This window comes from Rhyacophila brunnea, unplaced genomic scaffold (genome assembly GCF_057557595.1).
Source record: "Rhyacophila brunnea isolate RB1 unplaced genomic scaffold, BYU_Rbru_1.0 scaffold_9, whole genome shotgun sequence".
In the NCBI taxonomy this organism is placed as follows: Eukaryota; Metazoa; Arthropoda; class Insecta; order Trichoptera; family Rhyacophilidae; genus Rhyacophila; species Rhyacophila brunnea.
In genome coordinates this window covers 35858862-36113583 of record NW_028233361.1, presented here as the reverse complement: position 1 = coordinate 36113583, position 254722 = coordinate 35858862, and the positions used below count along the sequence as shown (strand labels likewise).

General features: G+C 32.9%; 2 protein-coding genes across 4 annotated transcripts; one reads left to right on the top strand and one right to left on the bottom strand.

The window, feature by feature from the left end:
- Window positions 1–14884: 14884 nt before the first annotated feature.
- Window positions 14885–20471, bottom strand: CIAPIN1 (cytokine induced apoptosis inhibitor 1). Its single transcript, XM_085959589.1, has 5 exons — window positions 20240–20471; window positions 19919–20148; window positions 17848–18004; window positions 16119–16225; window positions 14885–15111 (listed from the first exon to the last, which is right to left on the bottom strand). The coding sequence occupies exons 1-5, from the start codon at window positions 20382–20384 to the stop codon at window positions 15004–15006; spliced, it is 747 nt and encodes a 248-aa protein (XP_085815715.1). The 5' UTR covers window positions 20385–20471; the 3' UTR covers window positions 14885–15003.
- Window positions 20472–43986: 23515 nt separating this feature from the next.
- On the top strand, window positions 43987–232006 carry LOC147063556 (dual specificity protein phosphatase 22-B). 3 transcript variants are annotated; one of them, XM_085959586.1, is made up of 8 exons: window positions 43987–44733; window positions 75384–75500; window positions 181865–181989; window positions 216706–216877; window positions 220176–220329; window positions 221905–222147; window positions 226310–226481; window positions 230452–232006. In XM_085959586.1, the coding sequence occupies exons 1-8, from the start codon at window positions 44713–44715 to the stop codon at window positions 230474–230476; spliced, it is 1029 nt and encodes a 342-aa protein (XP_085815712.1). In that variant the 5' UTR covers window positions 43987–44712; the 3' UTR covers window positions 230477–232006. The 3 variants fall into 3 exon arrangements, 2 of the variants coding, with proteins under 2 accessions (XP_085815712.1, XP_085815711.1); XR_015072089.1 differs by having other exon boundaries at window positions 44536–44733; window positions 226310–226562; window positions 230452–232004; XM_085959585.1 differs by lacking the exon at window positions 230452–232006 and having other exon boundaries at window positions 44536–44733; window positions 226310–228088.
- The last annotated feature ends 22716 nt before the right edge of the window (window positions 232007–254722 follow it).

Genomic DNA, 254722 nt, shown 5'->3' with positions numbered 1-254722 from the left:
GTTGCAATTGCAGAAAATTGGTGTGATTTTACTTATGCGATGACCGTGGCAGTGTTTTCGCATATGCAGTCAAAGCACTGCATTTGAGGGCTCTGGAAACAAATGATTTTTTCTATTTTTGTAAAATCTTGGCAAGTCAATAAAAAAATGTATAATTTCGGTCTTATAGGTAAATCTTCTAAATAAAGTACGATAGAACCTCGATAAAATATATTAAATGCAGGTGAGGAGGTGTCCATTAAAGCTGAAAGTCCATTATATAAAAACACAAACAAAATCCTGTTTATTTGTCTTCGGATGATATATCCAGACACACCAGCTGTGGAGTAACGTTAATGTTTGATGTCGACACGCTTGATTTCGGTAATCCTGTTTTAAAAAAAGAATCAAGTTTTAATTGCACTGCTGTTTTTTTATAATCCACTTTCTAAAATTACGAAAATTCGTGTTATGTAGTTGAATTTTGTAATCGGACAAATAGTCAATAAAAGTTATTTGATTATCATTCGCAGAACATTGTTTACAAGCGGTGACATTTGGATTTAAACATGTCGCGAGCCTAATACTACAAGGTTCTAAGTGTTCGTCCTTGAAAAAACAAACCCAACAATGAAGTAGTATTCTAAGCTGCCTCATTGTTACTTTTGTTTCTCCAAGGACAAACACTTAGAACCTTGTAGTTCTCCACTCGCGGTGTATAACAATAACAGGATGTTTTTAACAATTTTTACATTTGACCGGATATTTCATATAAGTCTGTTATATCAAGGTTCTACTGTATTCTAAAATTTTGTATGCATACTAAGTAAAAGAAAGTAGAAAAAGAAAAAGAAAGAAGTATAAATATTTTTCCGAAGTTATACCTATAAGAAAGAAATGCAAAATCGCATGCGATCATGCACAAGTAAATTCACTGCCATTTGAATATATCGCGAGTGGAGAACTACAAGGTTCTAAGTGTTTGTCCTTGGAGAAACAAAAGTAACAATGAGGCAGATTAAAATACTACTTCATTGTTGGGTTTGTTTTTTCAAGGACGAACACTTAGAACCTTGTAGTATTAGGTTCGCGATATGTTTGCATTCAATTCGATTGGATAAGTAAAATGACCATCTTAGACAGTGAAAATATTTTATTATGTACCCGTAACCAGCATGATAACTATTGCCAATGTGCCATTAGTATTCATTAATCAAATATCACTTTATCTAAACAGATTGTTAAGAATCCAAATTTTCAGCCGTGTTTATTTAATGACGAATATTGGTATGTGTCTTGTTTTAAAATCGCATATGAGACAGTTAAGTTTTTTTTAAAATTACTAAATGACAAATTGGGGGTATTCAAATAACCCAATATCCTTCTTCAAAAAGGGTATAGGGATTGTACAGAGACTGTTTGTATAATAAATATTATGAAAAACCTTTTTTTGTCGCGTAGAACTATTATTTTCGTGCATGAATAAACTATGTCCACTGATCTTTTCAAGATTAAGTTAAATCACATTACTTTTAAACGTAAATTATCTTTGATTACTTTACAGACTACCTTTTGACATTTCTAATTAAATTTGAATATTTATGCTGTTTTTCTGTGCGTGGGATTTATTTTATAATTTATTCATCATCGAGATTATCATTATATATTTATTTTTTCAACTAGTTAATCCAATATGGTGGTGGATGGTCATAATCAATTTGTTCTCATGTTATGAAAGAGTAACTTAATTATTGTATGCAGAATTTCAGCATGCGCTTTGAATATTTAATTGTTTGAATGTTGTCATACTATTCATAGTTTTATAATATTATTTAAATTATTGGTCAGTGATGATGTTGAATAAAATAATATAGTCAAGTTTCATCGTAACGTTTTAGTATGCCAGTATATTTGCAGAACATTAAGTATTTTGCTGTGGGAGCCATTGATATACAAAAACATATTGCAAATTCAACGAAACATCAGGCTAGAACACTAACCTATTTCCAAAATTCACCATGTCAATTTGTTTTGTTTGAGATATTTACAAAAAATGAGAATGGAACCTCTACATAGAAAAGTAACCATTTTTTTTTATTGGGCCATTAGGCGGGTGTTTTTAATATTTAAACTACAGAGCTTTTCCATTCAAACACTTGAAAGTTTTGCTGAATATGATATACTTTGCCATATTGAGCGAAAGTTTCCAAATACTCACTTTATTTCAATGGACAATATCCATTTTGAAATTGGATGATATTTTTCAACCGTTACACTGACTGCAAAAGACTAGTTTTGGAAATGTTTATCGAACATGACGTGTGTGCTACTTTGAATGAGGAATAAAATTGCATATTGAGTTCATTTTTGGTTAAAACTGGACATGATTTTTGGAAATGGGCGACTCATTTAATAAACATGGCAGCGTATTTTCAGATTCGACTAGCAAATTGGTCATCCATAGAAATCAAAGTATATGGTATGGTAAAAGGGAATCAAAGATTATCCCGATTTTGGCATAATAAACGGACTGACTCAAACACCACAAAAAAATGTTCATAATATGAAACACCTCACAAACATATCTATTAGAATAAAATATGACACTAGTTAGGACTCAAACCTGTATCAATTGGTTCTGGCAAATCTTGCGAATTATTCATTGAATAAATATATATATTAAAACGAATGTTTGTGTTGTGGTTCTGTTTTTTTTGTTATTGACAAACTGCTGCCATGTGAATGTGATTGTACTAAGAACATTATTATGCCAACACTGTTCACAATAAAATTCTACTGATTTAATTTTTTTAAGTTTATAGTAGTATTTCAGTTAAATTTAGATTCTGCACAGTAAATGGTATCTCTTTTTTTCAAGATATTCTGCATTTAGGCCTTTCCCACATGGCGCGTTTTGATTGGCGCGCATTCCAGGTACATGTGACCTCATTGAGTTGTCCACATGCACTTGCGGTGAATCGCCGCGAGACACGTGCCATGTGTACAAGTCCTTACTGAGTTGTAATTCAAGTTATAGAATGTGTAGTACTTGGTATTCAAGTAAGCTTGACAGCTTACTATAACGAACGAAACACGTAAACTTCTAGATATATTTTGAGAAATGTTATCAGTGTTTGTATGTCATGTTTTGTTTATTTTGAATATTCGTTGTAATGAAATTTGACTGTATTTAGTGGCGGTGATAAATTAATGACCTGTCGAAGATTCGACCATTCATTTGTCCATTGGCAGCGGTTCCGATCGTCTGCGCGAATGTTTACCATTTTATCCATTTTATATTATACAAGATCTCATATATGTTGGTATTGTAGCAACGGAGTGCTATAGTTTATCATGACTTGCCTACCTCACCGATTAAGATAACTGCTTCGAAGATCTCAAAACGAAACTCCCGCAGGCGTGGCCGGTTGCAATGTCTCATCGTTATGATGTCATTGGGCGCGACGGGGAGGATTGTTGGTACTAGGAAATAGTTGGGAATAATGACTGGGCACTGTTGATCATTGATTATGTTCTCTATAGTTGTGAGTGCCATTTCGCTTGTTTGGAACCAGAGAAGTTAAGTATGTAGTTAGCGGATTGTTTCTTAAATCAAAAAAATAATGTTTCCACTTCAAATTATCTACTTACTTAATTCTGGGTTTTGTGAGAGCATTGAAATTGTAGACAGAATGTGTTTTATTATATCAAATGGATGTTTGTAATGTTTTAAGTCTTAATTTCGAATGCATGCATTCTTATCATGCGTAAAACGCATCCTTTATTCAATACATACCTTTGATAGCCACGTTGAGTGGCATTTGCTTATTCGAATGACATCCATCCGAACCACCATATAAAATATGCATAAGTGAATTTAGAACTTTGCAGCACTGTTAGTAGATGTTAGAGCATCTTGAATGTCACTTAAAATGCCATTGTAAATAGTTAATGAAAAGAAACTTATACCAATGTAGTACCTATTGTCGACTGAGGGCACTTGGTGGAATTTGAATTTAAATTCCAATTGATTTTAAGTTTTGTACTAAGTATTCCATTTGAATGATTTTTTGTGACCCAGGTTTCGCCTTTCGGCATCTTCAGGCACTGTGCGCATTCATCAATGGCAAATGCACAGTAACAAATTACAGTTAATTCTCGTTCATTCGTAAATTCAATAAAATAATATGAAGACAACGAACATCTTACGCGTCGGATTGTGATGTCGTGAGTCCCAAGTTCGAATCTTGGACCTAATAGGTCGAACAAGTGGCTAACATCCATTTCTCGTAAAAGCAAAAATCTGTTAATACAAACCTCCACTCTGGAGGCCCATATGATCTTAGGATCGGACATGGTCAAAAAAAAAAACAAGTATAAAATTAGTTGAAATTTGAAGTGTTAGTGGAAATACTGTAGTAGTAATACATAGATACTTACCCACTATTAATAAATACAGCAAATGCATTAAAATGTCATTACTCATAAAAATTAAGTTAAGTGTTGTAAATTAGGTAATGAGAAATGTCATATGAGTAGGTACTTACATTAATTAAATAAAATTCAGGTGGAAAAAAGTAGTCAAATGGAATAGTACTCAACTTTTATCAATTGAGATTTATATCAAACTGTTAAGAATGAGATCAGTTATAGATGATAGATTTATTAAAACTTGATATAACACCCATTGATACCTGTTCATGATCCCAGAATTGTAAGATGGTTGTTTGGAAGTGAATTATAATGTTTGTGTTGAAATATCTAGTCAATATGTCACCTAAGTGCACAAATGATGCCATTTTTATTATTTATTTGATGATTTCACAAACAAGTTATACAATATATATTTCAATCATAGTTAAATTTTAAATGATTAATTTACACATATAGTTAGCAAATCCAGAATCCCTTTCTAGAATTCAATAAAAATTAACAACAACAAAGTCAATGTACCTAACTCATTTCTCTGGTTCTATAATGGTCGATTGCATAATATAAGTAATGTATTTCGTAATGAACACAAAAATCACTGAAATCTATTTTCAATAAGAAAAGATTTAATTTTTGCGAGGATGTCGCTATTTTGTCATTGTGCGAAATACAGATATTCAGAAACATGTTTCGTCTTATGACGATCATCAAGAAGGTAGTGTGGTTGCTAATTCGAGGAAGTTAAATTATGTTTTGCACCTCACGGTGTGGTCTGACCATAATGCTGCGATTACATTATGATCACGTTACGTGCTGTCACATATGCTGGTGCCGCGACAAATTTGGTCGATAGTTTTGTCATTCCGCAGAATATTTTGAATTACTATCTCTATAAATTCAGTTATGAAAAGTGCCGACTCTAATTTATTAGTATTTTGAATTATTATTCATTCTTCATGGTAATTTCAATTAATTTTAACAGTTTCTACCTGTGTGTACGTTAAAATTACTTACTTTATTGCATCCATAGATAATATTTTGAACAGAACCCAACCAGCAGACCATAGATAATAGAAGTGAACACTATACATAGATAATAATTTAATAGAAAAAAAATAAAAATAAAGAGCGCGCATTTTAACGTGTGTCGAAAATGTGTAGGCATGCAGAACATAATAAAAAACGTTCATTGAGTCATACGGTTGCCAATGCATGTGGTGACCTCATTGTTCTGGCGATTTCGACAGATTTTGCTAACTGACAATGTTCATTTAAACATTCAAAATGTGCTACGGGATGGGAGCATTGGTCTGATAACATTTTAACCTTATCACTGCCAGCCAATTTTTACTAGGTGGACTCTTGTAAGCCAGCTATTTTCGGAATAAAATAAATCCTTAAAACCAAAAATATGAAATAGGAACGGAATGATAAATATTTGTGAAAACTTAGCAACACAACATGTTTATCAAGTTTATCGTGAATATTTTCACACTACAATGATAAATATTGTTTAGAAAATATACACAGAATGTTTATTCAGAAGTTATGACGTTTACAAGAATCTGCGAATATATTCGTCCATGGCCTGACGCGGCATACATGCTTTGGCGAGTTAATTCGTCCGTGGCACGGATCAGGTTAAATACCAAGAAAAACGACATTGCACATTTTTTCCCCGTAGCGGCAGCTTACTGTGACAGCACATAACGTGATGATAGTGTATTTGAAGCATAAGACTCATCGGTACACTCAAAGAATTGATTTCTGTCACAATGTTTATAATATATCCCAAATATAAGTCGTTAATTGAATAAGATTTCAGTGTCATCGTATTAACCCTCTTTTTTAAATTATATTAATTTTAAGCGCATTAAGTTATGACTTTCTGACAAAAAGTAGCTATGCATAATAATAAAAATTAATTAGAAAAACTTTTTTTTATCACTAGTGTCCGTTTATAATAGGTGCGAGGGTGTCACACCACCTTAATTAATTTCGTGTGATAAAAGATATATACAAAAGATTTATATATATTATAATATTATGTATAAAAATGTAGTAAGGAGATTTCTCTGAACTGAACTATTTACTTCAAATTGTCATTCATATTATAATATCATTCATAAAGTGTATTTATTTTTATTCAGTCTAGAATTACAGCATGTTAAAATTATACATACAACACATTATTGAATGGCATACCTATTTTCTTAAGTGAGTTTATCCAATATGATTTGTGTGAATAATTAAAAGTTTTTTTCTTCATATGTACATAATATTAAGAAATCTGAGCATTTAATAAGCTTAACATAGATTTATATTTATAATATGTAAAAAAGTATATATATTTCTAATTATGTTCTTCCAATGTGACCCTTATCTTGACAATGTATTTTATGAGATTATTTGAATGGAATTTTATTGAGGATTTTAATTTGCGACACTGTGAAGTTGGCACTCCTATTAGATAAGAGAAGTAGTGATCGACACTACCCGACATGTTTGTTATCCCTAATATTATTATCATTATCGTCAAGTGTCAGACAGTGCCGAAGGGTGGCGGTAGGCTGTTAAGATCTGCCATAAATGGTGCAGACTAAACTTTATCAGTCATATGTTTTCATTGAAATAAGACTACAATTTACAGATTTCAATTAAACTCTGCGAAAACCAATCCATGATAGATAATAGTCAAAAAATACTTGTCTATCTATAAAAAAATCTAAAATTATGCAATTAAATCATAATAATTTTGAATATTTTATAGACGAATAATATTTGTTTGGTTTAGGCAGGATTTAATGAATTTAAAAAAAATAACCAAGAATATATGTAATATGAATTGTTAATCCAACGAAAACAAATAAGTATGAATGAAAAAGTGTGCACAATTTTGTCGTATCGCCCAAAATATACCAAAACTATTATGGTTTGGTTTTCGGCATGGTTTAATTATTAATTTTTATAAACTAACCAATACCATCTGTAAATTGTAGTCTTAGTTCAATAAAAACAAATACGTATGACTAAAAAAGTGTAATGTGCACTATTTATGGCGGACCTAACAGCCTACCTCCACTCTTCCCTACTGGTGTCAAAGGTCTGTAAATGTAGTTTAATCTGTGCTCAGTTTATCAAAGTCTTTTCTCTATGATTGTAAAATATTATACAGGATTTTTTAGCTTTTTCTTGTTTTCGGTTCGACGACTGCCCTTCTATGTCTCGATATTATCATCCTTCGCTTCAATCATGTCAGATGCAGTCGGTTCATCTCTTTCTACGCTTTGCTTTCGCAACTGTTTAGATAAAAAATATTATTTAACGGGACGGGACTCTCCATATGAGTCTACTTAAAATGAAAGGTACTTTATGGTATGTTGTGATTATAAAAGTAGACACATGTTTTTAAATGAAGGTTGACTAGCTTTGCATTGCATGTTAAATTTGCCGCTTCTCATGATGTGGCCAAAGAATTTGCAAAGAATAAATTTCCTGGACTTTTAAAACTATTCTTCATTACGTATATTTTTGTTTCCATGATATTCTAAGGATTCTCCGGTAAACCCACATCTCGAAAGCCTTAATTATTTCAAGAGATTCAGCGGTTACTGGGTGGTAAATCCCTGATAATTTTTATTACTCATCGTTTATTTGCATTAAATGTTACACACTTCCAATAATGAATAAATACAAATGTTCAATCAATAAAAATAGAGGTATGTACATACATAGTAAAGGGTATATATAGTATTAGTGTAAATACAGAATATTGAGACAGCAATGTGTATGTAATATAGGTACAGTGCAACATTTTAAAGCATACCGTTGAATCAGTACTGTGTACAGGGGATGGAGAATTTTAAATTCTTGACAAAAAGAGGTGATTTTTTTTGTAATATCTATCAAAATTCTATTCTATTATGTTTTAATTATCTGGCGGTTGGTAATTGATTTGGCTGTGATAACTATATTATGATATCAGAACGATTCTAGATTCTCTTGATATTTATATAAACTACATTATTAATTATTGTGAATATGTGTTGGCTTTCAAATAATATTCAGAAAGGTATTTTTGTATGCTGAAAATGAATTATTATATCTAAACGTTTTGCATCCGTCAAATCATCCTTATGAATTTATGTGAGATCGTCGATTCGTTAATTGAATTATTGTATTTTTGTGATCCGATCGACTAAATTAATCACTAAATCGGTTCTTCGTAAAGAGTAATGGCTATTTTTGCACGCGACAGTATGATCAAATGAATGTATTACTATAATACGATGTGATTGAGTTTCAATTTATAGAATGTGATTGAATATCTTGTAAAACAACATTATTTGAAACATGATCGGACTAGATATGCATATTATTATGAATGTAGTATTAAAATGTAGATCAAATTTCACTGCAGATATTTTCATAAGTTTTATAAGGCAAACATTATTGGATCGGATATTAGAAAATTAGGATACACGGTACTTGAAAATTATTATAGAATTAAAATTAACGCCTGAAAAGTACCACGTACTCGGCTAAGGTTGTTTGCTGATAGCTCAATGTGTTTTGTTTATATTATTAATCGTATATTATCTATCTCTATGAACAACATTATCGATTCGTCTTCAAAATATATTTGAATATAAAAAAAAAACAAAAATAATATGTATTATTAGATTTTCATTTATATAAACACTATATAGTACAAAAAATGGACAAAGTTTTTGATTTGAATTTGATAAATTATCTTTATACATATATATATTGACTCGAATGAAAAAAATGATACCTATGAATTATGAATTGTTGTATTGTATTGATCCTGTTCTGGTGCAACTATCATTTTGTGTGATTAAAAATGAAAACTAGATTCAAAATTAATTAAACCAAATTTGTTGAATTACTAAATTAATCATAATGCATAAAGGAGAAGTAAGTAAGTCAATCATATAGTTTTCACTAAAAATTTATATACAAAATTGTCTAAAACTCAATCTTCTTTTGGCTCTCCTAAAAAGTAGTGATAGATTTATATCCCATTTCGCATTCAGAGTTGTTTTCATTTCAAATGGATTAAATGCATTTTAACCCAGCCAGCTAGTGTTATAAAGCTGTTGATTTGTATTATTTGTTTAAATAATATTTCTGTCTCTTATGTAATCTATGGAAAAAGTCAAAATGAAGAATTGTTATTCTTCATGCCCTCCATTTTTACATCAAATAGGAATGTCTTGTCTCTGGAAAGGAACCAGGCTATTGGCTATTAATTTATACAGTCTTCACTAGCGCCTTTGCATCAAGTACCTGCTATAATAAATCCAAGAAGAACGTGGAATAAAAATTAAAAAAAGCTCTATTTAATATACTATTTTTTTAAATTCTAGTTTGCATCAGAACAGCGAAAAACATGTTGCGTTTACTGAATACATAATATCGTCACTGTTCTGGCAGAAGACACTAATTCGAAAAAATTACATATTGACTTAGTACCAAAATGTTCCTTATTTCAAACTTTACCGTCTGGAAACCTTCTTAATAAATAAACAGTCTTTATTTTAAAGTCATCCTTTTTACGATTACTTAATAAACTCACATGATAGACCATTATTTCAAACTTTTTTAACAACTTCAAAGTCAAATTACTCAAAACTAGTATTCTCCAGTTGGTGTGTTCTGCCAGAACAGAGACGATATTATAATATAAGAAATCTCCTGTCATAATGGTTAAGAGTATCTTGGCATATTTTCGGAAATATATTCATTGTCTATATTATTTGTATGTGAAGACATATCTAGAAGTTATTTCTTGTGTTTGATGCCGTAGCAAAAAAATGACAAAATTTGGCATCTAATTAAGGGTTTTGGTCCAATAGAAAATACCGTGATAAATGCTTTAAAAAAAGAATTGACTATCCTGTCCTTGGTAGATTAGAATCAATGCTTTTAATATATAAATACTCTCGTTACATTACTGTTTAAAGCGCTTTGGATTATGACATAATTGTTAAGTGTTTTGTGTCAGTGATTTTTATTTGATTTACATAGGCAACTTTAATTGATGAAACATCGTCGATCTATGTGCCCGTAATCCATACATGCAAATTAAAACAGTATGCCAATTTAATTTTCATAAATTCTTCATCTGAAAAATTTGATATCGCAAAGTTTTTTTGTGCTTAATTTTAGTTAACGATAATATCTAATTCAAAATGATTTTGCTTTGCTTTTTTATTGTGTGTAAAATGATTTAATTAACATAAAACACAATATATGTCTACATCAGTGGCGAAGGGGTGGAGGTAGTCTGTTAATTAAGATTCGATATAAATAGGGCGCACTAAACTTTTTTAGTATTATTTGTTTTCATTGAACTATAATACAATTTGCAGATGGTGCTGGTTAGTTTTTAAAATTCAATTAAACCTTACCTAAACCAAACGATAATACTTTAGATATGCTATGAGCGATCCGACAAATAGTGCACACTTTTTCAGTCATACATATTTGTTTTCATTGAATTAAGAATACATATTACACATAATGCTGCCTAAACCAAATCATAATCGTTAAAAAATATTCTTCCATCTATAAAATATCTAAAATTATGAATGGTTTAATGGCATAGTTTGAAATATTTTATGGATAAATGAATATTTTTTGACTATTATCAACTATGGCTTAGATTGGGCAAGGTTTAATTGAATTTTAAACACTAACAAACAATACACATTGTAGTCTTAGGTCAATGAAAAAAAATAAGTTTGACTGATAAAGTTTACTGTCCACTATTTATGTCGGATCTTAACAGACCTCCACCCTTCGCCACTGGTCGACATAGTACTTAATCGACGTAAAATGTTCAGATGTTATGTTCGCTTAGGAGTACACTGTTAACTTATGTGTTATTAAAAAACTATTTCTTTTATTCGTCAAATAATTCACAACATTTGAGAATGTAATATTCTATATATTTTATATTCATTCTATATGAACATACATAATTTTAAAATTACTAATCTTGATTTAAAATACAAAAAGCGATAGCTAATATTGTAACGCAAATTCGATAAGCATTTCAGATAAGAACTACTAGTTAAAATCGTCATAATTAAGCCCGTAGCTTAATTGGAAAGGCACAGGCAGCGGTTACAGGTTAAAGTCCCGTCGGGTGTCGTATTTTTTTCTAGTGGGGATATGCATGAGATGTTTTTAAATTATGTATATGTTATTAGATTATGTGGTTTGAGAACTATATCGTTAGTGTGAATGCAATACTCAGTATTTCACTTACACTAATGATATATTGTGTTTTATTTTGATTAATATGGTGTCTTTCTACTAAGAATTGACAGTTAACACCATTAAAGTGATAAAATGAATGGCACCGTCCGGTCCTTTGAGTAATACAGTTTTGTGCACATATCAAGTATTGGAGAAGCAACTCGTGATATGCCCTATTGACACCGGTTACACAATGCCTTCTACATTCAAAGATAGATTCATTCTATACTCCAGATAAAAAATATTTAAGCTTCAATTCCCCTCCACCTTTACCCTGCTCTGTAAATACGATGAAAACCGATGTTTGAATTTAAATATGCATGCAATGTGAAGTTGTTGAAAATGAAAACTTAAAACGATGTAATTTTTAAGTCTGCAAATGTGATGACGATGCTTGTGCATTTTGTATGTTTTAGATACGTTTCAAAAATTGTATTTTGTTTATAAAAAATCCTTTATGAGTGATTGGTGTATATGTTCTGAAATTTCAACATTTGTAAATGTATCACTTATCCATTTCAACAGTGAAGAAATCCTTTGGAATACGGTGCATCGCATTCATAACTGAAGTTTTTTTTCGGGACTTTCCCAACACAACTTTCAACAGTGCTTCTCTTTTGTTACAAGGTAACACGGAAAAGCATGGGTTTTATAATAGTTAATGAAACCGAATAGTTTTTATTTATTTTTCGAACTGTTTTGTCTAAATAGGCATTTTTAATTGATGCATATTATAATATATCGTCACTGTTCTTGCAGAAGACACTAATTCGAAAAAATGACATATTGAGTTAGTTATACCAAAATGTTCCTTATTTCAAACTTTACCGTCTGGAAACCTTCTTAATAAATAAACAGTCTTTATTTTAAAGTCATCCTTTTTACGATTACTTAATTAACTCACATGATAGACCATTTCAAACATTTTAACAACTTCAAAGTAAAATTACTCAAAACTAGTATTCTTCAGTTAGTGTGTTCTGCCAGAACAGAGACGATATTATGTTTATTATGGAAAAATTCTTGTTATTGTGAGATTAAATTACGTTATCTGTATTAGTACGTGGTATTTTTAGTGTGATCTGTTGAAATGGGTGAGTGAACCATTGAGATAAAGTTAGAAGCGGGTTAAAATAGGACGCCAGCCAAGTAAGCCTATACCGATACAGGGCAAACTTAAAGTGCCTTGGATCAGTGACAAATTATGAATTATATAAAATATATTAATGTCCTGACAAAACAGTATAGAGAAGAGTATAGAAATATTGTATAAGAATGCCAGAAACAGATTAAAACTATGTTATATTTGTTATAATAATATATAATAGTAAATGTATATAAGAGATTGCGAGTGCCATTGAGAAAGTTGACAAAATGTATATCTATTATATAAAAAATCTAATGTGTTGTATAATGAAAGAGCCAATAATAAAAACGGATGTAAATATTATAATTACATGTATTTTATTTGAGAATTTATGTACCCTTCATTTTTTAATACAAATCCTTATAACGACATTGGAAATACACTCCCATTATTGAGATAATAGCTTGTCATACTAGAGTAGAATCTCAATTAGTTATTATTATTCGACCATGTCCGATCCTAATAGGATCATATGGGCCTCCACAGAGTAGAGGTTTGTATAAACAGATTTTGTTTTTACGAGAAATGGATGTCAACCACTTGCTCAACCTATCAGGTCCCATACTCATTCACAAATTGAGAAACCATATTTGTACTTGCCAGACCTAGGATTCGAACATGGGACCCACGACATGCCGCGCAGATCTCAATTATCCAGATAGAATCGAAAAAATAAAAAATCTTCAAATATAGAAGACCCTCTAAGCCAGGGGGGGGGGCAAACTGCGGCCCGCCATCATTAATTGTACTTCTGATTACGAATAACTTGTTTCGTAGATGTATTATCTCAGTACGTCTTCATTGCGTCTCGTCTCACACTATGTAACCATTATTTTCTACGCTGAAAATCGATTTCAATAGATATTGATAGTGTGCCAACAGAGCTACAACTTGAGATTATTGATTTGCAGTGTGACACTGATTTAAGAGAATTGCATCGTCGTGAATAAATCTCCAAATTTTACAATGCCCTTAATTCAGACAAATTCGACCAACTTAAAGATCATGCATGAAAAATGTTCGTTATTTTTGGATCAATCTATATATGTGAACAAACATTTTCGATCATGAACCTCAATAAAAATTCTTTACGATTAAATATCTCCGATGCCCATTTACAAGTAGTTTTGAAAATATCAACTACAAAATTAACACCTGAATTTAAAAAAATGTACAACAGTTTCATTGTTCTCATTATTTTTTTTGTAATGCTTATTTTTCGTGATAATAAGTAGTGTATATCTAAACATGGTATTTTACTTGCGGCCCGCCGCTCATTTTGAATTCTTGAATTTGGCCCTCCATCCAAAAAGTTTTCCCCCCCCCTGCTCTAAGCGCTATGTCGAGACCTATTTTCGCTTCTGTTTTACACATATTTCATCTCTATAAAAATGTCAACATCTTCTATTGGGGTCTGCCAAAGAATAAGATAAAATCCATGTTGAAAATCTGCATAATCAAAGTTCTACTGTATAGATATGAATGCGGAGCAGAGGTGAAAAGGTTTTAGTGGGAATTGTTTATTGCCCGAGGACCTTTCTTTTCACTTATTGTAATATAATGATAGTTGTCTTATGTGCTGTAAGCATTAAAGAAGTTATAACAGTGGACATGTTAACAGAATAGGTGTAGAGACATGAAACCCAACTTGCAATAATCACCCACATTGCTATCGGTGACAGATGGTCTAACATCATGGAAGTGCAAGCCGAAAGGATCTTTCTTTTTAAAAAGGTTTCGGTGCACTCCCAATAGGTGTGAGTTAATTTTTCAACAAGGTATGTAATTTTATGTGTTTATGGCACCTACGTCTTAGTAGAATATGACAAATGTCGAAATTGCCATAATGATTTATGTTGCACTGTCAGTAGTGTTCATTTTTTAACCACATTCAACTGCATTGCCCCTTTGATTCTTCACATGTTGCATCCACTATAAAATATATTCAGAATATGTACCCTGAATTTTGTTGTGATGTGTTACAACACAGCGCATGTGTAATATACATAAGTGGTGATTGTAAAAAATAAAACAATAATATCTTATCAAACAATAAAAATGTTTATTTAAAAATCAGTTAGAAAACTTTGAATAATAATATGTAGCCGTACTTAGTAATATGAATAGTGAGTGAGGGAATGTTGCTAATAACTACATGATTATATATCAGGCTTCAAGTCTGCCAAGAGAACCTTTTCGCCGGGTTTGAATGCCGGCATGCCCAGGTAAGGACAGCTGGCACAGCGGAATGCGTCCCCTAAGTAACACTGAAAAAAAAAGAAAAACAATAAAATATCAATTTCCGTTTCCCAATAGATTCACTTATCACAGTAAAAATTGTAAAATCATTAAATTAAGATGTTCAAAAGTTAGCCGGGGTCACAGGGAATGGTTACACCAGATAATTAAGATTATAGGTAACGTCATGTTGCCACTAATCACAGAGTAACCGTAGAACACTGCATAATATACATTACAATGATGAATCATACAATATTGTCACCATTCTTTTGCCAGATGGAGCTTTCTGTGGTTCCCAATTGCTGAAACAATTCCACACTGGTGAAATTGCCATTTTTGTATAAATACTATGGTGGTATCATGTAACGTGAATGGGTTTGTATGAAAATTAGGGGACCCAGAGGTCTTTTGCATCATTTCCATATCATCGGTGTTTTGTAATAAGGGCGAATTAACCAAAATGCTATTTTAAAGGAGGAGGGTTTTTAACTTTTGACATTTATTTGTTTATTACCTGTAGATGATTATAAATATCTAACAAGTTTATAATAAAGCTTAGAAAGAATACTGTCATTATAATAGGTATTATTATATAATATTTTAAAAGGCCTAATATGTCACATTTGCTTTTTATTTCGTAATTTTAATTAATTTAATTTTAGTCAATCATCGTTTTTAAGTACTTTCCTGTGGAGATACAAATTCGCCGTTTTTACACAACAAAGCTAGTGGGGTACATATTGTATTTTCATTAAAATCTCGATTTCGCCAAAATGGTTGATTCGCTCTTTTTACAAAACACCGACGATATGTAGGCTCCATCTTTATAGAAGAAGGTGTCCTTCCCGGGTGTGTTAATTACATTTTTTTGTTGCACAACTGTTTGTTGGTTTATTGATATAATTTTATTTTTACAATTGGTGTAAAATAAGTGACATTCTTCTTACTAGCACACAAATAATATAATACCTAGTATTGATTTACCAGATAGGATAAGCATTGCGAGGAATATAAATAAGATAAAAATTCTTACACTTCCACATGATGATTTGGCTTCTTGTTTAACTTCGCCTTTTAATTCTTCAGCGAGGCCACAGCTGCAGTCGGCGCAAGCCTTACGCTGTCCAGTTGTTCCGCAAACTAAAATCAAACATATTGAGCTCTGTGAAAAAAAACTTTGAAGAGGTGGTTTCCATGCTAAATTGCTACTTGTCTGTATTTTAATTGCACTAAAGTGGACTACTTTGGGTGTTCCCACATGCAAGTACTTAACAGTCGTGTGGATATTTTTGTAATGTCAGTACTGTGCGCCTACAATATATTCACATCTACGTCATGGCACTGTATGCGATTACAGTATTACGCTATGCACTTTTTGCATGCTAACGGTATTGCAACGGTTTTAGTCCCAGAAACTACTGCCATGACGTGTATGTCTCGATATACAAGCCACAGTCTAGGTATATGATTTGGTTTAGATGGGAGAAATGGGAAAAAAAACCTTTCATCGCAGAACGGCATATTGTGACAAGACAGTGTGCACAAAATAGTTTCATTTCTATATGTTTTTATTCAATGTATATAGTGATTCTAATTTTGTAAGATTTTTTACAGCTGTCTTGATTGTTGTTGAATTGAATCTTTAAAATAAATAACACATTTATCAATTTTTAAATTTATAATACTTTCTACACTTTATGATTAAGTATGCCATGACCGGTTTGTTTTCATAACATTTCAATCGGTGACAGAAAGGTTAAAACTAGGGAATCCAATCCCGGGATCCCGAAACCCGGGATCCCGAGCTATTTTCGATACCTATGAATCCCGGGATTGATAAACATAATCCCGGGATTTCGGGATTGATTTTTTTATCAATTTTTATGGAAAATATAACAGAAAAAATACTTTTAATACAAAATAACTACATTAGAAATAAACTGAGTTTGAATGAAGTTTGATGTGTAGGTTGCCGATTCATTTTATTTTTTCACATTGATTATTAAAAATGAGAAAGATTGGTAAAAAAACAATGCTTCGCACTTTTAACAAAGTAATTCCACCATGATATCATACGTTTTACTGCAGTTTCATATTTGGCTGACTAATTAGATTTATGAAGCGGAAAGGCCATAAGTACGCCATGATTATTTGCTTTACTATTTTAAATCTCGCTGATCTATTCATTATGTCTTTACTATCAGAAATAGCAATCTCATATTAAATTCACATTATTATTTATATTACAATATTATTTACTCCATTAAACTTGTGTATTTCCAAGATTTAACGTATACAATATTAACAATAAATGTCTTAAATAGTATTAATTATACTAGATTTATTTTTGACCGATTTTATCAATGTTATTTGTAAATATAAAAATTTTATATTAACAATGGAAAAAAATCCGGGATTGTCAAATTGTAATCCCGAAATCCCGGGATCAGAATTTTGGCTCGGGATTGGATTCCCTAGTTAAAACCATCTTGCTTTATCAAAAAATTAGGAAACGTTAGATAAAAATTATATTGTTTCTTTTAATTTATTATGGCTTTCCACAAAGAAATAGCGACAAAACATGTTAGCGATTAACATGGTAACGTAATTAGTAAACCATCTGATGTGTTTGAATCCCCACTTAGTCCAACAATGTGTCAAAAGATTTTTCTTATAGGTATGTTAGTTTCTTTACGTCTGAGGCTTTTTCAATGTTCGTCTTAAATAAAAAAGTTAAAAAATATATATTTTGACTCCATTACCTCTAAGAGAAGCTGGATCCGGTTTCTTCAAATCGTCTTCATCCAGGAGTTGATCAGAGTCGATGACATCACTGTCATCCCCGTTTACTTTCCATGCTGTTTCCACATCACTGTCCAATTTCCATACTTTCTTGCCTAGCTTCATCGACGATCCAACCTGGATAGACCAAGAAATACATCATACAGAAGTTTTTTCTTTGTAAAGTTTGCAACCAATTAGAGTTCAGGTTAGAATCCAGTGGCTAGAAAAATTTACATGTATTTTTTGAATATTAATCAAATTGCTTTAATTCTCTTAACCTGTTCTCCTACAGATATCCACGTCGGTGGTGTACCACATTAGTTTCTGTTTAAATATTGTTTTGTGTCAAGTTACACAATTTCACTGAAAGAATGCAACAAAATTTAAAAAAAATATATTATTATGGTTTTTTATTATTATTATTATGTATGGCAATCGCTACCTACACGGGAGAATAAAGAGTAAAAAATACATAGTCGATATCACTAAATTCCAGTACCTACCTACCAACGTAGCATTTCGTATTAAAATCAACTGGTATGTGAATTTTATTATTAATGAACCATTAAGTGAGTTGCTCGTTCCTTGATAAAATACCGACACTCCTTGAAACAAGTGGCGACAAGAACATGTAACTGAAATACGATCCCGAAAACGATAAAAGTAATTAAAACTCTCGGACTCGAGTGATTATTTTTATGATGGCTGTCCTCATTTTAACGTGTCGCCATTTGTTTATCTCAATGTGGACGGTTTTGGCAACTCCAACATTTGTCAACTTGTGCAACAAACGATTAATGTAATTTATGGTCCAATAAAATATGATAATTATCGTCAAATTTTATGAGGTTGAGAACAAAAGTTGCAGATGTAGTTCCAACTTACACTTTGTGGACATTTTGTCCCCTAGTGCAGTGCTCCGCAACCTTTTCACCACACACAAAAGGTCTTCCCAAAATTCCGCGGCACGCGACCACGTACGTACGCACGGCGACACGTAAAACAATTTATACACCAAAACATGGATCAAAGGCCAGAATCTTCGGCGCCCCCCCTACCTATCGCTAAGGTTAAAGATAGTGTGATACTTTAAAATAGCTAATATTTTCAAATGATGTTCGAAGTAAAATAAATCGTATTGATTCTATGTTTAGTGATTTTTTGTATTTAATAATTCATCCACTTGAACTACGGTTAGTTGTCGGGTGAACAATAATTATTTGTCGAGTATTGACACAATAATAATAAATTGTATTCCACAATCGTATGTGTTAAAAGACTTTTTTTTACAATTAGAGCAAATTTGTAATTTGTGTTTATCTCACTTATCTGCTTTACCTGCCACGCCACCCCCCCTGAGCTTGGGCCCCCAGGGCAGCAAAATTACATTACATACCTACTTATTTGATAAATAATTAAATAAACATAACACACGACGAAAAACCAAATGTACATTATTATTCCCATGTATTGGTATTATCAATAAATAGCTTGTTTCAATGATCGTACAAGTTTTTAGCCTTACTTAGTTAGTTTGGTAGCCTTGTCAGAAATATGAGGATATTCTTTATTAACCGAAATCCAGAAAATACCATTAGAGGTTCTATAGAATTTTTGGCATTGGTTGCAAAAGGGTTTCGAATCCAGTCGTATTGATTGTATGAAAGTAATGATGAAATTTCTTTTGAAGCAAAGTTAAATGTTTTTGAGACGGATCCAAAATTAATTGCTTGTTATCATTGGTGGTCTGGTAGGTCCTTTGGTACATTTGTAGAGATCCTTGTCTTAAATCTTTCTAATTTATCAGATCATGTCAATATATTTTCATTCTGACCTTGCATTGTTTTATTAAGTTCATGCAGGTGCTCAAATATATTTATAACCAGCCATGTACGCAAATTTGGCTATTAAGTAAGTATTGTATAATATACAAAATTATTTGTGTTTTTTTTTGGAAGCAATGCTCCGCGGCACACCTAGCATCGTCTCGCTGCACATCGGTTGCGGAGCACGGCTAGTGAATACTTGACTTAATGCATATTTACTAACCTCATAATTTGGTTTTTTGCAAACAATATTGTCACCATCCTGCTCGACGTCAATAAAGCCATTCAATTTGAGAGACGCGATCGCATTCGGCGATTTATCGAATATAACAATTCGACCTCCAGGTTTTGCGACTTTCAAAATGTTTTTCAAATAACTTTCACTGTGAACAATCGACTGCGGAGGAATCAAATTTGATAAAACCACGTCGAATGTGGAGCTTGAAGGAGTACCTATAACGCCAAACAAAAATAAGTTACAATATTTTTATTCATAAACATTCGATATTCAATTTGTAAACAACATGCCGAAATGATCACGTACTAATCGAAAATCTTTCAGAATTTTCTAGAGAAATCTTATCATCGCCGACGATCAACTTAATTTTGTTGACAAAATTTTCAATATCATCTCCTTTCGATTCGCTCCAAATAGCCAGGACTTTGTTTCCTTTCTCGAGTTTATTCATTTTCAGTCTTCTAGTTCAATGTCTGAAAATACAGAAAATAAAGTTTCACAAAAGTCAACAGTCTGACAGATCACTTTTTTTATTACTGACTGACTTCAGATGAATGACGAATGACTCGATAACCATAGACTAATATACCTACATGACCCAATGTGCTATACACTTCATATCATACAATATTTTTAATTACATTTTTAGAAATACATAATTATATTGAAAAACATCGGATATTATGTTCTAGTTAATTGTTTAAAATTTCTCCAATTTCTTTAAAAAATTCGTAAAAAGCGAATTATTAAATTTGTAATAGGTAGTTATTTGCAAAGAAATTCGATTATTTTTTGATCGACATAATAATTAATTTATCTAATATGCAAACATTAAAAAAATGATATTATGCAACGATCAAACTGTATTCTTTATTTTTTATGTTATTAATATTGTGGATTACCACAAAAAACTATAAAGCTTATCAGGATCGTAGCTGATAATGCGAGTTTATGAATATACAAAACATCTATGGAATATACCTACTCTCTATGGAATATACGAAATCTGGATCACCATGGATGTGATGTACTTATTTCAAATCGAATAGGCTTAATTAAAATTTGCCTATCACTTAAAATGATTCAAGAAAACTATTTTGCTTTCATAAGCGGTATATGTGCAGCCGGAGGGAGTTTTTTTGGTAAATTATTTGGAAATACCAGTTTGTCGGTAAGTTCAATTTTTGACATTATTTGACAGCTGGTTAACCATAGATACTCAAAAGTGCAGCTTGCTTGTTGTATTTGTATGCAGTATTACCTATATGTAATTTATTAGGTATTCCAAATATTAATTTTGTAAAATATAATAAAAGTATTAATTGCTGTGCAATGTAAAATTTATTTAGTACTTATGCAATACAACGACACAATAATAATATGTTATTTCCGCGGTCTGGTCATTATTTGACAGATAAAATCAATTCGAAACTTAATGCTCCTGATCCATGGCGATCGACTTCTAATTCTTATAAGAATTTTTGGTTTTTTTATTTCTTCAATAAAAATATTCATAGGTAGGTAGGCTAAATATCTGCAAAAACAAAATAATTTTTATAGTACCTAATGCTCAAATTACACTGGCAGATTGCGTCTGGCCCGATTGTCCGCCACGATTGCCAAAATCTATGATCTATGGTTTTTCGGATCGTGAGCAAATTGAAACAAATTCTATTTCCGTTTGTCACGATCCATTCATTAGCAAGCGAAGCTTGTGTTTGATATTTCGATTATATAATTTTCATATGAGAAAATGAGGATCCACATAAATAAAAGTATTTCCAAAACATGATAAAATTCTAAGAGTATTTTTATGGATATAGTACTTTCCATATACCTATCAGAAGATTTCAATCGTGTCAATGTAACGTCATTTTGCAATTCATCAATTGTAATTCGAAATTCCCCACATCCATCGGAAAAATCATTGCGATGAAAACTGCAAATTTTATGAACGTAATTAAAATCAGTAAATTTCTTGTTAAATAATCCAATATTTCTTCTAATTATTATAGTGATATAACCTTTGTAATCATAGTGTTCCTTGTACAGAACAAGACTGGAAAACAGAATAAAACGTATTTTTAAAATCAGTTGTTAAAATATTGGAACACGTGTTGTGGATTAACAAATTTAAAATACGGAAATCATCAATATTTTCAAAATTCACACTCGTAATTATTGTGATCGACCAAATTTTGCTTCGAGATCGATCAGTTGGGAACCCTTGATTAGGGCAATACCAATGTTAATAAAAATCTTCATAGCAAAACACAATGGCAACTAGACTAGTCCATCATGTAGTTTCCGTTTTGAGGAAAAGGTTGTCGATCTCTACTCTACACTCTATGTAATGATTGTAGAGTTTAAGTCAAAATTATTATAGTCGAGTTTAAATTTAAATATTTTCTGCAAAAATAAACAAAAATAATCACCATGTCGTTTTCTATTTGAATATTTATTGTACATATGTTAAACATTGTCAAATGTAATAATTTATTAATAGCATGTGTATTTATATTTTAGGAGAACCCTTTGATAGGATGTTCTTTTTTTGTCGCAATGTTAATAATGAATGGAATGATGTGGACATTTTTCGCTAAATCACTAAGCACGTCAAAAACTTCAGTGGGCCCTACAGTGGCATCTGCAGCAACTAATTATTTACTATCGGTGAGTAATGAAAAAAAATTATGATTCATCATAAAAATTTAATTTCTTTATTGGTTAATTTCAAAGAGGTTTTAACTATTGCACTGCAAAAATCGTGCAGAACTCACTTACAGTTTTGACTTACCTGTACTATAGCCATATAAAACCTTATTAGCAGCACGCCGCTTCATACCAATGGGTCGAGACTTCATGCAGGCCGATCATTGAACTGTCACGATTGCTTTACGAATTGAGCTAAAATGATATCCTACATTGTGATCAATGGTTCAGTTACCTTTTAATTATCTTTGAACACATTAATGATAATATTGTATTTGCAGGGATTCCTAGGAGTTTTCATCTTTGGAGAAACTACTTCCTTGCTCTCATGGTCTGGCACTTTTTTGGTATTATTGGGACTTATTTTGATATCAAGAGGAAACCAGAAACAGCATGAAAAATGATTTAGTGTAATATATAAGATTAGATAGGTAACCATTACATACATTAGTTATATTGGTGGTGTGTCACCGGCCAAGAAATTTTCTAGTCAATCGGCCTAAAATTAAGTTATACAATATAGAACATACATAATTTGAAAACATTTCATGCATATATCCACTAGAAAAAATCTTTTTTAGAACAAAGTACAACACCAGACGGTTGTCAGTGTGTTTTTCCAATTAAGCTACGGGCATCCTACTTAATTAGGAAAATTTTAATTAGTAGTTTTTACATGAAATGCTTATTAAATTTTGTTACAAGATGAGATGTTTCTAATATGTATGTTCATTATAATATAGAATGTTACATTCTCAAATCTTGTGTCTTATTCGTTGAATAGGACAATATACATAAACTCAATGGAAATTGGTATTTTTTTCAAAACAAAGTATTGAAACTGAATGAATTAAGTATATTATTAATACTTTGGACGCTGAAGACGCACATGCGCGTAATGAACAGGCGGCCGATCGATGTAATTAATGTGCATTTTAAAGGTGCTAATTAAAAAATCATTATATAGTCAGCAGCGAATGAGTTAAATACTGAGAGACTCAGAGGATGTTAAAATGTAATAAACTCAGCAAGACTATGAATTATTGCATAATATATCAGTCGACAGTTGGAAAAAAGGCAGACAAATCAAATTTTTTCCGATATACCAATATTTTTCCCGGTTCCCATATGCATATGGCATATAACTACAGTGAAAACAAAACAATGATTCGGTTGGTTGATGGTGTGCGTGCGGATGTTTACCCCTACTAGTGTTACTAATTACCTGGCAGCCGATGTACTCGTAGCGCTGACAACGGTATACATATTCGTACACATACAATCCACAAACCGAATCATTGTTTTGTTTTTACTGTACCTACCTATGTTATATTGAATAATTATGTTACGTAACAACATATGTTCTTAAACAGATAAGTTCATTCTTAATATTAAACTATTGTTATCAGAACTTGAAATGGAAAAGTTAACGAACCGGAGCGGTCGACAATTTTCTGAAGATATTACATATTAACATACTCGTGGTTATCAAATTTTATAAAAATAAGTATGTTATATGACCTATCTAGATCAGACGGTTAAATTATTTTATCTACGAGATCGAGCGATAATTTTACCGATTTCACGAACCAGAACGGCGCTCCGGTGGACTTTGGTTGATTTCGAACCCCGATTATTATGAAAGTATCAACAACAAAGACTGAAGTTAATTTAATACAATATGCATGTAGCTATTTTATAGCACATCTGACCCAATGTTTGATCCAAACTGATGCTACATTATTTTCCATAATAATTACATTATGAAAAAATAACAATAGATCATGGACTGTTATATTAACCTATGAATCTTGGAACATTTTTAACGTTAACAATTTTTGAGATAATAAAAATATCAAACGATACATACAAACATAATTTAAAAAATCTTTTTGGAAGACCTTTTTCTTCTTCTTCTTCTTTTCTTCTTTGGCCATATCCGCCCCTTAGCTGGAGCATATGGACACCACGCGGCGCCTCCAAGAATCCCTGTCGCTCGCCAGTCTTCTTGCTTCGTTCCAGGTCAAACCAGCATCCCGTAGCTCCGCCGTATACACTCTGTAGATTGTATTTAGCGGCCTTCCAGGACGCCGGAATCCAGTCGGCTTGAAGAACAGGCAAGCCAGGTTAAAGTTCTCTTCTGGCATCCGCAGCATGTGGTCGAGCCAGGTGCAACGTCGCCTCTTCACTTTCAGCGTGATGAGAGGCTGCTTGGTGCGTTCTCTTATCTCCTCGTTGCTCCTAAAGTCATACCACCGCAAACCCAGTATTCGTCGCAAACATCTGTTTTCGAAGCTCAGTATACGGTTGTTCTGAGCCTTCGTAAGGTGCCATGATTCGCTACCGTAAAGCAGCACTGTCAGAATGCAAACGTTGAATAGGCGGCATTTGGTTTTGACCGAGTACAATCGTGAGTCCCAGACATTTCGCATCGAGTTGAATGTTGCTCCAGCCATTCCCATTCGGATAGCGAGCTCTTTCTGCAAAATGCCATCTCCCGTGATGTGTACCCCCAGGTACTTGAAGCTGTCAACGCTCTCGATGTTTTGTCCATCGCTAATCAGAGGGAAATCTGGATCAAATTTATCAATCATCTTTAACAAAACACCTACACAGCAGACCCTTTTTAGGAGTGGTAAAAAAAGTTGTCGACTTCGATTTTTTTGATCAGTTTTTTTGTTGTCTTGGGTTCTGAAACAAAAACTATTAAGAAACCCTGATTATATGATAACCCTTTTTATTGATTTAGTTGATTGTCTAGCTAAATAAAATTATTGTTAATTTTGTGAAAATATATTTTTTTTACTATCATTATTGTTTTATTTTTGTCCATTAATTTGTTCACACTGTTTTTTGTCGATGTTCAAAATTAAAATTGGATATACTGTTATAAAATAGACTCAGAGAAGATTGAAATTCATCTGTGGTAGGCAATATTCATGGATGTTACAGGAACTAGTCTCAGTAACAAATGTACTATAATAATAATTAGAAATTTGTTCACACTGTTTTTTGTCGATGTTCAAAATTAAAATTGGATATACTGTTATAAAATAGGCTCAGAGAAGATTTAAATTCATCTGTGGTAGGCAATATTCACGGATGTTACAGGAACTAGTCTCAGTAACAAATGTACTATAATAATAATTAGAAATTTGTTCATACTGTTTTTTGTCGATGTTCAAAATTAAAATTGGATATACTGTTATAAAATAGGCTCAGAGAAGATTGAAATTCATCTGTGGTAGGCAATATTCACGGATGTTACAGGAACTAGTCTCAGTAACAAATGTACTATAATAATAATTAGAAGTGGAACGAAACTTAAAAGGAAGCTCTCGACTTTTGTGGGGATTTTTGTAAAAATATTGGAGAGTTATATATAGTTATATATAGATAGGAAAAATGCTATCCTATACTATACATACATATTAGGTATAATAATTGAGCGTAGTTATGCACAAAGCAGCCAAGCCACAATTTTGAAAAAAATGAGTTATTGTGATTTCCATAATCTCACACGTTTGTTTTACGTTCTGCACAAATCAGCCAAGCTGCTGTCATACAAACATCTCATATAAATGCGTTTTAAAGATTTTGCAAATCGCAGAATATGACATTTTCGATTTGCATAAAGCAACCAAGCTGCTGTCATACAAAAATGTCATATAAATGCGTTCTAAAAATATGCAATATTCGTTCTGCAAAAAGCAGCCAAATGATAATAATTTGTACTTGCGTACATTTTTAAAATCGTGACTGTAAGGTATGTTTTTCTACATTCAATTAATAAACATTATTTTCTCAATTACATTATATGTTTTTCATTTTATTATATATAATATAATATACAGATTTTTCATATAAAAAATAGTGCCAGGCAGCTAAATATTGATGTATAATTTACAAGTTTTTCGACTTATTTTCAGAATTTTGAAATTCCCATAATAATTAAGTAACTTAGAAGGCTATTTTTAAAGAAAATAATCAAAAATAAAGACTTTTCTTACAAAAATAAGAGATGGCTGCATTCTGCAGAATGCACATTCTAAAAAAAACCATTTTACTCAAAACACCTGGACTGCTAAAACACCAAAATTTCATAGATTATATGCTTTTATCTCTTCAAAAGTTATACAAAATCATATATATATATATAATATCTATCATTCAAAAAGTATACACAGTATACAGAGGCTTTGCTGATTTAAAGAAACACAATTTACATAAAAGTGCTTCTATCTCTGTTTGAGGTTTGTGTGGCTCGGCTGCTTTGTGCATAACTACGCTCAATTGCAAATTACCAATCATTAACATCACGCAATTAACTTATTAATGTGTTTACATTCAGATTGGTGACTGTACTAGTGTACAAAAAATGGGACTATACCTAAATCGCAGTTCTCGGTTTCCAATGAATACGTCAAAATATTTATCAGAATCACTACCGCCTTGCTCTACAAAGATATTTCCAGGGTTTTTGCAAGGCGGTTGCATAGGCCCATGCCGAATTATAATTAGCAATACCCAATACGGGTAGACGAGTTGTTTTTAATAAGTCATTTTTCTCAGCCGGCACAAATTCCTCTTGACTTGGCACCAAATAGAGTAGTTTGCGTGCCAAAGTCCTTACAAACTTCGATGAAGGCATCTAGAAAACAAAATTAGCTCATCAAGCAGTGGCATAGCTAGAGTAAGAGTAAATATGCAAAACGTTGTGGCCAACAATTTCAGACCGATATTTGTTTATTTTATAATATTACTAGCTGACCCGGCGAATTTCATACCGCCTCAGAATCAAGAAATCTTGTGTTAACTTATTAGTTGAATGAAATTCAGTTTTTTATTAAGTTAAAATGAATACTCAAAATGAATCAAGTTCAATAAATGTGCAAAAATCAAATCAAAATGAAAAGTATTTTAATTTCATTGAAATGAATGTAATTCACGTGGCAGCAAGGCATTTGCTTTATTGAAGCGAATCGAAATGATTCGCGTAGCATTGTTGCACTACTTTCTGTTAAACTATTTGCTGGATGGGTCGCACTCGGGTCGATTCCCTTCATTGAAGCACCTTGTGATATTTGACATTTTTCGTTTTGTTGTCAGAAGTTTTGAGTGAGAACGAACAAAGCAGATGGGCTGCCGACACGTGAACATGCTACGTACAATTGACCGTGAGAGAAACAATCATTTTCTAGATTCAGGCCACAAACACTCAAGGATTGTGATTTGTTGATCGTCATGGCGAATGCACGACAAATCGGAAATTGAATTCGTTTAAACTCGAATGGCATATCGATTGGGATCATCGGAATTCTCGGAATGAGAACTTCCTCACCTTTGAACATTTCTTTGATTATCGTCGCGTGAATCACATTGCCCATGAGTTTTCTCACCACCAAACGCGTTCCGTTACATAGTTTTGGTTGGTTCAGATTTCAAAGCATGATGACTACCGAGCCAACCTTCAGTTGTTAATTGTGCGGTGGCAAGCCAGGCAGATCCAAAAATTCAGTTGGATAGTTGGTTGCTTCGTCTCCGTTTGTTACACAGTCGATAGATTTTAAGGAATGCAGTGGACCAACGATTTCATTTTGAATTGTGAAGTTTAAGTGATCCACATCTTTGTTCTTTGCCGCAAGACTGCTCGTTTACTCAACCAATTGTAATTTTTGTGGTTAGCAATGATGTTCGGGAACACTTTGTTGATGAGTTCGTCCTTAGTTGAGACGAAATTGCAAAAATTCAGCGGAAACCAAATCAATCCGTTCGATTCATCGACAGGAACACGGCCGTTACCGATAGTCAGCAATTGCTTGGACAAATCTTCGGCAGATGGATCGTTTAGCAATGCAACTCGCATGTTTGTCGTCAGCTGAAGTTTCATCACATAGCGCCACAGAGTCGATGATTTGAGGCAAGCATTTATTTCATCGGCAGCGGTCGATCTTGGGGGTTTGGGTCGAAATCCCGAAGGCCGGAATCCCGAAGGCCGAAATCCCGAATGCTGAAATCCCGAATGGCCGAAATCCCGAAAGCATAAATCCCTAAAGCCGAAATCCCGAAGGCCAAAATCCCGAATTCCGAAATCCCGAACGCTGAAATCCCGAATGGCCGGAATCCCGAAGGCCGAAATCCCGAAAAATACAAACAGCAATAATTGCGCAATCTTAACACTTATCTTGAATTGCGCAATTTTTACAAGAGAGACAAAAAACATTTTTTGTAGAACAAATGGGTTGATTAGCGATTAACATACTGACATGACCCGGCTCACGGCTAGCTCAATAATGCTACCGGGCCGTCACTGAGGAGACTAGTGATGAACTAGGAGAGGTGGATCTCCTTTGTAGTATCACAACTTTTGAATTCCCGAATAAAACTCTCAGCTGGTGTGGTGCCGAATTTATCCAGGTTCTAGAGTTCACGGTCCACAATAAAGTTAACTGTCATTGTTCCCGTAATTAAATCTCATTAAAGTATCAGCAAACTATTTATTTGTTCACTATAGGATCTCTGTGAAATCTTTCACGAGTTCCCAAAAAGTCACACCTAATTCAGAGAATGTATACGCCGATATTCTTTGGATATTTTTGATTCATGAAATATTTTCCCATAAGAAAGAAAATATGAATTATTCTTTGGTCACACAGTATTAGGTTTATAAAAGAATAGAATTATTTTATTGTTGTTTATAAAGTTTATTTATGTTCACAGTGTATTTACAAATATTTATTTGTGTTTACAGACTTGTTTACAAAAGGTTTGCTTAATGTTTACAAATTTATTTACTAAAATTTGTTTTTATGTTTATGAATTTGTTTACTAAAATCTATTTTATGATTATGTTTACTTAATAAAGTTTCAAAAATTTATTTTATAATCCCGAAAAGATTTGTAAAATTTATTATTACAGACTGAGTTTATTAATTTGTTTTTATAAAACAAATCCGATCGCGTAATTTATCCCGATTACGTCACCTCGTAGGATGAGTAATGAAAAATAAAATTACTCCGCGTGTACGTCACTACCGGCAGATACGTGCTATTCGCGCTGCGTTTTAGCGGCCGACGTCACTACCGACAGATACGTGTTATTCGCGCTACGTTTTGCCCGTCGAAGGGGACTTACTGGTACGTATGAATCGCGAATGTACTGAGAACCATGTCTCACAAGCTTGCAGTGAGGACTGCTGCTTGTTGAAGATCGCTGGTGAAGAGTGTAGAAACTAATGATTTTACGGGAAAAGTGGTCGCCTTTTATACCCTTCGGATAGAGGTTTAACAGGAAACAGTCCGTAAGGGATAGCAGATGTATATCTTTCTCTCACGGGATGAATTTACGTATATCTCCCGTTCCTGGCAACTTTCTAATAGAGATATCTTCTAATTTAGTCGGGTTAAATTTACTCTACTTTATTTTCGCAAAATTAAGACTTAATAGGGGTGTTTTAAGCACCCTCTAGAACATGTCCCTTAAATGCGCAGTTGGGATGACGTAAGCAAAATAGTTGATTTTATATGATTTTTCGTGTTTAAACGAAGGGGAAAGTTTCTAGCTTTCCAACGAGGTATCGGAATAGGTATTCGGGTACTAAATAAGGGAATGGCCGTCTTTAAATTTAAAATGTCAAAATGAAAGGTTGACACCCACGTACTAGTCCTTTCCACCACTCTTGGCCTTTTTAGGCCAATAGAATTTTACTAAGCTTTAATAAAACTGTTTGAAGCCGCAGAAATTTTCTCATTCGATATCTACCTTTTGGGGCGAATATTATTACGAGAAAATACTATAATATTATACTTAACATTTCAACTTAAATATATAAATGCTTAATCCTAACAAGATGTTATACACGAGTAGTTACTAACTTATTTAATCTTGCATAGTGACTTTTATATAGTAATATGGATGTAACCTTGAATCTATTTTTACCTCGCGAGCCAGCACAGCCGGGCCGTAAATTCTAGTCGGACAGAATTCAGTTAAAGTTCAAGGTCACACGCCAATTTGTATTTTTAGTTACAGTATTTGATTCTTTTATTACTTAGGATGCGATTAAGATTTATTATTGTTTATGGGTAGAAACCCATCTATACCAGAATCTTAAGCTTTTCCAATTGTTATTTTTACAATATTCATTATAGTCAGCAAGTTATAGCATTAACAAAATCTATAATTATAATTACGCGTCTATAAGTATAGGTACGCGTTTACAGTATTTTTATAACAGTAGTTAGCTTCTATCTTGTATTGATAAAATTAGTATTAAAATTCTTTATTCACAATTATACAGTATATAAATTTATAAATATTCAATTTTCTTTTCCAATTTTCATACACTTCCATTATTGCTATAAAAGTTATTGAAGCATGTACTTGCTAAATTTTACGTAAACAATCTCTCCCATAACTTATTTTCTAAGTTTAATGGAGATTTCCCGGAAATTTATATTAAAAAATACATCGCGCTGTTTCACGACGTGACATTTCGAGGTCTGTGGTCACAGCGTTCCAATTACACTGGAGCACTCTTGATTTTCGGAGGCGAAAATTTTTTACGTAAAATTTTATTACATTTACAAAGAAAAGGTTAACAACATACATTTTACTTCCTAATACTAAACGATTACGCTAGTGGTTACCTGTTCATGGTCTTTTTGACCATTTCATTCTTGATTCTTCCATAGTTTAGAACCATGGGACTTATATATCCTGTCTGAACCGTGTCGTGAGGTTGTCGCAAGGCTATTGAGAAGTAGAATTGACTACAAGGCTAGATTTGTATAGTTATGTCGTTAAACCATACTCTGCCACAAACGCTAACTGAAGGTCGGCGTTTCTGCTCGTGTCAATACATTACGCAATTTTTTTCGGATAGACAAAAACCCATTTGTTCTACAAAAAATGGTTTTTGTCTCTTGCAAAATTGCGCAATTATTGCTGTTTGTATTTTTTTTATTTTTCGGGATTTCGGCCTTCGGAATTTTGGCTTTCGGGATTTCGGTACTTCGGGATTTCGGCCTTCGGGATTTCGGCCTTCGGATTTCGTCCGGCACCTGATCTTGGAATGGCTGGTAGTGTTTGGCGGAAATCGCCAGATAGTAGAATCATTGCGCCTCCAAAACTTCTTGAGTCATTGTGCAGATCTTTCATAGTTCGATTGAGCGCTTTTAATGTGCGTTTGTGCGCCATTGTGCATTCATCCCAGGTGATGATTTTACTTGCTACCAAAACTTTGGCCATTGCTGAGTCTTTTTCAATGTTGCATGTCGGTTTTTCAGTCGTTTGAAGGTTTAACGGCAATTTTAACGCTGCATGAGCCGTTCGGAATCCTTATAGCAACGTGGCCGATATCCCAGAAGAAGCAACTGCTACAGCAATTTCGAATCTCACACGAACAGTGGCCAAAATCAATGACATGAGGAATGTCTTCCCATTTCCACCGGGCGCGTCGAGGAAAAATAAGCCACCATTTCCACCATCAATTGCCTTCATTAACGTATCGCACACTTCTTTCTGTTGGGGGTTCAACAGCGGTACATTCGTTCGAACTGACTGGTTCAATGCATCTCGATCATATTCATGTTCACGTTCCAATTCTCGATTAAAAGCGTCGTTCATTCCACGATGTGGCGTTGGCATTCCTAACTTGACTAACAAATCGATCAAAAGCAAAGCCTGGTTATGTATCTCCTCATTCACCCCGAGATCGGGATTCCCTGAACTGACACGAATTCGGAGTAAAATGTCTTCTGACATGTCATCCTTGTACTTGTTCTACAGTTCAGGTGAATTCGATGGGAAGCATGTCGAAATAATGATAGCAAATAATGTGCGTGTCTGACTTGGAGATGCAGAAACAATAATAATTGCTTCAGCGATTGTCATATCCCAACGAGTATCGTTTTCAAGCAAATTGAGCGAGCACAAAATGTTGGGCACACTACACCATTGACAGTTAGACATTTCGACTAGGCATCATTCTTTCTTTTGTTTGTTTGTTTCTTGTTTATTGTTTCTGTCATGTATCAGTGATGGCGTTGTATACGGATTTTTTTTTTTGTGATTTTCTTACTTTTCGAATGCGCGAGGCTCATCGTTAAAGTTCATCGATATCAGTCAAAAGCAGTTCCATACAAAATGTATGAGGAAATGAATTTTCTTCATAATTTATTTTTTCCGTGATTTATCCGATGTTTTAATAGTTATTCTGCTATTCGGCGCGGAGACAAATCCAACAAATCAAAGATCATAAAAATCGGTCCAACCGTTCTTGAGTTATAAATGGTGTAACTAACCCGACTTTGTTATATATATATATATAGATATCGTTCACAAAAATGTGGATTAAAAATAAATCACACAGAAATCTAAGAGAAATGGAACGAAACTTAAAAAGAACCTCTCGACTTTTGTCGGGATTTTTGTAAAAATATTGAAGAGTTCGATTGTATATTTTTTGCAGATGGGGCTCTATATTTAAAGACACGCCACCCATTGACATCAGGAATTGTTTCATACAATAAAATACGCAATCATAATGGTAACAGGACAAAAACCTCCTAACATTAACGGCAATAACTCTGTTTTCCGAACGGCTTTTGAACGGCTTCCAAAAAAATTAATAAAAGTACCGCAGGGCGGAAATGATAAGCTATAGCAATTATTTTTAAACATTGTTTCTATCGATTGGGTGATTCTGATTATACAATATCACTGTCATTGCAACCATGGCGATAAATTAACAATTCGATGCTAATTTCATATTAGATTACCATGCTATCACTGGCGGAACCCGAAAATGGATGCGGGGGGCATTAAACTGGAAAACGTAATAATTGACAATAATTGAATAATACAGTAGCAGATAACAATATCTTTATACACTTATGTAACAACGGTACGATATAAAAATGGTAAATAAATAGTAATACCTATATTATAATATATATTTAATACAACATTGGCCAATGGGGAAATATTAATACGTACTATTATTAACTGGGTTCGATCCATTGCTGGATGAAGTCGTCATCTAGTTTTTTTTGTATTCCTTTGTGAAGCCTCGTATTATCTAGGGCAAAGGGCCAGCAACCGGGAGCATATATATATGCACACTTTTATTCAAAGCTGATAACTATTAAAAATCCCAATAGAACTTAAAATCTTGGTTTAATCCCGAAAATCACAGAACTGTGCTTTATTATTAATATAGAGTTCTATAAATAATTAAACACCATATTAACTCATTTAGTGCTAACACCGCGACTGGCGCGTTTAGACAAGTTTGCCATTAGATATAATTAACGTGTTATTTAAATGTGGTAATTGAAAGCTAATTAAGAAAAGGTTAGCAGTGATTGTGTTAATCAATTAATTAATATTAATGAGAACATAAAACTAATATTTCAAGCTTAAAAATAAAAAATATAAATACTAAAAAGGTTAAACAAAAAACCAAGTTTCAAATTTTCAACATAATTATAAATTTAAATTGTTGATATGTATTTTAAAATGGGTGTTCTTATATTGAAATTTAGGTAGGTAGGTACATACATATATTTATATACGAATAGATGCTATGCAAAAAAAACAATTCGACACTTGGCACTGTAAATTTTCAGCTAACTTATTGTAGTCAGGTACATAGTTAGAATTACCTGTCCTTATCAAAGTGAGGGTCTGCGAGTCTTGATCGATATTTTGATTTTAAGTATTTCATGTTAGAAAACAGAGACTCGCAAGAATATGTCGTAGCACAGTATCAAAATATTTTAATGCACATTGTCCTAAATTATAATGACTGTCCTCTTCGACAAAATTCCAAATCATTTTATCATTATAATGTTCTTTTAATGCAGTATCATTTTGTATATTTATTATTTCCAATTCTAGGTCTTCAGTATTACTAATTTCAAAATACTCGTATGTTGAAATCATACTGGTTATATCATTTTCAGTAATATAAAATGGATTTATAAAAAATCTCACTACTGCTTCTAATAACACAAATTCCTCAAATCTAGAAAAAAAACTCTTCTATGAGTATCCATAATCTTTATAATGTACAAATAGGGCTTTCTTCTCCCAAATTCTCAATACATAATATCGTCTCTGTTCTGGCAGAACACACTAACTAGAGAAAACTAGTTTTGAGTAATTTGACTTTGAAGTTGTTAAAATGTTTGAAATGGTCTATCATGTGAGTTTATTAAGTAATCGTTAGAAGGATGACTTTAAAATAAAGACTGTTTATTTATTAAGAAGGTTTCCAGACGGTAAAGTTTGAAATAAGGAACATTTTGATATAACTAACTCAATATGTCATTTTTTCGAATAAGTTTCTTCTGCCAGAACAGTTTAAGATTTAAGAAATGTGATATTGATTTTTTTATTAGATCATCTTGAGGGCGCATCAATTATTCTCCGAGGGTGCACTGGCGCCCGCGGTCGCCGCGTTGCCGACCCCTGCACTAGGGGACAAAATGTCCCGCAACATGACGCGCAACATAGAGTCTGCGTGATAGTGCAGCATTTCTACGTGACGCGGGACATGTTGAATATTGTCACTTCACAGGCAAGCGCATAGGCCGCGTGTCTGTCCCGCGTCAAAGTTGGCGAGTGCATATGGGTGTGCAACATGTCGCTCAACATGAGTCACTCGAATATCCACTCTATTTTCTCTTTGCAGTAAGAGTTCTGCACTCACCACCCTTTCCTTCTCTTACGTTTTGATAATAATAATATGTGCGCAGCACTGACCAACAAAACCTCCTCGGGCGACATTTCTCTGACAACTGATGTGAGTTCTGGTGTGTAAAAGCAAAATGTTCCGCGACATTGTCCCCAAGACATCGGCGTAGGCTGTAGATGTTATGCGCTATGTTCTGCGACATGTTGCTCCATTTGTTCCCTAGTGTAGGGGTCGGCAAACTCTTGGACCAAAGGAGCCAAATATGAGTGGCACAACGGTTAAAAAAAAATTCGAGAGCCATACGTATATTTTTATAAATATGGTTTATTTAAATGAATTAATTACATTTTATAATTGTTTATTTATTAATTGATGCAAATTTACTGAATATAACTAACATAAATATATGGTTTTATTGTTGAAATTATAAATATTATTTTTACAGAATACGAATTACATACAATTTTCACGCATTCCTTAAAACTAATGTGAACAATGACCTTTCTTGCATTTCTTTGGAGATTTTCTGTATGTTTGGTATGTAACTTGTAGTTTTTAATTTTAGGCGCGACTCCAAATTCTTGAAATTGAAGTTCTTCAAAATTGTCTTCTCAAAATGCTATTTACATTGTTCATGTCTGAAAATTATTGTTCACATACATATTATGTAGACTCGAATATGAGTTCGGAAAGCTATTCCATGTATTAAAAATCGTAGTATCTACCTTATGTAGATCTTTTAAAGCGCTCCACTTGTGTTGTGAAATCAAATTGCATTTTTCTGTCTCCAAATCCTCAATTTTGGTGGCAAGACCTACAAATTTTGAGCTCTATAACTTACTCTTTCCTTGTTAAATCCACCAATAAAATTGTATTTTAAAAGTGCTCGTATCATTATGAAATGGAGACAATTTTAATTAGTCGACTTTTGCAATGGGCGGATTTAAAACAACAACAAATATATATTTTTGCATCAACCATCACGGAGGAAAAATTAGGCTCGCGATAATGTCATTATATAATATAATAAGTGTACAAATCAACGACAAAAATTAAAATATTGTGAATTTTGCAAAAGTTTTTGTAAAAATTGGGAATTTGGCAAAGAGCCGCACGCCAATGACCAAAGAGCCACATGCGGCTAGCGAGCCGCAGTTTGCCGACCTCTGCAGCCTAGTGGATACATGACTTAAGTGTTTTACTGCCCGTATTTCCGACGAACCTTATTTTTAGGCCAATAATTATTATAAAACAATGATTCTTTGTGGAATGTTTATCACATTTGAATGATCAAAGACATAGCTTATAATAATTATATATAATAATTACCACATTTGAGGATAATTCTAGAGATACTAATTATTAGTATCTTTAGAATTATCTTCAAATGTGGTAATCTTGCCCATTTTTTGAATATTAGCCTAATTCTTGTCAAATTTGGGATCACAGAGATTATAAATATAATTTTTTATCGTAAATATTTCACTACAATAATGTCAACATAAATTTTACTAATGGTTTTATAAATGCGTTTTAAAATTTATAAATCTGAAAAATCTTAACACCACTGCACATGGATGTACTGAAATATGACTATATTCAAAAACATTAGATCGAGAGGCTTAAAAGAATACTATTTTATGTAATACAAATACTTTATGCAGTCATCAAATGTTTAAAATAAATATAAAGGATAATAAGGCTTCAAAATTATATAAATAGATTATACTAATGCTTTGAAAATACCATAAAATCTCCATTTTGACGTACGTTGGGCATGTGGGCCGTTAAGTATTAAAGAAAAATAAAAACAGCTTGAAATTTGTTATTACTTAATACCGCTCGCGGCCGACTGGAGTCTCTAGCGGCCGCACAACTATTGTGACATTATTTTTCGTTACGTCTGTGCAATTTTTCGTAACGAATCCGCCCGGGCGGTCAAGACAACAAGCATGTATCCATGCTAAAAAGAGACAAGAACCAAACCATTCTACGATAAACAATCAGTCAAAAGCGACTAAATAGACGCGACGTTCCGAAATATTCACTATATTTCCCGTTGCAAAATCGCTTAAAGATTAAGTTAAATAATTTTTCCTTCTAAATAAATATCAGAAACAAAAACAAGCATTTGTACAAGTCGGTTTACAGAAAGCCAGGCGGGAACCGCGCCAATTTTCATTGCCGATTTTGGCAAAATTCATGAATTAAAGAATGAAAATCTAACATCACCTAACCTAACAAATAATCCAGTATATCGGCTATTTTTAAAGTTTGTTTGCAGCTGGCTTCCTAAAAACCGACAAGAATTCAAGCATTTTATATTTTCTTCTTCATAGTTTTAATAATTACAAGATAAAAAGAACGTTTTATAGGTGTAGCTGTAGTATAGTAGCGACCAAATATCTATTTTTTGACGTATCAAATTATTCTGCAATAATATATTTCCAGTGAATCAATTTCCAGTAAACAAATCTTAGCTAGATCAGCAAGTTGATTGACGATATTAGATACGGTATATTATTACAGCTACATATCACAGCGCAGTATATCATTACGGTGTATTAGCCGAATAATCATTTTTCATGGTATCATATTTTCTTACGACTGTAATAATAAATAATATTTCACAAGCTACTCGATTTAAAACGCTGACTCTATAATTAGTCCAATATGATTATGTACCAGAATTAAATGTTAATGTATTATTTTTTATTGTATAAATAACGAAGAATAATTTATCTAAATGTCACTCGAATCCAAGTACCTAGCTCGTAACTATCTCAGTTGATTATAATTATTATGTACTATCATTGTATAATATACTATTGTACCGATACGCTGCTAATAAATCTCACCCTGCTACATCGTAGACTTCATTATCATCATCCTCAACCCACACATCGAACACCACAGTAGTGACCCAACATAGGTATACCACGTTTTTTAATTTTCTGTTGAATCATAATATAAAGTTGATAATTATATTTGTATTAATAAATACTTTTTTTTGTACTTGATAGAAATACTGAATAAATATAGAATACTGAAATGTCATTTTGACATTTCATATTGATTTCCATAGTAACGCACGTATATATTTAATTTAGTTGCTAGGACCCCCTTAGCAACCAACAATAATAACTTTCCATACAAAACAGAATTAACTGAAAATGAATTCAATTCTGCTTAAAGATGGCCAAAAGTATTAAAAGAATGCATTGTCGTCGTGTTCTGATATATTCTAAAAGTTTCAAATGTCTAGCTAGTCGCGAAGTTAGTTAAAAACAAGAATACGAGCTAATAAAAACGTGGTAAAAATAGCGGTTACCCCGGGCCTCGCGTTTTTTATGAAAGGTCCCGATTCAAATTAACTGAAATAATTGAAAATTGAAAAAATATAGCATGAACAATAATAATTTGTTTTATACAGTAGCAAAAATAATAATTCAACGGTATGTTTATATGTATTTACAAACGTATAACATTTTTCCCAAGCATTAGTAAAGTTGTTGTCATTATTTTGTCATAAGCGTGACTAGAATATTGATGCGGAGTGTTCTTAAAGAAAAGCTTTAAAACTTTCTTCTCGGAAGAAAAGTTTTTCATTGGCAATGAAGCAGATCAGATATAGCTAAAATAATATATTATTTGAAAACTTACTAATGTAGTTTAGATATTGAAAAGTATGATTTTGGTTAGTCTAATGTTGTACGAAACACCGACTATGATTTAGGTGAGTTTGGTTTGGTTTAGCGAAAGAGTTTCACCCCCACTACACCCGTATCGACCCCTCGAATTGCCGTGGGCTAACACAGCAAAGGTAAAGTACTGCGCATTATTTTAACGTTAAAACGTGTGTACAAAAATCACATTATTTTATCATTCTTCAGTATTAATGGATTCATATTCGACATACATAATTTTGAAAACACTTCTGAGAAAATATATTATAACCGATAGAAAAAATCTTTTTGAAAAAAGTAAGACCCCCGCAGGAATCGAATCTGCATCTCTTGGGTATCGCGCCCACTCACATATACCACTATGCTAAGGGAGTCATACTTAATTGCGACAAATTTTAGCTTATATCTTTTAATACTCTCTGACGCGTTTTTTCCCAAATTGAGCTACTTTAAATCAAAGTAGGTATTACTTTAATTACTAACCGACGTCACGGATTACTCCAAGATTTTTTGTTGTAACTTACTTGAACTTGCTAATAATTTTTAATTACTTAACTATTTTTTATTTGTTGAATAAAAAAATAGTTAATAATTAAGGATTCTTATTCGTTACGGAGTGTATTGGAAATTAGAGTTTCATGAATTTGTGGGTGAATTTTATACTTATTTCGTAGTATCATCATAATCACCAGCCAGGGTCAATCCACTGCCAGATAAAAGCCTCCTAGCTCCTTCCACTCTTCTCGGTCCCTAGTTTTACGCTGCCACGTACATCTATCGAATATTGCGAGTTCGTCTATCTAGCGGATTTTAGGGCATCCCTGCCGTCGTTAAATTCCCATTGTTTACCACTGTATGATAGAATTTGTCCAGTCTATTGTTATTTCATCTGCTTGGCGATCTATTGTTTGCCTCCGTATCCTTTGGTTTGTTTTGTGGTCTTACCGCGTTATGTCCAACATGCACATCTCCATGCCTTCGCATGCATACATGGGCACTGGTAGGATACATTAATTGAACACTTAAGCCACAGAGGGGGATCATCTTTATTGATACTATCCAGGCGCCCGAATGCGTTACATGCCAGTTTGGTTCTGGAATCAATTGACATTATTGTTGTAATACTTTTTTCCGAGATATTTATCTTTAAACCTACTTTGCGGTTTTCATTTGCAAGCTTGTACACCTGGGGTCGTTCGTAAAGATAACAATGTCATCTGCAAAGCGGTGAATGAGGTAGATACATACTCGTCGCTAATGGCGATTCTACTTTTCTTCCAGTCAAGTCACCTAAATAGATCTTCCAGAGTAGTGGTGAATAGTTTAGGTGAGATCGTATCGCTTTGCCGGACACCCTTACTAAAATAATACCTGCAAGATGGCTTATGAAGTTTTAATCTAACTGTTACATGTATATGTTATTCATCCTGTATAATTATTATGATCAATAATTATGCTGTGGCCTCCTCTTACCACTATGATAGGACACATTGGAATATTATAGCGCCTGTACACATGCATGAATTTACTGACAGCAATAGTGTGTTTAAACTATCGTGACAATAACTGTTTACACGTACATGTGCTGATTGTCTCTTCAATCTCATTCATCAAGACTAAGCGAGACGCGATGTTGTCATTTTATGGTACTATTTGACAGGTCATAAAAATCGGTTAACCTCAAAATAAGTCTCTCCGCGGTTCGTTTTTTTGCCGGCAGATTCGCCACTATCGTTTTACAGGTCGAAAAAATACCAACTGTCGCATGAAAATTCGGAAGCTTTCGAATTTTTTTGATTCATGTATAAAATCTTGCAACTTTCATGAAAATACGTGTTTACACGTGCATTTTCTTGTTATGGCCGCAATAATACGTACTATCAGCAGTAGGTACCTAAATCCATGCACGTGTAAACGGCAGTGACGTCCCAAGACAAAATGCCGCCCCTAGGCAGCGCCAAAATGCCGCCCCAATTTTTATACCGTATTTTTTATCATCCTTTCATGACACCAATATCTAATAAATGTGTTGTATGGATACATTACGAAAAGAGATATAGGTATACCACTAAATCTAATTTAAATGCCATCTCTGCTTCAATAGACAAAAGTGCGGTTTCAGATACATTTAAAAATAGGGTAAGGGGATGTATTATCGTGATATAGGTAATATCGTGATACATTTTCAATTCGATATTTAGATATTACCTAGCCTGGTGACGAATATGAAACAACGCATACGATGAGTCAAAGGAGTGAAAAGGACAATGGTATTTTCACATTGATCGCTATGACGCTGTCGAGCGAGTACAAAAACTTTTAATTCGCGAACCTGTCCAGACGTGTTCAACTGATTTTTGCAACATATACGCTCAGTTTTTCGTAAAATTATCTAACTGGTAACCGGTAAGCTATTTTTTTTCTGGACAACATCGATAGTTAATAGATCAACCTTACTATATTTGTTGGTATTTGTTCAAAATTTAATAAAATATTGAACAAAATTCCTTAAGTTAGCCGATGAATTTGTTAGGTTGTTTTCAAAAAATTACATGTTATTTTGACGACCTATTTTTGAATGAACTGTTTTAATGTTTTAACACATTTTTACTGCTATATTAATATATGTACGTACAGCTTATACGGTCGGCATTATTACTTGATAGTTATTTATCCGGTTTTCGTTGGTTTTTTTTATCACGATATTGCCTATATTAGTATAATTTCTTTGATTCAGATATGGCTGCGACAGCGAAAGAATCCAAAAAAAGGAGATAATACGCATCTTCAGATATAGATCGTGCTTTACGATTAGTGCAAGAAGGTGGAATGAAAATTTATGCAGCTTCAAAATCATCATTCACGCTATCCCGGGGGACCGTCCTGTAGTTCTGCTTCTTGATTCCCACTCATCTCACATAATCCAGACGTGATTAATCTGGCGAAGGATAATTCAGTTTATTTGTTCACTTTTCCGGCATACAACACTCACATCCTACAGCCATTGGACGTTGGTGTCTATTAGTCCCTTAAGCACCATTGCAATGATAGCGTGAAGGATATTATGAAAAATCGTCCGATAGAAAAACCAGACAGAACCAATTTTCACTCCATGTTAAATCCGGCTTATTTCAAATCATTCACATCCAGTAATATACAAAATGCTTTAAAAAAATGTGGGATTTTCCCTTTTTGTAAGGATGCTGTAAACTCAGACGCTATGGCACCTTCTCGTTTAACAGAAAAAAATTACAAGTGCTGATGAAAATGTAATGGCTGATCAAAACATTGAAGATGTGTTGCTTATTCCGAAGCCTATTGAAAAAACGAAAACCACAACACAAAGAAAGTCCGACTCATCAGCAAAATGTTTGAATGATATAGAGATCATCAGTCATGCATCTACTTCAACAGAGGCTATTAAAAAAGAAAAGAACAGCCAAAACAAAGGAAAATCAAACAGAAACGCCAGAAAACTAAAAAATACTGATGAAGATTGGATCTGTAGTGCATGTGGATTAACATATTCCCATGATGCAAAAGAGAAGAATGGGGAAAAATTGGTACAGTGTTCTTATTGCATTCGTCCATATCATAACGATTGCTTGAACATTGCACCAGACGATGATGAACTTTACATCATGTGTGACGAGTGTTCAAATATAATTTATTAATTTAACCATTCAATTAATTTAATAATTCAATTAATTAATGAATCTGTAGATAAAAATACCAATGTCAGTATCTCTTTCATCTATAAATAAATATTTTCGCTGATTTCCTTTTTATTCTAGTTGTCACGATATTACCTTACCAGTATCACGGTATTAACTGTGCTTGTCACGATATTACCAAACTTTTTCGTTTCAAATAAAATTGTAAAAAAAAGAATAGTTATTATGTTTATAAAGTCCATTTAATGTTCATCATTAAGGTGAAGCATGGCCATTTACATTACATATTTCATATTTTTAATATTATGCAAGTATACAGTTATATATAGTACTTTGTAAAATCTATCACGATAATACATCCCCTTACCCTACACCTGACAACTTTCAAAACTCGCGAGTGACTCTCAAAAATATCTGGATAATTTTTAAATTAAGTAAGTATGTACCTACCTATAATTCAATTGTAATTCTCAAATCTCCACATGTCATTGCTGATCACCAAGGACGCGACGTCCAAGAACAATGGAAGTAAACTAGACATCGTGAACCCGACAAAAATAACAGTCCTGTTAAACCTTTTATAGTAATTATACATTTTGGTTCCAACCAGTGAGCCGATATTTTTAATAGAACGATATTTCTGTTATTACTAAGCTGTTTAGGTATCTATTTCTATATAATTATACCTAATGGTTCTCCTCGATTTTCCGCTCTTCGGGTAACTGCCGCCCCCAAGCGACGCTCAATCTGCCTACCCCCACGGGACGTCACTGGTAAACGGGGTATTATGGTAAAACATTACATATCTTGAATTGATTATACCTCGGCGTTAAAAAATAAATCCACACCTGATTTTTTTATCCTTCACATAACTTTGTAATTGTACAAAGTGACAAGGATTTGAGTGCATACGCACTCCGTATCAATGTATTAGTAAATGCCAGGCACTTGATTGGTTTACCCACGTTTTAGTATCCAAAATAATTCAAAAAAATCTATTCCAAATTGCAAGGTTACGTGAAGGGTATCTACCCACTGACTATAAAATATGAGGCATATTAAGTATTTACTTGAGACGAATCTTCGTTTTATTTATATGTAGGTACTGTATGTCTTCTGTTTATTTCTTTGTCATGTGATGTTTGAGATCTTAAATGGCCGGCGCGATATGTGTACATTTTCACAGCTGTGAAAATTCACTGAACCTTTTCAACCCTTATTGAACGACGCGCATTTGCGATGTCCCAGTCCCGGTGAGCCGCGGGAATCAGCCATGAGCCAGTGCCGGCCTGGCTTTTGCCGCGCTCGTTTCATATCGTGTGTCGCTGCGCCTACTTTCCGTCTCCGCAATCTACTCACTTTCTCTGCTAATCTCAACGAAGTCTGAATTTCCCACCAAAAACATTAATTCAAACCATCATTTCAAATTCAGAATCGTTCCGCGTCGTCGCTGTCATTGTCCATAAACAATTACCACTATGAATAAAGACGTTTTCTGTCATTATTTTCGTTATTTCAAATTCGCCTCGAACATCTGATATTTTGGAAAATTTTCCTCGTGTAAATATTACCTAAATCGTTCTACTAAATTATTTACAGTGAACAAAAAAATAAAAATATTATGTGACGGCTAATAACAAGGCCTCGTTTGGCCAATACCTATTGTATTTCAACTTCAGACTGTCGACAATCACGTTATTTTAATTCTTTAAACAGAGACTTTATTAATACTGTTATTAAATGTTACCATAGACGCAATTATTATAAACAATCATTTGAGTTTGTTGACTCAAAAACAATATAATTATCGCCATATATTTTATGTTGTTGTTTATTGACTGATATGTCATTTTTATTATCAAAGTGCGACTCAGGGCGATAATTTTAAATCGTATCATTTATTTTACATTATGCTATAAATAAATTGTGTAACCTCAATTAATTTACTGACGGTTCTTCAAGACTTATTCAATTTCTGCCAGAGAAAATATAAACACACCAACAAGATGGGTAACGGAATGAATAAGGTAAATATAATTATTGTTATTCGATATTAAATTATTATTTATCAATGTCACATGCTTGGGTAATTGTTTAAAAAAAATATTGCGTTTGACGGTTATGAAAGAAAATGCATTGACCTTGGCCCGTTAACCCTATTCTATTGCATTTCGTGCAAGTACCACCCTACACATGCACGCCGTAGAAATAGTAGTGTAGGTAGGTATATGTATATAGTATTATAAATGGGTATAATTTTATTATGCACTACTCAATTTACTGGACATTTTCTTATCCATGTACCATAACTAATCATAATCATCTTCCATTTGTTAGAATTGAGACCCATTGACAGAACTAGTCGGGAATGGTATTAGATTAGAAAATGTAATCCGATCTATAAAATCCCAGTTGGAAATTCATCTCAATTAGATAATATTGTATCATGAAATCACACATACAAAATAGGAATAGCGACGCAGGCAATTTTTTTTCCAAAAAATAGTTTTATAGTTATTAGATAAGTATAATAAAATAAACCAATAAGATAAAAAAAATGTATACCTATTGCAATTGTCAGTGGAATCGAAACCAGCTACATGGGTCGAGATAATCTTGACACACTTTTTTTTAGGTACGGTTGTTATTCATTCGATGAAATAATTTGGGTCCAAATGAATAATGATAAAACAAACATTTATTCTGTGAATTTGATTCGGCCGCGCGATTGGATTTATGGGAGAAGGTTTCTGCCACTACTCCACTGCGGGCGCTTACAATAAAATAAAACGCATAATTATCTTAGTTACTGTTTCGATATTAGAAAATAGTTTGCGTTTACAAAATAATAATGAATGCCTATAATAATATTATGTCAACAACAACTTCGTATGAACCTGTGCGAATTGGCTATATGATACCAATGCGCGAATTTAATTTTTAGTTAAGGCGATACATCAGTGAAACGGCAAATAATTTTCAACTATAGGCGCGACGAAATTTTGGACTCGCTGCCATTCGGAGAGAGAACGTCGATCTGGGAACACGTCAATTTGTTTCGTGATGGCGACGGGGGTATTAATGCTTAAATCGCGTAAAGATTACTAAAAACGTTATCCATTTACTTTAAAAAGGAAACATGTGAATGTATATATTATTATTGTTACTAATAGAACAATAAACAGAACGTTAAATGGACGCATTTTGGATTTCTATGACAAATTATATTTCGTTTGGCATGCGTCATTTGCACCCGCGACCCGTAATCCGCGCATCGCCTAGCGACGATCTTTTTAGACGGTGCCTCAACTGAGGTATAGCCTCTATGAATGCAATATGTATATGTACATATCAGTGGCGAAGGGTGACTTTTGGAAAGAGGTAGGCTGTGGAGATATGATAAAAAGAGCACACTTGTCAGGTATACTTACGAGAATAGTACGATATTTACTACTAATGAATAGGCACACACTAATAAATGATAACGACGCACTAATTCAATGAAACTTCAAAAACTCATTGATGACATAAAAATGAGCGATGTGTTTAAATTACGTATTTTTCAAAACATGTATACCCATCAAAAATCATTAGATAAAATTAATTTTTATTTTTAAAAACAATCTATACTTACTTATTTATTAATATTCGATTAAACGCCGTTGAAATTATTTTTTTAATTATCTGATTATTAATGATTTTGGACAAAGTGCGCAGTCGTGACAACAATATTATGCGCGAATGTTTTAGGCTCTGCGAAAGGAGCTTGCCTCATTTCGTACAAATCAGCAGACTTGCTGAGGTTACGAGACGTAAAGTCCATACAAAAAAAAATCAGAATTATTCCAAACATAATCGGAAATTTATTTACGTCGAGAAGTCGCGGCATTTATTATTTAATTTACGGCGCGGCGCGCTGTGGTTTTTTTAATACGAGTACCTTTGCAGTTGTTTTGTAAACTGTGTAATACTGTAATACATTCCTACATATGCGATCTCGTTGGCAAAATAAATTATTTTTATACATAAAATAATGAAGTGATTAATTATATAAATATGTCAATATGCAATTAAAAAATATTTTTCTTAAGAAGGTAGGCTTTAAATAATCGCCTAGTATGGAGTCTTCGCCACTGGTACATATTATGTGTAAATTCATGGTTATATTATTTTTAATTGGATTGTATACTTACATGTCCTATAAGGCAGGGGTACCCAATCTTTTTGGCATTGCATCATCCTTTGATAAACGATGAAAATATTATATAAGTAGGTGGGTACTTGTTAAAACAATTAGTGCTATCATATTTTGGGAGACATTAGACTATTATGATTCTAGACAAATTCGCATAGGTTTGAAGCGTAGGTAAACAATTTAAATGCAGCCAATGATGTCAGCCGATTAGTGCTATCGCATTATTGGTTATCGCTACGATGTCAGTGAGCCCAAACTGAACGTGAACTTTTTTGTTTGTAAGTGCGTCTCCATAAGTGTTACTAAATAAATCAAGCCTCATCGGAATGAAAAATTGTTGAAACAAGCCATTCAATTATTACGGATTCCATTTGCGTTTTATTTACATTTTGGCAATCGACAAACAAGCCGGAGTATTTATTACTTATAAACACCTATAAACCCACGGTGGCCGCGTGGCTTAAGCGTTGGACTATCACGCTGTGGGTCCCAGGTTCGAATCCTAGGACAAGCATACATATTGTTTTTCAATTTGTATGTGAGTCAGGGTATGGACCCAATAGGTTGAGCAAGTGGCTGACATCAATTTCTCGTAAAAACAAAAAATCTCTTAATACAAACCTCTACTCTGTGGAGGCCCATATGATCCTATTAGGATCGGACATGGTCGGAAAAAAACATTACATTTTAAACATTTTTCTGAAATTATTAAAAAATATTAGGTACTTTTTTTACGATAAATTTGTCAATTAATTTCTTGGGAGTCGCGATCCAACGGTTATTAATCACTGGTGTGGCAGAGGGCATAGAGCATGATATGCAGATAGAATGCTACGCAATAGTAAAAATCGTAAATAAGCAAAATAAATTTAATGGTTGACTGCTTTTGTTTCCGCAAGGGCGATCAGCTAAAACGTATTATTCCCACCTTTAAAGATCGATGAAGGGTGGCGTTAGTACCAACGCGATAATCTAGATATTCTGTGATAGTTGTCTATGGATGCTCATTGATTTCGAATTTCGAATTATTATGTCATCCGTTTCATAATAATATCGACGTTCGCAATGTTGCCACGCACAATTTTTAACATTCCACATTTAAAACGCGTTCACGGTTTCATTTTAAAACTTTTATCAAAGGATAATAAAAATCCTACCCCGTCTAACGTAATGCGGTTAACCTCTTTCAGTGTGTTTTATAAGCACCGCATTATGTGTTCGTACTTGTTAATAGTAGTGTTATCAATTCAAAACAACTTTCATGTTGAAAATTGTTTAAACCTTGAAGTTGTCGGCGCCAGTGGATTCTTGTAAAACATTCTGTTAATTAGGGTACGATCGTTTTCCACACTGTAACTTTTCATTTAAAATTTCTGTGTTTAATAAATAAATGAACTTGTTTTTACTAAAAAAGAAAACATCATTGCATACTTTCTAATATTCAACATGCAAAACGTGAACTGATTTAAATCGACGTACCTACCTATAAACAATGAATTGTTTAACACTTTGTATCCCGTCTGTCGACCGATAAGATAATAATATTTTTTTTCGACCATGTACGATTCTAATAAGATCATATGGGCCTCCACAGCGTGGAGGTTTCTATTAACAGATTTTACTATTACCATGGAGCGTGGGGTGTAAATTGCATAATTCAGTCTATGAGTACGTCTCCTCGTTACTGTTTACTTGACTCTATGACTCCTTTATTATGTTACTTATGGCTATCACTTAATATATACATATAAATATATGCATTTCATATCTTTCATAAAGTAACAATTTAACAAAATATTCAATACAACTTCAAGCCTCCAAGTTCACTATAAACTGCGTGATTCATGACATTTGACGCTGTATTTTTATATTAACATGTTGTCATATTATTGGCCGTGTTGTCCTATTCTGCTAACATATTCACTTACTTATATATTGGCACATAAAATATATCATTGTGCATATTGCATATTCATTTTTTGATCTATTCTACTACATAGATAGCCGTTTATATTTCGAGAATTGTTTTGAAACCATTTGTTTACCAGAAGTTTTTGGTGAAATAAGGAAAAGCAACCGTCGGCGACACATCATCCTTCATCAAGACAATGCGAGCTCTTACACATCGGCTCAAACAAGCGCCTATTTGAGCACTCAACATATTAAATTGATGGGTCATTCGCCGTACAGCTCCTATTTGGCACCAAATGATTTCTTTTTATTCCCGACAGTCCAAGATAAATTGCGCGGTCAACGATTTTCTACACCAGAAGAGGCGGTTGATGCATTCAAAAACCATGTTTTGGAGTTACCTTCTGCAAAGTGGCAAAAATGCTTTTCAGATTGTTTCAAACGCATAGAAAAGTGTATAAGTTATCGTGGAGAATATTTTGAAAAACAATAAAACTGTTTTCATTGATAAAAAATTCATTTTTGTTGGTTTTTCCCGAAATATAAACGGCTACCCTCGTAACGTGTGTATGTAATATTGGAATTACCCTGCATGAATATTTTACTGCTGACAGTACGTATTATTGCGGCCATAACAAAAAATGTACATGTAAACACCTATTATCGTGTAAATTGCAAGATTGCTTGCATGAATCAAAAAAGTTCAGGAGCTCCTGAATTTTCACGCGACAATTGGACCGTACAATATCTGCGCCTGCATAATTGAACGATAGTAGCGAACCTGCCGATAAAAAAACGAACTACACCGCGCAGAGACTCATTTTGAGGTTAACCGATTTTCACAACCTGTCAAGTAGTTCCAAATAATGATATCGAGTCTCGCTTACTCTGGAAGAAAGAGATTTGTGAGACAGTCAGCACTTTTACGTGTGAACAGTTATTATCGCGATAGTTTAAAATACACACTATTGGTGCAAGTAAATCCATGCAGGTATAATCAATTCAAGATAATGTTTTACCATAATACCCCGTTTACACGTACATGGATTTAGGTACTGCTACTATCGCGGTCATAACAAGAAAATGCACGTGTAAACACGTATTTTCATGAAAGTTGCAAGATTGCATGCATGAATAAAAAAAAATCGGAAGCTTCTGAATTGTCATGCGACAGTTGAGACTTTTTCGACCTGCGCCTGCGCAGTAAAACGATAGTGGCGAACCTGCCAGCAAAAAAAAAACGAACCGCGGAGAGACTCATTTGGAGGTAAACCGATTTTTACGACCTGTCAAATAGTACCATAAAATGACAACAATAGTCTTGAAGAATGAGATTGGAGAGACATTTATTGTCACGATAGTTTAAAATACACACTATTGGTGCAAGTAAATCCATGCACGTGTTCTGTTAACTGTATGTTTGAAAAACGTTTTAAATTGAGACGCCTTGGTATTTTTAATTAGAGATGTAGTAGGTTCCTATTTAATATAAAACGTAAGCTTGTTAAAACGGCACAAATCGATTCTGCAGAATTCAATAAGTACCTACGTATTACGCATTTCATTATGGCTTAATCGTTAAAATAGCTTTCAATAAAAGTAATAAAACGTTCGTCTTACTTAATTCTCAAAGTAATTTGCTTAAATGCAAATTTTTGCCATAGCTAAGTGCTAGAATCGTGTGGGCGAACTCTACCGTTCGCCAAATTAACATTTTTAATACGGCGTAATATGAAATTAACTTGGCTAGAATTATATTTTTAAATTTGTTGCATTTTTATAAAAACAAGTATGATCTGATCGACATATATCAGTGAGGTTAACTTATTTATTTTGTAGGTACTTCGTTAGACATCTTACTTCAGCGGCGTCCGTAAAAAAATTTCCGTCTATAAGCAACACCAAAAAATGTCGTCCTCTATATTTTTTTAATCTCAAATTGTATGCCAATTCATCAACTACATATTTATATTATCTATATTTCACTATTTTATCGCGGTTGTGAAAACCAAATAAATAAATGAAAATCGTTTGAAGACTACACGAATCCTTAGCACTGTAGGCGAAACAATATCATTTACTTCTTTACTTTTCTTTGGCCATATCCGCCCCTTAGTTGGAGCATATGGACACCACGCGGCCCCTCAAGAATCCCTGTCGCTCGCCAGTTTTCTTGCTTCGTTCCAGTTCCAACCAGCATCCCGTAGATCCGCCGTATACACTATATAGATAGTATTTAGTGACCTTCCAGGACGCCGGAATCTGGTCGGCTTGAAGAATAGGCTAATAGGCAAGCGAGGTTGAGGTTCTCTTCTGGCATCCGCAACACGAGGCCGAGCCAGGTCCAACGTCGCCTCTTCACTCTCAGCATGATGAGAGGCTGCTTGGTGCGTTATCTTATCTCCTCGTTGCTCCTAAAGTCTATATGATTTACACAAAACCATAAACTTAGAGAAGCACAGCGTGATATGGTGAGGTACATACTGGGCATAATGCGAAAGGACAAAAAGTGAAATGATTGGATAGGGAAACAGACAAGGCTTTGCGATGTCATAGAGTTCGCTAAAACCTCAAATGGAAATGGGCTGGACACATAATTCGAAGAAGGGACTTTCGTTGGACAAATATACTCATCTTATTGTACTTAAGAGGCACGAAACGTCCGCAAAGAAGACCTAGAGGCCGCTGGATTGATGAGTTGGTTAAGTTCTACGGAAGTATGTGGCAACGCAACGAACAGGAAGAGAAGTGGAAATGGATGGAGAGGCATTCATCCAGCAATGGATAGATTCAGGATGATGATGATGATAAGCTTGTATTATTCAAATTACTTCCATAATTTTCCACCCTTTAGAATGTGCCGCCCATAAACAATGCGTGGCTTGCTTGCCCCCACTTATTGCCACTGTCTACCGTCACTGCCAATGGACGCTAAGAAAAACTGTGAATATAAAATTCCTAGATGCGAAAAGTTAGCAGCTGAGCACTAGAATTGTAAATACGAATATGTGGGGATCTTCAAAAATTTTGTGCACAGGTGACTAAAAATATTGGTAGTACTATGTAGGCCGGTTTTAGCCGGTTTTAGCCGGCCAGATAAAAAGAACTTTTTTATATAAGTACAACGTTTTTAAATTTTCTGTTGAATTATTTATGCTCAATATGGTCAAACTTGTACTTGATATGACTTGATATTATGAAGTAAATAAAAAACAAACAAATATAGAATACTGAAATGTCATTTTGATTTCCATAGTAACGCAGGTAGGACCACCTCTTAGCAACCAATAATAGTCTTTTACTTTTTACGGATTTTTCTGAAATAATTATCCATACAAAACAGAATTAACTGAAAATTAATTCAATTCTGCTTAAAGACGGCTAAAAGTATTAAAAGAATGCATTGGCATCGTGTTCTGATATATTCTAAAAGTTTCAAATGTCTAGCCAGTCGGGAAGTTAGTTAAAAATCGATTGCAAGATTTGTACTGGACAAACAACCACCGGACAAACAAGAATACGAGCTAATAAAAACGTTGTAAAATACATAAATTCTTCTGTAATATCATCAGCCATTGGTGGAATAACAATTAATTCACATTACAATCTGAATTTGAATTATGTATATGAAATAGCTTATAAGAAGAATTTTTTCGATATTATGTTGATTCGGAAAGAAGAGCAAACGAAATTATGAAATTTGGTAGATGTGTAAAAATTAAAAAAATAGTAAACATCATTTGTGTGGTTTTGTATAATCACCAGTCGACATATATATATTATGTATATACATATTTTTTGTCAAAGCTTCCGCGAGTCGTAATTTGTGAACGAATCAGTCGGTCATACATTTTCCTTGCACAAAAGAAACAAAAAAGCAAAGTCAAATGACGTAGGTGAGAAAATCTCAGTCGTTTTCAATTGTTTTTTTTTTTTTTTTTAATTTAGTTCATGAGAATTCCACGACGCTTAGATAATTTGGTGTAATATATGACAGTATCTATAAAAAGTGTGTAATGGATACAATGGCACATATGTACTTCAAAACTATCTCACGATATTGGAATATATTGTATGGTATCGATGGGAATGGGACGACTGGCCTCCGGACAATTGGACGCCGCACTGTCGTAGACACGTGTAGACGAGGTATTTTAATCAGTTTCTATCTACTACTTAGTAGTTTGAATTCATTTTACTCTTAACATAATGTATTCTTTATCGCGGATTGAGAATTACCATGCCTAAGGCTTTATATAAAATAAAAAACTCTTTTTTCGTTGAAACTTAAACATATGCACGATTAAATCATTGTTTACGCCTGCATATTTACATTCTCACCAACTGTTAAATCATAATATAATCATTGAAATATAAATAATAATATTGAATACATTTTTTTAAAGTACCTATAAGTACCTAACGTCTATTTATTTTCGAATTCCGTGGCGTCCAGTTGTCCGGTGCCAAATCGTCCTAGACCCGTATCGATATATAGAAAATAAATATGCCATCTGTTAGTACGCTACTGATTTTTTAAAATTGTGTATATTACAACGTTTTTCTTAGCTCGTATTCTTATTTGTCCGGTGGTTCTTTGTCCGGTACAAATATTGCAATCGATTTTTAACTAACTTCCCGACTAGCTAGACATTTGAAACTTTTAGAATATATCAGAACACGATGCCAATGCATTTTTTAATACTTTTAGCCATCTTTAAGCAGAATTGAATTCATTTTCAGTTAATTCTGTTTTGAATGAAAAGTTATTTCGATACCATTATTGGTTGCTAAGCGGATGGTCCCAGCAACTAAATTATTAATGTATACATGCGTTACTATGGAAATCAATATGAATGTCAAAATGACATTTCAGTATTATTTCTATCAAGTACAATTTTTTTTGATCGTTTAAGCTAGTAAAGTCAAGTTTATATGATTCAACAGAAAATTTAAAAACGTTGTATATAAAAAGTTCTTTTTATCTTGTAATTATTTTTATAATTGAAAACAGATTAAAAGCTGAGCATACTGAAAATGATTTGATTAGAAGTCTATTGTGTTTTTTAGAAAGAAAAAACAGCAAAGTGCTTCTTGCATGATAATACTTGACTTTAAGCTTTATCTGAATTCCAAGAAAAATGGTACATATCTGATTTCTGCTTCGATCAACATTTTTAAACGCCACAACACTGTTATCATTTAATCTAATAATTTATCTTCATATCTTCAAATTGCTATTATCTCTCTTAAGCGAAGCATATTATGTAGAGATAATCTTGACCAGCTTTTTCTTTTTTTAAGAATAAATGGATAGAAATTCGTTCTACCAATCGGGTATTCTCAATGACATTAATATGGACGAATCATCTGGAAAAAAAAATGACACTCACTTTATTGTCGGGTCTGCCGAATGGCATAATCTGTTCTAACGCCATTACAATAAAGGTGATATTGCTATAAATTCCTGATGCTTTTTGTTGGGTCTGCCGAATGGTCACTCAAATGAACATTGACATTAGAAACACTGCTCTAACACCATTACAATAAAGGTCATATTGCTATAAATTCCCGATGCGTGATATCGCATAATGGAAATTGCGTGACGTCTACCTATACATGCGAATGCGCGAATTTACTTGCTAGCTACTGGATTGAGTGCGTCGTCCATTAATAATGTCATTGGGTATTCTGGATCAAATTTGAGACGTGGGATTCGAGTTGATGCCCCACTGTTTTAGAGACAGATACCTCACCAATACTCCACCGAAGACACGTAACTGTCAAAATGATAAATCATATTATTAAAACACTGAAGTATTTTTTTTCTCTCAGGTTATTTATTATGTGTTTAATGTTTTGTTTCGCTGATAATCGGGTTTCACTATGTATTCAAATTAGTTTATGATTGTCTCATGATGACTTCTACGATACTACGACAAAATTAATCTTCCTCTTCTTTTTGCATCCCTCCTCGGAAATCAGTGCTCATATTCAGTGATGTCCCGTGGGGGCGGCAGTAACTCGAAGGGCGGCAAATCGAAGAGAATCATTTGGTATATATAGAAATAGCTAAGTAAGCTGAGTACCTACTTAATAAATAAAGATAATCTTTCCTTTTAAAAAAATCAGCTCATTGATTGGAAACAAAATGTATTAATTAACATAAAAGGTTCAACAGGACTGTATTTTTTTCGTCGGGTTCGCGATGTCTAGTTTACTTCCGTTGCCCTTCGATGTCCTTGGTGACCAGAAACGACACGAGCACGGATGATAAAAAATATTGTATAAAAAATAGGGCGGCATTATGGCCCTGCGCAGGGGCGGCATTTTGTCTAGGGACTTCACTGCTCATATTCATTATATTGAATGCTGCCCAGTACAGTTTGATGGAGATACACTTGTATCACAAAATATTGTGTTTTCTCTGCCACATATCGGATATACAACGTTGATCTTATCTTGGATAATGATCTCGGAATGCTACTCGTATACTAATCCTCCCTCGAGGTACTGTATTTTATTGGTTTTAATATTCTTATGTTCTTGGTAGTTTTTCTTTCATTAGAAAGCGACAAAATTAGCCACCCTGTCACACAAAATTAGTATAGTTCTCATAATAATGTATCTTAATGTTTCGTCCATTATTTTTAACGATCTAATGAAAACAATGAAACAACCCTGTCCAGGTCATTAGTTATAATTTTGTAGCCGACATACCTACATAATAATATTAATATTAATATGCATGTCCGAGCTTTGTAATTTCATCTGCCGGGCGTTTCACATTGTAACTAAGACGGGGCATAAATTTTAATATTGCTTTGAAACTCCGAGCCTCATAATAATAATTCCTTTATGACTCAGTATGGCCAGGGAAGAGCAACTAAGTAGCAACAAAATAGGCCTTTGTTTTCGCAAGATAAGGTTTTTATTAACTATTTAATATTCATATAAGTGAGAAATTTTACGTTATTAAACAAAATATAATCATTATTAACTATAATTACTATCTAGAAACAGTGGATAGCATTGAAATACTGTCCTTAGATGCTGTACCTATTGTTACACCCTCGTATGGTCCCCATTTGGGGATGTCTCTGTGTATCTGGAGAGGCCCGAGTCGGTATCAAATCCAACAAATAGTAAAGCGCTGATTACGAAAATAAATAATAAATAATAGAGCCGGCAATGCCGCAGCTTATGACGGTTGAAAAATATTGCAACGTCGCCGTTTTTCGACAACGCTTCTCGTTGAAAGCGAAACACAAGATGGCGGGGAATATGCTGCAAACAGCCAAACAGTAAACACACACATTTCGTCCTCCGTAAAATAAATTATTAAAAATATAACTATTATATAATATTAACGTAAATATACCTCGCCGTTTCCAAAACAATTCCGGTGTGTTATTTGTTCACCACCAAGTCCTAAAATCCAGACGAAAAACCAGACAACAAAATAAAAGTGACAGCATGTTTTTTCACTTTCGAAATTGGAGGGAAGTGACACTATATTATATAGGAGTGTCCCTAGAAATAATCGATCAACTACTATGCAGTAATATTATGCAGGTATTATTTCTTCGCAACGTTATATTATTAATATTAATTATGTATTTAAATACCAGTGGCGATGGGTGGAGGTAGGCTCTTAAGATCCGACATAAATAGTTCAAATAAACTTTGTCAGTCATTCGTTTCTGATGGTTTGATGACTCACCAATTTCACTCTGACCTGTTGTATTACTATTTTCTTATGAATATCTTTTTCTTTTTGGACAAAATGTTTTACTTATTTTAATTACTAATCTATTAACATAAACTTCCACTCTATGGAGGCCCACATGATCCTGTTAGGATCGGATATTGTCATAACGTTACTATCGCCACATGAGTATATTAGTATATATATTTATTTTTTCAACTGCATTTCTAAAAGCTACAATAACAAGCCATTGATGTATGTATAGACAACAAAAATGAATTAAAAATATAGTAGGTAAACAACGCGTCACTAAATATGTCTATATCTTCTGTCAATGCGTTGATAAGTCGAACGCTACATGCTACTGGCATCTCATAAGGTTTACGCCAGTATTTCCCAACGTGAGGCGTGCGCCCCACTGGGGGGCAATTTGAATGTTTTGGGGGGCAAAAAGGTCGTTTTGAAAATCATTTGAAGACGAAGCATAGCATAAGGATCGCACTAATTTTCTTCCGAGATGTACATGTAACGTAATATACATATTTACTTACGAAAGTTAAATTAAAAATAGTATTGCCTATGTGCATGGCCCCCACATACTGAAGCGGGTCCCCAGGCTAAGATGGTTGGCGGCCCCCCTACCTATCGCTAAGGGTAAAGGCAGTGTGACGCGCTGCAGTAGAGTTTTCCAAAATGCCTACGCGGTAAAATTAAGGTGTATTTTTAGCGATTTTTTGTATTTTTAATATGTACATCCATTTGAATTATGGAGTTGTGGAGTTTCGTCACACAGTTAAAAATTGAATTGTACAATCAAATATTTTAAATTATTAATAACATTGAAGTAAAATAGCGCCGCAGGCGACTTTTTTATTATTAGAGTCCAGTTGTTATCTGTATTTATCTCATTTATAGGGTCGACTCGCCCGGGCCCCCAGGCTAGAGCCCTGTCAGCCCCCCCTTGTGGGGGCCATGCATACGTGCATTTTTATTTTAAGCAATTTATTTTTGTTCAGAATTAATTAGGTAACTATATTTTTTTTATAGGGGGGTATGGAGTTTTTTGAAGTGTTGAAGTGGGGCTTAGCAGAAATAAGGTTGGGAAACTTCGCGTAAACTTTAAGGGAAGAAACATTTGAAAGTGAAAAAAAAATATGACATCGACCACGCAGAGATCAGGAGCATATTATATCTTGTCAGTGTATTTAAGAATATCTGGATTACAAATATCACCCCATAAAACTTAAAAGGACTGAAATTAATAATAATAAAAAGGGACAAAAAATGTTTCGAAACGGAAACCGATTTCCGGAAAAAACAAAATTGAACCAAAAGTGCGGTAAATTTGAACCATTTTCGCAAACATTGTTTTTTTGTCTCGGGGGATTAATTTTTAATGACATTAAGTTTTACATGATAGAAATTCGTTTGCTAAACGTAACAAAAAATAATTGAAAAAACATTTTATAAAAGAGGCATATTATTACCAATATTTCTAAATTCTAATTACTTACTACAATGATTAATCTAAAATGATATTCATGAATTTACTATTACTAAAACGCTATATTCCACTTGGTGATAATATTTTTCAGCGGCATAATAAATCCGCAAGTCATGCTTTGCACAACCCTGTAATTTGCACACATTCGCATTACTAATTCAGCCTGTGCTACGCTGTGGCACGAAGAGATTGAACTACTATAAAACACAGAGTAGTATGAACTATCTGTGTTGAATTGGTAACAATAGATTTTTTTTCTTCTGATTGGCAGAATTGTTTGTAACCTGCTGCTGACGCATTGCTTTGTACACCCACATTCGTGATGTTGTTTGCGATTTAACGTGATTATTTGTGTAATAATGTTAGTTCATTGAAGTCTTTTACGCACGTGCTATTGATGAAATACATTGAACATTAAATGAAAACCAATATTACTATTTTTAACCGTTTTTGTTCAATGTAGGTTTTGCACTAAAAAAACTTGTCGATTTTGAAGACTAAGTATACTTACTACCAGTATAAAAAAATACTTAGTATAGAAACTTGTTCCAAAATACTTACTAGTATTTGGAATACTATATAGTATAGAGCGTTTGGCGTGCGTATGCGACAAAAGTTTCATACTCAATTGAAACTAAAACCAACTCCATTGGGTCTATTCTATACTTATGGAACACTAAATTGATAAATAGTATCAAACTTAGGGTAGGTTTGTATCAAAATATTAGCACTTATTGTAACAATTACACGTAGCTGGTTTTTATTGTTGCAATAAGTGCTATATTTTAACAGCACCTATCTTGCTGCTGTTAAAATATCGCACTTATTGCAACAATAAAAACCAGCTTCGTGTAATTGTTACAATAAGTGCTAATATTTTGATACAAACCTACCCTAAGTTTGATAATATTTATCACTTTATGACTTTAGCGGTCGATAAGCATAGAATAGACCCACATATTAGTATTTGAAATACGTATCGGCTCAGGGTACTCAGACTGTATATCGGCTTCAATCAAATCGCTAAATATACGCTGAGCTCCGCTTGTCGAAAAGTCCCATTTATTATAAAATTTTAAACACATTTTAAATTTATGAGTTGTTTTTCTGTTATGTTACAATATTCCTGTTAACAAAAATGAATAACAGTGATTTTTTAAAAATTTTAAACATGTTTTGAGCGGTCGTATAACAAGCCTAAGCATGTGCGTCATCTCACCACTGTGCTGCGACCAAAATGTATGACCTATTATTCAAACATTCGAACGCAATAGGCTAATAAATTAAAATATACCTATATTCAAGTGCTATTTCGTTCGCGCGCATTTAATGTCAATACTGTTGAAAGTCTACCAACTGGAGAGTGCACAGAACAGCGACTCGCGATGATATCATCACAAGTTTTTTGGAATAAGTTTATTGGGCCACACATACTGAGTATGGGTAGTTTCATCCGAAACTTGAGTACACAAACTGGTGACAGTATTTTCAACTCACCTCTACTATGGACCGGTTCCATTAGCCACGATTAAAACTATGAAAAAAATCATACATACAATGTGTAATATACAATAGTGCTCATGTGGGTCTATTCTATACTTATCGAACACTAAATTGATAAATAGTATCAAACTTAGGGTAGGTTTGTATCAAAATATTAGCACTTATTGTAACAATTACACGTAGCCGGTTTTTATTGTTGCAATAAGTGCGATATTTTAACAGCAGCAAGATAGGTGCTGTTAAAATATAGCACTTATTGCAACAATAAAAACCGGCTTCGTGTAATTGTTACAATAAGTGCTAATATTTTGATACAAACCTACCCTAAGTTTGATAATATTTTTCACTTTATCACTTTAGCGGTCGATAAGCATAGAATAGACCCAATGATCTCTGTAAGGATTCACAGTATTTTTATAGTTTCAATACGAATAGCATTCTGTTCGATTTTTGCGGCATTTTGAGCAATAGTTAGTTTTTGCAGCTTCCAAAATAAACTGTATCTTTAATGAATACATAGGGTGAACCGTTATTATTTAATTAAAAGAATTCTCACGTAAAATCGCAAAAATCCGTAAGCAAAAAACACAGTGAGAGCGTCAACACTCAACACTATAACATTTATTCGGCAGACCTGCACTGATATAAAACGACCTGCATTAGTGTAAAAACCGATAATTAAATTGAACCAAAATTATTTAAAATATTTGAAAATATGACAAAAACGCAATCAACAGTATGTCAGATGTCAATCGTACCAACATTATAATTCTCTTTCAATGCGCCGGCGTACAAAATAATATTTTTTCGATGGCTTATTATCTGTTCTCTGAGTGGGCGCAGGAAACGGCTCTCCATTTTTTAAGTTATGTAAAAAATCGTCGTTTTATTTTTTTACAAATCTGTGAATCACCGATTTTCAGATAGCGCCTTCTCTCAATTAACAGAATAATGTCAAGTTACAAAATGAGTCCCCATTTTTGCATTTTAAATTAATTTTTAACTCTAAATTAGATATAAAATTATTTTTATAATAAAATATAAGTACCTACTTATAGTTATTAATAACATTATGAAATATTGGTTTTTCTCACATTTGCTATTTTTAAATTGTAGATCAATTTTGTTTATCAAAAATAAAATATTGGGCCCCAATTGGTGCTACCATCTAATTAAATCCGCTCCTGTATGGTTGCTATTTCAAGCACACTAAAAATGTTGTGGAATTGTTATACTAGGTACTACGGTTCATATGACTTCAACCTCGTTTACAGTGATTACAGTTCTACCCCAAATCTAAAGAGAGTTCTAAAACTTTTGAATCGTATTTTTGTGTGTGAGGCAACAGTAACTAAATCTTAATTTCGAATAGGATGCTGACTAACTTTACCTTTGAAAATCCGTTCTCTTTGAAGTTTGATTTTCATTCTGTATTCTTGACAGTTGGTACTTATTTATAGAGGGGAATCATTCGGTATTCAGAATGTTGAGTGTGCGGTCGTGCTTGATTTGGGGTTTCATTGGTAGAGACTGTTTCACATACACATTCCAATCACTCACGCATTTTAATGTACTGCTTCGAAACGGGGACGGGACGTCGCACTGTCGTAGACACGTGTAGACGAGGTATTTTAATCAGTTTCTATCTACTACTTAGTAGTTTGAATTCATTTTACTCTTAACATAATGTATTCTTTATCGCGGATTGAGAATTACCATACCTAAGGCTTTATATAAAATAAAAAAAACTCTTTTTTCGTTGGAACTTAAACATATGCACGATTAAATCATTGTTTACGTCTGCATATTTACATTCTCACCAACTATTAGATCATGATATAATCGTTGAAATATTAATGATGATATTGAATATTTTTTTTAAAGTACCTACAAGTACCTAACGTCTATTTATTTTCGAATTCCGTGGCGTCCAGTTGTCCGGTGCTAAATCGTCCTAGACCCTTCGAAACAACAGCAGTTTATCAATGGCAAGAGAAGCAGAAACATTGTGATAAAAATACATTTCACATAGCATTAGTATGATTTTACCGTTTTCGTTGTCTTGTCACTACCTATTTTTTAAGACAGAATTCCATAACTGTGGGTCTATTCTATACAAAAAGCCGCTATAGACGGCTAAAGTGATAACTATTATCACTTTATCATATTTATGTATTGAGGCGCTTAATTGTTGCAATCGAGGCCTGAACAAAAACGATGCATGAGTGCGAGTGAGAAAGTATTCGGCACCCTTATAATCTCTGCGAAACGCGCTAGAGTAAGATAAAAGGTCTACATATTTTTAAGTTGGTCTCCAAAAATATCGCCGGTAAATCGTGCTGAATCGCTTCACGTAGCGTGTTGTTCGTGTTGCTAAATTTGCTATTTTTTGTGTTAAACATAAAGTCAGTGGTAAATATTTTTAGTTAATTAAGTAGGAAAGGTGGTTCTGCATGTTGTATTAAAATATGGTAGCCGTACTGATAAGCAAGAAGACGGTATTACGTTTCATAGGTAAGTTGATACATGTTCGTGACAATTTATTTGTATATTATTATTTATTTTAATATCAGTGACCTACTGTTTCTTTAAAATAACTTAAATTATGGATATATTTACCTAATTGGTTGCATTTTGACCGCTTAAAAATACTATATAACGTAAAAAAACAGAAAATTATATTTTAATTCTGAGCGTCTAGTGCGAGCACTTTGGGCGAGCACTAGCGAAATGGTCTATGGTCTCGAACATTTATAGGCGAATGCGTTCTCTCGCCCACAAACCAAACGCACGGCACGTAGCTTCATTTAGCAATGCAACGGGTGGCGTCTATATGTATCTATAGTCTATGGTTGCAATAAGTTAGCCGGTTAAACTGTCAAAACTGTCTATCTTGGTCTAAAAGTTAACAGCCAAGAGAGGGGCTGTTAAAATATAGCACTTTTAGACAGTTTATACATTTAAATTAATTATTGTAGCAATTGAGCGCCTCAATACATAAGTATGATAAACTACCGTCGATAGCCGGGTATATAGATTGTGTATAGAATAGCTTCGCTGGTGTAGATACTTGCCAAATGTAAGTGCATTCATACAAGTATACACGTATTTTTTTCCTACGACTAATCTATTTCGGAAAGTATTCATGCTCAAGCCATAAAATTATTCGCCGTTCTTTGACTAATGTATCAACATTAACCGAGATCCAACGGAAAAAAGTGGCTTACATTTATCAATGTTGCCGATTATAAATAGCTATTCAGCTATCAATTGAACCTTCTCGGCACTAGTAGTATTACTAAAATACGTAGACCAAACATATTTTTTGACGGGCTATTAATATTTAGATAAGTAATGAGTATCCAACTAATTGTATTTAATCGTCTGTTCAAAGAATAACTATAAATATTTGAGAGACAGGTGTGAAACCGAACGTCCAGGTGGTGGCGTTGCATATGACGGTAACGCCATCAAATTCAAGTTGAAATTTATTTATTTACATAATATATTAAATTTTATAGATTGCAAAAATTCAAGACATTCACAAATACAAAGAAACAATGTTAACGGCCCACATGCTCAGCGTACGTCAAAATGGAGCTTTTATGCTATTTTCAAAGCATGATCCTGGACATTCCTTAAACGTTGTAGATAATCTATTTACATAAGTTTGAAGCCTTATTATCCTTTATATTTATTTTAAACATTTGATGACTGAAAGTATTTTTATTACATAAAATAGTATTCTTTTAAACCTATCGCTCTAATGTTTTACAATATAGTCATATTTCAGTACGTCCATGTGAAGTGGTGTTAAGATTTTTTATATTTATTAATTTTTAAAAGCATTTATAAAACCATTAGTAAAATTAATGTCGACATTATTATAGTGAAATATTTACAATAAAAAAATATATTGATAATCTCTGTGATCCCAAATTTGACAAGAATTAGGCATTTTATTATTCAAAAAATGGACAAGATTTACACATTTAAAGATACTGATTATAAGCTATGTCTTTGACCATTCAAATGTGATAAACATTCTATGAATAATGTTTGCCTTATAATAATTATTGACCTAAGAATAAGGTAGTATTTTTTTGAAATACGCCATTTCTATTGCCATTTCCCAGTGACTAAGCTACAACATACGGCTGTAGCCATAAATTGACAAACGATAAATGAAGTAGGGAGTAAGATCATGGAAACGCGCGTCTTTGAACATGGAGTATGCCGAATGAATTTAAGAATATTTTAAGAACATATTAAAAACAAATTAAATACGCATCCTTTGCAGGCAGTCGTTGAACACGGTCATCGAGTCGTGGCTGTCAAGAATAGAAACATTTATATTTCGCTACAAATTATACAAACAGGTGTAATGTGTTATTTTTATGGCACCCGAATTTACCCAGTGCTTAAAAGATTTTGCCTCGGAAGACTACACGCTATAGATTGGAAACGAGAGCTGATGGAGGCAATGATGCAACACTGGTTAAAATTCCAAACTGGTTAAAAACAAATAAAATTTGATTCATTCCATTAATTGAATTATATGGTGAGAAGGGTGAATATTTACAACACAATCACAAACACGCGTAAAATAAATTAATCTAGTCTTAGTTTGAATTCAAATATATTTTGAGACTATCGTTCATTAGCATTGTAAACTATAATTATGAATAGAAAATATTAGCATCCAAATAACTGATGGATACAAAATATAAGAGTGTATATAAAAAATCTGCTAAAAGATCAATAATTATAAATATTCGCGAGGTGAAGGCCATGACTTAGATAACAACGGATTATAGAGGCAATAAAAAATGTTAGAGGCCAACATACACTCATTAATTTTGATATTAAATAATTACCTTACGACAGGACATAAATGAGTTGACGACATATTTGAAACTATCACATGAATTACTCGCTGAGTCAGACTCTACAAACCATCAGAGCTTGTGGTTGATTCGGATACATATTTTATTACGTTGGTTTGTAGTAAAATATATATAAATAGAATCTTTATTGAAGGAAACATGTGGTGCAAAAATCTTTTAAATATTTCGCTAGACTTCCTTCGGCGTAATTGTGATAAGGGTATACGACGGATACCGGTTGTAAATTATAAATTGAAAGTCATGAAACATCGGTCAATTTTGATAAAATGATATTTAATTAATTAACAAGTATAAAGGCAACGGTTCATTACATTGGTTCAACTTGGAACATTTATATTTTACCTAAATAAAAACTACGCTAGCATGTCGTCGGTAGCATTTTTTAAAATATGGAATATTTTTTTTATTATTTATATAATAATATATAAATTCCATCACTATTGACAGATTATACGCATAAGAGCATCACAGAAATATAGAATTAACGAAATAAAACACACATAACCACAGTCTCATGATTTACCTGATATGATATTTTTTTGAATTATTAAGTTGGTTGTTAGTAATTTCGAACAATCACAAACACCCAGGCTTTGAGAAAATTACATAAATATTGTGTCCTCGCCGGGAATTGAACCCAGATCTCTCGGATGGAAGGCCAGCGCCTTACGCACTGCACCACGAGAGCTGCCACCTGATTATTTAATGTGCTGAGGATACAAGCAACACTGCATAACAAATTAAATAGTCATGCACGAAAGAAGATTCAAATGTGTCACTCGTTTATATGAAAAGATATAAGTTTAGTATTTAGTTTTATTAAAGTACCTATATCCCATGGACATGGTGTAAAAATGTAATTATTATTTTCATATTGACCGTATAAATAAATTAAATGGCTTGTCGTCTTTCAAACACTAAAAACTTATGTCACTATTATAATGAGACCTCATTTGCGGAATGTTGAAAACACAAATTTAGCTTTGAAGTCCATTTCCACAGAACAGATAATACATAGAATACCGATAGGCTATATTAAGTACGCCGCATCTTGATGCAAGGTTTTGAATGTGTGAGTGTCCTACGAAAATGAAGCACGCATTATGCACGTGCAAATAGTGTGTGTAATACACCAACATTAAATGAGCGTAAATGCATAAACCGAGAGCAGTTTTTAGTATTCGACGTAAAACGTATTCTTGACACGTGTGTAAGTTTAACCCGGATTCTCCCTCACTCGAGTCGGTTACCTGCTATCGCCTTACCCGTTATGTATTTCAGTTCCCATTATTTCTGAGTTCCCTGTCCATTTCTCAACTTGGTAATGGCCATCCTTATATATTATATTAGTTCATTTCTCATCATCTCATTTATCAATGCCGTAACGATAGTGATTTTATTAGTAAGTGGGTTAGAATTGGGCTACGCGCACACTGCAATCGCTCGGTTAACAACCCTGCTCATTTAATGGTAAAAACTGCACACCATAGGTTTATCGCTGAAATAAAATGCAGAGTATCTGAACATGACTAATGTACGCGAGAAAAGAGTAGAAATCTACGCTGGAAGCCGCAAGGCGAGACAAGGTAGTAGGGGAGGGATATAGTGTACGTTTTATAACTTTGCACTTTTTAGCACTCTTTATTATACTGACACGCCTCTTTGCCTGATTACCTCGCTTAAAATGAAATCAAATGATATTTACTTGTATTAATATATGTATAGGTAAATCGTTTTAGAGTGGCACCATGGGTACGGCAAATACGGCTTGCAGTTGTAGTGGTATTGTTTGCTAGCATTGAAACAGGCATTGTCGTAAGCAATTCAATACACGCGCGAATCGCCTATGGTGCCACTGTAGAATGATTTACCTATAGTAATAAATAAATAGACAGATAAAAATATATTATGTAAAAAAATAATTTTAGAATATATTACATCATTTTCATCCTAGAGTCGGAGTGAAAAGTTATGAAGCATACGAGCGGTATTATGTTGCACTGGGTAGATGTTAACTTGAAAAACTCCATAACGTCTGCTGATGTCCGAATAAAAAGGTCTAATAATTATTATTAAATATGAATGAAACAATATTTTATTATTTGCAATTAGCTATTGGGTACGCGGGTCTATTCTATACACTCGCCTGCTTTCGGTCCGCTGCTGTTGCTAAATAGGGTAGGAAAGTATCGAATTATTAACACTTCTTGTTACGATTACAATAATTTAGTTATAATATTTACAATAAGTGCTATGTTTTAACAGCACCTCTCTTCTCTGTGATAAATATTAGACCGAGATAGACAGTTTTGACTAGAGATGGGAAAATTGGTCGATTTTGAAGACTAAGTATACTTACTACCAGTATAAAAAATACTTAGTATACAAACTTGTTCCAAAATACTTACTAGTATTCGGAATACTATATACAGCGTTTGGCGTGCGTATGCGACAAAAGTTTCATAATCAACTGAAGCTAAAACCAACTCCATATTAGTATTTGAAATACGTATTGGCTCAGGGTACTCAGACTGTGTATCGGCTTCAATAGAATCGCTAAAAATACGCTGAGCTCAACTTGTCGAAAAGTCTCATTTATTATAAAATTTTAAACACATTTTAAATTTATGAGTTGTTTTTCTATAAGGTTACAATATTGTTGTTAATACAAATGAATAACAGTGATTTTTTAAAAATTTGAAACATGTTTTGAGCGGTTATATAACAAGGCTAAGCCTGTGCGTCATCTCACCACTGTGCTGCGACACAAAATTTATGACCTATTATTCATACATTCGAACGCAATAGACTAATAAATTAAAATATACCTATATTCAAGTGCTATTTCGTTCGCGCGCATTTAATGTCAATAGTGTTGAAAGTCTACCAACTGGAGAGTGCACAGAACAGCGACTCGCGATGATATTATCATCACAAGTTTTTTGGAATAAGTTTATTGGGCCACACATACTGAGTATGAGTAGTTTCATCCGAAACTTGAGTACACAATCTGATGACAGTATTTCCAACTCACCTCTAGTTTTGACAGTTCAAATTCGATACTTTACTACCCTATTTAGCTGCCATAGCGGACCGAAAGCTGCCTTGTGTATATAATAGACCCGCAGGTGTATTACTCTACGTGTATTGTCACACAAATAATCATATTATTATATTATTACGCAATCGTACTTACGTTGTACGCATCTGCGATAAAGTAGGCCAATGTAATAAGTTTCGTCGTGGAAAAAATTCACGGCACTAATTTAGTAGGATCTTGTCCTGTGTAGGTTGTGTGTATACTTATTATATAATATGTGTATCGCCGTGACGTAGACCCTCTACGGCGCTACGGCGTAGATGCTTGATAATTCACAAGTCAGAAGGACAAGTTTAGCTCAGTCGTTTATTATTTATGATGCAAGGGAATCTTTTAAGTGAATTTTAGCATAAGCCTGATGAAGACTGAAATATGCAAGCGATGAGGCATACCATATTACATTATACATTTTGTCGGAGGCATCTGGCAGCGAATGAAAAAACACGTTTAATATAAGTGCCATTATTATAAAATACACTGAAAGATCATCCCAATTCTCATTTAACAACTTGAAAATACTGATATTATTTTAACGGCCCACGTGCTCGTCGTAGGTCAAAATTGAGTTTTTATTGTATTTTCAAACCATGATCCTGGACACTCCTTAAACGTTGTAGATAATCTATTTGTATAATTTTGAAGCCTTATTATCCTTTATATTTATTTTAAACATTTGATGACTGCATAAAGTATTTTTATTACATAAAATAGTATTCTTTTAAACCTCTCGCTCTAATGTTTTAGAATATAGTCATATTTCGGTACATAACTGTGCAGTAGTGTTAAGATTTTTTACATTTATTAATTTTTAAACGCATTTATGAAACCATTAGTATAATTTATTACGAGATAATTTTTGTAAAATATTCACGATAAAAAATTATATTGATAATCTCTGTGATCCCAAATTTGACAAGAATTAGGCATTTTATTATTCAAAAAATCGCCAAGATTAACACATTTGAAGATGATTCTAAAGATACTTATTATAAGCTATATCTTTGACCATTCAAGTGTGATAAACATCTTATGAATAATGATTGCTTTATAATAATTATTGACCTAAGAATAAGGTAGTGTTTTTTTGAAATACGCCATTTTTTTGTCATTCCCTAGTGCTTAAGCTACAACATACGGCCGTAGCCATAAATTGACAAACTATAATTAAAGTAGGGAGTAAAATTATGTTAACGCGCGTGTTTGAACATGTACTTAACAGAATTTTTTAAATTTTTTTTTAAACGGTACATGTTCAAACACGCGCGTCAATATCATTTTACTCCCTACTTCAATTATAGTTTGTCAATTTATGGCTACGGCCGTATGTTGTAGCTTAACCACTAGGGAATGACAAAAGAAATGGCGTATTTCAAAAAAACACTACCTTATTTTTAGGTCAATAATTATTATAAAGCAATCATTATTCATAAAATGTTTATCACACTTGAATGGTCAAAGATATAGCTTATAATAAATATCTTTAAAATCATCTTAAAATGTGTTAATCTTGCCGATTTTTGAATAATAAAATGCCTAATTCTTGTCAAATTTGGAATCACAGAGATTATCAATATAATTTTTTATCGCGAATATTTATAAAAATTATCTCATAATAAATTATACTAATGGTTTCATAAATGCGTTTAAAAATTAATAAATGTAAAAAATCTTAACACCACTGCACAGTTATGTACCGAAATATGACTATATTCCAAAACATTAGAGCGAGAGGTTTAAAAGAATACTATTTTATGTAACAAAAATACTTTATGCAGTCATCAAATGTTTAAAATAACTATAAAGGATAATAAGGCTTCAATATTATATAAATAGATTATCTACAACGTTTAAGGAGTGTCCAGGATCATGGTTTGAAAATATAATAAAAACTCAATTTTGACCTTCGACGAGCATGTCCCCCCTTAACATGTCATGAGGCCCACTGTAATGTAATGTAATGTAACGCAGTGTGATGCTAAATAAAATAGTGGTAGAGCCTTCTCGTTACTCTTATGCTAGAAACACATTACAGTCACTTCATGTGAGCGCTCGTGCACTCACGGTAAGCACATGCCACGGGAAAAAAGAGGCAATGTCGTTTTATTTGTTATTTAAAATGTTATTAGACAGATGCTCCCATCCCATAGCACATTTTGCGCCAAGAACAAATAGTGTCAGTTAGCGAAATCCAGCAAAATGTATCAGAAACACACTAAGGTCACCTAATGAACATCATACCGTACCATCAATTTCACGCGTGATATTAAGTTTTTTTTATTTTATGTGAAATTTACACCTTTTCGATTTTCTTGTTCTCACGTATCTTTGTTTTTATTGGTTTGAAAGGGAGGTACAAATGACAGGTAAATGGTAAAGTCTTTTTGAATGTTGTCAGTTCTTTATTAGTGTTTATTCACGTGATGTGATAGTAATGTATTTCTAGCATTAAAGTCATCCGCCGGATCTAGTATACAGTTACCTACTCTTAGCTTTCGTAAGGTGTCGCGACTCTTACCGTAAAGCGGCACCGTCAGAAGGTAAGCGTAGAACAGGCGTCATTTTGGTTGATCTGAATTTAGCCGTGAGTTTTAGATACTCTACAGCAGGCGTTTTTAATCTTTTTGCGGTAGCGGGGGCATTTGAGATTCGGGGTATTTGTAATTGGGTAAGGGGATAACTGGCGGGCGTACATCGGATTTCTAAAAAAATCGTCAAAACATTATCTTACAATCGTTCGATTTTAAGATAATGCCATTTTGAATATCTAAATTTTATTCAATTTTGTATGCTTCTTAAGGGGGGACATGCTCGTCGAAGGTCAAAATTGAGTTTTTATTGTATATTCAAACCATGATCCTGGATACTCCTTAAACGTTGTAGATGATCTATTTATATAATTTTGAAGCCTTATTATCCTTTATAGTTATTTTAAACATTTGATGACTGCATGAAGTATTTTTGTTACATAAAATAGTATTCTTTTAAACCTCTCGCTCTAATGTTTTAGAATATAGTCATATTTCGGTACATAACTGTGCAGTGGTGTTAAGATTTTTTACATTTATTAATTTTTAAACGCATTTATAAAACCATTAGCATAATTTATTACGAGATAATTTTTGTAAAATATTCACCATAAAAAATTATATTGATAATCTCTGTGATCCCAAATTTGACAAGAATTAGGCATTTTATTATTCAAAAAATCGGCAAGATTAACACATTTCAAGATGATTCTAAAGATATTTATTATAAGCTATGTCTTTGACCATTCAAGTGTGATAAACATCTTATGAATAATGATTGCTTTATAAGAATTATTGACCTAAGAATAAGGTAGTGTTTTTTTGAAATACGCCATTTCTTTTGTCATTCCCTAGTAGTTAAGCTACAACATACGGCCGTAGCCATAAATTGACAAACTATAATTGAAGTAGGGAGTAAAATGATATTGACGCGCGTGTTTGAACATGTACCGTTTAAAAAAAAATAAAAAAAAATTCGGTTAGGTACATGTTCAAACACGCGCGTTAACATAATTTTACTCCTTACTTTAATTATAGTTTGTCGTTTTATGGCTACGGCCGTATGTTGTAGCTTAACCACTAGGGAATGACAAAAGAAATGGCGTATTTCAAAAAAACACTACCTTATTCTTAGGTCAATAATTCTTATAAAGCAATCATTATTCATAAGATTTTTATCACACTTGAATGGTCAAAGACATAGCTTATAATAAATATCTTTAGAATTATCTTCAAATGTGTTAATCTTGCCGATTTTTTGAATAATAAAATGCCTAATTCTTGTCAAATTTGGGATCACAGAGATTATCAAAATATTTTTTTATCGTGAATATTTTACAAAAATTATCTCGTAATAAATTATACTAATGGTTTTATAAATGCGTTTAAAAATTAATAAATGTAAAAAATCTTAACACCACTGCACAGTTTTGTACCGAAATATGTATATTCTAAAACATTAGAGCGAGAGGTTTAAAAGAATACTATTTTATGTAACAAAAATACTTCATGCAGTCATCAAATGTTTAAAATAACTATAAAGGATAATAAGGCTTCAAAATTATATAAATAGATTATCTACAACGTTTAAGGAGTGTCCAGGATCATGGTTTGAAAATACAATAAAAACTCAATTTTGACCTTCGACGAGCATGTCCCCCCTTAAAGGATTTTAAAATAATGGAGCCATCGGTTCGATAATGGAAAAATGCTAGAATATGTTTTCAAATTGCTCTAAAAGCGTCTTAAGATGATTAATAAATAATTTTACGTCAACAATATTTTTAACAATCAGTCATCCTTGAAAAATGTACAAGAGAATTTTTCGAAAAAATATTTATCCAAAACTGTATTTTCGATTTGAAGGCTTTTATAGAACTAATAATTTCTGCTACATCTTTATTTTTTCCCTGAAGTTCAAGATTAAATTTGTTAAATTTTTCACAAATATCAGTCAAAAATGCCAAGTCCATCAGCCAATGATGGTTATCTAATTGTTCGAGTGTTTGACCTTTTGAAATGAAAATTTTTTTAATCTCAAATCTCAAAAAATGGTTATTTTGTTGCGTTTTTAATAAATGATTTTATTAAAAAATATTTTTTTTCCGTTATTTAATACTTTGCCGGGGGCGCACGAAAATGGCACGCGGTTAAGAACCCCTGCTCTACAGTCTACATCGAATTAAATGTAGCATTCGAATATCAAGCTATCTTTGCGCTCGGTGGTGCATCTGCCGTTGATTAGGAGATATCTGCACATTTTTTTTTGTGTAAATTTTTATTCAATACCGAATTTTTATTCAATACAAGATTTAAAGAATGCTATATTCTTGATTATTGAAAATACATAATCATGATAAACCTCAGAAACATACCTACTAGAATAAAATTGCACCGAATGGGATATTAACTCACGCCTTTCACTGTCGGGGTGAGGGTTCTTATCCTATGAGATATAGATCCTGTTTACACATATTACTACTAATAACAACTCTTAGCTGAAGTACGTAAAAACTCGAATCGAATCCCAATTATTTTTCTGGGACAATATACATGAGACATTGGTTATTTTGGGTTCTTTTATTATTTTAACATATAAATAATATATCGGAGCAGATCACCTTTGAAAGTAAAACTAGACCTGAGATCTTGATGACCTGTTCTATATTCACTGCTTAAAGCCAGACGCAAGCATATTTTCTTGAGTGACACTCAGCTTTGAGCTACAATATTAACGCGGTTTATTCCTGGATACGGGTCAATTTTAGCTACAACGTTACTCGGGGTCGTTCATTGTAAATAAATTGTTGCCATTCTCCAAAGCTTTAAGCTGTAAAACGACGTGCAACAATTTTCCCTACTGAGCGCTTTTTACTGCAAAAATTCCACATGCAGTTACAAAAAGCTTGCTCGCCACTTTTGTAGCTGTAGGAGTATTCATTTTAGAGCCATCATTTTTAGCATGCAACTTGCAAAATTATTTTACGTCACTAATTTTTCTTGTGGATATTATATATATAATATAGTAATAATTGATCATTCTAGAATAAAAGTGATCAAAGTGTAAGGTTACCCCTTGAAAAGATCGCCTTGAAAGTTAAATATGAGATTGTGAACTCTACATAACTGTTTTCAATATTCTGTAAATGGAAAAATAGATATTAATTTTAGTATTTGAAGTCATGTGAAAACACTGAAATTCGATACAGTTCTATAAAATACTATCAATGAATACACAGAAGTTGCATAATTTGAAAACATCTCATGCATATACACACTAGAAAAATCGTTTTGTAGAAAAAATACGACACCCGACGGGACTTGAACCTGTATCTGATGGATTGGCGCCAGTATTTTTTACCAATTAAACTACGGGCGCCTTTGATAATTACGACGATTTTGACTAGTAGTTTTTACATGAAATGCTTATCGAATTGCGTGTATATGCATGAGATGTTTTCAAATTATGTATATTCAGTATATAGAATGTTACATTCTGAAATCTTATATCTTATTCGTTGAATAAAAGAAATAGTAAAACAGAAGTTCATAAAATATAATAAAATGCATATAATTTTTTATACAAGGCACGTACACGGTTGAATATTTATTAATGCGTAAATATTAGGGATATAAAACGTTAGTCGTCTATTGGAAATTAGCTTTAGTTTAAATTAAGTCTCTGATATTTATTGTAATACGTGTTTTGCTATCGTATGTTGTAACCCAGTTTGGTGATTTTATGTCTTGAACAACGAAGTTCAATTATCTCAAAGCAAAATGGCGGACTACCAACCTTCAGAAGAACACGTACCTGCGTCATTACATGCTGTTTCATTTTTGATCGGTGTTTAACACAAAAAGCGTAACAATAAAAAAATTGATTTCTACGGGGATTCATTGACGGAAGTGTTAATGTTTGTTAATATTTATATATTATTTATATAATCGTGAATAAAAATAATATTAAAGTCGCGATCTATGTTCAGTTAAGACTCAGTCATCAAGAAAACCTGAATGCATATAATAATCAATCCGTAGTATTATAGTAATGGAAAGATATAATATATACAGGTTTATAGTTAATTTAAAGTGAATGCATATTGAACGTGCTTATGGAGCCTAAAGCGTCAAATATATTATGATGCACGTCGACATCACTTGACGTCACAGTAAGCTGCCGCTATGGGAAAAAAGTGTGTAATGTCGTCTTTATTGGTGTTTAAAATGTTATTAGACTGATGCTCCCATTCCGTAGCACATTTTGAAACTTTTTCAGTTAGCAAAATTTGTCGAAATCACCAGTACAACAACAAAGTCACCTCACGCGTACCGCGCTGCATCGACACCCGCATGATTCAATGAACGTTTTTTATGATCATTCCTACATGCCTACATATTTTTGACTTATGTCAAAATCGTGTGGTTTTTGTTTTTAGCGGTTGGCACTATGTATTTTCTATAAGAATGTTGTCTATTATCTATGGTCTGCAGGTTGGGTTCTGTTCAATATATTATCTGTAAATGCAATATCGCAAGTAATTTTAACGTACGCGCACGTAGAAACTGTTAAAATCAATTGGAATTAGCATGAATAATAAATAATAATTCAAAATACTAATACATTAGAGTTGGCACTCACCATCATTGAATTTATAGAGGTAGTGATCGTACAAAATATTTTACAAAATAACGAAACCATAGACTAAATTTGTCGCCTTACAGCATGACAGTACGCGACGTACATCCTATTGTAATTCAAGTATTAGAAACGGTATTATTTATTATTGACTTATTATTATTATTGTCTATGTCAGCCTTGTCCGGATTCAAATGTGCTGTGATACTATACAGATCTGCCAAACTTTTCCTTTGTCATTCTTCAACTTGAACAGACGTGTTATTTGGGCGATGACGCTAGGGCATTATAAATTATTAAACAAATCACTTGTGTTTAACTATCAGAAAGAAATACACAGTTTCTCATTCGTCATAAAAATTATACATTTTGGTTTTATGAGCATTCATTGTTCTTACCGTTTAACTATTTTCCCACTGTATAAAGAGTCTACTGCGCGACGGTAACGGAATATTACGACACAGTTTAAAGCGCGAGGATTGACATATATTATCATTTTACTCTCATTTCAATAATATATCATTCTCACTGTTAATATTTTGATCTGACTATATACCATCCATCTATATTGCAAGTTATATGCAGTCGACTGACACTTTCTCTGCCTTCAGACTTACTATAATATTATGTGCATTATGTAATAAGTAAGTATAATATGTTTAATAACATGGTATCAACTTTTTAGGTGCTTCCGGGCCTCTACGTAGGAAACTACAGGGACTCAAAAGATCCTGCGCAGCTCGACAGGCATCGCATAACGCACATCCTGGCAATACATGACGCTGCCAGGAGACTTCATCCGGTATGTAAAAATATTTAATGTAATACATTGTATAAACAATATGTACATACATCGCATTTCTGTGCCGAGGCATGCTGATTTTCCTGGTTTTTCCTGTAGCCCTATTAGCCAATACATTTAAACATTTCCAACGATCTTTATTTCTTACATAATTTGGAAACACCGCAGAACCTACCAGAAAAATTTTTGAAAAAAATACGACGCCGAGCAGGATTCAACGTGCTCTACCAATTAAGCCACCCACGTCTTACCTAATTACAACAAAATTAACTAGTATTCATACATCTGAAACGTTTCAGAAATTACGTTAAAATTTGCAATTGGCTTTGGTGGTTTCAATCAATTCTCCATCAAGATCACCATTTGTAATTTTTCGTTATTTTAATTTGATATGACGTCCAACTATTTAGTTTAATTTTTTTGATATGGATACATAATTGATTAATAAACACAACTGTGTTTATGGTTCTTTATTGTTTCATATCTTTATATAATATTATACGATAGTATGTATGGTTTTATTAGTTTGAGAGCTTATTTATGAACTGCTTCATTTGAATGTTTGATGTCGACTACTCATTATATTTGATACAATATAATTTTCAAGACAAGTGACGAGTACTTCAATATCGACTGAGACCGTTAGTTCTAGTTTATGTCGATATATGTTAATATATGTCAGACGTGGGCAAATGCGGCTCTTCGTTGGATCAAGTGCGGCTCCCAATATCTCTTGATAAAAATATAGGTATTTTCTTTCCTTATAGTTTTCCTTTAAATTAATTAATTAATAACTAATAATTTTTCTTTAATTTAATTAAATTTGATTTTTTGTATTTCTTACTACGTTAGAATGTGCCTATGGTGTGGCTCTTTATATATATATGAAAATCTTATATATATGAAAAAAGAATGTGGCTCTCGTTGACCTCATGTATGCCCAATCCAGCTATATGCCAATGATAGATACATGCTTTGATTCCTAGCCGGCGTCAGGATCTCTCCAAATTTCAGTCTTCACGTAGTTGCACGTCTTAATAATTTAATAAGCTTTTTTTATTTAAAGAATTATTCGCAAGATTTGAGATTGTAACATTCCTTATTGAATGTATATAATTTGAAAATATCTCAGATATTAATAAATTGAAAATACTCCTTTTCCAGCCAATAGTTGTTTGATTGATTTTACATCAAAAACCCACTCAGCATTTTTAAACAGTTTTTTTTATTATACGAGTATAATATCCAATATCCTCTTATTTAAAAAAAACTTTGATACAACGCTTATTAACAAGGAAGCCGCGCTTGTCGAGATTAAAGCGATGGATTATTGGATATATTTAAACAAAAAATATTACAAAGAAATACAATTTGTTATCGTCGAACCTAAGTAAACAATGAGATTTGTAGCCAATCGCAGAAAACTTATTCCAAAGCACGTATACGCGTACTTTCAAAGGATTTTCAAAGAAAACGAACGAAGCTAATTTTTCTTTGTAAGGGTAAGTGGCACAACGAACTGAAGTAACGCATTGTGAATGTTTATAATAAAAGTTTTTCAATGAAAATGAAGCGCACGCCATTTTCATGATTCCCATTTGACGAGCTTGTCGTCGTATGTGTTTCTTCCACGGAAATATTATCCACTATATTCTTATCTTCTTCGTATGTCTTTCGCCAAAGAGGGAGCGGTAAAATTAATATTGATCGCATTATTTATTATTCTTTTTGTGACAACATGAAAATTATTATTTAAATATATTATAAGCAATTAATGAAAGTCTGAAAATATAATCATAGTTTAAATATCGATAGATGAGTAATAACTAGTGTGTTATAAGTTATGACTTCAATTTTACTATATTATGCACACGTTAGACTCTAAATAAATATGTAGAATTGTATTTACCCATTACTAGGTGATGAAATTATACAAAAAAATCGATGTATGTACTTATGTACGCGCGTTAGAAGTTATACGTCCTTGGCGTAACAAAAGAAAAACAAAACCTGTGATAAACTAGATTCTTTGACTAGCTCTTAATTATCTTGTTAACTTATACACTCAAGAAAAATAACCGCTTATTGGAATGCCGTTGGTTTATTTATATACACTTTAACTTATATTTCTAAATTATGTAATGGTTTCTCGTTGTTTTTATGTTTAAAGTACCAACTGTCACTCTGAGGTTTAATCGTTTGTTTACGTAAGGAATTGCAAATGGCCGACAATAATAAATTCGCTGCCTAGGCAACGGAACGATTCTAAACTATAATATTATACTGTATAATCGTCACGATTGCAGTATCATAATGTGGCGTAAAGGTAGTGCGTTCGGTTGATAATCAAACAATCGGTGTTTCGAATCCAATCGAGTGCGTTTTTTTTCGTGTGAGAAAATAAATTATGTGTCACATGCCAAAAATACACTCTGATCTGATTTCCCAAACGCGCCAAAAGAAGTAGGTATAACTTCAAAAATCTAATTAGTACAATTTTATTAACCACATTTTTAATCTAACTTTACTTTATACGATACTTACTTATGATAAGTTATATATTATATTTAATTAATTGAAATGGCGGTAGATAAAAGATGATGCCCCCCCCTTAAATATTCTAAATAATGATGGTTTGGTATGTTTGTCTACCTATCAATTAATAATTATTGACACTGTATATCCGTTTAGAGTTAGTTATACGTTAAATTTGTATTGTAATTTGTGGTCTGCATTCAGCCAACTTGGAGTGGCATGGAGGTCAAGGCTGTGTTCTGTGAGAACCAAATATCGTTTGTTCCATGCGTGCGTACTACCTGTGCTCCTGCATGGCTATGAGACATGGCATCTTACAAAGCTTAAGAGGTCTCGAGGACGGGAAAACTGTAGCTCACGCAAACCGAAAAGTGTTACCGCAATACCGCGCAGGCAAGTCGCTGCCGTCTAGCCGGCGTATTGGGGACGCGAGAGTATGAGATGAACCGAGGTCCTATGCCCCAACGCTGGGACGTGACAGGGCTAAGGAAGGAATATAATCTAAATTCATTAGTTTCGGTACAAGTCTAACATATTTTTTATTCGAAATTGTCAGTGAATGTATTAATTAATAAAATAACAGCATCCATGTTCAAGTTTCAGTGTTTATCTTGGCAATATCTATATATGTAGTGAATTCAGAATTGTGTTAGACTAATTTCAAAGTGTATCAAAGAACTTACTATTAAATGTTCCAATATTTTAATATATGAGGATGTAGTAGATATTAAATATATATATATACTATACTAGTATATACCCCCCCGACCATGTCCGATACTAATAGGATCATATGGGCCTCCACAGAGAAGAGGTTTGTATCAACAGATTTTGTTTTTACGAGAAATGGATTTCACCCACTTGCTCAACCTATTAGGTCCGTACCATGACTCACACACAAATTGATAAACAATATGTGTACTCGCCAGACCCAGGATCCGAACCTGGGACCCACGGCGTTATAGTCCAACGTTTAAGCCGCGCGGGCACCGTTCGTGTTAGATAGTATATAGGTACTATGATCGCTTTATTTCTTTCAAAACAAAATAGATCTACCAACTATCGATATTTAGGTTAATATGTATTTTGAAAAGCCTCTTGATAACTAAATAAAAAATTGAAATAATAATATTTAGTATTTAAGGTAATATCTCAAACTTTAAAAATGGAAATAGTTTAGTGTATTCTTCAAACGTTTGCTGTATGAAAAAGTGTCGTGAATCTCTGCGTTTTTTTTTTTGCGTTTTAGTGAAGTTTCCTTTTAAAGATCACGCCTTTTGAGCACGGCTACGTGAAGTACCAACAATCGTCAGTCGTCACTATTCGCATAAAGATAGTCGAAGAAAGGTGACCGGAGCCGTCGCGGAAATGATTAATGTGGAGTTTTTGTGTAAAAATGTCGGCCGACGAGGAAGCACTAATACATTTATCAACGTCGAACCGACGAAAGCGAGAAAACTTCTGGAGAAAAGCTTTGTATTCCGAGCTTTCAAAATAATATGTTAATTTTTGCCAAACTTTTGACACCCTAATCAAACAAGCATACTTATCAAACAGTTCGCTAAATAGTATTTAAATTCAAACCGTGAAGATAACATATTACAGGTCACCGTCAATAAAATCACAATCAATCTGAACCGCGGAGAGATTCATCGTTTGAATGCCTGTCTAGCTTGTATAATAGTGTTCCCATGTGCTTGGGAGGGAGGGGGTGGATTTTGGGTCCAGACCCCTCCTCCATGAACAAATTTGGCTATCGAACAGCTTTCTCAACGGGTTGGCCTCGAGTGTGGTCACTGAAATATCCGTGGCTTTCATAAATCGGTGCAACAGTCTGGGGCATCCAATGTTTGCTTCAATATTCCGATTCGGCGTGTCTTAAAGACAAGACAGTGAGGATGAGTCAGATTGACACAAACGGCCTAATAATTAGAACCGTTAAGTCAAGCGCATTCCATAACCAAAGTTCGCAATAATAATTAAAATCCGACTATCCTTAGTTATATCTGCTACCCAGATGGTTATGGTTATAATCATAGTGCGGAGTATCTGAGTATATGTAATGTACCTAGAAGTAGTGTGGTATTCTGCGGTTATTGCGGAAATCAGTGTCAGATGTTGTTAACATCGCCCCTTGCCGCTGCTTTAAAAATCAATAAAAAATATTTTTTCAAAATGCACCCCCTCCCCAAACCATTCTTTTGTGTGCGCGCCTGTATGTGCACTTAACTTTTTGAGTCAGTCTGTATGCGCTTTGATAATGACGGTCAAGCTGTAACAAGCGTAGATGCGCTCGTTGTCTTGATGTAACTAAATGTTCAATCACGGTCGACTGATGACCCGTAACCGAGTTGCGCTTGGGCTTGCGACAATAACGAGGATTAGAGGTAGGAGGCAAATATAAGGATGAGGGCGACCATAATTGGCCCAACCAATTATTGTGGTTACATATTATAAAATACTGTTAAAGGTGAGGTCAGAGGAATAATTATATTTTTTTGTCCCGGAAACATGACAGAATGATATGGTTAGATTAATTAGTCTAAGTAAAATATGTTGTTATTATAGAAGTTACTAATTTACAGTGTTTATGAGTTGACTTTGACTCCAGATCTTCAATTCATCAATCAATTCTTGACTGGACATAGTGGCCTCGCTGGCAGGCTCTTTGAGCTTGGTCTTGTAACCCGTTCAACATGTCCGTGTGGCGGAGAAATACAGGATGCAAACCATATCCTCTGGGAATGTCCTAAAATGTGTACGGAAAGGGAAGAGCTGCTCAAGTCGGTTCAACCAGCTGTTGGGCCCATCGGATCGTCCGACCTGTTCGCCACAAAAGCCAATTTTATTGCATTCGTCATACTGCTAACGTGAAGATCTCTTCACTTAGATTACGTAGAATATTCTGCAGTTTTGTATGAGCTTTAATTTATAATATTAATATTGCCTCCACGTGATCATCTCTTACATGGGTACCTTAACTTAAAGTCATGTAAATTCAGGCAAAGCACATTTAAATGCGTGGCGACCTTAGTCTTGGGTAACAGCTCCTGAGACATTCCCAGTCATAAAAATAAAAATGATGCTTCACATCCAAACGTTCCAAGGGTTCCGTGATACGCCCGATTAAGACCGGGTGTCATGCGGGGCGGCTGTGGTTTGGTGGGGCAATTAACTTCAATGTAATAAAACGGTATACTATGTCACAAAAACTAATTTCACCAACATAGTAATGTTGACCAACAATTCATATACATATTTGGCTGACTTCTTAATTATCGTGCATTATTATGTTAGGAATAGTAGGTACCTACATATTATGACATAAAATAATTGAGTAGTTTGAATTCTAGAGGAAATCACTTACAAATGTTCATTATCAAATGGTTCGGAGTGGCGTAGTAGATTTCATTATCTGGATCGCGCGAATTCCTAAGCGGACGGCATCGAAAGCTTGGCGTGTATCCAATCTCTTCTTAGAGGTGGAGTAATTATTATAATGCTATAGGCGTGGTTGGAAAAAATCAGACCAAGTTGTCCGATGAATATGCAATATTTAAAAAAAAAAACATGGAAAAATAACCAATTTATTTCAAGCTGTCAGACCCAATACACATGAATATTCATGGCGTCCTGAATAAATTTGTATTCTTTACGCATCGGTTACACAGAAAAATAAAATATTTCAATTACAAGGATTCGAGATATCCCTCGGCGAACCTTGAATCTTAAAAAATAAAACTTCTTTTTGCTTTGTCTGAATTGAGAAGTTTATTGGTTTGGGAATTGTTTTAAATTAATTAATTTATTATTTCCGCTCACTAGCACAGAGAAAATGTGATATGCTAATAATAAATAGGTCTATGGTTCAAATGTTGTTGGCTGAATGAAATATACGTAATTTATGGATTTTTTCCCAATCCCAATTCCTAATTAATGATTTCAATTTTTTCAATTTCATTTTTTTTCAAATTTTTTTAACATATTGTGGACATTACAAATTATAAGTTTAAGACGTTCACAACATGACATTTAGAAACAAAGATATATAAATATAACAGTATTACATAAAAAAAGATATAGATCAGTAGATAAATTTGATAGGTACAAGGAAGTACACCGGAAGCAGACCCTATTTTAAGAATTTATAAAATAGCGTCCACTTAAACTCATTCTCACGTAGGTGGAAAATATCAACACCCGAAGCAATTTCGTTGAATATAGTTATCGCCCTCCCAATTGGCATTACCAGTGGCAGGTTGGTTCTGCACCTTGGGAGAATAAGCGACTGATGTTCTCTATTTCTAAGATAGTTATCAGGGATACACAGGTCAACACTGCCCAGAATGGCAGAGTTCTCATTTATACCTCGTATAAGTCGAAAAAAATACGTAGCTAAATAAAGATTTCTTCTTAATTGCAAACTGCAGTAGGTAAGCATGCCTCAGAGAAGAGATGATTAACATCTAATCATTGTAAAAAGTCTGTTTAGAAAACCTTCTACATATATATTTTTATCTGTAGTGTAATAGAAAATGATGAAATAAAAACAACGTGGTAATAGCTCTAGCAAGAAATACCCTTTTATTTGTATATTATTTTATAAATCTTTTATTCAATGCTTAGTGACGTTCCTAGACAAAATGCCGCCCATGAGCAGGGCCAAAATGCCGCCCCATTTTTTATACAGTTTTATGAATCTTCTATTCAATGCTTAGTTAAATACAGTGATGTTCCTAGACAAAATGCCGCCTATAAGCAGGGCCAAAATGCCGCCCCATTTTTTATACAGTTTTATGAATCTTCTATTCAATGCTTAGTTAAATACAGTGATGTTCCTAGACAAAATGCCGCCCATAATCAGGGCCAAATGCCGCTCCATTTTTTATACAGTATCTCTCATCATCCTTTCATGACTCCAATATCTAAGAAATGTCTCGTACGGATACATTACTAGCAAAATATAATTACTACTAAATTTAATTGAATTTTAATGCAATTTCTGCTTAAAAAGACAATTATATTGCGAGTTCACGGTTTCAGATGCATTTAAAAATACACCTGATAACTTCCAAAACTCGCGAGTGACTGTCAAGAAGAATATCTTAGGATTAATTTTAGATTAGATACTCGTAAGTATGTACTTATGAACCTATAATTCAATATAATTCGCAAAACTACACGTGTTATTGCTGGTCATGAAGGACATGACGTCCAGGGACGACGGAAGTAAACTAAACATCGCGAACCAGACAAAAAAAGTTACAGTCCTGTTAAACCTTTAATGTTAATTTATACATTTTGTTTCCAACCAGTGAGCTGATTTTTTAATGGAAAGAATATATTTCCGTTATTACTAAGTTTAGGTAGTTAGTTTTCATATACCTAGCGATTGTCCTTGATTTGCCGCCCTTCGAATAACTGCCGCCCCCAAGCGACGCTCAATCTGCCTACCCCCATGGGACGTCACTGGTTAAATACATGAATTTATCAGTAAATACTATTTGACTAATAGTAGCAAAGATAACCTGTTGACACGGAATAAGCGATTACATTTATGGTAGGTGAATAACAATACGCACGTGACAGTAATCGGTGTTTTTATAATAAATGTATATACCAGAATAAGTAATATTTTATATAGAAACGCCTGAATAGTTTTCATTTCTCCACAGTATACGTTGGTTATTTTATGCATACGTTACTGAGGTTTTTAAAAATACTAATATATTATATACGTTGTAAATTCGAAGGCTTAGTGTCAAACAACACTATCTACAAAAGTGCAACTTTACAGGAGAGCCAAAAATCGTTATTTTAGATTTTTGTAACTCAACAAGGGAAATATTTATTTAAAACCTAATGTTAATATTTTCTAATTTATTGTGTATTGTACATTTATCTTGCTTATGATGATGTTAAAATTTATAGGGATAGTTTTAAAAAAATATGAAAACAACGGTAACTTATGTAGTTATCGTTAAACTTTACTGACGATTTAATAAGAAATTAGAAAAGATTGACATAACGTTGTTTGACTATCATGTAGCCATAAATGTAAAATAACGTTATCTTAAAAAAAAAAAAACCTTTTTTGTAGATAACGTTGTCTGACTTTAAGAACTCGAATTATTCATTACTTACCGATGAAATAAATTGCACTAATTATGATAATAGTACGTTTAACATTTTTTCACTAGTCAAAGTAAACGTTAAATTGAAATAATTGATTAGATTTGTGGTTTCGCCACTGGTGACTAGAGAAATCAAGTTTCCTTTACAATTACTTCCCCCATAATTTAGCGTACGTTTCTCTGCTTTCGTTTCGAATTATTTTGCTTCTAAATAGTATTATTGGAAACTGATATATGCCTACATTAGACAGTCTGGATCCTATTAATCATTGCGTTAACAAGGGTCCATGACTGTGCAATATGTAGAAGATGGTATTGTTGAAAGCTTTATTGTATTCGAAGTAATAATCTTAACTGTGTATACTTAACCGAAAGCAATTGTAAGGGCGGCCACAGATGTTGCGTTAATTTGTCAATATAAGTACTTTTCTGATCTTTTGACATCAATATGGTCTACGTATTACTTTTATCTAACTGTTAAATAAATACTAAATATAAAGTTAATTATTCATTGATTTGCGTTGATAAAAGAATGAATAAACTTTAGCTGCATTCTGTAAAAAATCCACGTAAAACTTGTATGTTGGGGTGAATGTGGACACATCAGATAAAAACACTAAATCCTTAGGCCATAGCTTTCAATTTTCAATAGATCCACCTCTTCCGGTGGTCATTATTATAATATTCCGGCTTCTAAAGCACTTAGGGGCACAATGTTGTTTTGAAAATGTACATTTTCGTCGTCAGGGAATACGAATAAATAGTTTTAATAATATTAATACTATCGACCGAGGGTAGTGCTTGTTGGAATTTGAATTTAAATTCTAATGGACATAAATTTTGTCCTATTCTATTTGAGTATATATATAGGAATAGTACAAAACTTAATATCCATTAGATTAATTTACATAGTTTTAATTTCACAAAACAACATTTTTATGTTGAAGTTGTGTACTACTTAGAAAATATACACCAATATTCTTTTATAGAACATATATAATTTAAAAACACTTATGAGAAATAAATAATTACTAGAAAAAATCTTTTTGAAAAACTTTGCACCCCCTAAGTCTCCTGACTACTAAGCCATACGTGTTTTATGTGATTGCGTTATAACAAAAATTTTAGCGATGCTGACACCGGTTAATAATTAAGGTAATTCAATACTTTGATTTAAAATACAAAAGCCGATTGCCAATAAGTAACGCTATTCAGAAAGCACTTTAGAGTGTAGATATTGCAAAGACCATTAGTTAAATTCGTCGCAAGAATTTTACATTCTTAAAACTTTTGAATTATTCCGTGAATACAAAAAAAGTTTACCAAAATTTCGTTTTGAAAATTATACACTTTTTTTTTTTCGACCATGTCTAATCCTATACTAGTATATACCCCCCGACCATGTCCGATACTAATAGGATCATATGGGCCTCCACATAGTAGAGGTTTGTATTAACAGCTTTTGTTTTTTACGAGAAATGGATGTCAGCCACTTGCTCAACCTATTAGGTCCATACCCTGACTCACACACAAATTGTAAAACAATATATGTGTACTTTGCCAGACCCAGGATTCGAACCTGAGACCCATGGCGTGATAGTCCGACGCTTAAGCCGCGCGGCCACCGTGGGTGTCTCTTAGGTACAGTGTACACTTAGGTACTTACTAAATACTACATATTATATTAATATCCTCATTTTTAAAACTAGATGTTTTGTCACTTAACGTTAAAAATCACATTGTTGTATTTGTATAAATGTTTGTTCCATTTTCCCCTCTCTCTCTCTCTCTCTTCACAATAATGAGTTCCTATAATTAAACAGCTTTCAACAAACAAAAGCGCACTGTTTCCTTGTTCTTGTTTGTACGGCAAGTAATTAATTATATGTACTGAAGTTAGCCACTCGGAAAATACAGGCGAGGGTGTAAGTACCATGCAAACCTTTTCGATCGTTTTTCAAACATGGAGGGTCATTATGCTTAGAATTTGAAACGTCAGATGAAATTATGAGAGTGATAATATTCCTTATGCGATGCATATTCTGCTATTAATCTTTATTTCATAACTTCCGATATTTTTTAATAAAATAACCAAGATAATGTTGGGTTATAGTGTGGCGATTTTTATCGTTTAATTATAAATAGTGAATTTTCAATACGAAATCGTTATCACCTTGGTTACTTTAAGCAACTTGCTAGGCAACCAGTTGACTTGAATGATGGTTTACAGTTGAATTGACAAACATAGAAAGGACCTCAATTTTGTTAAATTTAATATACAAGTCGATCAGATTTGTTGAAATATGGTTCCCGCTTATCAATTGATTTTAAACTGTCATTTAAAACGAAATGCTGCCTATTCGACGCTTGTATTCTGTCAGTGCTGCTTTACGTTAACGAATCATGGCACCTTACGAAGGCTCAGAGCAACCGTATACTGAGCTTCGAAAACAGATGTTTGCTACGGATACTGGGTGTACGGTGGAAAGACTTTAGGAGCAACGAGGAGAAAAGAGAATGCACAAAGCAGCCTCTCATCACGCTGAAAGTAAAGAGGCGACATTGGACCTGGCTTGGCCACGTGCTGCGGCCAGAAGAGAATCTCAACCTGGGTTGCCTGTTCTTCAAGCCAACCGGATTTCGGCCTGGAAGGCCCCTAAATACTATCTATAGAGTGTATACGGTGGAGCTACGGGATGCTGGTTTGACCTGGAACGATGCAAGAGGCCTGGCGAGCGACAGGGATTCTTAGAAGCGCCTCGTGGTGTCCATATGCTCCAACTAAGGGGCGGATATGGCCGAAAAAGTCATTCAACATACAGTTGAACGACAAAAATCGCCACATGAGAATGCGGGATAAACAGCATCGTCAACTATCGCATTATTTATATTAAAATGAATATTCCGATTTCCACCTTTATCCGGTTAAAAAGTTCATGACTTTCATTTTACAATATTGGTGCAGTGTCAGCAACGTCTAAGGCAGATTAGTTTTTCCCACATATTATATATACCACTCATTTCCTGTTCTAAAGTGACCATCGCATTAAATTTTAAAACGTGTTTGTGAGGATATGCATCTTGTCGAACACCTTTTGCAACATTGAATATTTGAGACTAATTATTTTTCACTCGTAACTAAAAGAGTATTGAATAAATGATAGAAGCTTTAAGACTCAGAAATGATACGGTTTTCTTATTTCAGCATTTGTTACATTTATTCCATTGTACTCCTTAGAGTACAATCATAATAGATTTAGTTATTAATTCAACAATACGATTCCATTTATCATTCGTTTGTTCTTGTTTTTTTTTTGTTGCTACAAAATGACTTTCAGATGCCATAATACGGACATGGAAAAACCATCGTCGTATACTTGCTATCCAATTCAACGAAGACTAATTGTTTTTTTTATAATTAAAATAAACTCATTAATCATCGTGAAAGTTCTTTATAATTCAAAATATTATAAAGACACATGTTAAAGTAGTACAGATGATACTTTAAGGGCATATTGCAACTAAAATTCAATACATATGAGGTGTGTATAGGGAATTGTTAATGGTTTAACCTTGCTCTTACTATGCTAATAAACTCCGTTCCATCCTCCCGTCACATTGCGTTACCGTACTACTTTCACGATATATAAGTATGTTTTAATTGAAATACGTTTTCTTCAACATTATTTCTTATTTTGTTATGTCGGTGGATTCGGATGAAGAAACTGTAAAACCTAACTAGAGATGTATTGTTCACATAGTGAGTTAACTGTATAAAAATAAAATAGCCAGCTTTTTGTATATGGTATTAACACACTGTCATATATGTGTCGCTGGATTTCAAAATCAGCCAAGTCCATAATAGATGAATAGGAGAAAAACAGCTTTTTGTTTTCTCAAATACACAGTCACAAGGGTGAAAGTTTATATTATTTCGAGTATAGAATATTTAAAATTAATAAATTCCACATTTTGATAATGCAGAAATGTTAGAAAGCAGTAGTTCTTCAGCAATTCACAAAAAGTCAAAAATACCTAAATGTGGACTTGGCTGATTTTGAAATGTAGTGACACATATATTATCTATCATTAAATGCAAAGTAAACACAATGATTTGCACTTATTAATTTCTTTGAAATTCATACTGGTACGTTGTGGTTTATTCTCTATAAAAATTAGTGCTATAAGACTGAACGATTTTCATTTATACAATGAATCGCCATTGTATAAAATATTTTTATGAAATCCCACGTAACATCGTAATTAGGGATTCCAATCCCGGGATCCCGAGCTATTTTCGATACCTATGAATCCCGGGATTGATAAACATATTTCCGAAACTTTCGGGATTGATTTTTTTTTATCAATTTTTATGAAAAATAAAATAAAAACGAAAATATAACAGATAAAATACTTTTTAATAACAAATAACTACATTAGAAATAAACTGAGTTTGAATGAAATTTGATTGAGAAAATTTGAGAAAGATTGGAAAACAATGCTTCGCACTATTAACAAAGTAATTTCACCATGATCTCATACGTTTTACGGCAGTTTCATATTTGGCTGACTAATTAGATTTATGAAGCAGAAAGGCCATCCACCATGATTTGCTTTACTATTTTAAATCTCGCTAACCCATTCATTAAGTCTTTACTATCAGAAACAGCAATCTCATATTAAATTCACATTATTATTTATATTACAATATTATTTACTCAATTAAACTTATGCATTTCCATGATTGAACGTAAACAATATTAACAATAAATGTCTTAAATAGTATAAATTATACTGGATTTATTTTTGACCGATTTTATCAATGTTATTTGAAAATATAAAAATTTTATATTAACAATGGAAAAAAATGCCAATAAAAATGGGACTAGTCCCGGGATCCCGGGATTGTCAAATTGTAATCCTGAAATCCCGGGATCAGAATTTTGGCTCGGGATTGGATTCCCTAATCGTAATAAAGTATCCAAAGCTAGACGTCCCGGTCGCCATTTTTTTCCATTCATAAACAGTGCTGCCAAAGCAGAGCATACATTTTTTCTAGTTACCACAAGTCCAGACTATTTGTTATTTTCATATTTTTCAGTCTTGATTTAAGCTTACATATCTGAAAACTTTTTATTATTGCATTTTAATTAAAATACTTTCACTGGTAACATTAATCATTGTGAAAACTCATTAATTTAAAATCATAGATGTATACAATATTTTGGCGGCTACCAGTGGCGGACACTCCATTACAAAAAAATAATTATTACAATAAAATTTTCAACCAAAAATAATATATAAGCAATTCAATTGTGACAAAGCTCCACTGCCATGCTTCATATATGTCATTGTAGTCTACATATTATGTACATAATCATGTATAATTGTATATAGTATACATGAGCCCCAAATCTTGAAGCGGGCCTCCAGGCCAGGATCTTTGGCAGGCCCCCCATACCCATCGCTAGGGTTAAAGGCAGTGGGACTTTTTACAGAATCGTTTTCTAAATGTTGTTTAAGGTAATAATTAAGGGTATTTGGTGTATTTTTAGCGATTTTTTTGCATTGTTGAATAAAATCATTTGAATTATGAAGTTGTTGAATATCGACACACGGTAATCAAAAATTGTATCACACGACTACACATTTTAAAATGTTAACTTTTTTCGCAATTAAGGCAAATTAGTGATGTGTGTTTATCTCACTTATCAGGTCAACCCGCCACGCCGGGCCCCCAGGCTAGAGCCCTGTCAGCCCCCCCTGTGGGGACCATGATAGTATATGTTTACATATAAGCAAGAAAACAACATATGACACAGTTTTAATTTTTTCGGATTCTAACAGTCGAGAATGTAATTCCATGTTTGAAATACGTCGTGTTTATTACAGTGAATTGAATTCTTTTACAAATATTTAAATACCGTTCAGTATTGTGAATTCCCGCTCTTAAGTCTCCCGAGCCGCCACTGGTGGAAACACCAAAACGCAGTAGCTAGTCTTCAAAATATTCATAGTATGCAGAAAAATTAAATTGCGTCGGTGGTAAGATTAATGAAATAGCGCATTTGAATACTATGCTGTGATTGCGTCGTGCATTAGGGCGCTTCATGCGTGCAATTAAAAAAAAAATAGATTACATTTTTCTACTCACCCGGTTGACTCTGATTGTCGAGGACACGCAATGCCGTAAAAAAATTGTTTTAAACCGGGAGGGAGCTTTTAAAAACGATTGTTTTCAAAATTAAAACTTTGCGTTACAAATTAATTATTTCTTTTAAGCACTCTCGTTTAGTTAATTAGTGCTCTTTGTGAAACAATGTTTCCGAGGTGAGATATTATTTTGGTGAGAGTTTTTTTTTTGTCTTATGAAGTAGATAGTAAATATTTGACCATTTGTCAAAGTGCAAAATCTCAACGTTAGCATATAGGTATCGTCGGTGTTTTGTAAAAAGAGCGCATTAACCAAAACGTTATTTTACAGGAGGAGGATTTTTAACTTTTGACATTTATTTATTATTACATGTGGATGATTATAAATGTCTAACAAGTTTATAATAAAGCTTAGAAAGAATACTGTCCTTATAATAGGCATTATAATATAATATTTTAAAATGCCTAATATGTCACATTCGCTTTTTATTCGTACTAAGTGGATATTTGCCCTTACGATTATCGTTTTTAAGTACTTTCCCGCGGAGATACAAATTCGCCATTTTTACACAACAAAGCTAGTGATATACAAAAATTATTGTTTTTCAATAAAATCTCGATTTCGCCAAAATGGTTGATTCGCTCTTTTTACAATACAACGATGAAATGTCAGACTTTTCTTGGCTGTGTCTAATATATTACTCCGTCTCTTGTGGGCTAAAAATTCCAATATAAATCTTAATATTAATACGGACACGTTAGCAGAATAGGTCAACGATATAAACACGAATAATTACTTACCCTTATTGCAATGTAGGATAAGTTAAATATTCAATTAAATATCATGTTTATTTTTAGAATATAATTGCATTGAATACGACAGTTGGAGATTCATTACTAGGATAAGACAAAATGCTGTAAAGACAGTAACGCAGATATGCAATAATGACATTTATTACAATGTACGTATGTAGAGTTAATTTTTCAACTAAGCATATAAGTCAGTATTAATCTGTTTACTAAAAAAATGTAATGCGATTTTGTATGAGTTATGACAGACCCAGATGTCTACAGACAGCGTCGTTTACTGAGGCATCATTATTTTGTACATGCTTCTGACAATAAAAGGGCCACTGGTAGGTCAATGGTCCCATGTCAGATTTTTTCTAAAACATTTACAAACTCAAAATCGAACATATTCATAAGATACATACTATGCAGATATGTTTTTACAACAAAAGAAAAATGGAAACGTCAAAACTTTAAATTTGTGTTCGGAAAATATATCATTCTTTTGTTCGCAGTTTGAATAAAAAATAATGCGTCTCACTCTAATGGAAGCTATCGCGATATTCATGTGTTAGTTTTAATGCTCTCTAGTAATGACTTTCACCGAATCGCTGTGGAAGCAGTTATTCATAATAAAATAGTAAATTTGAAGAATTTAATGACTATAAGGACTCGAAACGATCTAATGAGGATGAGTGACCAAGTTGAGTAAATTAAATTCTCAATTAAATATGCGATTGAAAATTAAATTATCAACACGCATCATGTATGCAGAAGGGAAAATATTGATATTTCTTCTTACATTTGAGATTACAAATAAAGTATATGGGTTAACACTGTTATCTTAACTGGCTTCTACGAGGAATGTATATTGATTCGTATCCATGATCAAGGTTTCAAATACAGATGCTCTGTTAATACTCTACTACGAACACAAGTGTATTGATATATTTAAGACATTAGGCTATTTAAGAAAAATCAAATTGGATTACTATGACAGTAAGTTGAAGCAGTGAATATGGCGATCATGGAATGCAATTAGACAAATATTAGGAATGATCGTATAATAGATATAATATAGTGCATTTTGTTTTTGTCGTCCTCTGCGCATTTATTCTATACACAATACTGATTTCGGCCTCTACGACAGCTATCTAGGGTAGGAAAGTATCGGAATATTAGCACTTATTGTAACAATTACAATAAATTAGCCATATGAACTGCCAAAATTGTCTATCTCACTCTAAAATTTGTCATACCTGAGGGAGGTGCTGTTAAAACATAGCACTTATTGTAACAATTACAACTAACATATTGTAATTGTTACAATAAGTGCTAATACTTGGATACTTTTCTACCCTAGATAGCGGCTGAAAGCATATAATAGATGCGCTGGTGTGCTGTTTCCCGAATGTGTTGCTTTTTTCACCCATATAATTATGAGGTGATGTAAAAAATTCGTCTAACTCAGGGGGGGCAAACTTTTTGGATGAAGGGCCAAATTCAAGACTTCAAAATGAGCGGCGGGTCGCAAGTAAAATACCATTTTTAGATATACAATATTTATTATCACGAAAAATAAATACTACAAAAAAAATAATGAGAAGATTGAAACTGTTGTACAATTCAGGTGTTAATTTTGTAGTTGATACTCTCAAAACTGCTTGTAAATGGGCATCGGAAATATTTGATCGTAAAGAATTTTTATTGAGGTTCATGATCGAAAATGTTTGTTCACATATATAGGTTGATCCAAAAATAACGAACATTTTTCGGGCATTAAATTAAGGGGATTGTAAAATTTGTAGATTTCTTCACGACGATGCAATTCTCTTAAATCATTGTCATACTGCAGATCAATAATATTAAGTTGTAGCTCTGTCGGTACACCATCAATATCTATTGAAAATGGATCGCGTACTATTGCTAAACAAATTTTAATCTATGTCAATATTTTTTTTTTAAATTTAAAAAAGTTATTCGTAAGTACAATTAATGATAACGGGCCGCAAAAAAATACCCGGCGGGCCGCAGTTTGCCCCCCTCTGGCTAACTAATGAATTAAATGTTAAACGTATGTATTTGTCACGAGTAACTCAGTAATCTCAGGCCCATAATGAATATGGTATATGACTTTTTTATATTATCGAGCACAATGATATTATTTTAATATCAATTTAAAAATATATTAAATTGGCCAGGGCCGCCGCGTGATGTACAGCCGCCCATATGAGAAAATAATGCCACTATAAGTTAGAATTTTTTCACCAATACAAATGTAAGGTTAAAACCTACTTTACTCGCTTAGAAATTTTACTACCATATATTATCATGGAAGACATAGATAATGACTTAATCGTTAAATCCAGCAACTATTTAATACAGCAGAAATATGTAACCTGTCCCCGTAAAATTAGAGCGCATAGCGACAGTTAAACCAGTTTATCATATGTTAGTGAGACATAAATACATATAACATTACGAATCATTAACGTTGCTCAATTCAATATTTTTTACGACGTTTTTCTTAGCTCGTATTCTTATTTGTCCGGTGGTTCTTTGTCCGGTACAAATCTTGCAATCGATTTTTAACTAACTTCCCGACTAGCTAGACATTTGAAACTTTTAGAATATATCAGGACACGATGCCATTGCATTTTTTAATTCTTTTAGCCATCTTTAAATAGAATTGAATTCATTTTCAGTTAATTCTGTTTTGTATGAAAACTTATTTCGACACCATTATTGGTTGCTAGGGTCTGGGGTCCTAGCAACTAAATTATTAATATGTACGTGCGTTACTATGGAAATCAATATGACATGTCAAAATGACATTCCAGTATTATTTCTAACGAGTACAAATTTTTTTGATCGTCTAGGAAAGTGAAGTTTATATTATTCAACAGAAAATTTAAAAACGATGTATATAAAAAGTTCTTTTTATCTTGTAATTATTAATATTTAGGTTGGCGTCATATTAAGGATTAAGCCACTGTATAACATGCTAGTTTGCATGAAAGCGTATTAGTTCAAGATTAATTAAAAACATAGTCATTATTTTGTAGAAATCAGAGTGAAATCTGGATCAGGACAAGAGCTATTACACAAAATGTTGGTTTTCTTCGCGTTGATTTTCAAACCAACGCGAGATGAGTTGACGTGCAACCTGTCGATTGTCTTTTTAATGCCCTTGATTGAGTTGTCAAATAAGACAGCGTCATTGGCGTATTCCAGGTCGCATAGCTTTCCCGTGGGGGTAACAAGTATACCTCGGTCAGGTGGTATTGACTTCCGTAGTATGAAGTCAAAGAGGATAATGAAGAGAAACGGAGCAAGGACACAACCCTGTCTGACTTCGGTCGTCACCCCGAACCATTCCGTGACTGTCACCATTCTGACACAGCACTCGCTATTCTCATGCAGGCATTTGATTATGGAAATGATCTTGAGAGGATGTACCTAATTACGATAATATTAAACAGTAGTTGTTACGAGCTATATATGAGAACTCTGCCATTCTGGAGAGTGTTGACCTGTGTGTCCCCGATAACTATCTTAGAAATAGAGAACATCAGTTGTTTATTCTCCCAAGGTGCAGAACCAACCTGCCACTGGTAATGCCAATTGGGAGGGCGATAACTATGTTCAACGAAATTGCTTCGGGTGTTGATATATTCCACCTACGTGAGGATGAGCATAGGTGGACGTTATTTTATAAATTTTAAAAATAGGGTCTGCTTAACTCATCCGGTGTACTTCCATGTACCTATCTAATTAATATTTTTGTATATACATATTTCTACTGTTTAATAACATACTATCTATCTCTTTTTTTATGTTATACTGTTTTATTTTTATTTGTTTCTAAATGTCATGTTGTGAACGTCTTAAACTTATAATTTGTAATGTCCACAATATGTTAAAAATAAATAAATTGAATTGTATTGAATAGTGTCGATTGTAAAAATATTTGATAGGTACTTTGATTTAAAAATTATTTGTGAAGCGCTTCAAAAATGTAACAACTACTACTAACCTACTAGGTGTATAATATCGCGGGTTCCGGGTTCGAATCTCGTATCTGGCGAAAAAAATTCACATGTTGTTTTTCAATGTGTTTGATAGTGAAGTTTTTGAAGTATGAACCAAATAGGTTGAGCAAGTGATAAGCTCATGAGGCAGCAGGTACAGGCAATTAACCTGCGGCCGCCTCTGTTTCAGAACCATTTTCTCATTCCACCGCATTATAATGCTAATGCAGAGCAAATGACTCGGCCGTAAATACAATAAAATTCGATAAAATCGCCCGTTGATTTCATAACGGGGGGAGGAATACGTAACACAATGAGACCTCAATAACATAATTTAATCGATTTTGGGCGAGCGGGTAAGGAAAAATGGGTCGGCGGGGTCAACGCGCGGCGCTATGACACAGTCGCGTAACCCTAACGCGCCCAATACGCCAAGTGTTGGGGGCGCGAAACGACCCCCCCAACCCTTCCGTGTCACAGGAAGAAGGAAACAATCAGAGTCTTTTAGATTATCCGTGCAAAAATACCGTTCGTGACAATGTGCTTTCCAACGCGTTATTTTCTATTAAACTGTTATAGTATTTTTTATACCTTCACTTTAATATTCACACGTTTTTTTTCTTCAATTTTTCGAGTTTTACGAAAGTAGTGTTTTCATGACTTAAGTGATGTTTTTTTTGTGTCAAAATTTACATTTTATGTGGAAACATAATTACGTGTCTAATAATTATTTTTATTCTTGAATAAATACACATATGATTTAATAATGTAGATATTATTCAAAATAAATAGTTTAGAAGAAAATAAAAAAAATAAAATTATTGGGGTTAGAATATACGTCTTTTGCTTGCTTTTTGCGAGGGGTGCTACTGTTATGATACCGGCTCAAGTGTCAACCTTCCAGATAGTAGATAGCAGATTGTAGTTTCAATAAATTGTCAAACTTGTTTGGAATGTGTGAGATTTTCAGTAATAATCGATAGGAATCACAACAAAATTGCTCCTCTATTAACAGCATGGCCCCCACATCGTGAAGCGGGCCCCCAGGCTAGGATCTTTGTCCCATTCCTATCGTTAAGGCGATACTCCAGTGAAACGGCAAATAATTTTCAACTATAGGCGCGACGAAATTTTGGACTCGCTGGCAGTCTGAGAGCGAATGTCGAGGTGTCAATACGTCAATTTGTTTCGTGATGGTGACGGGGGTATTAATTCTTAAATCGTGTAAAGATGACTAAAAACGTTACCCATTTACTTAAAAAAGAAAACATGTCAATGAATATATTATTATTGTTACTAATAGAACATACGTTAAAGTGCCCACCACCACCCGTCATACATGCACAACCGTGGATATGCACGGCCGCTTTCTAACAATAAACAGAACATTGAATGGACGCATGTTGGATTTATATGACAAATTATATTTCGGTCGGCATGCGTCATTTACACCCGCGACCCGCAATCCGCGCATCGCCTAGCCACGATCTTTTTAGACCATGCCTCAACTGAGGTATAGCCTTTAATGATAAAGGCGTTGTGACGCTCTACATGTGGCGTTTTCTAATAATAGTGTACGGGGTAAAATTACATAATGTGTATTAGTGTTTTTTTTTGTATATTTTAATACATCCATTTGAATTATGGAGAAGTCGAGTATCGATACATAATTAAATATTGTATCATACAACCACATCATTTTAAATAACATTATTGAAGGAAAATAGTGTTTTTTTAATATTAGAGCAAATTTGTGATGTGTTTTTATCTCACTTATCTGGTCGACTCGCCACGCTGGGCCCCTCCTGAACCCTCCCCCCCAGGCTGGAGCCCTATCAGCCCCCTCGTGGGGGCCATGATTAACAGATTTCTGTTTTTACAAGAAATTAATGTTAGCCATTCGCTCAACGTGTATACGCTGGGTCCAAACACAAATTGAAAAACAATATGTAGATTTTACAATCCCGGGATCGACGACATTATAAGCCGACACATGACCGCTCGGTTATCATAATTTTATGTTAAAATACCATCAAACATATTAATATACCAGTGTATTATTATGTATGATTTGTCCTCTTTCCGAAAGTGGAATACAACTAGTTACCTTCTTATTTAAAAATCACTAGTTAAAAAGATGGAATGGTAATATTTTTTTGCGAAACTACAAGTATGCAAAATTGATTCATTCATAGCATTCATAGTATAGTATTTCCAGTTCTATCTAATTACTCGACTTTTAAAAAAAATGAAGTGATGGAATTTCATATAGAACCTTGAAAAGGTGACGTCAATATGAAAACGACGTTCATTGTGACTTTATTGCGACGTCGTTATTTTTCTATTCATACGAAAAGCGCTTTTTTCATCTCATTTCCGTAATGCAGAGAAAGAGTTCAATTGAATGGAATTTTTATTTCATTTTTAAATTGAAAGGTGATTGTGAATGTGCCTCGAGATTATAAAATCTCACGAAAAGTGCGCCATTGTTGTATATTTTCAATAAAAAAAGAAAACAACTTTGGCATACTTGTATAAATATATGTATATTATTTTTTAAATATATACTTGCGCGAGGAATGCTATAAAGGTAAAATAATAGCTTTAGGCATTTTAGCTATCGGAAACCGATTCGGATATCAATGGAAAAATCAGCTTTCATTAAAAGGGGCTATTATACCTCGATTAATTGTTATTACTAACCACGAAATCAATGAATCAATTTGAATATTTGAAAACGACTTTGGCCTAAGCTTAAAGCGTTTTTAATATACGTTTTACTGATAGTCTAACAATACTCTGTCCACAATATTAATTTCATTCTTGCAATCATCATCATCTCGATGCACTGTAAGATGAATGTATATTTCCCCTGTCTTCACCCTTCCAGGTCATTAGTCTTCCGTGTTTTCACGTACTTCCGCTGAACCAGATTTGTATTTTTACTTGACTGATGTTGCAAACAAATAAAAAAATGACGTGCTATTATTAATTAATTATTTAGTCTGCAATAAAATGTTTTAAAATGGCAACAGCAGTCGCACTTTTTTAAGAGCTTTAATTTAAATTTATTAAAACAAAAAATGGTGCTTTCTGTAAATAGTAATAAAAAATACTATAAGATATATATACTTACGTAATAATATTATTTCCACTTCAGTTTTTTTTATAACGAATCTTAAAATAACACTATACTGAGATAACGTTGGTGGAATTTTTTTATAATAAAAATAATTAAACTTTTTTTGTTTGTTAAATACCTACAGAAGAAAAAGCTTTTTCTACGTTTTATAAAAATAAGTTATACAGTCAATTAACGTCAAAAGAATTAATTAGGTTTTTGAGAAGTTGGAATTTTTTTAAAAGACTTTTTGTAGAAGTAAAAGTAGGTATTATATTTTATTTTGCGGTATTCGCATGTTTAGAAAAGATAAATTATTTTGGGTATACCGTTTTAATTATTGTAAAGCTTTTATAGCTTCAGATTATTGTTAGATTATGCTATATTATGAAAGACGTGAACATAATTATAATAAGATGGCAGATTTTATTACTTATTTCATTTTCATTGTATGGAAATTGCTGGAAATCAAATAAGGCCGAATCGGCATGTTTCCGCGATATATTATGGTATTTTTTTTTATATTGTGAATGCGAGTAAGTACTTAACGCATGATGTAGTCATATCACGCGAAGCTATGATCGTTCATTGTACTACGCTCAATCTATATTTAAGTATTATTTTTATTCAAATCGATCTTGCGAAATTAATACTGCCATGAATCGCTGGGAAGTAACAATATGAGGGGTCGATTAAAGTATTTGTAAATCTATTAATTGGGTTAGCATTTACTTGGTAGAATTCCATTTTACAAGAAATGAAAATATAATTAATATTAAATTCTACAGGTTTTTAAAAAGGTTTGTCGATAGCTATTTCGGTTGTAACACCATTATCAAGATTATTCAGATAGGCCGTTTGCCTTTGCTTAAATACTATACGTGTATAGATAGAGACAGAATACATTTTCTTATTCGTTCCAGCAATATTATGAATTTGTACACTTATTATTAATTGTAATATTATTAATACTTTGAAAACCCTAAGTGGGTTTTTTTTTAAATTTTGATATCCATTAAAAAACCCACTTAGGGTTTTCAATAAGGGTTTTCATGGTTGCAATTCTTCCCACCAAACAGCTGATTAACATATTGAATTTAGTAACATTTAAGTATATTAGAAGATACTATTTTTTGGTCACCCCATACTCGCTTAGTTGGAGCGAGTTTGTTTGTTTTAAATTTAATTTAGTGACCATTACTTTTGAGGCACGTATCGGCGGCGACTTTTTTATATTACTAGTAGACCAACTATTTCGGACCACATATAAAAATATCATATTTTCAATTCTCAAGGGCATTTCTGTAGAACGTCCCCTTAATGGTGTTTAGTGTATTTCTAATACTTACATACACTTGAATAATTATGGAGTTATCAAGTAATGACACGATTAAAAATTACATCACACAATCACATATTCTAAAATATAACCATTATGAAAGGAAGCGCAGGCGACTTTTTTTTACTATTAGATCAAATTTGTCATGTGTGTGTTTATCTCACTTATTTGGTTGACTCGCCACGCCAAGCCCCCCAGGCTAGAGCCCTGTCAGCAACCCCCTTGTGGGGGCCATGTATTCATGCTTTTATTTTTAATTGTTTTCAACAAAAATTGACCGTTATTTCAATTCTGTCATCCGCGAGATTACCAATTTACCACTTTGTCCATTACCTTTCAAATAATACTAATCTAATTAAATACAATTAATAATATCAAGACATATTATGTGAAACTATTGTAAGTATCTGACAATGGGATTTGAGCGTAGACATCCGCTTGCTAACTTAGATAATAAATTAGCTTTTAATTTTTCTTTTATCAAAGAATATAATACGAATCATATTACACAAAAGAAAAAGTATACAGATAGGTAACACGCTAAACCAAGAGATGTCACGGAGACTTGAAGCTTTCGAGATGTGGCTGTATAGACGCATCCTCAAAATTCCTTGGACTGACCGGGTGACAAATGTTGAAGTTCTCAATCGAATGGGGAAGGACCGAGAAGTTATACGTAGTATCAAAACCAGGAAACTACAATACCTCGGCCACATTATGAGAGGACAAAAATACAGCATTCCCCAACTTGTCATTCAAGGAAAGATCAATGGGAATCGTAGCAGAGGACAGCGCCGCATTTCGTGGCTTAAGAACCTCCGTGATTGGTACGAGTGCAGCTCCACCGAACTGTTCCGGGTAGCAGACGACAAAGATAAGATCGCCTTGATGGTGGCCGACCTCCGCTAGGGGATGGCACAATAAGAAGAAGGTAACAGAACGAAGAATTTGACTGATTCGTATTATTAATTGTATTCTCATATTGTTGTAGATAATTGATACAGAATTTGTTCGATTTGTAGGTGAGTGCTTTTATACCAAGTGCGTTATCTGGAATTTAATAAACTGTTGTCCTTTGTGAGACGTCGAGAATTGAGATGAAAGTACATAATATGCTAAATGTCCACAAAGTTGGTACCAACTGTGCACGGGGAATCGATCTGTGCTGTGGATATGCACGTTTTATAAATAGTGGTCTAGTAGTTTTTAAGCCAGGTATAACCAAATAACTGACACTCCATTTTACTACGTTTTTTTCAGCTCGTATTCTTGTTTGTCCAAGATTTGTATTGGACGATTGAAGATTTTTAACTAACTTCCCGACTAGCTAGACATTTGAAACTTTTAGAATATATCAAAACACGACGACAATGCACTCTTTTAATACTTTTAGCCATCTTTAAGCAGAATTGAATTCATTTTAAGTTAATTCTGTTTTGTAGGGAAAGTTATTTCGGAAAAAGTAAAACACTATTATTGGTTGCTAAGGGGTCCTAGCAACTAAATTATTAATATATACGTGCGTTACTATGTAAGCCAATATGAAATGTCAAAATGACATTTCATTATTCTATATTTATGCAGTATTTTTATCAAGTACAAAAAAGTATTTATTAACTCATAGAATTGTCAAATTTATATGATTCAACAGAAAATTTTAAAACTTGATATATAAAAAGTTCTTTTTATCTTGTAATTATTTGTTGTTAGTATCATCGCAACGGTCATTAATTATGCAAAGCACTCTTGAGGAATTACAGAACTTTTGCCTATTATTAGTTAAAGTTTCGTTAGCAATTGTCATTAATTTCTATTATTTTTTTTGTTTTCGTTTCATATTATGGTAATATGTAATTCTGTCCAATTTTCTAAGTATTTTTTTTCGAACTTGAATAAAGTGCCCAATTATATGTACCTACGTGTGATTATATTCTTGTCTACGGAAGTGGTTGGAAAACTTTTCAGACATAGGAACCTACTTTGCAAAAAATAAAATATTTCTCGCGTCGTTGTCCTTTAATTTGAACATAATAATAAGATCAATCATGAAGAAACAAAGAGGAGTTGTATTGTAATCATTGTCAGATGGATGAATTTAATTCCCCGCATTTTTATCTTATTCTTTTACTGCTAAACAAAAACTTTGCATATAATATATTACAACGTTTTTCTTAGCTCGTATTTTTATTTGTTCGGTGGTTCTTTGCCCGGTGGTTCTTTGTCCGGTACAAATCTTGCAATCGATTTTTAACTAAATTCCCGACTAGCTAGACATTTGAAACTTTTAGAATATATCAGAACACGATGCCAATGCATTTTTTAATACTTTTAGCCATCTTTAAGCAGAATTGAATTCATTTTAAGTTAATTCTGTTTTGTAGGGAAAGTTATTTCGGAAAAAGTAAAACACTATTATTGGTTGCTAAGGGGTCCTAGCAACTAAATTATTAATATATACGTGCGTTACTATGTAAGCCAATATGAAATGTCAAAATGACATTTCATTATTCTATATTTATGCAGTATTTTTATCAAGTACAAAAAAGTATTTATTAACTCATAGAATTGTCAAATTTATATGATTCAACAGAAAATTTTAAAACTTGATATATAAAAAGTTCTTTTTATCTTGTAATTATTTGTTGTTAGTATCATCGCAACGGTCATTAATTATGCAAAGCACTCTTGATGAATTACAGAACTTTTGCCTATTATTAGTTAAAGTTTCGTTAGCAATTGTCATTAATTTCTATTATTTTTTTTGTTTTCGTTTCATATTATGGTAATATGTAATTCTGTCCAATTTTCTAAGTATTTTTTTTCGAACTTGAATAAAGTGCCCAATTATAAATGTACCTACGTGTGATTATATTCTTGTCTACGGAAGTGGTTGGAAAACTTTTCAGACATAGGAGCCTACTTTGCAAAAAATTAAATATTTCTCGCGTCGTTGTCCTTTAATTTGAACATAATAATATGTACAATCATGAAGAAACAATGAGGAGTTATATTGTAATCATTGTCAGATGGATGAATTTAATTCCCCGCATTTTTATCTTATTCTTTTACTGCTAAACAAAAACTTTGCATATAATATATTACAACGTTTTTCTTAGCTCGTATTTTTATTTGTTCGGTGGTTCTTTGTCCGGAACAAATCTTGCAATCGATTTTTAACTAACTTCCCGACTAGCTAGACATTTGAAACTTTTAGAATATATCAGAACACGATGCCAATGCATTTTTTAATACTTTTAGCCATCTTTAAGTAGAATTGAATTCATTTTCAGTTAATTCTGTTTTGTATGAAAAGTTATTTCGACACCATTATTGGTTGCTAAGCGGATGGTCCTAGCAACTAAATTATTAATATATACGTGCGTTACTATGGAAATCAATATGATATGTCAAAGTGACATTTCAGTATTATTTCTAACGAGTACAAATTTTTTTGATCGTTTAAGCTAGTCAAGTCAAGTTTATATGATTCAACAGAAAATTTAAAAACGTTGTAGGTACTCGTATATAAAAAGTTCTTTTTATCTTGCAATTATTTTTATTATTCGCTGACAGTGAATGACTTCTCTCTATGTATGTATGTATATTTAGTAACGAATACAAATTATTTAATTAATAATTATTAGCAAGTACAAGAACGCCATAACTGAATTTTGATAACTTTACTCCCTATGTCAGTAATATAATATATAATATGCTGTTCATGTTAGTAATATCATTGTATTGATTTGATTTAGAAAGTTAGCTACGTTTCATTCGTGGAATTTGAGACATCTCAGATAACGTAATTATTAGAAATAATTCGCGAGATTGATAATATGCTTGGCTTAATGGATAAGAACACTCATCCGGTCAGTGCATTATGCGAGTTTGAATCCCATTCAGTTCAACTCTTTTTCTTGGATATTATTAATTTTTTTCTGATTTTTTTGAAAATTATGTATCTTTAGTACTTATATTTTCAGGTTTGGTATTTCGATATTTCTTCTTTCGGTTAATGTGAAACGGACTATTAAACAATGTTTTGTGGCAACTGACCCCCACCTATATATTATATTACATGATTAGCACACAAGACGACTTAATAAAGTTACGAATTATTTTTTCCCAGCATTTTTATTATTAAGAATATATTAAGAAAAAAATCGCGATGGCAGTTTGCCGACCCCTGGACTCTACTGTAAAGTGCCACTTAGAAGAAAACGTGCAGAATTTTCAATAGAGCAGGCAGGGGAGTGTGTATTTATGTATAAGTACGCGGAAAACATTAGAAAGTGGGCAGAATTTCGTTGTTTTGAACGAACCGAAACCTAAGGTAGGGCTTTTGGCGGAAAATTAAGGTTGTAAATTCCATAAGTAAGCGGCACTATGTCGTTAATGCGCAGCCAGTGGCGGACGACGGAGAGATGGAGATAAGGGATGATTAATCTATTCAAGACGGAATTCCTCGATTGAATTGATTGGCGCTTTTATTATCTCAAAATTATAATGAAAGAAAGAAAAAACGTGCACCAAACGTAATTATAGTACCTACTTTCATTCAACATTTTCAACTCATGGATATTTCTATAAAGCACGCGAAATCTGTATTATTCGTCTTTCTTTTGTTATACCAATAGCGTTCGGTCTGCTTTAATATTTTACTTATACTACTGGAGGAAAGTACTCAAGCAGCTCAGGCCTTCTGAACATCACAATGAATTGGATCCTAGCTGCATCCACACTGGTGGATTATGGATTGGGGGGGGGGGGGGGGGGGGTTACACAGGATGCCAGAAACTGACATTTTTATGTTGAGAAGGCTGGTGCGCGCTAGAGCCGGTTCAGTGTTCACGCACTTACGCACTGGTAAACGGACAGTTCGATCTGTCACTTTTGGTTTTGTATGCAGATGAAAAGTTTAGGATGGATGATAGACGCGATGTTCGCTCAAACCGTATCAGATTTAGCGCAACGAAGGTCAAACATATGCGTTTTGAGTCACTCTATGGTTAACGACGGTTAAGCTATAATAAGCCCGCACGCGATCGCTTTTTTGATGTCACTCAAGATAACTAAATGTCATTCGCAATCACGGTCGTCTCATGACCCGTAATTGCTGGTTGCCTGGTCTTGTGACAATAATAAATGAGGATGTGAGGTAGGTGGGGAAATAAGGAATGACGGCCACCATTGGTGTATTTAAAATTTACTTTTTTATTTTCCCCACTATAAGGGGTTTTTGCCTGTGACACATCAGAATTTCTTCATATCGTCGTGAGTCGATATTACTATCAACAATCGGCACACATCATTGGGTACTCTACTCAACGCCGTGTCCATGGCTGCATGAGCTCTCAAGGATACTTCACCGAAGATAAAGCAAAACATGGCTATATTGAGGGAATATAAGACATATTTAAACAACACACAACTCACGCTCTATGCAAACATAACATCTTCACCAAAGAAGCGTCTTTACTTGAAGAATTCTTTCTGGATTGAGGGAGAAGATCTGCTTCAGACTGAGTGAGCAGGAGGTTGCCTGGCGACGTAACTGACTAGAATCTGGTGTGGGGAACTCTTTTCTGATTGTGGATTTGCTGGACGAGCTTCCTGGGTATAGGTTCCACGTAAATATAGCGTGTATTTGTGTAATTTAGGTGTAGACGTATCGTGCTCATATTGAATTTCAAACTAAATTCAGGTTCGTTTTTATCTTATTAAACGAAATACAACACTATATTTGCAACTCTGAGTACAATTTTCTTGATAATTTTTACATCGGCTAATTACTTGTGTTTCTTAATTCTGCCATTTATGAATATATTTCTTATGCTATCGATTTGTCTATGATTCATGCAAACTACGGTACTTCAAATCCCACCAATCAGGAGGCAATCTGCTTTATGATAAATTAGGGTAAACGACATGACTAACTTAAATGTAACATATAAACGGCGCCAACCAAATTTTATTATTGCCATTATATAGTGTATTTATAAATAATATATTTTTTAATTTTTTATTCAATACTGAATAATACACACAAGGATTAAACATGTTAGATTATTTTATTATAGAAAAGAAAACATTTATATTTGTATAAGCTCAGAAATATGTAAATTTAAGCATTAAAATCAATTATGTGACGTGTGAATGTCACATGACCGAGAGAGTTGGAAGAAACTTGGGGAGGCCTTCATCCAGCAGTGGATTGACCCCGGCTGATGATGATGTGACGTGTAGGTACACCACCAATGTGTAAACAATAGCAAACCGAAATTGTTGGCAACCAAATCAATACAGATGCCGATGTGTTAATAACTACATCGTTAATTTGATTTTTGGTCACACGAACATACAATCTTTCAATTATTAAATCAGCTGTTGATTGTTCGCCATTTTTGCTGACGTAATAATTCAATTCTTTTGTTTTGTCATTTATTACTACATGTGTAGCTGATATTCTATTTTTTGTTCGAAAATTGAAAAAGACTGACATTTGTGACTTCCGCCACTGCTCGTAATGCCACGTTATCCATTGTTTACGTTTTGACTTATGCGGGATGTTTTTATTGTTTGCGAAATTCAACGAAGCTTTTTATAGTTTCGCGTAAGCCTTCTTCTCTTGTTACGATTTATAATACAATACACACGCTTATGATTTCTTTGTATTTTCGCGGACAAAATGATGCGCGAAAATCAACACGTGTAGCCACGGTCATGGTCGTATCGATCTCTTCATAGTTTGTTACGACGAATATGGATTGTGTTGATTCATACAAAGAATGTAGGTAGATAGAATATGCCAGTAGATGGAATTTTCATGCAGCTTAGTTAAGCCAGCTCATACTATTTAGTTCAGTGAATAGCGTTAGATAATAATTTCTATACACAATGTGGCTATCGACGGTAGTGGTTAATTATTACAATAAGTTAATCGTCTAAATTCAAAAATGTCAAAAAGTGTTGTATTTTAACAGCCCCTCTCTTGACTGTATTAACTTTTAGAGAGAGATAGATAGTTTTAACAGTTTAGACGGTTAATTTATTGTAACAACTAACCGCCTCAATACTTAAATATGATAAAGTGATAATATATTCAAAATCATTTTTTAAACATACCGTGAACATTACAAATTACAAATTTAAGACGTTCACAACATGACATTTAAAAACAAAGAAACAGTGTATGAAAAGAAAAGTAAAAGGTACAAAATCATAAAAAAAACATTCAATATAAAAAAAAATATACAAATTATAAAGCATTGAAGCACACCGAATGAGCTAAATGGACCCTATTTTAAGAATATATGAAACAACGTCCATCTATACTCATCTCACGTAGATGGAATATATCAACATCCGAAGCGATTTGTTATTGTATTTGTTATTAAAAAGAGTTATTGCCCTCCCGATTGGCATCACCAATTTAGCCGTCTATAGCCGCCATGTGTATAGAATAGACCCAATGAAGTTGTATTAATCATTATATTTGGTTTTTTAAGTGACTAGACGATCTGATTCCTGATTATGTCGTGTAACTATATTATAACATTTAGTTATTTAAATCAGTTTTCCCAAACTGTTTGAAGTGGTAAACCGTTCTTTAATTTAAAAATTATTTTAGTAAAAATATTTGACTAATCGGTGTTTAACGCAGTCTTACGAATAGTACTTTAATTATAACGTTTGTATGGTGTATTATAATTTTGCATGTTTTGTCAAAAATACTACAGGAAATTTTCAAAATAAGAAAAATAATATGGCAAATATGACGAAGAGAATAAAATTGCTTGCGCTTGAAAAAAAAGCTCTCACACCTGACTCTGAAAGCTAAATTTTCTATAGATTACACATAGCAAAAGAATAAAGATAAAAGATTGTTAAATACTGATCTCATTGAACACATCTCATTACGTTTTCGGTATTAAATTCCCGTCGCCAGTTTCCAGATACTCCGATCCTGTTTTGGTCCTCCTATACGCAGTCACTCCACCACATTCTTATTTTCCCTCTACATCGCTTCCACTGGAGTACTTACCCCGATTTCATACGCAGCAAATATTATCGCACGATATAAAGTCACACGAACATTTTCCACATACACGTCGGTGAATGATATTCGCGGCGTATGAATCAGTGGTTAATTGGTTGACGTCTCTGGCGTCATGTCATCGGGCATTCTCTCAATCTGACCTACCCATCGCAGTATTTACCAATGGTTTGGCCTTAGATTGGAATGATCAGATCATGATTGAGCAAATTATACATTATTTTCTATTGCCTGTGAGTTTTTAAACTTATAGAATTTTCATATTAGTGTATTCATCAATATAATTATGATAATATTAATTTTAAACTTGTGTATTGAGTGTATAACTTAGCTGTTTATTTGTTACGAATCATTTATCTCCCTCCTACGTGCCATATTTATCACTGCCTTGTGCACATAAATTCATCCGAGTGCGATCCGGAAGACAAATTCTATTAGCCACCTGACCTACTTGCGGTCGGATTCGATCACACAATATAAGTGCCTATCTACACGGTAAGTACCTATGCCAAATCTAACCGTATAATATGCACAACGAAGATATTGAGCGTAGTGAGATTTTCTATAGTTAGATTGTCAATATATAAGAGTTGGACTCCACGGCTTCAATTTGCAATAAAACATAGGATTAAATTTATTGTAATATACACGGTGCCATCAGATGAAGATAACAGTGATATCTATCAGTTGACTTATACTGTTACGTGTGGTTACTGTACCTACCCGAAGTCAACGCCTTGATGTGCTTTTTCTTTTTATCATCATGAGCCATCCTTATTTCTATAGAAAAGCATGGCCCATTGTTTATGCGGAGTTTATAATTTTTGTAAGGATTTCGTCTTTTCCATTATTCTAATGTACATCGTACGCGGTCAGATTGTATACGTCATCTCTTACAAGAAATGAAAATATAAATAATATTAAATTCAACAGGTTTTTAAAAAAAGGTTTTGTCGATAGCTATTTCTGTTGTAACACCATTATCAAGACTATTCAGATAGGCCGTTTGCCTTTGCTTAAATACTACACGTATAGATAGAGACAGAATACATTTTCTTATTCGTTCCAACTACCCACTAAAGGATTTCAAAGTATTGATGTTACACAGTCATAATAGTGTTGGAACGAATAAGAAAATGTATTCTGTCTCTATAGATACGTTTAGTTTTTAAGCAAAGGCAAACGGCCTATCTGGATAGTCTTGATAATGATGTTACAACCGAAATAGCTATCGACAAAACCTTTTTTTAAAAACCTGTAGAATTTAATATTATTTATATTTTCATTTCTTGTAAAATGGAATTCTACCAAGTAAATGCTAACTCAATTAATAAATATCTCTTAATTTTGGTAACCTGGGTTGTCGCTTGGCATTTGAGAACCGTTGAGCTTAGAACCCACGTCTGGGGGAAACTGGTACCCACCATGGACTGTGGGAGATATACTAAAAGAATTTATTTTATTTATATAAAAAAAAGTTTAAACTAACAGATTATTAACAAAGCTTTTTTGCTGTTTCATCTCGATTACACGTAAAGTATTTATGTACGTGTTTTGTCAATTAAAAAAATGTATTTAATCTAAAACCATTGCACCTATAGTATTCTACCGTATTCTGTCGGTGATGATTTAAAATAATTTAAAAATCTGTCATAATTTTATGTTATGATAATTCACACTGATACAATTGTTAAAAAAAACATTCCATCTATATGATGATGACGATTGATAGTGATGTAGTTGCAATTAGGGATTCCAATCCTGGGATCCCGAGCTATTTTCGATACCTATGAATCCCGGGATTGATAAACATAACCCCGGGATTTCGGGATTGATTTTTTCTATCCATTTTTATGGAAAATAAAATAAAAGCGAAAATATAACAGAAAAAAATACTTTTAATAAAAAATAACTGCATTAGAAATAAATTGAGTTTGAATGAAGTTTGATTTATACCCATGTGTAGGTTGCCGATTCATTTTATTTTTTCACATAAATTAAAAAAAAACAATCCTTCGCACTATTAACAAAGTTATTCCACCATGATATCATATGTTTTACGGCAGTTTCAGATTTGGCTGACTAATTAGATTTATGAAGCGGAAAGGCCATAAGTACGCCATGATTATTTGCTATACTATTTTAAATCTCGCTAATCCATTCATTAAGTCTTTACTATCAGAAACAGCAATCTCCTATTAAATTCACTTTATTATTTATATTTCAATATTATTTACTCCGTTAAACTTGTGTATTTCCAAGATTGAACGTATACAATATTAACAATAAATGTCTTAAATAGTATAAATTATACTCGATTTATTTTTGACCGATTTAATCAATGTTATTTGTAAATATAATTTTTTTATATAAACAATGGAAAAAATGCCAATCCCGGGACCAGTCCCGGGATCCCGGGATTGTCAAATTGTAATCCCGAAATCCCGGGATCAGAATTTTGGCTCGGGATTGGATTCCCTAGTTGCAATGTAATCTTCAGTTAATTTTGAAAAGTAAATACTTTCATCGTTAATTAAATTAATTTGAGATTATGGATATCATATATATTGATTCAATGAGCAATGTTTGGATTCGAATACTCGATCCATTAAACAATCAGTGAGAATTATAGCCTTTATTTTACTACACCCATCCTTCAAAGTAACTACTAAATTAATAATATTTCTTATACGAGTATTAGCAAACTGTCGTATTTCAACATAAAATTATTTAGATGCTCGTTTCGACATAATTCTGAATAGTTTTACGACTTACGTCTGCACTAATTCCCATAATCAGACAGTATATATCAACGTTCACTGATATTCTGACAGAATGACAATAAACTGTGGCTCGGGGGAGAATATAAATGAGCCTCGAAGAGAAGTGTATCGCATAAGGTTTGTTTGTTTGTTTGCTCAGAGGCAAAATCCTGCCACAACAACTTCTTTATTCTCAACGACAAAGATAGGATGTCAGTGAGAAAATGGACTTAAAAGAAAATGTCATCTTGAATATTATGCATCTTTGAAAGTATACCATATCATTCTCCTCTTATATAAAAAATATTGAATACTATATATAAATTACCTTTACTCCATAGCTGATAATGAAATAAATGAACTTAAAGGTTTTTTCGAAAAGTGCTTGCAAATAACGTGATTAAACAGCTTTTTATAAATATAACTGAAATTACTGAGATTCACATAATTTAACAATGATTTCCGATCATGATCTGTTTTTCCAATTGGATTGATGGATTTGAATTTTTGGTAAGTAGAATTGTAAAACTATATCAAATAAAAAAATCAATCTTTTCTACCTTTTGACTTATGTGAGTTAAAGCTGTTATTTTTTACGACATTAGTTATCGCTATTATCACCAATCTATTTTAAATCTCTAATTGCGCTGTACGACTGGCACTAGACATATTGAAGAAAAGTGATGATTAAACCATTACTTAACTAAGTAATACTGTTGTTTACAATTTTTGTACAATCTTATTTCAGTACCTATAGTCCCGATATTGAAGCTCGATTTGCTATAAATAAAAAAAATCAAGTTATACACATTTATATTTTTATAAAAATCGATGTTTTTAAAATAAATATAAAAAAAATATTAAAACTATGAATTAGTCCAAAATCTTTACGATAAAATATACAGAAAATTTTATAAACTGAATTTTAATAATAAATATGACCATCATGATCATCAGATGGGGTCCTTTGACACATTCATATTTTATAACATTTTTTACAATTATTGTAAGTTTATCTTTAACTTAAAAATAAAAAATATTTTTCTTTTTAATGTTTTCAGATACATATTTATTAATTAATACAGTTTTACAAAATTGTAAATTATCAAAAAAGTGTCAAATTGCAAGCTTCGTATTTTTCCGCTAGGTGCCTCTGGTAGGCAAAGACATCGCCTTTATTACAATAAATCTAAATACACAAATTATTATATTATTAGTATTTTGTGGAGATTGATAAATATAAATATATATTACAATTTATTATGTAAGTAAGTATATTGACCAGTTGGTTAGGTTATGATCTCCCCAGATGGAGAATATGTAATATGATATTATGAAGGCAGCACGTTGACATTGATAATATGATAATATATTCTAATACCTAAATCACACCAGTGTTTCTGGGTTCAATTCCCAGCGAAGTCACATTATATTTTTTGTGATATTCTCAAAAAAAAAATATTCAATGTAATTGTTTGTTGACCATTTGGTCAAGGGATAAAAAGAGGGGTGCGAGAAAGGGCAAAACGTCACCATATTATTTACGTTTACCAAAGAATATGAATATTAAGATATATTATATTTGAATAAAACATAAGTTTCTATCCACGTGGGACCCGTTTATTTCATTTTATTCTGTTCTCTACCCGCGAAATAAGCTGTCTACACGTCAGAATTCTTCAGTGCTATTTCTTTATTTACGTAAATTCAGCACGATTCGAGCTTTTATTTCAATGCATAAAGGAATTTTCCGAGTAGAAGAAAAATCCATATGGATTCGTTTTGAAAGCGTCCGCTATTTATTATTTTATTTGCAGGCAGCTGCAGTTATGGATTACATGTAAATTGTACGTAAAACATTTCACCGTGACACAGTTCGCCGTGAGCTTTCTTATCGGAAAGAGATGACTGTATACTATACGGTCTCCAATTTTATTAGATTTAATATGAACATTAATTCAATTTCCAGAGCTGGTTTTGACAAAATTCATGAATTCAATAATGAAAACCTAACCTAATCTAACCTTACAAATAATCCAGTATATCGTCTATTTTCAAAATTGGTTTGCTGCTGGCTTCCTGTAAAGTATAAACCGACAAGAGTCGTATTTTATTTAGACATGAATTTTATGTCAGTACTATACGACCCATAGAGGTTGGACGGTCTTTAATGTATGGCGATATATTTCCGATACAACATTTCATGATTAAGTGTGATATGGCGAACTGCATACGTACAAGTTTCCAGACACGGAGCATCCCACCAGTAGTTAAAGCTATATAGGTCAGATGTCCATCGACTGAATGAAATCTCAGAGTGTCTGGGTATGGTCTGAACATTAATTTAATTTCCAGAGCTGATTTGACAAAATTCACGAATTCAAGAATGAAAACCTAACCTAACTTTACAAATAATCCAATATATCGTCTATTTTCAAAATTGGTTTGCTGCTGGCTTCCTGTAAAGTAGTAAAGTATAAACCTACAAGAGCCGTATTTTATTTAGACATGAATTTTATGTCAGTACTATACGACCCAAAGAGGTTGGACGGTCTTTAATATATGGCGATATATTTCCGATATAACATTTCATGATTAAGTGTGATACGGCGAACCGCATACGTACAAGTTTCCGGCATGGTAGTTATGCCCACGATGATCGAGCGGCGTACGCGTTGGCATATAATGTCGTGGGTCCCAGGTTCTAATCCCTGGTTAGAAGTATGATGATGTAGAGGTGAGAGAAGAGTCGTTGTTGCTTGGCTGTTGAGATGGAAATTTATTGGTTAATACAAGAATACACTGAATACAATAATGTGTAAGTAATGACGTGAGATTATAATCGCGAGGTGATGATGTACTGGTGAGATGGGTATGGTCAAGAGATTACTTATAAGAATGCACCGAGAGACTTGAGAGAATGGAATACCGGATGTACTATGTCTAGTGAAGAACTCGTGACAATAGCAGTACGTCTCGTGACAGACTCGATGATTTGAGCGAGGATTCATAGATTGTCCTTATTTATATTAATGCAGTACATATATTACAATAGATATTGTCGTAATTACCAATCAAAACAAACACTACTGATCTGGTTATGATTGAGGAAATGCTGACAATTATTATTGTTCTAATGTTTTGTTTTAACATTAAAACCTACGTATTAAAGTATGTCACTAATTTAATGCTGAGTGGTATGGTTGCTACATATACATATTGTTTTTCAGTTTGTGTTTGAAGTCGGAGTATGGACCTAATAGGTTGAGCAAGTGGCAAACATCCATTTCTCGTAAAAACAAAAATCTGTTTAAACAAACCTCCGATCTGTGGAGGCCTATACGATCCTAGTAGTATCGAACATGGTCAGAAGAAAAAGAAGAGAGGCAGTTATTTTAGTCAAAACAAAGAATATCTTTAAAATACATTATTAAGCGTCCATGACAGTGTTAAAAGTATATCACGTGTACATTTTAGAATTAACTTATTCCTCTCTTCTCGATTGTTCCCTCGATAAAGCGGAACGTTACCGCTTTGAAATTCTGCGTAATGAACAGAGGCGGCTCGACGACTTTCTATGTGGTGGGGTTTAGCCATTAATTATTAAATATCTACTAAATACCTACCTACTTTCTCATATTATACATTATGTACCAAGCTACTTATAATGATATTATGATAACAATACGACGGGATAGGACTGAGTGACCCCGGTCAGCGACAAATACATGACATATGCTTTTTTAATTTGTACATAGGTGTCGCCGTGAAATAAGGCGTATTTAATTTAATTAATTATTTTAATACTACGTTAATCATCATTATGCTATTAGGTTATTACATTTATATTTTATAATCATTGCCTTGTTTATTTGTATAATAATAATAAATATCTTTATAAAATTATGACGGGTTTAGATGGGTAAAATAATTTAGATAGTTCGTTTAATCGTGTAATTAAGTAGGTATATTATGACAATGATAAAAATATCGGCTGTGTATTTTTGATATGATGACGATGTGGGGACCATCCCTATGAATCCTTAAGGTAGAGCCGCCCCTGGTGATGAAGATTTTCCACCCTTCTCTCATGACAGAATGAAGGTTGTATCCAGTAAGCTCCAGCATGCTCTCCAGCATGATCATACTCTGGTTTGTTTTCCTTGAAGGGTACACTACCAGACTCTCTAAAGTAATATATCTGAACAATTCCAGAACGCGTCTTCGATATAATATTGTTAACAACCGTTCCTTTATTTCAAGTCACTAGATGATTGATTGCTTCGTTTTTTGTTCTGTTAAAGGAATTAGACGTCAACACCACATTTCAAAGACATCGATATGTGTTATTAATAGTGGTATACGTAATATATACAGCGACGTCCCTAGACAAAATGCCGCCCCTAGGCAGCGCCAAAATACCGCCCATTTTTATACAGTATTATTTATCATCCTTTCATGACTCCAATATCTAAGAAATGTGTTGTATGGATACATTACTAACAAAATATATACCACTAAATCTAATTTAAATGCCATCCTACTTCAATAGACGATATTGGGAGTCCACAGTTTCAGATACATTTAAAAATACACCTGACAACATTCAAAACTCGCGAATAATATCTGGATAAATTAATTAGGCATTTGAGTACATGTAACTCCCTATAATTCAAATATAATTCGAAAATCTGCACGTGTGATTGTTCGTCATCAAGGATTGTTACCAAGTTTAGGTACATATTTCTACATATATAATATAACTAATGATTGTCCACGATTTGCCGCCCTTCGAGTAACTGCCGCCCCCAAGCGACGCTCAATCTGCCTACCCCCACGGGACGTCACTGAATATATACTACATGTACATATCTTTAAAACTGTTGAGGTACCGACATAGTAATAGCTTAATTGTGTATGTAAAACTCATAATGGCCTTTATTATAGTTTATCCATTTCGTTTGATACAAAACAATACAATATACAAAAGATAAGTATTTAGAAATTAAGAATGTCGGTTGTTCGAACTTCGTTCATTTCGCGTAGAGATATTATAATAATGTACACATAAAAAATGAGTGATTTTAATAGAACATAAATAAAATTAGTTAAAGCAGAAAATTATATTTTGTTTGAAAACTATTTATTTTTCTAAATTAGGTAAGTAGATAATTGTTTAATTAAATTTATTTAATTTGGTAAATGTATGGTTTGGGATGCCACTGTAGTAGATACACTCGCGGTATCTCACCTGGATAAGTCAGTCGAATCGTCGGATTCAGCAGCTATTTTAGCCGAGTCTAAACAAAACCAAAATAATTACAAGATAAAAAGAACTTTTTATATACAACGTTTTTAAATTTTCTGTTGAATCATATAAACTTGATTTGACTAGCTTAAACGATCAAAAAAAATGTATTTGATAGAAATAATACTGAAATGTCATTTTGACACTCGTATTGATTTCCATAGTAACGCACGTATATATTAATAATTTACTAGCAACCAATAGTGGATTGGATTACGGATTTCTTCCGAAATAACTTTTCATACAAAACAGAATTAACTGAAAATGAATTTGATTCTACTTAAAGATGGCTAAAAGTATTAAAATAATGCATTGGCATCGTGTTCTGGTATATTCTAAAAGTTTCAAATGTCTAGCTAGTCGGGAAGTTTGTTAAAAATCGATTGCAAGATTTTTACCGGACAAATAAGAATACGACATAATAAAAACGTTGTAAAATACGACTGTATGTCACCGAATAATAATATCGTCTCGATCGTTTCGAGACATTTGGACATTGGGAGCCCACTGGTTTGTAGACAGTGGCCGATATCGGCCGTCGCTTGACTGATGAAACAGGTGAGTTCTGTTCAACTGAGTACCAGAAACAGCGAACAAGCATAGACATCCAAAGAGGTAATGTAGTCGCTGTTTTGGGTACTACTGAGGTATTTAGGGGACTGGTATTTTACATACGAAGAGAATCGTAGGATATATAGTTTTATAAATATGTTTATTAGTTTATATTATGTGCTTAATTTAATTTTACACATTTTCTCTATATATATATATATATATATTATTATTATTATTGTTTGCCTATTTAATAATTCATCATATAATTTATTTATGTAATATATGATCTCCATTAAAAAATATATTTAATTTATATATTATATTATGTAAAGTTAGATTCATTATTTTTAAAGCTATAATTTGATATCGACTGTTAGTATAAGGTAATTATAAGTTAAGTGAGGGAAGATTTCAAGAAAATTGAAATAATGACCTGAACCGCCCATAAAAGACACCGTGCCATTTAGATCGCTGGGGATTTTTTGACCACTAACGCACTAATCCACGTTTGGACAAGCGTTTTCAACGTTTTTTGGTTGTTTTGCTCCCTTATTTGTCATTCTATTTTTTCTAGCGGTTTGTTCACATAATATGACAATGTTTGGCACATTAAATTATCGTAAAATGGTTTAACATTATTGAATATGTTCCCAGTTTCATTCACACTTGATTCTCTAACAAAAAAAAATCAACTTATAAGCATGAAAAAGCGAAAACCGTGTATGTATTGCCTAATGTACTTTTTACTTGACAAAATTGAAAAATTAAATAAACTTAAATGTTTAAATCATAAAAATATTTTTTTCGCCGGAGTGACAGTTTTCGTTTCGAAATAATATTTCGTCAGAGATGAGAGAGACACGTCAAATAAATTTTGCAGTAATACCAGCCGTTACATAAATCTAGCCCAATGCTTCGAATTATAAAAAGTAAAATTATTAAAGTGGAACAAGCAGTGCCAGGACCGAACTGGTAGAGTTTTTTTTGCGCCTGTATATTGAGAAAAAAGAAAATCAATTTTTTAAACTGAACACACTCAAGTATGTGTCGATGATTTAAGAAAAGTGTACGTATATAGGTCAGCGGTATGCAAAGAGTACAGTAGGCTGTTTGATTAAATATCCAGATAATTTAAATTCATAATTTCACACTGATTCGTAATATGCAATGATTCGTAAGGCTTTCTTTTACCGACACTCCAACGTTCTTCGATTCAATTGTAATCTCAATTTAAATTCAATTGTAATTGTAAATTTCAATTTCAATTTCAATTTATTTATTTTTAACTTATTGTGGACATTTCAAATTATAAGTTTAAGACATTCACAACATGATATTCAGAAACAAAGAATTATAAAACAGTATTACATAAAAAAGAGATAGATAGTAAGTTATTAAACAGTAGAAATGTGTAGGTACATACAAAAAATATAATTTAGATAGGTACAAGTAAGTACACCGGATGAGTTAAGCAGACCCTATTTTAAGGATTTATAAAACAACGTCCACCAATACTCATCCTCACGTAGGTGGAATATATCAACACCCGAAGCAATTTCGTTGAACATAGTTATCCCCCTCCCAATTGGCATTACCAATGGCAGGTTGGTTCTGCACCTTGGGAGAATAAACAACTGATGTTCTCTATTTCTAAGATAGTTATCAGGGGCACACAGGTCAACACTGCCCAGAATGGCAGAGTTCTCATTTATACCTCGTATAAGTCGAAAAAAATACGTAGCTAAATAAAGATTTTGTCTAAATTGCAGACTGCAGTATGTAAGCATGCCTAAGTGAAAGTCAGTTGGATAAAGCCACGGATAGTATCCATACAACCTCAAGTAAAGGAGTCTCAAGAATTTCTTCTGAACCCTCATGAACAATAATGTAAGTGGGTACTCGTAGAGATGGAGTCTAAACATGAAAATGAGACAAGAAAGGATCTCTGGGACATATAATTTTTACACTATGTCTGAAATGAGAGAGAGTTCAGAGTATCTACTATTTATTATATGTTTTTCATGTAAAAACGGTACTGACGTCAATGTAATTCAGTAAATTTTATACGTAATTTGCAGATCGTTCAATTTGGAAGAATATTAAATATTTTAATAAACTATTTTTTTTATTCAAATACGATTCTCTCGAATCCGTGTCCATCGTATTTCGAACAATTTTACTTTTAATTATTTTTGTTTATTTTTTTCATCTAATGTTGTTGTTCTTTGATTTATATGTTTATTACAACTTGATTCACATGTTCTTTTTTATTCTGAATATCATGTTGTAAACGTCTTGAATTAATAATTTGATACGTACTCGATATATTTCTTCAAATAAATAAATACATTACAGAGTAGATAATAATATTAATGTGGATACTTTTCTACCAATTCAGCCCTTATTTCGAAGCTCAGAGTGACGACAGCTCTCAGCATTTTAAAAGATTAATTCAAACTCATATTTTCACTTTTAAACTAATATGCTTTATATCCCCTCAGATGGAAGTATCGCATTACTAACTTCACCATCGGACCATTTGCTGATCTCTGGACGACCTCTGGAGTACTTTGTTACAAAAACTAATGCACATTTGTTGTCTAGTATTGTTTGCGTTATTTTGTTGTTGGGACAGATTGGAGTACTGAGACAAATAATATTAAATCCAACTTAAAATGTTTTTCTTAGATAAGTATGAATGCACGATTTAAACTAAAGACGTTGAATAAAACTTTCTCCAAAAGATGGTCCCTAATTAATATTATATGAAAGTGAATGTACAGAAAGATTAATCGATCTAATGATTGCCTTTTTATTTTTATTAAATTTCGGTACTTAGGTCCTTATGTACTATTATCGTACTATTTTTTGCCGTAATTTTGAATTCATAAGTCTAAGTAAAAATAATTACAAGATAAAAAGAACTTTTTATATACAACGTTTTTAAATTTTCTGTTGAATTATTATGTTCAATATGCTTAAACTTGTATTTGATATGAAGTAAATAAAAAACAAATAAACAAACAAATATAGAATACAGAAATGTCATTTTGACATTTCATTTTGATTTCCATAGTAACGCACGTATATATTAATAATTTAGTTGCTAGGACCACAATTAGCAATCAATAATAGTCTTTTACTTTTTACCAATTTTTCTGAAATAACTTTCCATACAAAACAGAATTAACTGAAAATGAATTCAATTCTGCTTAAAGATTGCTAAAAGTATTAAAAGAATGCATTGGCATCGTGTTCTGATATATTCTAAAAGTTTCAAATGTCTAGCTAGTCGGGAAGTTAGTTGAAAATCGATTGCAAGATTTGTACTGGACAAACAACCACCGAACAAATAAGAATACGAGTCGAATATTGATACTTACTCAATTAAAAATTGTATTGTATAACCACATAATTTAAAATAACAACATTACCGAAGGAATATAGCGCCGCAGGTGACTTTTTTGTACTAGTGAAGCAAATTTATGATGTGTATTTATCTCACTTATCTGATCGACTCGCCTCGCCGGACCCCTCCTGAGGTCGGGCCCCCAGGCTGGGGTCCTGTCAGCCCCCCCCCTTGTGGGGGCCATGCATAGAAACGTTTGATTTGTAAGAGTCAATTTGAAATGGGTCATTTTTTTCGTATATCGAGTGTAAAGACTATTTCAAATTCAATGATATTTAAACCCTCGAGAGTAATATGTATAAGGCAATATGTTCATATATTGAAATAACACTTTTTAGCGAACATTCTCCGCCAACAGCTCGTCGCCTTGATTGAAATATTGTTTGAATTGATACAGCGATAAAAACACTAATAATTATTGCATTAAAAGGATTGACTATCATTTTGGATACATAGGTCACAGTCCAGGGTCTCATAGACTTTTCGTATACATAATATGCGGAACGCATTCTGACAATTGGAATAGGTTCTAGGGGGTCACAAAGATATATAATGTCGATGTTGCCAGGCGATATTAGTGGTCATTTTTTTTATTGAGGTTTTAATTTTTTTCTTATAACCCACCAAACATTGTTCTGAGTTCTTCAATAAAACCAAGACCGAATCAGGGATTGATTGAAAATTCAATAATTGTACCATGCCATCGGCATGGTTGTAGAACGGTTCGTCCCATTTGAAAACATAAAAATAGCGGGTAGTACAATGTGTTAAAAATTATCGATTCTTAGGATCCTCCTTGGCTTAAATTATTTTATTTAGTAGCATTTTTGTATAGAATCACCCAGATTGGTTTCTTTACCATATATATGCATATGACATTAGTTTTATTATTATGGTTAACCCAGAAACAGTATAGGTTGCACATATAGGTAGGTGAATAAAGGAAATAACGATAACCACTAACCACACTAAGTACACATTTATTAAAAAAAAAGAAACAAGTCAAGTGTTGAAACTGCTTTAAGTATCATGATCACAGTTTTTAAAAACACTACTTACACATTTGCACAATGATATACATGTCAAAACCGATATATTATAACTACATGATAATGTACGGCAGTTAGAATTACATTTGCATGGTTTAACTAAACAATTTGGTAGAGGTTCATTCGTCATTTTCCTTGGATACAAATTATTTTCTCGTAACTCATAGCCAAGTTGTAGGAAATCAATAGGCTCAAATAGTGGATCAGATGAGCTTTTTCATAAATAAATTTCTAATACATATTTTTTTATATCCTACTATTAAATACACTTTTTTCCGGTGTAAATATTCAAATCATATTTCAATAAGGATTTCAAGTTGAATTTTGTAAAATTGCTCAGTTCATCTATTTAATTTTTAGTAATATTTGTGATGTAATCAGCGTGTTTGCTTAATTTTTTGGTAACTGGATAAAACAAAACATGAATAAACAGAACAGACATAAACAGAACCATGACAATTCAGAACTATGAAAATTTGGCCAAATAAAATAAATATTGTTATAAGGTTACCAGATAGATAAATTTTCGTTTTTTTATTTTCACAGAATTATTAAACCCATTATTTCGTTGTAGTCACCTAAACATTTTGAACATATTACATTGATTGGAGGCACAGCTTGCTGGCAACACTGAATTGAGTAGGTACCGTTTCATTGAGGCTTTCCAGCGATTAGGAATGCACAAACTATATAATTATTTTTACGAGATATTGAAAACCTGTGTTATTAAAAATCTATACAACATACGGAGATATGAAAATTTCAAAATTAAATGTTATATTTTTCTTCTGTTCTGAATTTCCATAGTTCTAATTATCGCTGTTCTGTTTTGTCACCGTTCTGTTATACCATGTTATGCTTATATAGTCGTTTAATCATCTTCTGATAGACTCAGAGTCTACACCTTTCACGGTCATCTACCTTTCTCAGAGTAAAGTGAAGGCTGCCCTCAGTAATCTCTTCCTATGCTTCTCCTTCCTTGGAGGCTATCTAAAACCATAAGTCTCTCCTGGTTATATGGTTCGCGCCAAAGAAATAGTAGTAGTAAATATTAAATAATCGTTTGATATCTTCGTCACTATACGTTAAAAATTCAAATTTATTTATCTTAAGGTATTTATTAAGACTATTAATATTTGCTTAGTAAGGATGTTAAACCACTGACGTCGACGGTATATTTAATTATAACTCCGTCGTCTTCCACAGTTGGTTTCAGTTTTTTGCATTATTAAATAAGTGTTTGGTAACGCAGACGGCACCCTATCCTCGCACAGCACTGAATCGGAATGGGCAAACTAACCGGCGATACCGCTATGGTAAAATCGAACTTGAAGCGGGGTGGATGATTGTAAACAACATGCTGGTCTCGTAATGGGCCCGCTGTTTACTCTACTGGCAGGCGAAGTTGACAGCGGAGGCCTCAATGGGAGGAACAAAAACGTTTATTTAGGCACACTGGGAAAATTCCGCATTTTACCCCAATTTCTTTATACTCTGCGGTGTTTTGCTAGATCGTCACACGTGGCGTACTAGGATAAATTTCATCTCGATACGAAAAGAGGGAAAACATATACTTTCGACTCAACAGTCACTGCCAGTTTTGATACTAGATTGTGGATCACATCTTATTTGAAGTTAGATAATTTCCAATGGATCAACCTGACCTATGTTAATATGAATAATATGGTTACATTTTTATTTAATTTTGTAAAACAATTCTTATTAATATTTTAATCCACTTTTTAATAACATATATTCAGACAATTACGTTATAAATTAGTAGTAAAACATTAGAATACAATATTTAAACAGAATTTGTTACTAACGCGTGCAGAATAAGAATAATTACAAGATAAAAATAACTTTTTATATACAACGTTTTTAAATTTTCTGTTGAATCATATAAACTTGACTTGACTAGCTTAAACGATCAAAAAAATTTGTACTTGATAGAAATAATACTGAAATATCATTTTGACATGTCATATTGATTTACATAGTAACGCATGTATATATTAATAATTTAGTTGCTAGGACCCCAAACCCCTAGCGTCGTCCTAGGTGTCGAAATAACTTTTCATACAAAACAGAATTAATTGAAAATGAATTCAAATCTATTTAAAGATGGCTATAAGTATTCAAAAAATGCATTGGCATCGTGTTCTGATATATTCTAAAAGTTTCAAATGTCTAGCTAGCGGGAAGTTAGTTAAAAATCGATTGCAAGATTTGTACCGAACAAAGAACCACCGGACAAATAAAAATACGAGCTAAGAAAAACGTTGAAATAACATCGGTTTAGCCTAGCTAGAATAACGATATTTTAATTGTTTACTATACGGCGAGAATCGATATGATTCACATATGAGAACAGTGGCAAAGGGTGGAGGAATTCTGTTAAGATCTGACATAACATAGTGCATACTAAACTTTGACAATCAAAAGTATTTTTTTTTCATTGCATTTTAGGTATTTTATAGGTGGACGAATATTTTTTATCGATTATGGTTTGGTTTATGAATTTTAAAAAACCTAATCTAACCAACACCATATCTAATATGTACCTATTCTTAATTCAATGACAACAAATAAGTATTACTGAAAAGGTGTACACTGTTTTGTCGGATCGCCCATAGCATACACAAACTATTATGGCTTGGTTTAGGCAGGGTATAATTGAAACTAACCAGTACCATCTGAAAATTGTATTCTTAGTTCAATGTAAACAAATAAGTATGACTGACAAAGTTTAGTGTGTACTTAAACACGCGTCAAGAATACGTCATACGTTGAATACTGACAACTGCTCTCGGTTTATGCAATGACGCTCATTTAATATTGGTATATTGAAGGTTGCAACACACACTTTTGCACGTCTATAATGCGTGGTTCATTTTCGTAAGACACTGACACATCCAAAACCCTGCGTCAAAACGTACTGTTTGCAATGTCTATTTATTTGTGGCTATAACATTTTGTTGTTGTACTCGAAAGATAGTAAGATTTATGTTTTCATAAGGACATTGTGCACACCACTGTCTTGCGAAAAAAGACTGTATGCCAGATGGCAGGGCATGCTCATTCGAGGTAATAAGTTGTCCCGCAGATCCTATTTGTGTGACCCTTTTCATCCTGCGAATATCCACGTGTAAGCATTTTTGTTATTTACTTTGTATGTATGACCGTAACTAGACTTTTAAAGACTTGCTATGTAATATGCATTGTTTTAAGCCACGGCTTCTTATAGACCAGGCTCCCATAGACGTCAGTGGCGAAGGGTGGAGGTAGGCTGTTAAGATCCGCCATAAATAGTGCACATTAAACTTTTTCAGACATACATATTTTTTTTCATTGAAATAAGACTACAATTTACAGATAGTGTTGGTTAGTTTTCAAAATTCAATTAAACCCTGAGAAACCAAGCCATAATAGATAATAGTCAAAAAATACATGTATATTTATAAAATATCTAAAATTATGCAATTAAATCATACATAACTTTGAATATTTTATAAATAGAATAATATTTTTTATTTATTATAGTTTGGTTTAGTCAGGGCTTAATGAATTAAAAAAAATAACCAACAATATGTGTAATATGTATTTTTAATCCAACGAAAACAAATAACTATGAATGAAAAAGTATCCACAATTTTGTCGTATTCCCCAAATTAGACCAAAACTATTATGGTTTCGTTTAGGCATGGTTTAATCGATTTTTAAAAACTAACTAACACCATCTGTAAATTGTAGTCTTAGTTCATTAAAAAAAAATACATATGACTAAAAAAGTTTAGTGTGCACTATTTATAGCGAATCTTAACAGCCTACCTCCACCCTTCGCCACTGATAGACGTTTCGTATACATAATATGCGGAACGCATTCTGACAATTGATATAGGTTCTAGGGGTCACAAAGATATTATATAATATCGATGTTGCCAGGAAATATTAGTGGTCTATTAGTGGTCTTATTAGTGGTCTGTCCAAAAATTGTTCTGTTCTTCAATAAAAGTAATACCGAAGCACGGATCGATTGGAAATGCGATAATTTTTACCATGCCATCAGCATGGTCGCAGAATGGTTCGTACCCTTTGGAAAAATGACAATAGTTGGTAGTACAATGTGTTCAATATTATCGATTCTTGGAATCATTCTTGGATTCGATTGCCTTATTTAGTAGTATGTGTATAATCATTCAATTTGATTTTTTATACCACATCTATAAATATTATAACATTAGGTTTAGTAAAATGGTTACCCAGAAACAGTGCAGGTTGCATGTATAGGTAGGTGAGTGAATGAAAGAACGATAACTACATTAAGTACACAAATATTAAAAAAAGCAACAACAACATACACAAACGAGCAAGTGTTCAAACTGCTTCAGTTCTTTATACTAGGTACTTACACATTTTCACAATGAAATATGCACTTGCCAAAGCCGATTTCTAACAACTACATGATAATGTATGGCAGTAAGAATTACATTCGAATGATATAACTACAGAATCTGGTAGATGTCCATTCGTCATTAGTTTTGATACAAATTATTTTCTCGTAACTCATAGGCAAATTATAGAATCAATAAGTTCAAATAGTGGATTGGCTGAGTTTTTTCGTAAATAAAGCCCGTAAACAGTGTAAATAAAATGCACCAAATGTGCACAGCACTCTTGACAAATTTATACTAGAGCCAATATTTTGGGAAATAAATTTACATCGCGGTTTGTGCGCTGTTGCGCAGTTTTAGAAAATGGATTGTTGGGCCCACAGTAGTTTCAAGACTTTGGAAAAAGTTTGCACTTAGCTGTTATGTAAATTAAAAACAACAGCGTAGAACCGATTAAATATCGTCTCCGTTCTGGCAGAACACACTAACTGGAGTATACTAGTTTTGAGTAATTTGACTTTGAAGTTGTTCAAATGTTTGAAATGGTCTATCATGTGAGTTTATTAAGTAATCGTAAAAAGGATGACTTTAAAATAAAGACTGTTTATTTATTAATAAGGTTTCCAGACGGTAAAGTTTGAAATAAGGAACATTTTGGTATAACTAACTCAATATGTCATATTTTCGAATTAGTGTCATCTGCCAGAACAGTGACGATATGGAAAATTTATTATAGTCAATTTTTTTCTGCAGTTATTTGATGGCAAATTAATGTGTTGATATTCTATTAGCCTAAGTAGAACTCAATCAATGACATTTTTTTCTTTCCAGACTGTGTTGAAGAATGTATGTTGAATGGATGTAAATGATACGTAACATACAAAAAAAAATCGGTGTGTGTACTAATGTACGCGCGTTATAACTTATACTTCTTTGGCGTAATAAAACAAAAACAAAACTTGTGATAACCTAGATTCTTCGACTAGCTCTTAATTATCTTGTTAAATTACACACTCAAGAAAAAGGATCGCTCATTGGAACGCCGTTGGTTTATTTCTATACATTTTAACTTATATTACTAAATTATATAATTATTTATCGTTGTTTTTATTGTTAAAGTAACAACTGCCACTATGACGTTTAATAGTTTGTTTACGTAAGGAATTGCAAATGGCCGCCAATAATAAATTCGCTGCCTAGGCAACGGAACAATTCTAAACTATAATATTATACTGTATAATCGTCACGATTGGAGTATCATACTGTGGCGTAATAGTTGTGCGTTCGGCTGATAACCGAACAATCGGTGGTTCGAATCCAATCGAGTGCGTTTATTTTTGTGTGAAAAAATAAATTATGTGTGTGTAACACGCCAAAAATACACTCTGATCTGATTTTCTGAACGCGCCTAAAGAAGTATAACTTCAAAAAAACAGTAGAATCACATATTATAATGTCCCGTAAATAATTGATAGTTAGATACCCACTTACGAAATTTTATGTGTCATAATATTATTGTTATTGATAAATATATTCCACATGATATTATGCCATACTAAATTTAAATGAAATTACAAAAGTTGACAATACAGTATTATACGTGTGTATGTTTAAATAAATAGACTCACGTGACATACATCCGAAATCGGTTACTTTGAAAAACGAAAATAACCCACGCTGCCTGTTAGGCGAAATAACATATTTACATGAGTATAACAACGAAAGGAAAACACTACAACCTTAGACGATAATTAATGTGGTATAAAATACGTGGATAATATAGTAACGCGTAACGCGCGCCAATTTCTTCCATTATATTCGACTTGGAAATTTCAGAATAAACTGAGTGTTAGGTTTTACAAAAAAGAGACTAAATTCTTCTTATTTTTTCGTATTCACACACATACATATTTTCATATTGTTTAAAGGTGTCGCGAGTTTCTCGCGTTGTAATGTCATTACTTACGTATATAATGGGTCTAGGATGATTTGGCGCCGGGACAACTGGACGCCACGCAATTCGAAAATAAATAGACGTTAGGTACTTTATACTATTATTTATATTTAAATTATTATATTATGATTTAATAGTTGGTGAGGATTTAAATATGCACACGTAAATAATGATTTAATCGTGCATATGTTTAAGTTCCAACGAAAAAAGAGTTTTTTTATTTTTATATAAAGCTTTAGGCATGCTAATTCTCAATTCGCAATAAAAAACATTATGTTAAGAGTAATATGAATTAAATCTACTAAGTAGTAGATAGAAACTGATTAAAATTCATGGTCTACATTCTATTTACGTGTCTACGACAGTGCGGCGTCCAATTGTCCTGGCGTCCAGTTGTCCCATTCCCTATATAATAATAAATCATATTTTGTTTTGTTAACAATTTTTTTCGTGATTTAATTATTTTTATTAGTCAAAGTAAACGTAAAGCAGTCGATTAGTATCGAGTCTTTTCCAATGACCGGGATAGTAACTACGTTATGTCTTTAAATGCATAACAAACTTAGTAGACATTCTATTCAACTTAATTATGAGAATTTTTTTTCCAATAATTGGATAATAAAAAAGAAAACTCCCACAGAACAGATTAATAACATAAAAATGTAAAAGTCAGTAGATATGGATCAAGGCTTTAAAGTAGGATTCGGTTTATTATTTTATAACGGTCGTGCCATAAAACGCAAGAAACAAAAAGCGCGCGGAGTGTCTTCAAATATTACCAATATTGAATGTGCGTTTCGTTTATGTGACAAACTTTAATGCATTAGATTATGATACAGAACGTAACATATTCTTTAACACGTGTTTAAGTTTATCCCATATATCTCCACTAACACTACTACTACTGCACTATGTTTGATCCGTAAAGGATAATATGGACCTCCACATAGTGGAGGTTGTATTTAACAGATTTTGTTATTACGAGTCACTTGCTCAACCTATTAGGTCCATACTCTGACTCCAAACACTAATTGAAAAACAATATGTTTATTTGCCAGACCCAGAATTTGAATCTGGGACCTACGAAATTATAAGCCGACGCTTAAGCCGCTCGGCCATCTTGGTCATTTCTCCACACTCGTGATTTAATTAAAATTTGTTACAGCCTCACCCAGAAGATAATCCACTTCCCATTATTTTACCACGTTTTTATTAGCTCGTATTCTTGTTTGTCCGGTACAGATTTTTTCTTGTTTGTCCAAGATTTTTATTGGACGATTGAAGATTTTTAACTAACTTCCCGACTAGCTAGACATTTCAAACTTTTAGAATGTATCAGAACACGACGACAATGCATTCTTTTAATACTTTTAGCCATTTTAAGCAGAATTGAATTCATTTTCAGTTAATTCTGTTTTGTATGGAAAGTTATTATTGTTGGTTGCTAAGATGGTCCTAGCAACTAAATTATTAATATATACGTGCGTTACTATGGAAATCAATATGAAATGTTAAAATTACATTTCAGTAGTTCAATATTTATTCAGTATTTCTATCAAGTACAATAAAAGTTTTTATTAATACATAGAATTGTCAAGTTTATATGATTCAACAGAAAATTTTAAAACGTGGTATATAAAAAGTTCTTTTTATCTTGTAATTATTTATATTTACTATTCGCTTCTAAGCGGAGAGTATAGGCCTAATAGAGGTTATAGTATCATACTTTTTATGAGAAATAGTTGTGAAAAGACAACATGAATTTTATTTTGGTCAGCCTCAGCATCGAGTCCATGGCTTGATAGACGATCGTTCCACCAAACTAGGCCACGCTGTGTGCATAAATATATATGATAAAACGTAATTACTAATTACATTATGATTTTTATAATAGCTTGATAATAATATTCCACTTACAATAGTTAGAATAAACGAAATATAAAACAGTTGTATTGTTTTGGCAAATGATTATGTGTCTGATGTAGGGTATAAAAAGGATTATTTCGAGATTTTTCTCTTTTTCGAAAGCCGTTAAATTATAAGAAATATGCCAAACTGGAAATGACGAGATAAACAGCTTTATCTCTCAATCCTACAAAGTGTTTACTGAATAATGAATGTTACGAAACTGGAATTTTATATTTTTCGTTTTCCTTTCGTATTTTCATTCTTTTATTTTTCTCTTTATTCTTTTTTTTTGACAGTATTACATTTTTTAATACTTTCAGCTATCTTTGATTGAATTTCACTCATTCTATATTAAAGTGTTTCAAATTTTAAAGTAATTTTGTACTTAGATATTAAATTATAATTTCAAAAAAATAATGTTATATTATATATTCTTGAATAAGACATAATTTAATACATAATATTCGGTTTTGCATGACTACTACATACGTAATTCATACTTAACAAGATACTAGTAGCTACAATACTAATTTATTTATAGTTTAAATATATGGTTTATAACATTATTTTTTATTTTATTTAAATTTTGATAGAAAACAGAGAGAGGTTCTCGTTTAATTCACAGCAAATAGAGATATCCTGACATTTTTCTTAATGTTTGATTATTTAATGGTTACTGTATTATTCAGAAATGGATAAAAATGAAAATCAACTGGTTTGCACATGTTGGTTTGGTTAGTTCATAGAGTGGCCTTTTTGTATAAATACGAAGCCGTGGGTCGCTAGTTTAAAAAATCTATAATATTTTTTAATGTGTATTTTACATAATGCAATCAACCAATGAGTTATGCGAATTGTTCAAAATCATTAAAAAAAGAAGGCCTTATGCCTAAACTAGATCAAGTATAATACATCGTGATCCTTAGTAGGTAAAAAGGTTTTTACCTTTTTTATTGTATTAATGTATTATATAATTAATTACTGTTTTAGTTATCAGTGCGCATTTACCATTGGTGAATGCGCATAGTGCCAAACCCGGGTCACAAAGAAACGATAAATGGATAAGTAAAAAACTTCAATTGTAATAATAATATATTATGTTGCTAATTGCACCTGTACCAATTATTTGGCTATGCTATCTATAAGTTTCAATATTGTAAGAACATATCTACTGATACTGTTAAATTCTCGTAGTCCAGTGTGTGTGTAAGACACTGGGTTCTCATCCGGGGGCTCCGAGTGTGATTTCTGATGAGGTCACAGGATATTTATGTAGTTTTCTCAAAGCCTTGGTGATCGTTTCACTTCTACAAATAAAACTATAATCATTGGCCTCATAGCCTATTTTTTTTTAAATATAATATTACAAGTTACTTCCTAGTTCACATATTGTTCACTGTATTGTAGAAAATGACCTCTACCACCTGTCCAAGTATCCCTTTCTCTGTATAATGTTATAGCATCTCTATTTATCATTTAATTATTCGCTATAAAAATAAACTATGAGAATAATTCAAGGAGTCTAGTACAAATTCGCATTAACATTTGTTACGGCCGACAATAATGTAAACGCCCATTTGAACGTAGGAAGGAATGTGCCGTAAACATTCCATAATTGAATTGTACGTCGGGCATTGCCTACATTTAAATGCTGCCCAGCCAATAATTGAGTCCCGTTTTTGGCGGGAAAGTCCTTAGGGGCATTCCATAAACATATTTAAATACCAATAAAATAGAATTGCCGTATAATTTACTGCGCGAAAATGTACAATGTAAATGTTTGCATTGCGAGACCCTCTACGTCAGAAACTCTACGGCGTAGAGGATACGACATTTTTTTTGGGATCTCGTAGCAAGCATAAAATATTTATATATTGTAATTTAGTCAACAAGCAATTAATTACTTAGCGATATATATTATATAATTATTGTTCATCATCATCACAATCTTCATCATTAATACCTATAATCTATGCCGGGACGGGTTCTGGTTTCCTCAAATATATTCCACTGCTACACATCAATTATTCTATTTCCTGCTGACCCAGCATCAACGCCAACATACGTCTTTTGAATGTATTATTCGTGATTAGGTATCTAACTATCTATTAGGTAGGGTTTTTGGACCCTTGACTTAATAGGTAGGTGAAAAAGTTTTTACCTACTTTATTGTATTAATGTATTATATAAGTTAGAATTAACTTTATTCGTTGTGAGTTTGTATTTACCATTGGCGAGTGTGCAGCATAGTGCCTGAAGATGCTGAAAGGTGAAACCCGAGTCGCATAAAACGACTCAAATATAATAGTACAAAACTTAAATTCGTTAGAATTTTAATCAAGTTATTATTTAAATACGTTAAGAGCATACATAAGTGAAACGGCAAATATTTTTCAATGTATGTGGAATGAAATTACGGCCGCGTTGCCATTCGGAGAGCGATAGTCGAGGTGTCTGCACGTCGATTCGTTTTGTCATGGCGTCGGATGAAAATATTATAAAATCGTGTAAAGATGACTGAAAACTTTACGTATGTACTTAAAAAAGAAAACATGTCAATGAATATACTATTATTATTACGAATGTAATAATAAACATAACAGAAAAAGGACGCATGTTGAACTTTTATGACAAATTGTATTTCGTTCGGTTTGCGTAATTTGCACCCGCGACCCGCAATCCGCGCATCGCCTAGTCACGATCTTTTTAGATCATGCCTCAGCTGAGGTATAGCCTCAATAGGCAATTTAAAAATATTTTTCTTAAGAAGCAAGGCTTTAATATTTGCATAGTATGTAGTCTTCGGCACTGATATATTATATCCAGTAGGTAAGTAAGTTAGTTGGTAAGTTGGGCTAGTGCTACAGGCCATTCGAGTTATTGTTCAACCATATAACCATCCTCCAAGAATCTCTATCCCGAGGTTTCTCTCTGAAGTTGATCACATTCAGCCTCTTTACGTCTCTTTTAAAATTATTTGCCCATCTTCTCCAGAGGTACTGAGTGCCTACAGAGATTCCTTCATAAATTTTATGATGGCATCTAACAACGAGACTGGTCCATGTGTGTTTTCATGTCCTCAAGAATTGACTATATTAAGCTTAAATTGTTCGCAGAGGTCAGTTTTCGCACGGTTGCGCGAACTTTCTATAACCGGTGCAAATATTATTCAGTGATTTTTTTCTCTCAAATACTTTGATAGAATTATTTTGTTGTTTCGTTAAACTCAATGTTTCACACTCATACAGGGCGAATGGTTTCATGGTCACTTTGTATACCTGGGATATTGTCTTTTTGGACAGTAACTTGTATTTGAATAGATTCTTCAGTATGAAGAACCCTGCAATTCTACTCTTCAGTCTGCTGGCGAGTTCGAGGATCATCTCATTCTCTTGGAAGACGTTGATTCCCAAGTGCTTAAAAATTGAGGTACTTTTGAATGTTGAGTTACCCACCAAAATATATCCTGGTCTAAGTAGATAAGTGAATGAGTTGACTTAAAAATATATAAATGTTGTATTTTATTATTTTCCTAGCAGATAATAGTTAAATACATTTTGCAAATAACTAACGCGGATTACGTTAAATCCGATTATATGGAGCGCTATTCTGGTAAATATTAATTATTGTTCCCAAGTAAATAACCGTTTTCCGTTCTCTTTAGTTATCTTCTCGTCAGCCAATATAATTGGATTTAACTGATTAGGAGCTGATTTATATTTTCCAGTTATAAAAAACAATATCAGAAAACTATTAATGTTAGTTTATTTCAATTAATAGAGGCTTCTTGAGGTCTAAGTAAACAAAAGTATAAATTGCTACTGGATCTTGCGATATTTTTGGCTCGGCCGAATATCAAGGCGTTCCAGTGTGTCCAAGTGTTTCCGAGGGAGTGTGGGCTTCAAGTGTAAATTGTATTTTATTTCTTTTTTTTTTGTAAATTTAAATTGTAATACTACACGGTTAATTGTAAAATAAAAAAAGCAGAACAAATTATACACATACATAATTTTAAAACACTGCAGAAACATACATATTATTAAAAATCTTAAAAAATATAAAGCACTGGACTTTACCTAATTGACAGGGCTCGAAATGGATCAGAGCGCACCGGAGCGCCGTTTCGGCTTACAAGATCCCTAAAATTGTTGCTCCGTCTCGTGAAAACAATAATTTTACCGTCTAAACATAGGCCATTCAACAAAAAAACTAACCCACTTATTTTATAATACACGTTAAATTAGATACCTACCTATGTTAATATTTTCGTAAAATTATCGAGTGCTCCGGTTCGTAAAACTTTCAATTTCAAGCGCTGCTAATTACGACAAAATTAACTAATATTCATGCAACTAAAGCAAGTATGTGATCTAGTAGGTATGAGGTATTTAAAAATTATGTATGTACAATAAAGAATGCTACATTCTAAAATATTGTTAATTATTCAAACATAGTTATAGTAATGTAAGCTAATATGAACTGACTATGGCGGTAGGGTGTACATGATATCTATATAGCATCACAAAAGAGGCTTTTTAATACATTGGATGCTAAAGACGAGCCCAGCGCGTAACGATTAAGATGACCATTCGAAATAATTAGCATGCTATTTAGATGTGGTAATTAAAAAGTAATTATCTAGTCAGCAGTCAATGTGTTACTGAAACTTGAGAATAAAGCAATTCGAATAATTTATCTGTATTTGAAATCAAATGGAGATATCATTTTATATATTAAACAACTTGGGTCATTGATCAAATTTTTGATAGTAAAATTATGACATGTAAAAATCCGGAAATATTGGTTACGTAAGGTCAGTATTATAGGCATGGTTAGGTTAGAGTTAGGTTCCAATGACTCCCCTTAACAAATGGAAGCCTTCATACCTTTATTTGTCACGGTTTTGACATGTTGGGATTTTGTGTATCGGAATTCTGGTCTAGGATCTAAATTCAGCCAACCCATATTGTGTGAACATAATCAAAATATATATAGAGCTACATAGTAATAAAGTAATTGTAAAATTAAGTAAAAAATATTTTTTTATTATTTATTGATGAATACTAAATGCTAATAGAAACTTTAAATTAAGTAAGAAAAAAATACAGGGAATAAAATAAATAAGAGTTCATATTCCTCTGAGACAGTGAGTTGAATTACTTTAAGTGCCTCTGCGTCGTTTACGTTCATATTTAAGAAAAGCGGAAACTTTAAATTAAATTTATAAATTTAGCCAGTGGCGGGTTTTCTTGACGCATATGACACAAATAATTTACCAGAAGATATACAAAGGGGGCCCGAAACAGTTCAAACCTGTCATACAATTAATAAAAAAAAGTTAAACTAATTTTGTATAGAATATTACCTATGTAAAGCAATGTAAATAACTTAAAAGGAACCCATAATATAACCATTCAAACAGCTACTCAATTAAAGCAAATTGATAAGCATTTCATGTAAGAGCTACTAGTTAAATTCATCGTGATTAATTAGGATGCCCGTAGTTTAATTGGGAAGCACATTAGCGCGAATCCAGTGTTTAACGGTTCAAGTACCGTCGGGTCTAGTATTTTTTTTTTCTAAAAAGATTTTTTCTAGTGGGTATGTCATTGCAGATCATGTGAATTATTCGATTTAGTAATATTAAAAAAAATAATGGGTAATATTATTATATTGTGTCATCACATTCATCCATAATAATAAGGATTTAAAATTAGTCGATGGGTCGAGCCTCCATCCCTAAACCACAGAATTGAGCTAAAATGAAGCCTAGATCTATAAATAATGTTGAGTCATTTTATAAATTTTTGGCGGGCGTGAGGCTTATTAGATATTTTTTAAACAAAACACGCAGTATTTAATATTTGGATCCATTACAAATTGCTATTATCAAAAACACAAATCAACAAAAAATACATTTCCGATGTTATTTTTAGATCTTTTATCTCGGTTGGAAATCAAATGAAGATGTCCACTTTTGACATGTACCTACTACCCAACTCACATATTGCACGTGTATGTGTTCACAAACAATATAATATATAAAACTACGTTATGCCGCTACATATAATAAAAAGTTTCTCTATAAATTTCCATCGAGGGACCCTCTCTTAAGATAGAAATTGTCGGTCGCAAGTTCTCTTTTTGTCTCTTGGCGTTTCTCTTAAGACAATGGCCGACTTTTCCTTTGTACTCTCCGCCAAATAGTGAATTCTTTGTAACAAAGAGTTTTGTGTTTTATAGAGGACTGCTTGCAATACCGCCAGGATCTTTTTTATGACTTCACGATGCTAGGCTAAAGGGAATTATTGTTTGTATTCTACTACAATGAAATTTGTTATACTGTCGTTTCAATTGTTTGTGTAATGGCATAATACTTTTTTCATCCTATGTGGATCTAGTTCGCCTCCCGAAAAGGTTCCTTGACGGACTGTTATTTACGAGGGATGGCCGTTGGTCATTCAACCTATTAAAACCATGCTTTGAAGCCAAACACAGATTAAAAAATACAACATATCAATTTGTCAGATGCGGGATTCAAATACGGCTTAAGAAATGAATATCATACTCGTTGATCGCAAATATATTATGCAGATACGAAATGAACTTCTCTACAAAGGCATGTTAAATAATTTAAGAGTAATAAAATCACAAAATGTAGATATAAACCGTATTGAATTCTTCAGAATGTTTTTTTTTTTTAAATCGATTTTTCTTCTTATTGTGCCATCCCCTAGCGGAGGTCGGCCACCATCAAGGCGATATTATCTTCGTCGTCTGCTACCCAGAACAGTTTGGTGTAGCTGCACTCGTACCAATCACGGAGGTTCTTAAGCCACGAAATGCGGCGCCGTCCTCTGCTACGCTTCCCATTGATCTTTCCTTGAATGACAAGTTGGGGAATGCTGTATTTTTGTCCTCTCATAATGTGGCCGAGGTATTGTAGTTTCCTGGTTTTGATACTACGTAGAACTTATCGGTCCTTTCCCATTCGATTGAGAACTTCAACATTTGTCACCCGGTCAGTCCAAGGAATTTTGAGGATGCGTCTATACAGCCACATCTCGAAAGCTTCAAGTCTCCGTGACATCTCTTGGTTTAGCGTCCATACTTCCATACAATAGAAAAGAATTGAGAGCACATAACAACGTACCATACACAGTTTCATACCTAGGTTAAGTTCTCGATTGCTAAGGAGGCGTCTCATTTTGAGAAAGGCACTCCTTGCGATCTCAATTCTAGTTTTTTATTTCCTGAGACTGGTCCCATTTCTCATTGACCCATGTACCTAAATATTTATAATGGGTCACACGTTCGATTGGTTCGCTGTTAATGACAAAATTTGTGTTGGTGTCTGGTGTCGCTGTTTTTGATACTAGTAATAGTTTTGTTTTCTTGCGGTTCATTTTTAAACCATAAGAATTACTGAACTCATTAACCTTTTCTACCAGTAAATCGATAGTCATTTCGTTTATAACACCATTATCAAGACTATAAAAATAAACAATTTTATACTTTCAACCGTTTCTTACTAAGGAGAAAGTTAAAATGATATTCTATACATAGGCGCCAATTTTGTGGCAGATTTTGGAACTAACTTATTTTGAGACCCACCCTCCAAGATAAAAAATAAAATAAAACCATTCATTCTAACTATCAACGTAACTTGTAAAAAAAAACAATGCTTCTCTATTCAATTATTATGACATATTAATGACAGCGACGACACATGACAATATTACTGTTATTTTTTTTTATTTTTTTAAAGTATGTAAGTATCTGTTTTACTGGTTGTGTTAATTATGCCCTTTTGATGTTAGTTGAAGGGATTTTTTAGGATTCAGGTATTATTTTATAATCAATTTGTGAGGAATACTCATGTCTTAAAGATTTTGGTATAATAGTTTAATAATTTTATGACCGGTTTTATGTTTAGAGGCCCCCTTCTAAATGTTTTGGCAAGTGGATTACGTCATTTACGTCAAAGAAAATCGCCGCTGGGTAATTCATACGCAATTTTTGTGATTGTTAAAATAAATATTCTAAGCATTCCAAACAATGTACGTCACAGAACAGATTAATAAATAGAATTATACTGTACTAAAATTCACTTAATTTTGACGAACGGTTTATGTGTGGGTGTCCTACGAAAATGATCCACGCGTTATAGACGTGCAATAGTATGTGTTGCAACCTTCAATACACCAATATTAAATGAGCGTCAATAGAGTTGTCAGTATTCGACGTATGCCGTATTCTTGACACGTGTTTAAGTTTATCACGTATTCTTTCACGCTCGAGATCGGTTGCCTGCTTCTCCACACTCGTTAGGTATTTCAATTGCCATTATTTCTGAGTTATCTGATGTACGTGTATTGACTGGCAATCAACGTGTATACGATAATTGTTGTGGTGTTTCCCAGGCAGTTATAGTCACAATTTGCTATATAATATGAATGTTTTAGTTTCTACTATTTTTTTCAGTTTTGGTTAAGTACGAGTATTAGTATTAGTAGATTTTTTTCAGATTCATTTTAATACGTTTAGACTCTGTGATTGGTATATATTCATTTTAATACGTTTAGACTCTGTGATTGGTATACTTATACAGTGTAATCAATTTAAATTATCATAGATCTACGTGCCATAAACTTTTGATGAATATTTTTTAAAAAGAATTTCCATGTAACAAGTTTCGATTCGTTATTTATTTTATGTCATCGCTTTCCTCTACTCTCGCACATACGGGAAAAACTCCACAGAGATAAAATAAAATAAATGGGGATTGAAATCGAAAAAAAGATATATCGATAGTAGGGGTTGAGGTGGGTACTGTGCCAGTGGGGTGTATTTTTTTTTATTCAGAGACGCCATACTGTCTGACCGCGAGCGCCACGTGGGCCCGCGTTTATTTCACCGGTCGATATTGTCATTGAAGGTTTATTTGTAACACCTGACTGACGACTCATTTATAAACTAAATTATTATTTACACCTACAAAATAGTCAAAAGTTGTACTAACAATATTCTAATTATTGTATTTTAAAATTACTAACACTTAACATTGACACGTTTTCTTTTTCAAGTACATACGGAACGTTTTTAAGTCATATTTACACGATTTAAGAATATATTCCTCCGACGCCATCATAAAATAAATTGACGTGCAAACAGGTCGACTATCGCTCTCCGAATGGCAACGCGGCCGAAATTACGTCCCACATAGTGTTGAAAATTATTTGCCGTTTCACTTATGTACGCCCTTAAAGAGGACAGAGAGGTAGGCGCACTTTTAGTGTATTGAAAAATAGTCGGCTTTTCCTGATTTCTAATCATCCGTGAGGTCTGACCAATATACTTTTATGAACAGCCGCGACAGTTACCCCATGAACGCCCACCGAATCCAAAGACTCGTATTCATTTATTGGTTGAAAAATATTCCTGATCTTTGATGCGGTTACAAATACTCTTTCGACATCAGTATTTTTAATATACATATTACGGTGTCATCATTATTGTGATTGACATTCAACTTGATCTAAACAAGGTGTGGCTATTTTTATAAATTTATAATTTTCCACCGTTCGCACCGCCGATTGGAGCGGTATATAAATACTTTCAGGCGAATGATGCACAAGCCACTTTGTCAACACCTGAGCCATTTACCAGATAGCCACTTTTTTATATTGTATCATCAGAGTGCATTATTTTCAAAAATGTAAGTAAGCCACAGAGTTTTATTGAGCGGGGCAAGTAAGATTATTCAGTTCCACCCTAAACCGCCATTCTGCAATTAAGTTTAAATTTTATAGAAAAGTAAGTTATTCTGTTTGTGTGTTTTTTTAATATAAGACTCATGTTGTAAATGTAAATAAACACAATTTGGCGGAATCCTCTCGGGTGTATAACATTGCGTTTTATGATTTACGACTCTTTTTCAAGAAATCGCAACTCCCAATCTCCGTCGTTCATTTAATAATAATAAATAATTTATCGAATAAAAATACGTGTATAAAATTATGATAATTTCTTTTAAAATGTAGTGATCCATTAATATTTAAAATATCGTTATTTTCCATCGAGTTATAGCTCACTCTATTCGGTAGAGACTATACCGGTGTCACATTTTCCTTCCTTCCTGCGTTTGATGGAACATGTTGTACAGCGACGGTTTTTCCGACAAATTCTCGGAAACATACCTTTTGCTACTGAACCGGCCTACCGAAACACATATCACTGCATTTATCACTGCGATTTCATGCACGTTTATCGTTATTAGCAACTATTGCTATTCTCGAGGAGAATATATATATATATGTGTGTGTTACATCTGAAATATAGTGACATAATATAATCTAAATCACGGTATCCCAATAGTGTGCCTGCAGGTGCGTCCCAAATACATTTTTTTGAATTTGACTGCACCCTTAGCAACATGTTAATATATGAAAAGAAATTAATATATTTTTTTAAATGTAAACACATTAAATTCAACATACATAATTTTGAAAAACACTTTCTGAGAAAATATATTATAACAAATAGAAAAAATCTTTTTGAAAAAAGTAAGCCACCCCGGCAGGGAATCGAACCCTGCATCTCCTGGGTTTACGCCCCGTGCGTCGCATTTACCTCTATGCTACGCAGTGACATACTAATTGCGACAAATTTTAACTATTAGCCTTTTTAATACCTACTCATCAGCGTTCTTGTAAATCAATCTACTTTGGCAATCTATTGGTTATAATATATTTTTTCAGAAAGTGTTTTTCAAAATTATGTATGTTCAATAATCAGAATGGTGCATTCTTAAATCTTGTGAATTATTTGTTGAATAAAAGAAATAGTTAATTATACATTAAATTCAATTTAATATTTTACGAATTCGTTAAAATTTAGCATGTACGTTAAATTTGTGCATTGACGTTTGCCTAGTAAGTTTTAGCATTCGTGTCTGGATAGAAGTATTTTAAGTAATGGAAGTCGGTGCATAAGGTGCTAGCCTTTCATCCGAGGGCTCCGGGTTCGATCCCGGTGAGGTCACAATATATTACAATTATGTGATTTTCTCATAACATGGGTGTTTATGAATGTTTCTCTTATATTATTAAAAACACTACACTATTATTATTGAAGTGTTAATATATATTTCCGACCATGTCCGATCCTAATTGATCATGTGTGCCTCCACAGCGTGGAGGTTTTGTATTTGCAGATTTTGATTTTACGAGAAATGGATGTCGGCCGCTTGCTCAACCTATTAGGTCCATACTCTGACTCAAACACAAATTGAAAAACAATAAGTGTACTTGTCAGACCCAGGATTTGAACCTGGAACCCACTACGCTATAGTCCAACGCTTAAGTGGCCATCGTATATATTAATTAAACAAATGAAATAAATTAAAAAAATATATCGTTAAACGATCAAGCATAAAAAAACTCCTCTGCAGATTGTTATCTGATTTCCGTCTTAAATCTTGTAAATTCCAATAAAAAAGTCCTACTTTTTTACATTTCTGTTTTATATAACGATAAAATTACCCTTCGTCGAAATTTTGATTATTTTACAACGTTTTTCTTAGCTCGTATTCTTATTTGTCCAGTGGTTCTTTGTCCGGTACAAATCTTGCAATCGATTTTTAACTAACTTCCTGACTAGCTAGACATTTGAAACTTTTAGAATATATCAGAACACGATGCCAATGCGTTTTTTAATACTTTTAGCCATCTTTAAGTAGAATTGAATTCATTTTCAGTTAATTCTGTTTTGTATGAAAAGTTATTTCGACACTATTCTTGGTTTCTAAGGGTCTGGGGTCCTAGAAACTAAATAATTAATATATACTAGCTGAGCCAGCTGGCTCTCGCCAGTCTGTCTCGCTAGGTCTTGCAGACGGCTTGTCGGTATTGGATATTAATATAATTGTGAAGTATGCATAGGCGGCGCCATAATTTTCCCTTCGTCGTAGATTTTCATTCACCTCAGACAGTTTGATATTTTGCTGATTTGTCAGTTTTACGATTTGCAAGTCGTCACTACCAATATAAATTCGGGGTCATATGCGTAGTCTATTCTGGAGTCTGGCCCTTACAATATCGTCTGACACCACTTCAGACTGATAGGCCTAGCAGAACAGCTGGCAATCGCCGATCGCTACTACTGACATTTTAATAGAATATACCTAATATATTTATATATTGCACTTTCTCATTCATTCTTATTTATTTTCGTTAAACTAAGAACATACATTACACGTCATGTTGTTGGTTAGTTTTTTATAATTCATTAAACCCTGCCTAAACCAAACAATAGTAGTTAAATATTATTCTATCTATTAAATATCCAAAATGATGTATGATTTAATGGCATAATTTTAAATATTTTATAGACAGATGCGTATTATGGCTTGGTTTTCCCAGGGTTAATTTGAATTTTAAAAACTAACCAACAACATGACGCGTAATGTATGTTCATAGTTTAACTAAAATAAATATGAATGAATGAGAACACTATCTGTAAATTGTAGTCTTAGTTCAATGTAAATAAATACGTATAACTAACAACGTTTAGTCTGTACTATCTATGGTGGATCCACCCTACCTCCACCCATCGCCACTGCAGGATAGTCTTATTTTTCATACATTTAGATTATTGCGATATAATACGTTTTATTTATTCAATGGGATCACCTTAGATTGCATCCACTATTTCTTATAATAAGTCTTTTAAGATACTCGTAATTACCACTCTGAAGGGGTGTGTCCATATGCTTTGCTTAAGAGCAAAAATGGTAAGTACTTTATTTTAAAATTCGTAAGTTCTTAATATACTAATGAATAAATTTCAACATGCTAAAATTATTATTTAACAAATTATCTTTGTGGGGAAATAAAAAAAATATTATTTTTATCATGTACAAAAATGGAAAAAGAAACAGGTAGGTACTTACTTATTGTACCTAATTGTGTCGTATAAAGGTCATAATCGACTATATTTGACTATAAATATATATTTCACTTAGAAGAAATAAAAGATGAAATAGCAAACAACATGCATAATATCATTATCAAAAGAAACATTATTGCAATTTAATTTTTATTAATATTAATAGTTACTAATGATATAAAAGAAGAAGGAAGGTTACTGTAATTTTATATTTAATTATTATTATAAAATATATACCTAAACATTATTAATGTTTAATTACTTGTATTAAACGTCACATGAATTTCATTTACCAACGAAATGTAAAAATAATACAATTATTACTGAATCACGATAACTACCTATCTATTTTATATGGAAGTGTGTGATACTTCGACGTTGATCTGACAATAGTATCTATCTGACATTTATAGTCAATTTTTCAGGCGGTTCAAAAAACTGTTTTTGTCGGTATCAGTATTATTTTTATTTTTCAAGTGAAATGATTTAATATTAGTACTAAAACAGTCATTTAAAGATGTATGAAAATTGTAATGTCATAATAAAATAAATCACGCAGATAGATAATATTTCTTTTTAGTTTCTAGACACTTCGATGCAGATAGACACTATTTTCCACGTCAAATTTGAGCATTTTAGGATTTTTTTCGTAGAACAATAATATTTCCATTCGATCCGTCACCATTTTGTACAAAATGCACCAATAACCTAGAATTTGCCAAAACTGCAGATAGATACTATTGTCAGATCACAGTCGACTTACTATAATATTGAGAAGAGCGTAATATGTACCTCTATAATCTAGTTTCTTATTTATTAAGTCTGAAATTATTCAATTTATTGATGGAATTATTAAAATTATCTTCATCTTACAATAAATGTCTTGATTGAAATTGATTATTTATGGGTGCTAATAGAAATGTCACATTTTTTCGATTACTTATTCCTGCAAATTCTAAATTTGAAATCTGATACGTCAAATGAACTTGTTTTGCGAAAGAAAACAAATGACAATCTAAGTCTTTTAGTTTGACAGATAAAAAGCAGTGACATGGTTTTAGATTATATTTTCGTAATAATTAGTGAGGAAATATCCATTTATTTTTTGTTAAATTTCTTCGTACGCCAATGTGATACTTACAGATTTGAATAATTTTGTGGAATATTAATTTAGATATTTTGCAATATTGATTATATAGAAAGAATTAAGCGACATTATAATCGATTTGCGGTAGACGAAAGGCAAGATGCGAAAATGTATGGTGACGGATATAAAACGCGATTTAAAAATGATTTTATCTGTGATTGTGTCGAGTTTTATCAGATTGTGTCCGATTCAAATGGAAGTAGATTCGGGACTCTAAAAATTGAAGTGAATTCCTTTAATAATCAACAAAGTGGTATTTAAATAAAAAAGTTGACGTATTTTCCAAAATCTCTTAGGATAATAATATATAGGAGATACATGCGTTACTATGGAAATCAATATGACATTTCAGTATTCTATATTTACATTACATTACAAAAATTTTTGATCGTTTAAACTAGTCAAGTCAAGTTTATATGGTTCAACAGAATTTAAAAACGTTGTACTTATATAAAAATTTCTTTTTATCTTGTAATTATTTTATTAACCTTTTAAATGCCTTCCGTGATTTCCTTATCTAAAAATAAACAAGTAAAATTATTGTACGTAGGATATTTTTTCCACAGAAATAGTAAAAGTTTCATTGCAAATATACGCTCCACTCCTTCTCATGCTCCAAATCCAAAGAGAAAGAGTTACGAAATGCTAAATAGTTGATGAGACACGTCGTCATGATGGCTAGTCATTTTATGTGAGTTTCGATCATCAGTTATAAAGAGGAAGCCTGATTACTATCTTCCGAGTCCTAGATTGAGCGAAAGACAAGCGTACCCAAACATTAAATGAAAGCTATCGACAGCGACACTATTGATACGGAAGGATAATATTATTATTAACTATGTTCATAGGAAACTAGTTAGAAAATATGTTTATCCAGGGGTTTATATTGCATATTATTTTTTTTACTACCTGCCACGCCTGGCGATACTTTCGGGAGAAAACCTTGACTTAACGAACTAGAAACACCTTCAAAGTTGTCCTGTGGGTCTATTCTATACTTATCGACCGCTAAAGTGATAAATATTATCAAACTTAGGGTTTGTATCAAAGTATTAGCACTTATTGTAACAATTATAATAAATTGGTTGTAATTGTTGCAATAAGTGCTATATTTTAACAGCACTTCTCTGGGCTGAGATAAAGTTTAGAGCGAGAGACAGTTTTGACTGTTTAGACGGCTAACTTTCTGTAAAAATTATAATACCTCAATTCAAATATGTGATAAACACTGACACTTTCACTTTAGCGGTCGATAGTCGCCTTGTGTATAGAATAGACCCGCTGGAAGTGTTTTAGAATGGTGCAAATGTGCATGCAATAGAGCGGGAAATATTCCTATGTTAATTTCTAATACTGATAAATTGAAATTTTGTGCTATATATATACAATCCAAACGATTAATCGATCGTATTATCGTTATATTGAAGGTTTGTGCAATATGTTGTTTCAATAAAAGTTTGTTCGCGCAATATCGCTGCGGTCCAGTGCAATATTGTAATGTGAAAGCACATAATTGACATGGGGTTTTGTAATAATAATAAGCACGCTTTTTTGAACGTGGATATTTTATATTAGACTTGCTGGATTCTTCGCGCATTTGTGGGGCACCCAAATATCCGTCATTCAGTTGTCCAATTGACAGCGTTCGGTCAATGCCTGCATGCAATATTAAATCGGTGCCAACATGATATTCATTTGTTTGTAGTGATTTTGTAGTTATTCACGGACTCGCCATAATTAAACTAATTCTGAATTTATCGATGGTTTCGTTTACAAAACGTATGTATGTTTTGTATGCGTGAATTACTCCATCTTGTGATGGTGGTAATATATACAATATGACACTGTATGCGATAGATAGAACTACAATATCAGCACAGTGTATAAAAAATAATCTACATAATAATATAATCGAGCTATAATTGATTTAAGTACTTAATTTGAAAATATTATTATTCTTAAGATAGGCTTTAAATAATCTCCTAGTGGTATTGAGTCCTCGCCTTTGAGTAGGTACTGAGTATTGTTAATGTTAATACTATATTATACTGTTCTTATAAATGCTTAGCAGTGTCTTGTTAATTGCTTACTTCTCATGAAATGTTTCAGTACCTACGTTAGTCCACAGTGTGGGATGAATGGCGAGTCATTAGACCTTCTTCAAGATAAAATAGCTGATGGTATGGGTTAACGCATGTGAACTTGTCGATAGAGTTAATCTGAACGTTTTTATTTAAAAATTGTTTCGTGTTTAATTCTATATACTAGTGACTTATTTTATTTTCCTTTCCTTTCCATAAGTCCTTGGTGAAAAGAAATAATTTTAAATCAACAAAATAAGTAAGTTTGTTTTCATTGAATTGAATTATATATAGTCTTGTTAAAATACAATTTTTTTTGACAATTTATAAAATTTATAAAAAAGGTGAAATTAATGTTATTTTGTATAATTTGACGTACTATGTACGTATCAGTGGCGAAGAGTGCCTTTTGGAAGTATCGGTAGTATATGTAAAGTATAGTAGTACATAGTATGTGGGCATATCACATTATTCAGTCGTGACTGAAAAACTTTCGTTCAATTAAAGGTAATGAATGATCCGTTCTATTCTGACTGGTTAGTTCATTTAAGTCATTGGGCTTTGAACTGGCGTCTATTAGATATCAGGATGTGATATAACGTCTAACGAAGAACGGTGTTTATTTAAAGAAAAGTAAAGCATATTTAGTTATAAAGTATATATAAAGTTATAGCATATTTATTATTTATAACAGACATTGACAAGAAATCGAATATCAATGTCCAAGTATCCAGGAAATAGGTCGGGTCTAATCGACGATTATTTTATATTTCAGATCAGATTCCATACAGCTGATTCTGTCCCATGATTTTATCATTATCACGTGAAGAACCCTTCTTGGAATGATTGGATATTAACGTTCTAGGCATTGAAGTTAATGATCCCACTAAACCAAATCCGCCCCGCACCACATCCGATCTTAATCGGGCGTATCACGGAACCCTGTGTTTGGATGTGAGGCATCATCTTTTTTTTGTGACTGGGAATGTCTCAGAAGCAGTTAATTAAAACAGAAGTCACCATGCTGTGATTGAATTTACATGGCAATAGGTTAATGGTATGTCTACTCCAAATTAAATAACAGTCTTAAATGGGTCAAACTTTGTCGTTTAACCTTTGACTCTTCTCGATGGTAGGAACAGTCTGCATTGCTTTATTTCCATTTGCTCACATCGACCTCGCCTGCCGGATTTTGATTGTTTTTCATTGAAAATTCCTATAGGTGCAGAATTGTAAATAGTCACTCTTTTGCTGAACTCGAAAGAAGCAACAACTTACAGCTACATTATAATATTCTATTTTTTATTTATCAATTATTGTGTGATAAAATAGTGGATAATAATAAATGAACAATATCATGAAGTGTGCATATTCTAGGCAGTTAATAATAATTCTTAAAGCTAAATTAAAACTTACAAAAAATAAAACTTAATAATAGTGATGTAGCGGTTTACTCCTCTTATTTGGTAGCCAAAAATGCTGGTTATGGCTTATTTTCGGAGGGTAGCTAAAATGTAGGTCAGTAATGTGGTATACGGAATACGATCTCAAAGTACTGCCATTTTTGCAGATTTTTGGCAAATTCGTTGGCAAGTATTCCAAAGTTCTGCCTGCTTTATAAATTTGCACTGTTTACTACACTGGTACGTCTCTTTGCCTTGTATTAATATTATAATATATAGTAATAAATAAACAGATAATAAAATGAATACTATGGACCGAAGGTAGGTACTTGATGGAATTTGAATTTAAATTCTAATGGATTTAAGTTTGGTACTAATCCATTTGTTTGGGTTTCGCCTTTTGGCATCTTCTCGCACTATGTGCACTCACCAAAAGGTAAATATGTACACACTGAAATACACGGCGAAACCTGGGTCGCAAAAACGACTTAAATAGAATTGTAAAAAACTTAAATCCATTAGAATTTAAACTGCTAATATATGTTAAAATTATATTTTTTACCACGTTGTTCTCAGCTCGTATTCTTGTTTGTCCGGTGGTTGTTTATCCAGTACAAATCTTGCAATCGATTTTTAACTAACTTCCCGACTATCTAGATATTTGAAACTTTTAGAATATATCAGAACACGATGCCAATGCATTCTTTTAATACTTTTAGCCATCTTTAAGTAGAATTGAATTAATTTTCAGTTAATTCTGTTTTGTACGAAAAGTTATTTCGGAATAAATCCGTAATCCAATCCACTATTATTGGTTGATGGTCCTAGTAACTAAATTATTAATATATACGTGCGTTACTATGGAGATCAAAATGACATTTCAGTATTCTATATTTGTTTATTTGTTGCAAAATAGCAAAAAAATGATTTATTGACAATTGCCTTATTGTCAAGTTTATATAATTCAACAGAAAATTTAAAAACGTGGTATATAAAAAGTTTTTTTTATCTTGTAAATATTTAGAATATATTTTACATCATTGTCATCCAAGAGTCAGAGTGAAAAGTTATGAAGTGGCAACTCTACGTATCTACGAATGAATCCAGTATACAGAGTTGTGAGTTATTTAAAATTTAATTAGATCGCAACACTTAACGTACCTACCTGTAAAGCTCTAGAGTTATTGCAATTCACGTGGACTTCACACTACATACCGAATTTAATATTTACTGGTGACTAAAAATGTAATTTCATGAATTAATCTCATCAGTAGGTATAAAAATAGAATATTTTTCCATCATAATAAAAATCTCCATTAAAGACAAAGTGCTGTTTTTTTTTGCTGTTGAAAACCCTGTTGTGTGATTTAAACTTGGTTAGCTGTTTAGATCACCGTAAAAGGTTTTTCATTAAATATAAGAAAAAAACATTTTGACTCGCTCTTAGTCTATGGTTTTACCGCATTTTCTTTTAGCGCCAATTTTCTTTAGTGCAAAAAAATCTTTTTCCGTCTCCTGGAAAAGCTTCTTCGCGGGAAAGTGAGTATTTTGGCGCGGAGCACATGTTCTAAATCATTTTAAATTGACAACACACCATCTCTCATATTGCAAGTGAAACTGGGAAGTCTGTCACGAGGGATATACCGGCAGATATATGACAGCTATATTCCGACATACCAGATACCATGAATGAAAGTATGTTATGTTTCATGCCTACACGCCGTAAGATTTCACTTGACAACTTGACAATAATTCCATCCTACATTTTTGCATCGCATTTTTTGACAGTTGCATTTTTCAATGTCATGAGATCTATATCTATATTTGAATTTATCTTATTAAGCGCAGTGGGTCCATACTTTGACCTCATATACACGCACATTCAATATTATTAACATATAGTAAATTATACGCATTACATTTCTCCGTAGCACAGTTCACCGTCAGCTGTCTTACCGGAAAGAGATGACCGTATAGCATTATTGGGATTTAAAAAAATATGCATTGTTCGTAGATTCAATAAGAACATTAATTTGATGTTGATTGGTATTAAATATCTGTTAATAACGCTGTCATTTTATTAGATATTTAATAAAAACGAGACCAGAATTTTGTTTAATATTAATAAGATATATTGCGTTTATAATATATTTACCTTGCAATTTTCTTCTAACCTACCTTTCCCTTGATGTGTTATTATTACGTATTTTATTTAGTCATCAGTTTGATCTCAATACTATACGGCCGTCTATTTCAATAAAACATCTCACAGCAAACTACGAAAAACCCGACTAAATCCGTACAAAATTCCGGACACGATGTGAGGACACACGGCGCGCTTTGTATTTATTACGTTTTATTGACTGACCGTTATAAAGTAGGTAATATACTGAATCTGGCTTGAAAACTTTGGCCCATGGCGACTGATTTTGTATTTATATCTTAATTATCTAATCTGCGGTTGTGTACAATGTAATATTCATAACATATCCTATGCTTTGACGTCAAGTCACGTTACAGTGTTTGTTTTTTTAAATAAATAACAAAGTATTATATATTTTCGTTAATGTGCAGTAAATAGTTTAGCTATTCGTAGAAGTGATAGAGAGGTAAAGAAAGAGATAAAACATATGAAACGGAATTTATGTATTAGCATGGAGAAATGTTAATATCCGGAATGTGCTACATTCTTGTTGTGCTTAGATATAAATCATAGAACCCCAACCATGCGCTACCCCAAAGACGTTCCATTGACCCCTGTCCCAGAAAGAGGTTGCGATCGCGTCGCTGGATACCGCCGTACAATGTATCTGTCGTAGAACGAGAGGGGTCCACAAACGGCGGCAAAACAGACATGGGGGTAGGGGGTCTGTCGACCGATTGCGGACTTATCGATTGTTAAAAGGGTCCGTGGAAGGGCGCCACGGGATTATCTCATCTGCAAAGCGATGCCATTTTTTTTCGTTTGTTTACACGAAACATCTTTGTTCTGTTTAATATATAGAGTACACAGACCAGATACTATAAATGAGTTTATAGTATACACGTACAACTTGACGTAAACCGTAATAACCAAGTTTATTTAGTATATAAGCGAAGATAGATTTTGGCATCGTATTTATAGATTTTTTTAGAACGTTTATATTTCGCTACGTACTTTTTCCGACTTATACGGAGTGTAAATGCGAAAATAATCTCTGTCATTCTTGGTAGATTATACTGTGTGTCCCTGATAACTATTTTAGAGGGTAGTCAGATCTCTTAAAGTGTAGAATTAACCTGCCATTGGTAATGCCAATCGGGCGGGTGATAACTATGTTCAATAAAATCGCTTAGGTTATTGATATATTCCACGAACGTGACTGTGACTATTCTAAAAATAGGGTATACTTTGCTCATTCGGCATACTTTCGCGCACTGTATATTCTTTTTATACTGCTTAAGGGGGGACATGCTCGTCGAAGGTCAAAATTGAGTTTTTATTGTATTTTCAAACCATGATCCTGGACACTCCTTAAACGTTGTAGATAATCTAATTTTGAAGCCTTATTATCTTTTATAGTTATTTTAAACATTTGATGACTGCATAAAGTATTTTTGTTACATAAAATAGTATTCTTTTAAACATCTCGCTCTAATGTTTTAGAATATAGTCATATTTCGGTACATAACTGTGCAGTGGTGTTAAGATTTTTTACGTTTATTAATTTTTAAACGCATTTATGAAACCATTAGTATAATTTATTACAAGATAATTTTTATAAAATATTCACTATAAAAAATTCTATTGATAATCTCTGTGATCCCAAATTTGACAAGAATTGGGCATTTTATTATTCAAAAAATCGGCAAGATTAACACATTTGAAGATGATTCTAAAGATACTTATTATAAGCTATGTCTTTGAGCATTCAAGTGTGATAAACATCTTATGAATAATGATTGCTTTATAATAATTATTGACCTAAGAATAAGGTAGTGTTTTTTTGAAATACGCCATTTCTTTTGTCATTCCCTAGTGGTTAAGCTACAACATACGGCCGTAGCCATAAATTGACAAACTATAATTGAAGTAGGGAGTGAAATGATATTGACGCGCGTGTTTGATATAAAATAACTATAAAGGATAATAAGGCTTCAAAATTATATAAATAGATTATCTACAACGTTTAAGGAGTGTCCAGGATCATGGTTTGAAAATACAATAAAAACTCAATTTTGACCTACGACGAGCACGTGGGCCGTTAATAATATTTCTTGGTTTTTTCTTGTCACACTGTCAACGTCTTGAATGTGAAACTTATCTTATGATGTTCACGATATGTAAATAAATAATTTTGATTTGAATTGAATTATCGAGAGCTTTTTTAGTTCTACCCATAACATTTTTCATTATTAGTTTCAAAGTTCCGTCTCATCAAGATGCCAATCTCTAAGGTGCTCAGGCAGAAATAAAAAGCGATTATCAAAATTAAGGATAATGCTGTGTTTTACAGAATAAATTAAATATAACGAAAACCTTAAATAACGGACTGTCCTCTTAGAAATATACGGATGGTGTGACCGCAGTTAAGTATGCCACATATAATATGTCATATATTATTTGTTGGAACCTGAACATAAATCAGGTGGCACCTACATACTAGTCTCGATTGTAACATGTCGAATATGATTTTGTTGTCATTCACAAAATAGTACGTACATAGCGTCGCATCGGTGGAATATTTTTGGATGAAAATATATTTGTTTGTCGCGTGTAACAAATTTCACTCGGAAATAGGCCGCAGGCGCAGGTGAAATAGCATAATGTTGTAAATTATCCCAATATATTTTTTTTATTATTATTTTATATGACCAGTTGTACAACTTCAAAAAACCTAGGGTTGTGGTAATTATTTTTCGTTTTAAAAACTATTGCTGTAATTAAAATTATGATATAATGTATAAGAATATAAAATACATATATTATAATTACATTATTAGCATAATCATTAGGTGATGATACCTATTCTGGTGTATTTACAAATAAATAAATATAATCAAAACAATTTACATAACGAATAACGTACGTAGGGTTTGGCAATACACGTCATGGTCCCGCCTGTGTGCGCGGAAGAGAGTTGCAACATTGCCGGCTGTTTTGATTTATGTCCATGTCGCAGTCGATACGATTTTGTATAAATGCGACCGGGCGTTATGTTAATAGCACAAACTGTTTTTAGTTTACTTAATCTAACTAATCATATAAGATAGGATAAGTATATACTTAGAATATCAGTCCTATGCGACATTTCTTTTACCACGGGAAAAAACTCGACTACAAATCGCAGTCCTCAGTTCCCAATGAATACGACAAAATATTCATCAGAATCACCTCCGCCTTGCGCTACTAAGAATTTTCCAGGGTTTTTCCAAGGCGGTTTCATAGGCCCTGGCCGAATTCAAATTAGCAATACCCGATGCGGGTAGAAGAACAGTTTTCAATAAGGCATATTCTCTCAGCCGGCACAATTTTCATTTGACTAGCATCAAGTAGAGTAGTTTGCGTGCCAAAGTCCTTAAGAAACCTCGATAGTAAATGCGAGGTATCCATAAAGGCATCTAGAAAAAAAAAACCCCCCCCACAACGTAATATGTATTTTCATTTTTGCTTCTTTCATCAAATATGCGCATATATTTTAGCAATGGATAGATTAATAATAAAATCAATTTACTATTAGTTTTTTACCTTAGGAATATACTTACGTTCAAAAAAATCTGAGCCTCCTTCAGCACGATTGAAATTTATGTAAATCTTATGTATACAGCTGAGAAAAATTAAATCTTATTATAATCCCGTTTTTTGTGGCAGGGTTTCCTAACCTTTTTGAGCCGCAAACCAGATTAAGTAAAAAGTTTTGATCCGTCCAAAATCAAAGTCGAGAGTTTTTAAACTCTTTTCTTCCAAACGGTTTTTAAGCCTGATGTTTGTACATTTGCTATGTATCGTATTATGGTATTATGTGCCAACGTGCCAAGTGACCCATAACTCTGTTTTATTGTAATAATATTATTTACACATTGTTACACTTGGTTGAACTCGTTTGACTTTTTGTAATTAAGGGTAATAACCTAATTAAAGGTTTACGAGTATGTGCTAGGAATACTTCATAGGTAATTAATTTTAAGACATAATTATTATGTAAATATAATTAATTATCTACAGGAAAATGAAGCAATTAAGGGCCGACATGTTTTTCCCATTTGTGCTGTAAACATCGCTCACTGTTATTAATTAATGTAAACAAAAAATTGAAATATATTTTATCACGTTTCAGTCAAAACAAATTATCACGTAAAACTTTCAAAGAAAGAACACAGATACGACCAGTTTTTTGTAACCCTATTTAGGTCACTGCAATTATATTATAATTGTGTGCTTGTTTTTTTGGAAAATTCATAAAACAGAATGCCATGACGTCTTTAAGATAGAGCAGATTAACATCCATTTATGAAACTTCCGACTCTAAATTTATTTACGAGGATTTAAAAGTCCAAGAGTTACTACAATAATGTTAAGTATTTTGCAATTTATTTTGGTATTTTTAAGGTTTAAGGGTCTGAAATCTAGATTTATGAAACGATATTAGTAATACAGTAATTGTGTATTTTTCTTCGTAGTAAGTAGTTGTTATTCATTGCTCTCAAAGCATGGAAAATTTGCTGGTTGCAATAACTTTTCAGTATTCTATTTTTAAAGATATTTTTGTAATCAAAATGTAACTGTTCGTTTCCTTAATAAATAAATAAAAAAAAGTATTTCACTGCAAATTTACTAGGTACCTAATGGTCTTGGACATCTTCAAGAAACGCAAGTTGCCTCCACTGTCTTACCCCTGAAGATGCTGTCTTTTTATAGACAGTCCAAACACAGTATTCTAAGTCTCCATAGTTCCCGGTATATTAAAGAGAAACCTTTCAGGTAGTTGATTCTTTTGAGATATGGCTTATTATACCAGAATTTATTAAAAATGCTCTACGATAGTGTTTCACAAACTTAACACTAATATGTGTAATAAACTCACTTACCTATTCCTTTTTTAATTTTCGGAGCTTTCATAATCAGATGTGAAAGCTTTTTTTGTACCTTATTACCAAATGTTCACAATGCGTCGACCGAAATTGTAGAGGGTACAGGTACTTTAGTTTTGGTACTACGTAAAATATACAATTAGTAAATATTATCTCTATATATATAAAAATCTCGTGTCACGATGTTTGTGGTCGAACTCCTCCGAAATGGCTCCACCGATTTTTATGAATTTTTTTATGTATATTTGTTAGGTATGAGAATAGGTCAACAAGTATATTTCATACCACTAAGTGATTAGGGTATCTCTATCCAGAAAAATTTTCTTTTATTTTTTTGACAATTTTTTTTTTGTATTTTTTTTATTATTTGGCATAAAAAAATACCTATAACCCCAAATTTTCACACTCCTACCCCCACCCTCCCATTTTTAATCGCGATTTTATTATTTTTGTATGAACAAATTTAACCGTCGTTCGTATTTCAAACAGAAAGAAATTATTTATGTTGTTGAATGACAGATGGCGCTACGTCCGAGAAGAATACAAGAAAAGCATCGCGTCATTTTGACATTTCATTCGGCATATCACAACGCAGTGCGTACAAAATGTTGTACGATTTATTTTAATTTATCTATTATTATGTGCGTGTATTACAGTTCACAATGCCAGCAAGACGCAAGGGGGGCCATTTAGGCCGTCGAACGAATAAAGCAACACACATGCGAAATAGTAGAGTAGAAAGAACAGACGAACAAATCCAATAAGATAACAAAAACGTGCGTGTAAGCATGTCGCAATTGCGTGCATCTCAATCACAAGAGGCACGAGCTGAACGAAATCAACAACGAAAATTGGAATGGAGCCAAGCGCGCCGGTTCGTAGTTAATACACGCAGAGCAAATGACCGACAACGCCAACAAGTACATCGAACATTTACATCCGCTTCGTTCCTTCGTCTCGCATTCGAGTACGAGCCAGATATTGAATATTCCGCTCATCCGAAAGTGCTGATTGGTGCTATGGACAAAGAATGTCCCCATTGTCATGCGCTCAAATTCAAACATGAGTCAGCCGGGATGTGTTGCGCATCAGGAAAAGTGCAACTACCAGAAATTGAGATACCACCAGAATCATTGAACAGCTTGCTCATTGGCACGGTTCCAGATTCAAACCTCTTCCTGAAGTCCATTCGCACATTCAATTCATGCTTCCAAATGACTTCGTCCGGAGCAACAGAAATAGTTCACAATACTGCGGCAAGTGGTCAACAATTCCATTCTACGTTCAAAATCAAAGGTCAAGTATACCACAAAGTAGGCTCATTGCTGCTAATGCCAAATGAACCACATACATTTTTACAAATCTACTTCATGGGCGCGGCGGTGAGGACATCAATCATGTGGATGCACGTTGCGGCTACAATAGCCTCAATTCGCCTAATGCCAGGCGCATCGTCAGCGAACTGGACGCCCTGTTGAATGAGCACAATAAATTATTGAAATTCTTCAAAGCACACATGCACGAATTGCAAAGTGACAATCACGCTATTGTCATCAATCCTGATAAAACACCAGCTGGAAAACACGTACGTCGATTCAATGCAACTGTTGTTGACGACATTGCTGGAATCATGGTTCGCGACCGCACATCGACGCGAGAAATCGTGATTCGAAGAAGAAACAATAATCTGGAGTTCATTGCTGACACACACCGTGCATACGACGCTCTCCAATTTCCGCTAATTTTCTGGAAGGGACAAGACGGATATTGCATAAACATTAAACAACGAGATCCTGTCACAGGTAATTCATTCATTATGAACATCATTACTCATTTTGAATTGATAAAATGAATGGTTGATGTTTTTTTGTTTTTATCGGCGGTCATCGTCTACAGTGCTCTATTCCTCTTTCTGTCATAGATCCCATCCCCACACACTTACGATACATTCGTTACTTTTTATTTAACAACCAAAATATTCACTAGAAATAATTTATATGGCAGAACAACGTTTGCCTGGTCAGCTAGTATTATAATACTATATGACAGACTTGACTGCCAAAAATACTATAATTTTTAAATGAGTATTATATAGAACTACATAACCGTTTTTGAGATTATGGTATTATCTTTAGATACTATTAAAGTGTCTCTGACTCATGCAGTCCATTGCGGGCCTCGGCAGAAGTAACACGTACATACATTAACATCTTTATATTATGATCAAATCAAATAAACAGATATAAAAAAACGTATACACGCGTATCACTGGTCACCTATCAAACATCTCACACACAATATAATAACAAGATCAAATATTACTAACACTGTTTGATCGGTGTGTCAGAGCTTTTTCTTGGTACAAATGAAAATGCCAGTTGTATTCGTACCATGGCTTAGTAAACACTGATTTATAACAAACGAATCATTGTTTCAGAATGTATTTATTATTTTAATATAGATTAAAGTTGCGAACTCTAAAATTAAATATAAACAGTGAGCTTTATTGTTTAGTTTATCGCAACTTTGGGATCTTCGAAAGTCGCCATTATTTACTGTGCCGTGAATCTCCAATTTCCATTTGAAAAGTTTTCCATTTATTAGAACCAACAGTTATAAAATGTTTACCGTATATTTTTACTCGCTGTTCGCGGTGAATTTATTGTTTTCTCTCAAGACTATTATTCTCAGACCCATGTATGTGTGAGTAATTTATTTCAGTTATAGACCAAATCCGCACATGACCATTTCTCTTTGTGACAATAAAACAGCGACTTTACTGGGCGGGTTTCAATTATTTATTTCTTGAAGTGTGTCGTTCAATTATTGCTTGCGACCAATACGATGCACTGAAACATCGAACAAAAATAACCACGTGAACATTGATCAACAGAAGTTGATTGAACAAACATTTGACCCACTTACCGTATCGTTCAAGTTATGAGTCTTCGATATTTACAGTTGAGATGAAACATGCCTGTGAAGTGTTCCGAGTCGAGACCTTTCGCTTGCTTGGAGAATACCTAGTTTATCTTTTAACCTGCTTTAGAAAATGAATTATTAAGATGTTTTCAAATTCTGTCAAAGTTCACTGTAGTTCATAATATAATATGGTGTCCGAATTCAGACATTTCTTCATTCAGTATTGATGTCATTTTATGATATACACATTTGTGTTGATTTATCTGTCTGCAACGATACGCAACACACACGCGACGGTAATCTTTTCTAGTATTTAATTTTATTTTTGATCAATATTGAATATACGTCACAAACTATTATTTTGGTAAATATATTTGATACTTTCCAAATGTATAATGTTGTGTTAAGTAAATACTACACCACGGAATATAAATTTTAATTTATAATAAATTGACATATAATGTGACATAAACAAAATTGTAGCTCAGGGATAGGCAGTATTATTAATTGACTGTTTTACACCTTATTTAGCCTTATATGTCTATCGAGTTGAGTGATATTATCTTTTTATCAAACAGACGTTGTAAATATTTCATTATAATACATCGGTACTTTTGCATGAATGAGAAATTAGCTATAAAATTTATTATATTTATATCTGTCAGATTACCCTATGTTCAAATAGAACTCAGTTTCGTGAAAACGCGATTTAAGATTTGTCATACCATTAATGTTAATGTAATTACTTTCGGCTAATCGGCTTTATTGTGTTAAGACTTTTGTTTTGATTAAACTGAAAGTGTGAATTATGCTTAAAAGACATAATAACTTAGGTATAAAATCTGTACTTAACTTGTTTTTGAAAAAAAACACCGAAAATACTCTGTACGAGTATATACGGATATTACAAGTACTAAAAACATTGTTCTATATAGAGACGGAACCTAAATACTTATATAAAAGTGATGCTAAAACAGATACTAAGAATTGTAATATAACAATAGTACAAACGTAATATACCTACGTTTTTTTAAGTACAAATAACCATCATTATTTAGATAAGTATATAATCAATAAAAATCACAAACAATGTTATATCATACGTAGATATATTATTTTATTATCATTTATCAACAATATGAAAACAGTCATTGTTCCATTTATAGCCACCATTTTTAATGAGCCAAGAAGGTAGATACAGAAAAATAAATAATGTTACGTTCGTGGCCATCAATTTAATCACACTAAAAACGTTACAAAAATGGATATTTATGAATACCGTGGGTTTAAATTAAAACTTTATTTAATAAACCATTTCTTCTATTGAATTGAATTCTTCACAAGATTTTGAGATTGTAACATTCCATATATTGAACATACATAACTTGAAAACACCTCATATATATATCCACTAGAAGGAAATTAATATTATTAGGAAATTATAATTATTACACAAAAACCGATAGTCAATAATAACGCTCGTAGTCAGGGAACTCGGAAACAATGGGAACTGAAATACCTAACGGGTAAGGCGATAGCAGGTAACCGACTCGAGTAAGGAAGAATCCGGGTTAAACTTACAAACGTGTCAATAATACGTTGTGCGTCGAATACTGAAAACTGCTCTCGGTTTATGCAGTTACGCTCATTTAATGTTGGTGTATTACACACACTATTGCACGTGCATAATGCGTGCTTCATTTTCATTAGGACACTCACACATTCAAAAAGCCTGCATCAACACGCGGCGTATTGAATATAGCCTATCGGTATTCTATTTATTATCTGTTCTGTGCTCGTAGCATAATTGGTTAATGAACAGATTGGCGCGACACCAATGGTTATACGGGTTCAAATCCCGTCGAGTTTCGTATTTTTTTTTTTCAAATATGATTCTTTCTAGTGGGTTATATATCTGAGGTGTTTTCAAGTTATGTATGTTAAAACTTTTTGATAGATTATAATACTACTATGGCAATATAAATTATGGAGTAAGTTAGGCAATTTTCTGTGTGAAATTAGTAGGAGGGTAGCAATTTTCTTCATACATAATTTAGCGATACGATCAGACCGTTTCACATTAGAAAAACAGTCGTACTGACAAAAAAATAAAACCATTAAAGCAATTTGCCTGCATGCACATTTCGTGAATTGTTACCGACTTCACTACGATCTTATCGCGTGCTTTCTATCGACATTGTTTTATTTGCCGAAGAAAACTCAATCGTACACAATTCCATTACAAACTTGTCGAGTTATTGTGTATTGCTATGTAAATAAATATACATCAATCAATAATAACAAAGACAACCACTTTAATCTAAAGCTTTGTCTTTTATATAATATGTATTGTCTTATATTCCTTCCGTTTGTTATGATAGAACATTACGTTATATAGGATAATACAATGGAAATGTACCTATACATATTGATGAACGTAGACTAATAACAATATAATATTCCATAAACTATTCAACGAATAAAACATTCTTTCTATTGAATATACATACTTTAAAAACACCTCAGATAAACCTACTAGAAAAAATCATTATAAGTAAAAGAGTAAATACAAAAATGGAAGTACTACGAGTGAGCTAAGTAGACCCTATTTTAAAAATTTATAAAACAACGTCTGCCAAAACTCATTCTCACGTAGTTGGAATATGTCTGGGCACCGCATCAGTTGAAGTATAGCCTTATGGTGGAGAGGGTTCAGAAGAAATTCTTGAGACTCTTTTATTTGAGGTTGTACGGAAACTATCCGTGGCTTTATCCAACTGACTTTCTCTTAGGCATGCTTACATACTGCAGTTTGCAATTTAGAAAAAAATCCTTATTTGGCTACGTATTTTTTTCGACTTATACGAGGTATAAATGAGAACTCTGCCATTCTGGGCAGTGTTGACCTGTGTGTCGCTGATAACTATCTTAGAAATAGAGAACATCAGTTGCTTATTCTCCCAAGGTGCAACACCAACCTGCCACTGGTAATGCCAATTGGGAGGGCGATAACTATGTTCAACGAAATTGCTTCGGGTGTTGATATATTCCACCTACGCGAGGATGAGTATAGGTGGACGTTGTTTTATAAATTCTTAAAATAGGGTCTGCTTAACTCATCCGGTGTACTTCCTTGTACCTATCTAATTAATATTTTTGTATGTACATATTTCTACGGTTTAATAACATACTGTCTATCTCTTTTTTATGTAACACTTACTGTTTTAAGTATACTTCTTTATTTCTATATGTCATGTTGTGAACGTCTTAAACTTATAATTTGTAATGTCCACAATATGTTAAAAATAAATTGAAATTGTAAATTGAAATTGAAATTGAAATATCCGAAGCAATTTAGTTGAACACAGTTATTGCCCGCCCAATTGGCATTTCAGTTTATAATGTCGTGGGTCCCAGGTTCGATTCCTGGGCTTGGCAAATACACATATCATTTTTCAATTTGTGTATGAGTCAGAGTATTGACCTAATAGGTCGAGCAAGTGGCTAACATCCATTTCTCTTATAATCAAAAATCTGTTAATACTAACCTCCAACTCTGTGAAGGCATATATGATCCTATTAGTATCGCAAATGGTCATAAGAAAGAAGAAGAATTGGCATTACTTTTTACTTGAACCTGTGTCCACTGGATTCGCGTCAATGTGCTTTACCAATTGAGCTGCGGGCATCCTATCTAATGATGACGAAATAACTAGCAGCTTTTATCAAATTGCGTTAATTTTGGCTATCGGTTTTTGTGTTTTAAATCAAGTGCCCTAATTATATACTTTTTAAAAGAATAAGTTTACTAAATTATTAGCACATCCGGGCGTTGGTTAGTAAAATTAACTACTTCAGTATAAAATGAAAGTAATAATTATTATTGGCATCCATGATTGCATGGTGGCTAGTGCTCGAGTGCCAAACCAAAATAGCCGTTAAAATATTTAAAGTCCAATATAAATAAAATGAAAAATATTGAAATTTTACTTACACCGAAATATTTATATTAATTGAAAAATTATCCCGAAGTTTTATATACCTATTATATTAAAATAATATATAACATTATTTTACAATATTGTATCTTTTAACGTGAATCGATATGTCGATGGGAAGTCAAAGGAATTGGCCAGGCATGTAAATATAATTTAAAAAAAAATATTTAACAACAAGTAAGAAAATTGCACCGCTGGCGACTCTTTTTTTGAAATCCATATAGCAAATTTACCTTTCAAATGTTATAGTTGTATGAATCAGTCCATTTATTGATGTCCTTTTCAGTACAATGAATTTAATTGCTATAACGTTGTAAGTCTCTAATAGTTAGTATATTTATATTATGTTACGACGCTAATCCATCGAAACTTTGATACGAGTAGTATAAATTGTGTATTATATGGAAAACGTAAAATCGAATCTGAACTCAAAAAACAGATAGATGTTAGGTCGGGCAGTCTGAATGCGGGAAAATACTATATCAGGTATATGCCTCACACAATGAAAATGAGAAGGGTAGTTGGATACACAATTATTGATTAATTATAATATAATATGTCAATACCCAGTTACTAAGATTGATTGCGAAGTATTGAGATACTTAGGTAATACTTACATTCGTCACTGACCTATCACGTTGACCTTGCTCTTAATAAAACTTTTCACTCAAACATTTCCCTAGTTAGCAGTTTCTCGAAGCGTTGGCAATTTCTCATTACCGTTCATCCTTGGACATCTCATGATATAACATTGTCGGTATAATACTACTTACTTACATGGTTTTCGCATTAGTTTTCAGGGTTACTGGGCAGTTTTCACTATGTTATATTGAAGGGCTTATGTACTGCGTACTTGTGTGTGACGTTCGGAAATATTGTGTTATACATACAATGATAATAATATACCTACAATATTAACCTTCTCTCTTTAAGAGTTCCCAGTTAAATTACTACTTTAATTAAAACAAAATATTATAATATTTTGGAAAGTATCAAAGTACATAATTTAAACACTCAGTAACATTTTTAATTTTAAAACTATTATTATTCGATGAATAGTTCACAAGATTTAAGAATGTATCATTTGTTAGAGAGAGAAATTCGAAGTCGTATCCATCGGATACTGACAAATGTGCTTTATCAATTAACAAATCCTTGCCATACATACATAATCTCGTGTCCGGAAACTTCTAAATATGCAGTTCGCCGTATCACACTTCCAGATAATTATTTATTAATTACCACATTTAAATAGCATGATAATTATATCGAATTTCCACCTAATCGTTACGCGGTAGGCGCGTCTTTAGCGTCCAATGTATTAAAGACCGTCTAATCTCTTTGGGTCGTATAGTACTGACATAAAAGTCATATCTACATAAAACACGGTTTACACTTTGCAGGAAGCCAGCAGCATACAAATTTTGGAAATAGTCGATATACTGGATTATTTGTTAGATTAGGTTAGGTTAGGTTTTCATTATTGAACTCATGAATTTGCCCAAAATCAGCTATGAAAATTGAATTATTGTTCATATTGAATCTAGTAAAATTAGAGATCGTAGTATGTCATCTCTTTCCGACAATAATAAAACCCACGGCGAACTGTGCCACGGTGAAATGTTTTACGTAAAATTTACATGTATCCACACAATCTTGCCATAATTAACTAAAAAATATGCGTTAAAGAGTTATAAAATTTTGTTAAAATTGGCGATTATCTTTTATGATTTTGAATAAAATATTAACAAAATGTATAGGTAAATCGTTTTACAGTGGCACCATGGGTACGGCAAATGCGTCTTGCAGTTGTAGTGGTATTGTTTGCTAGCATTGAAAAAGGCATTGTCGCAAGCAATTCAATACACGCGCGAATCGTCTATGGTGCCACTGTAGAATGATTTACCTATACATACCTACGTACCTCAATTTCTAGATGGCTCGAGGTGTTCCAACTTGATTACTTTTTTAATTACTCGAGTAATTATTAAATACATATACCTGCCTCGTAGATTATCGATGCATTTTTATAATTAAATTAATACATGTTTTAAGCTTAACTTATTTGATATGTATAATTACTTGATTGCGTAAATTTACTACAGCTTTTATTAGGCACTTAAAAATAATATGTAACATACATCAGATATTTTTTAAATGCATTACAAATAATCAGCATAATTGAAGAGCTTTTTGTCTATCTATTTTTAGTAAGCTACGAAGTCTAAGCTGATGATTATTTTGCTGTACATAAACACAGACTGCCAATCGCTGCGTTTGACAATCGCGTACGCTTTTGAGACACAAAATTCCCTGATGTTGAAAAAATTGCGCACATTTTGAGTCGACGTTGGCTTAATTCTGTTAAATGCCACGATCAGTCTTTGAACGTGTTGTGTTTTCTGTCCACTTTTTTCATGTAGAAAATCGTTTTTTCAATTAATATTTGACAATAAAAAAAATCCCGAATCCCGAGAAAAGATTCCCGTCGGGAAATTCCCGAAACCCAACTCTAGCTGTACATTTATACACTATTTAGTTACATTCTATTTTTACAAGATTAATGATGAATGGATATTTAAAAAAAAATACATAATATTTATTTTGTACAGTTAACGAGTTAAGTTATAGTTAAGTTGGGAAAAGAAAAATAGGGTTGTATTACAAAAAAATATCTAAGTTTTAAGGATGTAAAGAAAGTATGTATCAAATCACATCTCGCAAGATAAAAAAACACACACGGAGAAATCTCATATAAATAATGTACGCGTAACCTTTGTGTATCATATATTCAGATTTTAAAGAGAAAGTGTGTTGATGTTTATCTAGGAAAATGTGATTCGCAGTTTTGAAATGTTGACATTTTCTCTAGACTGATCGTTCTAATATTGTATTACACTTTTACAAGTTATCGTTATTTTTGTGATAAATGAGTTTTGTTGGAATATTCAAAATGAGGTATCATTTATCTTCCCACTGTCTTGTGGGTTGACGATTTTTTTACGTAAAAAAATATGAAAGCTGTATGTTATTTTTCACAACGAATCGCCGTATTTTTAAAACTATGTTCTGCTAGCCTCCATTATTGTGTAGACCTAGATTTGTTTTTATATATTTTATATTATAATATTAAAGTTAACTTACCTCTGTGTCACTACAGGTCAAATCCTTGGCTTCCTTTGCTAATACTGTTCCAGTCTTTGTATTTATTTTACAGATCAGATTTTTGAAGATGCTTAGGTACTGCATTTTTACTCTGCTATCATTCTTTGGGGTACGTACTATAAAATGGGAAGAGAATCGATAAAAAACCAAACAAAAAACGAAAAATTAAACCTGATGACAATCATAACTGTTGGTATGATATTTATATCGGTGAAAAAACATTGACATATCGGTGATAGTTCTATAGTTGGCAACACTGCTCGCAATGATATGACACTCTTTTGTTTCTTTTTTTATATTTTATATTCCTTTGTTTCATACAGCGATTATTTCATCTTATATCACACGTCATAATAAAACATTATGTAATCTTGAAATCTCTAAAATATAATAAAATCATGTTAACCAGTAATAAATCTCAATAGTATTTACGTCAAGAACAAATTTTAATTAACTAACACACTAGAAAAATTACCAATTCGCAGTGCTACCTTTCAACACATTTTAAAATTGGTGTTCACTTGTATGATTTCTCTCACCTTGCCCCTTAAGTTTTATCCCTGTCTTACTCTCTCCTACACTTTTAAATATGTTTTCTATCATGTGTTACTGATAGACGGTTAGATAAATCAAGACAAATTAAAGGTAATGTGCCGCAAGATTATATCGGTAACAACTTTCGATGTTTTGTATTTACTCTATAAAAGAATCACTTTTGCTTATAACTGAAAATATTTAATTCTCTTTACACTATCTACAGGGTGGGGAAAACTTTTTGGATAAAGGGCCAAATTCAAGAATTCAAAATGAGCGGGCGGGCCGCAAGTAAAATACCATTTTTAGATACACACTATTTATTATCACGAAAAATAAACATTACAAAAAAAATAATGAGAAGAATGAAACTGTTGTACATTTTTGAACATTTTTTAAAATTCAGGTGTTAATTTTGTAGTTAATATTCTCAAAACTGCTTGTAAATGGGCATCGGAGATAATTGATCGTAAAGAATTTTTATTGAGATTCATGATCGAAAATGATTGTTCACATAATATATAGGTTGATCCAAAAAATAACGAACATTTTTCTTGCATAATCTTTAAGTTGGTCGAATTTATCTGAATTAAGGGCATTGTAAAATTTGGAGACTTCTTCACGACGATGTAATTCTTTTAAATCAGTGCCACACTGCAGATCAATAATCTCAAGTTGTAGCTCTGTCGGCACACTATCAATATTTATTGAAATCGATGTTCAATGTAGAAAATAGTGGTTACATAGTGTGAGACGAGATGCAAGGAAGACGTACTGACATAATACATTTACGAAACAACAAATTCAAGTTATTCGTAATTAGAAGTACAATTAATGATGGCGGGCCCCAAAAAAATACCCGGCGGGCCACAGTTTGCCCCCCCCCCCTGCACGGGTAGATCTACAGTTCCATTGCTTGGTAATATTTTTTTTAATGATCGTAGCGCGTCTATTCTATATACAATACTGTTTTCGGCTCGCTACTATTATAACTTATAACTAATATTAAAACTTATTGTAACAATTACAATAAGATAGCCATCTAAACAGTCAAAACTGACTATCTCGCTCTGAAATTTATCTTAGTTAAGAGAGGTCCTGTTAAAACATTGCACTTATTGTAATAATTACAACTAATATATTGTAATTTTTACAATAAGTGCTAATATTTCAATACATTCCTACACTAGATAGCTGTTGTAGCGGCCGAAAGCAGTCTTGTGTATAGGATAGGCTGATTGAACAACTGATATGGTAGCTAACATCAAATCCGGAAAAAATGCCCAAATTTTTAACAATATCTTCGTAGTCAAAAGCGTAAGGCACTGACTTCTCATACCGGGAATTCCACGTTAGATTCTCGATCACAATATTATATCAAATACATCGATTTTCTCAAGCCTATGAATTAATGTGATGGTTTCACTATTACAAGATCCGCATCATTCAAGCAGTTAAGAATTCAATAATTATCGAACGTAACTGACTAACCTCGGTAATTTAGACCTCCCATTTTTTGATATTATTTGAAATAATTCGAGTTTTAGTATTACATAATATTATATAGTAATTTTATTTCATTTATTTGGATAACCATGTTGATATAATGCTATGACAGATTTACGATGTGAAAATTCCCAACTTGCGCAAACATCTGGCGTAAAAGGTAGGCAACACTTTGATATAAAAGACCAACTCCAAAGCCTTTCAAAGTTGTTGTCTCTTATTGAAGTTTGTTCGACATCCAACTTGGCGAGCAAGCTATTGATTTTCCAACGTCCCCTGGGAAGGTTCCATATAATAGTTGCAATAGCACATTATTTATTTATTAATGATAGACAATTAGTTATACATAGATATCAACAACTAACGATGGCCCATGACTTCGTCCTTGCGAAATACGAATATAAATGTAGACAGTTGGCAAATATACATTATGTAGAAATAGACTATTTTTTAAACGTAATATTTCTAAATATATATAAAACGGTTGGATTTAAGCCCACACCTTCCTACTCTCACCTCACCTCACCAATCGACAGCTACTATCTGGGCACTTCACCTACTTGAGATGAATTGGTGCACATGTGCTATTTTTAAGTTTTATCTTGTATCCTTGGAGACTTTTGGGATATCGAGCTGCACCTAAATTGGGACCTATAATGTATTTTATAAGCCATGTAAGTTTCGCCAATATTGTTTCCGAAGTTTTAATCGAACAAATAAATAGACATACAAATGAAAATTATAATACGTACATAATATATTATTTATTAGGTACCTAGTTATATATTTAGTATTTTATGTATCAGGGGAACAGCCAAGACGGCAAAAAGGCAAATATTTTGAAATCACATACTCAAACTTTATTATTAGTAAGTATATATACTTGAAAAACCCTCAAAAATACCGAAAAATACATACGTCTTTCTCTTTTCGGATGAAGGCTTTTACTACTAAGTTATCAATCCACATACTAGTCTAGCAGATATTAACTACTAAATATGCCATGTGGTGTCCATATGCCCTCCAACTGAGGACCAAACATGGCCAAAGAAGAAGAATAATGCTATGTATTTTCAATGAAAAATGTTTATTCAAAAATCATTATATTTATAATATTCTTCTTCTTCTTGGTTGTGCACTCATGGCTGAGGATCGTGACCACATTTAAATTTCGCCATCCTTTGAGCGACCCAGACTTTCCATCCTTCTCGATCTTCCGCTTCTCTCAGGGCAGAATGGATGGTGCCCCCAGTCAGCTCTTTCACTTGGTCGCTCCATCGCGCAGACGCTCTTCCTCTGCTTCGCCTTCCCTGGAGGCTACCCTAAACTACCAGTCTCTCCAGGTTGTCCGGTCCGCGCCTGACAATATGTCAAAAAACTGTAGAATTCTTCTCAGACTTATCGTCGAGAGCCGTTCCTTTATCTTCAGTCTCTGGATGATTGACTGGTTCGTCCTGTGCTCCGTCCAAGAAATGCGAAGCATTCGACGCCAACACCACATCTCAAAGGCATCAATTGCCTTTCGTTCTCTTGCCTTCAGGGTCCACGACTAGACTCCGTATAGAAATATTGAGAACACTAATGTTTGCATAAGCATCATTTTTGTGGTAATCGAAATTCCCCGATCGTTCCATATAGTGGTAAGGCGTGTCATCACATTTTTTGCAATCTGTGTGCGCCTTCTTATTTCCGCTTCGCATCCACCCTTTCCACTGATGGTCGCTCCCAGATATACAAATTTGTCGACTGTTTCGAGGTTTTAGAGTGTACTTGGTGTTGGTAGAAGGTTGGCCCGATCAACAACCATTAACTTGGTCTTATTCCTATTAATAAGGAGGCCGTATTTGCGACTCTCTTCTTCTACTCGGTGTAACAGCTCGGTGAGTTCTCTATAATCAGCAGAAATAAGTGTGGTATCATCTGTTATAATATTAACAATGTTATAAAAAGGCCGCGTAACATTCTCGTAAAAACGATTATAAATTATCACAAAAGAAAATAATATAAAACATGCTTAGAAAGAGATCAATGTGTTATTTTATTGGTACCTACACTATAAATAGAGTAACACCAAATATTACATGGCATTTTTTCTATAATAATATTATATAGATTACGTAATGTATGTAAATAAGTTGTGTATGAACTAATTTGTTACATAATATCGTCTCTGTTCTGGCAGAACACACTAACTGGAGAATACTAGTTTTGAGTAATTTGACTTTTGAAGTTGTTAAAATGTTTGAAATGGTGGTGAATGTGAGTTTATTAAGTAATCGTAAAAAGGATGACTTTAAAATAAAGACTGTTTATTTATTAAGAAGGTTTCCAGACGGTGAAGTTTGAAATAAGGAACATTTTGTTATAACTAACTCAATATGTCATTTTTTCGAATTAGTGTCTTCTGCCAGAACAGTGACGATATGGTCTTTTCAAAGCGCAAAAATTATTTCTCTTTACATTATAGTTACGTCCTTATAAATCTTGGTTACGATTCCAAACCTAATAATTTCATAGTATTGAACGATATCGCTAGTTTCTCACTTTGTAATTTAATTAGTTACGAATGGAACGATACATCAATTCGTGGTTTTATGATACTCTAATAATAATTAGAAAATTGTTGTATTTGACTTATTAAATAATTGCTTAGTATCTAGTTTTTGTAACCGTTGTATACATGAGTCCCTGAAATGAACTGATAATACTACATACTGTACGTTGATGAATTTTTGCGTAGAGCAACTACGAACCGGAAGTTAATTAAAGGTACACGGGCCGGAATTGGTTCGCGACCGTACATTTGGCAGCACTGCCTTACAAAATTATCCAAGCGAAACCGTATATGTGGCAATTACGTATAACGGAATCTGTTCAAGAGATATGTACATTTGTAAATACAGAATCCCCGTTGGAATCTTATCTTGATTACTGTCGGCGCCGTGTTTGCTAATGTCGACAGGGGACACGCATAAAATTGGCGGGATTCGTATACGAAATTCAAAACATGTTTACTTTGGGCCACGTAATTTATTTTGCCTTATTCACATAATATTATAGCAGTGTTAATATTATATTCATGAGTACAAATAATTGGATTTCTTTTTTAGTGCTGTACTTACCGAGCAGTGTTGCCATTGACGTAACAATTATTTGACGGAAGGTGCCACTCACTTTGGTCTTGACAATATTTAAAAAAAATATATTAGCTCCATGATTTACTTATAAGCTTGTTCAGAAGAAATTCCTTCGACGTCTTTATTTTAATGTATATAATTATTTTCCTTTTGACAGTTTTTCAAACGAGTATTTTCCGACTAACTTTCTTCAAGGCATGCTCGCCTTTCATTCCCTTCAAGCTCGTAGGTCACTTCTGCTCTTAAAGCATTTTTCCCTGCTCTCACGTGGTATAGTTGCCAATCCCGATATTCTGGAATGTTTGAATTTTTATGCACCCGTCAATTACATGCGTGGTCGCAGCCATGACCTATTTTGGGTGAAATGTGTTTCCTCATGGCTCACCAGGCACCAATAGCGAGGGCTGTGCGGCTGCTCAATGCACTCCCTAGAGATATATACATTTTTAGCGATGTATTATGTATTTGGTTATTTAAATTTATTGTTTAATTTGTATATTTTTTTAATTTACATCTTTTGTATAAGTAAAATTATTTTTTGCTTTGTTTTTCTCTCTACTAAGTTAATTTACCTACACTTTTTATTCGAAATGTCATGTTGTGAACGTATTGAATTAATAATTTGTTATGTGCTCAATTTGTCTTCTTTAAATAAATAAAATATATATTATATGCTATTTACATAATAAATTATATAGTAGGTTTTAAAATAACTGGGATATTTTCGCAGCAAGCGAATATAAAAATGTGATCGTGAACATCGTGCTGTAATCCAACTGCGTATAAGTAAGTACTAAGTTGTATTAACAAAAAAATAGGTCAAAGTACTCAAAACAAAACTATAACATTAATTTCTTCCCACTGCGTCGTGTTTTGAGGGCGCGTTCTACTATGTAATAAATGGAAAAACTACAGAAAATTGCACAGTGGTACATGTTTATTATTTACTGGTCATAATGAACGCAATGGACTCGTAAAAAATGCATTATCGTATTTTTTATGAGGCCTTGCGCTTTATTTTTCGAGAAATAAAACCCTGAAATACGACTTTCACTCACGCCATCGCTAATTCATTTTGTTTTACATTATACATGCATTTCTTATTATTAATTTTGATTTGCGCGCTGTTTCTGGGTGAACTCTTTGAAATTTATTGTTCTTTCGCCTGCTATGTGATTGGCATAATTTTATGTTTACTTATTATTACGGGGTAGAAAATAATATTAAGCAGCATATGGAAACATAGAGAAGCTATAATTTTCAAAGGTACGGGTAGATAATGGTAAAGAATTAATATTCGTTGTGTTAAGTTGACTTGACATTTTCACATTATATAGAGCAGTGCTGGTAAACCTATGGCATGCGAACGATTTATTTTGAAGAGAGAAAAAATACCTATATTTAATAATTAATGACAGATCGCATTGTATAAAAAATATCAGGCAAATACTATTCAAGAATAAGCATTACGTTTAATATAAATAATATACACTTGCATAATTCGGTTCTTAGGCTTTATTTGTCACATATAATATTATCGCACTCACCTTATCAGGCGGCAGGTGATGCCGCACCGCAAACCTTTAATTTTGATCGATGTACAATGCTTGAGAACACTGTAGCGAGAGAATGCGTCATCTGGTCTGAGAAATTCTGGTATGAATTTGTGCGTAAAGAACCAAACTAATTAATACAGCAATACATAGTTCCATTTCATAGAAAAAATGGCTGTACCAAATAAAGAACAAAAACTTAGTGGATCTGTAGTAATTCTGGCAGAAAGTTTTAAAATTGGTGGGCCGAAATGTATTGCGTAATTGAAAAAAGTGAATAAGCTATAATGTGTAGGTACTATACTTTGTGAGTGGTATCTAGAACGTTAAAATTTTTAATAGAATTCTTAAAAACCATTTTTTACCCATGCAGAATTTCTCGGTACGAAAGACAGTCGAAAAATAATATTTGGGATATTTTGACACGCTTATGTAAAAAGGTTCGCCAACCCTGATATGAGTATAGACGATTTTCTAAAACATTTATCGCACTTAGAGGCATGGATCATCAGAGAACACCCATTTCGAATTTTGGATGCATCCTATCATAGTTGACAGCCTATAGGCGTTCCATATTCGATACTCGAGACTGGCTCCAGGAGGAAGATCATCTTAAAGCCTTACCCATTCATAAATACTCTCAAATGTTAGATTCGCATCTTTCGTTCTTAAGTCCCCCAATATCTTTCACTCCCTCTGCTGTAGTATTATACATATGACAAATGGTGTGTCATGTAATAAATAGCTGTATCGATTATTCAAGGAACCCATTTGGTCAGGTGATACGATCTTCAGAAGGGAAACAGTTGTAATTAATTGGAGCGTTTAAACCGCCAGCAAGTCCGAAGCCGATCACAGCGCACGCAATCTTTTTCGCCGTGTCCGTTTTAAACTATTTCCCTTTACCGCTGCGTTTACCTACTGCCGATTTATGAATTACTCTAATATTTTTTCTGTGTTTATATTATCAAAATTAAGATATTTGCACATACTGATTTTACTTATCCACTTTGTCTGTTAAATTGTAATGTAAATGAAAATATTTTTACATACAGCAGAAATATATCTGAGTTTATTGACAGTTAATTGGAGTAGTCATCGTATATCACTCGTGGAGCAATAATCCATAGTAGTCGTTGCAGGGCTATTCTCTAGATATAACTTCAATATCAATAAAAAGTGATAAATATGATATGTCGTATTCAGGCAATTATCTCGAGAAGTTAACTGTTGGGGTAATATTTTTAACACGGCCGCTCATGACAACGTTAATCGCGAGCAGTGTCAAAATGTCGCTGAGTAACACAGTTAACACATTTTATTTGATTATAAATGCATCTGATTAGAATATCCAATTGGATAAAAAAAAAGTCGCAGTGCAATGACGTGTTAAGAGCGCACATAAGTGATACGGAAAATAATTTTAAACAGTATGTGGAACGAAATTTTGGCCATGTTGCCATTCGGAGAGCGATAGTCGACCTGTTTGCACGTCAATTTGTTTTGTGATGGCGTCGGAGGAATATATTCTTAAATCGTGGAAATATGACTTAAAAACGTTCCGCATGTACTTGAAAAAAGAAAACATGTCAATGAATATACTATTATTATTACGAATATAATAATAAACATAACATAAAAAGGACGCATGTTGAATTTTTATGACAAATTATATTTCGTTCGGCTCGCGTCATTTGCACAATCCGCGCATCGCCTAGTCACGATCTTTTTAGACCATGCCTCAACTGAAGTATAGCCTTAACAAACACATAACTTTTTGATGGTTTCACCAGTGTGGCTCGAGTATACATTATAATCAGATAACACAGAATTAATGGGAACTGAAATACCTAACGGGTTTGGAGTAAGAGACAACCGATCTCGAATGAGGAAGAATATGGGATAAACTTAAACACGTGTCAAGAATACGTCATTCTAAACTTGTCCTTCGTTCTGACAACTGCTCTCGGTTTATGCACTGACGCTCATTCAATATTGGTGTATTTGAAGGTTGCAACACACACTATTGCACGTCTATTATGTTCATTTACGTAGGACACTCACACATTCAAAACCCTGCTTCAAAATGTAGTATATTGAGGTATAGCCTATCTGAATTATATTTATTTATTTATTCTGTGATTATAATCTACGTATATTTTCACATTGTTATCTATCTTAGGTAGCTATAAAAGTTAACGTCAGTTTATATCAATTGTTTTTGTGACTTAAGTGCTTCATTATCGACTGAGACAGTTAGTTATCTTTTAAGTCGATCATTAACAATAATTTATAGTGTTATTTAATTTAAATAATCGTTAAAAGGGTTAACAATCTTTTTAATATACATGGCATTTATTTTAGAGAGCAATGTAAAACGTAGTAACTATGAATTCATGATTAATTTATATTTTAAATCATTTATTGATTAAAAAAAATATACATAAAGTAATTAAAAACATATCTTATCAGACCCAAACTCAATTTTTCCATCAATTCAACAACAAATAAATTATGTAATAAAAAGAGAAATATCTCCGAAATTTGTAAAACAATTTTTGTAAACTAAACAATAGAAGTCGTTTTTATTGAAAACATTATTTAAATGAGGAACCTTGGGTGGTTATAATAGCGCAGCGGTGGTGAATATATGGCACGTAGGGAATTCTGCTGGCACGCGAAAGAATAATTGTATATATGCGGGATTGTCCCGAAAACCGAGTCCTTGTTCCGAATCTTAGTTGAACCACAACTGGGACGTAAAAAATACCGATTTTTACAGTTAGCTTAGAATGACTGGTAGTGTGTGTGTTTTTTTTGTTTTGAAAAAGGTACTAAACAGAAAAAAACAGTAGCCTAAATGAATCAGGAATTAAATCTAACATTGAAAAAACCCTCCGTATTGAAAAAACATGGAAAGAAAATAAATTAAAAAAACTCTCTATGACGATTACGTGCGGTTTTTTTTGTGAGGAAAAGCCAAAATGATTTTCATTTGGGTTCTTAACGAAAAATTTTCATGTTGGAAAAGCAATTTGACGGATTTTGAACCATTTTTTTGTTGGGTAGAAAAACTGATCGGATGGAAAAAATAAGAAGTAAAGTTAAAACACGAGTAATGCTATTCCTAATTTATGTTTTCCCTCAATACTAACCCTCAGCACGAATTTTCAATAATATACTAATTATATTATTAATAATACTTCGACCGAAGGTTCTTGATGGAATTTGAATTTCAATTCAAATAGATTTAAGTTTTGTACTAATCCATGAGTTTACACAGTGCTTGAAGATGCCGAAAGGCGAAACTCGGGTCGAAAAAAACGACTCAAATCGAATAGTACAAAACTTAAATCCATTTGAATTTATATACTTATATGTTTTTTTAGCATAGCACGTAAGTCTAAAAAGGTTCGTTATCGCTGCCATAGGGGAACGAAATTGTCAAAATATGACAAACCCCTTTTGTTTTCCATACAAATTGATTACACGTGGAAGCAAACACAAAGTAGGCAGGTAGGTATATAGGTACTACGTTATTTGAGTCGCTTAGAATCATAACTCACATATTGCAATTTTGTCGTTTTTTAGTTAAATATGCCAAGTGATTCTAAATGAATTAATCTATATACCGAAAAATAGTTGAGTATTAAAAGTCAATTTAAACCATGTGAAAATCGTTGACAAAGTTCATTTTTGGTGTAATATGTCGTATATTTCAAAGAATAGAGTTTTGTCACCAACGCCTTCCTAACCAATCGGGGAGCTCTATTTCTCATAGTATGCTGTATGTCTGCAATGTTAGGAGTGTTAGGTATATATATTTAAAAAAAAAGTTATTCGACTCTCTCACTCATTAATATTCTAGGGAGTTCAATACTGTTCTTCTAATTACAAAAAATAGTGCTCTGTTGGTTTTTAGCGATTATCTCAAAACTTGATTTTTGGAATATGTGAGTTATGATTCTAAGCGACTCATTTGTGTTTCTGTTAATTACATTTTATAATGTTTCCTTATCAATGATGATGATCAGTAAACATCATCAATTTAATTGAAGATACGTCAATCGATCAAAATTGATGAATGTTCCCCTGACTAAACAGAAAATAAACTGTCACTATTTTTCCATTACCTATTCTAGAAAGCAATTTATCTTCCCTTGAAAATGTTCTACGACTATCTTAAATATTAACTAGAACCCTAGCCTGTGTATTACTTATATGGAAAAGTTAGGTTCCTAGTTTTCCGAGCAATATTTACTCCCCTGGGAAAGTTTGCATTGCTAAGCCGTCGTCGGGTTGTTATCTCCGCATCTCGAAGTGATTCCAGTGGGTTTCTAAATATTCTCTAGGGTTAGGTAAAGCCTCAATTACATTGAGCTTCTTTACGAGCTGTTTATTGGCGAATTTAAAAGCGGGCGATTCAGCTACTGCGATTTGATGATTACACACAAAAGTTTTCCATTCGCTGAGAAGCCACAAGCCAGTGACTATTTTGACAGAACGTAGTTCGTTTTTTTATCGGGAGGTTGGTACTGCGCTCTACTGCGCAGACGCAGTAGACCCACACGCCGGCGTGTAGCGTGTAAAGTTGACCGGCTTTCAACTTTTCTCGGTAGAGTGTTTACAAGCTGCTTATTAGCTTATTCGATGATTGCACTGGGCGACTTTACAGGCAGATTGTAAATTCGCCAATAAACAGCTCGTAAAGCAGCTCAATGTAATTGAGGCTTAAGTTATATATTGTACCAAAATACCACATCACTAATAGTTCAGTAGCCGAAGTCGACGGTTACAATGTAAAATGTACGTAAAACATTTCACCGTTGGCTTTCTTATCGGAAAGAGATGACCGTGTACTATATGGTTTCCAATTTTATTAGATTCAATATGGACATTAATTCAATTTTCATAGCCAATTTTGGCAAAATTCATGAATTCAAGAATGAAAACCTAACCTAATCTACTTCAACCTAACAAATAATCCAGTATATCGGCTATTTTAAAAATTTGTTTGCCGCTGGCTTCCGGCAAACCGACAAAAACCGTGTTTTATTTAGATATGAATTTTATCTCAGTACTATACGACCCAAAGTGGTTGGACGGTCTTTAATATACAACCATATATTTCCGATACAACATTTCACGGTGAAGTGTGATACGGCGAACTCCATACGTACAAATTTTCGGACACGGACACTAGTGAAGAGATATTCTGAAATAAACCGGTTTTGTGCGCCATTTTTTCGAGATGGCGGCGTCTTCCGGCGTGCGCCAAGGTCTAAAACCATAAACTATAAAATACGAGTATATCTAAATATCAGAATATCCGTACCCTTTTCACGCCGAACCTACCCTGATACTGGCAAATAATTGATTTAGACCAATGCATTATTATGATTCGGAATTTTTGTGATATACCAGTACAGTATCATATTTTAAATTTAACTTTTAGTAACGGAATATCAGAAAGTGAACACGTGTTTTATAAGTTTAATTTAACTTGTAGAATTTATCTGAGCATAGTTTCCAGGGTGATCAATCACAGTGCCTATTATTAATTGAGTTAGCATTTACTTGGTAGAATTCCATTTTAAAAGAAATGAAAATATAATTAATATTAAATTCTACAGGTTTTTTAAAAAGGTTTGTCGATAGCTATTTCGGTTGTAACACTATTATCGAGACTTGATAATGGTATTACAACCGAAATAGCTATCGATAAACCTTTTTAAAAAACCTGTAGAATTTAATATTAATTATATTTTCATTTCTTTTACAATGCCTATTGTTTATATCAAGGCCTGAACAAAAACGATGCATGAGTGCGAGTGAGAAAGTATTCGGCACCCTTACAATCTCTTTGACACGCGCTAGAGTAAGATAAAAGGTCTACATTTGTGTAAGCTAGTTTCCAAAAATATCGCCATCAAATCGGGGCAAAACGCTTCACACAGCGTCGATAACTTGCGAGCTCGTGTTGCTAAAATTGATATTTTTGTGTTAAACATAAAGTCAGTGGTAAATATTTTTAGTTAATTAAGTAGAAAAGATGGTTCTGTGTGTTGTCTTAAAATGTGGTAGCCGTACTGATATGCAAGAAGATGGTATAACGTTTCATAGGTAAGTTGATACATGTTCGTGATAATTTATTTGTATTTTATTATATATTTTAATATCAGTGACCTAGTGTTTTTTTGAAATAACTTAAATTATAGATATCTTTATCTAATGGTTGCATTTTGACCGCTTAAAAATACTATATAACGTAAAAAAATAGAAAATTATATTTTAATTCTGAGCGTCTAGTGCGAGCACTTTGGGCGAGCACTAGCGAAATGGTCTATGGTCTCGAACATTTGTAGACGAATGCGTTTGCTCGCAAGGCAAGCGGCTTCATTTAGCAATGCAACGGGTGGCGTCTAGATGTATCTATAGTCTAAGGTTTATATCCATTTATTTGCATTTAATATTAATTTAACTTAAAAGCGTTGTGTAATTCTTAATTATTACTAAACCAAGTAAACCGTCCATGTGTTATTTTTTGTTATTAATACTAATTACTTAAGTCGAAATAACCAAACGGTGGTGCAGAACCCTGCTGCTGAAAGGAATCTAGAGTAGAAAGTCTCGTTCTTGCAGCCACACTCCCATACACCTAGATCATTGGCAGGACCATACATTTTCATATTCTGTTCTCTCGGCCAAATGAATTTTACGAACAATTAGGTAGAATTATTTTCCTTTTATGTCGTCTTCTTTCCATGCCATGTCTATTATCGGACTCGGTAATGATTCCAGTTTTCTTTTCCCTTTCTGTTGCCGCTTTAAACAGAAATGGTGGGCTGAGTTCAAACCAGTCTCTCAGATTCTTGAACCCGGAAATTCTTCTTCTGTCAGGACCTCGTTTACCCTTGAATGATAAGGAACAGAGGTTGATATATCTAGTTTTTACTATTCTGCTTACTGTAATAGGTAGCTATATTAATTATTTTCATATTTAATATTTTGAACATGCCGCATTATCAATGTTGCCCAACCCACCGACTGATTTTGATCACCCTCTACGATAAAAAAATAAAAACCACAAATAACATCCTTTGTATACAAGTGCGTATCTGTTTTAGTAGTTATATTATGTGCTCTTTTGATGTTATTTTCTGAGTTATACTTTGGGTAAAATTGTATACTAAATTTGTAAAATATACGCACCTTTTTAAGATATTGGTATAATTTATTAATCATTTGATCGGCTTGAAGTGTTTAGAGACCCCTTTTATTTTTTAAACGAATCGGTTGCATCAACTGCATCAAATAAAACTGCTGCTTATTATTATAACCTGAAAACAACAGTGAACAATGTCTAACGGAAATGATTTACTATAATTATGACTTTGACGAGACGATGTTCTAATTATAAGTATAAACATTTACCCATAGTATAATAGGTATTACATAAATTATACTAATTCATTTATTTATTATACATATTGAAAGTGATGGCGTTGCGTTAAAACGGTATAAGTTATCCGAATCATTAAAGAAACGGTCTCTACGTGTAGAGTGAAACCAACGAGCGTTATACATCCCAAATGGATGGTGGAAGCAGCGCCATAAAAGTGATTTTAGTTGTGTTAATTACGCCACAAATTAACTTTTATTGAAGCATCAGTGTTTCGGCGTATCTGTTCTGACATGTTAATATGCGAATGCTTTTAAAATTCAGCATTTTTGCGTAATTTTGGTGAATTGACTTTATGGCGCAAAAGATAATTTGTTGTTAAATATTGTACATAACAATATTTTATTGCACATTTCCCTTGGGTCATGATAGAGTTATACCGTGATATTCGAATAAGTTGCTATGTGGTTTCTGATTGAGTTTTTTTTATCTATGATTTTTTTCACTTACTTCCCATGTGCCTTAAGATATTTTAAATCAAATCTATGTATTTACGTGATCGAACATGACAAATTAATTACAAGATTTTCAGCGTTCACAACTAGATATGAGTAATAAGTAGAGAACTCAATGAAAATAGTGAAATATACAAAACATATTATAATTTAAAAAAAAAAGTCGTGGATCGTCCAGGATCGAAGAAGTTTTTGAAAGAGGCCAAGACCCGCCAAGCATTGTAATGTCACACATGATACTTTCTCATTTTTTATACAGTATACTGAGTGAGCTATACTCACCATCACGGAAGTGGAATATATCAATATCCGACCACAGCTAATATTGCCCTCCCTATAGGCTTCATCGATTGAATGTTAGTTCTACATATTAGGGCTAAGCCACATGGCGCTGTAAATTCTTACTGCGGTACCACAATGCCGATCTTGACTGATTCCATTCGAATTTTAATCGGGTAAAATCAGGATAGCGGTACTGCAGTTTGCGGGTTTTTGTAGCTAACGCCGTGTGACTAAGTACTGGTCCGTTAGAATAACCAATGAGTGAAAGTCACATTTTCTTTTATGTCGACATTCTGATGCAATGGGTAAAGAAAATCCAGCATATATGACGATAGTCGATGGGTTAATTTACATTCAAAGAGTATCTTATCATAGGGTACTTCTTTGAAGACTTTATTTATATAACTGTTTCTAAATGATTATAAAATATTATGTCAAAACATACTCGTATATAAGGAATCCAATCCCGAGCCAAAATTCTGATCCAGGGATTTCGGGATTACAATTTGACAATCCCGGGATTGGCATTTTTTCCATTGTTAATATAAAATTTTTATATTTACAAATAACATTGATAATATCGGTCAAAAGTAAATCTAGTATAATTTATACTATTTAAGACATTTATTGTTAATATTATATACGTTCAATCTTGGAAATACACAAGTTTAATGGAGCAAATAATATTGTAATATAAATAATAATGTGAATTTAATAGGAGATTGCTGTTTCTGATAGTAAAGACTTAATGAATGGATTAGCGAGATTTAAAATAGTAAAGCAAATAATCATGGCGTACTTATGGCCTTTCCGCTTCGTAAATCTAATTAGTCAGCCAAATATGAAACTGCCGTAAAACGTATGATATCATGGTGGAATTACTTTGTTAAAAGTGCGAAGCATTGTTTTTTCCAATCTTTCCATTTTTAATAATGTATGTGAAAAAATAAAATGAATCGGCAACCTACACATGGGTATAAATCAAACTTCATTCAAACTCAGTTTATTTCTAATGTAATTATTTTTTATTAAAAGTATTTTTTCTGTTATTAAAATTGATAAAAAAAATCAATCCCGAAATCCCGGGATTATGTTTATCAATCCCGGGATTCATAGGTATCGAAAATAGCTCGGGATCCCTACTCGTATATCTGTAGTTGAATAAATATTATGTAAATTGAAATATCGCAAATGAATAAAATATAGGTATGTAGATTTAGTTCATACAATTTCTACGATCTCTGCATAAAGTACCTCAGTTATTTTTATAAAATAAAATAGAGTGTAGGTATTCTTGAAGTGCTTATGGAAATTTTAGTACCTACGCAAGATACCTTTGTAAGTATTATTATCGAGGAAAAAATGCAAAAGGTTATGGAAGCGACTGTTTTCACTATTAGGTACAAAGATAAAATTTCCACTGAAACATTTTTATACCCCTTGGAGCTAAAATTTCATCGGGTGCATACAAATTTTTGCTTATCGTCGTAATTACCGAGAAGATTGGAAACGAAAAGGTTCAGTGAGTGTTCTCGGAAAACTGTGACATTTTATATTAAATTTCGCTTCAGACTTTCACGGGCATTCTCAAGAGAGACATTTTGTAAAAATTATAAAATAGTGCTATGCCTTATTACTTTATTTTGTCCGACAATATACACACCACTATTTCGTTTCTTGAATTAATATATTTTTTAATTAACCTTTTTTTTATTCAACGAATAAGTAATTCACAAGATTTAAGAATAAAACATTATAATTATTGAACATACATAATTTTGAAAACACTTCTGAGAAAATATATTATAACTAATAGAAAAAATCTTTTTGAAAAAAGTAAGACACCCCCACAGGATCGAACCTGCATCTCTCGGGTATCGCACCCATGCACATAGACCACTATGCTAAAGGCGAAATTTTAACTAATGGCTTTTAATACTCTCCAATAGTTTTATTGTTCTCAGACGTGTTTTCAAAATTATGTATGTTCAATAATTAGAATGTTACATTCTTTTTTTTTTGTGATTTTACCGAGGCTTTGACTGCGACTCGCTGTCATATCGCCTCTTCTCTTCTAGAAGAGGATCCGTCGATCAGGTCCTCACTCCTATTCTGTTAAATAGCTTTATAATTATTTTGCCTAGCTCTTCCGTCTTTCTTTCTTTCTTCTTTAGACGCCAGTGTTTTATGCACCAGAATCGCTCTCCTCCGTATCCATCCCCTCTGTATGTTCGATACATCGTATAATCATTGAATTTTAGATAGTCTAATTCAGACCTCAGCCAAGTCTCTGAGATTAATGCTATTGTTATTTTTTGTCTTATTGAGTAAAGTTCTATATCATTATTTTTTTGCTTCATACTTCTGGCATTCCATTGTAAAATCCTAATTTGTTTTTTAATATCCATTTTGTTGCAGAACCTCCCCTAGAATTTCTCCTAAATTTCCTTCTTTGAAATTTTTGCATACCCAGTCCACTGCTTTAATTATTAGTTGTTTAAATGTTACATTCTTAAATCTTGTGAATTATTCGTTGAATAAAAAAAAACCAGTTAATTTAAAAATATTAGCAAGTTCAAGTAAGTTACAACAACAAAATCTTCGAGTGATCCATGACGTCGGTTAGTAATTAAAGTAATAAGTACCTACTTTGATTTAAAATACAAAAGCCGATCGCCAATAGTAGCTCAATTTGGAAAACGTTTCAGAGAGTATTAAAAGCCATTAGTTAAAATTTATCGCAAGTAAGTATGATGCCTTTAGTATAGTGGTATATGTGCATGGGCGCGATACCCGAGAGATGCAGGTTCGATTCCTGCGGAGGTGTCTTAATTTTTTCAAAAAGATTTTTTCTTTTGGTTATAATATATTTTCTCAGAAGTGTTTTAAAAAATATGTGTTTTTAAGATAATTGATAAATTTTCCGTGAACTCATTCAGACTACTCTTCTGCAACATCTTCTTGGCTACGCTTCTAGGCGCCGTTGTCTACTAAATGAGAGGAGCTTGTTAGTTTATAATGGAAGTGCGATTAAAAATGGGCGGAGCATGTTAGTTCACAGTTTCATCACGTAGCCAAGAAGATGTTGTTGATGAGTAGGTTGACGGATGACAATAAGCCCTCCGGGAAAAATGCAAGACTCGACTACGATTATAATTTAGATTTCTCCGCACTAACGCAAAAATTATTTATTATTGTTTCAGGACAAACATTACCTCTGTGTGATGGCTTCCGATTCACCGGACCAGAACGTGGCTCAATATTTTTCCCTCTGCAATGACTTCATCCACGCTGCGAGATTAAGAGATGGTTGTGTGCTTATCCATTGGTGAGTTTTCGTTTGTTAACTAATACAAACAATACTTTGTTACTTAGTTAATTGTATGTTATATCTTTCTCTTCTTTATCGAAGAGCTTTAGTAATGTGATAACAATATACTGTAGTTTAATTTTGATGTGGTAAAGTGGCCGGTGGCCTGGACTATAACGCCGTGGGTCCCAGGTTTAGAATCCTGGGTCTGGCAAGTACACATATTGTTTTTCGATTTGTGTGTGAGTCAGGGTATGGCCCTAATAGGTTGTGCAAGTGGCTGACATCCATTTCTCCTAAAAAAACAAAATCTGTTAATATAAACCTCTACTCTGTGGAGGCCCATATGATCCTATTAGGATCGGACATGGTCGGAAAAAGTGGAAGATGGTAAAGAATGTGCATATTCTGAAAGAAATACACGTAAAGAGATGACTCTCTAAAATATGTCACCAGGGAGTTAAACGGGTTTTTGGCCAATTATCCAGAAGGGAAAGAAATAATTTATAAGTCTAGTTTTAAGCGAAAACATCCAGAAGTCGCATGTCGATGATTCGACCAAATGAAGGACGTTACGAGCTTATCAATCCGGCTTCGGTTATGGTTATACAGAAGAGGACGGATATCTCCATTCTGAAAGAAATTACTTTATAAAATATATATGTTTTGCAGATATTTGGTCGCATAGCCAGAAGGAAAATAATAATTTGGAAAGGCTTGTCGTCAATGGAAATATCGAGGATCGGCGCGGATGAAGGATGAGTGTAGGACGCTACAGCAGGGCTATCCTAAATATTTAACACTGTGACACGTTTCTTTTATTATTATTGCTCCAAAATAACACGGATATCATTCGGAGCAACTCCACGAATAAAGTGGTCATCTACAATAATTGTTAGCATTGTTAATACATCCCATTAGAATATCCAGTTGGAGATTATAATGGGATTATTTGAAATCAAGTAAAACGTTAACTGTGTTACTTAACGACATTAAACGGTTCGCAGTTAACGCAGCCATGGGCGGCCGTGTTAAAAAATATTTCGTCTGACAGTTAACTTACCGGGATAATTAACTGCCTGAATATGACATATCATATTTAACAATTTTTTATTATGAGTTTGGAGTTAAGTGATATGTTAGAATAGCTGGTTTTTCAAAGCCTTCAGCTGAGCGGTTGGCAAAATACATTAATCGCTGGAAGGATATAAATAGAACATTTAAAAGAAGTCAAAATCCTCAACCGTGCGGCAGAAAAGAAACAATGAAATAATCATAAACATATAAGATATATTTAGATTGTTTCTCTACTGTAATATTTGCATAATATGTATATATAACTGGAATGTTTATTCATGAAATCGTTGGACACAAAATTTACGTAAGTAATGTTTAGCCGAGGCAGTGAAGCGCTGTGTTTGTTACTGCGGACGAAATATATTTCAATGTACGAAACGCTTTTAAAGGGATTATTTCAAGATTTTAATGCTAAGCTCTACGGTGGGTAAGTACCTACGTAAGCTTTTCGGAACATTCATTTTATTTCGTTTTCCTCTCGGCCCATAAACCTTGTTCGCCCTTGAATATTATTGTTGTTGCGATCAATGAAGGTCTATGTGGCCTGGATAATTATATTATCCGTTTTATAGTCGTGGTTTTATTGAATCTTGCTAGTAAAATATTTTAAAATATTATGACAATTTGAAACATTATACAAAGTTATTGTCTGAAATGTTTCGATATATTCATTAGTAATAACTATCTAACTATTGTAATCTTTTAGCCTAGGGTCTAGCTAGAACATAGAGGTCTTCAATGATATTACCATGAATTGTAAATAAACAGGGACTCCAATATTGTTAATTCCCTGAGAAATTAAGCATCGGTTGCTTGTTTAACTAATTTGGGAAAATAACATGCCAATCATATGTAATGTGTAATATCAATAGGGTGAGCAATAACCGTGTTCAATCAATTCGCTACGTATTGAAAAAATAAATACTGTGAATATGCTTATGTAAAACAGATGAAATCGGTCCCGATATTTGTTGATTGGTGTGTCCTTGATAACTACATTAAAAACATGGGCATCAGTTCTTCAGTTTCTTAGGGCGTATAACTATGGAAGTTGCCTGTCATTGGTGATAAATGCCAATAGGCGCGTACTGACTGAGCGAGCAGCTTCGGACATTTGCTTTGCGATAATCGCTGCGAGGCAGCCGCGCGCAGCACTTTTGAGCATCGATACACCGATAACAATTGGATCGATCGTGGCAATGCTCGGACGAGGCAGCGCGTGCGTTTGCCTCGGGCGAGTCGCGTACTGACTGACTGAGCAGACGCGAGGCTGCTCACCCAGTCAGTACGCGCCTAATTACTATGTGAATTGCATGAGGTGAGTTTGAGTAAACATTGCTTTATACATTCTTAAGATTGGATCTAGATTTTTTTCTTTAATTTGGTGTTATTAGGATGGAATTTCCGAGTCAAATGAGGGTGAAAAAAACATCTACCACGGGAACTACAACCGTTAACAACCCTTGCTCTAGAGTCTAGAGGATTTGTTTTATTAATTTGTAGTATATCACAATGATTTTAACTTAACTGTATGTGATGATTTAAAATGCAACTAAACAATTTTTGTTTATTTTGTTCCGTTTAGTATGTAATCAGTCTTATTATAAAATTAAATATTTTAATATTTATAAGACGGCTAGCAGGCGATTTAATTTAATAGCCGATTTAAAAGAAAATATATTATAATGTACTCTGGAAATTCTTCGAAGTTTACAAAGAAAAATAAATTTCTGGTAAATAATGCAGGCGTTGTGCGATTTTCTTCAGATGGCTTAGAATTTAAAACTTCCTCCAGCGCAATATCTTGCGTTGGGATATAACTCTTCCTGTAGGACAAAATGTTTTATTATGTGAGGCCGGCCGGGAATAAAGCCTGATTTATTATAGACGGGAAATGTGTGGTGGACGCGTGATGTGCATCATAGATACATGCGACACCTGAGTCATATAAATCTAACGGAGAGGACAACAATAGACGCATATAATATTAATTTGTATTTCACCTGTGTCCAGCATAGGTAAACATAATATTGCATCAGTAAAGTATGTGAGCTAATTGGTTTGGCATTTATTTGACAAAATATAAGTCATTTGATATTATAATACTAAATATTTAATGCGATGTGTCGTCAGTAAAAAAGTTTTATATAATTTATCATTGTTCATGGTGGGCCCGTTTTGATTGAATATGGAATTTTCTCCATTTGGTTCAATAAGATTTAGCAAAGAAAAATTGAATACCTCAGACAACACACGTTCATTTCAAACGTTCATTCTAAAATAACTCCTTAAACCGAGAGATTGAATTAATTTGGATCAATGTTTCATTGTAGCATTGATTGAAAGGCCTCGTACGCACTATAAAATCACATTTACCAGTAACTAGAAAGTGTAAAACGAAAGACACGAAACATGGCCCCCACATCTTGAAGTGGGCCTCCTACCCATCGCTAGGGTTAAAGCCATTAGGACGCTCTACAGAATCGTTTTCTAAATACAGGTAAAATTAACGATATTCGGTGTATTTTTATCGATTTTCTTGTATTGAATAAATCCACTTGAATTATGGAGTTGTCAAATATTGATACACAATAATCAAAAACTACATCACACAACTAGACATTTAAAATTTTTAATACTCTTCAAGTAAAGTAGCGCCCCGCATGTGACTTTTTTACCATTAGGGCAATTTTGTGATGTGTGTATATCTCATTTATCAGGTCGACCCACCACGCCTCCCTACCCCCCAAGAGCCCTGTCAGCTCCCCAATTGTGGGGGCCATGACACGAAACCAATAATGCAACCAAAAACGAAAAACTTGTCAGTATCGCGGAAGTTGCATTTCATGATGGCCTAATCCTGGTGTACTTCTGAGTCCTCCCGGTCAGAAATAGTAATTGATTGTTGAATAAAATGTACTGGGTCTATTTCTATAATGAATCTTTCTGCATCGAAATACACCATTCTTTAATGATAAATAAGATGCGGACATAGTCGATCGTGTAGTGCAGGGCATGGGATATGAAACAAGCTATCGCATTGGTTAAGTCTACCCTCCACTAATAGTCCCCGTAGTTGTTCTTGCTTCTTTTGGTCTCCGGAAACCTGCTGCCACAATCAAGTCTATGGACGGTCTCTTATTTTATTCATCTCGTGAGCGATAGTGTAGAAAAGGCCTATTAATAAAGTCATATAAAATATTTATAATAATATTATGATAATCGGTACTACGATACCGCTACGTGACTGCTACGTGACTGCTACGATAACGCTACGTAATATGTTATCGATTGGTATTGTATTATTATAATACTAAATTTAATTTTACGAGCTAAAATTATAAAAGCAATGTTGGCATGTTAAAAATGGATAACTTGTGTTACTTCATATCGGGAATCTCGGCATTAAAGCTAATTAGAATTTTATGTTTTATTGGCCGAATGTACGATAATTATTAAGCAATCGATTTTATGGGATCACGTAGAAAATAATAATGTACTTAATTCTTTTTATTGATCATATAAAATCGGGTACAGACGTAGAGTTTTCCAAACTGAAATATTCGAATGATACTTTTTGTGATAACTCAGTGTTTCTCAACCTTTATTTAGCCCGCAGAGTTTTTTTGAGTTTAATATTTCTATGTACGCCTCCCCCACATCCATATTAGTTGTTTCAGGTAATATGAAAAGCATAAATATCGAAATGTCGTTTATTTCAAAATTATTAAACGTGTTTTTAATAAACAAATATTTATAGATATTAAATAATTTTGACAAACTTATCTCTACCAAGAATTGATAACAGTATATATATAAATATATATATATATATGCAGCAGTAGCAAAGTTTGCCTGTTGACGGAAGGTTGACTATAATAGGTAACTGAAAAGTGCTATGACAGCCATATTTACATGCATTTAAATATATATTTTACAAAGTGATACAGAACCGGGAAACGAATTTATGCTAAAAATTCCACGTAAAAAAATCGATAAGCCACCCAGAGTTTGCCTATTGCACGAAAAATAACATAGACAATGCGTAACAGGTAGATAGGCGTTGTCGCGAAAGCACAACCCGTTTCATATAATGAAGTAGGCATTCCTCCGATCTCAAGGACAAACACCATCAAAATATATACGAAAACTTTGGATTATATCAAGCCTTTGTTTTCACGTGTTACGGTATATCTGTGTATGTGTATCCTAAATTCAACATTTAAATTGAGAGAGAGAGATAGCTTTGTTGTTTATAGAATAGATATATGTGTGGTTCACAATAATTATGGATGAAGTCCAATTTTCTTAAAATTAGATTTTTTTGTTTCAGTGGCTAGATAAAACAGATTTCTATATTGTGCCTTAATATCACAATCGTAACTCTATAATTTTCCGCACAAAAATGGCATTAATAGTATTGATAAGACATCAAATTGAATGTGAATCATGTCCATTTTGACAGTTTCTTCAGGAGTATAAAGAGGTATTTGCCAACATTAATTTGCTAATAATCATAAAGCTTGAATATACTTTATGTTTTGACTATTTATTTAAATTGATGCACGTATTATCAAAATATGGAACTATCACAGTGAAAACATTCCTAAATTTTACAAAAGGTGTTTTTACTTTAAGTCCAAATATCTCAGGATACATTTTGATGGACTTGATCCATAATTATTGTGAATCACCCATATGTTGGTATTTCTTTACCTTTGAAATGTCTGTGGATCATTTAACTGTATGTTTCTTAAGAATGTAGACTTTAAATAATCGCCCAGTATAGAATATTTGCCACTGATATGCAGTATTGAATAAAACATTAATAAACATAACATTATTCATATTAAATAGGTATTTATTTATTCGTTTCCAAAAACAACATGATATTAAATGAATTTTTTGACAATCTTTTCAAAATTTCAAAGCCCTAATCCAACGAACCGCCCATCTGCACCCATCGTTGAGTAGACGCTTGAAGTTTATATTGTGCACAACAACATCTTGCGGAACTGTGGTGTACCACGACACACTGGTTGGAAAGCTCTGGCTTAGAGCATACGAAAGAAAAATGTCCAGTTCGTGGGTAATCTCCCTTACATACCACATTGAACTCACGTCATATTTGTGACTTGCGTGCGCGAATTGTGGGAAAAGAGCCTTGTACTTGAACGGAAATGCACACAGAGTCATGAATAATTCCACCCATTTATGCGTTGCTCATTTGTTTTCCTGGTAGTAGTATTATTTAAATATTAATCCAGAATGAGCGAATGTTCCGTGTCGATAGTAACTACGATTGTGAAATCACGGGAGGTGAAATGTTTCTATTGCTAAATATGGTATAATATATTCCATGCAAACAAGTGGAATTAGTGAGGCATAGGAAGTATATAAAAAATAGTTTGACACCACGTTTCATAACTGCAATAGTTTAGAACTTCAATTCTACACGCACGGTATCACTCAGGCGACTAATTATTATTTTTGCCACATCGTCATATTATTAAAGTTATATTATAATATTGTGAATATCTATTTGTGAAATATGTAGCATGAAATCATTGTTCATGGCAACATAATAAACAATACTTAGTATAGTCATGATTTACATTTTTTTATATTATTTATAAATGACACTGAATTTCTAGAAATCAATTTTTGTGTTAATACGTCAGCAATAATTCAATTGCAAAGTCAGATTTATTAAGGAAAGTTACATTTTAATAGGCTTGCTAAATGTATTACAATTGGATATCTAATAAAACTTCCTTTTTTAGTTACTATCTACCAAAAACATTTTCCCGTTTTTTGTTGTTATATGTAAGTATATATAATGAGAATTAAGTAATTTTATTCTGTGTCAGTGTTCATTTACTATTGGTGAGTACGCATAGTGCCTCATTACCGAAAGGCGAAACCCGTGTCGCAAAGCATAAGACTTAAATGGAATGGTACTTACTTATGCATGCTCTATAGACATTTCAGGTCTATGGGCGACTGCACAACTGCTATTCAGGTATCTATATCCCGAGCACTACACTCAGCCTCCCTTCGTCACGTTATCCGCCCATTTTTTCGGTGGGAAATCCAGGTCAGCTCTACATTAAGAGCCTAGGTGGAGGTAGGCTATTAAGATTTGACATACATTCTTCTTTCGACCATATCCGATCCTAATAGGATCATATTATGGGTCTCCACAGAGTAGAGGTTTGTATTAACAGATTTTGTTTTTTACGAGATATATATGTCAGCCAATTGTTCAACCTATTAGGTCCATACCCTGACAGACACAAATTGAAAAACAACGATGTGTACTTGCCAAACCCAGGATTCGAACCTGGGACCCACGGCGTTATAGTCCAACGTTTAAGCCGTGCGGCCACCGTGGTTGTACATAGTGCACACTAAACTTTGTGTGTCATACCTATTTGTTTTCATTGAACTAAGAATACAATTTGCAGATGGTGCTGGTTAGTTAAGAAAATTCAATCAACCCTGCCTAACCAAACCATAATATGGGCGATCCGACAAAAATAGTGCACACTTTTTCAGTCATACTTATTTATTTTCGTTTAATTAAGAATATATATTACATATGATTGATGCTGGATAGTTTTTTCATTAAGCCTTACCTATGCCAAACCATAATTGATAAAAAATATCCTTCTATCTATAAAATATTTAAAATTATGTATGGTTTAATGGCATACTTTTCGATAATTTATAGATAAACGAATATTTTTTGACTATTATCTACTATTGCTTGGATTAGTCAGGATTTCATTGAATTTTAAAAACTAACAAACACTATACAATGTAGCCTTAGTTCAATGAAAACAAATTGATGGACAAAGTTTAGTGTGCACTATTTATATCGGATCTAAGCAGCCTACCTCCACCATTCGTCAATGCCAGGTATTTTGATGTTAGTAGTAAGAATTCCATTTATTATTTGTTACAATATTTTCATTCGAACATTATTCAAGCACACTGTGTAGCTGTAGACAATACATAAGTAAAATACAGACCATATTTTGTATAACTGTGTAAGTATACTAAATGATTGAGTAGTTTATCATATAAAATTATCATGTAAAAAAATGTTAATAGCGATGATTTCAATATAATTAAGTCATAACACGATATACAGTATTATATTGTTCAAAATAAACATTTCCCAGTGATATTGATTGAATGATCTTCATTTTAATCGAGATATACCGTGTCTGTTTATGAAAAATACGTCGAAATTATGCGAAAAAAGTGTATGTCACAGAAAATTTATTGCTTTTTTTAAATACATAAATAAAAATATCGTGATCACGAATTATCACAGGTATATAAGACGAGTAATGGAATCGTAATTTATGGGACACGATTTACATATATAGTTTCAGCATAATTTATATTGTCATCAATCAGTTATTATTACTTTAAAATGGAAACGAAATACGAATCGTTCAGCGTTAGTACGTGACTATGCATAGCTAACCAAAGGCATTGAAGAAAACCGCGATACCAGTGATATCCAACTGGAGTTCCCGGAAAAATATCTACGAAAGGTATTCAAGTATACACTGTGTAGAGGTTTACCCAACTCGACAACCGACGTATTATTGTCTGTGGTCATTTGTATGGCACAGACAATAATACTAAGCGGAAACGAGAGCTCACAAATCAGTTGTATTCCCGGCCTAAAACTTTACAGTCCAAGGCCTGAACAAAAACGATGCATAAGTGCGAGTGAGAAAGTATTCGGCACCCTTATAATCTCTGCGACACGCCCTAGAGTAAGATAAAAGGTTTACAGATGTGTAGAAGATTTTGTTGTCGGCGTAGCCGCCAAATCTCAGTTTTTACTACTAAGCGTCGATAACCTGCGAGAGCGTGTTGCTAAAATTGATATTTTTTTTGTTAAACATAAAGTCAGTGGTAAATATTTTTAGTTAATTAAGTAGAAAAGATGGTTCATTGTGCTGTATTAAAATGTGGTAGCCGTACTGATAAGCGAGAAGATGGTATTACGTTTCATAGGTAAGTTGGTACATGTTCGTGATAATTTATTTGTATATTATTATATATTTTAATATCAAGTGACCGTGTTTCTTTAAAATAACTTAAATTATGGATGTTTTTACCTAATGGTTGCATTTTGACCGCTTAAAAATACTATATAATGTAAAAAAAAAATAGAAAAATATATTTTAATTCTGGGCGTCTAGTGCGAGCACTTTGGGCGAGCACTAGCGAAATGGTCTATGGTCTCGAACATTTGTATACGAATGCGTTCGCTCGCCCACAAACCAAACGCACGGCAATGGGTGGCGTCTAGATGTATCTATAGTCTAAGGTACAGTCAGATATTCACTCGCAACTCAGTGAATAAAATCACAATGTAAATCATATATTAACTAAATTCAATATCAATATCACTATTCGTGTACAATCCAAAATGTTTTACCACAATATAAAACAAACAATGTCAACGCTGTGTCTTATTTCTATTGTGCCCCGAACATTTATAATATCACACACACGATGCAAACGTCTACATACAGTTAATAGATGTTGGATCCTCACAACCGAAGAACACAAGATCCAATATCTATACTTGAAACCTTTATGTAATGAAATTAAAAAAGTCTAGATTATTGTAATATGTTAAAATAATTCGTGAATTACTATAATTATAAGATATTTTTAGGTATTCCACTTCGGCGGTGGATAGGTGTTGCAGATAAAAGACGGTAGTAGTTGTTCGTGATGATGGTGGAGACGAGAGTTTATTCATTGTTTTAATAATTACAAGGGTACAATCGATGCAATATAATAAATATAATGACAATTCGGTGCGATGTGTTTTTAACGGGAATTTATAATCGAGTGATTTGTCCAATTAATAAATTATGATCCGCTATTTTTATTGACCGCCGCACTATGGAATAATACTCGTATGTTGAAATGATTATGCAATAAATTGCGGATCTGCTATCTCATAATATTAGGAAATCATATAATAATATACTGACTGATTCTACGTAAAAATGAATATTTAATAAATAATAATACTATTTTCGTATTATAACTATCTGTTTGCGTCAATTGTGTTTAAATAATTACTAAACAACCCCAAACCATACCTATCTATAGTTATCAAGGACACCTCTTAAATTAGTCCCGATCTGACCGTAACACCAACAAGAAACATCAATTAAACATCAAATCATAAATTTAATTACAAACCAATAAACACAATACTACAGTGTGACTGTGCACTGTAAAATGAGTGCGAGAGTTTCTCCGCTCACTATCGCCTAAATGTTCACACTACCCATCCGAACTATAAAATAACAGTCCACTTAAATTATCCCCAGTATTATTTTGAAAAAAAAATATATTAGTCAATTTGTATAATACGAGTATATTAACTCTACTGGTAGTGATATCCCATGACCTCAGAATATTCTAAGACGATAGTAATTTAAGAAAGTTATGTGATTAATAAGTGCCTACAACTTTTTAATGTAGATTCGTTGAAGATTTTTAAGATTTTGCACCTGCGGCTTATATATTTTTGGATGTATATATCATTATTTTTAATATTTTTCATTGCATTTATACAGTTATGTTAGTGTCGCAAAAATAAGAAAATGTAGAAATGAAATTATGTAGAATGAGGGATTAAAAATTGTATGGGGTGGCATTTATAACATTGAGTAAAAATTTTCCAGTATATTATTTAAGTATATCAATGTATACTGCTTTACATGACGTATATTATATTGTAATTTATCTTTCTATATCTTAATAAATGTCCGTTAGGTAGGGTTTCCCCGATATTCTACAACATGATTGAAGGGAACCGCCAAGTAAGTTTGGGAATGACTGCTCTATATATACCTAAAGAGACTATATATTTGAAAGCAAGGTTCTTAGAACTAATGATCAAATTATCTATAAGTCAATCTAGCAATTTTCCCGACATGGATGTGCGTCCAAAAATTAAAGTGACACATCTAAAGGGAGTTTTTTTTGAATATTCTTTTACTTCGCAAACTTCAATTTGAAAAGTTTATAATATATTTCTTATACTTACCGATATGTCGGCCTGTAAAATATAAATGTGACCCTGCCACTAATTTTATTAAATTTTATATCTCTATATTAATTTTTCATTTGACATTTTGTCATGCAGCCGGCAATTTTATTGCCACATCTGATTGAAAAAAAAATTAATGTACTTGAATATGCTTTTTATATAGAAAACATGCAAATCGCCATATTCATTTTTCAATAACATTGTAGCAAACGCAATAGCATGGTGGCAGAAATATAGCTTTTGAAGTTGTGTCTTGTGGGTTGAAAATTACATTATTCTATATTTTAAATGTGTGTTCGGATCCAGAACAAAGACATTATGGGCGCTGTGAATAGGTAGCTAATTTCATTTGTAAAAATAAGTTAACCTTTAATTGAATATGCTTTGAAATGTAAATTGTGCTTGGACTTGACAGAGTCTTTAATGTTAGTATCTATTGGAACGTTGATATTCTGTTTGTTGGAGTATTAAAAAATGGCCATCTACTTTGACGTTTTGTTATAATGTTAGTTACACAACTATTGACTGTGATTTTATGTAATTGCTCTGCTAAAAAAGACAGCTCGGTATCCGTTCAAAACATTTTTTTTAAATCAGTTTAATTGGTAATATTTGCATATTTAATAATAAATGTTATTGATTTATTGAATGTAGGTATCTAAAATTTGTGAAGCACTTGCAGTTTTGGCAGATGTAGGTAATAGCAATGTGAAGTATGATTCAAATGAAACTGAAATACGAAATATCTTTTGAGTAATATAAGTATTAACCACATTTTTAATTTCATATATTAAGGTTGTGTAGAGAACTGTTTCATCGATGTCTTTTGTTTTTACTTAAATATATTACCGAGGGATATCACGTCAGAAAAAATGTAACTAAAGTGACAGAATTACAGCAATCCTTCAGACTTCTACAAAACGAACTCTTTGTTTTCGAGAAAACGGATGTATATTTAATAAGACAGAACCTACGTGTGTTTTGAATTGTTTCATATAAATGGAAATGTAGTCTTCCAATTTCATAAAGGGCAAACTATAAAACGTGTAGTTTCTTTCCTTTTGTTGAACAAAAGCAGACTTGTTTGCGTGACTCTGTAGAAAACATACTCCTCGCAAAATATATTATTCATCCGGAGAATAATGTTGGTGGACAGGCAGAGATGTCTCGCTCGGATCATTTTGTATAAGGTTTCACTTTCTTATACTGTCGACTCCTGTTGTTTTCTGCCATCCGGGTAGGGAGAAATTTATTTCGGGCTCCGAGACGCTTCTGTAGGCGCTGAATCATTGTTTTTCTCTCGTAAATTTTGTTGCCGTTATTCTATTGAAGTTTCGCATAAATTTCGACTGAATAGCAGATCGCTTTCATGTTGTTCAACATGATAATAAATTTAAAACATACTTAACAATAATAAATCAGGTGCTGAATTCTGTAATATTATAATGTCATAATTTGTTAAATTAGTTAGATTAAATATGTTACATATATTTGTGGATATACCGTAACGAAACATTTGAAATCTAAATTTTAGAAAGTTTGAGCATTTTATGTATTTTATCAAGTAGTATATATGTTACGCCGAATGTGCGAAATTGACTATTACATGAAATAGGCAAAAATTTGCCTATTTCATGAAAAATGCAAGCCCGTTGCCTTATTCATAAATTAGGCAAATTATCTGCCGAGTGCATGAATTTGTCAGTAATTTTTGTGCCTAGTTCATGCATTGGGCAAATTATATAGTAGCGCTCCGGTGGTGTTTTTTGCAACTAAACCAAATGTGTCAAATAATGCTTATGCATTGGCCGAAGTAGATAGTGGCGGCTCCGGTGGTGTTATTTGCAACTAATCAAACTAACCAAATGTGTTAAATTTCATTGATCATATTATAAAATTATACCAATCAATAACTACAATGACGTTCATTTCCATTTACTATGCCCAAAAAAAATTTTGAACTATAATATGATAATTATAACTAAGCTAAACAGTCAAAGGAAGGTCATAATTTTATTTTTAATTTAAAAATAAAGTGTTGGATGCTACTAATATAAAGAAAAATAATCTTTCTACATTTATCAATAAATTCAACGATAGTAAAAACTATTTTCTTATTCAACGAATAATTCACAAGATATAAGAATGTAACATTCTAATTATTGAACATACATAGTTTTGAAAACACTTCTGAGAAAATATATTATAACCAAATACAAAAGCCGATCGCCAGTAGTGATTCAATTTGGAAAGCGCTTGGGAGAGTGTTACCTAAGTGCCATTAGTTAAAATTTGTCGCAATTAAGTATGGCGCCTATAGCATATTGGTCTATATGCATGGGCGCGAAACCAGAGAGATGCAGGTTCGATTCCTTCTGGGTGTCTTACTTTTTTCATTTTTTTTCTATTGGTTATAATATATTTTCTCAGAAGTATTTTCAAAATTATGTAAGTATGTTCGATAGTAAAAACGTTTTGACATTGCTACCAAGACTTCAATAGGCTTCATATTTATTACTATAAACTGTTGGCTATTTATTGTCAGATGTCGGTCTCCTAAAGAATATTTTTGTAAATCCTGGGCGATTTATTTTGGTTGAACATCTTCAAATTTTCCTCGATTTAGTCAATACATCTCATATCACGGCCGTTTATGTTTTTTTTACCTCTAGAGGTTGTATGTATAAAGTTTTTCTGGCAGTTTCCATGCATATAGTAGTAAAAAGAAACGTGCTATCACGTTGTACGCGGGCAATCCTTGTTTTGTAGGTACCTCGATCTTCAAATGGCATTTTATTTTACAGCCCCTTACTGATTTTTATTTAACTGAATGATATTTTAATACATTGTTATTGCTTACATATCTAAAAAAGTTGATGAGAGACTGATATCAAAGGAGAATAGTTTAATGAAAACAGATAATAATAACTGACTAGTTAGTGTGCACTTTGTACATCGGGATCTCCACAGCCTGCTTCCATCCTTCGCCACTGGTGTATATGCATGTATAGGAAGCATAATTTGGTTAGGTATTCTATGGTCATGCTAACTTTTAGTGTTCTAGGAAAAATTGACAATTTTATCGCTGAGCAATATAGTGCGTAATCCATTTAAATTGTTTTATAGCCGAGAACGTTTTGCGCAGACACGAGAACATAATGCTTTCCAAGGATTTCCCCATTTTTGGTGTACTTCGCTCGGCGCCTAAATCGAATTTAATGCCGAAAGATAGCAAAGTTGAAAAACCTTTTTCTCCCGCTTCACAAGTTTTCATCAACTGGGTGGGGGTGTATATTTTATTCATGGATATTACGAAATACTTTAATGGAAACTTTCATACATGGAACTGCGTATTTTACATACTGCCTATTTAGTGTTTTGCGTCGTAATTCTTCGTCGTAAGCAAATTGGCTACCCGTATACTTTTGGTGGATGTATTTATGTTAAATATTTTATATATTTTTATAATCGGCTCTACAACCCAATATGGATCATGGCCGTCCGCAGAAAACGTTTCTACGCCGTTCTGTTTACCGCAAGCTTTTGAAAAAAAAAAAAATTGGTTGGCCTCTAATTGAAATCTCGCCTAGTGGATTTAGAGTTAGATATGTATTTAAATGTATATTTTTGTTACCTATACGATGGTCAAAGATTGAAATTTCAAAATCGCCAAAAACCGTCAATATGTATGATCAAAAATTAGGGTAAATTTCAAAACCCGCTAAAATGGTAGGGTGTGCTTTTCAAATACCCCTAAAATTGATAAGCCAAAATACTCTAGATTCTAAAATGTACGAATTAAATAATAAATACATAAAGTTCACAGATTTAATAGATATGAGTTTTTTCTCATTTTTCTCAAAACTATCTAAAATCGTTCTTCCCATTTTCCCTAGAACTACCTAAAATCGTTCTAGAGGGCTTTGAAACTAGGCGCTTCCTCTATCTAGTATGTAGAAAAAAGAAAGAAAAATAAAAAGGATAGAGAAAGCATTTAAAGTGTTTATGTATTTGTAATACAACTATAATTATTTAGAAAAAAAGGTTTTCATCAAATCCTGGGCCAAAGATATTTTCATGCTACGCTGATACAGCCACATCTTGAAAGTCTCTAGTCTTTTAACGTCCAGGCTTTGAATCTGTAGCCCAGGCCGGGTATGATGTAGTACATATTAATACAAAAAATGTAAATGTTCTATGATTTCTAGGAATTCAGTTTTATTTTGTTGTGTATGTAATCATTACCGTACTAAGTAATGGTTTGTTACGAATAATGTCGTCATATTACCTATTTCACAACTAGGTAATCACAAAATTCATTCGTCATCGACACTACAACCTAGTGTAGGATCGTCTCGGGTGGGTGGGTATTTTACAACCGTAAGGAGGGTGACCGCAATACCTATGCGAGTGAGTTTTAATACTGCAATATAAAATATTTTAATAAACCATTTCTTTTATTCAACGAATAATTCACAAGATTTTGAGAATGTAACAATCCATATATTGAACATACATGACTTGAAAACACTTCAGATAATAATATACGCACTAGAAAAAAAAACATATTTGAAAATATTTTACTAATAATTTTTATTGTATATAATTAATACTAAACTAAACTAAAAAGTTAAAATTGTAGTTAAAAAGTAAACTATATAATATAGTGTGTCTAATTTTATAATATACTATTACGTAATATTTACAATCCGTATATACTGGTAAATATTAATTTTGATGTTCCCACCAATATCACTCGTAACCTACCGTCTTCATGATACCCCGTCGCAGGGCGGATGTGATGTTTTATTATGCTGTGTATCGTGCGATTAATTTATTTGATGGCACCATAAAGGTTGATTTATTTTTTAAGTAACTATATCATGTTTGTGGACGTGTTAAATAGGTTAAATTTATAATTGTATTTATCATTTTACTTTAAAATCTACATAGGAACATAATTTCTCGTTATATTGGTTGTTATTAAATTTGTAATTAAGTCATTTTTATAATTTGTATGTATTATGCATTATGGCACATTGGCCAATTGCTGTAATGCCATAATACTCTTTTCTAAATAAATACATAAAATGACAAATCTATTTTTATAAATTCACGGTTTTTCAATGCTTTTTTTCAAATGCCGCGTACACACTTGTGAATCACAACAGAAATTCGCCCGCATTCAGTGAGGACGATGTGCGGTGCTTTGAAAACGCATCCCAAGCACATCAAACAGATTCGCCGCAAAAAATAAAAAGGTTTTATAGTGCGTGGCCAAGACTGACTATACAGGTCCTGCGGGGTCTATTCTATACACAAGTTTGATTTCGGTCCGCTACGACAGCTAAATAGGGTAGGAAAGTATCGAATTATAAACACTTATTGTAACAATTACAATAATTTATTTATAATTGTTATAATAAGTGCTATGTTTTAACAGCACCTCTCTTAGTTGTGATAAATTTTAGACTGAGATAGACAGTTTTGACAGTTCAGACGGCTAACTTATTGTAATTGTTACAATAAGTGTTAATAATTCGATACTTTCCTACCCTATTTAGCTGCCATAAAGGCTGAAAGCAGCCTTGTGTATAGAATAGACCCGCAGGTATTGAACGGCGAACGACGATGGTAGTGCTAGTTATTGATTATCTTCGATTGCAATGCGATGATCTGTTCGCAATAAATGAAGATTTTCGGTTGTCTATTTCGTTGAAATTAATAAACATTCTACAAATTATTTGTCATATTGGATTCAAAGTTTGATCAATAACTAGCACTGCGATTGACGTTTAGAGTTTAGTGTCGCGGCCTGGCTATAGTGGACCTTGATGCTAGACATTTGCCGAGGAAAAAAACGCAATTCGCATGTATTAATTGTAATGCATTACTGCCGTGACGCGTAATGCGTAAGCGGCATATTTAATGTGGGTGTTTAAATTTTATTGTATGCAATAATATCTTTCGGTCCCAATCAGATTCGGATTCAGATTAGGAACCACTGGTGTACTGTACCAAACTGTTTAAGATATAACGAGTCAAAGTAAAAGTATGTATGTAATGTTTTATCAGTATGTTTGTATGATATTATCACTGGTATGTATATACATATACCTGGTTATTATCCGTGCCTAGGAGCGTTGAGACGTAGACCCTCTACGGCGTAGATGCTTGAGAATTCATAAGTCAGGAGGACAAGTTCAACTTAGTCGTATATTATTTATGATGCAATGGAATCTTTTAAGTGAACTTTGACATTAACCTGATGAAGATTGTAGCAGGTGAATAATGGGATAGGTAAGGTGTGCACACAAGAGGGATGGGGGAGTTTTGTATCCCCACACTCCCCAGGAACGAAAAAAATACAAATAAGTACATTTTCTATAGTAAGTTTTTTCCTCTCTCTACAGCGTGCTTATTAGATATTAGTATAGTATTTAATTTGTATCTATATTTTTGCATTATACCTATTCATTTAAAACGTTTATTGTATAATACATTACTAAACTTTTTTATCCATTATTTATTGTATGTCATCCAGTGGTACCCAAGAAGTACAAAACCTCCGCAAGGTAGATCTAGAGGCCGCTGGATCGATGAAATGATAAAGTTCTGCGGAAGTACGTGCCAACGCAATGCACAGGATTTAGATAAGTGGAATAAGCTTGGAGAGGCCTTCATCCAGTAGTGGACAGATTCACGCTGATGATGATGATTTATTGTATCGATACAATTTTATTTTGATACTGGTGGCTAATTTCCAGGTGGTTTTTATACTGGAGGCTATTGCCCGGAAGGTTATTGACGAGGGGTTAATGCTCGAGAGGTTATTGTTCTAGAACCGAAGAATCTGGATATTGAAAGGATGATGTTGAGGTATTTGAATCTGGCACGTAGCGAGAAATTTGCACTCATGAATTGTATAATTCTTTCAAATGGTCATATTATAATTCTTATGACGCCACACACATAAAGGGGGTGGGTGATTCCGTTGAATAGGCCGTGCCTTAAAAACACAAAACAGAAATAGTTTGTTAATGAATTCAAACACCGTTTAACGCCTGTAACAACAAACGGAATCGGCTTACTATTGTCTGTCTGTGTTGTATTTTTTTCAGCGTTATTTTGTTCTTTTAAAAATAGCTTTGTCAACAAAAAGGCAGCTGTTGACGCAAACACGCCACGTTATCTGGACATCGCGTCGAGGGCCACTCGAATATCGAAAATAATACAACCACTCGAAAATCAATTTCCTTTCAGCGAGTCACTTGTTTGTCTTTCATATAAAAATTGCCGGAAGGATGTCAACAGTGGCGGTCGATTTTTTTGTATCACATAGCTCATATCAATCTCGAATATGCCAGTATTATTAGTAATCCTCACAGTTCCGTCCACACAATGAAGTTGGATATAATCTACGATCGATTCCAGTGACGTCCCTAGACAAAATGCCGCCCCATTTTTTTATAAAGTATTTTTTTATCATCCTTTCACGACTCTTATATCTAAGAAATGTTTTTTTTTGCTTAAATTGCTAACAAAATAATATATACCACTAAACCTAATTTAAATGCCATCTCTACTTCAATAGACAATATTGCGAGTCCACGATTTCAGATAGGTACATTTAAAAATACTCCTGACACCTTTCAAAACTCGCGGGTGACTGGCAAAAATATTTGTATAAATTGATTAGGTAAATTTCGTCACTGTTCTGGCAGAAGACACTAATTCGAAAAAATGACATATTGAGTTAGTACCAAAATGTTCCTTATTTCAAACTTTACCGTCTGGAAACCTTCTTAATAAATAAACAGTCTTTATTTTAAAGTCATCCTTTTTATGATTACTTAATAAACTCACATGATAGACCATTATTTCAAATATTTTAACGACTTCAAAGTCAAATTACTCAAAACTAGTATTCTCCAGTTAGTGTGTTCTGCCAGAACAGAGACGATTTGTACCTTGTACCTACCTATAATTCAAATATAATTCGCAAATCTACACGTGTCATTGCTGGTTATCAAGGACATGACGTCCAAGGACAACGGAAGTAAACTAGACATCGCGAACCCGACAAAAATACAGTCCCGTTGAACCTTTTATGTTAATAATACATTTTGTTTCCAACCATTGAGCTGAATTTTTTAATGGAAAGATATTTCCGTCATTACTAGGTTTAGGTACCTATTTCTATTACTTAATGATTCCCCTTGATTTGCCGCCCTTCGAGTAACTGCCGCCAAGCCACGCTCAATCTGCCTACCCCCACGGGACGTCACTGATAGATTCCTTCATTTTTTTTACTTAGTGATATAACATGGATTCTTTCCTTATGATAATGATAATTAAAAGAAATTCCCGCCACGTTTTCTTCTGGATTATCAATACAACCCCTGTCGAGCCGAAGAGTGATTATTCTTTTAAAGCATTTCTTTTTACTTCTTCGTGGGCTTACTTACAATCCGTATTTATTCTAACTGACATGTATTCATTTTCATGTTCCCACCAATATCACTCATAACTCTGCGGCTTTCATGCTAGGTACTTTATCGCAGGATGGATGAGATGTTTCATGATACAATGTATGATACGATTAACCTATTTTGAGTGTACCATAAGAGTAATTTTAATTTATATGGATACTTATCTAATAAATAAGTTAAATTTATATTAATTTTGGTACGATTCGGTTTACAGGAAACCAGGCGGGAACCGCGTTAATTTTCATTACCGATTTTGGCTAAATTCATGAATTCAAGAATGAAAACTAAGCCTAACCTAACCTAATCTAATTTAATTTAAACTAACCTAACAAATAATCCAGTATATCGACTATTTTTAAAAAAAATTTGCCGCTTGCTTCCTGTAAACCGACAAAAACCTTTATTTGTATTAATTTGATTTAATATTACCTACATAGATAGCTAGTATCATTTCCCTCCATTTTGGTAAGTGAATAGCAAACTATCACTTTTATTTTTAGTATGGTTTTTTGTCTGGATTTTAGGACTTGAAGGTGGATAATTAACACACCGGAATTATGATGGAAACGGCAAGGTATATTTACGTTAATATATTCTAAACGGTTACATTTTTATACAAATTCTTTTCGATTTAATTTTGACGGATAGCGAGGTTAACACTGCTTACAGCGTTGCTGTCAAAAACGCTTCTCCCGCTAAAACCAACGGTCACTTGAGAGCCGTACAAAATGCGGCGTTGCCATTCGTATTTTTTTTAACGTTATTCAGACAATGTTGCCGGCAGGTATTTAACATTATTTAATTATTTTCGCAATCAGCCGTTTCTATTTGTTGGATTTCATACCGATTCGGGCCTCTCCAGATACACAAAGACATCCCCAAATGGGGACCATACGGGGGTATCACACTAGGTACTTACTTTCTCTGTGCTATGTTATTGTTTTATATTTATTTTAATCAGTATGTAATTGATTATTTTTATCCATTTCAGTTCTACTTTTTATAATCGCATCCCTACTTTACTTTGAATTTTACAATGTATTGTGACGTATCAGTCAATATTTGTAATGTCATATACCCTTTTTCTAAATAAATCAATATAACGATAGTACATAATAAGGAGTTTATATTATGTAGGTAGTTAGTTAGTTTATCGTGTTCGCGTAAAGCTACTTCACGTGATAGCACTTTCTTCCTGTTTGGTTAAATTTTTGTGGTTACATGTAAATTGTACGTTTTTAATTTCGAAGTATCACACTTCACCGTGAGCTGTCGTACCGGAAAAAGATGGCCGTATAGCATTGAGATCAAAATATTATTGTATTTAAAAAAAAAAAAAAGCTCAATATGATTCACTGTTAAAAAAATGTTGAGAAATAATTTGAAATATGAAGGACACATTATATGTGTTTAATGAAAATGCATTTTGCCGAGGGTTTTCAACGAAAATAAATTTTTAGTGTCTAATGCTAACATCATAATATGAATTTAATATTAAAATAATACATTTATAGTACTTAGTACTCTCACGGCCGGACTGGGAAGGGCCTTGGGTTTATGGTTCTGAAATTTACTTTAAAAAGTAGGTAGGTATTATGATATCAGATTCTTCTGGCAGTTTAAGCGACTCATTTAGGTGTTGGTATCGTTACTTTCTGACGATTCTCTGACGAAAGTGATTTCGTCGTGGACGCAATACCAGAAGAATCTGTCCTTCCTCTATTTGCGTATTATTTTATTAATATGTATTATTCTTTGATATGTCATACTATATAGATATTAAATCAAGTAAAACTTAATTGATTCTGGTGAATGGTATCGCATAAATAGTTTTATATTATCAACAATATAGAAAATAGTCATTTGTATTGTCAATGAGCTGCAGATGTAATGTCAAAAATTTTCAATGCGATTCAAACCTTTGGAAAGCCGCAAGATCCTACCGATTTTGGATGCCCTGGGGTATTCCTTAAGCCTTATGATTAATACTCTGTACCAGCTCTGAATGCTATGTTTTTTGATGATTAGTTTATACAAAGTTACATAACTTTCTCATTCCATTATTTCGTGAGTGTTAGGAGATTTTAGTATTTCTTTATGCTATATATTTCAAGATAAAATAAATCAAATGGGATCCGGAGCTTGCAAACTTTAATTCACGGTGAGTGCGAGCGATACTGGAATAATAAACGCTGTTATTGAAATTACCTTGAATAGAATTAAATTCCTTTTCATGTCATGCTTTTTCCGAAGGCCGATAGATTTGTTGCATCGAAGGTTTATTGATTTTCTATATAAATAATACCCATAATATGATAGAATTCACATTATGTACAAATAGTTCGTAGGTAGGTACTTTAAAATATTTATTAAACCGTCTACCAAGTGTTTTTAATCAATCTAATTGCACTTATAAATAATCGTGGATGAATAATATTATAATATAATATTTAATTTGTAGTAATTTTAAAACTATCTTAGTTCACTTTATGATTTACTTTGTTGGTTCAGGAATATATAACAAAAAAATTCGCTAGTGGCTATAAACTTTTCAAACTTTTTATATTCCGGCACGACACTTATTATAATTAACATTACACGAAACGTGAATATCTTCTTTTTTAAAAGAGATGGTTTTCCAAATCGAAATCGAAAAATGATTTCAAATACTGCATACAATTTGTAGATATTGCATTCATTAACTTTACTGATTTACACTATAGTATTTTACCACGTTTTTCTTAGCTCGTATTCTTGTTTGTCCGGTGGTTGTTTGCCCAATACAAATCTTGCAATCGATTTTTAACTAACTTCCCGACTAGCTAGACATTTGAAACTTTTAGAATATATCAGAACACGATGCCAATGTATTCTTTTAATACTTTTAGCCATCTTTAAGTAGAATTGAATTCATTTTCAGTTAATTCTGTTTTATATGAAAAGTTATTTCGGAAGAAATCCGTAAAAAGTGAAATACTATTATTGGTTGCTGAGAGGGTGGTCCTAACAACTAAATTATTAATATATACGTGCGTTACTATGGAAATCAATATTAAATGTCAAAATGACATTTCAGTATTCTATAATATTATTATTCAGTATCTATTTCTACCAAGTACAAAAAAAAGTATTTATTAATACATAAAATTGTCAAGTTTATATGATTCAACATAACATTTAAAAACGTGGTGTATAAAAAGTTCTTTTTATCTTGTAATTTATTTTGATATAAATTTTCATCTCTATATTCCCAATAATTACTACTGGACAACCTAATGTATTGGCCAGGTTGGGGTGTTTCCCGAGATTTTACAAAAACTTTCAAGTAACAATTTTAAAAATTCTGCAAAGAAAATAAGGTTGGGAATTACCAATTTAAATAAATGTCATATTAGTAGAGAATCCTGCGTCCAGCACTAGATAGAAGTAAGCAGAAAAAGAAAAAAATATTTGTTAGAGAATGTCGGATTATTTAAAAATAGAATTTCAACAAATAAGCGCCAACTCGGAAAAAAATCTTAGAGTCAAATGTATAGATATCTTAAACAAAAACCTTTTAGTGAATATGATTTGAATACACCTCTTTTACTAGGTAGGTGAGTGATCTGACTACTAAGTCATCGATTTTGAAAGATACTTGGTTTAGAGCACATCAAAAACTTACATACATATTAGAAAATACTTTTTGAAAAAATATTGGAACGGAATGCGGCATGAACAAGGATCCATTGGATTTCGGCGAACTGTTTTTTGAGATATTGCGACTTATTCATTCGAAAAATACTTGGGTGGATATACTTGTGTTCGCCGAGGTTTTTTTTATCCATATTAATGAAATGTTTCAATAATCAATCAGCACTTAAATGTAAACACGAATTTTGACAGATGTTAAATTATTATCAGCATCATCAGCCTGAATCTATGCACTGCTGGATGAAAGCCTCTTCAAGCTGCTTCCTCTTCTCTCGGTCCTGTGTGTTGTGTTGCCACGTACTTCCGCAGAACTTTATCATTTAATCGATCCAGCGACTTTTAGGTCTACCTTGCGGACGTTTTGTACCTCTTGGATACAACTGGATGACTAAATTTGTCAAAAGATTATCTCTTCTTCGAGCTATGTGTCCAGCCCATCTCTATTTGAGTCTTTTAATGAACTTTATCGCATCGCAAACCCTTGTCTGCTTCTTTATCTACTCATTCCCTTTTTGTCCTTTCGCGTTATGCCCAGCATGCACCTCTCCATACCACGTTGTGCTACTCTAACTTTATGGATCTCTCTTAGGGTCATGTTTTTTTATGTTTCACACGCATATGTGATTACGGGAAGCACACACTGGTTGAACACTTTGCGCTTTATTATTATAGTCTTTGTAAATTATAGTATGTATTCCTTCAAGCGCTTTACGAATTTGATCATTCGCATCCTTCTTACGTTGATACACTGACCATATGTCTAACTTCTGACTGACTTAATTCTGAAATTCTTAAAGCACAACGATGTTGAGGGGCCTAAAATATTATAATTAATCAACGCTCCGGAAGTTTTTTTATTTAGCACTATACCGCCCGGAAAGAGTGAATAATTTATCATGTTACATTTTGATATCCTGGCCATGAAGCCCCTAGCGAATCGATGTAACATACCTACACGAGCTTTATCTCTTATCGAAAGTAATTTTCGTTCGCGCGAAACTTTTCTGTTAAGTGCAGTCGATTTGGACTGGATTCGGTCTCCGGCTATACTAAAAGCTTCTCTCTCAATAATTGATATCTTTAGCACAAAAACCTTTTTGTTTATATATATATTACTAGCTGACCCGGCAAACTTCGTACCGCCTCAGAATCAATAATCTTGTGTTAACTTATTAGCTGAATAAAATTCAGTTTTTTATTAAATTAAAATGAATACTCTAAATGAATAAGTTCAATAAATGTGCAACAACAAATCAAAATGAAAAGTATTTTAATTACATTGGAACTGTACACACTGTACACCCACGATGACCACGTGAATTAAGCGCCGGTTTATAGTGTAGAGGGTCCCAGGTTAGAATCCTGGATCTGGCAAGTTCACGTATTGTTTTTCAATTTGTGCATGAGTCAGAGTATGGTCCTAATAGGTTGAGCAAGTGGCTTACATCCATTTCTCGTAAAAATAAAATCTGTTAATACAAACCTCCACCCTGTGGAGGCCTATATGATCCTATTAGGATCGGACATTGCCAAAAGAAAAACAAAGAATGTAATTCACGTGGCAACAAGGCATTTGCTATATTGAAGCGAATCGAAATGATTCGCGTAGCATTGTTGCACTACTTTCTGTTAAACTATTTACTGGATGGGTTGCACTCGGATTGTTTTGGCATTTTTCGTTTTGTTGTCAGGTGAGAAAACGAACAAAGCAGATGGTTTGCCGACACATGCTACGTACAACTTGCTACCAAAACTTTGGCCATTGCTGAGTGTTTCGCAATGTTGCATGTCCGTTTTTCAGTCGTTTGAAGGTTTAAGGGCAATTTCAACGTTGAATGAGACGTTCGGCATCCTTCTAGCAACGTGGCCGCTATCCTAGAAGAAGCAACTGCTACAGCATTTTCGGATCTCGCACATAACAGTAGCCAAAATCAATGACATGAGGAATGTCTTCCTAGTTCCACCGGGCGCATCGAGGAAAAATAAGCCACCATTTCCATCATCAATTGCCTTCATTAACATATCGTACACTTCTTTCTGTTGGGGGTTCAACAGTGGTACAATCGTTCGAACTGATTGTTTCAATGCATCTCGATCATATTCACGTTCACGTTCAAATTCTCGATTGAAAGCGTCGTTCATTCCACGATGTAGCGTTGGCATTCCTAACTTGACTAACAAACTGCCTCACATGAGGTAACACATGTATTCGATCAAAAGCAAAGCCTGGTTATGTATCTCCTCATTCACCTCGAGATCGGGATTTCCTGAACTGACACGAATTCGATGTAAAATGTCTTCTGACATGTCATCCTTGTACTTGTTTCACAGTTCAGGTGGATTCGATGGGAAGCATGTCGAAATAATGATAGCAAATAATGTGCGTATCTGATTTGGAGATATAGAAACAATTGCTTCAGCGATTGTCATATCCCAATGAGTATCGTTTTCAAGAAAATTGAGCTGTTGACATGAAGCACGAAATGTTCGGCACACTACACCATTGACAGTTAGACATTTCGACTATCATTCTTTCTTTTGTTTGTTTGTTTCTTGTTTATTGTTTCCGTCATGTATCAGATATGGCGTTGTATATGGATTTAATTTTTTTGTGATTTTTTTTAATTTTCGAATGCGTGAGGTTCATTGTTCAAAATGTCAAAATGTATGAGAAAATGAATTTTATTCATAATTTATTTTTTCCGTGATTTATCCAATATTTTAATAGTTATTCTGCTATTCCGGGCGGAGACAAATCCAACAAAACAAAGATTATAAAAATCTGTCTAGCCGTTCTTGAGTTATAAATGGTGTAACTTACCCGACTATATATATATATATATATAGATATATTACATAAAACATGTTTTAACCAGCGGTTTTCAAAAATCCCGGTTTATAGAATCATTGATTAATGTAACACTGTGCGTGGAGTTCCGTTAAATTGGCAATATGTGTATATTATGTATTATGCTTTGTATAATACACGAGTCGACACAATTATTGAATTAAGTATATTCAAATTTCCTGTAGTCACTATGGTATTGAATAAAATTAATAATCACTGTAATATTACAAAAACCAACTTGTGTGGTGATCACATTATTTCTTTTGGCTAAGTCCGATCCTAATAAGATGATATGGGCCTCCACAGAGTGAAGGTTTATATTAAGGCTATACTTCAGCTGAGGCATGGTGTAAAAAGATCGTGACTAGGCGATGCGCGGATTGTGCAAATGACGCGAGCCGAACGAAATATAATTTGTCATAAAAACTCAACATGCGTCCTTTTAATGTTATGTTTATTATTACATTCGTAATAATAATACTATATTCATTGACATGTTTTCTTTTTCAAGTATATGCGGAACGTTTTTTAGTAATCTTTACACGATTTAAGAATATATTCCTCCAACGCCATCACAAAAAAAAATGTCATGCTCACACCTCGACTGTCAGTCTCCGATTGGCGACGACTGCGAAATTTCGTTCCACATACTGTTGAAAATTATTTGCCGTTTCACTTATGTACGCTCTTAATAGATTTTAGCCACTTGCTCAACCTGGTAGGTCCATACTCTGACTCCAAACACAAATTGAAAAACAATATGTGTATTTGGCAAACCCATGATTTGAACCTGGGACCCACGAAACTATAAGCTTCCGCGCAAGCCGCTCGGCCATCGCGGGCGTAGTTTCACTGTAAATAATTCGGATTGGAGTGTCTCCTTTAAAATTTTGAATAATTCGAGTGTAATTAATTTAATGTTGAAAAGTTATTTTTGCACACCAGTCCTTGACGAATGAAAAGAGAGACTGAGGAAATAAAGGACAATTAAATACGTAGATGGAAAATATGATAAGTCTATACAGTGTAGAATGTAGATCCACATACTGACTACACAAGCGAAATCATTTTTAGTTAGAATATTTGTTTTAAATGTTAATACTTAAGTAACATATTACGTGTCTGAAAATTTGTGGTTACGTGTAAATTGTACGTATTACATTTCACCGTAGTACAGTTCGCAGCGAGCTTTCTTCTCGGAGACAGATGACCGTATACTGTGTATACTATGACGGTATACTATACGGTCATCTCTATAGCACCGAGATGAAAAAATACGCGTTTTTCGTGGATCATTTTCATAGCCGATTTTGTCAAAATTCATGAATTCAAGAATGAAAACTTAACCTACCTAACCTAGCCTAACAAATAATAATCCAGTATATCACCAATTTCAAAAAATGTTTGTCGCTGGGTTCCGACAAAAACCGTGTTTTATTTAGACATGAATTTTATCTCAGTACTATACGACCAAAGATGTTGGACGGTCTTTAATACACGACCATATATTTCCGATACAAAATTTCACGGTGAAGTGTGATACAGCGAACTACATGCGTACAAATTTCCGGATACGCAAATTTGCACGTATGCAGTTGTCAGTGTCACGGTTCGCTGTGAGATGTTGAATATCGAAAATATATAGCCGTATAGTATTGAAATCAAATTCATGTCTGTCACTTTATAAACATGTCCTAGTAAAAACCATCAGAATACAAGGGAAAGTCAGAAGAATATAAGTAGGTAAGTAAATTAGAAATGCAATTATATCGTATAATTTATATAACATTTTGATAGGTGCATGTAATTATTGTTAAGTCGTATTATCAAATTAATTCGATACCAATCAATATCAAAATGATATTATTATTGAATCAATGCACTCTCACTGCAATGCAACTCGCAATCACTGCAATGCTCCACGAACAACGCGTAATTTTTAATCTATATGGCGTACCGCCATCTCTTTCCGGTATGATTTACTGTGCTTCGGCGAAATGCAATACGTACAATTTACATGTAACTAGGGAATCATAAGATACTGTAAGTCCCAAAGACTACGATAGGCGGGACATGTGGAGAGAATGCCTGAAGTTAGAGCGCCAAGGATCATGACGAAGTGGCTACCCCAACGGAAGAGACCCAGAGGCCGTCCAAGAAGGAGATGGGCTGACGCCGTAGAAGTGGACTGGCTTCATATAGGAAGACCCAGTAACTGGAGAAGTATGGCGAGAGACCGGAGTGAGTGGAGAGCGGTTGTGGAGGAGGCCAAATCCCACCCCGGGATGTAGCGCCGTGGAAGAAGAGGGAATCCAATCCCGAGCCAAAATTCTGATCCCGGGATTTCGGGATTATAATTTGACAATCCCGGGACCCCGGGACTGGTCCTGGGATTGGCATTTTTTCCATCGCTAATATAAAATTTTTATATTTACAAATAACATCGATAAAATCGGTCAAAAATAAATCTAGTATAATTTATATACTAGTATAATAGATACTATTTAAGACATTTATTGTTAATATTGTATACGTTCAATCTTGGAAATACATAAGTTTAATGGAGTAAATAATATTGTAATATAAATAATAATGTGAATTTAATATGAGAATGCTGTTTCTGATAATAAAGACTTAATGAATGGATTAGCGAGATTTAAAATAGTAAAGCAAATTATGGTGTACTTATGGCCTTTCCGCTTCATAAATCTAATTAGTCAGCCAAATATAAAACTGGCGTAAAACGTATGAGATCATGGTGGAATTACTTTGTTAATAGTGCGAAGCATTGTTTTTTCCAATCTTTCTCATTTTTTCTGTTTCACAGTATTTTTTCTGTTATATTTTCGTTTTTATTTTGTTTTCCATAAAAATTGATAAAAAATCAATCCCGAAAGTTTCGCGATTATGTTTATCAATCCCGGGATTCATATGTATCGAAAATAGGTCAGGATCCCGGGATTGGAATCCCTACGTCATGTAACCAATACATAAACAAATTCTATATTGTTTGTTTGTCGTTTTGCGGGTAGCGAGACAATGAAAAATGGTCACTTATAACATCATCAATCAGCATACTTTATCTTGATTTATTATATTGCTACGCGCATAACAATTCATATACAGGATAATTAATGATTTTTTCACATTTCTTTCGATACATTCAAATCCACAATGTAACACCATACGAATTCAATTCATAATATGTAGGTACTCAGTATGGTAAAAAACATAACGTTGAAAACTCCCAACAATATATTAGAAAAATAAAAAAATAATAATGGTTTATATCAAGGGTAGTCAATCTTTTTATACCTACGGCCACTTTTGTATCTCTGTTAGTAGTAAAATTTTCTAACCGCCCACCGGTTCCACAGTAATGGAAGTAACTTTACTTTATAAAATTTATAAAGCAGAGTTACAGCAAGACAAGGCATATAATATTAATTACTAACCAATTACTTAATGTCAGACATTTTGCTTAAACTTAAGTTTAACAGAATAAATCTTTAAAAAACTACTTACTGTAGTTAAATCTATCTTTTTATTTATACTTTTCATACATACAAGTATGAAGTCCTGATGAAATTACATCTATTAATTAAATTATTAATGAGATCCCTAATGCTGATGCTGCGATACTAAATACTGGATATCTGTTTATTTTTCAAATTGTTACCGCCCACTTTGATAATTGGAAAGCCCACTAGTGGGTGGTAGGGACCAGGTTGACTAAACCTGGTTTATATTATTAACAGCTGTCAATATGGCAACGTAACGGTAGTTAAATCAAAATAAAAACAGATGATGGATACTTAAACCCTGACGGCTAAAATTATTAAACATGGAACATGCTTTGTCTACTGATTCTCTGAATGCTGGTTGTCCAAATTCGAAAGAAAATTTATTTGTCAAAGTAACCGAATTCAAAGGATTCAAACAATTTTACTTTTCTAAAAATTATGCAATTATGAAGTAATAATAACAGACGAACAATACGTCGCACGGAATGTAGGCTACTGAACGTAAAACGAAAATAATCGGCGCGCGTAAGTAATCGGGGCGGGGCATGGGCCGCGGGCGGTCTGCGCGTCTATAGTGACTACGTCTATTTTTCGTAACGCTTTTGCGTCGGAGATCATGAGTAAAACATGTTCCGTGTTAAAAATTTCCACTATTTGGATGAGTGCTTTCGCCTTTAAGTTTTCAGTCCGTCTATGATTCATGCGAATTATTTCTTATACATCTAAGCTAGCCACATTTATTATTGACGTTATTGTACTTATGAATACTATTATTTTTAGCATTTATTACTAATTATATACATAAGGTTTTGAGAATGCTAGATTATTTATTATAAAAAAAAATATAATTTTGAAAAACCTCAAAACACACTTAGGACTAACTAAAAAAAAAGACTCAAACTCACGTCTTTCACTATCCGGGTGAGTGCTTTCGCTATTGTGGGTGAACTATTTCTATTTTTAATGTACCTGACTTATTGTCGATTAGCTTCATCCCATTGAAGAATTATACCGGCATGCACCGTAATATCAGCTACCGTGGTCTTCCCAATTCTGGTGACTTGATACTTAATTATGTTGGCATTACTTATTTAAAAAAAACCTTACGCTGATACTTTAATATCGAATAGGTACTCTTACATAACGTATCTGGTATTAGAATGAGTTACCATTGGGTACCTATCTATTATTAGGCTACATATGTATTATGACATATTATGAAAATACCTCACTGTAGAAAAAAAAATTAAAGAAATGCAACGCACAGTGAGACTCGAACCCGCACCCAACGTGATTTACCAATTGAGCCATGCGCGATCCATCTAATTACGACGAAATTAACTAGGAGTTTTTACATCTTGAATTGTTCTCTTAAAAATTGCGTAAATTATTGGAAATCGGTTTTTGTAACTTAAATCAAGGTATCAATTTTATTGTTTTAATTACAAACTGATGTCAGGTTGAAATTCTCCAAATTTTAGTTACAACGTACTTGCACTTGCTAAAATTTTGATTAACTGTTTTTTTATTCAATAAAACAAAATGATTATTACAATGTTTTATATTGCAGTGCATCTATTCTATACACGTGACTGCTATTGGGCACTATCAGTAGCTATCGAGGGTAGTTTTGTATCGAGTATTAGCACTTATTGTAACAATTATAATAAGTGCTGTTATTTAAATTTTAATTATATACATACTATAATTTTTTATATATAATATAATTTTAATTATAAATTATTAGCAAGTGCAAGTAGTTACATCTAAAAAATATTGGAGAAATTCCACGACGTCGGTTAGTAATCAAAGTAATAGTAAATAGTTACCTACTTTGATTTAAGAAACAAAAATCGATTGCCAAAGTAGCTTGATTTGGAAGAGCACTGATGAGTAGGTATTAAAATTGACCAATAGTTAAAATTTGTCGCAATTAGTATGTCACCTCGTAGCATAGTGGTAATGCACGGATCACGGCGTAAACCTGTGAGATACGGGGTTCGATTCCCCGTCGGGTTAGCTTACTCTCTCAGAAAGTGTTTTTCAAAATTATATATGTTCAATAAGAGCTGTATGTTAACAGAACCTCTCTTAGCTGTGTTAAATTTTAGAGCGAGATAGACAGTTTTGACGGCTAACTTATTGTAATTGTTACAATAAGTGCTAATACTTACTAATACTACCCTCAATAGCTACCGATAGCGGCCGACAGCAGTCTTGTGTATAGAATAGTTGCGCAGAAGTAGCTAATATATTATATTATTATCATGAAAATCTATGATGTGATGTTGTGAACGTCTTTAATTAATAAATAAATATATAAATTTATTTCCACTCAACCAGGGGTTGAGTTGATTTCGAACGCAAAAAGCTATTGGCAATCAAACACATAATGTCATTTATCATTCAAATAACTCGCTGCGACTAAACCTCCATGAAAACTTTATCAATTAGGTGCGCGGGTGCGTAATTTCCTTTCGACGACAGGCCATCGGGTCGGCGGAAATCGCCAAGGTGAATTATTGCGACCGATTAAATTCAATATATTTTTACCTGCGGTTTCTGGCGAAGAGCAATCTCAAGCACTGGAAATTGGATTATTTTGAAAATGGGAATAAATCAACGATATGTATTTTTTTTACATTCATTCATCATTCAATGCCGGTCCAGATGTGAAAAGATGACAATAATTATTGTCTCCAGTGTAAAAATCAACATGAATAAAACATAAGTTATGTGTAATATCACTTTTCCCGATACAAATTTCTCTAAACACCGATAGTATCGATTTATTTAAATAGTTAAGTCTATCACAGTAGATCGTACTTCGTAATGAGAGCTTGCAGTTAGAATGGCAATGGATATAGGAAGAAATGTGGAATTTCTCGGACTTTTACTCGGTTAGCACGAAATGCTGCTTATTTAACAATTACAGTCCGATAGTGGTACTTAATGTTATCAAGTCATGTAACCTTAATATGACACACCAAACATATGTATGGTGAAGTTCGCGAACAGATGCTTGTGGCGGATACTGAGAATAATTCGGGGTGGTATAGCTTTGACGGAAACGAGGAGATAAGAGATCGGACCATGCAGTTTCTCGTCACACCGAAGTGCTGTGAATGCACCCGAAAAGACTCAACACAATTTCACCTGGTCTGCTTTTTGTACAAACCAACCGAATCCCGTCGTGGAAGATCGGGCACTTGGGCAGAAAAAAGAATCTGGACATGGAAAAAGATTATGAATTAACTTTATAAAGATTTTTGCACAATATTGTGTTGATAGAAACATTTAATTCAGGTGGTTACTAAGAATTTTCAGTTGATTTAATTTATTTATTTGTTTCTAAACGGCGTTTATACATTAGAACGATGGCCGAGCGGCTTACGCGTCGACTTATAATGTCGTGGGTCTGGAAAATATAGGTACATATTGATTTTCAGTTTGCGTTTGGAGTTAGAGTATAGACCTAATCGGTTGAGCAATTAGTGGCTAACATACATTATTTCTTGTAAAAAAAAACTGTTAATACAAACCTCCACTCTGTGGAGGTCCATAATTATAATCTTATTAGGATCGGACATGGTCAAAAAAACTAATATCCAAAATGTATTTACACTAGATATAATTAGATAGCTAAATGCAGAAATAAGATTTTATCCATAAACATATCAGAATGTAACAGTAAAATTGATATAAAATAGAGAAAATAATAAGTATATAATATTATTAGATAAGCATGTAAAAATAATGGTTTTGAGTAACCGACACAAGTCAGTCACAAATTAGACAGGTTGACTGCTTGCTTGAATGGTATTGAACATGTTGACGGACGATTGACATATTATGTATTGTGGCGTCCATACAATCAAAAAATTATCCACAATAAAATTTTAATGAGGTAGGTATTCCATATTAGCATTCTTGAATATGGGTCGATTATATGGTGTCCTTATGAGGTTTCCTATAAGTTTATTTTAGAACGCGTCCAGAAGAAATTTCTTCGATGTCTTTATTTTAAAACATTTAACTATTTTCCTTTCGATAATTCGTCAGATGATTATTTTCCGACTGCCTTTCTACAAGGCATGCTTACTTTTCACTCTCTTGAATCTCGTCGGTCTCTTCTGCTGTTGAAACACTTTTGCCTGTTATCGCGAGGGATGGTTTCCAATCCTGGTGTCCTAATGAATTTGAATTTCCATGCGCTGTCAATTACCTACGTGGTCGCAACCATGATTTATTCTGGATTGGAACCGTTTCCTCGTGTCAAGCCTATCAGGCACCATTAGCGAGGGGTGCAAGATTAGTAAATACGCTCCCTAAAGACATAGACATTTTCAATGATGTACTTTGCATTTTGTTTTTGAAACTGTATTTTTCTGTATAAAATTGTATGTTTTTCGTTCTCAAAAATTATATTTTTCTGTACTAAATTGTACTTAAGTATGTTTTGATCATTTTTTTTTGTTATTATTATTGTTATTATATATATATTTCTTTTTATATATTCTCTTCTCTCTTGTGAGGGTAATGTTTGACTTATAATGTAAATCTCATGTTGTGTACGTCTTGAATTTAGATTTGTTATGTCCACAATGTTTTGTATTCTTAAATAAATAAATAAATAAATATTATCATTATAAATTGTAGTAGGCGGACATATGGAAAATAAAACGACTCTCTCCTTCTCATATGTATCTGTATCTGTCAGGTCATACAAATTTTAAAAAAATTCAACCAAACTTATTGAAAAATTAACTCTACCTACGTTAGTCGTAATTGAAAATCTGCTTTCATATCTTTACAGCATTGTTTCCTATTCTTTTAACGCCTTTACAGCTGTTCTGTTCTTTACAGCTGTCAATCATTAATGATATTGTAAAATTACTTTATGTAGTTAAAAAATTAACTGTAATTATAACGTAAAAACGGTGTGAGGCTGTATCCTGATACAATACTAATAAAACTATTTTTTGATCATTTTAGTTTGGCCGGAATGTCTCGCAGTGTGACAGTGGCTGTGGCGTACATAATGAGCGTGACGAACCTCAACTGGAAGGAGGCGCTGAAGGTGGTGCGAGCTGGTCGGGCTGTGGCCAACCCCAACCTTGGTTTCCAGAGACAACTTCAAGACTTTGAAACTTACAAGCTTTTTGAGGTAAACAATTAATAATCACAGGGTGTTGAAATAATTTATATGGTAGGCTCTTTGGTGTGGATAGGGGACCCATATGCAGCGTTCTGATATGGATATTTTTATCTTTCAACATTATGTTGAATGTTGAACAAGAAATCGAAATGAATGTTCTCACGTATCGATTTATGTTGAACCGATAATCGTAATCGTGATGGCGTCAAATGAAATAAACCAGTTTGACGTGCAGATGCGAGTTGTTATTACCTTGGTTACGATGTTAAATGGCTAAAAGTAGAAAGGACCCCAACTTCGTTCAATTCAACTTGCAAGTTGATCGATCTTGTTGAAATGTGGTCCTCACTTATCAATTTACGTTCAACTGTTCTTCAACACAGTGTTGAACTACAAAAATCGCCACGTGAAAATGTGGCAATAGCGAAAAATCTTTTATCAAAAATGAATGATCATGTGACCAAAAGTGGTGTATATAATATGGTGTGTAAAAATATCCCAAGTATGACAACAGAATGTATATTTATTAATATATTGTACCTATGTATATTTATAAGGTTTTTCAGTATTTTGTATTTCAATTGAATAGAATCTAATATTTTTAAATCATACGTAGATCTATTCGGCAGGTTTAACCCACGATGGCCGCGCGGCTTAAGCGTCAACCTATAACGTTGTGGGTCCCAGGTTCGAATCATGGGTCTGACAAGTACACATATTGTTTTTCAATTTGTGTATGAGTCAGAGTATGGACCCAGTAGGTTGAGCAAATGGCTGACATCCATTTCTCGTAAAAACAAAATCTGTTAATACAAACCTTTACTCTGTGGAGGCCCATATGATCTTATTAGGATCGGACATGGTCAATAATTTAATAAAGATAGTAATATTCCCATATATCAAATAAATTACTAATTATTTAATATACTTAATTATATTTTAGTCAGTATTGTGTATATTTTTTAATTTTTATGATTAAGTAGATTTTAATGAACGAGGTTGATATAAACTTTCATTAAAAACGAACCCATGTTTTATTTTTATAATATGTACCGTGGTACAATTTTATTTCAATATTACGAAAGCAAAACGCTGTATTTTTTCTGCCCTCGGAGAGATACCTGGATACCTATACCAGAAAGAGTAAACTTTTTGTTTTATTACGTACTTACCTACCCACATTAATGTGTGACTGCTATGCCTATATAGGGCGGACTGGAAAAGCACCTACTTAATGGCGCTTTGGGAGAGGTTGTATATAATATATACAGGTATTTATTTTCTCTCTCGCGGTATAGGTATGTACACTGTATTTATTTTGGTAAATGTAATCCATCACGTTTCCGAAAGAAATTATTCGTACGAAATATAAAAAAAAAATGGCGAGGTAAAATTTAGTTTTGGTAGGGGATTACATTATTTCATTATGATCATGAACATAAACATTGACACACGAGATTTTTTAAACATACACTGCGAACCGTCAAGCATAATGAATTATTATGCTCAAACCGCACAGAAGACAGATCGTTATAATAATATAGTAAACATGAGTCTTTATATACTACTTAGGTATATTTCATACAACTACCGTAATAAGTTAAGGGCGGACGTGCTCAGCGTTGGTCAAAATGGAGCTTTTATTGTATATTCAAAGCATGATCCTGGACATTCCTTAAACGTTCTAGATAATCTTGTTATCATCATCATATCATCAACATGTACCGTTTAAAAAAAATCGGTTAGGTACATGTGTTCAAACACGCGCGTCATTTTACTCCCTACTTCAATAATTATAGTTTGTCAATTTATGGCTACGGCCGTATTTTGTAGCTTAACGACTGGGGAATGCCAAAAGAAATGGCGTATTTAAAAAAAAAACACTACCTTATTCTTAGGTCAATAATTATTATAAAGCAATCGTTATTCATAGGATGTTTATCACACTGAATGGTCAAAGACATAGCTTATAATAAGCAACTTTAGAATTATCTTCAAATGTGTTAATCTTGCCCATTTTTTGAATAATAAAATGCCTAATTCTTGTCAAATTTGGGATCACAGAGATTATCAATATACTTTTTTATCGTAAATATTTCACTATCCTTTTAAAAATGCAATAAAAGCTCCATTTTGACCTACGCTGAGCATGTCTCCCCTTAAACTATATTATAATTATTTTTTGACACTATATCCCAAGGTGGACATTGGTCTCATCTTGTTGGTTGGTCTTCCGCTCTACTTCCAGCGCTCGCAGTCTTTCTGTAGGCCAGCGTTTCCCAAAATGGGTTAAGGATTCTGCGAAAACAAAATTATAAGTTTAATTAAATAGGTACCGTAGTTACGTCTGGTGTACAAGACAATAATCGGGTCATGTCGCTTTGTTTAGTTATAGTTTGCGTGCAATATTGATAAGATTTTGGATAACAATTATTATTATTGTTCAGAACCTGCAAATTACATCGACTGTATATTATTATCCCCCCATTTACGGCAACAGAGAAAGACTTAGTTATGAAATAAACAGTGGTCGTTTTTCATTAAACATACTATGAGCCAGGTCTTTTTGTATGCCAGAGTTTCCCAGGTGAGATCCGTGAGGTAAATTTAAGGGTTCCAAGAAAGATTTTTTTTTTAAAACTAAGACATTTGGGGGACGAGACAATATTTTGGGCCATGTCGCTTTCACTGCATTTTCTCGATCATGTCCGATCCTAATAGGATCATATGGGCCTCCACAGAGTAGAGGTTTGTATTAACAGATTTGGTTTTTTTACGAGAAATTTATGTCAGCCACTTGCTCAACCTATTAGGTCCATACCCTGACTCAGACACGCATTGAAAACAATATGTGTATTTGCCAGACCCAGGATTCGAACCTGGGACCCACGGCGTGATAGTCCAACGCTTAAGCCGCGCGGCCGCCGTGGGATATCACCCGTTCACTGCATAGTTCGTGTATAATAGTCTCTGGATTCTGGCTACATAAAATTTTTCCTCATACAGATAAAGATTGACTTAAGTATATTTAATTAACTATTTCTTTTATTCAACGAGTAATTCACAAGATTTAAGAATGTACCATTCTAATTATTGAACATACATAATTTTGAAAAACACTTCTGAGAAAATATATTATAACCAATGAAAAAAATCTTTTTAAAAAAGTAAGACACCCATTCCTGCCGGGTTAAAAATTAATAACGTCCTCGCAGACGGGACCAATTAATATTATTTTGTAACTTTTGGGAATACGTCATAAAGCACACGTTTTTAATCTGAATGTAATGCTGTGTTTTGATTTCAGGAAAGGAGGCGGTTGAAGGAGCGGTACCCATCGTTGGCGCTTGTCGGAAGTGATGAGCGCGAATGCCTGGTCTCTTTGGCGAGTTACCAGGCCATGCTTTCCTCGAGAGACATCTGCGAGGGTCACTGTTCTATGGGACAGACTTGTCCTACAGGTACATATATCTACTAATAGGGCCAGTGTTATTTTTACCCAATCGATTCTCCCGTACCTAACATATCATTTTTTCGAAGATATAATATTTTGTCACCTCGCTTCTAACATCTAAGGGAAAATTACTTTTTTAAATAATGAACCTAACCTTAGTTTTGGTTTTTAATCACTAGACATTGTCATACTAGAAGAATCTAGCGATATGATACAAAACATGAAATTTAATACAATTTACCGACCATTTATATTTTGAATTGTTTTAATTAATCAATACGTAGGTAGCTAAAAACATTAAAAACAGCTTCAATATCAAAACCGAAACTAGATTCGATATAAATAAAAAAACAAATTTCAAGTACCTATTTAGCACACATTTTTTTGATGTTTTTTTAATTGATAGGTATAGGTACTTAATAATTGAACTAACGTTTACGTAGTAGCGCTTCATTATAATAGTTTTGACGTTTTTTAAAGCTATTTCTACGATATTTGAGTTATTTATGTTGACAGCCGTTTCGGGCAATGAATACATCTTCGAAACGGTCGATTATAATTTATATGCATCACAACCATGGTATAAAATACATTAAAACTATGAATTATTCAAAATATTTCGTTGTGACCTTCAGTAGAACTTATTAAACTACACTTTAATGATAAACATGACCATAAAATTATATGTGATAATAAGATGTGACACTTCAAAGAAACGCGTATTTTACAACGTTTTTCTTAGCTCGTATTCTTATTTGTCCGGTACAAATCTTGCAATCGATTTTTATCTAACTGCCCGACCAGCTAGACATTTGAAACTTTTAGAATATATCAGAACACGATGCCAATGCGTTTTTTTAATACTTTTAGCCATCTTTAAGTAGAATTGAATTCATTTTCAGTTAATTCTGTTTTGTATGAAAAGTTATTTCGACACCATTATTGGTTGCTAAGGGTCTGGGGTCCTAGCAACTAAATTATTAATATATACGTGCGTTACTATGGAAATCAATGACATGTCAAAATGACATTTCATTATTATTTCTATCAAGTACAATTTTTTTTGATCGTTAAAGCTAGTCAAGTCAAGTTTATATGATTCAAAAAAAAATATAAAAAGTTCTTTTTATCTTGTAATTATTATATAAGTATATTTTAAAAATTGTACCTATGTTTATTTTTGACTTGGATTTTTTTTTCTTTTGTATGTTTTCAGATAAGTACAGTAAAAACAAAACAATGATTCGGTTGGTCGATGGTATGCGTACGGATGTTTAGTCCTACTAGTGCTACTAATTACCTGGGAGTCGGTGTGTCTGTAAGCTGACAATACGGTATAAGTATTCGTACGCATACAATCCACGAACCGAATCATTGTTTCGTTTTTACTATATGTATTGATCAATTAAAACATTTTAAAATGACAATTTTCAGTTCATTCTATTAAATTGCGTGCCCTGTCTTTCGCCAAAGATGCGCCAAAATTTAAAGTTCATCTTGGATCTTGTGACTTGTAAAGGAGTTTCTCAGTTAGCTCATTCAGGTATATAATAATATTGTTATTAATTTATATCGAATACAGGGGTTTGCCGTAACAACTCGAGCAAGCGGCTTCTTCGCCGCGCGAGCACCAGAACGACGCCCCCGGCGTCTCCTCGCGGCGGCAGGGTTACCAGAGCCGGCAGCGGAGGCGGCGGCATGTCGGGGATGGACGTCGGCGGGATCAACATTCCATCTTCTGGGATGACTCGGAGCGATTCTACTGTGTCATCGATGTCCTCGTACAGACCGAGGTCTTCGCCTGCTGGATTGTATTCTTATACAGGTAGGAAAAGAGCAAATTCCATCTGTAACTTTTTGAGGTTACATGTAAGTTGTACGTATGCAGCTCATCGTGAGACACTTATTCGTGCGCCGCAGTACGTGAAACATGAGTTCGGATAACATTTTATCAAACGACGAGTTCTTCGTTGAACATTTCACCGAGGAATACATTTGTAGGTACGTATCTTACAAAATGCGGCGATAGTTTGCAATAATAGTACTGTTCCAATTAGATTAACCCTAACCTAACCTAATAAAGACATCTCATAAAATTCGCCACATGATGTAGCATACGTACTGTCCAGTGTTGCCATATTTTGAAAGTGGAATTATAGTACAGTGCCTTCAAAATTATAGTATTTCGGCAAAAATTATAGTGCGCGTTGAGTGACCAATAATTTTCTGCATCATTTTCAAAAAAATAAACGTAAGGTTAACGTCTTGTTTTTTTAGACAAAATATTCATTATGGGTAATTAACGTCTCGTTTTTTTTGACAAAATTCAAATGTTAAGTCAGTGGTTTCCAAACTTTATGTTACTACGCCTACCTTTTAAAAAAATCTAATCTAGGCGCCTCCCGCCCTTATTTCATTAAATAATACAGACACTTTTTTAAATAGTCAACAATGTACCTACTTACGAATACAAAAATGAAAAGAAAAAAAATAAGGTTTTATTACTTATATTACATAAATTTTTGACGAATGTGCTTGTTTATTAACACAATCAATTTCAATACTAGTCAATCCAAATTCATCTTCGTTCATTGACAAATGGAATCTATCATAGACCCCACATCCTGCGGCGGAACCTCTGGGTCAGGATTTTTCAACTATACATTTAAAACATTTGCCTCAAATTTCAACATTATGATTAATTTGACCCTTTTATTTAATTTTTTACGAGATAGCCATTGCGCTTCACAGTAGTATTGAGGGATTATAAAATTAGTCTCCATATTTGCAGAAAGGTTTGCAAACAACCTTTTTATAGGACTGTTTTTTTGTGTAGTTTATAGCTAGTGGCCGTTTTATAAACTATGCATTTGCAAACTGCAAACCTGTGGCTACATTAATTGTGTTAACTTTTCGCGCCTCCCTTTGCAACACTCCGCGCCTCCCGGTTTGGAAGTCGCTGTGTTAAGTAATTAACGTTACCTTTTTTTAGACATGGGGATTATTTTTTTTGCTTCTTACGGATTATTTTGGCGTTGTTTTTCTTCTATTGGCAACTTTTTTTCCGATTTCTCAAAATTATAGTATTTTGGGCGTACTATACCTGTTTTATATTGTACATAGTACGCAGACGAAAATTATAGTACAAATACTATAATTATAGTACGGTTGGCAACACTGGTACTGTCATTTCCCTCCATTTTGGAATGTGAATAACATGCTGTCACTTTTATTTTGTTGTCCGGTTTTTCGTCTGGGTTTTTGGAACTGGAGGTGAACAAATAACACACCGGAATTGTTTTGGAAGCGGCAAGGTATATTTAAGTTAATATTATATAATAGTTACATTTTTAATAATTTATTTTACGGAGGAGAGAAATTCGCGCATTTACTGTTTGGCTGTTTCAACATTCTGCGCGCCATCTTGTGTTTTCGCTTTTCAACGAGAGCCGTTGTCGAAAGACGGCGACGTTGCAATATTTCAACGGTCATAATCTACGGCATTGCCGGCTCGGCTCTATTATTATTATTTATTTTCGTAATCAGCGCTTTACTATTTGTTGGATTTGATACCGATTCAGGCCTCTCCAAATACACAGAGACATCCCCAAATGGGGACCATACGGGGGTGCCACAGTACAAATGTATTCCACGGTGAAATGTTCAACGAAGAACTCGTCATTTGATTAAATGTTACACAAACTCATGTTTCACGTACTGCGGCGCACGAATAAGTGTCCTGCGGAGAGAACTGTTTACGTACAAATTTCCGGATATGACTTTTTGAATGAATCAAAATTTCAAAATTAAAGTTGGTAAGCAGTAGGTACAGAGGTGATTAGAAATACTGTCATCAGTTTGTGTACTCAAGTCTCGGCATGCTACTACCCATACTCAGTACGTGTGGCCCAATAAACTTGTTCCAAGAAACTTGTTCGAAGTTCGAACGCATGCGATGAGATCAACGCCGCGACACGCTAGAGTCTGTCTTCTATAATATATATATATATATATATATACATATATACATTTCCCCCCGCTTCAGCATTCAGCACTGCATCCCTTCTCGTTCCCTCCCATTGAAAACTTGCAATAGTCGAACGCGATGGCACAATGCTCTCCGTCCGCGAACGACGTGACGTGAACGCCAGCTTATAGAATACAGACTCTAGTTGGTACTGTTGGTAGACTTTCAATACTATTGACATTGAATGCGCGCAAGTGAGATAGCATAATACACGTGTGTGTCGAACCGTGATTATACTCAACTGTCATTGGCGTCATTTTTCTCCCCAGTTGTAAAGTTGATATAGTGAAGGACAGAAATGGTGACAAGTTCGTTTTATAGTAATATTATGGAGTCAGTTTTAGTTGCAGATGAGTATGAGACTGATAAGTATTTACGCGTCTATCTGGTTTCGTCACGTCGAGTTTCTCGATTTTTTAGTGTTATAATTGGAACTTATCAACTGAATTCAAATTTTAAGTGTGATTGTGTAAATGGATAATAATTGTATATTGTGTAAAAATGGCTTCTAAAAAACACTGACACAGCTTTGCACGCCAAACGCTCTATATAATATCCCAAATACTAGTAAGTATTTTGGAACAAGTTTCGATACTAAGTATTTTTTTATACTGGTAGTAAGTATACTTATTCTTCAAAATCGACCAGTTTTACCACCTCCAGTCACATACAATTATGTTTCGTCGGAGATAGGCAGGTCATGCGTTCCATATGGGCGACACATTATAAAGGACGGCGAATGAATGAACGGATACAAATATGACAACTTTTGAGAATAATAGCGGTTTCCCAAAAAGTAGACGATGCTGTCACTTCATTAGAAAATATCGACATCTTAGTTTATAAAATAGTCGATGTAGGTATAATAAAAATTGACAATATAACTAAGTACTATCGTATTGTAATGGCGGTTAGCCTTCAAACCCATCAGCGCCATAGATCGCTGCGTTTCTAAAATCACCACTGTTTGAGAGTAGGTTTTATGAAAATGCTCTAATAGTGTGTAAGTATGTAAATTTTAAGATGTATTGTATCTGTGTAAGATAGTAGAAAATAAATAATAAAATAGGTATCTAACGAATTTGTAGACAATTTTAAACTGAAAATGAAAGGGATGGTATACTAAGTCATTAAGGGCGGCACTTTGCCTAGGGATGTTACTGGGTACATAGTAATTAGATTTTTATTGGCCGCATTTATATACTTACACACTTATGTTTTACAATATATTTTACGCATAATTATCCAAACCAATTTTTTTTTTTTTGACAATGTCCGATCCTAATAGGATCATATGGGCCTCCACAGTGTATAGGTTTGTGTTAACAGATTTTTATTTTTTACGAGAAATGGATGTCAGCCACTTGCTCAACCTATTAGTCCACACTCGGACTGACACACAAATTGAAAAACAATATGTGTACTTGCCAGACCCAGGATTCGAACCTGAGACCCACGGCGTGATAGTCCAACGCTTAAGCCGCGCGGCCACTGTGGGTGTTTTTACCAATTATTTTACAAAAAAATCAATAAAATCATATTGATTCTTCGACATAAGGTTGATTTAAATGTTTTACAATTAGGTTCCTGGAGAGACCGTGATTTATAATGATAAATTAATAAATAAGTAATGTGCATCAGAATTACAAAAGGCGTTCTTTTACACTAATGGCTCAAATAGATTCTATGACGATCGGTCATATAAATGCCGAAAAACCCGTTTCTTATGTTGGCGTCCTGTGTCACAGGGTGTCACAGAGTGTAAATACGATGTCATAGCTGTCATGCAAAATGTATGTAATGTTGGAATGGCATAGATATGATCATAGACACTAAATCGCTCTTAGCATATATGTGCCCGATCGTCATATAGTCTATTTGAACCTTAAGTACTGTACTAGGTAGTAACAGTAAATTTGTTGTCTATGGCTATGGGTTCAAATGAAATCATTTATTCCAGGATCCGCTCCGCCGTCGCGGTCGTGTTCGCGAGCTGACGTCCGGCTGGCCGCGGAGTCCGTGGGGTCGGCCGTAGCGATCGGCGGCAGCGCGTGGGCGAGACACCGCGCGGCTTCTGCCCCCTCCACCCCCCTGCCGAGCCCCCCCGTCACCCCGCACCACTGGCCGAGAAGGTACTGCCTCAACATGCCCCCCGATTGACGCCTCATTGCTATGCCATGATTGCAACTGCTCTGCATCCATCCGTCTGATACGTATGTACGATGAGCCGGTAGACGGCTCGTTGATGGAATATATACCTACATATCGGTGTTGGCACAATACTTCAAACTGTTCACCAATCATAAAAATATACTTCACTGTTATTTAATGTAAATATGTAAATTACATAAGTTAATCTTATTGTTCTTCAACGACTGATTTCATGACATAAACCTCTATGAGGTGAGACATGGTTTTTCTAATGTTGGCACACATGGAAGCAAAATGTTTCAATAGTGTTGTTCTCTTCTTTCTGCCTAGCCATCTCTTTTGCATCTAAATTAATTTACGAATTTGAGTACAAATCTATGAACGTAATGCAGAGATTTTATTGTTAAGTTATGAACTAAATCACCCTTAATCACATATTCAGTAACTAGAGTCAATAGTATGATGCTCAACTAAGTTAGACGTTTAATATACTCGATCCAAATTATATATCTGGAATATACATGCTGTCCCGCTTTAACATTTCCCTCACGCAATGGCCAATAGAATTTAGTGCAGTTTGTACCATGTACATAGTATTTAATATCTATATATTTGTCTATACGATATAACATTTTACAAACGTCGGTGACATTTTAATTTTAACAGTTTATATTATTTTTTGATTTGTAGTGTTCTTGAACTGTATTCTGATAACATCAATTATAAAATTGATGAACAGTGTTGTGTATTCATAATTAAACTATGTGATTGACTGATTTATGGACGCTATATAATTATTATGTCACTGATACGTAAATACAATGTTATATGCATCAAAAGACAGGGACAGCATGTCCGATTTAGCTATATATGACTTCTTACGGTGTATAGGCTATAGTTTATGGTTGGATGATACAAATAATTTGGCCTTCTTGCGATTGAGCCACTAAATCAAAGTGGTTTTTGACTAAATATTTAGGTAAGTATACAGAATGCCATCTCTGACAGTAAGTTAGTTCCAAACAAGTCAATGAGTACATCAAGGATGGTATTATTCTGTAAAGCTGATTGCAATTGGTTGTTTTTAAATCGAATGAGTAAATAGCCAATACTATTGTTTGTTAGAGAATGATTAGTTTCTTTTAGAGGTTTAGACCAAATGAAGTGTCATTGAGTTTAGTTTAGAGATGTTTTTTGCGCATGTGAAAATAAAAAAAAAAGCATAAATCTGTATTATAAATTAATAATGTGTAATATATATGGTGAAATGAAATAGTAAATTACTTAATTAAATCATTAGATTTTTTAGTTTTTAATTATTGAAGAAACTATTTTAAAAGAATAGAAGAAAAAGGTACTTACTTATTAAGAGGATCAATGCATCCTTATTTGTTCATTTATTATTCACATAATGAGGCACTTTTCATGGAAGAATATGAAAGATGTTCGCCATTTGCAAAACATGTCTATTTCCAAAAATCAAACAGTCCACAGCATATTGTTAAACTCTAAAAAAAATATGTAGGTACATATTTTACCTAGGTATATTATGTAAATATAATTTCAAAAAAACCTGTTAAAATTACACAAAAAAAAATAATGCATAAATCATATTATCAAACAAAATAAATAACGTTGATATGTCCAATTTTATTTTGCTTATGCTTATTGCAAATTAGGGTTGATCGGTTAAGAAAAATAGACAATTTTATTGTTCTGAAAAAGGAAATTGATGTTATAACCAATTATGCTTCAAACACAACAATAACGTTTGCCACGAATGTTGAATTTCAAATAAAACATTTACTGGTATGTAGAAATAGACTCCTACACTATTTCTCTGTCCATCTATCCGGCAAAAGTGAAGACAGCAATATATATTTTGAATTAATTTAATATCTTTTCAAAAATCAAAGCCAGCTGAAAAAAAAATTGTCTAGCTATTTGTAATATTTATCACATTACTCTATAATTTTTGTTTTATTTAGTTAAGCTATCGTTTTGTCCAATTGTTGCTAACTTCATACTTGTGCCAAATGTTTGCTTGTTTTGCGTGGCAATTTTTACAATTTTCATAGCAACCTCCACCAATATGTCGTCTGTTTTCTCATTTTAGTGTTGCATGGATAATCCCGTCTGTTCAATGGCAGGACACATAACGCTTGACATCTTTACTGATTCACTCACTCATTTTCGTGTAAGACAACATGTATACATCGCACCGTTAGTGTAAAACCAAGGCATCTGCAAATTTTTCAATGTCAAGATTAAATGTAAAACAACTGCAAAAGTCGTGAACTTGATAATGTAAAAGTGAAGTAACTGAAAGAACATGCAATATAATGTGGATAGATATAAACCAAATATTATGGTTTTTTTTAGAAACTCTATTTCTCCTAATAAAACGATATCCAAAATATGTCTTTTGCAGATGCCTTGGTTTTACACTCACGGTGCGACATCATTCATAATCTATCCATATATGTCTTTTTAAATATCATTTCTGTCAGTGTTTAGTTTAGTAAGATAAGTTTGCATGTATTCATCTTTTTAAGCAATTTGACGCTAACTTGATGGTAATTATTCATATATTTTAAAAATATATATGTAATGTGGACAGTGGCGCACCCAGGATTTAATATTGGGGGGGGGGCTAGAAGGAGAATGTAAATAAGTCCCATAGGATCTTTTTCTTCTTCACAGCCTAATTTCTCGTTTATCGGTCTTTTGTTGATTGCACTCGGTGTACTTACACCATGGTCCCCACATCCTGAAACAGGCCCTCAGGCTAGGATATTTGGTGGGCCCTTTACCTACCTCTAAGATTAAAGGCAGTGTGAAACACTACATTAAGGTTCTTCAAATTGTGTTTCAATTCAAATTAAGGGTACTTTATTGGCGATTTTTAATGCATCTACTTTAATAATGGAGCTGTCGAGTATCGACACATAATAATTAAAAAATATATTGCACAATTATATAATAGCGACTTTTTTTACTATAAAAGCTAATTTATGATGTGTGTTTATCTCACTTATCTGGTCAACCAGACACGCCGGCCCCCCCACGGCCGGGCCTTCAGGCTAGAGCTCTGTCAGCCCTCCCCAGCCATGACCTACGCCACTCCGGAATTCGGGTGGACACCGAGAATTTTTTGACAGTTCCATTAGGGATTGTGTTTCTAAAAAAACCTGACATTAGTATTTCGAAATTTTTGTGTTAGAAATTAAAATCTAAGAAATTTTTCTAAAAAGGGTGCTGGAGAATTATTACAAATCATTTTTTTGCCGTGTCTTTATTTGTCTAAGCCCAAAGGTATAGTTTATTGGCTTTCAATTTCAATGTTTAAAATCATTCTGATAATTTTCATTTTTGGGGGGTGCCAGGGCTCTTTGGCCCCCCCCTGGGTGCGCCACTGAATGTGGATACTAAGTGAATAAAACACATGTTGTAGGTATATAAATAATTTTCGCATGTGGTATTCACCAAGTGATACATAAAAATTAAATAAGTAACAATCAAAGATGTTGAAAAAATAGATGGAGCCTATATGTATTAAATTGAACCAAAAAAAAAAAGACCACTGATTAAGTTAACTTCACTTTGCAGGTTCATTTACAGAGAACTTCAAAATACTGCTATGAGATTTATTTACCAATTTTCAAGGCATATGAAAAGACAATCCGTCATGGGGGCTCACATTTGTAGGATAAAAAATCTATCTCTTTTTCATCTTTTTCCTCGTGTCTGACATCGTGTGGTGCCTCCAAGAATCCCTGTCACCTTAAAATCTATATCTTTTAATAAACTATTAATATAAATTATGATGACATAATTAAATTGAACTTTAGAAGCAGTAAAATATTGATCAAAATGCTTGTCATTGTAAATAAAAATAAATGTGGTGGATGAAAATAATGAATAATTTTGACGATATTATTATTTTTCCAGGACGAGTGTGCAGAGGCGGGCATAGCCTGCGTCCCGGGGAGCGGTGTTCCCCGGCGATCTTTACCCGCATATTTCAGCGTTTTGTCGATGGCATTTCGCCAAACACACGCCGACAACCGCCCCGACTCATCTGTACTGAATCGATATGCCAACGTCTACTGAATAATTGTGTCAATGTCTATTGAATGATTTTGTCAATATTTACTGAACGACTATGACAATATGTATTGAATGATTGTGGCAATATCCGATAAATAATATTATGACAATATCAGCTAATAAATGATTACGTCAATATCTATTGAATGATTGTGATAATATCTGATGAAAAGTTATGTTATAAAAAAACAATGCCACTGATTCCTGGAGTCGCAACAGCTATATCATAAAATGAATCACCTAAAATTAAGAGGTATTTATTCATTGTCAATCTTGTTGAAAGTGATATTTCATTATTTTGTCTTGACCATGAAAACCTACATTCTTTTGTCGGTATTTGACATAGATAATACGAAAGATGTATGAAAGTATTAATATAATATATACAACACAATACGTCGTTGAGCCGTTAAAATCTCCAATGTGACAATTTTGGCAAAACGGTGTTTTTACATTTTTAGCTTGTTAATATTAGGTATAATCCACAATGTTCTATAATATGACACCAAAATTAAAATATAATTAATTATTGAAACATCCAATGCAACATCTCTCAATTTTGCGTAGTTATCCAGATCTGAGCTATTACAAACGCTCGATGACGACCCTCCCGTTACGTGTTATTTAAATAAATCAAGTTATTCAGAGACTTACAGAAACAATGAAAGTTTTTTTAATTTCTGCTGCAAAATTTCAATTTTGTCACATAAGAGGTTTTATCAGATCGATGATGAATACTTTCTCAGTCACAATGGGGTATCTTTATAAGTAATAATATGTTAAAGAATTGTTCCCAGAGTACTTAATTGGAAACCATAATTTCATAGTTAATTATATTCCAAGAAATTAACAATCTATGGCAGATACTAAAGACATTATTCAGTGATTGAGCGGGTATTTTTGTTCAAGCACATTATACACAATTACTTCTTTGAAGTTTTCTACAATATTATTGTAAAAATATTATTATAGCACATATTAGTCTAATGACTGAGTTATTCGCATCTTATATGCAGTGTAGTATATCATAGCTTTAGGAGGCATCATTTTTTATTAGTTTAACAAATCTTTGATGAGATAATGATCTAAATGAAACTAGACAAATAAAAAATTTTAATATAGAAGATACACTAAAGACATACCTAAAGGGGCTACATTTAAATTGTACATATCGTCACCGTTCAGGCAAAAGTCACCAACCCTGAAAATGGCAGTTTTGAGTTGAGTATGTCACCCGAAGCGTAAAATTATGTTCTTTAAGATGCAAAACTCACCACGGTACATTAGTTAGTAAAATTTTGCTTAAATCCGAACTATTTGTTTTTCACTAAATGACTTTCGATAAAATCTTAACAAGCAAAAGTCATTATAGGTGAATAGACATTATTGACTATATAAAAAAAAAATCCTTTGTTATAAATATACAAGCAAAAGTCACTATACTATGAATGGTGAGTTTTATTGATCCTTCTTTTGGCTAACATTGTTCAGATTATTAACAAGCAAAAGTCACCAAACCATAATTGAGCTACCTTGCCTCCTTCAAAACCTTCCAGATGTTTTAATTAGCATCAAAAAGTAAAATTACCTTAAAGAAATTATTAAGAAGACATGAGAAAATAATTGAATGTAGATAAAACCTTAAAATCATTAAAATCTGATTTTTCCTGCATTTTCAAACTTTCAAATTGCGATATCTCAAAACTATGTTTTTAGGGTTGGTGACTTTTGCCTGAACGGTGACGATATTACATTTCACTGTAGCACAGTTCGCCGTGAGCTTTCTTATCGGAAAGAGATGACCGTATACCATACGGTCATTTCTGATTTTGGCAAAATTTATGAATTCAAGAATGAAAACCTAACCTAACCTAACAAATAATCCAGTATATCGGATATTTTCAAAATTTGTTTGCCGCTGGCTTCCTGTAAACCGACAAGGATCGTGTTTTATTTAGATATGAATTTTATCTCAGTACTATACGACCCAAAGAGGTTGGATGGTCCTTAATATAAGTACGACCATACATTTCACGGTGAAGTGTGATACGGCGAACTGCATACGTACAAATTTTCGGACACGACCTAAAGGATATATTTATTATTTAATCATTTTAATATGTATATAACTTCATTTCGGCTGAGCCAAGTAAAAACATTGTATATGCCAATTAGTAAAATATTCAGGAAATGCATAAATGTGATTATTATGTGATACTTAGTGGTCTCTTAATAATAAAGGGTTGTAGCCAAAATATCAATTCAAATGATACACAGTATATCGAAAAGTTCTGGCAGAAGACACTAATACGAAAAAATGACATATTGAGTTAGTTATACCAAAATGTTCCTTATTTCAAACTTTGCCATCTGAAAACCTTCTTAATAAATAAACAGTGTTTATTTTAAAGTCATCCTTTTTACGATTACTTAATAAACTCACATGATAGACCATTTCAAACATTTTAACAACTTCAAAGTCAAATTACTCAAAACTAGTATTCTCCAGTTAGTGTGTTCTGCCAGAACAGAGACGATATAAGAAATGGCTTATACGGGGTGTTTATGATAAGGTCAGCCGATATGATCACATTCATCGATTTATTTTTCGTAGCTACTTTCCATGAATAAGATTATTTATATTATGTAGTTTGTACCTGGAAATGAGATAAAACAATTACGTTAAAAAGAGTTATCATGAAGAATGCTTCTATTTGGATACATATCTTTTTCTAATTATTATCATTATTTTATGTTTGACATGATTTTTGTACGTCAAATTTGTATGTAATCATTATGATGGTTGTGCATTGAATTTACCCTTTTATTAAATTTAGAATGTTTAAAATTTAAATGTTAGCTTGAAACTCCATTGTATTTAGATTTTTCGGTAGACTATTGTTTAAATGACAGTTATTATTTAAGATGCATGTAATTTTTTTTTATTATTATAAAATGAAAATGGGTTGTGTCATTACAATATCAAGAATGAACTGATTGGATAGATTTTTTAAGCGTTTATTAACAAAATGCGTGCGATTTTATTTTTTACATTCTTTTAGTAACCATATGTGATTTTACATTTACCTGACAGGTATGTATCAGGAATACAATCCTTGCGTTAGTCGAAACAACCAATGAAATTGAAAATTATGAATTTATTATTTAGCTATCTAAATGAATTGTGAATAACAGAGCTTGAGTAATGGAGACATAAAGTTCAGTGTTGTCTCACTCAATAAATTTGTGTGAAATATCAGACATTCATTAATATTCTGGTTTCCTTCATGTCCATAACTTATGTCATAAAATAATACATGGCAGTATGTAATATATGTATACATCAGTGGCGAAGGGTGGAGGTAGGCTGTTGAGTTCCACCATAAAATAGTGCAGTTTAAATTGTCTCAGTCACACATATTTGTTTTCATTATAATAAGACTGCAATTTAAAGATAGTATTGGTTAGTTTTTAATATTCAATAAAACCCTGCGAAACCAAGCCATAATAAATAATAGTCAAAAAAATACTCGTCTATCTATAAAATATCTAAAATTATGCAAATAAATCATACATAACTGTGGATATTTTATAGATAGAATAATATTTTTTATTTATTATAGCTTGATTTAAGCAAAGCTTAGTGAGTTTTGAAAAATGAACCAACAATATGTGTTATAATGTATTCTTAATGAAATGAAAACAAATAAGTAAGAATGAAAAAGTTTGCACAATTCTGTCGTATCGCCAACAGTATACCAAAACTATTACGCTTTGGTTATGCAGAGTTTGATTGATTTTTAAAAACTAACCAACACCATCTGTAAATTGTAGCCTTATTTAAATGAAAACAAATACGTATGAGTGACAAAGTTTAATGTGAACTATTTATGGCGGATCTTAGCAGCCTACCTCCACCCTTCGCTACTGGTATACATCTAAAATACATTCACATGTTTATGAAACTTTGACTCATTTTTATTTGACTTGTTGCTGGATTTGTTAAGGTGGAGTGTTACAACGTTAGTGATATCTTGTGATGGAGTTATGAAAAATGCAGTGAAATACAGCTTACCATTAGCTGTTTATCTGCCATAAGAGTACATTTATGCACTCTATATGACTCTGGCCGCCAGGTTGGCCAGACGAAGCCAAGGCTGAGTGCTTTGGATGATCTCTGATATCGAACACACAGAGACATCTTTGGAATAATGATGAAATTATATCAAATTGTGACAGATTATGAAAAGTATTGACATTACGGAAATAAAGATTTCTTTTGACTTTCAAAATAGTGAAGGGAAAATGTTCATAACCTAAGCATACCGCCACAGTAAAACTAAAGTCTAAAAAAAGGCATAGAAAAGGTTAAATATGTTTTAATTAATCAATACATACTTAAAACAGTATGAATAACTATTCATATTATACATTGAATTAAAGGTTGAATAATATTATTTATTTTTATCAATGCTGAAGATATTTTTAAGTAATTGTAGAAGGTATTGTATTTTTTTTTAATTTAAAACATTAATTTTTATAGGAAATAAATGTTTTTAATTTGAGATTCCTTATACAGTATAGCCCCTATTTTACATTTTTTAAGGGACTGAAAAAAATAAACCTAATTGGAGGGAAAATGTAAAAGGGGGGTATTGAAAAAAAGAACATTTAAGTTTTATGTTTCTAAAAAAAATGACGTTTTTATTAAAAAAACAACATTCAATTTAAATTTTTGAGCCGAACTCGGGCCAATCACAGCGTCGCTCGCCGACCAATCACCGTGCGCCGTTCTGAAGACACGGAGTTTTCCCTCAAAACACCTTACGCCGTTCGAATGTCACGACCCAATCATTGTCAAGCGCGCGTAACTCGCATATTTTGAATATTTCCGACGTAAATCGTGGGAAAGAAAAACGTAAATGCGGGTATTAAATGTACTGGAATACATCGGGACTGAAAAAAATACACGCAATTGCCGGGAAAACGTGAATTCCGGGCACGTAAAAACGAGGTTATACTGTATTTATATCTAATCGTATTGTCACTACTGTCATAAGAGTCATAACACTTCACCATAATCAATAACGCAGTCGAGTTGAATTTTTGATGTACCTATGCTCTGTGGTCTAATAAATATTATACCTACATCAACTCTGAGAGACAAAAAACTGACGATACTTTACGATGGATGCTAATGTATGAGAAATGACACCATGGCTCTAAGATTTTAATGAATTAAATAAATAAGATTTTATTTTGCACAAATCACTAATCAATGTCTTAGACATGATAGATTTCTTAAATGTATCTAGGTATCTTGTAATAACCTACTTATATAAAATAGTGTGATTAGTTTAAGAATGCAACACTTCTTTGAATTTTTTATTACTAATTATTATTAAATTTTAATCTTAATATTATGATAATATGAGTTCTAACAGTTTTAGCACTATCAAAGCAACGAAAAAAACTGTCCGATTCTGTAAGTAAACAATTTACTTTATGATACCTATCTATTACTGCCAAATCTTATTAATTATTGATATCGTTCAGAATATTTAGTAAAAATTAGAATGATTAATAAAAAAAATTAACACAGAATATGTTTTTTACACATTACTTTCTCAGATTGATTTCATTGTTATCACATTCTCATTTCCGTCTAGTAACTAAATAAACTTTGTAACAATTGAGTCAATCATCTTAAAATGTGTGAGTAAGGATTGACATATATTATATTTTTGGTATATCTCAATTACTGGTTACAAAAAATTATATATTATATAAAAATGTATTATGTTTGTTGTACCTAATGAAAAATGTGCCAGAACGTACTCCTTGTTTATACTTTTCATAATTAATACTAACTAAACACTTAGGCCCTCCTCCCATGGCGCAACTGAAATCTGACAGAACTGGTTTGTGAAGGATCTCATAAACTGGCCAATGTGATGCTTCGCACACGGCGCTACTGAAACCACTTGAAATAATAATCACATAACTTCAAACTGTCAAACTGAACAATCAGCTGTTTTGTACAAAAACCGACAACACACACGTTGCTGCATTTATTCGAATAGAATTAGGTTATTTCAATTTTGCTTATCTTGTATTTTTGACGTCTTGGGTTGTTAATGATTTTTATAGCATGACACATGTTCGCAGTGCGACCAATTTTGGTAAGAAAATATGATTTTTCACCGAATCTAATGATGTTGGTACCACTGTTTTACGGTGACTGGAAACTTCAGAGACTAGCATGTCGCGTCTTTTCGCGACCGTTTTGAAGCTGAGAGATTCCAGTCTCGCCATCAGCGAGCCGCCATTGAAATACATTAGCTAGATACTGGCTGGAATTTTAGTTTCAGTTCCGTCGGACTTCAGTTGCGCCGTGGGAGGATGGCCTTAAAAACATCTGAAGTATATTTTGAGTGGACGAATTATTACATTGGCAGATATATGCAAAACATGGTTTAATTTTTAGTTAAATAATGATGGTAAATTTTGACAGATAGGGAAAAGCAGGCCTATTCTAACAATATATTACTTAACATAAAAAAAGAGTTAATTGTGATAAATATATCACATTTATCACTTTACGTATTCTGGCATTTAATTATGAAAAAAAGTTAACTGTCCGAACTGTCAAAAGGTGATATCTTTTAATAGCCTCTCGCTTATCCATGCTAACTTTGAGAACAAGACAGAGAATGTCAATTTTATATATTGAGAATTGAGATGCAAGATCCGACTGTTTTACTGCAATCGCAATGACATGACTAAGAAAATTATAGGTTATATTGATATGTTTGACGTGTCAATACAAAATTCTTGTGTTCGGCTCATTACCGACTAGATGGCGCTCGTTCGGGTTTATCCGCTTGGGTTCATGTTGGGGTCATGTCTACCAACCTTGCCTTTTAGCCGTATTATAAATTAGAGATTGCGGCCGATAAATGTTTTGTTTATAGAATGCCTTCCATGTTAATTTTGACCAATGAAAATAACGGAAACGTGCTAAAGTGATAACCGTTAAGAATAGACCTGCAGGTCATATTCCATGGAGAGATTTTGGAAAAAAAAAACTATGTACTACTTAATTCTTTTTCTGAGACCTCAATGATTTATACCTCCTTCACCACAATTTCGATTAAACATTAAAGTTAATTGAATCTAAAAAGATTTTTTTATAAATACGATTTATTTATTATCTGCTCATTTGTCAGTACTAGTGAGGTTTTATTTGAAAATGCCTTCAATCAAAAGATGTAAAAAAATTTCAAAGACACATTTTTCTATAATGTAACAGATTATATTTAATGGTTGCACATTGAACTACATAATTATATAAAGAGTATATTGAAAAACTGTGAGTTAAACAATATTTACCGATTTAAAAAGTATAATATACAATGTAGTTAAATTTAAAGCAATCAATATTTTTGAAATATACAATCACATTACGTATGTATTATACAAGTAGTTAATTAAAGTCATATTTTTCTTAATATATTATCTTTACACCATCAGAAACCACTTCACAGAGAAATTATTGTTATTATAGAGAAATATTTAGCGTAACTTGCTAATATCTTCTATCTTCATGAAAGTAAATTTTAGAGGAAGAAAAAAAATACTCATTTCCTCTTAATTATATTTTTGATGCTAAGGAGATATTATCGTTAGCATTTTTTTTATTATGTAAATAGATTTAAGAGTTTTTAACATGTGATATATATTTTTGGAAACATCAGCAATCTTCGGCTGCGCTCGGTGTCCCAGTCGCAGTGAAAAAATTATACAAATCAATCTGTCACAGTGGCTTTCAGCTACCGAATGCATTTTCATGCTACACCCGCACTATAATGTATCTAATCGCCTGTTTCCGTAAACATATAAGTTACAGGATTTAATGTATCACCTCTACCGGATGGCGTAAAAAAAATAATGTAAGTTAGGATCTATTGGCAGTTTACATTCGATATTTGTTTTTTATTAATGTGTGATTTTGTTTTTTCTCTCAAGACTTTTGTAAAGCGCAAATACAATATTTCAATTCTTGGTGTCGTATTATTGCAAAACTATAGAGAAAAACTGAGAAAAACGTAGCGGAGATTAGTTATTAGAGTATATAAATTAATTTTAATATGAATAGATTTATGAAAAAAAAAAAACTATGTAAGTGCCACTCAAGAAAAGTATACACACGCTGTACAAAATGATGAGCACAGTTAAAAGTGCCAAAGTCGTTTTATAATTATTTCAATTTATTATTTTTGAAACGCTGTGTATGCACTAATAAATATGATGGTTGGTATTTATATTCAATTTACAGTTCGCTCAACTAATCTTTGCAAGATATTGAATCGTTATAAAGCACGGTGGAACACTTTGTTTACACAAATGTACTGTAAATTAAATGTTCTGTCGTCAGGATTTATATAATATTAATAATTATTGATAATATTAAAATATTCTAATGCAATAAATATGTCACAATTATTAACAATTTCCGGTTGTTGAATGTTGTTCACCCGCAGTAAGTAATTTTAATTATACCTATTAGGTTTGGTAGTTTTTATACTTTGAATGTTGTTTGATGTTTTTGAAGCAAATCCACACAGTTTTATTATAGTCCAATTTGTGATGTGTAATAATATTTTTTTAATTACCTAACAATTCATTATGTAGGTATGTTTTCTAACACAAAAATATTGAATACGAGACAAATTCACAAGAGAGAAATTATAATAATGCATAATTATTTGAAATATTTTTTGTTCATTCAATATTTCATGCATTCATTGTTTTGTCTTTAAATAGTGTTATACAGTTACATGAAATTGACTCTATATTCAATTACAATACATGTCGACTGTAGAAAGGGAAAAAGACGTAACCCTCAGTTTTTTCAAAATAGGTTTTATTGGATACACATACTATACGACTACACGACTAAATACACGTTGTGTCCAAAGGATTTAAACTAGAAATGCCGATTTATTATCTAATTATTTAGCTGACAATTTTTCAAAAAAGAAGGAAGTGAAGTGGAAATAACGACTTAACCATCAATCATTCTTGTTGGTTTTTCTTTAATTAACTCAATAATTAATATCGGAATATAAAAACCAAATTATTAATTATCATCCACTTCACAGTTAACACATTGACTGCTGACTGGATAATTACTTTTTAATTACCACATTTAAATATCATGCTAATTATATCGAATGGCCACCGAATCGTTACGCGCTGGGCGCGTCTTTAGCGTCCAATGTATTAAGTCTATTTTGTATTTCAACATTGACAGAAAACCATAACGAAAACGTTTTTGTGCCTCCTGTAAAATTTGATTTGTGTGGTTGAAGTCCTTTTTCCTTTCTACAGTCGATGGTGATATTCAAATAATGTAATTGAATTGCATTTAAAATCATGGTAAAATGTCAGTTTGAAAGTTTAGGTGAGAAAATATCACACATATTGTAAGATTAATTATGTACCCACCATGTAACATTCAGTTTTTCCTGTATGTATGTAATAATGTCCTCTTTTGGACTCTGGACCTATTCATTTCTATACTAGTGATTGAATATCTAAATATTTACTAACATTGGAGCCATTGATCGGTATTGATGTTTTCGTTAATATAGGTAGAGTAAGGCAAAGAGAAGTCACGGATTAATGAATTACTGCAAAGGTGAATCTTCAGAAAAGAATAAAAAATATACATGACATGTCTTTCGCTGTAATAAAAAAGAGTTATTATTATATTAAGAGGCTTATAAGCTAAGACATTACTGTAAATATGATACGGCTTTGCCTTGCGGAACGTTTTAAAGATGTAAAATTAAAGGTTATCGATTTTAAAGACTATTTTGACGGATGAAACTTTATTAAATTAAATCTGAGGTGCATATTTTCTGCAATTACATTGTTCTATGATTTAGACATATTTAGATGTTGAAGAATGTGTTGGCAATCATGAATCATGAATAAAGTGTTGGGATCCTTACCAAATTTCATGTAATGCAAGATATATTTTTACCAGCGTTAAGTTTCTTGTATTTTGGTATGCTATAAAAATAGACAGCGATGGATTGAAGCTATCCCCCTTCCACCCATAATTATCTATGTTACAATTTTGAGCTATGCAGTAATGACCTAAAGCTATGTGATATTACCAATGGTTTTGAGCAGCTATTCTCAATTGCCGTGTTGCCAGCAGTTGCTAGGTAATATTTGACATCAAATAATATATAAAACTCAGTTTGTATCAATAAAGTGGAGTGAATCCGTTCCACCACCGTGTGCAACAAAAATGCGACACATCCCCACCTCAGGGGGCATTTTGACTATACTTGGGTAAAGTATTCACTGACAGTACTGTCAAGGTCAGTGTGTGTCAGTGTTCATTGTAAATGATTGTATTTTATAAATTAAATATAACATATAATTATTTTGGTATATATATATATATATATATATATATACTTCAAATTAACATTTTTACGGTCTACTGCAAGAGTTTCATTAATGATTCTAAGGATTATAGCAAAGTGTCGTCGACGAAAACAATACTTGACGAGTAAAGTGTAAGATACCTACCTTGTAAACACAGAAATATATAATAATATATTTTAATTCTATGAAATTAAATTTTAGCAATGTGCTGTTTATTGCTGTTTTCTCCCACAATGTGATGCGATTATTTTAACATACCTATGTAGGATTGCATAAAAGAATGCATATTTTTTTACACATCTTATTTTTTTATAGATAAATTATTTATTTAGAGATGTCCCTCTATTTTTGTGTAGATATCTGAATTTCACTTAGGCACTTTTCATTGTCTAAGGATTGTGAGAAACATTACAAATATAATATTTATTAAGAGTTTTGGTTTGGCCAGCTGTGCATCTCACATAAAACCCCATCATTTTGAAATTTGAGTTATTGATTGGTTGCCATGGTTATAATATTATGTCGGTATGACTCCAGTAACATCAAATAAAGGTTCCGTGATAAAATATTGTCATCTTTCATATTTTTATTTTCGAGAAGAATGAACCTTAAATATATTATTCATAAATTAATCAAATTTTATTGACTAATCCTCGCATAACTCTAAAATCTTCAAATTAACATTTTCAAGAATTTAGCTTGCCACCGATAATTTATGGTTGACCCAAATAGTTTGTACTATTTATAGATATATATATATATATATATAGAATAGAAGGAGCTGTATTTGTTATTCCTGTTATGACATTTGAAATTATGAAGCAAGGTTAAGGCCTTGTCCAGATGGCGCAATCTGACTCAAATTTTTTGAAAAAGGTTTTAATGTTCATTGAGATTATTTACTCGAATGCAGTTATAAACAGGTTTACAGAAACTTAAAAGATTTTTCAACTAAATGATAATGCCGAAGATGTGTAGTATTATTGACTGCTTATCTATTCATTGTGATAGATTGTCTTTTTATTAGCCCTGCGAATAAATGTCATAGCATACGTGTGAAGTTCTCTGCAAATGAGCCTGCAATGCAAAGTCACTTGTAGCTAGCTAACTTAATCAGTGGATCTCAGGTCCTATCCTCGCCTACATTTCCATATACATAAACTCCATCTCTATAGAATGTTTTTTCAATATCTTTGAATTCACCCTATTTTATCAAAATATTTTTGCATAAAAAGATAGTCCAAAAGTATCCCATCGACCAAATTTTATATCAGTTTTTTTTTTGACAAATAGTTTAAGTTAGTATAGACAATTCTCATAGATGGCATACTCAACTAAATTTTTACCAAAATGAGGATTTGACACTATTTTATCCTGGGCCTTTCAAAACATTCTAATGCAGCTGGCTATACCTCGACCGATTTACAAGCAAATGAATTTTTTCTTTGAAGCATAAAAACCCAACTCGATAGAGTTGTAACACACTTCACAGGGCACCACTTTGATGTTGACGTTAATTCTGGATTTACCAGATTGATGAAAATGCAAAATTCCTAAATCATCATGCAATAAATATTATATTTATATAACTTTTGATAGCCTAGGTTCTCTCAAAAATTAGATAATAATTTTGTATCATTTGTAAATTATATATCAAATCAATATTAATCTGTTAAAACATATCCTCAGTGTATGTGCATATTATGGAAGAGCCAAATTTGAAAAAAAAAAGTAACATTCTGACATGACGTGACGCATTAGTTGATATATTAAAATGTCAGAATCGACCATTAGTTATTTATACATAATTGGTTTAAATTATACAATTTATGATTTTGATATTCTAGAAACAAAACCACAGAAGAACCATATTTAACGCAAAAGCAAACCCACATAAAAAGACTTTCTTAAACATTTAAAAAAAAATGGTTCATTTATGGCACTTACACTGGCAACATTCTGAATAAATGTGTAAAATTAATGGAAAGCATGTATTTATAAAATATTATAATGATTTTACAAAGTATATAACATCTATTCCATTTAAATAAAAAAAAATATTTATATTTAAGTTATCTAGAATTTGGTGAGAGGTTTAATCCAAATATATATAATTATCTCTAACTTGTGATTAGTTTAAGATTCGAATCATGTGTTGAGAATGGTATTGTATCGGAATGTAATTTTTTTTGAATTCTTGTATTCTATGGTTGAAATAAATGAAGATTATAATGGTGAAATAAATTGCTGTACCTAAGCAAATATAACAAAACTGAAGGTTCAAAAGAGTTACATATACTGTCAAGAATGGTAACAAAGACACAACATTTCCGCACATTTTTTTTAATAAATTTAATACGTATGTTGTAGTTTGTATTGAGAACCTAGGACTATTATGATTATTACAAATGCAAAGCAATTGCTCACATGATTACAACTGCTGATGTTTTCAAGCGAGCGCTTTTAGATTGTGATATTACATTATAGATTTTCAATTGTCGGTTGTTAATTAGTTATAGGGGATATAGAACATTATGTTTGGCACCAAATATATTTTATTGATTTCAAAATGCATATTTTATTTACTTACCTTATTCATTCAATCCCATGAACGACTTGATTATTGCTGGAATAGTATATAATACTAGCAGAGCCAGCTGTCTCGCTAGGTCTTGCAGACGGCTTGGCGGTGTTGGATATAAGTATAATTGTGAAGTATGCATAAACGGCGCCATAGTTTTCCCTTCGGGATGGATTTTCATTCACCTCAGACAGTTTGACATTTCGCTGATCTGTCAGTTTTACGATTTGCAAGTCACCGCCAATATAAATTTGGGGTCATATGCGTAGTCTATTCTGGAGTCTGGCCTTCACAATATCGTCTGACGCCACCTTAGGCTGATAGGCCTAGCAGAACAGCTGACAATCACCGATTCCTACCAATGACATTTTAATAGAATCCTAATAGGATCATATGGGCCTCCACAGAGTAGAGGTTTGTCACAGATTTTTGTTTTTTACGAGAAATGGATGACGAATGGATGGACGGTTATACGTTTGAGTTGTGAGCGCCGCTCCGCGCCGACATCGCCCCACGTAAAACACCCTGTAAATGAGTTACGCCCACGGTGCCCGCGCGGCTTAAGCGTTGGACTATAACGCCGTGGGTCCCAGGTTCGAATCTTGGGTCTGGCAAGTACACATATTGTTTTTCAATTTGTGTGTGAGTCAGGGTATGGACCAATAAGTTGAGCAAGTGGCTGACATCCATTTCTCGTAAAAAACAAAAATTTGTGAATACAAACCTCTACTCTGTGGAGGTCCATATGATCCTATTAGGATCGGACATGGTCGGAAAAATGAGTTAAAATCCTTACAGCGCTGACGGCACAACTGTTGTGTCCGCATTATATGTACATTAGATATAATTAGCATGTTATTTAAATGTGGTAATTAATAATAGTAATTAAATACTCCGCAGTGAATGAGTTTTCAAAATCCAAAATGATGTATGATTTAATGGCATTATTTTAAATATTTTATAGACAGATGCGTATTATGGCTGGTTTCCCAGGGTTTAATTGAATTTTAAAAACTAACTGACAACATCTGTAAATTGTATTCTTATTTCAATGTAAACAAATACGTATAATTGACATGGCTTAGTCTGTACTATCTATGGTGGATCCACCCTACCTCCACCGATCGGCACAGCAGGGTAGTCTATTTTTCATACATTTAGATTATTGCGTTACAATACGTTTTATTTATTCAATGGGGGAAGATCCCGTTAGATTGAAAAAAATGTAAAAACTATCTCTCATAATAAGTCTTTCTAGATACCTACTCATAATTATTACCACTCTGAAGGGGAGTGTCAACATGCTTTGCTTAGGAGCAAAAAATGGTATTTTATTTTAAAATTAGTAGGTTCTTAAGGGGGGACATGCTCGTTGTAGTTCAAAATTGAGTTTTTTTTGTATTTTCAAACCATGATCCTGGACATTCCTTAAACGTTGTAGATAATCTATTTATATAATTTTGAAGCCTTATTATCCTTTATATTTATTTTAAACATTTGATGACTGCATAAAGTATTTTTATTACATAAAATAGTATTCTTTTAAACCTCTCGCTCTAATGTTTTAGAATATAGTCATATTTCGGTACATGAATGTGCAGTGGTGTTAAGATTTTTAACATTTATTAATTTTTAAACGCATTTATAAAACCATTAGTATAATTAATGACGAGATAATTTTAGTAAAATATTTACGAAAATAATTATATTGATAATCTCTGTGATCCCAAATTTGACAAGAATTAGGCATTTTATTATTCAAAAGATCGGCAAGATTAACACATTTGAAGATAATTCTACAGATACTAATTATAAGCTATGTCTTTGACCATTCAAGTGTGATAAACATCCTACGAATATTGATTGCTTTATAATAATTATTGACCTAAGAATAAGGTAGTGTTTTTTTGAAATACGCCATTTCTTTTGGCATTCCCCAGTGGTTAAGCTACAACATACGGCCGTAGCCATAAATTGACAAACTATAATTGAAGTAGGGAGTAAAATGATATTGACGCGCGTGTTTGAACATGTACCGTTTAAAAAAAAATTCGGTTAGGTGCGTTTTCCAAAATCACTTAGGATAATAATATACAGGAGATTATAGTCGCACTTTATTATTCACTCATCTGCCATACATTATTGTCTATGGTCAATTAAATAAAGTGTAATGTCACCATTTCATAGATGACAGATGTACAGACATACAAACTTATCTAAAGAATGGATGGGGGAGCCACAGTTGAAAACTACCCAATCAAGACTAGCAACTGGACAGAATCTAATGTTCAAATGACGTTTTCAAAATGGCCTCCATATGGTAGTTCGTAGTTCCATTTTTGACAGTTCTTTAGATACGTTTGTAGGACTGTACATAAATTAATATTGCACCATTTTCTTGTGACAGACAAAGCTAACCCACTACAAACTGTTTTACTTCTCCTGATCATCCAACTTATCCCAAGTCTTCACCGAGTCTTAATGAATATAAATCCGTTAATACATCTTTCACTCCTTGGAAGCCCATAAATGATCTTCTTAGGATCAAACATGGTTACAATAGGTCCATTTGAACCATTTTTTGGGACCCGTGATTCGCCTTTCGGCATCTTCAAGCACTATGCGCATTCACCAGTGGTAATGCACACTGACAACGAATACAGTTAATTAATCTCGTTTATATAACAAACTAATACAATAAAAGAACATAAAAACTTTATAATCTACACTGGTAACCGGACAAAACAGAATGGTGAGAAGAGAAGAGGAAACAGCGACCTTTCAGGAAAAATATAACATTTAATATTGAAATTGTCGATCTCTACTATGTGATAGATTTTTAGTAGCACAGATTTACATTACCTAATCCTAATCGCTATAAAGCCTCAATTAAGCGGGACTCAACTCAGTGTTGCCGGCAAGCTTAGGTCCTGGTATAAATCTCTACGTGTATTAACAAAAAATTGAGTTAGAAGTAATATAGAATAAACTGAAACGTAAGAGTCGAATTCACCGATGCGAAGCCACTTCATGTTTTATAGTTGATGAGGCAAGTACATAGTTTGCCTAAAAAAAAAACAATTGTTGTAAAAAGATAATAAGATTTCAAATTTAAACGCTTTAATATAGTAGATAGATCTTCAATTATCCAGTTTGCACTATTATGATTAATAGTTTGCGCCTCACAAATTGTGTTGGTATTGGGTTTTGTGGTTTGAATCATGGTACCAATAATAGCTACTTACCTTGATTCCAAGCCGACGTCAGGATCTCTCCAAATTTAGTGTTAGATTCCGGCCAATATGCATTACAATCAAGCCACCTGTGCCCCACCTAATTACGAGTCAAGTACAATTATTACTCAAGCCGACATAAATTGAATTGCATAATCGTGTACAACTTCTATAAAAATGTGCTTTATTAAATATGTTTAAATTAGGTAGTAAGAAAATGTGTTTGGTGGGATATCAACTGTAGATGAAATACCTGTTATCAATTACCACATCGCTCCTCAAGATGAAGTCCCGACTTGATTCCTCTGCCGTCCATAGAAAGCAGGGGGATGAAAGTTCCATACAGCGAACGTGACCACCTAATACTCAGTTTTCAGAATAGATGGTACCACGGTCACACATGAAGTCGCATGATACAAGGCAATTTCAATGACCAATCAGAGCTCACCCATGGTCCAGCCAATCAACATTCGAGCTTTCGATCAGTCTTTTCAAATTTCATGTCAATTCTACATATTTTCAAAACAAAAGCAGTCGTCCAATATTTTTCGAGTTGACATAATGTCAAGTGTCAGAATAATATTGCTGTTCGGCGTTTTTAAACCATATTGATAAAAAGGTTTTGCAATCCGATGGCTGATAAAATAAGTTAATGGGTAGGTCTACTTTTATTACATTAGTTTATAGGTATTATACACTTGTATGCCCCTTGAAATTTCTTTGCAGTCGTCGCATCGAAATAATGATAGTACCTACCTATTGTAATTTTCACGTTTGCAAATCTTCCAACGCAAACATAAAAAATAGATACCTAGGTATATAAAGAAGATTATGTTTGAGTAAATTACGTACCTACCTATATAAAATATCTATATTATATTTGCGCATTCTTACAAAAGTGTAAATGGCGACCATTGTCATTTTATATTTAAGTACATTTTAAAATTATTGTTTCAGAATCTACATCAATATATTGTCGATCGTTGAGGTTTTGACTGCGAGAATAACAGCAAGCGATGAAAATTTATAATGAAACACAAAATGAAATAATTAATGAAGTCATCAATCTGACAGGAAGTGCTGACAAATAATTTCCATGGTGGGAGTACGTTACTATTATTATTATTACATAATTATGTCCTCATAAATTTATGTTATTATTCATAATTTGTCAATATGATTATCATTGCAATAAAATGTACCTATCTGAATTGAAATATCGACTTTTATTCATTGTTGTCACAATTTTGTTTATATAATTATAAAATCGACAATTATATAAACGAAATTGGATTAAATTATTTTAGGTATTTAATACTTTTTTGGGTTCGGATCTATGGTTCTGTCATAGTCAAAACTTCTAGTCACGCCAATAGATAGTGCCAATTATAGGGGGCATCTTCTTGTATGGAACTTACGAATCTATATATACGTCTGTTATCTATGATAGAAAGTAACCGAAGCCTAGGGAAGTATAGGGAAGTCTGTGAGGGTTTAAATAAATTACAAAAAAGAATTTGGATAAAATAAAATAAACGTTGCCATGGTAATGTTTCTGAATGACTTTCCAGTAGGTACTTTAATAGTTGTTTAAGTATTTCATTTACAATATGTATAATTGATACATACTTTATACAATAATAATATTATGTTGACTAAGAAAAGTAAAGTATAACTAAGAATTCAACCAATTCATAATAATAATTAATACATTTTCAGAATTATAGACACTTTAAATTAACATCCTTCCGTTATATTTATAATATAATAATTACATTTAAATACCCTAAACACATTTTTAGATGAAATTGACAATGCACACGGTGCAAGTAAGTTAAAATGGAATCGCAAGCCAAACTGCTTTAGCTGTAGACGGAATGTGCTCATTTTACATTTTATATGATTGTGCTGTCAAGTGGAGATTTGACTTTTATATTAACAGCAAAAGCCAACTGTCAGGTTAATAAAATCCTTCAAATACAATAAACGAAAGCTGAAATATACGGGGAATTTGTGTTCACAACTAAATTTCAATTTAAATTCATTATGTAGATATTCATCACATTTTAAATTATTTTAATTTTACAACATCAATCGTGAGCTGTTAATATATCCCAACATTATAAAAGTTAATTTTACAGGACAAAGAAAATACCTTTTCATGTGTTCTTATATTTGGTGCATAAAAAATATTTTGACTAGATTTTTATTTAATGTTTAGAACAGCGATATATTTAAGATCTTTTGGCACATAATGTATTCCAACAACTGATACCCTGATGGCCTCGTTGGTAGAACAGTCGTCTTTGTATAAATACAAAATCGTGACTGCTCAAAAAATGCATGTTGTTTTTCAATGTGTATTTGATCCAGTGCAAGGACCCATTGGGTGGGCGAATTAACTATTATTCCTAATAAAAAATCTGTAAATACAACCTCCACAAAGAAGGAATATGATAATTTACCTTTTACCCTGATGGCATTAATATTTAAATACACAAATCTTAGTCGATATTCACAGTTCACGTTCGACATGTGTTTAATTTACTTTGTAAACATTATAAAGCATTAAGATGTTTATAAAATATGTGTTATAAAATAAAAACAATTGTACCTATGTGATGAATATAAGGTAATTTTAAAATAATTATATTTACGAACACGAATCTAAAAAGAGTGTGTTCAAAAAGTTCCTAAAATGGCCACGAGAATATTTTTGTATACTTATCCGCACTTCAGGTGACATAATAATAAAAAAAATTATACTTTTCAATTACATAGTCACAAATCGACAAATCACTCAGATTGTTCATGTGGTCATCTTACGAACATTTTGTATCTCAATTTATCAGAAATTTATTATTACAAATATTACTGCAAATACCACTGCATAATAATAATTAAAGTAATTAATTTATTTTAAAGAGGGCATTCGCAAAATTATGGCGAGCTAGGATTGTAAATTTATTCAACTATTTTAGTATGAAGTTTGCATGAATTCCTTCATCACAAACAATTAATTATTTATCATCCAGAATGATCTGAATGTGTCATGGACTATTGTATCATATTATATCGCACTATGAATATACTTAACTATAATATGTTAGTGTTATTTGATAGTGCACTTGACAATCGAAACATTTCCAATAAGTTTTTATGTTTCACTTTGATCTGTTCCTTTCTTACATCTAAGTTTTGGATTGAGCTAAAGCTAACATATAAGTCAATTTCTTTGGCAGTACTGTTTCCTACTTTTGAGAATTTCCAATTTCCAAATTCAAAATCCTGTGAGCCCATGAACACTTGAATGTCAGGTGTGCAAGTAATTGAAATGCATTTACGCATTCCGATATTAATTGGACGTCAAATTGAAATACAAATGCTATATCAATACAGAGCATTTCTAATAGGTAATCTATATTGGTCTTTCAACTGCAATTTATAATATATTCAACTAATGCTTTTTGTCTACTATTTATATTATACTAGTGTGAGTCAATAATAATTAATTATCAATTATTATTCAGGTTTAATTAAATTTTAATTCTTTGTTAGTCTGTCACAAAGGTTGAGCTAAATTGGTTGCTACGTAAGTGAAATTATGCCAGAGTTTCTAAACCTTTTTGATTAGAACAAATCTGGCGGACACACGTTAGGTTCGACAAAGGTAAAGAATGACAATACATTTTCACTTTAGGTCTGGTTTTATCAGTTAGAAATGAACACATTGTGCATATATTTTTCAATAATTTTGCATCAACATACGTGATATTTTGTAAAATTGTTCGATTATAAACATCTGAATATTCAACCAAGCCAAACTTTCAAAATGTTTAATGTGACAATTTTGGTTATTTTAATATTTTTACTCAATTTAAAACAACCACAAAAAGTGTCCAGTCGTACTTTTTTGACATAGTTCAATGCATTATGCTTTTGTAGATTTGAATTAATTGGGCTGAGAGTTGTTTCTTCGTCAATTTGTATTTATCTTATAAATTAGAGCATTCCTGGCATATAAGTCAAATTAGTAATGTTTAATACTTGGATTAAAATTACAAAGATGGTAGATATTATTGATTGAATCTGAAAATACCTGCGATAGTGTAGGTAATTATTAGGTAATATTTGCAAGATTGGTACTTGGTAGGTAGTCCAGTGGTTAGACCTCTTTCCCTGTAAGTGAAAGACATGTTATAATCCTGTGTCCAAGATTTTTTACAGGTGAATAATTTCTAATACCTTTTCAAGATTAGTTACTACAATAGCACTCAATTCAAGGCTGTTTCAAAGTAACAAGAATCAATATTTTGTCTGTTTTTTGAATAGATCTGTTAAAATGTTTGACGGATATAATTCTGTTTAGAAAATACCAAAGATGCTGAAGAAAACCTTATTCAACAGAGATGCTCCGTAAATGAATAAAAATGAAGCTGAAGAAAGACTCCTGCGCCTATATTCAATTGCACCCGCCGAGAGTGGAGTTTATCGCAACGGGATTATTGAGTTCTTATTACATTGGTTACTCAATGTAGCCTAGAGTAACCAAGACAATAATCCCTTCTTCATAGATTCCACTCGTGGTGTGTACAATGGAATAAAGCCGTTTGTCTACTAACTTTTATGAAGAGTCAGAAAGGCGTTCGTTGTTTGCTACATAGACAAATGCTATTTTTAACAGACCGAAACTTGCCGCCTTAACGATTTTGATAGAAAATCAGTGATTATATAAAAATAAAGTTATAAATTTAATGTAATCCACATGTCATATCAATATGAATGCTCGATTACATTTCAATTAACTAGTTTTAAAACACAAAATCCCTTATTCGAGACAGTACCTTCTGGTACTGCCTCGAATAAGGGTTTCTTCAACAAGTTTGGATAATACAGATTTCATTTCAGTAGAAGCCCGGTGTCTTTATTGATTTTATATATTTAATAAGCGTTCTCATGAATAAACTGATCTTTCATTTTTTCTCAATACATAGTTTATTTTTAAATTATTATACCTAGATAGTTTACGTGTTCTTTTGAAATTTTAGAGATATTGAAGCGTTTAATTACAATATAATATCTTAACAGCAAGAATATTATACAAACCTGCCCACTAATTAAAAAAAAAATTGTATCATATGTTTAAAATTAGACATATTCCACTGCTGCTTTGTACAAAAATAGTTTTTGATGATATTGTGATCACACTTAGAAGCAAACACAAGGATTACGATGCGTTTAAATATTATTACATTTATATAATAAATTTAAATTTTAGGCTAGTGAGTTATGAATATTAATTAAGATTATTAATAAATTAGTATTTTTATTACAATGAAAATTAAAATCTCTGAATATTACTAAACTAGTGTATGTAACATAACAGTATCATATAAATATTAATCTATGTCTCATTCAACGAACATTGCACTTTTGCATCACAATTATTATTATGTAAGTAAATTCAATAATCTACGGCAGTTAAAAATTACTTTTTTTTTTGTTCTACGATCTTGTTATAACCGTTTAAATTTCTTTTGGAAATATTATTTGCAACCAGACGTGCTAGCTACATTGGCGATTAGTGTGCTCATTAATTTATTATACTATGTTTTTAAGAAGTATTATTTCATAACAGAAACGGCAAGCACAGTAAAAGTTAGTCTTTAAAAAACAATTAAATTATATTACATATTAATTTAGTTAGCGCATACTTGTCAAAATTCATTTTACAATATTAGATAATAATTATTACACTGACATATAAATTCCACAGACTAAAACACAATGTGTGTAGTTTATTAAAATGTGTATTGAACATTCATAACTTGAAAACACCTCAGATATATAACTACCAGAAATCTTTAAAAAAAAATACGACATCCAACAGGATTTTAACCTGTATAACCCACTGGTATCGCGCCAATGAGTTTTCGTCGAGTGTATTTTTTTCAAATGAAATTTTTTCTGGTAGGTATGAGGTGTTTTCAAGTTATGTATTTTCAATATATCGTCTCTGTTCTGGCAGAACACACTAACTGGAGAATACTAGTTTTGAGTACTTAGACTTTGAAGTTGTTAAAATGTTTGAAATAATGGTCTATCATGTGAGTTTATTAAGTAATCGTAAAAAGGATGACTTTAAAATAAAGACTGTTTATTTATTAAAAAGGTTTCCAGACGGTAAAGTTTGAAATAAGGAACATTTTGGTACTAACTCAATATTTCATTTTTTCGAATTAGTGTCTTCTGCCAGAACGGTGACGATATAAGAATGTTACATTCTCAAATCTTGTGAATTATTCGTTGATAAAAGAAATGGTTTATTAAAATGTGTATTGTTGAAAGTATATTTACCAATATTCATTGCCAAAAAATGAATGGCGAATAAAAATGATAGTTATTCTAGTTTTCAAACCATTTCCATGTCTATATGAAATAGCTTTGCAGTAATTGACCTTTCTTAAATATATACAATCGGAATAATGATTATCGCCCGCTTACAAGTGCACGAATTTACTGCTGGGAGTATGTATTGTGATGACCCCATTCCAATAGAATGTAAGTGTAATTACTTATATATGTACTATCGTGCAAGTTGCAAGACTGCATGCATGGATCAAAAAAGTTTAACAGCTTCTGAATTTTCATGCGATCGTTACAACTTGTAGTAAATAGATAGTGACGCACCTGCCGGAAAAAATACGAACTACACCCAGCAGCACAGAAAATATGCACGTAACAACCAACACGTCTCACTGACACTTGAAAAATGAGATTTTGCGACAATTAGCATTTTTATGTGTAAACAGTTACATAATTATCATCGCGATAGTTTAATTTTCACACTATTGATAGCAGTAAATACATGCATATGTACAGGTGTTATTAAAGCCTCAATTACATTGAGCTTCTTTACGAGCTGTTTATTGGCGAATTTAAAAGCGGGCGATTCAGCTACTGCGATTTGATGATTACACACAAAACTTTCTATTCGCTGAGAAGCCACAAGCCAGCGACTATTTTGACGGAACGTAGTTCGTTTTTTTACCGGGAGGTTGGTACTGCGCTCTACTGCGCAGACGCAGTAGGCCCACACGCCGGCGTGTAGCGTGTAAAGTTGACCGACTTTCAACTTTTCTCGGTAGAATGTTTACAACCTGCTTATTAGCTTATTCGATGATTACACTGGGCGACTTTACAGGCAGATTGTAAATTCGCCAATAAACAGCTCGTAAAGAAGCTAATTGAGGCTTTAGGGATGAATCAATTCTTTATACTAGCTGTCATTCAATTGTATGGCATTGCCTAAGCCCTAAGGCCTAATATGACAATCAAAATAGTTAGTTTAAAGTTATCTATGGAATTGTAATTCAGTGTAATTATTATTTACCAGTAAAATTATATTGGTCAATATGTAATGAAAGAAAAAAAAAAACAAATATATTGAAACATAATATTGTATTTAGAAATAAAATTTACAAAACATAAAAACAGAACCCGTTTTTTTCTTTATGTATTTAAAACTATCTTACGAGCTATAGATTTGGACATATCACTTTCATTATATTCCGTCTTGAAAGAAATAAAAAACAAATAGTGATATTATATCACTATTCAACAATTTCAAGACAGAAACATGTCTTCACATTGAGTGAAACAGAGAATGTTAATAACGCAGTTCTCTCTGAGAAATTAACTCCTTGAATGTGCCGCAATGTATGTCATGAATTTCACACAAATGTATGTTATAAAAAGACCTACATATGGCGAAAAAAGAGCATGGGACGCCTGTCATATCTATGGCAGTCAAGAAGATGTCGACGATGAA

Coding starts and splice junctions, on each gene's coding strand:
- CIAPIN1 (XM_085959589.1), bottom strand. CDS start 20,384: ATGAATAAACTCGAGAAAGGAAACAAAGTCCTGGCTATTTGGAGCGAA. Junction 20,149..20,239: donor TTCTGAAAGATTTTCGATTA/GTACGTGATCAT, acceptor TTGGCGTTATAG/GTACTCCTTCAAGCTCCACA. Junction 18,005..19,918: donor GCAAAAAACCAAATTATGAG/GTTAGTAAATAT, acceptor TGGTCTATCCAG/GTTGGATCGTCGATGAAGCT.
- LOC147063556 (XM_085959585.1), top strand. CDS start 44,713: ATGGGTAACGGAATGAATAAG. Junction 216,878..220,175: donor AAACTTACAAGCTTTTTGAG/GTAAACAATTAA, acceptor TTTTGATTTCAG/GAAAGGAGGCGGTTGAAGGA. Junction 222,148..226,309: donor TGGATTGTATTCTTATACAG/GTAGGAAAAGAG, acceptor CATTTATTCCAG/GATCCGCTCCGCCGTCGCGG.